The 288,358-nt window shown below is 33.3% G+C and overlaps 4 protein-coding genes across 11 annotated transcripts in view; 2 read left to right on the top strand and 2 right to left on the bottom strand.

The window, feature by feature from the left end:
- Positions 1–42,284, bottom strand: part of LOC140452001 (probable G-protein coupled receptor CG31760) — a 1,472,120-nt gene extending 1,429,836 nt beyond the window's left edge. Inside the window, exon 1 of the mRNA XM_072546009.1 lies at positions 41,085–42,284. Coding sequence (XP_072402110.1) covers positions 41,085–42,150 — 1,066 coding nt within the window. The 5' untranslated portion in view covers positions 42,151–42,284. The remainder of the gene's footprint in view (positions 1–41,084) is intronic.
- A 27,022-nt stretch (positions 42,285–69,306) lies between these two features.
- LOC140451727 (uncharacterized) lies at positions 69,307–76,182 on the top strand. The gene is made up of 2 exons (XM_072545570.1): positions 69,307–69,966; positions 76,120–76,182. Exons 1-2 carry the CDS (start codon positions 69,307–69,309, stop codon positions 76,180–76,182), a joined length of 723 nt encoding a protein of 240 aa, XP_072401671.1.
- A 32,023-nt stretch (positions 76,183–108,205) lies between these two features.
- Positions 108,206–146,663, top strand: Ptp69D (Protein tyrosine phosphatase 69D). Of its 3 annotated transcripts, none has more exons than XM_072545812.1 (11): positions 108,206–108,472; positions 108,560–108,722; positions 110,065–111,262; positions 117,386–117,858; positions 118,012–118,250; positions 118,357–118,597; positions 119,091–119,943; positions 121,932–122,253; positions 124,574–124,881; positions 126,688–127,008; positions 130,380–146,663. In XM_072545812.1, exons 1-11 carry the CDS (start codon positions 108,388–108,390, stop codon positions 130,446–130,448), a joined length of 4,272 nt encoding a protein of 1,423 aa, XP_072401913.1. In that variant the 5' UTR covers positions 108,206–108,387; the 3' UTR covers positions 130,449–146,663. The 3 variants fall into 3 exon arrangements, with proteins under 3 accessions (XP_072401913.1, XP_072401914.1, XP_072401912.1); XM_072545813.1 differs by having other exon boundaries at positions 119,082–119,943; positions 126,775–127,008; XM_072545811.1 differs by having other exon boundaries at positions 119,082–119,943.
- An 818-nt stretch (positions 146,664–147,481) lies between these two features.
- LOC140451879 (uncharacterized) lies at positions 147,482–283,037 on the bottom strand. Of its 6 annotated transcripts, none has more exons than XM_072545805.1 (6): positions 268,530–268,674; positions 167,554–167,791; positions 164,730–165,002; positions 157,666–157,749; positions 153,449–153,765; positions 147,482–150,557 (listed from the first exon to the last, which is right to left on the bottom strand). In XM_072545805.1, exons 1-6 carry the CDS (start codon positions 268,544–268,546, stop codon positions 150,377–150,379), a joined length of 1,110 nt encoding a protein of 369 aa, XP_072401906.1. In that variant the 5' UTR covers positions 268,547–268,674; the 3' UTR covers positions 147,482–150,376. The 6 variants fall into 6 exon arrangements, with proteins under 6 accessions (XP_072401906.1, XP_072401910.1, XP_072401909.1 ...); XM_072545809.1 differs by lacking the exon at positions 268,530–268,674 and adding an exon at positions 242,797–242,929; XM_072545808.1 differs by lacking the exon at positions 268,530–268,674 and adding an exon at positions 172,965–173,152.
- Positions 283,038–288,358: the final 5,321 nt, after the last annotated feature.

Below are 288,358 nucleotides of genomic sequence, written 5' to 3'. Positions count from 1 at the left end.
TTATAACCAAACTTTTAAAATTGGAATACCGATTGATACTTTTCCAGCTTGTGTAAGTTTGGCTTCAATGTTTAATTTAATATGAGCAATATATTGTATACCCTGCCAATGCATGGAGTTTATTATTTCATTTCTAAAACAAAATGTTAAATCAAGTTATTTTTCTTTCCATAAATATATTAGATATATTTTTATTCAGTTACAAAATTGGAAACTGAATTTTAGATTTCAGACTTACAGTAATCCTGTCGAAGCTCTTGCGTAAAGCTCTCTTAGAGATTAACACGAAAAACTTTTTAATACTCTTATAACAAGAAAAACTAAAGTTCGGAGGGTACGTTTTGATGAGATAACAAGCATCGCGGTCCTTGAATATTTATACAAAACAGTTGTTGCGACTATTTATTCAGCTCTGTATATTTTATATTTTAAACCTAAAATTTACATTAAAAAATAAAGCTGGTATACTGTTTGGTTTGCGTTAACTATATGGAAAAAAAGAAAAGAATAAACGAAAGAAAAATTGAATAGCATGGGGAGAAGTCAGAAAAAGTGCAAGAAATAGAGGACAATGGAAATATCTTTGGCAGATATTCATCTTTATTTTGGTTTTACAACCCTATGTGGGTAATAGCTTATTCAACAATTTCCATCCATATTTCTTCCCTATTCAACCAGAACGTAGTCTCATAATTATCATATTGAAGCATCCCATACAATCTCTTAAACAGATAGAGATCAGAAATGGACCAATAACGAACATCCTATATGATTTTCGCATTCGGTGGAGTAGCTCTTCGGGGTGGGTATATATGATCTACATCAGGGATGGCCAATCCGCGGCACGCGTGCCACTCTGTGGCACGATTGAGTCCTATCAGTGGCACGCGTAGCGTTTTGGATTAAAACACTTTCAAAAAAATTAAAACTTGAAAAACAAAAAATAATAAGAAGAAACTTGGTAGGTTTACGGAAGTTACGATAGATGCGGCATCATTGCATCCTCTGGCGAGGGATATTGCTGCGATTGGTGCACGTGATCCTAGCTGTCGTAATGTGCAATAGGACTGCGTTACCCTTGCTTAGTTTATTTTAAACTGCCCCGTTGTATGTGCACATTTTGTCATCGCGCATTGTTTCTTTAAAATTTTAAAAGTATTTGTTCGATATGTCCACGAGTAAGCCTTCGACTTCAAAACGAAAATACGAAGATGATATTGCAATTCGCGATTTTCAACCTGCTTGGGAAGAACAATTTTTATTTACTAATCGTAATACTTCAAAGCCTGTTTGTTTGATATGTGGATTGTCTGTAGCAGTTCCGAAAAAATTTAACCTGGAACGACATTATAAACAACTGCATAAGGACTTCAGCAACAAATATCCTATTGGTTCACATTTGCGAGCCGACTTTATTGAAAAAAAAAGAAAACCCTAGCCAGCCAACAGTCACTGTTTCAGAAGAGAAGTGATGAAATGGAAACTATGGTTAAAACATCATATAAACTTTCTCTGCTGTTAGCCCGGAAGAAAAAAGCCTACTCTGATGGAGAGGAGATAATTAAAAATAGTCTGGCAATATTTGCTAAAAATGTGGGAGATGTAAAGATCATGTAAAGATCATGTAAAGATCCGAAATACAGTCATGCGCCGTATAGATGATATGGGCCAGGATGTTGTTTCCCAAATTATAAGTGGATTAAAATCCTGCAAATTCTTTTCTTTAGCGTTGGATGAAAGTTGTGACAACACAGAAAATGCGCAGTTAAGCATTTTTGTCCGTTATACCAATGATAATTTTGAAAATGCCGAAGAGCTTCTGGATTTGCGCCAACTAGTCACAACAACAGTAGAGGACATTTTTCAACAGCTTAAAAACGTAATCGAAGTCAACAAAGTTGAATGGTCAAAATTAGATAGTGTTTGTACAGATGGAGCTCCTTGCATGGTTGGTAGACTAAAGGGGTTTGTTACATTACTGGAAAACTATTTGGGAAGAAAAGTTTTTAAGTACCATTGTATTATTCACCAGGAAGCTCTTTGTGCCAAGGACCTAAACATGTCATCTGTTGTTGACCCTGTAACACGCTGCATTAACAAAATACGAGCTCGGGCATTGAATCGACGACAATTTCGAGAACTGTTCGCGGAAGAAACGGAGCAAGATGGAGAGTTACTTCTCCATTGCAGTGTGCGCTAGCTCTCCAAAGGAAATGCACTCGAAAGGTTTTGGAACTTGAAGGAGTGCGTCTTAAAATATTTGCAAGAAAACAATGAACTACCCAGTGAGTGCTCGTTACTTAATGATAAAGATTGGCTTTGGGATTTAGCTTTTCTCATCGATATTATGAGACATTTAAATTTATTAAATTTAAGATTACAGGGAAAAAATTGTATTTTTCCTACTCTAGTTGGTCATATATCTTCTTTTGTGAATAAACTTATGCTTTTTTGTAACGATTTTGGAGAACAGAGATTGACACATTTCACGTTAATGCAGGAATTAGCCAACAAGGTCAGTAGAACTCCAAATTATGACAAATTTAAAAACCTTTTATCTATTTTGCTAGGTTCATTCAATACCCGGTTTGAAGATTTTCAAAAAGACAAAATGAATGTTGACCTTTTCATAAATCCTTTTTCTATTTCTCTGCAAGATATCAATTGTTACTCAGCTGAAATACAGATCGAAATTATTGATTTACAGAACCACACTATCCTAAAAACCAAATATAGGGAAATTATTTCAACTGTTACTGATCCCAATTATATTAAATTTTGGAAATTTGTACCAGCAAACAATTTCCCTAATTAACACGAGTTAGCTCTAAGATATTGTTGTAGATTTGGTTCAACGTACGTTTGTGAGCAAATGTTCTCTATTATGAACATAATAAAATCAAAATATCGGTCACGATTAACTGACATGCATTTAAAAAATCTAATTCTCTTGGCTAGTTCCGAAATTAATCCCAATAGAGATGAATTAATTAAAAAAATACAAGTTCAAATACCACATTAAATAAGTAACTGTTTAATAATTTGAATTTTAGATAATAAGAAAATATTTAAGTTTTTTTGTTTAACGTTTTTATTTTATTTTTATTAACAATAAAGTAAGTTTGTTGTTATGTTTTACTTATTACGTTATTTTTTAAACCTCCACTATCTTGACTAAACGGAAAAATGTGGAATTTACATAAGAAATACATATTGTACCGTATATTATTAATGTTAGTATGTCGAAAAATTTTAGTGGCACGCCAAATTTTTTTTGTTCTCATATTGGCACTCGATTTAAAAAGGTTGGCCACCCCTGATCTACATCATGAACAGCCAATATTTTTAGAAGGATGCTAAATTTTAGAGACGAGATGGGAACAATTTTTTTATTATTTAAAACAAACAAGAAATTCACGTATGACTAACACTATATCGACCAAAAATGCAAAGTCGATAACCCTTTGCTTGTCTTCAAATATTGGAAGAATTTTTGACTTGCTTGCTAATAATCATTGTATTTCCATAATAAACCTTGGTCTATAATAAACGGTCTTCGAAATAAAACTAATACAGCTCGAACATTTTCTCTTCCAAACCCTGAAAATCTAAATGAATACTTCGTTAATGTGAGTAAAAATATAACATCAGCTATTTTGCCACGACAAGATCCTATTTCCTATCTTCCCAATTCAAAAAAGGTCTCGAATTTAATATTTATAAGACCAGTTGATAAATCTGAACTGATCCAAAAAATCAGTAGTATTAAAGCAAATCTTCCTGTAGTACTGATGGACTATCCATAAAAATTTTCTTAAATTTCACAAATAATGTGTTGGAAGTCCTGGTCTCCTTTGAAAAATATATTAGTATATATTTTTCAGAGTGCCTAAAGACAGCCATTATTGTTCCTCTTCATAAGAGTGGTAATAAATCTAATAATTTACTCTCTTTTAACGTGGATAAGATAGTAGCATTATCCTATAAAGAAGCTCTTCAAGCAAGAAGGAGCTTACTTCTTAATAACAGCCAGATCAGTATAATTGATTCTGTAAAATTTCTTGGTGTTTTTAAAGACAGCAACCTTAAATAGTCCCTTCATATCGATTTGTTAAGTAAGAAACTAGCCTCAGCCTGCTATGCAATAAGATCTGTTTCGAAGGAAATGAATTTACCATCTTCCAAAATAACATATTTTTCTTTGTTCGAGTCTCATCTTTGATATGGCCTTCCTTTTTGGGACATTTCCGTATATTGAAATGAAAAACGTATATTGTTTCATCCATGAGAAGAGGTGGATTTCACCCTCCAAGTTAAAGCAACCCTGGGCTCAAGTCCAAAAGTGTCGCAAAACGTTCACTTACTGGAGACTAAATGTGAAAGCGTAACACATCCAGTCAATTTAAACATATTAATTATTAAAAATTATTAATACAGAATTAATCAATCCAATTGTTTATTAAACATATGAAAAATATATAAATCAAACTCAGTTCTCTAAACGGTAAAATAGTTTCGAGTGATTACCCACCAATAATTCAATAGAACACCCCGTAGCGGACTGCTTAGATTTGCAAATACTAACCTAAAAGAAATACAGGGTGAGTCATGAGGAACTTTACATACTTCTACCATATGTAGAGTCCCTCAGGGAGCATATCATGTGGCCACTAAAAAATGTCAACTCCTCTTCTTTATTAATTAACAGGGTGATTTGTGTAATTGACCATTTATTTCATTTTACTGTAGTGTTTATACGGCTCATTAGATTTTCTAAATTTTTGCATGATACAGTACACTACTATCAAGCATTAGACTGGTATTAGCTAAACTAAAAAATTCCAGGACTGGCTTTGGAAAAATTAATTTAGGGATTCGTATTAAATATTACACCCTGTATAAATTTTTTTTAAAATGCAATAAGTGATTTTCAAACTACATAAATAGCCAATGAAAACGACATATGCGACAATGTTGTCGCACTTTTATTAAATTTTTAGTGAACAATCAAATCTTACCAAAAATAGAACAACCATAATGAAGTATCAAATTATAAGGTATTAATATAAACAAATGTTATAAATTTCAAACATTTTAATTAAAATGAGCTCCTACAACATAATCTAATACGTAGAAAATTAACATCTTTACTGTCACTTTGTATTATGTCTACGATAGAATCAATTGTTTTTCAATTTTAAATTTTTACTCATAGATCGTATTGGGACATTATTTTCGATAAATAATAAATTAAATTGATTAAAAAGTCAAAACTCTTGTATGTGTTAGTTTTTGTTGATTGTAAATGATTAAAATTTTATGTCAAATAATAATACATTGCATCAACTGTACTAAATAAAAATAAATCTAAAAAAGTTTAAAATGAAGGTTGGCGTTCACCGTTTGACGTTTCTTGATATTTTATACCCATTGTCATTATTGTCATTATCAATTGTTATTTATGTGTACAAGAATACATATTTCTTCTGTCATATCTACGTTAAGTACATTGTGTTAGTTTTGGTAGAGCTTTTGTTACTTTCGTTTAAAATGCCACATCAGTTTTCGACCACAGAATATGCAGACATAATATTTGTTTATGGATTCTGTAATGGGAATGGTAGGGCTGCTAGTAGAGAATATCGCAGGAGATTTCCTAATCGTCGAACTCCCAGTCATCCAACATTTGGGTCAGTTTTTAATTATTTGCAAGAAAATGGCACTTTTCCTAGTGGAACAACAGAGCGACATGTAGATGAAGCGCAGGAAGATGACATTATGGACGCCGTTACTATGAACCCTACAATAAGCACTAGACAAGTAAGTCGAGAACTCAATGTTACTCAATCAAAAGTAAGTAGAGTCTTACAAAAAAATAATCTATACCAATATCACATTCAAATGGTTCAGCGACTACATGCTGGAGATGAGATCGATAGGTTGGAATTTTGTAGATGGATTAACAATAATCGACCAACGCTATAGAGGACACTATTTACAGATGAAGCCCAACTTACCAGAGACGGGATAAATAATTCACGAAATTCACATGTGTGGGCAGAAGAAAATCCCCATGCTATTCGAGAACGTCGTTCTCAGTTAAGGTTTTCGGTTAACGTGTGGATTGGTGTCATAAATAACCAATTGGTAGGTCCTCACTTTTTTGATGGTCCTTTAACAGGGCAGGTCTATTTGAACTTTCTACAAAATATTTTGCCGAATTTGCTTGCCAACGCGAACGTTGCTATCCGAGGGATGTATTTTCAACAGGTGGATAGGACGTGCAGGTCCTATTTCGTGGCCTTCAAGATCCCCTGATTTCAATCCCGTTGATTACCATATTTGGGGACGATTGAAGCAACTAGTTTACGCAGTGAATATTAATAACCGACAACAATTAATTGATAGAATTATACATTGTTGTAATACTATTAGAAACGATCCCCAGAGTATCCGTAATTCAATATGTCAATTAACAATTCGGCAACAAAAATGTGTACAGGCTGCAGGGTTCCATTTCGAAAATCTATTTTGAATTATTTTTATTTTGTTACCATTATTGTATCTTTTACAGTTCTAATTTATGGGTTTATCATAACTATGTACATATTTTTAGTTTTTTTTTTTAAATTGTTCTTCGTTATTGTTAGTAGTTACTGTTTTTTGTTGTGCAGTGACTCAGTTTATCATTTCAATTAAAATGTTTGAAATTTATAACATTTGTTTAAATTAATACCTTATAATTTGATACTTCATTATGGTTGTTCTATTTTTGGTAAGATTTGATCGTTCACTAAAAATTTAATAAAAGTGCGACAACATTGTCGCATATGTCGTTTTCATTGGCTATTTATGTAGTTTGAAAATCACTTATTGCATTTAAAAAAATATATATACAGGGTGTAATATTTCATACGAATCCCTAAATTAATTTTTCCAAAGCCAGTCCTGGAATTTTTTAGTTTAGCTAATACCAGTCGAATGCTTGATAGTATAGTACTGTATCATGCAAAAATTTAAAAAATCAAATGAGCCGTATAAACACTACAGTAAAATGAAATAAATGGTCAATTACACAAATCACCCTGTTAATTAATAAAGAAGAGGAGTTGACATTTTTTAGTGGCCACATGATATGCTCCCTGAGGGACTCTACATATGGTAGAAGTATGTAAAGTTCCTCATGACTCACCCTGTATATTGTTTTAAAACATGAAACTATTTTAGATTACTTTAACCTACTTCATCTGGGCAACTTCGAACTTCTTTGGGTACTTTTCTACAGGAAACGTACGAATCACCAGCATATCTGCGACGTTTTCTAATATTCTGCTCCACTTATCAATGTTAAAATTTGGCGTTTTCTTCTGTTAATTTGGGTAATTACCGACTTAGTTATACTAACATCCATTTTAGCTTGAAATGACAAACTACACGATTGAAAACATTGACATATAAAACACGTGTAGAAAATTTGAGTAGGACTGAAATTTAAGTAGGATTAGGAATATTAAGTATAGGACCTGTAATCACGAGTTTGATGCTATTTCTGGTTTTTATTTATCAAATATTGCTTGAAGATGGCCTTTTAAAACTTTTACCTAAAAAATTACCCTATTAGTTTATTAGAAAAATTAAATTATACAAAATAAAAGATTTTTTAAATAAATAAAATTTGTCGAATCGCAAATCTACCTATATTATTATATTACTCAAAGACATATTCAATTCTGCTTCAATAAACGTGAAATAAACCAGCTAATATTACTACTCTCTTAATGCAACTTTAGTTAGTGGAGTTAAGTTGATGTTCATCATTGACATGTGATCATGTAATATGCAACATTTATCAACACAGAATTCGCTTTTATCTTCCCTTCTGAGTTCATAATACCTGCTCAGATGATGCCCTCTGGATCAGATTAATTGATAAACGAGTATGCGATTATGAAGTTCAATATCGTGTTCGCCAATTCAACAGCAGAAAACTAAAACTGTATTAATTTTCCAAATTTGTAAATTCTGAAACACTTTGTATATTATAGAATTCCTAGGATTTTGTTACTGGCTTTATTAAATGGTTTACGACGACCAAAAAAATAATTTTCGTTTGCAGAAAACCAATAAAACTTCTGTTTGTATACTTCATTTATTCAGATTTTACATAAACACGGATTTAACTAATTTTATTCGGAATTTATTCAGAAAATACAGACGCTACAAGATGCGACTGGGAATTAGATGATTTAGTTTCTGCTAGATTAAAATGTCAATCAAAAGTGACATGTATCATCCACGGTGCTAAATTTATTACATTATGTTGTTAGTTTCGTGTTTCAAATAGTGTAATAGTGTCGCTGAGGCGAACAGTAGTCGGAAAGGAAAGTTATATTACGGAGAGTTGAATTTGGCAATACTAAAACGATTTAAATAAAAAACAGTTTTGTATTATCAAGCATTGTAGGCATGGCACACGAAATTAACTTTAACTGGAGAATACCCGCCAAGAAAAATATTAGCATATGATTTGTATTTTTTTTATTGAGCTTAAGTGCCTCTACAACTAATAGACTAGGCGGGATCTGTAGAAATTCAGACCATAATGGACATTTTTCCATAGGAAGCTATTTTTTTGCTGGAATCCCTTCAGGATGTGCCCAATATCGATAATCACGATATGCGCCAGTCGCAAACCCTGTGCTAAATTTTTTATTTAACAAAATCTGAAAACAATTAAAAATTTCTCAATTTTTTGCTAATATTTTCGTTTATATATACAGATAGTTGCAAATTTTTTTACACATAAAAGAAGGCTCAAACTTTCAAACGCTTTTCGTAAAATTCAAATCGGTTCACTAGGAGAGCCTAAAAATTTTTTTAAAGTTTTAAACATTTTTTATATATACAGTGGAACCTCGATTATCCGTCTCTCTATTAACCGTCACCTCTGTTAACCGTCAGGGTCCATACATAAGTTATATTGACTATTGAGCATTGCGATAAGCCAAAAGAAATTCGTTGAAATGTACACGTGCAGTTATGCCAGCACCGCATTTTTTTATGTTAATAGTTTTTGTTCTTATTCAGGGCTCTGGATTTTAATTTAAATAGGTAATGATAAATGATACCGTGCTTTTAGAGTTTCATTTTTAGAATCGCAAGCCGAAAATAAAAACTTACAGCACAATAATTATTACAGTCAATATCTGTATGTCACCATAATTCAGTTTGATTCAAATTCGAACAGTGATTGTGTCACTTAGTCGTTTGATCAATTAAGTTTTGAAAACTGGAGCCTTCCACATCTGGAGCGTCAAAACGAAAACGTTTGTTTTGTCAAGTGAAACAAAAATAGAAATTATTGCAGAACTAAAGAAAGGTGTTTCTGCTGTCGCATTGAGCAAAAGTATGATATTCCGAGAACAACAATCAATGATTTAAAGAAAAATGCTGAATTGAAAAGTATGCTTCGCAAATGGAATCGTTGGATGGCCGGGTGAAATATCGTAAGACAATGAAAAAGGCCACAAATGAATCACTCGATACAGCTCTGTATTTGTGGTTCGTTCAAAAAAGAAGCGAAGGTGTTCCTTTGTCTAGATCAATTGTTGCCGAAAAAGCGTTGTTTTTCAACATGAAATTGAATGGCGATCCTTCATTCAAATGAAGCAGCGGTTGGTTGGAAAAGTTCAAAAATCGCCACGGTATACGGGAACTGAAAATCGAAGGTGACAAATTGATCGCAGCTCAGAAGTATTGAAGTCGTTGACAAATTAAAAAGAAAGTTTCAAGTTATAATCGATGAATATGGTTTGACACGCGATCAAGTGTTCAATGCGGATGAAACTGGTTTAAACTACAAAGAATTGACGACGAAAACACTCGCTGCACTGTCTGAAAAATATGCACCCGGATTTAAAACGCAAAAGCAACGAGTCACAGCAATGATGTGTTTAAATGTAAGTGGTAACCATCGCCTTCCTTTATTATTGATTGGTACAGCAAAAAGAACACGTTGTTTCAAGGGCATAGATATGAACGCACTTTCCGTTAACTACTACGCACAACATAATGCATGGATGTCCCAGGAAATACTCGCTAACTGGTTCAAAAAGGTATGTACTGCAAACCAAAATTTGTTTATCTATTTTTCTAACGTATTGTTTTTTAGGTTTTTTTACCGGATGTTCGACAATCCTTTCAAGCAAAAAATTTGCCACCAAAGGCGATTCTCATTTTGGACAATGCACCTGCCCATCCTGAAGCCGGTATGCTGAGAAGTGAGGAAGGGAATATCACGTGCTCTTTTCTGCCTGCGAATACAACATCATTGATACAGCCAATGGATTAATCGGTCATTGAAACATTCAAAAGAAGATACAGAAAAAAATGTATTCAAAACCTAGTTATGGCAGAGGAATATTCTTTGCCAGAATACTGGAAAGCATACAATTCAAAACACGCAATCGACAATGCTGTGGATGCTTGGGGTGATGTTTCGGAAGTAACTTATGTGACAGCAACAAATGAAGTTATGGCTGAATCAACTGTTTTGTTTTCGTTGCCTAAAGATGACATAAACGAATGGTTAATTTGTGATGAGGACGCAAACGGCTATCGATTGCTGACAGATAATGAAATCGTTGAAATGGCAACAAAGGCGGACGAAACTGATTCAGAAGCTGACACATACTTTGAAGGTGGCGATGTTGATGATGCTATTGCAACTGACAAAGATTTGCCGTTGCAAAATGTGAAGTAACAATAAAACAAACAAAGATTTCGGAATATTTTAAATCAAATTGCTTAGACTGTACTAACATAAATCCCTCTTATATTGTCAAATAAAACATAAAAATAAAAATTGAGAGTTATACTAGAAATTTTTATTTTTTTTAATGTTCTGTTAACCGTCTTTTCGATTATCCGTCATACCCTGACGGATAATCGAGGTTCCACTGTATTAGGCTTATAAACAAATTGAATAACTTTACGAGCTTTAAATATATCAATTTCAAAATTTATACACTTAAAGAACATTAAAATACGCTTCTTCAAAAAAAAAAATACATTCGGCTTACTGGTTGCCGAGATATTGAAGGTTAAAGTTGGCATATATTTGCCGTGTAACTATAAGTGATAGAGGGCTCGTTTCTAAACAAATACCCTCGTCTTGTCAAGTACTTTTTATATGAAAAGTTTTACGTAATGCGCTTTATGGCAACATCCATAAAAAAGACAAATAAAAAACCGTTTTCGCGTAAAATGTCGCTCGGAATGCATGAGAGGTGGTGGTGGGGGACATTCACTCGAAATGTGAATCGGTGAGTTCAAAATCATAGCGCGCGCTAAAAATTGCATTATCTCGGCTTCTTGTTAAACAATTTTGCTCTTTTTTTTTGAATCGATGTCTCGGACGACAAGGATTTCAAATATCATATTTTCAAGTACCGTTTTTAATTGCAAAATTGGGAAATTTGCAATAAACAATTGTATGTTAAACAAGTAATTGCATTTTTTCTTCATGCATTTTTTTTTGAGCTTGCAATCTATACATTGAAGTAAATTGTTACTTTTAGTAAACAAATATGTATTTATAAATTGTTAATAAATAATTTAAATTGTTAGAACAAAGGCGAACGAAAAAAAATTTGTTTTTCATAAATAAACTTTATTTTGACTCAATCTTCTATAATTTTTTTTAAAGTCTTTTTCTTTTTTTGGAAGGACAAGAATCTTCAGGTCTGACCTTGACCTTCAATATCTCGGCAACCGGTAAGCCGAATGTAGCGTTTTTTTTTAAAGAAGCGTCTTTTAATGTTCTTTACGTGTATAAATTTTGAAATTGTAACGTTTAAAGCTCGTAAAGTTATTCAATTTGTTTATAAGCCTAAAAAATTTTTAAAAATTAAAAAAATTTTCTAGGCTCTCCTAGTGAACCGATTTAAATTTTACAAAAAGCGTTTGAAAGTTTGAGCCTTCCTCTATATGTAAAAACCTAGGGTTTCCAGCAAAAAAATAGCTTCCTATGGAAAATGTCCAATCCAAAACAGATCCCGCCTAGACTATAAAGCCATTGGCATGATACAGTTGATTTATTTTAAGAATTTACACAATAGGTATAAAATTTTATTAAAAAGATTGGTGTATTCACTTGGATAGTTTAAAATATCTGCAAACGATGTCTTCAAATTATTTGTCCGGGCATGGCTGGTGTAATGTTGGAAGTCCGTTAATTGCACTATTGACATGTTGAACGTTCATCGGAGGACCATTAAGTAACCATGTTTTAATCTTTTATCGCCGATTCATAATCTTTTTATTATCCGTGATTCGTTACAACTGAGGTTGGTAAGAATTGGCCAATTGGTAAAAAAGATTCTAAGATTATCTTTTTAAACATAGCATTAAAGACTTTTTAAACTTAGCTTTGCTTAGTTGATCGTTGTTTGGCTAATTGATGAAGTAACCGCTTCTTTAATATAGCGATCAGCAGTTTCGTTACCGACAAGGCCAATGTGCGATGGAAGCTAGATAAGTGAGAATTTTGTTTCTCAAGCATTAAGAGATTGGTATATTATGTCGTGTATACTCTGAACTAGTAGATGATTAGTAAATATTGATTTTAATAATAATAGGGAGGAAAAAGAATCGGTGTAAATTGCTACATTTTTAAATAAGGTGGAATTGAATTTAAAAGCTTGGAGGATGCCAAACAGCTCTCTTGTGTGAATGATACATAAAAAGAGCAACCGATAGGAACTGATAGAATATTTTAAAGTAGTAATCGCGGATCCTACTCTGTAAGAATTTATGGAATCATCAATGTAAAGAACTAAATCAAAAGGTGTTTTGTCTGGTATTTCTAGGAAGCCTCTCTTTATAAGAGTAGGGAGTGTGTCATATTTGTTGTAAATGGTAAGGGAGGTGTTCAATAAAAAAGGTGTTTGGTCCAGGGAGGGCTGACTTGAGAAGGCATACGGGCGAGTAATTGTGGGAATGACTCAATAACTGTGGGACAGGGGTTGCTAATAGAGTGAACAGGTACAAAAGTAGTAAGATGGTAAATGGAGTTGAAAGGATTACTTGATGTAATGGTAGCATATGATAGAAGCAGATGTTGTCTTCTAATGGATAGAGGGGGTTCGTTAATTTCGTATTTTAAAGACTTTCCTGCAGGCGGGAGCGAATAGCTCGGAGGCATGGAGCCCTAGCAGAATTTTGGATAGATTCTAATAGACATGAATAGATAGATGATAGATTTCAAGAAGTACATTCTCATCAGTACCCCCACAAAAGTGTAAAAGAGATTTTATTAGATTGAGTTGCTTAAGACAAAATATTTATGTGATATTTCCAATTTAGTCAAGAATCAAAGATCATTCCCAGAATTTTACAATTATCCACTACAGGCACGGGGTTGTTGTTAATTGAGATTATTGAAGCAGACGAGGTGGCTATTCTGCTAAATTTAATAATTTTAGATTTGTTTAGTGATAAGGATAAACCTAGGCCTTGCTTTTTGTTTGTAAGGAGATCGACTGATGTAAGAGTTGGCAGAAAGTGTTATTGTTTTTCCCATTGAAATAGATATTAAGGTAATCGGCATATTGAACGTATTGGATGGGATTAAGGAAGTTATTGCATATGTCATTTATAGCAAGAATAGAAAGGGTGGGGCTAATAACAGAACCTTGGGGTACTCCGTGACTCTAAATACAGATTCTAGAGGACTTTCCATTTAAAGATACTTTAAAGCATCTGGGTTACAGAAAGTTTTGTATAAAATAAAAAATATTTCCTGTCCAAAAACCATAGGAGTCTTTTAATAATCATTTTCGCAAGAAGTTTACAGGTAGTGTTAGTAAGAGAAATAGGACGATAAGACTTTGGTAATGAGGAAGGTTGATCCTTTTGCCATATTGAAATAATAAAATCATACCATCTCAATGAGAATTGCTGGAAATTTCATATAAGATTATAAAAATCCAGTAGGTTGTAAGGGGAGACATCGGAGAGGTTTTTTAACAAACTGTATGGGATGTTATCAGAGCCTGCTGCATTACTTTTGCAGGAAGGTAAGGCTAATTTTAGTTCATAGAGGGTATAAGGTTGACGAGGGTATATTGACGTGTGTAATGTGAAGAGGGTCAATAGAATTATTTATGAGAGAAGGGACAGAAGAGGAGTTGGACGCAAAATGAGAATTTCCAATTTTAAATTTTTCTTCAAAGTGAAGAGCGAAAGACTTAGAAATCGATTGGCTCTCACAGATAACTTTGTCGTCTATGATAAAATCAGGAACCTTATTACTAGATTTGCGACCCTGTATATGTTTTATTTTGTTCCAGACCTAACTTGGCCAGATATGAATTGTTAAAGATGAGAGATAATTTTGTCAAGAAGTTTTTTGGTTTGTTTTATGATATCTTCTTTGACTTTTGCTTTCAGTTTTTTGTGAAGTATAAGATTAACAGAAGTATTATTGCGGCCCAATTTGTTAAGAGCGGATTTGAATTTTACTAAGGGGTCGTTTTGCGGGTGAGAGATGATGTTTTTTTACTAACATACTTGTCAGCCGTTAAAGTGACACAGTCGATTATTTGTTTAAGGGCAATGTTTGTATCTGAATCAAAAGTTTGAGTAGAGAGGATGTTTTCCGTTTCAATTGTATATCTTGGCCAGTCAGCAGCAAATTTAAAATTCTATTAATTACGGATAGGATAATTCTGATTAGAGTATGAAGAGATTATAATCGGAAAATGATAACTGTCGTGCATATCATCGCAAGTGGTCCAGGAAAAAAGGGTGCTGATTTAGGGTCGCAGATGCTACGATTTATAGTAGAGAGAGTATTGGATAAAAAGTTAAAGTATGTGAGGACGTATTTAACAGACAAAACCAGATACATATAAAATATTTTCAAAAATTTTACATCTTTCAAATGTACGACTGGATCCCCACATAGTACAATGAGCATTATAGTCGCCCATGAGTATGGATGATTCCTTCGATAGGAAATTTAATTTTAAATAACTTTTGCAGATGTATATGTACGAAAACTGCACAGAATTCACCCAAATGCACCCTAGTACATAGGTATAAATATAAAACAATAAAACTACTTCAACGTTGTAGTTTCTTTTAGCTCTATTTTTTTTTAACATATTCAATAGTTTATTTCAGAAACTTTAATAACCTGTATAAGATTGCTACGTGAAGGCAATAATTTTTTTACAGATAGACTGGGGCAATTCATCAGCGATTCATTTATAAGTGAAAAAAAATTAACTTGAAAACAAAAATAAATTTCATTTAATTCCAGCCGTATTGTTATCATCAAAACAATTCACACGCAAACAAACATCAAGACATCTATGTCAATTAGTAAATTAAAACCTGATACAGATACAGATGTAATTACAGTATCTGTCACATGCTACACGTGTCTAATGGCATCGGTTTGGACCGAAACTCAAAGGACGTGTACGACAATCCAGTTTTCTCCATAATATCAATTTCTACATGATAACATAATTTATACAGGGTGTTTCACGATGAGCTTACACTATCTATATATCGTCAACTACTTACACGATATTTACGAAAATTGGGTTATGGGGATTACAAGATATGTCGAACTAAAGAAAATATTTTGCATTAATTGCAAATGACCTGAATGAACCTGATCTACTTCAGGTATGCAACCCTGCCCACGCGAGCCATGGCTATCCCCCAACCCGTGCCGGGGGAAGTCATGTCCCAACCCCAAGATCCCTACCAAAAACAAATAAATCATCTCACATACCCATTTCCAAGGAGTAAACCTCACACGAAAGAAAAATCATTGGGAAGCCAACGGGAAATCACCCAAATTAACTTTCCCTAGTATAATCACAATGGATCAAGTCAATATAGAAACGGCCCTTAGTCGCGGGCACCCCTTAAGTGGGGAGAGGGTGCTAATAATCTCCCGGAAAAATATCACACAATTCTCATCGATTTTTACTAATGTTTCGTCTCTCAACTTACCCGTGGTAGCTTAGGTTAAAATAAAAAAAACGTGATTTTTAAATACCACTGTGTGCTACAAATCTTTTCAAATTCATTTACTACCTTCACAATTGTTTGCCCCTATAAGAAGCCAATAATTCTGGTAGGTTGAATTTTGAACTGACAAAACAAAATTATAAAAGGTGTTTTTAATAATTTCTTTGTATTGTACTTTTACTTCAACTTTTTACTATTTTTTGCTATCTTCATATGTTTCACCTAACACACGTTCTTTTTCGTCCGGTATAAAAAAAAACGCACGTTTTCGCATTTCAAGAATTAAAAATCAACTATAGACGCGATCGTGCGTAGATGAATATGCACTGGTGTTTACTATTAAAGAATACTTAAAAACTATTGTACTCAGCATAACTCATACTCAGGGACAACACAGAAGCGCTAATATTTGCAATTTATTCATCATCATAAGTGGCTCGACAATCCGTTGTGGATCTTGGCCTGCTCACAAAGAAGTCGCCACTCCTGTCGATTCCTGGCAACTTCCCTCCATCTTCTAACCCCTAGAATCTGTAGGTCTTCTTCCACATCATCAATCCATCTCATTCGTGGTCGTCCTCTGCTTCTTGTGCCCTCTGGTTGTGAAAATGTTAATCTCTTCGTGTATTCGTGATCTGACATCCTAGCAATGTGTCCAGCCCATCTAAGTCTCTGCACTTTAACGAATTTCACAATATCTGGATCGGTGTATAACTGATACAGTTCAAAGTTGTATCTTCGACGCCATAGCCCATTTTCATTTACGGCCCCAAAAACCTTTCTAAGAATTTTTCTCTCAAAAATACCAAGAAGTCTTTTATCATTTTGAGATAAGATCCACGTTTCAGCCCCATATATCAAAACTGGTCTTATTAAGGTCCTGTATATATTAAGCTTTAGTGCACGTTTTATATTTTTATTTTTTAAATGTCTCCGGAGGCCGTGAACAGTTCTGTTTGCTATTACTATGCGTCTTTTTATTTCGTCGCTTGTCGTGTTTGTTGCGTTTACTAGCGATCCAAGATATGTAAATTCTTTGACTTGCTCAAAGGTATGGTTGTTAATTTGAATTATTTCTTGGATATTTCGAGGGTTTTTAGAAACCAACATATATTTGGTTTTTTCCTCGTTTACCACAAGTCCTAATTCACTTGCTGCGTCCGCAAGCCTTGTAAAACACTGCACCATGTCTCTCATACTTCTGCCCACTATAACTATATCGTCAGCGAATGCGAGAATTTGCGTCGATCTATTAAAAATAGTTCCATTCATTCTAATGTTTAATTGTCTGATTGCCTTTTCCAAGGCAATATTAAAGAGCAGACACGCCAACGCGTCCCCCTGTCTTAGACCATTATTAATGTCAAAGAACGTAGAGTTTTCTCCTTCAATTCTAACGCATGAGCTTACGTTTTGCATTGTTAGGTGGGTCAACTTAACTAACTTAGGTGGGATCCCAAAGTCTATCATTGCATTATATAATGCAGTTCTTTTCACACTGTCATAGGCTGCTTTGAAGTCAACGAAGAGATGGTGTATTTCTATGTTATATTCTAGTGACTTTTCTAGAATCTGCCTATGTGCTTGAATTTGATGTGTAGTTGACTTTCCAGCAGTAAATCCGCATTGATATTGACCAACAATATCCTTTGTAAAATGTTTAAGTCTTTCAGATAATACATTGCCGAAGATCTTATACGCAGATGCTAACAGAGTAATGCCTCTATAGTTCTTACACTCCAGTTGATCCCCCTTTTTATGCAATGGACATATTATTCCCTTCAGCCACTCTTCTGGTACCCGTTCATTCTGCCATATAAGTACTATTAGTTTATGGATTGCTGCAAAAAGTTGATCACCACCTTTTTTATACATTTCCGAACAGATGTCATCGATTCCTGGGGCTTTATTGTCTTTGAGTTTTAGGATCGCATCTGACACTTCTCTTCTTTTTGGGTCTTCACTGTGTAGTTGACGTTGTATATTTTGTTCATTTTCTATATTGTACTCTCCTTCAATATCGTTTATATTTAGATGTTCGCTGAAATGTTGTGCCCATCTGTTAAGAACTGAGTTTTTATCATGTATTTGCAATTTATTGCCAAAGTTAAATAATAAGAGGCCGGTATTAATCTAAAATACGATTAAGGCCGCAGCCCCCACTCCTTGATTGGCGGTACACTTCGCTCAGGTCTATGTATATACCCAATAAATACAAATCTTTTAATCTTTTAACAATAGGTGCGCAAGGTGTCCCGACTCTCCTTTACAATTAGGTAATTAATGTAATAGACATAATAAAATTATGTCAGTTTAAATATTTCTTACATGGTAATTATTCTGTGAAATATACAAATTCTAAAATTTATAATTTTTGTAATAAAGTATTTTCATATTTTCAATATTTAAAGATTTAAAAAATAAATATTAGTTAGCACAGAGTAACAATTCATAATGTTTTTAATTATGGTAGTCAAGAAAACAATGACTAGGCTGGTAAAAATATAGTAAAAATCTAGCAGAGCACTTTTGTATTTCCAAAAAGATTTCGCATTTAGCTAGCGTGAAAAATTGTAAAAATAGATTTTTTATCACCTTAAATATAAACAGAATTATTGACTTCCCATAAGGAGTAGTTGAGGGGTTAATAATTACTAGTGTGGTAATAAATTTATAAAAACCTAGCAGAGCACTGTGGTATATCTTAGATATTATTTTTGGAATTCTACTAGTTTTAACCGTAAGCCAGCAAAATAGCTCCCCTTAAGGGTGGTTTGGTGGTGAAAAATTATTAGAGTGGTAATAAATTAGTGAAAAACGGTTAAAATATATGCCATCGGCAAAAAGTTTTTTTTTCTGAATTCTGCTAGCTTGACCCTTAAGCCAGCAGAATCGCTCCCATTAAGGGTGGTTTGGTGGTGAAATATTTATTAGGGTGGTAATAAATTAGTGAAAAATGGCTAAAAAATATTACGTAGGTTAAATTGGATTCCGGTCATTTGTCCCTGCTAGCTTAAGGGTCCTAAAAAATGGGGCATTTGCAAAACAATTGCAGAAGCCGATCCCAAGCAAAAAAACAGGTAGGAAGATCGCCTATATGGACATTCAGTAGCTCGTCAGATAGTCCTACTAGAACAATTTTGTCTACACCGTACAGATTTTTGGTAACTCGATTTTTTTGCGATTTTACCCCCCTACGAGGAGGAAGCTTGGGAATAAAAGTGGTAAACTTTTTTGCATCTTTTATGGGGTCTTGTTTGTTTGATTTTTAAGAGTCAAATCTCTGACGACTGTACTATTAACGAAGACAGATATTTAAAAAGAAGAGACAGATATTCATGTCATCTGTGAATGTGTGACACAAAGATTCCAATGAATCTGACACGCAAATTCTATAAAACTGTCATAAAACCAGTTATGATGTAACTAGATCTAAATTAATTTATTATAGGAAAAGTCTAGACATGGCACCAATTGATGCCAAAATGAGATAGCATAAGAAAAATAAGGTAGTTTAAATGATCATAAATCAATAGTCAATCGTTGTAAGCTCCTGAAAACAATAGCAACTACTGTGTTCAAATGATATGTTGTGCTCCATTATAAGGTTCAAAAAAGATCTTTTTGTAAGTCCAATATACATATTTAAACAATCCCCATGCGTTTATCACTCTGATTTGTTAGTATTACTTCGTTTTTATTCTATACAGTATTCTGAAGTACAGTTTAATGATAATTCCAAAAATGTTTACGATAATATCCTTCATCTAAAATTAAATATTTATTAAGTAAATTAAAGCAAATTCTATTACCCTTAGTTTCTAAAACAGGTCGAAAATATGCCGCCAATGCCGACGTTACATTAACTAATATTCGAGTTTAGCATTGGTTCGCAGCGTATGCCTGACAATCGTCTTTCGAATTAAACACAGCCGTATCTATATCGACAATGAGAAGGTCTTAATTGCTTTTTGTAACGAAGGGAGTAAGATAAGGAAACAGATTAGAAGTTGGTATTTTCTTTATTTGCTTTATTTCGTAGGTATATCATCGTACGAAATCGTTTACTTTGCTTCAAATTCCAAAACCTAACAGTCATAAGAGTATTTAATTTAAAAAAGAATAAGGGAGGTAGATATTACACAAAGAAGCTGGTAGAATTAATGCCAAGATTATTTCAGCGTTCTTTTACAGAGTCGCACAGCCAAATAATAAAATTTTGTTTAATTTTTTTTAAGAATACGTTTACTAACAATCAGAATATACAATATGGAGCTTTACGTCTCTAATGAAATCTTGAAGACCAGCGTCTCTTGAGTCGTCGATTGACATGGGGTTCAAGAAGTGGATCGGGTAGATTGTTGTTGGGATTTTCTAGTATATCATATGCTTGATGCTTCTCTTCATCATGACGTCCTTTACGTAAGTCATCTCTGTATAACAGAAATATTGGATTTGCTCATATAACCGTAAATTTCGATTTTATAAACCAAAATTAGTTTCATAATGCTATTATACAAAAGAGTTTGTTTTCTAGGGTTAGTTTGAATTTTTGTTGACTATCTCTTAGAATTATTTCTCTTTACATACATCAGTTTGATTTTTGTATTACATATTCTTTCTATGTTAACCCTTTAATGCATGACTTTTAAATTCAACAAAAAAAATATATAAAAAATTCAAAAATTTAATGTAACATAAATGTGCAACATCATTTATTGGGTTATCACCTTTTTGTCAAGCCTCAGTATGGAACTTTTTAAAACGTTTATTTTTCTTATTAAAACACAAATTCAATCCACATTTTTCACAACACGTCTGCGAATATCCAGTGCAATTTGGAGATTTGCACCGATTCCTCGAAGACTTGGTGAGTTGCTCCTCTTGTTTTTTTAATACCAATTATTTCTTCTGCTGAACTGGAAGATGGGCGTCCTCGTTTAATGTTGGTGGTTTGTCCAACCATACATAGTAGGGTGGAGCGAAAAAATTTTTTTCTTAAATTAGTCATGCCTGGCCTACAGAAAATTGTGCATGTACAAATCAAATATTTGCACAAAATTACAAAAATATATGTCGAGTCCTTCCACCGCCCCACCACTTTCATTATATTTTCACTTTGAGACTTTGATGTGGCGGTGGAAGAGCAGGTTAGATTGCTTTTTTTATTAAAAGTAATTGCTTTATTTATTATAATAAATATTTTCAGTGATCAGCGGTTCCTTTTTTTCTAAATAAAAAATTTTTTTTTCTCGAAATGTGCGGGAAATTCAAATGTATTAATAACATTTTAGTTCGTTAATAAAAAAATTAATAAAACATAAATTAGTGCAAAAAAACTGCTTTTTTGCAAATATCTCCGTAAATTATTTATTAATTTTAATTTAAAAAACAGGAAAATAAAGATATTCTTGATATAAAACAATGATATAAATATTGTTTATGTAAAATATAAGGGAAAAACTTATAGACAAAAAATTAAATTGTGGTCATAAATAATTGTTTAAAAAAACGCAAGGTAAAAATACGAGTACTTTTTCATCTATTCGTTATCTAATAATCCCCACATATGTCTTAAAAGCGTTCATTAGCGTTATTCATAAAAACGTTCTTTAAATTTCAATATTAAAGTTTAAAATTAAATTTTAGTTTTAAATTGACTTCCATTTTTTTGTTGGGTGCTTCTTCATTGTACATTATATTTTGTACTTACATACATAATTGATGTGCTAAAATCACTTCGGTAGTTATTTAAATGCGCTTTTTTAATTACTCTTTTGGATAAATGCAGATCCCGAACATTCAAAACGCTTTAGATAATAAAATGCAGTTCCCCAAAGAGAAGTTTGTTTCTTGTTTTTTACATGAAATGCACAACTGGCTGAATAATTAAAACAGTTTTCCAGTGATAAACTTTTAAAATTAAGCTAAAAACTCTGAAAATTACTTTTGAATAAATTGCGAGCATTTAAAACACTAATGTAACAGAATTATATATATATATATATATATATATATATATATATATATATATATATATATATATATATATATATATATACAAACAACCAGTTTATTAGGGCTGCAGTCAGAAGGTTGACAGGGATATTAAAGAAACACTCTTTTGACTTTTTGTCTAGCTTTCGGAATTGTTTTATTCCTCTTTCAAGACGCTGTAACATGGATCATAGTAAAGCTTTGTTTATTCTATGACATCTCTTGATGATGTGTTTTAACTCTGATACATAGAGAACAGAAAAAAAAACAATAAGATTAAAATATAATTAGGTGTTCTCAGAGAATAGAGAGTGTATAATTCTTAGAATTGTATTTCTTCTCAAAAAACCAAGAGACTGGGTGATTTTTAATTTTTAAACCTGTCTTACTGGTATGCAATCTGTTATGCATACAAGTGTATTGTAAAGTGTATATATATATATATATATATATATATATATATATATATATATATATATATATATATATATATATATATATATATATATATATATATATATGTATATAATATGTTCGGATAAGTTTCCGCGGTCAGATAAATGAAAGAAAAATAAATGAAAATTACTGAGTTCTCGGGAAGAACCGCGTTGAGAATTTAAAACTCGACGTTTCGGCACCCATTTTGGAGCCATTATCAAGAGTGATACGATTCGGTTCGAGTTCGGGGTCTCAATCTGCCTACTCCCCTCACTCGAGACGTACCAGTATTGTGTTCTATATTGCAAGAACTGTCTCTCGGCACTGAGGTCTCAATCTGCCTCCTCCTCAGTGTCGAGTGACAACCGGTCTTACCCTGTGTGGCTGCTTTTATACTCGCTGTATGCGCGGGAACGGTATGCGCTGACGTGGTCTGAACTGACGTGGCCTGAGCGGTGTGGGCGGGAGGTCGCTAAAGCAGGGGTCGCCATGTTGCCGGCAATCGTTTCGCGTCATCGCGCGTGTTCAAGCTGTTTGGCCGTTTTTCGATTTCGATAGCTTCACGAATGATTCTCGCTGAAGCGAATGAGCTATGTCAAACTTTTTATTTATGCAAGACGTAGTAGATTTTAAAAAAATACGTTTTGAACGGTTTTTTCTTTTGCCAAAATACAGGAATCTTCGAGATTAAACTCATATTTCATAGTTAATGCATGTTCTGTAAGTGCACATGCATGAATTTTATTAGTTTTAATGTCACTACGATGTGAGATCACCCCACTGTGGAAATTACGAGATAATTCTCCGATGTATACATTATTACAATTGGTACACGGTATAGAATAAACAACATTCGAAGACTCCTGTATCGTGAAGGGGTCCTTTGTTTTTGAGTATAACTTAGATACCGTTTTCACATTCCTAGTTGTAATTTTTAAGCCATTAACATTTTTGAAAATGTTAATTAGCTTAGGTGTCAGAACTGGAATATAGGGCAAGGAACCAGAAGTTAATTTAGATGGTATTCCTGATTATTACGAAAATTTTGTTTGTCAGAAAATTGTGAAGGAAAATGAGAACCAAAAATAAGTTTATTTAAAAGCCCTATGAGATAGGAGTTCTCTAGTAGTATAGATCTCAACTTTTTTAGTCCCTTGTCCCTGAACTCGATGTGCGACACGTTGGTAACCCTAGTTTTTAAGACCAAAACCAAATTTGTTTTCATCTTAGATGGATGTTGAGAATGAAAATTTATGAAACGGTTACTAAAACAAGGCTTACGATACCACTCCGTCCTTAACATGCCATCACTGCCACGATGGATGAGCATATACAAAAAAGGAATCATACTATCAGCCTCCCTCTCAACCGTAAACTTTAGGTGTTCACATTGGGCGTTAAAGGTGTTTAAAACATCAGTTACTTTGTTTCAGGGACCGATAAAATCAAATCATCTACATATCGCTTAATAAAAGGTATGTGAAATGGTATCTTTTCTTTACAAGTTATAAGTTCATCCAAAACAAAGTTACATAGTATGGGGGATATTTTGCTGCCCATTAGAGTGTTAAAGATTTGTTTAAAAAAATTACGATTAAACAAAAAGATGTTAGAGTCAAATACGAATGTTAAAATTCTTATGGAAACATCTAAACTGATCTTGGTAGGCGGAGAAATGCTGTTCCAGTTATTTTTGATGCTGTTAAGAATAACATCTAGTAGGTAGTACTTTTGAGTATTTCAGTACTTCCGGAAATACTGCAGTTGATAGAATTAAATTAATAAGATAAGTGAAAAGTGAAAACTATTTGGTAAGCTTATTTTAAAATCTTGCCATTAATTTCGTGAAAGTCCCTACAATTGGAATTATTAAGAGACTTTATTATTTGAGAGACCTCTTCTTCCACAACGGGACGAAAAAAAAGGACTTGCTAGAAGAAGAATAATTTCTATAATTAAAGAGAAGATCAATATTAATAGTGAAAAGAGATGTAATTATATTCTCTGCAATTGTAATAAAAATTGATTTATTTCGTCTGCAGATAGATCAGGTTGTACCGAAATGGATCTTGTATTGTTTTTTTCAAAATTTACTATTTTCCAGTAGTCTGTAGGTTTATTATTGGAATTAGTAATAAAATTACAGTAAGCTGACTTTTTAGCATTTTGTAATTGCTGATTACATTCAAATTTTTGTTGTTTATATACTTTGAACAAAATCGGGATCCTTCTGGCATCTGCAATGTATTTAATAAGACAAAGATTAGATCTGTAAGACCTTAATTCGTTATTAAACCATTACACGGGTGTTTTTCCTGCAGTTTGTCATACTTTTTTTAGTGGAAAAAGCTTTAATATTACATTGTTAACATAAGTTTCTTAGAAAGACTGTCAAAAAATCAAGATCATTATTGGTATCATAGAAAAGTCCATCTTTGTACTATTTAGCGCGCGTTTAAGCTTATGTAAACCAGAAGAAGTAATAAACCGTTGAAGTGTTTGATTAGTGTTAACAACTTTATGCTCAGAGTCATAAATGAAAATTAAGCTCGATCGTCAGAAAAACAAGGTTCAAGTACGCCCACTCTGTAGATATTTTCAGAAAAATTTGTCATAATACCGACGCAACTACTGGACTGTATATTCGTTTATAGCTACTTTTAGACCAAAAGATATTAATAGATTTTTAATATCAAAAGAAGGGTCAAATTCAATTTTAAAATTTATATTAAAACCGCCAAGTATAATTAGTTTGTCTGCTTTACTAAGCAAGGACGTTATGGCATTCTTAAAATTCACCAAAAACAAACGTCACCCTTACATGATCTGTATATAGTTAAAATATTGGTTTTTATAGAAGGTACATAAATTGCACAAATCTCTGAACTTTGCTCTGTATTATATTCATTTAGATTAAGAGAAGAATACATAAGATTTTCTTTTATATAAATTGCAACTCCGCCTTGTTTTTTTTACCCTACAAAGAAATTAGCTAATGAAAAGCCGGAGTTGCTAAGAGAGAGCGAGATTGTATTTCAGGATTTAGATCACTCGTAACTTTTTCATAAAACTAATTTTAAAAAAGATTTTCCGTATGGTGCCAACTTAATTGGGCCCATATGGGAAACATACAGACTGGTATAAAATCCATCAGTGATGTTAAGAATTATTTAAGTTTCAGTATTAGTAGGACCAGCTCCTTTACATGGACGTGGATTATGTGGGCAGTTAAATTAACTCAGGCATTAGACTATCTTCATGTTTATTGCCCCAATTACATTTATGTCCTGGTGAAATCCAGTCATTCACAGCGGTCATTAATTTTATCGAGACAACTACATTGGTGTTAGGGTTTGTACCTTAACGTTTACATTTAGCAGGTCGTAGCAACTTATGTTAACGAAAAAAAGCACTGCAGGTAAGCACAATTTTATATTACTACAATATTATAGCTTTAAATTAGTAATATAGAACTTTGGATTGATTGTTCCATTTAGACACGATACGTTTACCCTACCTATACTATTAGTTACAGTATTAAATATAGGAATGTTTAAATATAAATATTAAACTAACCAGTTAAGTTAGAGCGACAACCCACTTAACTTAAATTGCAAGTAAGGACTTAGACAGAGATATCTTTCAGGCTAGAGTGCTTTAAATACCAACTTTAGTAACATACAAAAAGACAACTGATAGAAGAGTTATATAACATAGGGCCGCTGCTTTTCTCACTCTACACAGCCGATATACTAGGGACTAATAATACTAAAATCGCTTTCTTTGCTGACGTAGCAATACTAGCTGTAAAGAAAGATCCCATACAAGTCTCACAAAACTTGCAACATCATTTGAACATACTCAATGATTGTATACAAAATGGATACAAAAGTAAGCAAAACAAAATCAACTCAAATAACATTTACCAATCGCCACAACATATCTGTAAGAATGGAAAATGAAAGAATACCAACAGTAACGGACGCTAGATACCATGGTCTCCATCTTGACCAACGTCTCTTTTGGAAGAAACATATCCAGAGTAAAAGAAGACAGCTGGACTTAAAATTCCGGCAAATGTATTGGATTCTTGGACGTAAATCAAAACTTAACCTCCAAAACAAAATTCTTTTATAAAAAGCCATACTCAAACCTATCTGGTTCTATGGACTACACCTATGGGGCTGTGCAAAGCCAACGTCGCTGAATATCATCCAAATATTTCAGTCTAAAGTGCTAAGATCCATAGTTAGACAGAGATATCTTTCAGGCTAGAGTGCTTTAAATACCAATTTTAGTAACATACAAAAAGACAACGGATAGAAGAGTTATATAACATAAATATCCAGCATTATTTATTTTGGTTGACTCTGATTTTCCGTATGTTAAAGGGCAACCGAAAAACCTTCAATGTAATAATGGGCAAGCGATAATGCACTGCACAAACTATAAGTAATTAAAATTCACCAATACCTGTAGTTTCTCCCTTCTTCGTTCATTCTAGTGCATGATATCTTTTGCTTTTTTCGAGAAATCATCAGCTGGATGATGGACAGGACGCGTAAATTACGAGAAATCTAATCAAACAAAAACTATTCTAAATGAAGAAAATACGTCAAAAAACACCAACTGGCAGATTTTCAATCCTACCTAGAAGAAAACACTAATCTTAATCTGTGGATCAAATCTACACATGGCATAGGTACAGCATCTCAATACTTCACAATATTTAAGCAAAAAGCTGCATGGCAATCTACACCACGAACTTGTAACCGTTTCAAAAGATTTAAAAGAAAATCATTATAAATTTCAATAATTTTTTTTTTAAATAAAACTTCTAACCCCATCTATCTGTCAAGTACCTACCTGTAGCCGACTCAAGGATTCTTCTGTAATTCCCAAATATCTCCGGTAGATGAGCATATTTTTCAACTTGTCACTCACGCCCAATTTCCAGATTCAGGCGCCATGACAGCGCTTCGCTCTTAGCTGTTAAGACCGTCCAACCGTTAAGACGTGTTTCCAAAGTGGGTCTCAATTCAGAGACCCTTATTGGAGAGGCTATAATGCTGATATTATATTTCTAATACTCGTCGCAAGATAGTATTGCTATGGAGTTATTCCAGATCATGGCCCAGTAGCAGTATCTTTTTATGGAATACCTAACCCCTCTTATCTAGGATGGTGGTGATTTGATATAGTACGTAGCTGAATCAATTTGGTGACTGATTAAATAAGAAAAGAAACAGAGCAGATTAAGGTTGTACCAATTTTTATTATACCTACTTTCAAGACAACAGAAATGATTATGAACTCAAAAAAAAATGAAAATATAGTGAAGTGTTCTAATTTAATTTAAAGGTTTATTTTCTTCATTGTTCCTAGTTGATAAATAACTATATTATTTTCAATGTAAACAAATTTCGAAATTTGGGGTTAATATATATATACATTCATTTTCTTTATAACCAATTCTTAATTTAATACGATACAAAGATTTTTTGTTTATGATAATGTTAACATAAAATAATATTTTGGAATCCCTTTGGGATGACGTAACTTTTAATGTTTTCTTTTTGTTCATTACTAAGAAATAATAAAGAATAGTTTTCTTGTAAACTTTCAATAAATCTTAATTTTTTTTTGCTCTTCCCCTTCGAGGATAAACCAGGGGTGGCGTCCAATAATAAATAATAATTTCATATTATCTAATTGTGCTTGAATTTAAAATACGATATAGTTTCTATAACCCCGCCCTATTCTCTTCGACAACGAGCGATTCTGGCCTTGTGTATATTATTGTAGCACGGAAAGTGTTACAAAATGGCGCCCCCCAACGTGGGGCATGTATTAGATTTGCTCCATTTGTACCTTCGTTACAAAATGTCGCCCAGCGTGTGGGGCTTTTGAATATTCCTGTATCTTCAGAGTTTTTTTTCAATATTATTAGTTGTTTTGTACCCCCCTGTATATGTGGTTAATTAAGTCTGTATGTTTTGAACCATTTTTTTGGTTAAATTGTGTATTTGTTTTATCCAATTTTTCATTAAATCAACACTGCTACTATTTTAGAATTTTTTGCAAAGTATTTATATGTATTCGTTTTTAATCTTCGTAAAATTACGTAGAAATATTCTCGTCGTATTTTTAATTTTGTGAAATACATAATACGTATTTGGAATGTTTATTACGTGTGCATTTTAATGGTCGTATTTTGAATGGTAAGATAATCGTCTGTTTATTCTCCGTCTGCCTAAGGTAAACATTCCATAAGTGAAAAATGAATTTTGTTTATTTCTTTATAAGTGTTTGGTATGGATTGAAACCTTAAATTTATTCCGGCTAATATGTTCAAGCATTTTATATTCTAGTCCTCAATTCATTTTCTTTGCAGTTCAGTCTTTTTGTTTATAGGAACCATAATAATTATATTCCTCAATGTGTTTATTTTAAATAAACGAAATGGCTTTTAGCGTTCGTTATTTGAAAAATCAATTAAGTGAATTTTATTTCTTAACCTTGATTCATGGTTTTTATTCGCAGCTGGGAATTATATCTATATACAGGCTGTCCCGACCTACCTAATTTTAAAATGTGTTATCTGGTTTCGTGCAGAATAATTACGCGAAATATTTTTTTTCGAGGATATGAAGTTGAGTTCTTTGATCTTGGATGTTTTTAATATGTTTAAGTCTGTTACCTGTTAAATTTTCTTTTTAATTTGTCTTTTGTTTATTTTAAAAATTTATTTTTTCATAGTTTAACTTTTTCGTACTTTGAAAACAAAATTTTATTTCCTGAAAAGGAAAATGCTTTTAATATTTTACAGTCCGTGGTTCTTTTGTTTTGCAAGTATAAGGAAGTAATGATATGACTTCGTTTCTCTCTGCCTAAGGCGTCTTTGTTGAGAATATAGAGCGGAAATATTGTTATTCTCCTTCTGTTATGTTAATTTTATGTCTTTGTGTGGTCAGATGTAGTAGAAGTATGTTTTTGGTACTGGAACTTATTGTTATTTGTGGTTTTACCTTTTTCTTTTCTCGAGATGTCCTGTAGGACGTACCGGCACGTGACCTGTATTATTGTATCTTGAGTTATTTGTGTGATGTCAGACTACTGGTATACCCAGCAGCTTTCTTTTTTTGTCGTTGACATTTTTGCGGTCTTCTAATAGTTTATTAGACCACATATATCTTTTTGCTTTGAGACTTTTGGCTAAGGCTCAAAAGCTTTCATTTATTATCTTGTGTTCATGATATGTTACAAGTGAGGTTGAAGTAGTTTGCTGTTGTCTATTGTGACTCTTTGTATAAACAGAGGTGAAACAACCCGCTGCCGCCTATTGTGAATTTATCTTTTATCTTTATGTCGACGTTAAGACCACGTTTGTTTAACAATTGAAATAGTTCTGGTACTACCGTTAAATGACCCACTGAGAATTAAAAGTTTATATTATTTTGACTCTGTTGGAGCTCTGCTAAAGAATGGTAAACATTTCTTTGTGATTTGTATGACGACCATATTGGATTCAATTAGGTGTCAAAAATGTTTTACTGTTCAACTTTTTTTATTGTCGTGGTGTTACACCCAACATCATGATTTTTTTATTATTGACGATGGGCTGTAATATTTTTCTATTTCTTTGGAAGATTGTAATGATTCTTCCGTTCATTTTAAGTCTTATCGTAAGTTTTGTTTCGTGGAAGACTCTTACGATTTTTTTTTGTTTCTTTTGGAAACAACAGTTTTAAACTGAACTGTTTGTGTAGCGATTGTGGCTTGTATGCCATATACCCATTTTTCTTTCTTCTTCTCCAAGATTGTGTATTAACGGTTTGGATTTATTTTCTTCTTTTGTCCTTTTGCCAGTCTTCTTGCTTGGAAATTTTCCACTGTGATCAATCCCAGAGGATATTCTTATGGAACTATTGGCCATCCTGCCTTTCTTCTAAAATGTTCAGTCCATTCTTAATTTTTAATTTTTTAGTTGATTCCCTTTACGCCTTTGCGTACTTAATCTTTGCTACCTTCTCCAGCGACTATTCAACCCCTCCGTGGCCCGTGTACAGGAAGAGTTGCGCTAACGCGAACTTTATCCTGGAGAGGATTCGTTTCCTTTCCAAATTTTTTTGGCGTGGGGTCAGTACAGCACTGATACCCTAGTACTTAGTACATTGAATACCACTTTGCTTCGGCAAATCTGTCCCTTAGTGCTTCTTTCCCTTCAGGAAGTTGACACGTTTCAATTTTTTTTTTGAGCTGTTTCGACAACCCTTGTTTTATGTCGGTGGTGTTGACTATTAGTCAGGGAGCATCCTGCTATAGTCAAGTGGATTAGTGGACCTATCCCTATTCCAATTAATAATTTTGTGTATTTCAGATGTTGTCGCAAAGAGACGAGCCTCTGGAAGTAGTGTAGGAGACTCCGCACGTCGATCTCCAGAGCAACTCAGTTTGGCTCGCACCCCAGTTCGTTGAACTGTTTTACTTTTTATTATTATAATATTGATCATTTATTGTGTTCAATATGTCTATATATATATATATATATATATGTATATATGTCGTATTTCTTTTCGACATAAATTTTATTTTTATCTTATCTTATTCTACTTCGGTATTATTCTCTCTCTAGTTTGTATTGATCGAGATCTTGAGTTTGTGCTACCCCGACCAAGAACCTATATTGATTTTAAGGGTGTTTGCAAAATTTAATCTCATTTTATTTTTAGAATGCCTTGGTAGAATGTGATATTTTTATGCTTATGTTAGTTTATATTACAATAAATTGTACATACCTTTAGTTGTCTTCAAGTGGATACAAAATTCAATTTATCTTATTTTACGGATTTATAAATCCAAGTAATTTTTTTGTATCTATACCAAAGATATCAAGATTCCTCTGTCTAGTTACCAATGATAGTTCATTATAGTATCTGTTCATTTTGCCTAAGTTTTACTCTTAGTGTGCAGACCTTCGAATTTCGACTCTCTATCCGAAACCCCCCAAAATAATGTTTGAAAAGATTATTGCTGTCTAACATCCTCTATTCTGAATGGCCAGACACTGAGGAAGGCTAGGGATGAAGTAAGCGGATTCCCGCTAGTTGACTCGTCGGAATGATAAGCCATTCATAATTGTATTTCAGTAATAAATCTAGAATAACAGCCTCCCGCGTCAGGAAACTTTTTTTAGTTCTCCAATACTTGTTTAGTTATGTAATCTAGAATTATTTAGACCCTACCCGAAGTTAACCCTACCCGAAGTTGACCTACCGATGTTGTCCCTATTATAGGCGGATGATACACGTTAGTTATCACAAATTCTAGTTGTCATACTAATAACTAAACATCAGCCTTTTTTTTTGTTTCTAAATATAGATGTGTCTTACAGAAATTCTGATGTCTACCTTTCCCAGTAAACTTATTAAGGCTTGTCTTTGTAGAACTTTAATGTACCCAATTTTGAACTATTAGTAACTCTTTCCTTTTATTTGTGTATTTCTAAATGTGTCTATAATGACGCGCTGCGTTATTACCTTATGTTATTCGTGGATTAAGTCATAGATGAAAGACTCTATGCTTCCGAACAAACGATGACACATTTGTATTTTGTATCTTATGGCGTTAATGATACGATTGTATTATTATTCTTATGTTATTCGTGGATTAAGTCATAGATGAAAGACTCTACGCTTCCGATCAAACGATAACATTATTTTTTTTTGTGTTTTATTGTGTTAGGTCTCATAACGACTACGCAGTAAATTATCTGTTTTGTATCTTGGTGACAACACTAGTATGTTTTGCTTTATATTACTTATGAAATTTCAAATAATAATATCTTAATTATATTGTTTCGATTGAATGCGAGCATTTGGTCTCAAATAATGATTTGTAGATATGTTTTGTTTTATTCCGCTTTGTTCATGATATTGGTTATAGGTGAAATACCCTATGCATTTTGAGAGTGAGAATGCAATTTTTTTTTGTTTACATTTTTATAGTTGAGTCATAAATATTCTATGCGTTCTGTTTCGCTTTGTTCTGAAATCTTTGAGTTGTTCCCACGTGAGTTGTGAAAGAAGGATTCTGTGAGTCCAGATTGTAGCTACATTTGTCCATTCTGTTTGTCTTACCTCTCCGTATATCTATTCCCACTTTTGAAAAGGTTAGTATGGTGTGCCACCATGCCTAGTCCGATTCCACGCTGGTACCCAGTTGAAATCGTGGGGAGGGCTGTGTAACCGTTTCAAAAGATTTAAAAGAAAATCATTATAAATTTCAATAATTTTTTTTTTAAATAAAACTTCTAACCCCATCTATCTGTCAAGTACCTACCTGTAGCCGACTCAAGGATTCTTCTGTAATTCCCAAATATCTCCGGTAGATGAGCATATTTTTCAACTTGTCACTCACGCCCAATTTCCAGATTCAGGCGCCATGACAGCGCTTCGCTCTTAGCTGTTAAGACCGTCCAACCGTTAAGACGTGTTTCCAAAGTGGGTCTCAATTCAGAGACCCTTATTGGAGAGGCTATAATGCTGATATTATATTTCTAATACTCGTCGCAAGATAGTATTGCTATGGAGTTATTCCAGATCATGGCCCAGTAGCAGTATCTTTTTATGGAATACCTAACCCCTCTTATCTAGGATGGTGGTGATTTGATATAGTACGTAGCTGAATCAATTTGGTGACTGATTAAATAAGAAGAGAAACAGAGCAGATTAAGGTTGTACCAATTTTTAATATACCTACTTTCAAGACAACAGAAATGATTATGAACTCAAAAAAAAAAATGAAAATATAGTGAAGTGTTCTAATTTAATTTAAAGGTTTATTTTCTTCATTGTTCCTAGTTGATAAATAACTATATTATTTTCAATGTAAACAAATTTCGAAATTTGGGGTTAATATATATATACATTCATTTTCTTTATAACCAATTCTTAATTTAATACGATACAAAGATTTTTTGTTTATGATAATGTTAACATAAAATAATATTTTGGATTCCCTTTGGGATGACGTAACTTTTAATGTTTTCTTTTTGTTCATTACTAAGAAATAATAAAGAATAGTTTTCTTGTAAACTTTCAATAAATCTTAATTTTTTTTTGCTCTTCCCCTTCGAGGATAAACCAGGGGTGGCGTCCAATAATAAATAATAATTTCATATTATCTAATTGTGCTTGAATTTAAAATACGATATAGTTTCTATAACCCCGCCCTATTCTCTTCGACAACGAGCGATTCTGGCCTTGTGTATATTATTGTAGCACGGAAAGTGTTACAAACTGCATGCAAACTAGCATATACTACAAATGTTCCCCTGCACATTCGCCAACTCATTACTGAAAAACGTCGTACGAGGAGAACCTGGCAAAATCTAGAAACAACATAGATACGTGTATTCAATAGACTACGTAGGCAATTTAGAATAGCCATTAAAGCCGCAAACAACAAAACCTTTAAACAATACATTACAAACCTTACAGCAAATGACCAGACGTTGTGGAAGGCGACTAAGAAGCTTAAGAAACCATATAAAACTATCTTTCTCATCCGTAAACTAAATGGCGAATGGGCCTGTTTTAACAAAGAAAATGCGAACGTCTGCTGAACATCTTACAGACATATTTCAAACAGAGCCAGCAGACCCTGATGAAGAAATTGAAGAACTAATTAGCGCAGCATGTCAAATGTTCCTTCCGATTAAAAGTTTTCTTCTATAGAAGTCAAGAAATAAATAAACAAACTCAATTCACGAAAGGCTCCAGGTTGTGATTTAATGTCGGCGCAAGTACTAACACAACTTCCTCGCAAGATTATTACTTTGCTAATAGTTATATTTAATCGCATACTAAGCTTATCCTACTTTCCAAAAATATAGAAATTTGCTGAAATCATTATGATCCTCAAGCCAGGAAAAGAGGTAGAAGTTACATCTTATCAACCGATTATCCTACTCATTACTATTAAAACATCAGTTTGGTTCTCGGGAAAATCACTCTACTACCCAACAAGTCGATTGAATGATAAATTAAATTTTAAAAAGTCTTGAAGAACAGAAATACTGCAACGCTATATTTCTAGACATCTCACAAGCGTTTGACAAAGTCTGTCACAGAGGTCTGCTTTACAAAGTAAAAATAGCCTTATCCAGTAACTATTTCCTCCTACTCAAATCCTACATATTAAATAGATATTTCTCTGTAAAATTCAATGACCAACAATCCAACCTTTGTCCTATCAACTCCTGAGTCCCACAGGATAGTGATCTAGGGCCGCTGCTTTTATCACTCTACACAGCCGATATACCAGGGACTAATAATACTAAAATCGCTCTCTTTGCTGACGTAGCAATACTAGCTGTAAAGGAAGATCCCATATAAGTCTCACAAAATCTGCAACATCATCTGAATATACTCAATGATTAAATACAAAATGGAGAATAAAAGTAAACAACACAAAATCAACTCAAATAACATTTACCAACCGCCACAACATATCTGTAAGAATGGAAAATGTAAGAATACCAACAGTAACGGACGCTAGATACCATGGTCTCCATCTTGACCAACGTCTCTCTTGGAAGAAACATATCCAGACTAAAAGAAGACAGCTGGACTTAAAACTCCGGCAAATGTATTGGATTCTTGGATGTAAATCAAAACTTCACGTCCAAAACAAAATTATAAAAAGCCATACTCAAACCTATCTGGTTTTATAGACTACACCTATGGGGCTGTGCAAAGCCAACATCGCTGAATATCATCCAAAGATTTCAGTCTAAAGTGCTAAGATCGATAGTGGATGCACCGTGGTACGTAAGTAATCAAACACTTCTCTACATGAATGTCCTGAATGTCATGTCACAAAATGAATGTATGTACCATGAAAATGAGCTAGTAAGGGAATTATTCAACAATGGTCCAGCTACAAGAAGATTAGATAAAACCTGGCCCCAAGACCTACTTCAAAACTAAACCAAAGAAAAATAAGGTGAGACATCATTGGATGTCTCTCCTTCGCGGCCAAAACGCTAAAAGAAAATGATTTAAATGTAATCCTTAGTGTCACTGAGAATCCACACATTTGTACGAAGCGAATTGCAAATGCTTTTAAAATGAGTCGTCTAGCGTAGGAAATTGTTTGAAAAAGAACAATATGCATCCATATCATACTTAATTGCATCAAGAGCTTAATGAGGATGACTAGGAAAAAAAAGAGTGTAATTATATCGGTGGATGCAGGAACAAAATCATACTGATGCATTTTTGTTCGAACACGTTTTATTTGGAGATAAAGCTATTTTCCATAAGAATACTACTGTAAACAGACATAATTTTCAACTCATTTAATTTTCACCACATTCTCAACCAGAGTCAAACAAGATGGTCGTTGGATGTTTGCGCTGAAATTTTTGGAAATTATGTCATCGGACCTTATTTTTCGAGAAACACATAAACAGACAAAAGTATCTACATCTGCTTGACAAAGGATTCGTGAAGAAAAATCGTTTGAACATTAACATCGTTAGTGTGAAGGTAGTGGCATAATATCTAAATCCAAAAATAAAAATTTGACGGTGTTTCTTATAATCTGCACTTGCAAGTATCTTCACTAATCTATTTTGTCTACGTGAAAATTCTGTCTGCGTGACAAGAGCCACCCCAAACAGTTATTCAGTAGTGTAAATGGCTATGGAATAGTGCAAAAATAACACATTCTAAGGGTACTTTTAGGAATCATATAAACTAACTTGCGTATTAAGAATATAGCTCCATCAAGTTAAATAAAATTTAATTAAAAAGAGTCTGTACTTCGTGAACACTACTTTAAGATTTGAATAATATTCTCATTTTGGTAATCTAACAGGTTTCTTGCTCTGTGGACTTATTGCTGCACTATCACATAACAAATATTGTCCGCATAACGCACACTTCTTTTCTCTAACAAACTTGTAGCTCTTACATCTGCATCATTTCTTAAATGACATGTTCGATTCGTATTTTTTTAGCGAATAGGTCAAATATTGATCTAAGAACCTAATACTTTACCCCTAGTTATTAACCCTTACAAAAAAATAATCACTTAAACAGTAGCTTTAACCAATACACGCACCAAAATCAAATAACATGAACAACGTAATTATTGTTTTCCTTTTAGCCAACGGACATACAGTGTAGTCGCAACAATTCAGAACTGACAACTTGAATGTAGTAGTAGTAGAATGAAGTAATGCACCGTTATTTATATTGTATTATTAAATTCAAAGTAGTCCTGGTTTATACAAACTTCAAGGAAATGTAAAATTTCAGATGTAATGATTTGTATTATTATGGTCTAAAAGATTTTTTACTGGAACAATTTATTAAGGAGGCATAGGAGTCAGGAAAAAGACTTTTACGTCAAGTGAAATTGATCTAGGGTTGCTAGGTAATTTGTAAAAAATGTTATATTTTATTAACTAGTTCTATTGTATTTTTATGGTAAATTTTGATGAAAATTTAGTGTGTTCTAAAATAATATCTGACAGTTTTTTTAAGTTTATATGACGGAGCTGTATAAAAAAAACTACAGGTCTTATTGGGTGATCTTGTTTGTGTAGTTTAATAAAAGATTATAATTTAGAAGGCAGTGAGTTCATAATATTGAGGTATTTGTATGCTATTGAATTTAATATTGATTTTGAATTTTCTAACGCCAGTTTAATTTGCTTTTGATATTTTTCCGTCGAATCTTTGTTTATTGTGTTAATATTGTGATTATTTAAACATTTTACTCTTGTTCTTCATTTAGTATGTCAATAGCATGTTTGTATCAATACCATATTAATCTTGCAAGTTCTTTAATTATAAAGTCTTTCTTCATCCTGGACTGCGTTTACCTGCTATTTTCCCTTGAATAATATTTTGTATTATTCAAAAAATTCATTATTTTGTTCTTATATTATATTTCATCTCTAGCAATAGTCGTGTTACCTTTGTCTGCTCTTGTAAACACTATTTTGTTTTCTATTGATTTATTTTTAATTGAAATGGCTGTTGGATTCTCTTTGTAACAAGACTTCTTAGTTTTATTACACACATCGCTAATAGATTTTGCAATGATACTTTTTTCAATATTGTTGACAGTTTTGTTTAGTGCTACTTCACATTCTACACCTAAATATTCTACAGTTTATTGATTGTTATGTTGATTCAAGTTGTATTTAAATCCTTTTTCTAAAAGTTTTATCTCGCTATTACTGAATTTAGTATGTGTTAAACTTAGTAAATTCTAAGTAAATACTATTTAGACGATGTACTGGTATGTTTTACAGGAACTAACAGACAACTTGATGAATTTTTATCGTATATTAAATCACTCCATAGTCATATTGAATTTACAATAGAAACAGAACCGAATCAATTCGTAAATTTTCTAGATTTAAAAATTATCAGAAGGATTATCGGAAAAACTTCAACTATAAACAACAAAGAACAAAGAATTGTATTTATAAAATACTCTGTGAATGTGATCATTTTTATTTAGGTAAAACATCAAGATCGTTAAATGTTATGAAGTGAACATCAATCTTATATCAAAAATAGAAAATTTGATAGATATCAAATTTGTAAACACGCATGGGGAAATGAACAGAGGGTTGAATAGAAAGATTGTCTGAAAAATTGTCTCAACTCCTAAAAGAAAAAGGTTGTAAAAAGACAAAAATCAAAGACGCGGCTTTAATTAATAGCATTTATTTGAATTTATTGCATTTGGGATAAGAGGAAAAGTTTTCGTCTTTGCACAAATTTCAAAGCTTCATATTTGGCGGGGATAAATAATCTAACGAACATGTCGACCACAAGGAGTCAAAGTAAAACGCAAGAAAGGAAAGAGGATAAGATAGAAGAGGAAACAATTATTGATGAAGGATCGGATAATGAAGGAAATGCTACAATAATGGAGGAAAGAAAAGAACCATTAGGAATAGATAAAATATTACAACTAATGCAACTCCAGTCACAAACAATGGATAGAATCAGACAAGATTAGGGGAATTTATAATATCAACGATGTTTACAAATATTATGAATAAAATACTGGTATTGTTTTTCCATAGAGAAAAATCCCTGCATAATTCAGTAATTTTTATCATATGCAAAGACGGGGATTTGTCATACTTTTTCTTTCCCAACCAAAGAAAAAAATAAATAAAAAGATCCATCGGAATAAAATTTTAAGATATCATTATAAACAAAATGTATATAGTAATTTAAGATAAGATTTAGTGTAAATAAGAATAGAAATTTGTTTGGCAAACGACCTTTTTCCGTTTCAAACAAAATTATCAAAAAACCTTTGTTTAGAATTAGAAGACATTTTACCTGTAAGTTAATCTTTTCATTGTTTGTATAGTCGAGTATTAAATGACCATATTCTAATCTTTTGAAGTATGTATAAATTGTGTATTGACAAAACCAATTTTAAAGTAAGCTATTTAGTTTTTCTCTGAAACCGAAATTAGGCTTTTCCAAAATCATGGTAAACACAATTTGAGCTTTTGATTGGACGGTCGTTTTTAAATGGGAATTTGTGAGCCAATCATGAGGACCGGAGAAGTCAGTTATAATTTGGTCATCTAAGGAAACAGTCGTTTGTCTCAAGATAGGGTGTGGTTCGTGAGTTGGATACCGGCATTGTGAAAAAGAATTGAATAGTTTTGCAGAAGGAGATAGCAAGTAGATTGAAAGAGGTCCTTGTATTTACCGTTGGCATTTTGTGAAGATCTGTGAAAGTAGTTTTACGGCATCAAGTTGACAAAAGGAGGTCCTTGTGTCATTAATAAGTAGTTGAGTTTTTGGAGAAGTGCATCAGGTGTTTTTGGTTAGTGCAGCAGGTTTGCAGAGACGTTAGGAAGGAGCCTAGGTGCCAAAAAGGAGAGATCACATCGTGAGGAGACTGGATTTTTGTGGGTATGTTCCAACATACAACTCAATAAGAAAATAAGCTGTAAGTGTTTTGTACAATTGAATTTTATATCTGTGAACGATCAGTTTGACATCATGGTCATTAGCATTCAAATTTAAGAACTGAGGTTTTGTTAGGCTAATCAAAAGTTTAAAGTTTTGTTGTTTCTTGTTTCAAGTAAAGAAAAATTTAAGTAAAATTGGTTTTCACGTAATATAAATGTATGTAGATTTAAAATCTTCTTATTATAAAAATTTGATTTATTTTCTTGTATGCTGATTGATAATATAACGACAGAATTTAATAATTGTTTTATTCGTTCATATAAAATAAAGAAACGTAAATTTTTGTAATATAATATATTTTTATTCTTATCCTTCTTCTCTATCCCGATAAAAGACAACTAGAAAATCTTTGAATCCATCGAACACAGGTAATATAAGGATTATTTTACTTTTGATAACAAATAAGTTATATTTTTTTATTGGCTCAATACTAAGATTAAAGTCAAAATAAACAATCATAATAATATATATATATATATATATATATATATATATATATATATATATATATATATATATATATATATCAAACCAGAGTGTGGTGTTGTTATTGAGAGTTAACTAAATGTAAGTACAAATACTTACCATGGGATAGTATTATCAGGTTTTTTCTTGGTTTTTTCCTCATGATTTACTATGTAATCGCTAACAGGAGAATTACTATACAGAGAATTACATTATACTGACGGATATTGTTAAGCTTAAGTTGAGTTTATGTAATCAAATGAAATATCTTCCAATAAAGTCATCTACTTTAAAATGTACAATATAAATATGTCTAAATGGTTAATATGAATGAGTCAGATGAAATTAAATTATTAAAAGATTTTTTCACCGAGTAACAAAAAAGTTGATTTAATAATGTTTTGTATTTTGAAAACGATTTTCAAAGTGACAATCGAAGCGTCAAATAAACGTATTTAAATTAAAATTGTAGCTTATTCCCAATAAAAATACTAAATTAGATGTAATCACAAAAACCGATAGCCTGTATTAAATAATTATTAAACGATATTGTATGTGATGCTATGAATAGATGTCAAAACAAAAATTCGGAAAACTACAAGAAAAAAATAAATAGTCCTTTTTATTAATGTAATGTGTAGGTACTAAATTTTAATGGTTTTTTATATATTTAATATCGTTTTTCTAATATTTGTAATGCTTTTACACTTGGGTCGATTTTATTCGATAGGACTGGTCATATCTTATATACCCAGTTGTGGTAAATATTGTATACACAAAAATCTTTTTTTTCAAAAAAAACAAAGGTTTTTTGGAATATTAAGATTCACAGGAAAATAAACTTAAATTATTTAATTCAACAGGCATCAATTAAATCAATTTTAGTGATACTTTTAGTTAATTTAATTTATTACTGATTTTAATTTTATGTAGAACTAACTTTTTTTTTTAAATGTTCTCATGTAACAAAAATACTTTTATTATATGTTTTTTAGAGTAATATATATATTTTCCCCAATTTCGGCTAAGCTCCAATTTATTGTGTAAATAAATCAGTATTTATTTTCAGAAAACTAAAAGGAAAAAGTAAAAAAGTCGTCTTACCATGAGTGTAGTGCTCGTTTTCTTTGATGACTTTCTCGGCATTTTTTCTGGCGATGTAGAACCACTCTGATGTGTTGCCCAGATAATCGTATTCGACTGATAGATCCTTTACCAGGATGTTTCCCTCCGGCAGGCGATAAGCGTAAGGACAAAAAAGCAACTGATCTTTATACTGATGTTCTGCGTAACAGTTGCCTGCAGCGAATATTACATCGTTAAACTCAACTAGCGAATAAACCATTGAATAGAGTAAATCCTCGGACATAAGAACTTTCTGGTCAGCGTATTTCCAAATTCTCGTTAACATATTTGCCCTATTAACACATATATCAGCCTCGACGCGAAATCTTTCTTGAGCATATCTATCCACGACTCCCTCACCCAAATTCAAGTCAGTGCCCGCGGTGCAGTTTTCTCCGAGGAGGTGCTGAGATTCTACAATTCGTAAGAAACGGGTGACAATATCAGCTTGACCGCGACCGACTTCAGCCCTCCTGGACGATTTTTCCCCGGAACTGTAATCTCTGGAGGAGTTCATATCGTTATTTGAATACATATCCGAAACAGTATCATTCTCGTCACTATCAGCTCGATTAAATATTCGCTTTTCTCCCATGTATAGCACTGTTTTGTCAATATGTTGCCAACTGTTATTGGAGTGCACAGGAGAGTTTGAGTTTACTTTTATATTTACATTTACATCTAATTTTGTTTGGTTCGCTTCTTTGGAGAATTTATGAACATCTGGACTTTCAGACGATAGTTTAATAATAATCTGCTCATTAGTAATTGTTAATGTAGAATTATCATAAATAACATCGGAAGATTCAGTAACAAATTTAGCTACATCCTCAAAATCTGAAGAAAACTTTTGAATTTTTAAATAATGGTTACCATGTCTCCGATTTCGCACTAGTCTAGCTCTTCTATGTCTGATCTGTACATCGCTTGGAAAAATTTGCCCGGTTATAATATTTATAACTAATAATATTAATATCACAAATCTTAGTGGTACGAGAAACATGCTTTTATAGTTGATATTGGTACACATAAATACATTGAACATTTATTAATACATAACTCGGTTATATTTTTTATTAACACGGTTTTTAAAAAAGTTTATCCTGTTTGAAAAGTTTTGAAAAACACGATCATCGCGCGCGCTTTTAGGGTAAAGCCGACATGAGGCGGTGTGGAAAGCGCCAGTTGGGAACTGATTCGGGGTAAATATTGTGGAGAATCCAGATGTGAGCAGAGGGATCTAAAGCGCGCCACCTAGTCATAAGATGCTGCCCAGCGCAAGCGTCCTTTTTCGACTACACTTTAATTTTTAATAATGTAAGTAAAGCATGTTAATTCGGAATTTACACAAAATAATGTATAATATTTAAAACTATTTTAATTTAATGTAGAAACTATGTTTGACACCGGTAAAATATATACAATGGTTAAAGTTTCCAAGTTATAGTTTTCAAAAATTTTATTAAATGTTAAGGATATATTTTCACTTATAATTTCGAGTCGTGCGATATTTCAGTCACCAAAACATCATTATATATATTAAAAGGATGAAGGAGACTATCGAGAGGTTCGAGAAGGAAGCAGAGAAGATGGGACTCCAAATCAACGAAAACAAGACGAAATATATGTATATGAGCCGCAATAACCAAAACAGAGACAGAATCGGTCAGAACATCACCATCGATGACTTTAACTTTGAGCGTTAGAGAATTCAAGTATCTTGGAACAACAATAACTGAAGACAATAACGGATCACAAGAAATAAACAACAGGATCCAGGCCGGCAACAGATGTCCTTTTGCCCTTCAAAACCTTATAAAATCGAAACTACTAACAAGACGTACGAAGATACAGGTCTATAAAACAATCATACGGCCCGTTGTGATGTATGAAAGCGAAACGTGGACGATAACAAAGGCAAACGAAGAGAGACTATGTGTTTGGGAAAGAAAAATCCTAAGGAAGATCTTTGACCCTGCGCTGGATGAAGCATGAGGACAATATAGAATAAGAACTAACACAGATCACGAAAAACTTTACCCAGACGCAAACATCATAAAAGAAATAAAGTCCAGAAGACTCCAACGGACAGGACACCTCAGAAGACATTCTGACGAACGAACAGCAAGACTGGTGTGGGAGGAAGTCCCAACTGAAAGGAGACCACGCGCACGTCCTCGCCTCCTGTGGTGAGATAATATAGCAGGAGACCTAAGCACTATGGGCGTGGAGAATTGGATGAAGGTTGCTCAAGACAGAAAACAATGGAGGCATGTTGTCGAGTCGGCTAAAACCCACGAAGGGTTGTAACGCCACGGAGTAAGTAAGTAAGTAAAACATCATTATTATATAACCATATTTAATATTATATTTAAATACCTTGGCACCACAATTAATGACCAATCGGATCCACAACAAGAGATAAAAACTCGAATACAAATGGCAAGACAAGCTTTTGTGAAATTCAGACCGCTCCTATGTAATCAAAACCTAAATTTCGAAATACGCCACAGAATGGTCAAGTGCTACATATGGTCCATCTTGCTTTATGGCATGGAAACGTGGACTTTGAAAAAAACATCTATCAACAAACTTGAAGCATTTGAAATGTGGTCATTGAGAAGAATGATGCGCATACCTTGGGTGGATAGAGTTCGAAACGATGACGTCCTTAAGAGAGCCGGCGTGGAAAGAGAACTCTTTGAATTAATTTAAAAAACGCAAGATTGGTTACCTTGGGCACATATTGAGAGAAGCAAAATATGAAATACCACAGTTAATCCTACAAGGAAAGATCGAAGGTAGGAGAGGAGCCGGTCGCAAACAATTATCCTGGTTAAGGAATATTAAAGAATGGACAGGAATATACAATACAGGCGAGCTGTGTCACGCCGCCAAGAACAGAATTCTAGTAATGAGATAGTCGCCTACGCACTTTGGTGTATGGCATGTTAAGAAGATATTTCTTGTAAAAATTAAATTAAAGGTATGAGTGTAAAATTGATCGTATGCATGAACATTTCCTTGTATGTTTACCATATATGTTACCCACCTACCTAACCATGGTTTATGTCTTGTTTGTTAAAATAAAGCCGCTCTGATGAATCCCTGAGCGTGTAAAGTGTCCTCCTTGTACAATCCTGTATGAATGAATACTAATATTCATATGTAATTACGTGGCTAAAGGTTCCAAGCCAAAGCCAATAGGCATAAGCAAAAAAAAAATTGACCTAGTAACGCGGCGATGTGTAATCCAACCTTGAGGTTATGAAAAGGAAAACAGAGGAAATCGGGTCACTCACTCAATAATCGTAAAACTTGTAGTTGGTCAATTCTCGTAACCAAACAAATGTGATCTCAGTTACGCGTAGTCATTACCATGCGGGTTCATAATAAACTGTGTTACTTCAAAATGTAAATATTGTGTCAACAATAAAGATGTAAGAGCCAACTATACGTATATTCTAACTCTTCGCAACCTAAAGATGAGATCCTGAGATAGCAAGAGAATGGCTAATAGGGCAGAATACCTACCCCAGATTAAGTCAACCCACTGTTTCACCAGTGTCAGACACTTTACTGTCTGAGCTATCATGCTCTATATACATGAAATATCGGATTACAAAAAACCTAGAGCTTTTAAAATCAAAATTTGAATTTGTAATTCATTTCTTCGTTGTGATTGTTGTTTTCTTTCTAATGTAACTTTGGTTTTAGGATAATAACTTTTGGACTATTTATACTACTAGTTAAATAGAGGATTCCTTAATAACAAAGAAATATCAACAAAGACCAAGATGACAATATACAAAACAATATATAGACCTACAGTGACATATGGAGCAGAAAATTGGATATTAAACAAAAGACATCAGAGCAGAATTCAGGCAGCAGAGATGAAATACCTCAGAAGAACGATAGGAGTAAAAAGAACTGATAGAATCAGAAATGAAGAAATAAGAGAAAGACTCAAAATCAAACCGATACTCGAGTCAATCAAAGAGAAAAAAATGGCATGGTTCGGACATCTAACCCGGATGGACAATAATAGACAAGTAAAAAGAGTGTGGGACGCCAAACCAATAGGGAAGAACAGAAGAGGAAGACCCATTAAAGAATGGAACAGTGACATCTCGCAGATACTGTAGAGTAAGGGTAAGACTTGGCAGGAAGCAACAGAGATGGCATCCAATAGGAAGGAATGGAGAAAGTTCGTTAAGAGCTAAGACACCTCAGAAGACTGTCAAATATTGTAATTTAATGAATTGTATTGTAAACGGCCCAACACCGAAAGGTACAAATGGGTTCTACTGATTAAGTAAAGTAAAGTATACTACTAGTTTATTCTATTCATGTTACACTGCAATTTATTGTCTTAGGTCAATAAATGAACCTGACACCTGACTTAGGTCGAAGCTACCTCTTTTTGTCGAAATATATTTAGAAATAATAAATGCAGGTCCCTCAACATCCATTCCATTTTGTCTTAAACCAACTTAAAATAGGTATAAGTTTATACACGAGCATGATCTATATTTTGTTTCTCGTGGAAAAAGTAAATCGAAACCAGACGACAAGTCATTACATAAAATATCCAAATTTCCAATTCCTGGCACATTTTAGCAGTTTTTTAAATCTTTTATTCTGATCTCAAGCTTTTAGAGATAAATTTTGTTTTTTGTTTTTGAAAAATACGCAGACGATTTCTAATGTACTTTATTCCGGATTTACATTCGGCTGACATTATGTGTGTCGCTGTAGCAGTCAACCAAAATAAATTTTGAACCTTCAAAGGCGTTTGCTTCGGTTTTTGTAGTCCGAGCATGTACTTTTACAAAGCTTTCTGCATTACTAACCTAACAAACGATTGTCTCGCTAAAATAATATTTTTAAACTAACAGAATAGCTTCAATCAAATTTTCTAAATAATTGTTTTTAAAGTACGTACTTGAAAATGCCAATAACGGAAAAATTTTGTGTGTTGAGCTTGTACAATTTTAATCGTTTGAAAATCAGTGTTTTATTTAAAGGCAATTAAAATACATTTTTGGAGTTTATTTATGCACGTTTACAATTTATATTATAAAGATATTTGGTTATAATTAATATTATAAACAAATTTTACTTTACGAAATTTTTATCAAGGAAAAAAATTTTTTTTCTTTATTTTGCTTATCAAAGAAAAGTAAAAAAAAAATTTAAATTTTGTAAATCAATCTGTTATTCATGCTACATATCTTATTTCTGTATTGCATTTAGATCCATTGAAGATAGAAGCCAAATTGGAAATAAAACCCAAATACTGGGTGTTTCAAAAAGGTATGTTATAAATGAAATAACGCATTCCGGGGACAAAAATAAATTGATTGAATCTAACTTACCTTAGTACAAAAGTGTACACAAAAAAAGTTACAGCCCTTTGAAGTTACAAAATAAAAATTATTTTTTTGCATTATCCCCTAAACTACTTGACATTTTGTAATAAAAATGGACACGTTACTTTCTTGTTCTGAAAGAATTTTTCATAAAAAAGAAACAACAAAATCTAAGCGCACAGAAAAATTTTAAGAGGGGTGTGCAGCCCTAACTCCCCCAAACTTTTGAGTACGTTCGAATCAAATAAATTTGGTGGCATCATTAATTTAACACAGTATTTTTAAAAAAATTTTGCCTCGTATCACTTTTTTCAAAAAACAGTTTGACATACCTTTTTGAAACACCCTGTATAAATATCCAGGGATATGAAATATACTGAAGCAAAAACTTACACCAATTAAAGTAATGCTTTGTAAATGCATTATATTATATTTCCAATATTATTCAGATCTATAAACCTACTTAATGACAGTATTATTTTTTATCTTTTAAATAGTAATTGAGTTTCAAAATATCCCCAATCAAATATAAGTAATAGTTTCCTTGTTTAAAAAAAATATACTTTTACGGAAAACTGACTTTTTACCAAATCGAAGACGCCAGTACTTTTTTATGAAAAGCTTTTCTACATAAAATGATAAACCAACTTGGTGATGAAAAACAGTTAATTTCTGGCCTCTGATAAAAAACAATGTTTCTTCCAAAATTTGTTCCAGATAAATCGGAATAAAAACCGCAATCGTTTATCTTCTTCGGACCAAAAAATCAGGATCACGAAATTCTCGATCCACGTCAAATAAGGTAAGCAAATAACTTACAGTTTATCTGCAATTTAGCTATTTTAAAACTTCTTCAAGACACACTATCAATCAACTTTTTTCTTTTTAATCTATTAAATTAACTTTGGTAAAAATTCACAGTTTATCCACTTTTGCTAATCAAGCTCTTCAAAAATTTATTCTAAGATGCATGTCGTTCTTCTGTTCCCTAATTTTTATCTCTTCTCTTCCTCACATTCTAAAAAATTCCTAGCCAATCCTCTTCTTCAATTTTCTTTTCGCCAGACTTTTCTATCCTGTATTCCTGTCCTCCACAAAAATTTCCGTGTAAATTATAAAATTAAAATTAACCAATGTCTTCTAAGAAATTATGGAAAAGCCTAATGCTAATCAAATTCCTAATCCGTTCGAAAAACATCTATTATCTTATCTACCTAAAGGATGCGTCGACAAAAAATACGATTACAGTGGAACATAAATTATCTGTCAGGGCACCGGACCAAGTGTATGACGGATAATCGAAAAGACGGTATAACAGAACATTAAAAAATAATAAAAATTCATAGTATAACTCTTTTTTTTATTATTATTAACTCCATTGAGTACAACAATCTGCCCATTGGGCATTAAGAATTTGGTATGGTAAAAAATGCAGACATGTAGAGAGTTACTCCAGTGAGTAACCTCTTTACAATTCTAAAATTAAAATTTTATTAGTTTGAATACACGTATTATCTTCAGTTGGACAAGTCGGACGGCAATTACGTCGGACAGTTCGTAATTTATACGTATATATTATATCGTAAGTTTATACCCATGATAGTTCATTCGGTTAGAGTTAACCATAAATAGCAAAGTCACTAAACTGAATGTTGTAAATCAACTTCTTACGATTTATGTAGCGAAGATGAGCTTTAGTCAATACAAATTATAGGTACTCACAATACAAAAGGCAACAGGTAGTGATGTTCGTTTATAGAACGCTCTCAATAAAAGCACTTGACACGTTGTCCTCGCAACAGGTACTTGGGACTGCAGGTACGGTAATGAATTACGATCTTCAATCCGTAATCTCTCAAATTTATTTAGGCTGACGAAACGGAAGAACGAGAAACAGCAGGTAATACAGGTAGCAGTGAACAGTAGTGACGAATGAAGAGACGAATGAAGAAACGAATGAACGTAGAGACGAATGAAGGTAGAGACGAATGAACGGCAAATAGAAGTGACTTTGTTCCTTCGAATTGGAAGACGTCTGTTTGACAAAAGAGAAAATAGTTAATATAGAAATCACTCTGTGAAGATATATAGATAATGGTGAATTGAAAATACACTTACCGCCGTTTGATAGAGACAAACCGCTTGCCACAGGAATCAACTCGAAAATGAATTTGAATTCTGAACTTGGACAAGCTACAGATGAAAAAGGAGTGAGAGTATTGGCTGAAGAGTGCCACGCAAAAATGATATTTAAATGGCAAGACTAGTGTGGTCATTTTTGTAACCGATCACCATCACTCTCTCCCGACCGGAATTATACTTTCACCGAAAACCAACTCCTCTGCTTTTCCTAGAAGGTAGGCAAGGTATTTCACAATAGGCACTGATTTCTTTGTTACTAGGAAAGGTTTCTATTTAGCAAATGATAGATAAAAAGAGCAGGGAACATTTGGCGAAATATTTCATTGTTAAAAAAAAAGCTTAATAAATCGCTCGTTGCTGTTGGGTTATTTTTAAGGCTTTTAACAAAATATATAGACATAGGCGGCATGAAAGTAATTTTCTAAGAGGAATAATTTAAAGAAATTTTAAACATGCTTCAAGTGCAGCGAGCATTTTCGTTAGTAATGCTTTGTAGTTTAACCCAGTTTCATCCGCATTGAACACTTGATTGCGTGTAAAATCCTATTCATCCATCATAGCTTAAAACTTTCTTTTATATTCGTCAACAACTTCAATACTTGCTCGTTTATATGTAAAGGAATTACAAACTTCTCTATGGTTTAATTTTTGTTGCGCAAAATGTTTTTAAAAAATTAGATTGCAAAATTATTATGCAAAATCTATTATACCGATATTAATGAAACTGGGTGTAGTTTTTTAACATATTATAAAGATTTTTTCGGCGAATTATAAAGGTCCCAAGTGCAATTTAAGCAGTTGAAAAACATTGAATTATTGTTTTCCCCCTTTTTTGTATTTATTGCTATTTTGCAGCTAGGGTAATAAATTAAAATATTTTTAAACACTCGTATCTTACATGAAGTTAAATTATCGCTGTTTTCTTTCAGTAGGTACTACTTTGCTCCAAAATATATCGTTTTAAAGTTGTATGCAAGGAAAGTAGAAAAGAACGATGTTTCTAATCATTTTTAATTTTTTTGTTAATATTCCCGACCTATTTGAGACGAGGAATAGGTCCAAATTATTAATATTCAAACGTAATCGTTTTTTCACCAGATCTGCCCTGGTCTATAATATTCATTCAACTTAATAATTGTTTTAATAAAGAACTTGTTTTGTTTAAATTTAATTGTTTAGATTCCTACTTTCTATGGTATAATTTCACTATTTGAGAGAGTGAGTCATCGTTTAAAGGCCCAGAAATGCGGAAAGCTGTTTGGAAATCCAGTGACGTACACTTACTTTTATTTTAACGTTAATTATATTTTATTTTTCAAATATTAATGTTCGAAATAGGCCACAATATATTTATTTACAAGTTTTTATTGACGTTTCGATCTCTATATCCAAAGACCGCTTTCAAAGATATAAATGGTAGTTATATTTTTTTTATTTGTTTATTATTATATATTTTTATAATCTTATATTGTTTATTTTCTTTTTTTTTCTATCTTTAAAAACGGAATAGAGATCGAAACGTCAATGTATTAAACATGTAAATAGATATATTGTGGCTTATGTCCAACCTGTTACACAATGAAATTTTTTTAAAACAAATTTTAAGACAGTTTCCACACCACCCCAGAGGTATGTCTTGTGGTGCGATACTTTTTTTAAATATGTGTTCGCCAAGAGCCATATTGTCTTATTAAATAAAATGAACAAAACACTTAAACAGTATAAAACAAAACAAAATAAAATCCTATAAAACAAAATAAAATTCTATAAAAACAAAATAAAAATAATGTTTGATGTGTTTAAACACAAACACTATACACACTTACTATGTTCTTCTCGTTTTTTTTTGTTTTTGGTTTTTTTTATGCTGATGTTCTTATTAAACTATTAGAAAATATTATTCGCTGTCTAAACCTGAAGATGCAGTGCTGCTATCGCTGTCATTATCTTCACCACCTGGTGTAATTATAATTGGCTCTAGTAAAACTTTGATATGAGTGTCAAGTTTCCACATACGATGTTCTTCTTTAATTATGTGGCCTATACATTTAGCCCATTTCGCTGGAGTTACATGGAGGATTGCTTGAATCAAAAGTTTCTTAATTTCGTTTAATTTAAACGTTTTGTTATTGCGTGCTACATCTCCTTTCACTTGCTCCCAGATAAGTTCAATGGGATTAAGTTCGCAATGATAAGGTGGTAGACGCAGAACTTTGACACCATAATCTTTTGCAGTTTCATCTACAGCATATTTAAGATATTCAATTTTCCTTAACCGTGCAATGTCAAGGAGCTAAATTTTGAGCATTGATTCTTCGTATGCAATCCCCTTTTCTGTAAGCCATTCTTGAATCCTCCCTTTCAATTTCTTTAATAATCACCTGTTTTTTTCAACTCAAATTGAAGAAAACCATCATCAAGAAACCCTGTATCACTTCCTATATGGGTGACGATTAAACGCCGTCCCTTTCCTGATGGAGCTTTTAATCCTGTATATCAGCCTTCTATAAATGCTTCGCGTTTACTTTTGACATTTAAATCTTGCCAAACTTTTCCAACTGTATGACCTTTTCCAACCTTGGTTAATCCAGGTTTCATCCAAATAACATATTTTGCGTCCAGTGCTGCGAATTTTGCGTATTTCTTCTAAATATTTTCTTCTCCGCACAATAATTTTATTTTTTTCTAATAGCATACTTTTTCTGTTGAGTTTTACATATCGAAAGTTCATTTCACGCATGGTCCTGGTTAAGACTCTACGAGATATCTTGGGTAAGGAGTCATCGTTTTCGAGCTCTTGAGAAATATTTTTCAGTGTTGGAATTTCATTCCGAAAATAAAATGAATGAATTTTTCGACGTATAATATTCCTTGTCTCCTTTTACCTTTTTCTTGCTTTTTATTTTCCGATGTATTTTTAAGTACACGATAAATACAGCTAACGGATACTTTTGTTAAACTGGTACAAATGTCGACCGCTTGGCTAACATTTAATTCCATTTTTCTGCCGACAATTGCTTCATAAACGTTTCGTATTATTACCTTCTCTTCGGACGTTAACATTTTCCGTCTCTTTTGCGGCATTTGATTTTTGGAATCAACATCAGAATTTTGCAGTCTTATCTTGGAACAACTCGGTTTTTCGTCCAACTCCAATAAAACTCAAACCAAATAATCACAGAATATAACTAAACATTTACTATAAAACGACAAACTATAACACTCGTATTATCAATAACACGTTTTATCAATAACACAAACTTATCGCATAAAATACCCTACTCTCAGATACGCCAATGTAAATAACCTATTGTTGATGGGCACTCGCTCGACAAAAACTAGTTTGACGGCTTTCTGTGGATCTGAATTGAAACGGAGTTCCCTCGCTAATTCCAAAGTTGCCAAACGATTGAAAAATATTGTTTTAAAATATCGATTTTTATTTTATAAATTTCAATATGTAACGAAACGGAACATATAAATAAAATTTATTTCATTACAATTTTGTGCTTAATTTTTACTATTGAAAAGATCAGGTTTTTTTGTATTTTTATGACGGTAATAATCGCTGCATGGAAGAATACAGGTTTTGTATGACCATAATTACTACTTGTGAACAAGAATTGGCTACACTGTACGACAACTTCTGGTCAAGTCTACTATAGAGAAGCACAAATAAATATACTACTTTATATATTCTGTAATTTCTTATGAGGAAACGCAAATTGCAATCGAGAAAACAGGCAGTTTTCGAGGGCCGCTGTGTACATTTAAATTTGAGGATATTCCGCTTTTAAACTATAATATCACTCTTCTAAATTGAGGGTTTCTACTTTAGTCGTGGCGAAAATATATTCTCTTACTCGGTTAAAATGAAAATTCGATATACTCATGATTCTTCCAATCAAATTTTGAGTCTAACCTTGTTAAACAATAAACTGTTTCGTAAATTATCATTCTATTATAACCATAAAACACTGGTATATCCGTTTTTGTTCATTATTACTACATATATGAATTAATAAATTGTATTTTAGTCTCTGTTAAATTTATTTAAGCAATAAAAGGTCTTATGACTAGATATATATAGAAAATAAAACTCCTGAGAAATAATTTTTTCAACAACGGCTTTTTCTCATATACCAGCGCGCCAAGCTTCATTCCAGAAACAAATTTCATAAGCGTATACCTATTCAATCTTTGTTTTCATTCTTTACTTTCTGACATTTAACGCTGTAATAGCTGGTTTTTTCTTATACTTCTTTTTAAGTACATACACTTTAAATTAAAAGCACCTTTTTATTTCACACTGGAACGGTGTGCCAAAATATACAATTGTAAAAAACTTCTTGAAGAAATAATAAAGCATTTTTATTTTGAGCTCATAAAAAGAGGGCGTCTTTTTATATGAGCGGACGTCACAATATGTATACATTTCATAACAATTGAACTTGATAATTATAATTGCTTTATATTTTTAATTTAAAACTATCGATTCATCTAAACAGATGCGTAATTGGAGCAGGCTGCAAAATTGAACGAAATTTAATTTATTCATTCATTAAATTTCATCTAATTACATGGTAGGTAAGTTTAAATTTTTATTAAGAAAATTAAATTTAAAAATAGTATCTAATAAAACAAAGCAGTAAATCAAAGCTTGAATATGTTGCCTGTGTAAGTCCATTTCAATTAAGTAAAAAGAAATAAGAATAAAACTATAGCATAGAGCTATATCCCACTAGGACACCATGGTAGCGCAACCAGTGGTGACACTCAATACGCAAGCAAGCTATCAACTAATCCAAACAACCCGGCCTACCCCTATGCTTTCTTCACACATTATCATTCTAATTACAATCAAAATCTTAATCTTCGACCATCATTTAGCAAAAGAATTCGCAACTTCACATTTCCGGGTATTATGCATACCAATATTGATTATGCTCCCCCTTGGACTATACAAATTCCATATTGTAAGACAGTATGGTACAGTAACACATTCTACAATATTACTGGTTTATACCGATGCATCCAAAACACCCGAATTGGAAACAGTAGCATCGGCCATTGTCACAGAGGATTCTGTGCTTAAGCTTCCACTACCTAAGGACTACTCAATATATTCTGCTGAACTTTTTGAGATATCCAAGGCAGTACAACAAACTCTTAATCGACCCGAAGACATGACAGTAATATTCACAGATTGCTTAAGTGCATTCCAGGAAATTCAGAAAGTATATCCGAATCATACGATTTTAGAACAGATTAAAAAAGACCTTGTGGCTTTACAAAATAATCATAAACAACTACATATTGTGTGGATACCATCTCATGTGGGGATATTGGGGGGATGATCAAATGGCCAAAGAAGCTTGTGAAATGGAGGGATCCGATGATAGAACTAACCAAATTCCTCACTCAGATATGAAAAAATGCATCAATGAGTACACAAAAAACTTATGGTTACGAAGATGGCAACTCTTACCAAATAATAAATTGCGGCAAGCAAACTTAATACACCAAATTTAGTAAAGCGAAGGTACCAGGTTGTACTACATCGTATCCGAATAGGACATACCAGACTGACGCACGAACACCTACTAAGGAAGGTACCTCCTAGAATATGCTATGCCTGTGACACCAATATAACTGTAGGCCACATTGTTATAGACTGTCCATTATATCAAATGGAAAGACAAGCTACTGGACTACCAAGTGATATAAAGTTCGCTTTAGACAGTACGGATTGTGACAAAATCATTAGGTTTTTAAAGAAAACGAAATACTTCAAGAAAAATTCTAAATTATAATCAACTTTGTAAAAACTTTATAGTTTATATTTTATATTAATCATTATAATATATTATAGTCTGTATTATACCACCGCTATTAACGTTCTATGGTTGATGCGGGTTATTCCCAATAAAAAAAAGAATAAAAGAATAAAAAAGTTGTATCTATTAGTGAGAATTTACTTTTAGGTACATTATCAAAAAGCCTCTTTTGTTGAAGTACCATGGTAATCAGATAATTATAAAAAGGTATTTGTTGTATATTTCGTTAGCTTTTCCTAGTCTCATAATTTGCTACACAAAAAAGAAAAAAATTACAGTCTCTGTATAAAGTAGTATTTCTCAATATTAAAATCTTAATGTTATTGGTTTTGAAGTATCTTGCAGATCATAAACTTTAATTCTCAACGAATGTGTCTAGTCACCTATGATAAATCGTCATTAAAGAAAAAGAGGAAAAAGGGGAACGGGAATACTGATTACTACGATGAGCGTAATTATACTAAAAGGCGGAAAATCGTCGAAAGTTCCAAACAATTATTATTTAGGCTTGAAGCTCGAGAAAAGCTTGGAGAATTCTTGTTACACGCAATTCTGACTATTCTCGAGAACTGTCTTTATTGACCGACATTGTTGTGTGACGATTTCTGTTTAAATGTTTGTCAAACGGGAGGTTTTATTGATGCTTAAATATTAATTTGTTAATGGAATATTATGTTTCAAGTGAAAATAAAAAACTATAAATGAATATATATATATATATATATATATATATATATATATATATATATATATATATATATACATATATAAATATATATAAATATATAAATATATATAAATATATAAATATATATAAATATATAAATATGTATATATATATATATATATATATATACATATGTATATATAGATGAGCAATATTTCTACTTTTCGACCAATTTTGTAGGGGTTCCGCGGATTTTTACCAAATTTTAGTATGCCATTGTACTTTAAAAAGTAGAATATTGCTATTTTTTTAGTCCGCTATGTTTTCCTGAGCCTGAGATATGCACCTCGAAAGGATCGCAAAAATAGCTATTTTAACCCTATATTTGAAGAGCTATGTATATCTCTGACCCCAGTGGACCGATTTCATCTCACAATATGTCATTATTTTTGTTATCATGTCAACTTTTCGAAGAACTAATTTACAAAACCGCAAATATAAGTTTTATTTTATAGGTCAAGAAGAACAAAAAGAAAACTCTATGGTTTTTAATTAATTGTCAAAATTTAACTAAACAAGGAAAATAATTTTGTAAAACGCTACGTTAAAGCACTTTTAACAGAACCTAAACGAACTTCTTCTCAACAACATAGCCCACTTCAAATTGTATTCATCAGACAACATATTCCAACCCCTAAATATCCACGAATTCTAGAGCAAACTAAGAAACAACATCGGTTATAACATAATCACTATTGGCCACAGATATTTCAAACAAGACCCCACAAAAGTCTTTTAAAGCAACAAACAAAATCCAATCAAACCTCCATCTCGTCATGACAGGCATTAACAAAAATCTTTCACAAGAAGACATTGAAGATCATCTATCATAAGACCACTTCCCTCACACTAAAATCGTTAGAATAATTGCCCTCTAGAATTATTTCCCTACGCACTTCGTTCGAGTCTTCGCAAACTCAAAACAAAAGTTCGAGGAAACACTGAAGTACCGTATTAAGCTAAACGGGGAGATTATACATTGTGAGATCCCTGGATCAAATAACGTCATCAAACTGCGCTTAAAATACTGTTTCAAACGAACTCACCTCGGACATAAAGTCGATAATTAACCTCATGTCTATAATCTTTGTCACCGTCTTACCTGAAAAAATTCTTACCAACATCTCTGTAACGAGATCTTTCAAAATATCCCAATATCCCATAATATAAAAGTCAGTCCCCTCAAAGAACTCCTTCAGAGTCGATTCAATTTACGCAAGGACAGAAAGAGATTGGTTTTCTATGGTTTCCCAATTAGACCATTCTATCGACTTATCAAAGACAACAATCTAATCATAGATTTGGACTCAATAAAAGTCTTTCCAACCCAAAAGACAGCTTCCGTACGAAACCACTAATCTTCTAGACCTCAAAGATCTCACGGCAAAACTTCGACAAATCACCGGAGAGAGTGGTATTTTAATAAATTCAGGTTTCAAATCTAAAAGCACAGCCAATTCGCAACTCGTTCTAAATCTTCAACAAAACTTTTATTTAGTCATTGCTGGTGTTGATATTTCAAAAAATCATCGAGGATAATCCGAAAACAAATTCCCATTCACCAAAATAGTTCGTATAATTGCCCGCTCTACAAATCAACCCACCTCTTTCATTAGAGTTTTCACAAACTCTGACACTAAATTCGCTGATGTACTCTCGAGTGGTATTAAGATCGAAGGAAAACGATTGAAATGGGAGATTCCAGGATCCAGCAATTCCGTTCCGGTTCGACTAAAATACTGTTCGAAATGCTGCAAAAGCGGACACCTCAGCAACGAATGCCTCGAAAAATCAATTATCTGTCCATGCTGTGGACAATAACATACGTCTACTGTATGTCCCAAAATAGATGTTCCCAATTAATGTCCTAACTGTAATGGAGGTCACCCGGCATTTTCAGAAAAATGACCACACCGAAGAATCAAACCAAAAGACACAAAACAAACACAACCCGTACACACTTACAAGCAAATCTCCTCATACGACCTATCCTCGGACCTGAAATCCCTAATCCACTTTACATCCATGATCCTCTTGGATGTCTTACCTGAAAATAGGAGTGACACAATCCGTTATTTAAATCAAATGTCCAATGCACTGCATAGGTATGCAATATCAACCTCCTGGTAGAATTCCATAAACCAAACCTTCACTTAACTTCGCAGATAGACAAACAATACAACACACACATTCATTATTCATATATACACTTATCATTTACCCACACATACACTTTACCTTCTGGACTTCACTGCTGGACATAGGTCTCTCCCATTTTTCGCCACTCTTAACGGTTCTGTGCTTCTTGTTGCCATTTCTTGGATATTCGTCTAATGTCTAATTCTCGTGGGCGCCAGTCAATTAGTTTTCTGGTCCATCTTGTGTCTTTACATAAACATAATCATAATACAAACACACAAACATCATAATCATAAACATACAAACACCAAAAAAGAAACAAGCCAACAACACACAAACAATAACTACACAAACCCGCACAATCCGCACACACCAAACACTAAACAGTGAGCACCCCGTATACTCCTTAAGTCGCATTAAAAATCACAACGACAGGAGGAGATTGGTTTTCTTTGGTTCCCCAATCTCATTGCACAACGACACCTGATCCTAGGTATAGGGCACAGCCACAGCTATCCTCCACGCGCTTAAACCGAACAAAACAAAAAGGCCAACATTCTGAAAAGGACCGTTTTTCCAACATAACTTGTACTTAGTTGCGGGCTTGGTCCAACCGGCACCCAAAGGCAGGAAATCCTTCTGACACTACTGCTTTACAGCCACCACTTAGTTCCAGAGAGCGGCAATATGCAGATTGACGTTTACCCAATAAAAAACCCCACACTTGAAGAGGCGACAAAGCCTAAACAAGGTAAAAACACGTATTCATTCGTAGTTCTCATCCCTCCGTCTAATAGACCAAACCATTGCAGTATTTTTTCTTGAATCTTTTTTGAGACTTTAGTCACCTCGGCTCTTTTCCTAATCAAGTCGTTCCTGACCCTGTCCCTTCTAGTCTTACCCAACATCCGCCGTAACATTTTTATTTTAGCTATCTGCATCTTCTTTTCCTGAATCTTACTTACAGGCCACACTTCATCGCCGCACACCAACGCAGGTCTCACCACACTCTTCTATATCTTTTCTTTCAGCCCTCTTTCAATCACAAAGTACCCCGCTCATTCGCGTCCAGTTAAACCAACCAGCCTGTATCCTGACAATTTCTCGATCTAGTGCCACATTTTCCATTATGTAGGAGCCAAGGTCTTTAAATGCTTCTAATCGTTCTACTCCCTTTCTCCAAGCGATTTTATACACCCAATCATTCCTCTTCCTCCCAATCACATAAACTCCATTTTCAACCTGCTAACTTTAAGTCCACCCTCTTAAATAGCCCTTCTCCAACACCCCAACTTCTCCTCCAACATTTCTTTGCTCTCTTCTACCAACACGATATCATCTGCAAATAGCATTGACCTAGGAGCCCCCTTCCTTACTTTTTCTGTCAGTACATCCACAACAAGATTAAACAGGTAGGGATTTAGTGAAGAGCCTTAATGCAAACCAACCATCAATGGAAAACTTACGTACTTCTTTCAGCGCACTTTGCTTTCCTCTTTGCTACCTTGTACATATCCTTATCTTCCTCTCTTTTAGACCTGTCATAGCTCTTTCTAGCCTCTTTCTTCCCTCTAACCTTCTGTTGCACTTCATCGTTCCACCACCAAGCTTCTTTGTCTATAGGAGGCCCTTTACCAGATGTGTTTTCTAGCACTTCCTTTCCCACTCGCACCACAACTTTACTGTTGTCTTTATCACTTTACAGTTTTTAACATTTTTTAGCTGACTTCTTCTACACAACACAAAATCTACCTGACTTTCCCTTCCCCGCTACTATAGGTAACATACTGGTCTTTAGTATTCCTAAAGAACGCATTAATGACAGTCAAATCCCATGCCACTGTAAAGTCAATCACAATATTTTCTTCTTAATTTCTTGTTAGCATCCCCCAACCTCCACGAACCCTTTCCATTATCGCTCCTTCTCTACTCATATGTCCATTCAAATCACCGCGAATACCGCTATCCTTATCCCATAATAAATAAAACTAAATATAATACCCCAAAAATCTAAATTTTGCTCGGACGCACACAAAATTCCAATACCGAAATCGACCGACCGGTACAAATCCAGCATGCAATTCAGGAATATAAAGAGTACACCTTCAAGAGGCCCCTCAGTTAGTGGCCAGTCTCTAGCAGGAAACGTACTCCAGTGGATGCCGCATAGGCTCCGATAATATTTACCGCTGCTACACATGAAGCGCATACAGAATTGTAAAATTAAATTTTTTTTATACACAAAATTCCAATACCGAACTAGACCCAACCGATACAAATCCAGCATGCAGAGCAGGAATATAAACAATGCACCTTTAAGAGGCCCCTCAGTTAGTGGCCAGTCTCTAGCAGGAAATGTACTATAAAACGCATACAGAATTGTAAAATTTAATTTTTTTTACACACAAAATTCCAATACCGAACTAGAACCAACTGGTACAAATCCAGCATGCAGATCAGGAATATAAACAGTGCACCTTTAAGAGGTCCCTCAGTTAGTGGGCAGTCTCCAGCAGGAAAGGTACTCCAGTGTATGTCGCATAGCCTCTAATAATATGTACCGCAGCTACACGTGAAACGCATACAGAATTGTAAAATTAAATTCTTTTCAGGAGTTTTTAATTTTTTTATATTATTTTAGATTATAGGTCAGTTTGTATATTAAACTTAAGACTAAAAAACAGTAAGTTGGATTATTGTAATGTACTATAAATAATATAAATAAACTGTTTTCTTCTTCTTCTCGTATTGTTTTGTGTTTTGTTGTACTTTTTGTCAATTTTGGTTTAACAGGTTTTCTTTTTCTTCTTAATTTTCTTAGGCCTATTAACTATGTTGAAAGCAGACTTCTAGAGTTATCAAACTTGTCACATAAATTTTCCATGGTATAAGAATAGTCTTTTGATTTTGGTATCGACATATCTTCTTCTTCTTTTCCTTCATTCTCTCTCGTGTTCTTAAATCTTTTCTTTACCTTAACATTCCTAAAGTCTTAAAACTTGGCATATACATATTTGGTGTATGAAAGAACCCTATTGATTTTGGGATTGTTGTCTTCTTTTTTTTCGTTCTCAGTAGTATTTTTACACATAGTTACAATTAAGGTCAATAAGTTTTCTTTTTTTATATACTATAACTTTTCTTCTTCTATTACTTGAAGAAAAATAAAATTGAGAGAGTCTAAAGTTAATATATAGGTTCCTCTTGGGTTAAGACAGAACTAAGGAACAAAGATAAGAGTATTGGACTTCTTTTTAACGTTAATGCTATTTTTCTCTTAAACCCAATGTCCTGGAGATTTAAAAGTTGGTAATGTCCTGGAGTTTTACAAGTTGTCCTCTTAGTGAAAGCAGTTCTCTTAGTTTTCTTCTTCTTCTTTTCAAATTATTATGCCTTTTCTTGTTTTTGAAACACAAGTCTTCTTGTATCTTAGTATATAAAATATGTTGTCAGTAGGTCTTTTTCTTCTGCTTTTTATACGAATATTCCTTTTTAAATCAAAAGTTCCATGGTCTTAAAATTTGGTAGTCAAGTTCCTCTTGGTGTAAGCAAAGCAGTTTACAAAGTTTACAAAGCACGGTTTGTAAGATAAGAAAATAGTTTTTTTATAGCTGTGTTCTTCTAGAGCACTTTTTGGAATATTGTTTTTGTCGGCTTTTGGCTTATTGGGGCACCGTAGTAATATATTATTTACTGTTAGTTCACTATTACACATTAGCACATAGGTTTATTTTTACGTTAAAGTAAATAGTCATGGGTAGATGCGGAGAAAAGTGAGTCACTTATTCTTTTCTGTATTTTATTTATAGCTTCTAAGGATGTTGATATTTCTTGGATAAGTACCGCCAAGTTTATTGATATAATATGTCAGTAAGTTTTTGTTTGAAATATGATTTTAGGTCAGTATGTACAGATGTGTTGTTGTTGTCTATCTATTAGGATACAATTATGCATTTTTTATGTAAAAGTCCTTGATGAAAGCAGGAATCTGATTGAAGTTAGGGCTAACAAGTTCTCTTTTAGAAGTTATTCTATATAAAAATTATTCTAATAATTTTTCTGTTTTGAAAGTGCTTAAGAAACTGAGTCATGGTGTAAATAAGCAATGTGTATTATGTGCTGCTAAACTTCATTTTATCTATACGAGAAACTATCTTAATTTATCCTAATGTACATTTGTATAGACAAAATTAAAATTATTATAAAATAAACATAAATAAATAGGAATCACGTGTTTCAGTGTAAAGCTTCTACCTCAAGAGCGAGAATTTTTACTTTTTATTATTAATGTGTCGGTTTTGTCCAATTTTCTGAATTTATCTATTTACCCAATCGAACACAGACATACCCAAACTGAATAAAAAATCTGATTTTAAAAATTCACTAAATAAAAGTTGCCTAGGTACATTTTTTATTGATTAACTAAAAATATTTCGTGTTTATAGATCAGACCAAACTTTAGCGATTTCCTGAACCCTGTAAAAATTTAATTACTGAATAGAAGTTGGCGGTTTCGAGGAAATTCGCATCGGATACAGTCTGTTTGGAAAATACTTTCGTGGGCGTGACGTGGTCTATGAAACACGATGGTAGACGAGTAATAAACGTTTGTTAATAAAAGTACAAAAGCAGAAGTATATCTTTATATAATCATAACTTTTGATGGAGAAACAATTAAAATATTTAATGATATATAAAGATTATCAAAAACGTAAAAAAACGGAGCTGTATAAGATATTTCAGTTTGATCGATGAAAACAATGGCACCGAGATACAAGTAGTTATCTAATTCGTATTCAAAGTATTCTAATTTAAGTTGCAGATTTGTTTTGGATTTAAAACTACTACAGTAAACTTTTTGTTTTTCTAGTTCGCACCAATGTTTGATCCATGATCCATGCTTTGGTAGCATTTAAAGAATGCTACCAAAAACTACTTCAATATGCCTCCAGTATATTAAAAATCTAGTTTTTTTTGTAGTCGTCCCACTGAACGGCTGATCGCCTTCCCACTGCAGAATCATCTCTCGCTGTTTTTTCTACTCTGTACTCAGTCATTCTTTGGATATGGGTTCTTCTTTTAGAGTTTACTCATAACATACTCTTCATATATATCCCAATACAGGGTGTTTTATAAAGGTATGTCATAAATTAAATCACGCATGCCGGGGACAAAAATAAATTAATTGAATCCAACTTAGTACAAAAGTGTACACAAAAAAAGTTACAGCCCTTTGAAGTTACAAAATAAAAATTGTTTTTTTTTGCATTATCTCCTAAACTATTTGACATTTTGTAATAAAAATGGACACGTTACTTTCTTGCTCTGAAAGCATTTTTCATAAAAAAGAAACAACAAAATCTAAGCGCACAGAAAAATTTTAGGGGGGGTGTGCAGCGCTAAATCCCCCCAAACTTTTGAGTACGTTCAAATCAAATGAATTTTGTGGCATCATTGGTTTAACACATTTTTTTATTATTTTTAAAACTTTTTTGTTTCCATCAATAATATTCAATAATTTGAAGCTATTATTTATTGTGTGAATAAGATTAATATTAAAAATTTTGATATTACAATGGCCTACATATTTCAGGAAATGGCAGATATGCATTTAACTTTGGGTAAGTTGGATCAGATTAAATTACGATTTCAATAAACTATCGGGAATATCGTAGGTGAATGTCAAAGAAATAGTGAAGCAGCCGCAAGGCGTTATGCAGTAAAACACCCCAATCGAAGATTATTTCTGACCATTGATCGTCGTTTACGAGAAACGGGTACATTCCAACCGCAAGTTGCTGGCAATAGTGGTCGTCCAATAATGGATGCAACTGATGAAGACATTTTAGAAATCATTGAAGAAGTCCCTGGAACAAGTACAAGGGTAATAGCTGCTCAACTAAATGATCCTCACGTAAGAGTTTGGAGGCGTTTGAAGGATCAGCTGCTTAAACCCTATCACTTAACAATGGTTCAAGAGTTATTGGTTGAAGATTATCCTAAAAGGATTGGATTTTGCGATTGGTTGTTAATGAAAAATACTCGAAATGTTAATTTTATTAGAAATATTTTGTTTACCGACGAAGCTACCTTCAGTAGAAATGGAATAACAAACCACCATAATGAGCACATTTGCGCCGACGAAAATCCTCACCCCAAAAAAGCCACTCATTACCAAAGGACTTTCAAAATTAATGTGTGGGCAGGAATTGTGGATAACAATCTAATAGGCCCAGTATTTCTTCTCAACAATTTAAATGGTGATAATTATTTGCAGTTCTTGGCAAACGATTTACAAGAGTTTTTAGAAGAAGTGAATATTGCAATAAGGCAAAATATGTGGTTTCTACAAGATGACGCTCCACCGCATTACAGTAATGAAGTCCGGGAATAACTTTGCAGGCAGTATCCTGGTCGGTGGATTGGAAGGGGTCCTAACGCACCTATTTCTTGGCCACCCAGAAGTCCAGGTCTTAACCCCATGGACTTTTGCTTTTGGGGATTTATGAAAGAGAAAGTGTATCCTGTAACAATAGAGGACGAACAACAATTGAGGGTTAGAATAATTGAAGCTGCAAATCAATTTCGTCAGAAAAATATGATTTTTCAGCGCATTCGGTTTTCCTTATTAAAACGATACGGAATGTGGATTGAAGAAAATGGGGGTCATTTTGAACATTTATTGTAATATCATATTTATAGAGGTTATAGACATTTTTTGTACTTGTCAATTCATTTAAGCCATTTATTTAGTTGCACGTAATTTTTTAAAGGATAATGAAAATGGCCGTAACTATTGTTAATTTGTTAATTTGTTGATCTGTTTCCGTTCTACTCTATTTTGCACATTGTCGAATCGCAAACATTGCAACAAAATGGAATATCTTTGTTGTGACATTGTTGTTCGAATGAGATCAATACCGCTGCCATCAGTATTCTAAAGATCTGAAATATTTTGTCAGTTTGACTTGTAAAGAACCGTCAAATAGAGCAGGCCTACAACAGCTTTGATTTCTATTTTCTCAGTCTCTTTGACTAAATACTGACGTCGTGCATCGTATTGTGGGGCTTTCCTCGCTAATTTTACATTTGTATACTCAACAATGTCATCACAACATTTCTTCTGTAAAGGATAACAACCAACAATCAAAAACACTCTGCTTTTCTCGTGCTATTCCTTTTACACCAGGTAAATATGTAATTAGATTGTCCGACCTTGTTCTCATTTGTTTGTTTTTTGGAAGCTTGAACCACTTTGATTTATCTTTATCTAAAAAGTATCTCTTACCATTATTCTCACTACCACTTTCTGAACCACTTGAAAATTCACTTTTTTCTTCAGAATCCTCCCTTTTGTGTGCTGTCTCTCCTTGAGCCCCTTCTTCCAATATGATTGTCTCTTGACTTTCTAATGCGGTTTGTTCTTCCTCAGATTCACTACCAATGAACGATTTATCATCGTCAGAAATACTGCCAAACTCCGCCCATAAACGTTTTAACCTTTCCTGCTTTGTTCGTAAGACATAATTATTCAATAATTCAGTATCGCTCAAAGAAAAATAAAAATCATAGTACATTTCGAAAAAATATCAAAAATATCATGTAAATTTACCTCTACACACAAACACAAAATAACTAAAAGTTACAACAGTAGTATACCGGGGTATCACACACCCCAACCGTGTTTGACCAACTCCTAATTCAAACTGAAATTGTATGTACATCTGGTAAGAAGGTCATCGTGAGTAAACAAGTATAAACTACAGCTACTAGAGGCTAGAAGGCGCTATTTCATCTACTTTCGATTTTATAGAAATAAAAGGAGTACCTGGGGTATGGCATACCCCAGAACACTAACCGAGGGTTAGAGACGCAACCGTTATATGGGGTACATCGAAATTAGCCTTTTCGTCATACTATATTAGATTTTTTCAGCTGTTTTGTTTTGTCCGCTAGCCTGTCGGACCATTGGAAAATGTAGAGAGACTCATTATTAAAATTTTCAGACAAATAGTAAGGCAATTGTGTTGAAACTTTTATCACTTCATATACTGTATAACAATTTTCTTTACAAAAAATATGTGATGCATTTTCAGTGTCACGCAGTACATGTCCAAAACTCTAAAATAAATATCCAGTAATGAAATATATTCAAATAAGAATTCCAATGTGGGAGCCCGTATTGTTTTTTTTACGATCCAAAAGTAATAGCAAAAGTAAGACTGAAATGGAAAGAATTGAAGTTTTAATGATTTTCATTCATTCAATTCATTTCGAGAGAGAATAAAAATAAGAAATAAATGTTGACCCAAGAATCGTGACTACGCTCTCCAATTATCCAGGACTTACAGTGAAACACACAAATATAAGATGTGATGGGGTAGAAAAATTCCTGTAGAATCTGCAATTAAACAGAAAGTTCCAACTGCGTTTTCTTCTGGTCGTGGTAAATTAAATTTAAATTTATGTTTTTGAAATCGAGGAATTCAGGGAAATTTGGGTAATTGGAGACACGGAGCTAAATGACCATAATTAAAATTGATGGGATAAGAAATCCAGCAGCGTAATGAGTTTACAACGAGTTATGTCTGAGTTAGTAATTTATACTCAACGATCTGAAGATCGTACTTGAAATGTTTCACAATATCAGTGAGAGTATTAGTGATATTAGAACTTTTGTTAAAGCATTGTATTGAGTTAATATTATGTATTTTGTACATTTTAATTTTGGCGGAATAGTTCAAAAGAACAAGATACGGTCAAAATTGCAAATTTAAATGATTATACCAACATTTCGATGTGATTTTTAAATGTGACAAATTAGATTTAAAATGATCAAAGATAATATAAGGAACTAGAACTCACAGTATCATAATGTACTCAGATCTTTTTATACGACATAAGTAAGACCAATATATAACACATAAGTTGAAGTAAATCATTTTGGATTTTAAAAAATTATACAATAAATATTTTATATCATTTTAGATATCTTTTGTTACAACAGATGGTTGTTACAACTTTACTTATCGTGTCGATATTACAACAAAAATATGGATTTATAGCGAACAAGAAATTATATTTGACAAACCAAAATACCAAAAATAAGGATCGTTTTATGCGTTGGTGAACTTTGTGGAGTGTTCCAAAACGACTGAGAATTTCTTGTTCGAAATATATTTTATTTCGTGTTTACTATATTGCTTGATGAATTTCTTGCCATACGCTATCTTTTGGAGCACGCAATACGTGAATTATTTCAAATGCTATCTCTATCAATACAGTTTATGTTTTTGGTTATATCGACTGAATATGAGCATAAAGTCAACGGTGGGTATATGTTTCGTGGAAGATAGGATCGTACAGACACTACTTCAAGTATTTTATTCTTTTTTATTGCAAATATCAATTGAGTAAATTAAACAAATACTTAACAATTCTAGTAAACTTTATATATATATATATATATATATATATATATATATATATATATAAATCAGATTTAAATGATTCAAATTTTCTTTTTTTACCATACTATTGTCATAATATACACATTTTTTAAAATAAAAGGCCATTTTAATTAATAATGTTAGTTGTTTCCTTAGGAAAATAATCACAATTAGTAGACATGATTTTCGGTACAATGCTAGGATTGTAAAATTTCGGACATATATATATATATATATATATATATATATATATATATATATATATATATATATATATATATATATATATATTCTACTTTTAATTATTGGTTTCTTCTTCAGTTTCTTTTATTATATCATAACCTTTATGTTGGCATCTACAAAACTTTTCCTTTAATCTCACCAGCTGATTGTCAGTTCTGACATTCGAGCTTTCAAATACTTCACTTTGCATGATATGGTCATAACAGTCAAGAACCCTAGCCGTGCCGTTGTTAATATAACATTTCAAAATTGACAAGTACATTTTTTGATAGATTTTATAACCAATCAATGTTGTCAAAAGTTAATTAATATAAAATTACGTAAATTTTGAATCTTCCGGCGTTCTGTGTTCTGTGTTTTTTTTTTGCTGATGTATTTATTAGATTAATTTTTGATGTTTGCCTTTTTGATGTTTCTTCAAATTAATACCATTTTAACTCTACAGATCTTTTAAATGTAAGATCATTTACTTAATTGTTTCTCATATTAGATGTATCGCTAATAACACTCTTTTAGATGAACTGATGATGCTCATTAAACAGTGGGAGAAACGTCTATATTAAATAGATAAAGTAGCACAACTCTTGTCTTTTTTATCTCCAAATTGACCGAAAACATCCCATTCACTTACGAGTGCACTTTTTTATATATATAAATATATATATTTATATATATATATATATATATATATATATATATATATATATGTATATATATATATATATATATATATATATATATATATTTCTAAAGTATTCAACTAGTGAATTCAGAGGTTTAATCGGTCATTCAGGTTGGCAAATAAAAAAAGAAGTCAACTACTTCATAAGTTTATCGAATTTTTTAAATATTCATATCTACGAATATGAACATTATTTTCTGCAAAGTTTGTGTTGTTTTTTGTTTTTTGTTTTTTCTTTTTTGGTTAAGTTAGTTCTAAATAATGAGTAAAGTGTACAGTAGATATATGATAACATCGATAATATACTACATATTGAGTTGTAAGTTATGAACTATAAACATCTGTATTTCTTATAAACTCTATGTCATTTGTTATATTTTAGAGAACTGATGAAGCTTTAGAAATATAAAGCGAAACGTCTTCGATAAACTTATGAAGTAGTTGACTTCTTTTTTTATTTGCCAACCTGAATGACCGATTAAACCTCTGAATTCACTAGTTGAATACTTTAGAAATATAAATTGACGGTCGTAGTCTTTACAATGTCTACTTATACAGAGGGTTTTTTCGTGACCATCAAATGAAAATATGGCTTAAACTGTACCTTACTACTCAAGAGATAGAGCAAACTTAATGAAAAACTGGCGAGAACTGAAGCAAAAAAGACCTTCCTGATTCAATGCAGAAAGACGAAGAGATAACCAAGGTTCTTAAATGATCGCACCGACCACCTGATGCGGTCCACCATGGGAACACTATCTAACAAATTAAAAAGAAGAGCGGATGCCATCAACACACAGGTAAGAGCACGATTATTGAACTTCCACATTTCCTCGGTACATTCCGATATAGCATTCATTCATCGACAAATGTCAAACATATTCATCCAACTTGAACCTCTCCTACCTTCCAACATTTTGGTTCAATATGAAACTTCTCTTCTCAAAAAATATACGTTCTTTCTAAACAATTCTTTATCTCACCTCCAAACAAAATTAAATAATCTAGGGTCCACTCCTTTCAGTCGTCTACCATTTCACGATAAATGGATTAAAAATCTCACAAACATCCAAATCCCTAGAAATATCTTAAAACTTCTATCTCTCGGACCTGAGTTCGGATTACAACCCTCGCTTAACGATTATTCCGTATGTAATTTCGTAGCTGACATAGAAAACATACTTTCACATTCGGAAGCCAATGAACTCCTCGAATTAAGATCATCTGCTAATAATATTCTCACCAACTTTTCACATAAACCTCCCTATGCCAGCTCGGATATAGATGATGTCTATAGACAAACGTCCACATTCCTTAAAGAACACCCTGACCTGATGGTATTAACCAGTGACAAAGGCAATGCAACAGTACTAATGATGAGAGAGCAGTACTTAAACCTGAGCCAACAACTTCTAGATGATAATAAATATTATCAGCCACTTCTCCGCAATCCCACCTCAACTTACACAAATAAAATAAATAAATTCATCACTGAACTAAAAAATAAAAAAATCATCGATGATAAACTAGCCAAATCCCTCCATAACTATAATGGCAACGCCCCCAGGTTCTATTGTCTTCCCAAAATCCATAAGCCCCAACTGAGTATGCGTCCTATACTATCGTCAATAAACGCTCCTAACATTAATGTAGCCCAATTCCTAACGGACATTCTTTCACAAGCATACAACTATAAGAATGATTTTAACATAGTAGACTCTTTCCAGTTCAGTGAAGTTATCAATAATTATCAGTTACCAAGAGAATACGTCTTAGTAAGCTTCGACGTAGTATCACTGTTTTCTAACCTCCCACTCTCCAGCGTCGTCACGTCACTCCGGAACCATTGGAATGAAATCCAACCACACAGTCCAGTATCATGGGAAATATTCTCGGAATTATTAAAACTGACGTTTGACACCAATTATCTAATATTTAATGACAAATATTATCGCCAAATCTTTGGAACTCCCATGGGATCGTCCATTTCCCCCATTCTAGTTAATTTCGTACTCGATGACCTTATCAATGAGAGTATCAGTAAGTTAGATTTCCAGGTTCCCTTTGTAAAGCGTTATGTCGACGACTTGATCCTAGCAACACCACCTGATAAGATTTTAAGCACCTTATCAGTCTTCAATAGCGTTGATCCTCACCTGCAATTTACTTGTGAATTGGAGGTTGATAACAGCATACCGTTTTTGGATATGCAAATCATAAGCACACATAGTAACACATTGGGCACTACGTGGTACAGGAAAGACATGGCGAGCAACCGGTTCTTAAATTACCACTCTACACACCCAATAAGATACAAACATAACCTTGTACAAGCTCTTAGCTTTAGAGTACACACGTTGACCCATACGCGGTACAAGAGGGAATCTTTGGATTTACTCAAATCCATTCTCATTGATAACTCTTACCCCATATCCATCATCAACAGATATCTTTTCTCTAAAAGCTATGGTCATTCTATTTCGGAAGCACCTAACGGTGCAATACTAGCCTCCATATCCAATAGCATACAGACGAACATTTCCCCGTTAACCCCAAAACCAGCCACAAAATATGCTTCTCTTCCCTATTTCCCACAAATTACGAACAAGCTTACTAAACTATTCAAAAACTTACCCGTCAAAATATCCCTAAAAAATACTAAAACCATTGGAAAGTTATTCTCCAAGTCTAAAAATCCACTAAGCTCGTTAGAGCACACTAATGTTGTCTATCAGATACCCTGTTCAGAATGCAACTCCTGCTACATTGGCCAGACTAGTCGATCTCTTCTAGGGCGTATAACTTCACACAAAACCGACATCAGACTTTCCAAACCCTCTTGTTCCCTTGCACAACACGCCATTTCCACTAAACATCACATTGATTTCACAAATACCAAAATACTGGCGAAACAAAACAACCATCAGAAACGCTCCTTTATTGAAATGTGTGAGATCCTCAAGAACTCATCGGCAATAAACAAAAGAACCGACATCGACAATTTGAGCCAGGTTTACCACTCTCTCATCTTACGAAATAAATGATACCAATTATTCTTTAGTTAAAAGTTGGCGTATTTTCCATTCAAAATAATAACAAAATCATCCCCTATTTCCAAGTTTCATTAAAACATAAATTAAAAATAATATATCAAATATTTCCGCCATACAAATTCCACCCGTCCAACTAATTATGCAATGTCCCCTGTAGAAGTTCATAATTGTCTCAAACCTTGGAATTTGGTGACACATGGCCCTTAAATAAAAAAATTTTCGGTATCGCGTCAAGTTGTTTGCTAGATTGCAATAAATCAGAACTTTGTTGGTCTTCAGTGGAGAACCATCTAAATGAAGCCAAATGTTCGTTTAAAATTTTTTAAATATTCATATCTACGAATATGAACATTATTTTCTGCAAAGTTTGTGTGTTGTTTTTTGTTTTTTGTTTTTTCTTTTTTGGTTAAGTTAGTTCTAAATAATGAGTAAAGTGTACAGTAGATATATGATAACATCGATAATATACTACATATTGAGTTGTAAGTTATGAACTATAAACATCTGTATTTCTTATAAACTCTATGTCATTTGTTATATTTTAGAGAACTGATAAAGCTTTAGAAATATAAAGCGAAACGTCTTCAATAAACTTATGAAGTAGTTGACTTCTTTTTTTATTTGCCAACCTAAATGACCGATTAAACCTCTGAATTCACTAGTTGAATACTTTAGATATATATATATATATATATATATATATATATATATATATATATATATATATATATATATATATATATATATATATATATATATATATCCGAGGCAATATTATATTATAAGTGTAAACTTTCCAACCGATTTACCATATTCTATTTCCTCCGATAAGTATGTCTGCTTTCAATAACCGATTCCTAATTCCCGTTCTCTTGTGCCTTCTATTGTTGGTTTTATTGTTATACTTAGTTAACTTGTGTGTCAGTAAATGTGCTACAGGGAGGAAAAACTAAAGGCGAATTACTTATTTCGAGATGTACAATTTTGTGGTTCAATACTCAGGTTTTGACTAAATTGACAGAAAATATTCAGAAAATTTCAGGAGAACACTTGCTGACAGGTGTTAAATTTACAGCGACATAAAATCAGCTTACATTATAAATATATAGGTTTAAAGAAATGATGCGAAAATAACAGAAAATTCGCCAATATTAGTATTCGCATCATTCCTCATCCATCCATTTGTCTCCACTTTTATAAAGGTACGAAGCTGACATATCTAAGTCCGAAATTTTTCTTTCGGCGAAGCTAGTCCTAACATCGCAAAATAAAACAAAAGATTCAAACATGCACGAAAGCTCTGAGGTAATATTTTCGGTTTAAATAAAGAGAAACACGAATTTAGCGTCCTTTTTACGTTACTTTTTAAACGTTAAATTTGTAGATTTCTGTCCGTTCTAAAATATGAACTTTTTGTTGGTAGCAGAACCGTACTTTGCATAAAATAAACATAAATACTTAAACCTCCTTCTTCGTTCCTTCACCCCTGAAAGCTAGAAAAATTAAAATTTCAAATTAAAATCAAATTACATAAACTTCAATGTTAACCAGACACTAAATATAAACCATAATGAAATGGATCCGCGTATGTTGATAACTTTTCGTTATTACTTTTAACTTTTTAAAAATTTATAATTAGTAAAGAGTTTATACGGGTGGCGTAGAATAATTTCGGTCCCCGAAGAATATTATTTATAAAACAGCTCTTTGAGTCTAAGAGGCTTATGGCTTTAATATTCTTCACTATTTTTCTCCAAGCTTCCCCATCATTTATTTTTCTTTGCCAGTTCTGGATGCCCAAATTTCTAATATCTTTTTTGTCAACGGCGTTTTTCTTTGGTGTTGCCTATCCCAATAAGCATGTGTTTAGTGTGTCCAGCACATAGTATTTTACATATGAACGGTGCAGGGAAAAACCAGATATGTCATTTCATTTCACAACCGAGTAAAAGGAATTTTAATGTTCAAAACCAATTATTTTTAAAAAGGAAAAGACAGTTAAGATTTTATTTCACGTATAGGGAGCTTGCACATCCGTTTATACGTATTTCGGCCCAATAGGCCTCATCAGAACGGCTTTCGCAAACGCTCTGAACGTGAAATAAATATTTTCTGTCTTAGGAAGCAACTCTAACATGGCTTCGTATAGACGCAATGTAGCGACATCTGATAATAAAATCGTAGACTAATTTTCGAAACCAAATTCAAGAATTCCGCTTTAATCTGTGCCTTCTAAGAATTGCAAGGCAAAACAGACGTTAATAAAGATGTTAAGAGAGACATGGGGAATCTAAAAATTGCATTCCACAACATATCTCCTCAACTAAGCAAAATTCTTAGCGAATTGGTTTCTAGTACTCGTACAGAGTATATCGAAATAAAAAGGAAAAGACAGTTGAGATTTTATTTCACGTATAGGGAAATACGTATAAACGGATGCGCAAGCTCCCTATACGTGAAATAAAATCTTAACTGTCTTTTCCTTTTTATTTCGATATACTCTGTACGAGTACTAGAAACCAATTCGCTAAGAATTTTGCTTAGTTGAGGAGATATGTTGTGGAATGCAATTTTTAGATTCCCCATGTCTCTCTTAACACCTTTATCAACGTCTGTTTTGCCTTGCAATTCTTAGAAGGCACAGATTAAAGCGGAATTCTTGAATTTGGTTTCGAGAATTAGTCTACGATTTTATTATCAGATGTCGCTACATTGCGTCTATACGAAGCCATGTTAGAGTTGCTTCCTAAAACAGAAAATATTTATTTCACGTTCAGAGCGTTTGCGAAAGCCGTTCTGATGAGGCCTATTGGGCCGAAATACGTATAAACGGATGCGCAAGCTCCCTATACGTGAAATAAAATCTTAACTCTCTTTTCCTTTTTATTTCGATATACTCTGTACGAGTACTAGAAACCAATTCGCTAAGAATTTTGCTTAGTTGAGGAGATATGTTGTGGAATGCAATTTTTAGATTCCCCATATCTCTCTTAACATCTTTATCAACGTCTGTTTTGCCCAGCAATTCTTAGAAGGCACAGATTAAAGCGGAATTCTTGAATTTGGTTTAGAAAATTAGCCAATTATTTTTATTTCAAAAAGAGATTATAAACAGTAGTTTACATAAACAGAAGTTTACATTATTATAAAGTATTATAATTACAGTTTTTTTGTTTACAAAAACTTAAGTCGGCTTTATTACAAGAAATCTGTATCACTTACGGTTTTGCAGGAACAAAAGCAGCAATGTCACCTAAAACAGACAAAAAACAGCTGTTTTTATTTTTGAACTAAAAAAGAAAATTAATGTATTTTTTAATGTTTATTTATTTATCCACATATAAATAATTTAAACATACTGTTAGAGATGAGCCAGGTTCTGGAAGAATGTCAGTGCTTTTGGACTGCAAAACCACATAAGACTCATTAGGTCGTTAAACGTAGCCTATGGAATTAGTAAAGGAGCTGTAGCAAAAATTTTAAAAAATTAATAAATCTCATTTTTATTTAATAAAAGTTTCTTATAACTTACCATCGTATACCGGAGCAGGCAGCAAAAATTCTCCATATCCTAAAGCTAAGTTTTGGTAAAAGCGTTTTTATATTAATCCAGATAGTACTGGTTTATTGTATGTTGAACAGTAGTAGATAAAGCGGCTATGATCAGATGGTGCCACTATTTCCTTCAAAATGGGCATTTTTATAAATATATTGTATCTAAAAATGATTTCCAATCTAGTACCATGTTTTTTGACATACTCATTATAACAAACGGCGATGGTTTGGAACGGGAATGCCTAATGACTTCTTTAAACTCGTCCGGTACCTCAAAGGGGCCCTCAAATGCCTCAATCCTACATTTTTGTCACACAAATAAGAACGTCCTCTAACATCTAATAGGGAATGCTATAGTTATTTCTTTCAGATTATAAATTTTGTTGTTTACTACAAAATAGTAAAGTAAGTCGAATAAATCGAAAAATAGTAAAGTTTTTATTTTGCCCTCCGGCAGAGTCACAGAAAATTTGCAGTTCTTTAACATGGTCTTGTAAATAATTATTGATAAAATGGAGAAGAAAAGATGCAACTTTGTTTGATCCTTTTTTAGCTATTCCTTCATGATAGGTATAAAAAAACTGACCAGAAGAGAGAACATGTACATTAAAGGCATACATAAATAATTGGCTTTTGTGGCTAACAGATCGTTAGTGGCAATTTTCGCAATTAAAACATTTTCTGAAAAATCAATGCAGATGGCTTTTTTTTATTGCTTTTTTTGCAGATTTTTTGGCTTACTTTTTCCTTGAATAGAACGCTTCAGCTTTCATCAAGTTCATCAGTATCAGTCAAACTTTAAGCTTAATTTGAAATTCATCACACGTTGAGCATGTGTCACTTCTGGGGTATCCAAAAGAAATATTAAATTCCTTATTAAAAATTGTTCTGTACGTTTTAAATGAGACTTTAGCATTTAGATGCTTTTCATTAAAGAGGTTAAACATTTTTTTGATTGTGAGCTTTTCTGGTAAATAAGTATTTTGTGTATCTTTCAGACTATAGTGGCTCTAACAACCCTTAAAACTTTTGATGTGGTCACATACCAAACCTTTTATTAAGTCGTCCAGCCCCCTATGTGTTGCACTATACTTTCCACGTCTGTCCTTAGGAGCTGCACGACTTTGTTTGAGGCTTTAGTTTATATAATTTATACCTGAAAGGTAAGACCGTAATTAAACCAGCCAAATAATGTTGCTCATCATGAAAGCGCAGAGCAATAAAATTTCTCAATATTTCTTTTCTTTGCACCTCATTAATTACCTCAAAGCAATTTAACCTTAAGCAGTTACAAGGCTGTCCAGCTTCATGAGTCGATAACTTTAACATTTTAGAGACCTCTGACATCCGGCAGGTAGTCTTCCTTTTTTTTCATAATTTTGTTCTCAACGGACCCCTCCGAATCACTATTAGCTATAATCGTTTATTAATAATCACAAAAACAAAATTTCTTCTGCTGTATGGTTTCACAATATATGAAGTAAGAGGGAAAGCTTCGTTCGCAACAAATACAATACCTTCTGGAAGCGACAATAAATCGTTTTCGATGGCATGCTTTAAGGAACTATTGCTAAATACGCCACCATCCGATGCTCTTCCTTTTGACCCAATATCAATATAATGGAAGCAATAATCATAATCAACTGCCGCTAACAATATTATACTAAAGTGGTTTTTATAATTAAAATAATCGGTTCCACTATTTGGTGGAGCTTGTATATCTATACGTTTGCCGTCTATGGCACCTACACATCCTGGAAAATTCCATCTTGTATGGAATCTAAAAAAACTTAAAATTATCTTTCTTTGCAGAATAGTCCACGTCAAAATGAAGAGGAAGAATGTCAAATAGAATCTCAAACTCAAAATGGTTAAACTGAAACATCTCAAGCCACTGAAAATTGTGATGAACTTAGCGAAGATACCCAAGAAGAAGAAAAATGTCGGCAATCACTCAAGCATTGGATAAACTTGACGATATTTCGACCAGAACAAAAACGGCACCTACTAAAGACAGCTTTGATATATTTGGTGAATATGTGGCAGCTACGCTTAAAAAATTACCACCTCCGATGGCAGCAGAAGCTGAAATGAATATTCATCACGTATTACATAAAATAAAAGTACAAGCACTTCAACCTCCACCAAGTACACATCCCGTGTACATCAACCTGGAAACTTCAACATTGGGAATTTCGTCATCAAGACTTTGAAATTACAATCAAAGCGGCATTTCAGATATTTCTAGAAGTGATTCCAGCTTACATGAATTCCTATTATTTGACGAACAGCATAATTAAATATTTGTTAACAATAAAATAGATGCATTTTTATACGTACTTAGTGTAATTTACTTACTTTAATATACTCCTCTAAAGCATTATAAATTGCTTCGCAAACTTGAGTAAAACATTTACTTATAGAACTTTTGGAAACTCTAATATATTGTAAGCTTCCAAAGCTATCACCAGTTTCAAGAAACCGTAAAACTATTTCCAGATTTAACCTTGCTGAAATACTTTTTCGGCGAAGGGAACTTTTTTCAATTGCAGGTGCTAGCAAATATTCAAACTGATTTCCATCCATTCTTAAAAAATTTCTGTAACTTGTTGGATTTTCAGTTCTTAATTCACGACATAATGTAGTAGATACTACAAACGTATCACGTCTTTGGATCTAGTTACGTACCTAGACTTTACGGTTTTTCTTTTTTATGAGTTTTCTAAGTTCTAGACCTATTATTTCACAAACCACTAAAGTTGCTTCCATTTCACTCATTAGATTAGATTAAGAGAGGTGGCCTTTCGGCCTATTCCACTGCGACCTTTTCAGATCTATTGTGGTCCTCTAGTCCTAGATAACATTCTCTAGCCTGACCCTTTTTATAAAGTCTAGTAGCTTCGAGAATGTACCTTCCATGTAGCTAATTGCCGGTGGATTTTCTTCTCCTAATGCAAAGAACCGCACATTTGCCAGACTGTCACACTGACATAAAATGTGCTCTGCTGTTTCTTCTTCGAGGTGACAGAATCTGCACAGGTCATCATCTGATAAACCCCTCATCTTCAAGTGCCTATTCCGCTTACAGTGCCCTGTTAGAAGACCTACTATGACCTTGACTGTTTTCCTGTCTTTGCTTATTAGGTCTGCCGTAAATTTTGGCGAATGTTCTGTAATGAACTGTTTCGCCTGTCTTTGTCCTGGTGAATTCCTCCACCATTCCAGAGATTTGCGAGCTACCCACTTCCTTGTAGCCGTTCTTGTTCACCATTTCACTCATGGTGTTTAGTAGCTCGAATTCTACACACTGTTGAAATTCAAATAAAATGTTTAAATATGACAAGTAAATTGGAAGACTTAGAATTTGTCGATGGTCTATGCTTCCTGACAGAAAATAAACGTCAGATCGAAAAAAAACTATTAGACATAGCTAAGAAAATAGAATTCAACCTAAACACAAATAAAATGGAAATACTCAAAATTGAAGAAGAAAATTACAAAATTGAGTTGGATGAGGAGGAGGTCCGAGAAGTAAAAAAATGCACATATCTAGGAGCATTTAGTTATACAGACTGATGGTGGAACAAAAGCAGACGTGCAAAAGGCCGGAAGAAAGTGCGTACATAGCAAATAGCGACTAAGGAAGTGCGTTGATCAAGCCAATCAAACACTAGAAGTCCTACCATGTTAAGAAAGTGAGTAATCTGCCCTTTGCTTCACTTAGTAGCTATAGGTTACGCATACATATACAGAGAGAGAGCATATTTTTTATGGTAGAAAAACTTAAACTGTTCTCGAATTCGAAGAACTGTTCCAGTACTCGGTGGCAATCGTATTCCAGCTAATCCAGCCCTCCGAGACATGAAAACTGGCAAGACGCCTGGTTTTGATAGGATACATCCTGAGTTCCTAATACAATGCGGTCAAAGGACAAGAAAATGGCTGGCTGCGTTCTATTCGCTGATCCTTAGAACTGGAAACATAACAAAAGCTTTTAAAAAGAGCAAAATAATTGCTGTATTAAAACCCAATAAACCCCACGATAAAGTTGAAGGCTACCGTTCTATAGCACTTCTCAGTTGCTGCTATAAACTGCTGGAACGACTTATCCTAAACCGAATAGGCCCACAAATTCTTGAAAATATCCCACTCGAACAAGCAGGTTTCATACCTAATCGAAGCTGCGCAGATCAGGTCCTAAGTCTAACTACGCATATAGAAGCAGGCTTCCAAAAGCAACAAAAGACGGCTGTAGTCTTTGTGGATTTGACAGCTGCCTACGACACAGTATGGAAGAAGGGGCTCCTCTATAAACTAACCAAACGAATCTCATGCCAAAGAATATTGCAACTAATAAACAACATGCTCTCTGATCGATACTTCCAGGTAATCCACGGTAATGATATAAGCAAACAGAGGAAATTAAATAATGGACTACCCCAAGGATCAGTCCTTGCTCCGATGCTTTTTAACTTATATATATCGCACCTACCTGACACTGATGGAAGAAAGTTTGGCTACGCTGACGACCTAGCAATAGCAGTACAACACAAACAGTTTAAAATTACTCAAAACGTGCTGACAAACGACCTCAACAAACTATATGAATATTTCACAAAATGGCGCCTGCTACCCAACTTAAATAAAACTGAGGTAAGCTGTCTTCACCTCATTAACAAACAGGCAAACCAAAAATTAGAGGTCAAAATGAGAAATGTAGCACTACCCTACCAACCCTACCCAAAATATCTGGGGGTTACCTTGGACAGAACTCTCTCGTTTAAAAAACATTTACAAATAACTGCACAAAAAATAAGTAGTAGAAATAACCTTATCCAGAATCTTTGTGGTACCAACTGGGTCGCATCTGCGGACACACTACGAACATCTGTGCTAAGTTTGGTTGATTCTGTGGCAGAGTACTGTGTATCGGTGTGGCTAAATAGTCGTCATGTGAAAATAGTTGATACGCAGCTTAATATAGCAATGAGAATGATTAGCGGCTGCATCAAGACTACTCCACTATATTGGCTTCCGATCCTTAGTCATATTCCTCCGCCTATTCTATGAAGACAAAAGGTCTTGATAACGGAATATTCGAAAGTAAATAGCAACTTGCAACTACCAATCCATGAAGATATCCCGAGTTTAGCAGCAAACCGACTCCCATCCAGAAAACCACCCATAAGAACAGCCCAACAGCTAACAGCAGATGATTTCAATGTTACCTCCAGATGGCGCACGCTGTGGACTGAGAAAGCCCCACCTGAAGTATCCAACCTTATTGACCCAGTCCAAAAGCCTGATGGCTTCGACCAGCCACGAAACATATGGAAAAGCCTAAACCGAATTAGAACGGAACATGCAGTATGCGCACACAACCTACATAAATGGGGAAAACAGCCTACCTCCAGCTGCGATTGTGGAGCTCCAAATCAAACCATCGAACACATAGTGGAGACATGTGAATTGAGGGCATATCGAGGGGACCTAAAAGACTTTTTCAAAACTACGCCTGCAAGCCTTGAATGGATAGTTCAACTTAAATTAGAGATATAACCTTATCTGTTTGTATTATCTTGTATTTTATCTGTATTTTGTCTATGTTCGTTTTTATATAATCTTATGTTTGTATTTTTGAATTATGTACTTACGTTTTTTTACAATTATTACTGTATTTACTCCATGTATTGAGCCATACGCTAAACAATAAATCCAGCTAATCGAATACGAACTGTTTAAATGTCAACGCAGCTTAAAGGAAAATCGCTTACACAGTGGTATATAGAAACTTTAATGTGGTAACTGCCCAAAAACTTACATCGGTCAAACTGGTAGAAGTTTCATCAAACGTATAGCAGAACATAAAAGGGCTTTCAATAATAAAAAAAACAGATTCTACGTACGCAGTTCACCATAATCATTCTTGTAATGGCAAATTTCAAATTCTTCACATTTAAAATAAAGGCCTTAAGCTATCTTTATTAGAATCTGTGGAAATTGACAAATTAAAAAATACAGACATAATTCTGAATGACAGACTTAAGAAGAACAGTTCTTCCCGCCCCAATTTATTCAGTTAAAGACTATAAAATCTAAACGCATGCCAAAAATAGATCACTTGAGAAATTCACTCTGCCGATATACGGCTGTAGTGATAATAATTTGAAATAAATTTTGTGGAAGTGTTGAAAATAAGAGTTTTCAGTGTTTTATTGTTAGATGTTGTGAAATTGGTAAGTACGTCCTTCAACAGGAGCAGAATTGTATCTTTTTAGAGCAACAATTAATTTTCCGTAAAAATTAATTGAGAAGTGTAAATGAGTACCAAAATCATTTTTTAAATTAATTAGTTAGAAAATATACCATCGGCAACAAAGAGTCCGTGAAAAGCCTTTCATTTTTTTTAACTGTTGTATATCAAACGATGTGAAAGAAAACGGAGAGGAATATTAATGTTGCTCGGTTGAAATTACTCTCCTTTCTGCATTTTGGTGCCATTGTACTCTTAAAGATGGATTTTTTAATATCAGATTTATTTTCTTTTAGCGATAGACGAAGCGGACCATTCTAACTGAAAGAACTGGGAAAACAATTAAAGACATAATTGGCCCTAAAAATATATATTTTATTTTTTTAGGTTTTTTTAAGAGTGGACCATAAAAAGTTCCACATGAAATTGATTTATTATTAGGACTTTCAAGCAATTTTGTGTATTTTCCTAATAAGAGAATGTAACTCTTTATTATAAATACGATTACATCTTTATCAATAGGTATTTATTTAAACTGTCAATAAAATTACTTTTGATTTATCTATTAATGCACATTATTTTATTCATTTATTATTATTACTAGGATGTGGGCCGATTCCAAGGCATTGGGATTCTAGAACGTATGATGTTCTACTAAAATTATTTTGTTTTGTCACACCAAAAATATTGTATGCAGATTTATGTTGATATTATGAATGAATATGAAAAATACAAACTAAAACGTTTTAAGACGCACAAAACGGTACACTACAAATAAGCTATCTTAATATATTCATTATTTCCCCCCCTGACATTTCCCACGCTAGGATTCGATCAGTTGTTTATTTTCTACTTATCCAGAGGACCTCTTTAAGTCAATAAATTAAAATTTGTCTTAACGTAAATCTATTTTTATCCATAGTACACTATGATATCTCGTTTGTCGCTATACGTTCATTTATTTTAAAGATACTGTGTAGTGCCCTTTTGGTAGTCGCCTTGTTTGTTTTTCTTGATCTTAATATATTCGATAACTCCGCCTGCAGTTTTTTATAATAAGTTTTTTTGGAACTGAAAGTTCTGCCATTGCATTCCACATCTAATCCCTTTTAATGCTGTCGTACGCTTGACGGAAATCTATGAAGAGATTATGGATAGTTCTATTGAATTCCCATCCTTTTTCATGCAGCTGTCTTAGAGTAAAGATCTGATCTATGGTCGATCTATGTTTTCTGAAGCCGGCTTGGTATTTCCCCATAAAATTTTCTACAAACGGTGTCAGCCTACTTAATAGGATGTTCGATAAGATTTTATATGCCATATTAAGTAGGGAGATGTCTCTATAATTAGAGCACTTGGTTTTGTCTCTCTTTATGGATGAGGATTATTACACTTTCGTGCCATTTTGTTGGTGTTTTCTCTTCGTTCCATATCAGTGTTATTAGTTTGTATATTTGTCTATGTAGAGTTTCTCCTTCGTACTTAAGGAATTCAGCCAGTATATTGCCAGACCCTGGAGCTTTTCCGTTCTTCAATTTGTTAATTGCTTGCAATGTTTCATCTATTTTGGGGTCCTCTACCGGTAGGTCCACCCCAAAATATATATTTTCTCCATGTTCTTCGTCTTGATGTAGGTTTAGTAAAATCTTGAAATATTCTTGCCATGTTTGGAGCAGTTCTTTTTCATTTATTATTAATTCATCATTTTTTCTGAGTACAAACACGCATCTAGGTCTGAAGCCTTTCTTTTCGTTTGACACTGATTTGTAAAATGCTCGACTATTTGACTGTTGCCTATTTCTTTCCATTTCTTCATATTTCTGTTGTTTGTACTTCCTTTTTTTCTCTCGAATTAATTTTCTTGTTTCTCGGCGTGAAGTTGCATAGTTTTCTTTACTTTCTGCTATTCCTTGTTGAAGAATAATGTTTCGCTTTATCTATCTGTCGTGTAGTTTTTCTTGACATTCTCTATCAAACCATTTCCTTGTTCTTTTCCTGCTTTTTCCTATTATTAGTTCTGCTGACTCCGTAATTGATTTTTCCATTTGTTGCCACAGCCTTTCGACATCAATGCTCTGGTCTACTGTATTTAGATGCTGTTTAATTTCTTGTTTGTAATTTTCTCGGATTTAGCTGTTTTCCATGTATCATATGAAAATTTGCAACAATTTGAAGAACAATGCGAGAAATCTGTTTTAATGCGAACGAAGGCTACACGGCTCCGCAGGTTTTTTTACAGAAGTGAGAGGCACTGCATTAGAATACAAAAGTGTAAAAGCTTCATGCTAAATAGCTGTTGGTCACTGACGTTTGGTACATGCGTACTTTTTCTCTAATAACGTCAGTCTCATTATCTATTTTCCACGCCTCGTACAATTTAGTCAAAAATTTGATATTATACATCTAGGCAACGTTGCATAAAAACTGACAACACTAGTGCCCCGTTATTAACTATTCCTGAAGGGTCATGTTTTCTGTTATTAATATTACAACTTTCCATTTATTTATGGAGTTATGTCTCATATTTCTCTCTGGATATAAGCAGAAGCAGCGGCTGTAGTTGGTTTTTCATGTTCGTAATACAAACCCACTATTTCAGTCCGCTCTTGAATTTTATAGACCATTTTTAATACTGAAAAAGATACGGAGTATTAACTCGAGTACAAACAGGGCAAAAGGTAACACTCTAATAGTAAAATGCAGCTGATAAAATTTAAGACCATTTTTATAAACAAAATATTTTTAAATTCTTATTTCCCTTATTTTGATTAGTAGGTTAATTATGTTAGTTTACTCGTCACTGTATAGGCGGGTTTGATAGTTGAAATGTGTAGTATGATTGAGATTTTACAAAAAGATTCTAGGGATTCGTCAACATTTTAGTGAAAACATTTTTAAATAAACAATCAAAACGTCAAACTCATTATTTTGCTAATAACTTTAAAATTTGTCTATTAAGAGATTTGACATCTACACACAACTTTTTCCGAAAAAAAGATACAAAAAATGAGATATGCTAAATTAAAATCGGATAATAAACAAAAAAGTTTTTGCAAAATGAACATTTCCAAATTTCCATTTGCATTTCCAAATCTAGTATAAGTTTGGAATTAAAAACAGAATAAGATATAATTTTCTTCTGGCCTCGCGAAAGCAGAGACACAACATGTCATTAAATTATTTTGAAAATGTACAAGTACGTCTATCCTTTCATAAACAATTTAAAAATATACAGGATTTATCAAAGATGGCCGTCTAATTTACATAAATTTAATGCACGTTCCTTTCGATTTTTATTACCCATTGTAGGAGTATACCTGAATTTTTGTAGTTCAGTCAAATAGGTGGTTTATAGCACAACATAAGACGTCTAAATAAGAAATGTTTAAAAATACTGCTTTCGCAATGTTTGAATCCGTGTTTAATGGTGCAAAATATTGGATACTAAATTTTAAAATAGTTTAAAACAATGCCAATACGAAGACTAAAATACTAAAAAACTTTTACTTGCATTTTGGCCAACGCGTCATCTATTTTCCTAAGCGACTGGCCTGTATCAGGCCAACTAGGAAGTTATTTAGTTTTACAATCCTGTCATCAGTACATAAATCAAAGGACCTGTGAAGTTTGTGGTTTTTTTATTACTTTATAATCCATTTTACATTATTATAAAAGGTGCAAACAAGCAGACCTGTCAACTTTCTTTGAAAACGATAAATCAATCAAGTTGATTATTTAAAAAGAAATTGCTTCTTTTATATCTGATTCACACCTAAATAAACAATCAATTAACACGATTTCATTAGCTATTAAGTAACCGCTACAGCAACATTATTACAAACCGGTACCGGTATTTTCTTTTTTTTGAATTTGCCTTACGAAGGTATGTAGTACAACAGGTGTCTTATACACTCAGGTGCAAAAAAATCGATCCATTCCTTATTTCTCATTTATTTGAAGTTGTATAATTTTAGAGACATTAAATTACGTATGTAAATTTAGGTGTACCCTCGTATACGAGAAATAAAATAATATTTTTAATATTGCTTTTTATATTTCTTAAAACAAATTGGTATTTCAGGTTTTTGTCAAAAAGGGTCTGAAGCAAGTACCTAGATATTTATTGAATGTTGTTTTTAATTCAACAACCATACTAGTGTAGTGATTTTATTTTCAAAACGTGTTATATTTTTATTTAATTATCCTTCCTAAATGTCTCTAACTCCGACAGATGCTGCAAGGGCGGTGACTTTAGTTCAAGATGGTCGTAGCCAATATGCAGCTGAAATGTTGGGTGTTAGTCGATCTTAGGTTCAAAGAGCAGTTCGGCGTTTTAGCGATACCGGTAACTTCACAAGAAGACCACGATCAGGTCGTAGAAGGGTAACATCCGAAAGAGATGATCGATTTCTGGTCTCATCATGTTTGAGAAATCGGCATCTAACTTCAGTTGAACTGGCAAATCGTCTGAGCGAAGTGAGAAATGTGGATGTAAGCAGATGGACAGTATGTCGACGACTTGTAGAAGGTAATTTATTATCCAGAAGGCCAGCCCTATCTCCAATAGTATCCATGGAACATCGCAGAGCTCGCCTTGCTTTTGCAAGAGAACATGAAAACTGGAGTGATGCAGATTGGAGCAATGTATTGTTCTCAGATGAGTCCAGATTTTGTCTAAGGTCACCAGACGGCCGAGAAAGGGTTTGGAGAAGACACGGAGAGCGATATATTCAATGTAATATTGCGGAAAGAATAAGTTATCGGGGGGGCTCCGTTATGGTTTGGGCTGGTATCAGTTCAGAAGCCCATACTGATTTAGTTATTGTAGATAGAGGTTCTATGACTGCTGAAAGATACATAACGAGTATTTTAGATCAGCATGTGGTACCTTTTGCTCCTTTCATTGGACCTAATTTTATTTTTATGGACGACAACGCGCGTCCTCATCGTGCTAGAATCGTCAACCAATATATAGAGGAGGTGGGAATTGTCCGTATGAACTGGCCAGCTTGCAGTCCCGATCTCAATCCCATAGAACATCTATGGGATATGATGGGAAGACGTCTTCGAGCACGAGTACCCCGTCCAAACAACTTGGCTGAACTTACAGCGGCTCTTCAAGAAATATGGGACCAATTGGATCAATTTGATATCCAGAGGTTAATTACCTCAATGCCTAGACGTGTACAGGCTATTATAAAGGGCCCGAGGGGGAAACACTAGATATTAATTTATTATCAATGTTTTTCTTAATTTCAGAAAGTTTTTAATATTCTTGTATTTTTGAGTTTTGGCATATGTCCCTATAAATAAATGATTTTTTTGGATAATCTGTAAAAATTATTTTAATCTAACATATACTTTTACATATATACCTGATTTAAAACTAATATCTTCAAACGTTTTCTTTTTTTAGCAAATAATACCCATGGATCGATTTTTTTGCACCTGAGTGTATTTTAATGTACATAACATACTATAATCTGGCCAAATAAAGGGATGGCAACAATGTATCGACACATTAAATAATATCGATATATTTTAAAATGATATCAATATTTTTATATCGATATTAAATTTTGGATATATCAGCACAAATATCAATATAAACATATGATTTCATTGAAATCACACAGATTTCAATGGAATCGTGGACCACAGTAAAATCCGCACCACAGAAGTTATAACCTGCATTTGTTATAGACATTCTAAATCCATTCTAAATGCATTCTACATTCTAAAATCAATTCTATTCTAATTACCGTCTTGGTAGTTATATTAATTGTAATAAGAGCGTTTATTTATAGTTCGGCAACGAACATATTGTATTGTATTTTAAAAATAAAGTTTTTAAAAACAATGTTACCACGAAATAAATTTGATTCACATAAATATATTGATATTTGAGATTGAATGTACCTATGTTCAGATCTTCACACAGGATTAATATATTATATTGGCATGTACTTAATATTATACAGAAATATATATATATATATATATATATATATATATATATATATATATATATATATAAATATATATATATATATATATATTATTGTGATATTTAAAGTCTTGGTGCGCCAAGCTATAATTAGCTAATTAATTTTTTTGATTAATTAAAATTATTTAAATGATATGATTATGACTCCATCACAATTTTTTATTCTTTTATCTCAGGGTTAAATTCGTGCTTCAATATCTATGCTATTACATGTGAAAGGTAAGGTCCAGAGAATACCGGAATAATAAAAAACACATATGATCTAACAATATATATTGAAATAAAAATAATGAAATAATTCACACTCAAAAGTTTTCAATAAACAAATCTCATATAAGGATTCTCAAAATTTTGTTCTCCGTACGTGAACAATCAAAAATTAATGGTACAAACAATATTAATTGAAATCTCAAAATCCCAAACTATTCTAACTCTCCTAATCCAAATATTTATATCCTTTCTAAATTACGTGTAAAAATTGTGTTATCAATAAAAGAAAAAACTGCAGAAAACAAAAATATCTCTCTCTGATGATGAGTGGTCCAAATCCTTGTTCCTTGTTGACTGTATTATCTCCTCTCAACTGCTCCCTATGTAATCAGCAATCTTACAACAGATTGTTGCAAGTATATCGTCCTTAATGATCTCCTTCAAAAGCACAAATCATTCAAATTATGATAGCCTTTCTCCTCTCGATAAACTGAATCTCTCGTTGGCCCGAGTGATAAAATGACTCTTGGAATATCTTCTCTTTACGATAAACTGAATCTCTCGTTGGCCTGAACAGTGACTCTTGGAATATAAGTAGAAAAATATGACTTACAATATTTGGCTGCTATAGCTTCTGTCAGATACACTAACTCCACAAAAACTCACTAACGTTCAACACTACTGCTTGCTACTTCTTCGGAATCGCCAGAGAACAAAAAATGTTCTTCTCAAAGACTTGGAAACCAACTGACCGCTATCTTTTCTCTCTCCTCAATCTCGCTAAACTTTCTCCCACACACTTATCCCACCTTTTTCAATCTCCGCCAATCACAACTCGTCACAATTCCCCCATTTCTTCATTTCGATAACAAACAAATTTTTACCTATAATTATAAATTTCCTAAAACTTATTTACAAATAATATTTTTCTATAAATCTTAAAACTAACAAAAACCTTTTTCTAAAATATCTTCTATTGTCTTTAATCACTGCACTAATGCATTTGTAAAAACCCGTTTCAATTTGTCTTTTGTTTCATTTAAACTTATGCGGGTCACTCACGTTTAACAAAGAAATGATTGATGTAAAGCTTACATTTTGTTTGGTACAGGTAATTCAAAGATTTAATAACTTTCCTTCTTAGAAATGTTTGTTGGTTATACTTTCTGAATTATTTTAATTTTTTGTTGAACTTTGAAATATTTTAAACAAACCCATATTTTCTTGATTTTACATATCATAACAAATCCCCGCCATTTGATCTGCCGAAAACTCTTTGTTAAATTTTAAAATGACAAAAGTTTTCCAGGATCAAATCATTTCACTATGTTATTAAAATCTATTCATGATATTGATAGATGTCGTGAATGTTAAAAATACCCCGTATATTTCCGGTCTCTATGTGCGCTAATTCATAACTATTCACCCCATTTTCCGTATTGACCCTATATGGACCTTCAAATATCGGCATCAATTTAGCACAAACACCATTTTGTAAATTCGACACCCTCAGTGCCTTCACTAAGACTTTATCTCCTTTCTGGAATTTGATCGGCCTTCTTCTTCGGGTTCTCTCTTGTCTTTGGAGATATTTCTCTCCACTTCGTCTCAATCTTCTTTGAACCAACTCGATCACTTCTTCGTATTGTCTGGGGGCGGTGTCTTCCCACGGTCTTGTAGGCATTGTTCCTTTCATTATATATAAAGGCGTCTCTTTGGTAACCGTATTTGGAGCACAATTCAAATAGGTCTCGATCTCAAACACTTTTCTGTCCCAATGTCGATGATGTTCTTCCGCGGCAATTCGTAGAAATTTTGTGACTTCTTGTATAAAACGCTCCGATGGGTTGCTCTGTGGATGACGGATGCTTATAAATTTTGTATCGATGCCCCTCTCTCTTAATTCCCTTTTAAAACGTTCGTTCCTAAAATATGTCGCATTGTCCAATAAAATATTGTCTGGTCTTCCCACCGTTTCTACAAAATTGTCTATTTTCCTAAGTATTTCAATTCCTTTTGTGGTTCTGCATGCGTACAATTTAACATATTTTGAGAAAAGATCCACCATAACTAATATGTGTTTATTTCGTTGAGTTGTTGGTATCAAATCGCTCAACATATCAATAGCAACAATATCCAGTTTCCTCCGAGCTACGACGTTTTTTGTGACGTTTTCATTTTTAAAGTTCCTACTTTTACACTTTTGGCATGTCACACAATTTCGAGTCACCTCTTTGGCTATTGTATAGTCCTGTCGACAAATGTAGTTCTCCCTGAACATAAGCCACACCTTTCTACTTCCAATATGTCCGTTGTCACAGTGTAACTTTAAAAAAACTTCTTTTGCCATTTGCTCCGTGATTACATAGAGTTCTTTACCATCGACCCTCTTAAAATATAGGTTATTTTCTTGTTCAGCCCTTTGCTTTTCTCTTTCATTCAATTCTTCCTGATTTTCCCTGATTTTGGCCAAAGAAAATAAGCCTGCTTCTTCTCTCATTATGTTCATGCCTACGTGGAGAGTTTTGTGATCCTCTTTGCGGAATTGTTCATCTCTCGTCAATGCATCAGCCAAAATATTGTCCGTTCCTTTGATATATTTAAATTCAAAATCATATTCTTGGAGTAAAAGAATGCCCCTATGAATTCTATTATTTACCAACCTATTTTTCATTATGTGTACCAACGCTGCATGGTCCGTTTCAATGGTGAATCTTGCCCCAAGTAGGTAAAAACGTAATTTGTTTACACAAAATAACACACTGGCAAACTCTAATTCAGTAACGCTGTATTTTCTCTCATACGTTTTGGTTACACGGGAAACAAAACATATTGGCACCTCTATATCGTCTTGTATCTGTGATAACACCCCTGCAAATTTTTTTATGGAAGCATCGGTCCTGAGAATGAAAGGTTGCTCATATCTTGGGTGGTGCACTCTTACAGCTGTGGAAAAAGCTCCTTTTAAATTTTTGAAAGCGATTTCTTGTTCCGTTCCCCATTTCCATCTGACATTTTTCTTAAGTAATGCTATTAGCGGTATTTCTTTTGTACTGAGGTCTGGTATCAGCTTTTTGAAATAGTTTACCATTCCTAAAAATCCCCGTAAAGTTTTTAAATTGGTTGGCCTAGGGTAGTTGTTTATGACTTCGACTCTATCTTCTGCAAGACTAATCCCTTTTGTGTCTAATTTGAATCCTAAATACAATACCTCTTTTTGGAAAAACTGACACTTTTGAATATTTAATTTTAATCCGGCTTGATCAAGTTCTTCGAGAACAGTATGAATATGTCGTAGATGGCTTGTTATATCCGGTGAGAAAATTAATAAATCATCTATGTAATGTACAACAAATTCTCCATGCCTATTTAAAATTGTGTGTAATGCGCGAACCAAAGCAGCGCATGCACTTTGTAGTCCAAATGGTACTACCCTAAATCGGTACACCACTCCGTCGATAGAAAAAGCGGTATAATTTCGACATTTTTCTGCCAAAGGTATTAACCAAAAACTGTGTTTCAAATCGATTTTGGAGAAAATGTGTGATCCTGTGATTCGTCCAAAAATAGCTTCTATGTTCAAAGGCGCTTCGTATTGCGCGATTGTGTGCGAATTAATGTTTCTTGCATCTAAACATAATCGCAAATCACCATTTGATTTTTTTACGCATACTATCGGGTTGATATATGGAGAGTCACATCTTTCGATCACCTTGTCTTTGATCATATTTTCAATTTCCTGTCCGACGCTTTGCCTGTATTTATACGGGATTGGATATGTTTTCGATTTAAAATTTTCTAAGTTTTTAACTTTAAAAGAATGTTCATAATTTTTAGCCACTCGGCTCTCTTCATTAATAAGATCTCCATAATTTTCTAAAATCTTCTCTATTTCCTTCTCCATGTTTTCTCCACATATTATTTTTCTTTCATCCTCAGTTTGTTCACATGTGTTCACTGTCCGTATTACTTCTTCACAAAATTCTGGATTCTCGTCCATAATTGCCATTTCTTCTCTGTCCTCTTCCGTTATTTCTTCTTCTATTTTTTCTTTATCTTTAATTTCTATCTGGTATTCCGAGCACCATGTTTCGGCTTCTTCCATTTTTCTGCTTATAACTTCCTTCTTTTCCTGCTTTCTTTTCGAACTCTTCTTCTTTTTTTTTATTCTCTTTTCCTCTTCGAATTGATTTTTTTCTTGAGCTTTCGATTTATCCTCTACCGTCATATTGATTTCTTTATGTTTTTCTTGTCCATTTATCCTTTCAGAAAATTTTCTCCTATCTGTTTCCTTTTCTTCTTCTATGTTGTCTGGTTCTGCTCTGATTTCCAGTTGATTTTCCGAAAAATTGATGGTGATATGTTTTTCACTCAATTCATCAATTCCCGCTATCATATCATGATTTAGATCTTCGATTACCACACATTGCATAATATAGAATTTGTCTCCCACTCTGATCCGTACTCCTAAACCTTCGTTTACTGTCGTCAATTTTTTATTATTTGCACCCACTAAAGCAACCCTCGGAATCTTATACACAAATCTGTCCATATTTAATTCTTTTACTAGTTTTTTATTGATTAACGAAATTTCCGATCCAGAATCAATCAGAATTTTAATCGCTTTATGTTTTATCAATGCATCTAAAAAAATTAGACTGGAATTAGAATTTTGTTTTTCGTTTCCCGCCAACTGTATAAACTCTCTCGGGTGACAAAATATACCGGAGAGTTTTTTACTTTTGTTTAGTGGATGCCTTATTGAAAATCCTGTCTGGATTCATTGAATACTTCTTCTTCCTCCTTTTCTATTGCCACATGATTCATCTCTCTTCTGTTTTGTCGTTGGAATCTCTGATTATTTCTATCGTCCCTTTGTTCGTTCGTATTCCTATTCGGAGGATTTTGTGCATCTCTATTCCTGTTGTGATTTTCATTTGTTCTATTTTGTGTATCATTCCGGTTATCGTAATTTTGTTGTCTATTGTAATTATTGTAATTTCTCGGCCTATATTCGTTTGTTGATCTGGGATGTCGGTTTCTCTGGTCATAATTTGATGAATACCTTCTTTCCGGTCCATTATATTGGTCATGTTGTCTTCTATTTCTCATTTCTTTTCTTTTTGCTTCTTTTAATTGAAGGAATTGGCACAAACTATCAATATCTTGATAATTTCTCAAAATCACGTGGTCTTCCAACGTTTCCTCAAAATGTCTGCTGATCATTTCTACCAGCTGTTCGGTAGAATATTTGTATTCTAGATATTTTGAATTGTTATATATCTGCAAAGCATATCTTTCTTCAGATATTCCCATTTTTTCGTGATATTTTCCATTCTGTAGCTCTTGGTTGATTTCTCTCTGTTTATTTTTTCCCCAGAAATAGTTGAGAAATTTATTTTCAAAATCTGTCCAATTTTCAAACTCATCTTCCTTGCTTTCATACCATAACGCTGCTCCTTCTTTTAAATGGTTTCTAATTGTTTCTTTGCAATCGTCAAAATATCTAGTATGTTGTAATTTGGTTTTCAAATTTTTAACAAACGGTACTGGGTGTGTTTTCCGAATATCCCCGCCAAATTGTATTTTTATGTCACCCGGACTTTGGATGAGTACTTCTCTCCTGTCTCCCATCTCTCGTTGTTTTCTGATATCCTCAATTTGTTTTTCTATTTCTTTCTTGTCTTCTTGTAAAGCCATTTCAAATTTTGTTTCTAACTGTTCTAATTCCTTTTTCTGTACAGTCTCAATTTTCTTGATCTTATTTTCTACTTTCTTTTCTTGTTCTTCCATTTTATTTTTAATTTCATTAATCTCTTCTATTTGTTGTATCAGTTCTTTCTTTATCCCCTCAACACATCCTTTAATTTCCTGTTCATAGTTTTCCAAACGCTGCTCTATATTTCTGTTATTTAGTTCTATTGTTTGTTTTGTTTCCTCCATTTTTAGTGATGTTTCTTGTTGATTTCTATCCATTTTTTGTGACTGGAGTTGCATTAGTTGTAATATTTTATCTATTCCTGATAGTTCTTTTTTCTCCTCAACTATTGTCACATTTCCTTCATTATCCGATACTTCTTCCAAAATTGTTTCATCTTCTCTGTTATCCTCCTTCCTTTCCTGCATTTTACTTTGCCTCCTTGTGACAGACATGTTGTTACTTTTTGTTATTGTTTTTGTCCCCGCCAAATGTGAAATTTTACAACACTCTATATGTTTCAGAACACGACAGTATTTCTCCCCAAATGTATTAAATTTTCACGACAAATATCAAATATGCAATCAGTAAAATTCAAATAATTCAAAATAAATATCAAATGTACGATTGGTAAAGAAAATAAATTAAATAATTCAATAGCAATAAATATCCACTAACTACGATCAATCAATAAATCAAATTTATATTCCCTGGAAAAAATTGTCAAAATACTTTCAAATTCAAATTCCCTCAATGTTATATGTTTTTATCTCTGGATCACCTGTACTTATTCCAGATCCCTTTCCCTTCCTTCAAATGTAAAGCTGCGATATTTTCAAGCCCCACGTTGGGCGCCAGTTATTGTGATATTTAAAGTCTTGGTGCGCCAAGCTATAATTAGCTAATTAATTTTTTTGATTAATTAAAATTATTTAAATGATATGATTATGACTCCATCACAATTTTTTATTCTTTTATCTCAGGGTTAAATTCGTGCTTCAATATCTATGCTATTACATGTGAAAGGTAAGGTCCAGAGAATACCGGAATAATAAAAAACACATATGATCTAACAATATATATTGAAATAAAAATAATGAAATAATTCACACTCAAAAGTTTTCAATAAACAAATCTCATATAAGGATTCTCAAAATTTTGTTCTCCGTACGTGAACAATCAAAAATTAATGGTACAAACAATATTAATTGAAATCTCAAAATCCCAAACTATTCTAACTCTCCTAATCCAAATATTTATATCCTTTCTAAATTACGTGTAAAAATTGTGTTATCAATAAAAGAAAAAACTGCAGAAAACAAAAATATCTCTCTCTGATGATGAGTGGTCCAAATCCTTGTTCCTTGTTGACTGTATTATCTCCTCTCAACTGCTCCCTATGTAATCAGCAATCTTACAACAGATTGTTGCAAGTATATCGTCCTTAATGATCTCCTTCAAAAGCACAAATCATTCAAATTATGATAGCCTTTCTCCTCTCGATAAACTGAATCTCTCGTTGGCCCGAGTGATAAAATGACTCTTGGAATATCTTCTCTTTACGATAAACTGAATCTCTCGTTGGCCTGAACAGTGACTCTTGGAATATAAGTAGAAAAATATGACTTACAATATTTGGCTGCTATAGCTTCTGTCAGATACACTAACTCCACAAAAACTCACTAACGTTCAACACTACTGCTTGCTACTTCTTCGGAATCGCCAGAGAACAAAAAATGTTCTTCTCAAAGACTTGGAAACCAACTGACCGCTATCTTTTCTCTCTCCTCAATCTCGCTAAACTTTCTCCCACACACTTATCCCACCTTTTTCAATCTCCGCCAATCACAACTCGTCACAATTCCCCCATTTCTTCATTTCGATAACAAACAAATTTTTACCTATAATTATAAATTTCCTAAAACTTATTTACAAATAATATTTTTCTATAAATCTTAAAACTAACAAAAACCTTTTTCTAAAATATCTTCTATTGTCTTTAATCACTGCACTAATGCATTTGTAAAAACCCGTTTCAATTTGTCTTTTGTTTCATTTAAACTTATGCGGGTCACTCACGTTTAACAAAGAAATGATTGATGTAAAGCTTACATTTTGTTTGGTACAGGTAATTCAAAGATTTAATAACTTTCCTTCTTAGAAATGTTTGTTGGTTATACTTTCTGAATTATTTTAATTTTTTGTTGAACTTTGAAATATTTTAAACAAACCCATATTTTCTTGATTTTACATATCATAACAATATATATATATATATATATATATATATATATATATATATATATATATATATAAAATAAATCTATTGACGTTTACTAACTTTATAAAGTTCCGTCAAGAAAACAATAAAATTTCAATATATTTCGTTTAAGTGAATGGCTGTGTCAGATGTGTGTCTGCTCAGCTGTCAAAGTCAACCTCCAGTTTAAGTTGTGTGGGTGTGTAAGATAAATTTAGCTGGACAAACATGTGCCATGTTTTGCCTATCCGCTCAACTTAGTATGAAACATTCCAATAAAAAATTGTGCACAACGTTTGAACATATTAATTAGCGAAGTGAAAAATGTGGTTGTTTATTTCAAAAGTGTGAAGGGCAGTGATCAAATTCGAAAAATACTGACCGATTCTGGCATTCCTAAAGGAAAAATTAAAAAAATTATCCTGGATGTAAAAACTAGATGAATTTCTACATGCTGGAGCGATTTTTAGAACTGGGCTCCATGGTTAGCCAGGTAATATTTTCCGCTATCAATGCACCAACAGTGTTGACCTCAAATGAAATTGCAGAGTTGAAAAGTATAAAAAAAAAAACTTACATCCACTAGAAGAAGTGACGAATCAGCCTAGAGGATCTAGCTATCTCATCATAACCATATTAATTCCAATAACAGCTTCTTTATACCAGCAGTATCAAGGACTTATACTAATATAATCATTTTACTAGAGACTGAAAAAGGTGTATGTATGAAGCCTTGCATACTTCACTGATTGTGTTAACTGCCATTACTGGAAGTACTACCCCGGTACGTTACTATTTTTGAAGTTACCGCATAATTTGACATTTCGTGATTGGTTGCTGTTGGGATAAAGATTCGTCTAAGTTTACGTAACTCTTTCGCTCACGACGTCCAAAAATGTGGACATACATTTCTAGGCACTCAGTTGTACGAGATTATAATAGTATGCATGTTTGCTTATGTGGTCCACGTTGGAGGACCTCTAAATATTCCATATTCATACACTAGACCCCATCACGGGGGGATAGCAACAGATGGTCAGATAGCAAGACAAAGAGCCATATGTATGTTCCTTTCTAAAACATTACATTTTTCAAGATAAACTGAAGTATAAAAAATTCTCTGCGACAAATAATTGTAGTGGTCAAAATTAGAATAACACAATGGTTCATTTTCTTATTATCTTGGTAGAATTTAATAGGTTTGAAGAAGTTCAAATATCAGAGGTCATTGCTTTATGCCGTCCGACCGAGACTTCGTTAGGGCATTAAGAAATGTTAACAGTTCTTTGCAGTTGAGATTACTCAGGATTTGGTATTAGAAAATTTTTTGACTTCCTGAAAAGTTATAAGAATGTGACATCTCCTCTTTCTGCAGTTAGCAATTCGCATTTAACTTCTTCGGATGTAAACACCTGTTTTTGCAAATAAATTCATTTTTCTCTAACAAATTTCAATTCGAATGACCAAAAACTATGATACTTTGATAGAGTGGAGGAAGGTTTTCAATCTAAAATTACATGATCAAGATACACGTAAAAATGAAAATTAATACCTGTACCTTCAGCCATGTACAATTTTTAAAAAAATTTTGGTCATAGATCTCAGTTAACCTACACCTCTTAAGTTTTCATTTATACTACTGAAATTTTAGTAAAAATTCTAGATTTATAACAATTCCATATCGAAACTTACTCTATGATCAAAAATATTTTCAAAAATCAAAAAATTTGACAAATATTATCGTGGTGGAATTATTAGAAGCAGGGGTAAAACGTTGCCACTATAATGTCGTTTTTGCGTGAGTGCAAATGGCACGTAATTCAAGATTATGAAATTTGCATCAACCTTGAACTCAAACTATTTATGCTTAACATTATTATAAGAGGTTATATCTAAAACTTATTAACACTTAATAATTCTTTGCATGAGATGTGAATGTAAAATTGTTGATACTTTTAAACACTACAAGCAAGTATATAATGTTATTATTTTTGGCTTTAGTTTTGAACGAGTTTTGTGGATGTACTTGTATCGCTCAAATATGAGCTTCTTAGTATGGCTTCCTTAAAAAGGCATTTTGTTTTCTATATATCTTTCAACCCCAACTGTAAGTTGGGGTCGTCTGCATCTTCAAACAGTTTCTCGCAACTCAGACTAAGCCTCAGGCTGTGTACTTGTTTCTTGTGTTACTTGTAAGAAGATGATGTCTATTGAATTATACCTTAAAATTATAGAAAAACATAAGCAAGGTGTGCTAGTAATTGACTCGGCAAGGATTTACGGGCATAGCACATCAATGATATGTACTATACTTAAACAGGAGTTGATAAAGTGTATAACGCCAGCTAATGGCATTACAATAGTTTCTAAGCTCCGGACCTCTCTCCTCTCCTTTTGCTCACCAGGAAATTCTTCGTGGCGTTAATAAACCTGGTGTTTGGCCCTTCTGTTAAAAAAGATCTACAACCTAGCTATGCAAGCCCTTCTTGTTCTCGGCAATGCCCCTGCTGACCTACCAAATCTCGAAGATGATGTACTCGAAAAGTTCAAGTTTATAAAGGTTCTCTACCTACCACCCAACATCACTCCTATCCTGAAGCCCATGAATCAGCAGGTGACTTCTAATTTTAAGAAATTGTACATCAAGCACATTTTTTCACAGAGAACGCCTCCGCATGGATCAGAATTAGCAGCACCACGTCGTAGGAATTCCTCATTGACACCGGGCTTAGACAAGGAGATCCTGTCGCCCCCCTGCTATTTAATTTTGCACTGGAACATGCGGTAAGGAAAGCTCAACCACAACTGGCAAACGGATTTGCCGCCCAAGGATCAAAAATACTATTGGCGTTTGCGGATGACGTGGACACAATTGCAGAATCCACCAGAGATGCAAAAGAAGTTTTCACCCTTTTCGAAAACGGAGCCAAGGAAGTTCTAAGATCGAGTAATGGAACTAAAAGAAAGACTCCTGAACGCCACATTCTGGGAAAGGCCCGATGGCAGAAGGTCGCCCAAGAAAGAGATGGAAGGACGCAGTAGCCAGTGATCTACGGAAAATGGGAATACAGCAATGGGAAATAGCTGCTTAAGAGCGACAACAATGGAGGAAAATAGTAAACGCGGCCAAGACTCACATAGATTTGTAGAGCCAAATGGTGATGTGTGATGTGAAGCACATTTTTTGTCGCTGTTTTGAGATAAATGAGAACACAAACCTTACCCTTTGAGAGTTCTGGTAGGTCCAATTTAACATCGTGATATGCCTAAGAATTATTGATCAGGCCTAGCTGAGTTTATAACGAGGAACTCAACAGCTGCATGTAAGAAGCTGTTGGTTTTATTCTGTATCTGAAAGGGCCTTCGAAGGATTAGAACCCTTCCGTGATAGAAGAGATTGTTCCTCTAGGAAAATCCATGGGTCTGGAGCTAGATGAGACAGATGTAAACGAACTCCTCGAGGAACAATCTCAGGAGCTGACAACCGATGAGTTACACGATCTACATTTACTGCAGCATACGGTGGTTCAACGAAAAATTAAATATAAAGAAAGATATAAAGGAGAGCTTGGGAATGTGGGAGAAAGTTGTAGACTTCGTGGATAAAAATCACCCAAAAAAGTTGCAAGGGATCGTATCGGAGTTGTTTAACGATACTTGCCTAAAGCATGTCCGCAATATCCTGAAAGGGAAAAAGAAACAAACCTTATTGGGCAGTTTTTTTAAACGATTTGCAGGTGAAAATAAGCAAATCGTAAAAAAAAGGGAAGACCAGTGGCGAAAATAGCGCTTTCGTAAACACTTCACTTTTTCTTACGTTTTTTATAGAATATGTATTTGCTGTTTATAAATAAATGTATCGTCTTGTACATACATTTCTCTTAATGGCCGTTAATGGATTAACGGCAATTCAATTAATTTCAAGGGGGAAAATTGGTTTGAGATACGAGCAATTTGACATATAAGTAGGGCTTTGGAACGAATTAAATGTCGAGGTATCACTATATAGCTTAAAATGAAACATATCTGGAATAATGAAGGAATAATCTGGAATCACTTATCTGTGATCGAGTTATAGTGTGTAAAATTATAAGAGTACCTATGCTATCAGGAACATAAAATATTATTTGTGAACCAAGATAATATCACGGATATCAATATGATTCCAGAGTTAAAATAAATTGCTGTTGCAAAACTAATGTCCTGTATAATTTATGCAAATTAGAGAATTTTGAAAGACAAGTATTTAGGTATACATCGTTCCTACTATGACTGGATAGAAAGGTCAAGAGGTGTATATATATATGTGTATGTGAGACGTGAAGAACTCATAAAACGGGGAGAAAATGGTTAGGTGTCTGTCTACTATATTTCATGCCGTACTCAAATATCCAAAGCCCCATGAAATAATTCCTGGTCAGGTGTTTTTTACGATTTTTATTTTCATGAAAATAATATTTTTGTAAATGTAATTTTAACATTAATTATACGTGTACTCTTATACATATACAAATGTGCACAGAGTAAAAATACAGAATATTTCTAGTAAAAACACGCAAATGGCCGGTTTTTTGCATTTATTTTGTTTTCCACTGCCGCAAACCAAATATAAAATGGGTTGCTCAAAATACTCTAAGCGTGAAAACATTATTTGTGTTTGTACGCGATGTTTGACAAATAGGTATTTTTAAAAAACAACCTAGGAATAAAATTTATTATTTTAAGTTCACTAAAACAACGTGCTCTCTGCCGTAACGTCCATATAGTGGCTATATAAGTAATGAATAGAGATAACTATGGATACGCGGTGTCATGATTAACAGTTGCTTCATGGTGGCCCATTTACACCAGCTACGTGTTTGTTTTACCTTGCATTAAAATGGAATGCACAGAAAAATTTTATTTTTACTTTTGACCATTACAGTTTTAAGTATTAAAAACAGTGGTTTATACTTTAATCTTTTATATTTGAATACATTTTTAATAAAAAATATTTTGGGAAATTTTACAGTTTTAACACTTTATTTGGTATTGAAAGCAAGTTATAAACTCTAAATTACCGCTCAAACCATAACTTAAATGTCAAAAAAGGGATTGTCAAGTCTTTATTTATGATAGAGCCCGAAACATCTACTCCAATGAAAATGCATTTGAGGAAGAAAAAATCCTGTTATATAACCGATCTAGAACCTTGATAATTTAGTGGAACGTTACAAACTTATCAAAGTTTTGGGTGTTATACATCCGAAAAATATACTGCAAATAAATAACGAGTTTTTGTAAAGCTAATCATGTCTCCCCGTACTTCGGGAGACTTTCTGGCAGAAAATTATATTCAAAAAGTTATAAAAGTGAAAAAAAAAATATTGTTGAATATTGAACATTCTCAGTGATTTAGGAAAGACAAAACATCCTATGCACTTACTGTAGCTCCTAAAAGTCGGGCTTGGTGACTTTTTTAAAATTTGGTCACGTGGGACTTATCACCTGCGAGATAAAGCTTACAATTACCCAATCTTGCACACTTAATTCAAACTCGTCACCTTCTACTTCTGATTCACATTCAGTATCTGTCTCTACTTGTATTTCATCATTAGGATCATATTCAGACATTTTTTTTAGCTCTAACTTCAGCTTCAAGCTCAAGTTTTTCTGGTGTAGCTGTGAGAATTTTCGTAGTTGCTCGCTTTCTACCCTTTTTGAAGTCCTGGGCCCGGCTTTAGGATGAGGTCTGATCATTTCTGGGCTACTAAAAGTGAAAGCTGGTTATTGTGCTCCATTGATGTTTGTTGTAGCTGATCATTTTGTGAAGTATCTCCATTTAGAGGATGTGATCTAATTATTTGAGGTGTGGTAAAAGTACCAGTAGAAGTAGAAGGCTGGTTTTTGTCCTCTATTAGTGTTCGTTGTAGTTTTTGACTATGTGAAATCGATCCAGTTGAGGAAGATAGTCTAATTATTTCAAGGATGGTGAAAGTGTCAGTAAAAGTGGAGGGTTTGTTATTGTTATCTATTGCTGGTGTTGCAACATCAAACTGAGATAAAGTGGAATTATTTTCCGGTTCTTCGCGATCAGTAACATACGCCGACATAAAATCTTTATCGGTAAAAATATTGGAATTGAAAGGCCATATACCCGTAACTCTGAATCCGCTTTCAATATTACGTGGAGTAAATGCTAACGGGAAAGCGTAAGCTAAGCATCTTCCGACTTCGTATATTGTAATTGTCCTTCCTGGGTGGGTCACCATCCAATCATACAGGCAGTATTATAGAAAATCTTGAGAGGGTCAAATACACTCCTGTCTAACGCCTGGAGCTTATGCGTTAACATGTTGATATCAACTAAACAAAATTTCAGTTCGTTTTATTTATAAGTTTTAACAGGTTATGGTGGCTTAGACCAGATAAAGAAAAATGTATAGCAAACCCATCCTCAGAATGTAGCAGGCTTTGGTTGCCAATGTTAAAAGAAGAAGTCAACCACAAGAACATACCAACAACATAGCGGAAAAAAGGACATGTCGCAGACATAATCTACAATTATACACAAAACATATGCAACACGCAATACATATATCTATTTAAGAATAAATATAATAATTTATACAATTTGCTCATCCTACAGCAGATAATCCTGTTCTCTTTTTACTGGACGGCTAAATCCGGATATATCCACTTGATCAAATTTTCAGATTGTATATTAGCCACATCTGAAACCACAGAGAGGCAAATTAATTCTCAAGAAGATCGAGGTTCTATATCAAATGAACCCAAATATATATCCCAATTAGAGCATCAAAGTCCTCTTAGTAGGTACTCTTACAGCTTTAAACATAAATAAATCTTCCACTGAAAATATTTCAAAAGAATCTCGATCTCCAGAATCTACACACGCGATCATGAAAGTGTTAACTCCTTTAACTCCTCGTGGTTCATCTTAACATATCCAGTAGCAAGTTGTAGTTTTTGGTCTCCCCAAATAAATATTTAAGATTCCAAAAGCGAAAGAATTCCAGCAAGTAATAAGAGAAATAGAGGTAAAGTAGCAGTGTTAACTTCTTCGCCCTATAAAGCTGAACGAGAAGAGGAACTTAACGAAAGAAGATAACGAAAATCCCAAACAGTCTATTTTAAAACGAAAAGCAGTTTCTAAAGAGGTTAAAGAACATTCAGGTAGTAAAAGAGGCTGATTTGGATGAGGCTTGCATCTATTTCAACGATTCATTTTCAAACTCTAAATCGAAAGAAAGTTGGATAAAGTGTTCAAATTGTAAAAAGTGGTCCCATGTTGCTCAAGGATCTCTTTAGGTGTAGACTGGTATTGGCGTCGGCTTGACCTAATTATCTAAACTTTATTGTAGTATATTTTTCAAGGCAGCCTTGATATTATACAGTGCCTTATCAAACTCAAGTGGGCGGATTATTGATGAAAAATACATTATACAAGAATATAACGTAAGGTAATTTCAGCAGTAGAATCTGATGAAACGCCTGAAAAGAACTACCAAAGTGTTCACATAACACTCCAAAAAGTTGAAGAAGTGCTGAACAAAACTAGATGGATTAAATTCAGAATTATTGAAATGCCAAATTGAGGACTATTATTAAACATTGTGTCGTTCGAATGAAGGTAAAAATCAAGAAACGTAAAGCAATGGCATTAACTTTAAACATTATTCTTTGGTAACAGATAATCAAGCTAAAAAAGAAATATATCGGAGGTATGGTACATTACCAAAGCTTTATTTTTTACCCATTCGGTCAAATTTTAAATGGTCAATAAATATTTTTTAAATTTCGAACTATAAAAAATATACTTTCAAACTGTTCAACATCGTAATTACGCTCGTAATAGATAGTCACAGCAATTTGATGTGAATAATAAACACCACTCTCTAGAAAACCAGCTTTAAGTCGCTCAATGGGTATACCGCTTTTCTAGGAAACCCTATCTTTGTACTCGGTATATAATGTTAAGTACATGTAACCTAATAATTGAATTGACCTTAGCCATTGGTAATTCAATATTCTACTAAACGCGGTTATAATCAGATTGAATGTAATGAACAATAGATAAGCTGCGATTAGTTAAAGGAGCCATACTTTTTACTTCGCTGTATCTATGAAGTTACAGGGTGTAACAAAAAGGCAGGTGATACATTAAACCACATAATCTGGGGCCATAAATGGCTCCATTGAACTGTTTGAAATTTTATAAGAAAAATGGACATGTGGCTTCATTATGGTATCGCTAAAAAATAAAGAAATCTGTAGACTAAATGAAAATTTTGTGGGAATTGTACTTCACTAAACCCCCATACAAATATTTGTGAATGTTTTGTGGAAATGATTTGCCTATCATTTCCACAAAACACTTACCAATCACTTACCATTATATTTGCTTAAAAATATTAATCCCCTTTACAGACCTTTTGTGCCTAAGCATATCCCACCAAGTCTTCTTTGGTCATCCTCTCCTACTCATTCTCGGAACTTACAAATCTTCCTCTTTTTAGTCAATGTATCTTATGAGCCTTTAGAGTTCAGGTCTTGGTTCCATATAACAACACAGACCAAATATAACATTTGATCATTTTTTCACGCAATTTTAGGTGTAAGTTCTGGTTCCAAAAGAATGATTTTATTTTCAGAAACTTGGGCCAGCTGCTTTAATTCTGCACTTGATCTCTTTATTTGGCTCTAGCTGTTCTGTAATGTAGCATTCCAGATTTTTAAACTGGGTAACTCTAAAATAATATTTAATCGATTTATCTGGTTAGGGAAGCATTGTTGTGCAATTTTCGGCTGATTATCACGGCAAGATGACAATATGTTGATCAAATATCACAAATGGCAGGCACATATCAGTACAATTGCATTTAAATTACTGAAAATAGAGATTAATGGCGTCAAGTCAGGTTTACAATATCTGCTTAGGTGTGTTCAGAGGTTTTAAACGACTGAATACATGTCGCACCTCCACTAAAAAAGAGTTACAACTCAAAAATCGCCATTATTAGGATGAACCTGCTACAAGTATTGAAATAAAACGTACTTTCTTCCATGAAGGCGTCACTCTTATATTTGAACTATTTACCGCGAGATCGTGATGTGACTCTTTTGTTTTTTGCAGGTTAGCTCAGCATACAGTATCACCCTTGACTTTATAACAGTCTACACGTAGTGCTTAATTCTGAAAAGAGTTGTATTTAGAATTGTGACAGTTTTTGTGTGAATTATTAGTTATATCTGATTATAGAAATAAGTAAAATACTGTTCTTTTTTGTATTGTGACAGTTTTTTCGAAGTTGTAAACGAGGAACATACTTTTGCGTGGTACGGAGTAGTGTTACATTTTAAGTTGAGCCAGTTTTTTTGAATATGTAAGTATATTTTTTCAAACTATTTTTGGAATATGACTGTTTTTAATTTTGACGCTTTTTTAGAATTATTGACTGTTATTTTCTTGTTTATGACTGTGTATTAACCTTCCTAGTTTTTATTTATTATTATTTTTGTTGCAGCAAACAAGCTGGTTCAATAACATGCAAAGTTCATCAAGGATATGCAGAATTATGGCCCCTGCAAAGAAAATAAAATCATAGCGTTATGCAATAGATCAAGTGCGAAGCTCAGGTAATCTGATATTGAATATTAAAAAAATGGCGTGCCTGAATAACAAAATTTTTATTTTAGCTATAATAATGTTTTTTCTTTTTCAGAAATCTCAGAAAGACATCTTTTAGAAGAGGAAAATGCTGCACATGTTACTTATGATAATGCAAACTATCTATAACTACATAATGATGATGATTCCATAAAAGATCCAAACTATGAATCAGATTCTAGTAGCTCTAGTTCGTCGTCCTCTTCTACATCAAGTGATAGTTCTAGCTCAAGCAATAGTGATAGTTCAGGTTGCAATGGTTTCTTGTCGAATTCAAATAATGTAAGCCAGGTAGCAGACACTCCACTTGTGGACTCTCAAGGAGTAAATATTCCAGAAGCAAGCATTAAAGTACCAGACGTTTAAGTTACAGACACTCTAGCAGCAAACTTACAAGCATCAGGACCTGAAGTACCAGATACTCAACTAGCAGACACCCAACTAGCAGACACCAAAATTGCCAACCCCAAAAAAGAGGGAAAAAACGAGTAGCAGTGGCAGAAAACTGGTTAAGTAACAAAACCAAGAAATTACGCCAATTACAAAGCCAAGAAAATGTAGAAAACTTATCTACTAATAACGAAACTACTGCATTAACAGAAACATCAACTTTAAATGTTCTTCCACCAAATGAGCCACGAAGTTGATCAGAATTTAGGGCAGGACCGTCTTCTTCAAAAGCAGAAGTTGCCCAGTCTTCATCATTTGTAGAAGTATTATAAATCGTATCGTCAGTTGAATTTTCAGACAATAAAAAGAAGAAGAGGCAAAGAAAAAGAAAACAAAATTCCATGATCCGTACTAGCACATATATTGAAAATACTTTAGAAGAAAAACAAGAAAGATGAAAAGATACATTCATAGATCACAGATTTAGAGGACCATTTTGGTGAGTATATATTGGAAGGAGTAAGGTTAGTTTCTTGTCGGCATGTTATTTCTGGGGAGTATTCTGATTGAATGATTTGTAACATAGGTAGACTATGGAATAGTCGATCCATATTCCACTGTAGTATAGAGTTGAAAATTATGCATCGCGGGAAGATAATGCACTGTCTGTAATATTGTTACCTAGGTAGTGTTGCAATTTATTTTTAAGACGGGTAAAACGATGTTTCGTAGTTTTGTCGGATATGTATGGATAAGATATGGTTAACAGATTTATTAGACCAAAAAAATCGGATGTATATTCCTTGACAATATCTGTAGGTGATTGACTGCCTTGGATATTTTCAATTAGCATCATGAGTTGATCATAGTTTAATAAAAGTGATGTGGAGTTCTCATTCACGAATATTTTAAGAGAATCAGAGGTTAGTGCTATGCGTTTGGATTTTTTTGGTTTCTGGGTTTTGATTTTGTGAGATATGGATGGGGGAGTAAATAATTGGGTATGTAAATTTAGATTTTCGATGGGGGGAGATAATGTTTCGTCAATGCTTCTTTTCACGGACGAACAGGGTGAATCTTTCGTGATTTCCATTGAAGCTTGTGGTGGTTTACAGTTGAAGTTTCAGTGGAAATGTTCTCATCGGCAATTGTAGTTATTTTCATTTCACTAGGCGGTTTGTAAACTTTCTGGAATAGAAGGAATTGAAGATGGTTTTGGAGTATATGTAATATTTGGATTACCTACCCCAACTTGATATAATTGGCTATCAATATCGATAGAAGACTGCGAATTTGGCGTAGAAGTAGGATTCGGTATAGTTAAATATTGGGCCTGAGTGGTTGATGGTATAATGTTGATGTTTGGACAATTGTTTGAAATATGGCCTAGTTGCTTACACGTATAACAAGTCAGATTGTCTTGAGATATGAAAATTCTGTAAGAGGTGTTTTCATAATTTATTTCAGTAGAATCTGCGATAGTCATATTGTGTGGGCTGACAAATACTTGTCTGGTTATACTCTGGTAGTGTAGCACCAATTTTTAAGAACGTTATAGGGGAAACGAGGTTTAAGCCCATTTCTTTTAATTCTCGGATAAGTACATCATGTGGAATTGTTGGACTGATGTTAGATAACACTAGCCTCTGTTTCTTTGTTGTCGGGATATAAGGTTAGAACTACGCCTGAGAATGCTTCGATGTTACGTGTTCTCTACTCTTCTTTATGGCTTGGAAGCGTGGACACTAAAACAAGTCCATCTGAATAAGTTGGCCGCCTCTGAATTTTGGTGTTACAGAAGAATCCTACGAATATCATGGATTCAAAGAATGTCAAACGTGGAAGTAACTAGAACTTATTATGCAAGGCAAAATCCGAGGAAAGCGAAATGTGGGAAGACGAAGAATATCCTGGCTTGAGAACTTAAGGGAATGGTTTGAATGCGGTAGTGCAGAAATTTTTAGAGCGGCAGTCAACAGAGTCGGCATAGCCATGATGATTTCCAACTTTCGATAGAAGATGGAACTTAAAGAAGAAGAAGAAGCCTTTCAACAGGCGTTATAAGTCTTTTAGCTCGTAAGATTTCTTCGTGCACTTTAATGGAACCATATTTCTCCATAAATTCATCTACGCTGAATTTACTATTTAGATACATACATATTCTATTATTAGATAAACAAGAAGGGAATAAAATATTTTTTGGATTAATTAAAATGCCTAGCGGGATTAAATAATCCTGAAGACAGGCGTTATTTATAGCACTAAAAATAATTGCTTAATCTTTACTAAGAAATTTCTGCTGTGATGCTGTCAAGGAATAATATTTGCTCTTTGAAGAGACGTTCTGTATAGTGACATCCGACGACATACCAATTTGTTATTCTTCACAGTAGCAAAAATATAGTACCTCTCTGCCCCAGCCCAAAACAATACTGGTTGTTGTTTATTATTGATAAATTTATAAATATTTACGATCGATGAACCATTCAAAAACTAATAAATCCAGTTTAGAATGCGATTTTAAGTTTAACAAATAAGAAATATTTAAACTTACAGCCTTGAATAATCTTGGTATACTGTAACTGTAATTTATAACTTTTAATATTTGCAATTAAACACAAAAATATCAAGAGCCGAGACAAACGTCCTGATTACAACTCTTGTCAGGGACGAGAAATAAAATATCAAAGATGTAATCCAAAGTTAATCAAACTACATTTAAAGGGTTTTTGCCCACATATCTAAACATAGATTAAGATAGCACTGATGATGGAATAGTTATTCCAAAAACGTTCTGTGATGTAGCCCGATAGGGTTTTTTTTTATTAATATACCTTTTATAAAGGAAATTTTTTAAATGAAAATATTTTGTGATACATAGTATACAGCCAACTACAGGAATTTAGTTTCTTTGTGAATTTTAAAAGGATTTACTGCAAAAAAAAGATTAAAAATGATTTTTTAAATTTAATTTAGAAATTATTTGTTTCATATTTTTATTACTAGAGCAATTTGCTGTCGTACTTCTTATGCTGTACAGTAGAGTGGACCATTGACTGTCGAGTTTCTAGAGAAAATTGCCAAAATTAAATGAAAGTAATAATGTAAACTCAAAACTCAATGTAAAACGCAAAATAATATAGCCATTCTTCAATTGTTTTCTTGTGGCGTGTTTTAGTTAAATATTGTATTTGTATGGGATTAAACCACAATTGATTGTAATAAAAATTTCATTTTCGAAACGTCATCGGAAAGTTAAAAACAAACGTAAAATATAATCAAATAATATAGTCATATTATTATACGGATTACAAGGGCACAATCAGTATTGTAAGTTGTCTATCATGTAGGTGAATATAAACAGATATCGTCCCTCTATCGCTGATGCAGAAAAGTACGGTATGCCAAAATCCAATATGGTTCTTACACAAACAAAGTAGTCGGCGAATTGTTTAACAAATCAAATATGTATTGTGATTTTAATGATAGTACGTAAGAAATGAAGTTATTTGTTAGTTATATGCCTTAATTAGTGGTGATTTGTAATCATTACAAAGAGTGGATCCTTGTAAAAGACTAAATTTAAGGCGCCATGATATGCCAAGCCCATTATCCCTATGTATTTTTGCTTTTTTATTTATTTTTGACATACCGAATAGTAAGAAGCAATCCTATAGGTAGGTTTCTTTAAGTTATTAAAATGTTTTATAATTGATGAAACCGCTAATTACTTTTACTGTGATAAACAACAATCAAAATTTCAGATGAAGAAGATAAGGATTTAAACATAACTGTAGAAGTACTTAAACATGAATTACCCAATCAGTTACCCTTAGGTGACAATATTACCATTATTTGTAAAACCAAGTGGATGTCAAGTGAAATGATGTGGACTTTCAATGATACAAATGTATCAGAGCTACCAGGGTAAGTTCATATATGTTTACATTTTGTGTTGCTATAAACAGATACTGTAAACCAAATGTGCTGTCAAGAGAAGCTATGTTGACTTTACATTGTTTATTTTCCATACTATAGAAGTATCAATAAAGTATAACTAACTAAATAGGACACATCTACACTTTAAAAATGAACATATAAGATCTAGTTACAATAAATCAAAAGAAATGTAAAAAAATGTATACTAAAGAATTGTTAATAGTTAGAATATTAAAAAAATATAATGAACAGTAAAGAAAAACATACATACAATATTTTAAAAACATATACTAAGAAGGTTAAAATACAAGGGAAATTAATAGTCCTTTCAGCTTAACTTGAAAATTTAGGATTATGGAAAAACAGTTTATCATTCAGATCCAATTATTTTAAATCAATTGAAAGTAACATAATTGAAATTAGAAATTATATCTATTCTTTGAAAAGCTGTTATAAACATATTAATTACAAGTTATTTTATAGTTCATATATGATAAAATATAACGGAAAATTAGGTTCAATTACCTACTAATTTCTAGAATTTAAAATAAAGTATTCCATGTATCACATATGATTTTAAATATATAGTAGAATTCTAAAATATGGAAAAAGTATTCATATGTGAACAAGCCTCATTAAGTATATTAATTAATACTCTATTACTACTGTATAAGTACTCTTATAATTAAAAAATATTGGAAAGAACTAGAACAATATATTGACTTAGCTATATATAACTTTATAGTATTGAAATGTATTAATGGTCTAAAAATAGTATTGGAACATATAAATAAATATGCAGCCAACACCATATAACACTGAAAGTGCTAAAGATTGGTACAGAGAACTCTTACAAGGGGAGAGTAGATTGATTTATGCATGAAAATAATGAAGTTTATTACTATTTTAATGGGAATAAGGTACAATGGAAGTTTATTTCTGAATTTATTTGAGAAAACAATTTCCGAAGTGGAAATTGAAATGTCAATAAACTTATTTTAAACTTCAATTGTAGGTGTTCCCATTAAAATAGTAATTGCTTTAAGATGCCACACGAAAATAGCTTCATAACAACACTGAAGTTTATAGTGCAACTAAAATTTTGGTTCAATTGTGAACAAGCTTTATTTAACTCACTATAAAGGTCCATAAATTCAAATGTGCATTTCTAGTTTATAAATAGTTAAAAAGTTAAAAGTAACAGTTACATTAGAAATATTATTTATGTTTCACAGTCTCTACTATTGGGAATTATAATGAAATTAACTACAATAGTTAGGGATTTTTATAGCAATCTTAATTTAAACTAATTATATGATCTCTATTTTAGATTTAAATTGGAAATGGAAAGTGAAAATATTAATAAAGAATCTGGTAATAAGTTCGAGGTCTCTATTTTACATATAATTAGCATTGACTTTAACCATGTTGGTAATTATAAATGTCATGCTATGATAAGAAATGAAACCACTCCTGAAATAGACTTTCGCCAGATTTTCTTAAATGTCACCTTACCTAGCAAAATAGTACAAATTTCAAAACCTACTTACACAAAAATACATGAAACTGTGGAGCTTTTCAGTGTTGTCCAAGGTTATCCAATTGAAGAGATCAGATGGTTAAAAGATAATGAACTTTTAACAGATTTTACCTGGGATGTTAAAGATATCAATATAACACACAAAAACACATCTCTTAAGTTTGAGGTCTCAAAAAAGGATAATGGAACATATACCTGCGTAGTAATAACACCAACTTCCCAAGCTAAAAATTTTACAGATGTCCTAGTTCTTGACAAACCACAGGTTACATTAGACTTCATCAAACCAATTGGGATTAATAAAATTTACTTTAATTGGACTGTTAATGATGGCAATAGTCCAGATGATCTAAAATATATAATACAATACAAATCTGAAGAAGACAAGGAATGGGTGTACTATCAAGCTAATGTAAATGCCACTAGTACTTCTTTAGTAGTCACTGTAAGAAATAATTCAGGAACCCCAACCAAAAATTCATCGTACACAGTAAGAATTATGGCCAAAAATTCCCAAGGTGAAAGTATGTACTCTACCAGTAGTTTAGTAAAACTTCTTGATGAGGAACCAATCGTAGTTCCAGAAGTAACTGTTACTGGAGTAACTTCTAGCTCAATCACAATAAAATGGACACCACCACCAGAAAAGTTCAAAGATCACATCCACTACTACCAACTTATCTTAAAATCATATAACACACCTGAAAAATTTGAAGCTGTTCAACCTGCTATAAAAGACTATCTGTACATGTTCTCAGATCTAACCTCTGCAACCACTTATAATTTTCAAGTTGCAGCTTGCAATGACTACAGCAAAGAGTGTGGACCATTGTCAGAAGTAGTAAATGGTACCACTATGGATGGTATTGCAGGCCCTCCATCTCACCCCTCTGTAGAATGTAGATTTGATAATATAAGTCATACAAACTTTGTTTTTGTCTCTTGGCAACCTCCTGCTGAGCCACATGGAACTATCACATCATACAGTGTAAGTAACTTATTTATTACAGTAGTATCATGTTATAAATAAAAATTTTATTACATATATTTCACTCATTTGTAATTATTTAAAAGTTACTTAACAAAAGAATAAATGCATATATTTTAATGTCATGGAATATCTATTTCATTTTTTTTTAGTTTATAAATTTTTGTTATTATATATTTACCATTGCATTCCCTAGTCAGAATTCTTTATATATCTTTTTTTGCTAAATTTAATTTGTTTATAATATTTTTGAAAAAGACCTAAAATCTATGGTTGGTCCAATTAATTTCACTGTAGGAAGTTCAAAGTAAAAGCTGTATAAGAGACTGGTTATTAATTACGAGATAATCAGTGGGCATCAAACAATTTTTAAAATTTAATTCCAGTCACTTGCAAAGTAAATTATTTAATTTCATATGCTTTATGTTTAGTAAGAATGTGTGATTTTGTTTTGTTAAAAGCAAATGAGATGAATATAATATTTATATACACCCAATAAAATTTATTTTAATAATAACATTTTACATATAGTAATCATTCAATTTACTATACTATACTATAACTCCCTATCTAATATAATCTCTCTCTCCCACGCTACAAACCACATCAATCCCTGTCCTCTCCCAGCATTTGCTTCCAACCATTCCTTTCCTTGGCTACTCTCCTCCAGTTATCCACCCTCATTATCTCTTTAGCATCAGTTCTTACTTCGTCTATCCACTGCTTCCTTGGTTTTTCTACTGGCCAAAATCCCACCATAGTTCCACTAAGTGTTCTACTAGGTGTACTATTATTAACCATTCTTCTAAGGTGACCTGCCCAGTGCAATCTGTGAATTTTTAGATATTTTGCTATAGAGGATTCTTTGTAATATTGATATGACTTGTGGTTGAACTTTATTCTTCACATACCATTGTTGTAGATGGGCCCCAATATTATTTCAAAAGTATTAATATGGTTTCTGCACCATATGTTGCTATTGGTCATATGATGGTCTTATATATTTTGAACTTTACTTCCCTATGGATGTCCCTATATGTGGCATTTTCTTTAAGCTCATCCTTTTTAAGGGACCATTTCTCCCTTCCTCGTCGGCCCTGACCCTACTTTCCACTAAGGTTAGTTACCCAATCTCTGGTAAGGCTGCTCGGGTTTGCCGGGGTCTACCCATGAATACTGGGTAATTAGACTGGTGATAGCATATGGAGTGGAAGTAATGTATCTTAGGAAAAAGATGAAGGAAAACCAAGAATAATTAAAACAAAAATTATTAGAAGAATACATGGCCAATAAAGACAGAACAAGGAGAATATCGAAGACTAATGAACCATGAAATAAGAAATATAACTGAAGGGGCATAGTAAAATTTATTAAAGCACAAACACATACCTACAAAGAAGAGAAGAAGATCCACTAATTAGGAAGGTAACAAACTGGAAACCAGTAATAAACAGACCAAGAGGAAGACCAAAAATAAGATGGAAAGACCAATTTCTAGGGGCTATATCAAAGATGGAAATTGTAAACGGATAGAGAGGAAACATTCAGGACCAGAGAGAGTGGAAAAAGATAGTAGACAAAGCAAAAACACATACTAATCTTTGAGAAATAGCCTAAAGAATATGAATGAATAAAATGAAAATGATAAAAAGATATGAAATGAATTAAAAAAGCTCAAGGAATATTGAGCGATATTAATCCTATACTCCACCAAGTCATCGGTACATTTATATTATATAACAACGATAAGTTAAACACTGAGATTGTAAAAATTGTTCGTGTGTTTTAAATAACATTTTTGAGCATTGACCATTTACCTGAATGTAATTCCCACTAAGATATTAAATAATACTAGATCATTTAATTCTTAACCATCAATAAAAATGTAATATATGATGACAAGTATGAATTTGATGGTAATACGATCTTCAAAGATATCGAAGCCGCAGTGATAACAGTGTTTAGATAACATAAATCATTTTTCAATTATATGTGTGGTTGGAACCTTATTTTTCTAATAACAATATGTTTTTACAAAGGCATAACTTTGATTATTTGGTAAACCTACATTATATGTCACAAAAAATTAAACAAAAATCATTAAAACATGTTTGTTAATAAATTCACTGTATGTGACAAAACGTTAATGTCATGTTCTCCCATCCATTTTTTGGTAGATTTAGCCGTATCGATTGAGGCTCCGTCTTGCTGAAAGATAAAATCCCCGGATGGATATAACTTTGCCGCACTTGGTCGAAACGAATGTTCAAGAATATCTTGATATTTGGCTGCGTTTACTATGCCTTTACAGTCCTTTTGAGACAATCCTTATGGAATGTTTCTGTTTTTTTTCCCGAATCACACGCTTTCGATAATCTCCCAACAGACATCAAATTGGTGTTCTTCGCTATAGATAACTTTGTTCCAGTTATGTTTGGTCCACGAAAGTTTTGATTTAGCCCAAATGTAACGATTCATTTTTTGAGTTTCCGTCAACAATGGTTTTTCTTTGGCCTACTCGAAAAAGATTAAAAATATAAAATTTATATCGTAAAGAAGAACCTGTCAAACATACTTTATAAAAACTGAGACCGCTTTTGTGGATATATTTGCGGCAGCATTCTCTGGAAACATTCATGCTAGTTTCTCGATTCCACCAAGCAGTTACTTCCTGTAGTGTATTTCTCCTTCGCGACTTTCATATTATATTTAAATGCCTTACACTCATTTGAGAAACAGCTTACCTGAGCTTTTGCCGTGAACGCCAATACTTGCAGTTTCACTATATTTCTTAAATATGTTAAACACTTGAGTTGTTGCTACAGTCAATTCACTGGAAATTTCACTCGTTGTTTTTTCTTTATGGTACTGATGAATTATAATTTCTCGAACTTTTGGATCAGTAGGTTTTCCTCGTGCAATTATTATATTTTCCTCGTAATAAAACTGACGGTTGTTAATTATACATACTCAAATCTTCTTATTGATGTGCCTATCCGTTACGAATGTTGGCAATCATCATGACAATCTTTATCATATCTGCAGCAACGCGGAAAAGCTGCACAGATGTTGTATTGAACCAGATTCTGAGGTTCTTTAACCAAGATGTTCTTCTTCCTGGACCTCGTTTTCCAAATATTTTTCCTTGCAGGGTGGCTTGAAGGAGAGCATATCTGGATTCATTTCGCATAATATGTCCGAAGAATTGTAACTTTCTAGATTTGATGGTGGTCAGTACCTCTCGGTTCTTATTCATTCCTCTGAGGACCTCCTCATTTGTGACTCGGTCAGTCCACGGGATCTTAAGTATTCTCCGATATAGCCACATCTCAATGCTTCCAGTTTTCTGCACATATCTTCGTTCAAGGTCCACGATTCAACACCATAAAAAAGGACAGAGAAGACGTAGCATCGCAGCATTCTTACTTTTGTATCAAGAGAGAGGTTGTGACTCTTGAAGAAGGCCCCCATCCGATTGAAGTTGGTCCATTCTTCATTTATTATGGTGCCGAGGTAGTTTTAGTGCGTCACTCTTTCTACAGGGGATTGGTTGACGTGGAGTTGACCTTCTGTTATCCTTTTCTTGCTAGTTATCATAAGCTTTGTCTTCTTAACGTTTATTTTGAGTCCATATTGTTGACTGTAATACGTGATTTTGTTCATAAGAACTTGTAGGTCTTCTAAGTTGTCCGCAAATACTATGGTGTCATCTGCATATCTGATGTTGTTTAGCCGGTAACCATTTAGTAGAATACCTTTTTCAGTTTCGTGCAAAGCTTCGATAAATGTTCTTTCAGAGTACAGATTGAAGATTAGAGGAGACAAAATACAGCCTTGCCTCACTCCACGCATTATTTTCACATAGTCAGTGTGTTCACCTTGAACTCTGAGATTTGCTGTCTGATTCCAGTAAAGATTTCTAATTATTTTCAGAGCTTGGTTGTTAATTCCTGCTTCTTTTAGTATTTGCATCATCTTGGCGTGCTGTACTCGATCAAACGCTTCCTCGTAATCAACCAGACATGCGTATACGTCGCAGTTGACGTCTCTGCCATCTCTGGAATAACACTTGTACTGAGAACAAAGCCTCTCTAGTACCAACAGCATTTGCGAACCCGAACTGGTTGGGGGAAATTTGACTTTCACACAGCTTGTAGATTCTCTTATGAATTATCTTTAGGAACAATTTTAGGAGATGACTCATGACTTCATGAGGCTTACAGTACGGTAATCTTCGCATTTTTTAACTCGTGGTTGTTTTGAAAGTACAATAAACTCAGATTTCAGCCATTCTGTTGGTATTTCTCCAGAGTTGTATATGTTTTGTATATCTTTGCGATTATTGCTTTTGATTCGTTGTCCATTAGTTTGAGTAGTTCTGCTTGTATATTATCAGGGCCTGCCGCTTTGCCATCCTTTAACTGTCTTATTGCGGAATAAACTTCCTGCTGTAATATTCTTAGTCCATCATTTACCTCTTCTTCTAGCTCAAAAGTGTTATCTCTTTGGTCTTCAAATAGTTTTTCTAGATATTCTTTCCACGTTCTGATTTTACTCTGTTTGTCTGCCTTCGTCTTAGTCCCCCTCATGCTCAACATGACGCGTTACAATTATTGTTGACAACGCACTACCTAGTCGTATGTTTGATTTCAAAGCCTTCTTTGAAATTAAATTAAATTAAATAGTAATCAATATAAAATATATAATTTAGCCGCAAAAATAATTCCATACCTTATAAAATGTTGTTAATTTCATATTTAGAATTAAAAAGAATTTCGGTAAATTCCGTAAATAATAAAAATCTAGTACATCGCATTCGGAACTTCGTGGTGGCCACAGAATGGGTCAATTTCTACCAATCCAACGACGAGTATAAGTGGTATCAAGAAGATTTTTAACAGCCCTGGTAAAAGGTGCTGGGACTCCGTTGTGAAGAAACCACATTTCACGGCGTGTTTGCAAAGGCATGTATTCAAGAAGTACCGGCATAGTAGGCCTCTCCATTTAGTGTTCTGGGTAATTCATATGGTCCTATCACTATTTTTAATTATTCCAGCCCATAAATGTATGTTAAATTTTCGTTGAAAATTTGACTTACGTATTAAATAAGGGTTCTCGTCACCCCATATGTGGCAATTATGAAAATTATACACACTGTTTCTCGTAAAACATGCTTCATCCGCACATAAGACTTTAGATGGAAGTTTAGGTTCTCTGAGGAGTTTATCTTGAAACCACCTACAAAATGTTAATCTTCGAAGAAGATCACCTTGGTGTAAATCTTGTACTATCTGGTAGTGGTGTAGATGTAGAAGTTGTTCCCGAAATGTTCTATGAACAACGTTTTTCTGCGTTTCTGCCATTTTAGCCACCGTTCGTGTACTTACATTTGGATTCTTTTTCACAACGTCTGACATGTCATCTTCTACATTTAATCGACGAATACTCCTTGTTCTTGCGCTTTTTTTTGATACAACAGAACCTGTTTCTAATAATCTTCGAGAAACATTCACAAAAAAAAATCACATAAAAGAGATCTATCACATTGAAAATTGATGGATCCTTAGATGAGAGTCTTTTGTAATATCTCATACTACACATTTTAACTGTCAAACCCTTCTATACAGTTGTGTGGAGTAAAAACCTAACTTAATTGGCCTATAGATTTTGCTATTTGTCAACTAAGTATCTGTTTATCATTTTCTTTACTCATTTTACATTCTTCTACCGTATTATTTTTTAAATGGATAAATAAAATTACACCGAGATTTATTCCTTGTTTTCGATTCCTGCCCTGTTTCCATCTTATATATTTTTTATTGCTTCCTGATTATGCTGAAAAAAATATATTTTTTTTAATTTTACCCTCTTTGTACTCTTTATTTTCTAAATTGATTTGTATCGTTTTTGAATTTGTTCATTTAGATACTATTTTTGCTAGTCCTATTTATGGAATCATGAATAAAATATTTCAAGTTGTTAACAATTGCTTAATAGTGAGTAATATACATTTTAGGTGACCTAGAAAGTTAGTATTATTTTTGCTAGTTCTATTTATTGAGTAATGAATAAAATATTTCCAGTTATTAAGAATTGCTTAAAAATGAGTAATATACATTTTAGGTGACCTTGGAAGGTTCAGCAGTGTTTTTAAATGACCAGGGCCAATTAGAAAACATTACTTGGGGTCCAAAGTCTACTAGTATAGGTGAAATGACCTTAAACACTAGGTTTTATAATGTATCTGCAAACACTAATTATACCGTTAGAATATCAGGAGTCACTCGTCTGAGAAAAAACGGACAACTGGTAACACTCAATTGTACAATGCCTCCCACATTGCCTGATAAGCAAAAACTTGCTAGACTGCATTGGAAGAAGATGGAGGAACAAGGGAAGTGGATGTTTAAATTGTTTGTACCCAGGGTATCTGAAAGAAATGGACCTATATGTTGTTATAGAATTTATTTGGTTCGAATGGAGTCTCAACAAAAATTATCTGACTTAGCAAATCCTGAAGATTTGACAATAATGACTTATCAAGAAGCTCACCGTACGCCTAGGGGAGGTGCATATGTGGCAGAAATGTTTACAAGGTAACATTATTTTGCTTTATAAAAAAATACGTATTTTGTGGTAGGCTTTGTATCATTTACTATCATTATAATATAACCATATTTTGAATTGGCCTTAAGCCAAGTTCGTAAATCTGAACAGACACATTTGTACTAGTAAGATGGTTTTATTAGTTCTAGCTTCCACAATGAGATATTTTTGGGAGATGAACAAGTTTACAACATCTCAAGCTCTCAATGTGATGAATGTATAGGCTTAAGACCATTCAATACACCCAGAGAAGAAAAAATTAAAAATTCTACTAATCTAGCTAACAGAGTAAGGAGAAATGAAGTACTGCTTGATCCATTTCCACCATGTGATGGTACACTTGATATAAATAGTAACTACACGGGATTTGTTGAAATAATAGGTAATATCAGCAACTATTTTATTGAAAATAATTGAAAAATGCCAAAATATATTTATTTGCATATTGTATTCTGTTCTGTCGTTTAATATAAAAAATATTTATTTAGTACATGGAGAATCCCAGCCTCTATTCTTGGCAGCATATAGCAACTATTTAGACATGATGAACCCAGGACCAGAAGTGGTTGCAGCACCAACTACAGGAACATTAAGTCTAATTGTCCAGATTTTATGTGCATTGGTTGTGGTTATACTTATCCTTTTGGGCGCATTGTGTATCTTACATCGTTATACTAAACAAGCACATGCTCAAGCTGTTGAGATGATCACATTCAGAACTTCGTTAAGGTAACACAGTACTAATATCAGGACTGTTCTGTAATCGTTTTTTTTTGTTTACACTCTTCACCTGAACCAGATTTTTGATTTATTTTTTCAAATTGCCAATATATTTTTATTTATTTTAAAATCACAATTATAAATCATTGAGCAATTGAGAACTTTATCGATCATTGTAGAATCGATTGACTCTCGAACATTTTTATATTTTAATGTGAAGGTAAAAATTAATACATGACTTAAATGCTATTTCACTCTGAAGCTTTCTCAAGTGTGTTTAATTTTTGAATATTGGTGAGATTGATACAAAATACAAAGATTTGTAGTTCACGGAGTGGTGATCATAAATTTTTTTAAGTAAAATTTTGCAGAACAGGCCACTTAAATTAATAGTAAACTATGATGTATTGCCAGTATCTTTTTAAATGTGTACTCAGAACATAAAAATCTTTTACAATATACTATTTTCTTTCTTATGTGCTCCTATTTTTAGGAGCCTTAGGGGTCGCCAGAGGTTGGTTTCGCTTAACCCGCCAGATATGTGTCCAATCAGTAAAGCAGACTTGGTTTCGGCCTACATCGAGCATCATCGAGATTCAGATTATGGCTTCCAACAAGAGTTTGAGTTACTACCTGATAGATTTTCTGACAGAACTACTAGAGCCTCTGACGCACGGGAAAATGTATATAAAAACAGATATCCTGATATAAAATCGTATGATCAAACCAGGGTAAAGCTGTCACAGGTGGATAGTATTGCTGGATCTGACTACATAAATGCCAATTATGTTATGGGGTATAAAGAAAGAAAGAAATTCATTTGTGCACAAGGGCCCATGGATACTACTGTTAATGAATTCTGGAGAATGATTTGGGAACAACATCTTGAACTGATCCTTATGCTCACCAATCTAGAAGAATACAGCAAAACTAAATGTAGCAAGTACTGGCCTGATAAGACAGATGGAGACAAGATTTTTGGGGATATTACTGTTACTCATTTACAAGAAACAAGATATTCCGATTACATAGTTAGAGAACTAAAAATACTTAGATCAAGCAATGGAAAAGAACTCGAAGAAAGAAATATTACTCAGTACCATTACTTGGTTTGGAAAGATTTTATGGCTCCTGAACATCCCAATGGCATTATCAAATTCATTAAGAGGGTTAATGAGGCTTACTCTGTTGAAAAGGGTAGTATTTTAGTCCATTGTAGTGCTGGTGTTGGCAGAACTGGTACGTTAGTCGCTCTAGATTGTTTACTTCATCAGTTAAAGGAAGAGGGACATGTTTCTATTTTTAATACGATATGTGATTTAAGGCATCAGAGGAACTTCCTAGTCCAATCTTTAGTAAGTAGAACATGTAAATTGCTATTTTTTAGTTTGTTAGATTTTTAGTGATAGAGGTTTATTCTGAGCTCGTTCGTATCGACAGTTTACAAGTTACAGTGGTTCTAGTGACGCTACTTTTGTAATTTTCAAAACACTGTGTTCTGATCGGAAATGTCACTGTTCAAGCCCAAGGATTATTTAAGTGCTCGAACTATGGGTGATATGCTAAGTTTACATGAGATCAGACAGTCTCCCAAATTAGACAGTTGTCTGAGATAGCAAGGAGTTTAAGTTTTCAAAAGACAGTGAATTCACCAATTATTATGAATATTTATCAGTGCAGAAGCTTTGTTTAAAGTGCCGATCAAAAGCAACACATCAACCGTTGTTTATAACTACTGTTTCAGCACTATCAAGGAGTTTTTGCGTAGATTTATGACAATGGATGAAACATGGAACCACTGCTTTACTCCGAAGTCGAATCGGTATTCATGTTGAGTTGACAGTAGAGTGGAAAACCGCCCAAAGCGATGATAAAACACAGCAAAGTTTTGACTTACATATTTTGCAACGCTTAAGATATTTTATTCGTGGATTTTCTTTAGAAAGGAATAGCCAATACCAGCCAATATATAGCGGTATAGGTACTTTTGAGGGAAGAAATTGCATTGCCATTACTGAAGAAAAAAGTTATTATTCATCAAATCAATATACTGTGTTGCAAATCGATAGCAACAGTATCAAAAGTTTATGAATTGTATACTATAATTGTGACTGGCTTCAGCATCCACCCTATTCTTCAGATTTTGTTCCCAGCGACTACTGGCTATTCGCACTAAAATAATGCTGAGGGAATGAGATTATTGCGACATCTAAAGCGTGATTTGACATCAACCACAAATCATTCTACAAATTCGGATCTAATTGTTGGGAGAATTTTTCGATCAGTCTCCTAGGAAACCATGTTGATAAATAATGTAGAATCTTGCCTATGGGCTGTTGTTTTATTCGTTTCCCTCCCGGGGCGTATTGCGTTAAGTGCTATATAACTGATTTAACCAAATATACAGGGTGTTCCATTAAGTATTGGACAGAGAATAACTCAAGATTATCTGTATGTTAAATACGTTTCCCCAAAAAATGTTCATGTAAAAGTTGTTTGTTTTCGAAATATAGGATGTTAAAATTAATAATTAAAAAATATTGACCATACAGGGTGCGGCATTAATGCTAGGAAGTTCAATTACTCATTCCTCGTAAGAGATACGAAAAAAATTAAAGTTAAAATTAACTACTACTTTAAAAATAATTTCAAATATACAGGGCCACCCATATTAACAGGGAGGAACAAACTTTTTTTTAAAGGAACGCCCTTATTCTACGTGTTCAGTGTTGTTACTATGTGATGTAAATGTTTGTATGTGTGTGTAGAAATCGAAATTTCAGAATTTTTAGGTAAAATGTAATTGTCATTATAATCAAGACGTCAATACATAAATTGCAAGCGGTCTTTAAAAGAGCAACTTAATACTAAGTAATACATTTTTGCTTAATCTCATACATTCATTTATAATTCTCTTATTTATATTTTCTTAGGTTGTAGCTGGTATTTTATACACCTTATCTTTTATATAGCCCCAGAAAAAAGTCTAGCTTTTTTAACTCTGGAGATCTTGGAGGCCACCTTATGGCTCCCTCCTTTCTAATTCATAATCTAGGAAAATTATTATTTAAATTCTTATAAAGATATGAAAAAATTTAGTTGTATCTTATGATACAAAACATTTACCAAATTTAGGAATGTTATACCAAGCAATAAAAAAAATATGTTCGACATTTTTTTAATTATTAATAATTATAATATCCTGTATTTTGCAAACAAGCCACATTTTACCTATGCATTTTTTGTTGAAACGTCTTATTTTGAAACGGAGAATCTTCAGGGTGTCCCATTCTTAATAGAAAACCTTGTATATACATATTTTATATAAAATTTGTTGTTCCAGAAACAATATATTTTTATTTACCGTGCTCTAATGGAAGTTGCTCAATATGGTGATACAGAAATAAATGCCAATGAATTGAAAAGTACATTGGATAAATTAAGACAATGTGATAATGGCAAAACCAAATGCAGACTAGAAGAAGAGTTTGAAAATATTATTCATGCTTTTGAAGACAGAAAGTCTTGTTCGGTAGCTAGCGGAGAAGAGAACCGAGAGAAAAATCGATGCGATAGTATCATTCCATATGATAGAAATAGAGTAATACTTACACCTTTGTCAGGCAAAGAACATTCCACTTATATTAATGCTTCATTTATAGAAGGTAAGTGCTTTGCAGATTTTATATAATGGCCAATTAAGTTAGATTTTTTTATAGACGGGTTTGACAGTTGAAATTTGTAGTAGGGATCCATCAATTTTTTAGTAGAACTTAGTAACAAAAAATTAAATGCGAAAAAAAATCAGGTAGCACTTCTTTCTTCCTATTCTTCCTATTGTTTTGCATGGAACGTTGCAAAACAATTTTTGTCGTGTTTGAGACAAAGTCCGACATTGCAAGATGAACATTTCCACTGTGTTCTGCTAATATTTGCTGTCGTGCTGCATTTGGCACATTTCAAAATAGTTCTTTGGGACATATGAGAAGACTTTGAATGGCGCAGTTCCAAGGGAATATGCCTTTTTAATTTACTCACTGATTTTTCTGCTGATGGTCTTCCCCTTTTTAATTATTCTGGGGCTCCAATAAGGACTCTGATCACAGAGAGCCGGAATTCGTTCAAAGACATACTTTTGGATTGACTTTTAAGTTGAAATAGAATGAATGCATTTATGACGCAAGCATCTTTTGCGTCTTTTGTCTTTTCTTTACAACTTCGTTTGTTGCTGAATTTTGGTGATTTGCTAAGAGAATCATACTTCTGCGATCCATTCACTTCTATAATATCTTCGATAATCTGAATGTCCTCCATTCATTTGTTTGTCAGTTTTGAACTCAGGTAAATCCTTTCTTTTTTTTAACGGTTCCACTTGCGTAAATTCCGTCCGAGAATAAAGATCTCTGAAGATCAATACAGTAGAAATAGTTGTCAAAGAACACTCGGTGGTGTTCTCGTTGTCCTAAGTTTTTTTCGGTGGAATTTCCCACTTTACCGGTATATATCTGGAACTCGCACTTGAATCTGCTCTAACCCATACTTTGTAGCCACGTTTTATAGGTTTATTGGGCATGTACTGTCGGATACTGCTTCGACCTTTGAATCGTATCATAGACTCATCAATCGCTTGAAACTCATGTGGATTCAGTGAGGTCGCATTTTGTCAAGTTTGTCAAATCCGGAATCAGTTTTTTTTGGCTGCACTCTATTATCAACTAGATGTAAATTGTATAGTAACCAAGAGAATCTGTTACGTGACATAGCCAAACTGATGAAAGCGTCTCGTAATTCATCACGTGACGTTAGTATTTAAGGTTTTAAAGTTGCCCCTATCTTAACCCCTAGGGACTGGACATGAGGGTCGTGTTTGTTGAATTTCGATAGATTTTTTTAATGTATTCTTCTTCTTTTTCCTCTGTATAAGCAATTCTGGTTGTTCATTACCTCTATGGAAGTTTGTCTCCCCCAATCTGCTTATGTGGTTTTTCCATTCTTTTTTCTATTTATTGTCTTTTCGTTTATACACTGTACGTTACATTTTCTTCTAATGTCTTCACTTCTCTTTCGATCTCTAATCGTATTTCCTGTAATTTTTCTCAGTACTCCCCTCTCTGCCGTTTCCAATAGCCTTTGTGTTGTGGCTGTGTCGCATCTTGTTTCTGAGGCATATGCCATTGTCTTACACTGGCTTTATAAATTATTGACTTCATCTTGTGTTAATGTGTCTGTTTCGCCATATAGTGTTATTAAGGCATCCTGCCACTATTGTAATGTATTGAAAATTTGATTTCAGTTTTTTAATCCAATGTAAATTTTGCGCAGTATGCGACAGCCCCGCTTCATTTGGCGCACCCTATATACCTGTACTAAATAAGTAAATTGTTGCTGATTTTGCATGTATGGATGTTTTTTGGATACGATCATTTACGGAGAAATATCATGAGGTATCCATGAAAATGTTTTGCCAAATTCCTTTGAGTTCGTATCACTATGTGTTTTTAAAGCGCCCAACATCAAGACTTTATAATAAGTAGCTTCTCAGCTTGTCCTTGTCTACCATGTCCTTTATCCTAGTGGATTTCACATATTTTGCACGTCTTTGGCGTAAAGAAGTTCTTTTTGTACTATATACAACTTACCTTGCTCCAGTAGTCCGTGAACAGAATATTGCAACAGGGTGTTTTCTGTATAATTTTAAGTTTGATCCTCCTGGACCTGGAATCACCATGGCGTCGGACTTTTTAGGCCAGGGAAATAAGCAAAAAAGTACCCTGTTTGTGACACTGAACCCCCCAAGCAAACGACAGTTGTTTTGAGTAGTATGGATCTCTGTAACAAAAGCCTATATGTTTCCTGCAGTTTATTTTTTGGACTTGTGTTCCGAAAAAATACTTATTTCCCTGGGCTATTTCTTGATTGTCTTATTTGACAATCTAGTTAAGTTTTTGTTAATATTTCTTCACATAATGTTAATTTTTATTTCAGGATACGATAATAGTGAATCGTTTATTATCACACAAGATCCCCTCGAAGGAACAATCAACGATTTTTGGCGAATGGTTTCTGAACAAGGAATTAGCGTTATAGTTATGATTTCAGAGGTTGGTGAAGGGAAATGTCCCAGATACTGGCCGGAAGAAGAAGCTCATTACGACCATATACATGTCAGATATGTTCAAGCGGAAAGTTGCCCGTATTATACGAGACGAGAAATGATAATAAAGAGTAGAGATGGGGAGGACCAAAAAGTAACGCATTTACAATATCATGGATGGCCCACTGTAGATGGAGAGGTAAGCTATGATAGGATTTTTAAATCGGTTTTGTGATTATGAGGCAAAAGATTCAAATGAAAATTAATTCAAATAATAAATAACTGAGTGCATGTATAAGGCGTTATTAAATAATATTTCGTGGAATATTTATACTGTTCTATAACGAATTCGGTCCTGATCTCGTACTAATAGGATAATATGAATTCTTACAACAAGGATTGTAGTGATTACTATACCAAATATAGCACAATGTACGAACTGTAACAAAGAATATTGTTAATAAAATATAAAGAGTTATTGTTTAACAAGAACTGATAGGTTTTCAAAAGAGAGACGTACAAGGATCAAAATATTCACTATAAAGGAAATTAGTACGAAAGTACAAAACAAGTGAAGAGCAATACCTGGGATTTTTTTTTATATTGAGAAGGCTTTTAACAGAAACCCAGAGCTAAAATTTTATCCAATATCCATTTTAACCATTTATAAAATGGACAGTAAAATGTGGCCATAAGCCAAATTATAAGATCAGAAGTTTTCGCCACCGAAGAAGGAGGTATAAGTCCGTTGCTTATATTTATAGATGAAATAATCAAGAAGATTAAACAGCGAACGAAACCATTATACAGGGTGATTGATTAGTGTCAGAAAGCTCAGTAGATCTGCTTCACTTCTCCATCACAGCAATGTAAAGTTGTAACCTGTTATACTGGTTATTTAAAAAGTTATAATCAATATTACATGAAAATCGTATCAAGTTACCATATACATGGTGCAGCATTAGTGAGAGGAAGTCCAATTACTTATTTGTCCTAAGAGATACGAAAAAAATTATTTAGATAATAGTTGGAACACAGATAGAGCCATACTCTAAAAATAGGGCGTTCCATTTAAAAAAAGATAATCTATTACAACAAATAGTAATTGGACTTCCTCGCACTAATGGCGCACCCTGTATATCGTATAATTAAAAAGAAGTATAGGAACAATGTTTTATTGCAGCCATACTCTTTAATAATAATAATCAAAAATCATAAAATGAATAATTTTGACAACATTCATTAAATTTAATACAGGGTAAATCAAAATGGAAGTAAATTATTTTCTTGGTAATTTTAAAAATGTCACCCTGTATTTTATATCAGTATTGAACAGTACTTGTAACCATACTTCAATTTTTATGGATGAAAATGGAAGGCCGCTTTATTGTAGTATGTATTGGATAGCATTTGTAGGGCGTACGAGTACATTGATGTACGAGTCTGAAGACGAAATATAATGTTCTTCCATCCACAACAGTATGTGAGAAAATATTTCGGACAACCCTGTAACCTGATACGAATGATTCTGCCTACCGTTTCTTTTTTCAACAATCTAGGTGGTAGTAATTGTACATTAAATAGAATTTGAGTAAGTTATTTTGCAGGTACTGCATATTGCAAACAGTTACAGAAACGTATTTATGTTGCTATGGTCTAGAATTTGAGCATATGTATTAATTACAGTAATAAATTTATATAAGTACTTAAACTTATTTTGACCTTATCATATATTTTGCCTACTAATTACAGAATTATTTTCCCTGGAGACTGCTTGTAATTAAAGCATGTTAGAACTGAAAATATCGAATATTTGGCCAAAATATGTCGAGTATATCTAGAATTGTAAATTTCTAGGTAAAAAATTATCTATTAATTTATCTTCTCCACTTATATAAAGTGACTCAGTCCTTGTAAACCTTTGACGTGATATTTTTGCCAAATATTCGTTTCTCATAGCCATAGGACGTCGGTGTAAATGGCTGTAAGAGGTAAATTTTTTCAGAATCTATCTCGTCTCCTCTTGCCGCCCATTTTCACAATTAATTTCACATTCCTGCAACAAGGTGCTTCCATTGAGACTTCTTTCCAGGTACCTGAAGTGACAAGGGGACTTATTGAACTTGTGGACTTTTCCCAGGCAGTTTTAGTGAAAAATGGCTGTTCTCCTTCTATGGTTGTTCATTGTAATTTAGGATCTGACAGGAGTTCAATGTTTGTTGGGCTCAGTATACTTGTACAGCAGCTAAGGACTGAAAGACGAGTCGATGTGTTTACCATTACTAGAAAATTAAGGTCACAACGACAGGCTATGATCAACTCATATGTAAGTATCTATTTGAGGTTATTTTAAGTTATAGGAAGGTGTTTAGTAGATACCAAATTATTTTAAACATTTTATACAAGGTTGCTAATAACTGTATTTCTATTTAACTATATATATATATATATATATATATATATATATATATAGAGAGAGAGAGAGAGAGAGAGAGAGAGAGAGAGAGAGAGAGAGAGACGGGTATTTCGTGCATCCACGGTAACTTGGTGGACCGGCAGGTTTATATTTTTCATGATCTATTTGTATTCACGTGTAAGTGCGTCAACTAGTCGTAAATGTGGAGGTGGGATGTGACTTAATACCTGGAAGCCATTGGGTAGGAGTTGATTTAATTGTACCAGCTATCATCCTCATAGCGCTGTGCAGCTGAGTGTCGACCTTTTTTACGTGTGGACTGTGTAGCCAAACTGGAGCACAATATTCAGCGGTCGAGAAAACAAGGGCTAAGGCAGTAAAGCGGAGAGTGGAAGCCGATGCGCCCCAGGTGGTACCGGAGAGCTTCTGTATAATGTTATTTCTTGTACTCAACTTTTGGGCAGTTTTTGTTAAATGCTCTTTAAATGATAGCGTTCTGTCTAGTGTTACGCCCAGGTACTTCGGTGTTTTGTTGTGGGTAAGTGTGGTATTTTCAAACCGTATGTTGAGTTCCTTTCCAGCAAGTTTGTTCAGGTGAAAGCAACTAACTTCTGTTTTGGATGCATTTTGTTAAAGTCGCCACTTGCGAAAATATTTGCCCAATATTTCAAAATCTGCCGTCAGAACTTCTTCAGACTTTTCTGGTGTTCTGCATCGTGTAGTGAGGGTCCAGTCATCGGCGTATCCGAAATTTCTTGATTGTGTTTCCGGCATATCTGCTAGGTATAAACTAAATAGTAGTGGAGAGTACTGACCCCTATGGTAGGCCATTCTTATGTTTTTTGGTGGGCTGATATCTGTGCCCATCACTACTTGAAGCATTCGGTCGTTGAGCATGCTATCTATTAGGCGTGCTATTAGTTTACAGGGGATTGCACGGAGAATTTTGTATATAAGGCCTCTCTCCATACTGTATCGTAAGCTGTCGAGAGATCAATAAATGCCGCTGAAGTTTTAAGTCTTCTGTGGAAACCCGCTTCGATGTAAGTGGTGAGTGACATTACCTGGTCCGCGCAGCTTCGTTCTGGTCGAAAACCCGCTTATTCGACTGGGATCACCTGGAACAGTTCTTTACTGATTCTATCATATATAAGCCACTCTAATAGTTTGTAAATGGCAGAGAGAAGCACAATTGGTCTGTAGTTTTTTAGATTGTCAGCGGGTTTACCTGGCTTTAGTATGGCTATTATCTTAGAGCGCCTTAGTTCTTGTGGAATATTTCTAGTTTCCATGATGTCTGTGAAAAAATCAGCCAGCCAAACTTTTGTATACTTGCCACAATTTATTAGGAATTCAGGGTGAATATTATCAAATCCTGATGCTTTTGCTGGCTTAACGTCTTTAAAAGCCTCTGATATGTCTTCGCTGGTGAAGGGGAGGGAATGCTCCGTTTCTGTGGCTATATGTTTTAAAGTTTTAAGTTCTCTCTTTACGTAGATGGTGTGTGCTTTATCCTTTGGTGCCCTGGATGTTTTTACTATATGTGATGCTACGGCATCTGGCTTTACGGCTGCCTCTCGGCGTTTCGTACGGACACTCTCTAATTTTCTTAGTAATGACCATGCCTGTCTGCTTGATTTCTGGAAGTTTAGACTTTCTACTGTTTCGGTCCACTTTTGGCTTCTAGCGGCGTCTAGGCTGTACAGTAGTTCATCCGCTATTTCTTCGTCGCCAGTTTCAAGAAAGCTCTGATATAATTCCTCGCTAATTTCCGACCAGCCAGGGATATATTCTTTGCGATAGCCTCTTGGTATGTGTTTTTTGGCTGCACTTAGCACGGCACCAACAAATCTGTGGTAGTTTTTGATATTAGGCGTAATCCACCCTAGGCATTTATCCAGATCCCCAGAGAAGTAAATCCAGTTGGCCTTTTTAAAATTCCATCTTGGACGTGGGATAGAACTTAAAGGGATTTGCGTCCCTACTTCTATTATTACTAGTCGATGTTGGCTGTGTGGGAAATTAGTTAAAACTCTTCGTGAAGCCCCTAGAGGTAAGTCTTTGTTGTCGGTCGAGACGAAGCATAGGTCGGGGTTGTATTCCCGCCTCCATGCCGCGGATCTGAAGGTTGGTCAATCTTTGGCATCAAACAAAAGGTACTGGCGTTCGTCTTCTGTCCATTTTATTAAACATTCCCATTCGCATCACTATTTTTGTACTTCCACGGTTCATGATGGCTATTGTAATATATATACAGCAGGGTGAGGATGTACTTCAATTGCTTGGGCTGGTCAAGACGTAGCAGGTGGCTTGTAAATGTTGGACACGGTAATGCTAGCGATTTTTGTGACCACATTATAAATACAGTCATCAGTGGAAGTAGAGATTAGCGAAGCATTTTCAATATCTTCTTTGACATATGTGGCTGTGCCGTATGTTCGGTGGTAAGTTGCGCCTAATAGTTCATAGCCCGGTATTTTGCCCCTTTTTGTAGTTGCTTTTCTGTTTCGCAGTGGGTTTCCTGTATAGCAACTAAGTCAATGTTGTCATCTTTTAATAGTTTTGATAAAAACTGGCTTTTAGCATAGCTTATGCCTTCTATGTTTATATGGCAAATTCGAACTATAGGTCCGATTGGTCTGGTTGTGCGGTCCTCACAAGGGCCGTTTATTTTGTTTTATCATATTTCGTTGGAAGTGTTGTTTGGTCAGGAGATCCTAAGGATTGTCTGACTGCCAGTATGTGCTAGTTCATTTAGCGTTACCCAGGGTGCACGTGTAGTATTCCACTACGGATGCGAACTAGCTTTACACCCCAAATTTTACTATAATTTATAATTATACAAAGTTAATAACAATTAATTTGTTTAAAATATATTTGCAATGTTTTTCATCCAATAAAAGTAATAGTAAAAATGTTAAGCATCATTCAAGAAAAATTAACATGTATAGATTTAATTTTCAAATAAAAAATTAGTTTTTTTGTAAAATTTATTTTTAAAAGATATTGTTTATAACTATAATACATATTTAAGTTAGTTATCATTTCATAACCTTTTCTACTAATAAGAGAAAAGTAAAATTTTGCGAAATAACTATTTACTTTAAATTGTTTAAACAAATTACTCTGTTAATTGAATTTTTATAATGTATGTAACGAGGATTTGAAAAATATCATATCTGAGGGGAATTACTTTGAATTGGACAAAATCTATTTTAAACAAAAGTCGTGTAATGATTTTTACATTTGATTGATTAATTTTTAAATTGTTATGTTTTCAGGCACAGTACGAATTTCTTCATCGAGCAATTGTAAATTACGCAGAACTCCACGGACTTTGTGAAATATAAATACTGAAGATTTGTGCCATATAACTTCTATATTTCATTCCAAATACCATTATTGGTCTCACTGATATTAAGTATTTTTATATAAGTAATTTATATAATCTAGGAACATTGTAAATTAGTTGAAAAACGTTTTATTCCTAGTTGAAAGCCAAAATATTTTGTTTAAAACCAAAGGCAATTGACTGTAAGGTTTGTTTTGAGCAATAACCGTTTTCGAATAGATCTTTAAAATTCTTAGCTTCGGCTCAAATTTCGTACTGCCATACACATAATAAATATCTCTCTGAAATGACTGTTAAACTATCTATCACACACTATCATTTTATGATGCCTTATTTATTTATACAATAAAATTTTTAACTTTAAGATTACCATATATAAAGGATAAGTTTGAAAGAGGGTCGCCAGATAAAAAATGAGACTCTTCCTAGTCCCCAGTTGGCCCAAACGATACATAATATAATAAATAAACAGTAAATAAAACCATGTATCTAACTACATTTACAAGAAGAACAGTGTTAAAAAGTAAAACAGGCTCTTAAATGTTTAGATATACATATAAGGAATATTGCTTAAAAGTTTGAAGTTTTTTAAATTTGGAGAATGAATAAATGACAAGATATTCCTCAATGAATATGAAACAATTGATGAGCACTAATGAATTGTAATTTATCGAATATTTTTAGTAAAATATTTGGTCTAAACTAACATTTTTAAACCAATTAAAATTGTGATATATGTATACAAATTTTTTCTTAAATAGGCAAAAATTCGATAAAGTTGGTTTCTAATATTATCTATTATCGCTAATTAATAATTAATATTGATTAAATTCAGTGAATTATACAAATATTTCTGTTTTTCAGTGTACTAACTGACAGAAGAAAGATTGCTCAAATATGCAGCTCGAAATAGATCAGTTGGCGTTAGACCGGTCCACTTCCTAATATTGGCCAGCCAGGAATACACTTCTGCGTCCAGTACCTTCCTTTCCCCTAAATTTTGTCGTCTGCATATTTAATATTGTTTATAAGTTAGTCACTTACTGTAATACCATCTTCTGATTCGTCTAGGGCTTCTGTAAATATGTTTGTATGTTTGTCAAACGCTTTTTCCGACTGTGAAGATCCCGGACAGTTTATTTTCGAATCATACTGTTGCTTTTTCTTGGAGATAAAGTTTTAATCCTTACCATCGATTCCTGATTTTAGGATATCGATTACTTTCCCTTGTTGTACCTTGTCAAATTTCTTCTAATTGATGAAATATGCAAACACACCCCAGTGAACAACATCCCTCTCGCTGTATTAGAACTTGCAAACTGAAAAGTGCTTTTCTCATTCTGAGTCCTGCTCTGAACCCAAATTGAAATTCACTTAGGTGTTCTTCTAATTTGGCAATACTTTGATAATCGATAGTAATTAGGATCTCATATTTTCATTTTCTGCTGTTGTGTCTTGGAAATTTCGATATCGTTCTAATTTATGTCACTTGCCTTTCTGCCTTCTTTTCATCTTTAAGTTCTCTACCTTCTCTCATGCCTTCTATCAACTTGTTGCATTATTTAAACAAATGCCAATTATGGTGGGGTTCAGCGCGCAGATTTTCCCGCCCATTTTAACAAGTAAATCGCGGCAATGGAGCAGTGACGGGCGAAAGTTTGTCTGAATAGGGATAAGTGAAAACGTCTTTAGTGCGTTGTGTACTTTTTGGCATTGAATACGCGATAGATTTTTGCGACCGTTACCGCTACGCAAATTAGTTGCAAAGTCGCACAGCTCGAAGGATCGTGACGTATGATGTCTCGTTGGAAAGAGGAGAGGGTAACTAGTACAATGACGGAAAAATAAACATGGCGGCATTGCCAAAAGGGCATTACATCATATTTCCGTTGTTATTATAATTAAGGAGAGGGGGTAAAGATTATATTAAGATAGAAAAAACAAACAAGACGACTACCAAAAGGGCACACTACACAGCATCTTCGTTATTAGTGAACGTATAGTTACATACGAGAAATCATAAAGCACTATGGATGAAAATAGATTTACTATAAAACAAAGTTTGATTTATTGACTTAAACAAAATAAACACCTAGCAGAACCCTAGCATATGGCACATAAAATGAAACGACGTGACACTTATAGTATATATAATGTATATAGTGTGCCATCAAAAAATATATATACAGGGTATAATTAAAACACTCGGGGGAGTGCCGACAAAAGTGAAAACTTCTTAAAATGCTTTGAAATTATAAGTCTTTATTATTCTTAATGTAATTATATAAAATAAATAACAGTATTTTTACATTAAAACCGTTCTGCATTTTTGAATGTACACAAACATGATATATCTCGTCGAGTGGTGACGGCCGCAATAATCTGTCGCAGGTTCAATGTTTTTCCCCATCGATATACGCCTTGCGTGCATCATCTACTATTGAAGTGAAAAATTCTTTACCGACGTTGTGCACTTAAATGAGCTTAATTTATTCTTCATTTTACTCATAATTTTAATTTCATTGTCGTCGTACTTATAATTTCAAGATAGCTTAAGACCTTTATTTTAAATGTGAAGTATTTGAAATTGGTCATTAAAAAAATGATTATGATCTAGAAGGTGAAGTGCGTATGTAGAATCTGTTTTTCTATTATTGAAAGCCCTTTTGTGTTCTGCTATATATTTGTTAAATAAAAGTTCGGCCAGTTTGACCGATGTAAGTTTTTGGATAGTCGCCATATTTAAGTTTGTATTGACCACTGTGTAAGTATAATTATAAACATGAAACACTATATTGCGTGTTTGACTTGCAAGTATTGAGGGGAAGACATTTCTAACACTATTATTTGATAACTATTATTATAATATTAATCCTTCTTACATATGATACTGGATGAACGCCCAGCTTCTACATGTATCGCCGACAGGAGGAATGTGGTGACTATTCACAACTATGTAACAGAAATATTTAAATAAAACACTGAATTTAAAGCATTCTCTGTGGACATTCATTTCAGGGATATCAAATATTGACACTCAATGCTCTCTAATTGTATCTTAATCTATGATTTTTTTACATTTTAAAACACTAATACAGTGATGATTAGAATCTCTCATACGTCACAATTATACTAATAGTCCAATTAAGTTAGTTTTTTCCTCGACACAACTGTATAGACAGGTTTGACGGTTGAAATGTGTAGTATGAGGTATTACAAAAACAGTCTCATCTAGGGATTTATCAATCTTTTGAGTGGAAATATTTTTAAATAGACAATCAAAACGCCAAACTCATTATTTTGCTCATAACTTAAACACGTGTCTATTTAGAGATTTGACGTCAACAGACAACTTTTTCAGAAAAAAAAAAGATACACAAAAAAGTTATTGCAAAATGAACAACAAAATCACAAATCATATGTACACAAAATGATTTAATAATAAATACCGCTTTTTAAGCTTTGAACATTTCCAATAACTCCATAGAATTTAGTTAAAATTAAATGGCTAAAAAACATTTGGAAAGCTGACTAAAAAACTTTTAAAACCAAAAAAATATTTTAGGACCCTTCAGAGCTCAGATAGCCCTCTTTTTTAAATCACTGTTACGTTAATTAACAACATTAAGGGCTGAAATTAACCAATATTTTATAAGAAAAATCAAAGTTTTTAACAAAACCTTTAGCAAACAAAATTATTAAAAATTGTTTAAACAGGAGTGTGGTATAGTAGGCAAGTAATTTCGTTGAAAAATTTACGGGAACAAGAGCGAGTAAGACACTAGCAAATTGGCAGCAATGTTAGAGTGACCATTATGATATTCTACTGAACAGTAGCGTAGATATCTAATTTTAAATTAAATAAAAGTTTATTTTGCAAAAATTTGATTTTAAGTGTAAATGGAACAGTCGCATGTCCTCAAGTTTTGATAAAAACGTTGACTTTTCTTTGATATTGTTTAAAAAAAGACAAGATTGGTAGACAACAGTAACTTAAAAAAGGGCTCTCAAGGGTCCTAGAACATTTTTTATTAAAGTCGGTTTTAACAGTTATGTTTTTTAACCGCTTCTCAAATGTTTTCTAGCTATTTAATTTAAAATAAATTCTACGGAGTTATTATAAATGGTCATGAGCTTAAAAAGTACTATTTATTATTAAATCATGTCGCGTACAAAATTGCAATTTTTTACAAAAATCTCTTTTGATAAACAAATCAAAATTCTTTAAAACTATTCGACTGATTTGGCCCATCTTTTGCGTATAAACTAAATACCCTCAAGTTTATGCACATTTAAATAAATTTTAATGAATCATGTTGATACCAATATTAAAAAACCGCGATTTTTTGCGACAGTGTATCTTTTTTTGTAAGAAATTTGTCTGTTGACGTCAAATCTCTAAATAGACAAGTTTTTAAGAACAAAATAATGAGTTTGACGTTTGGATTGCTTAGTTACAAATATTTCCACTAAAAAATTGATGAATCCCTAGATGAGAGTATTTTTGTAATATCTAACGCGGGCTCCATACATGAGGGCCTACGTTGGTCCCAACAGCGTTCGTCCAAGTTGGCGCCAACGTTTTTATGACTTGCTCGAACATGGGGAGTTTTCCGTAGGCTGTCTCCCCTTGTGTCCGTAGGGGTTTTTGCGTACACATCAAAGGGATTGGCGACAATACTGGTGTTGCCGACCACACATTGGCGCTACAGCAGTGTTCCAATCGGCGTATAATTATGCTATTTGCGCATAATTTAATTGTTGGCGCGTAATTTTCTATTCTGCATAAAATTAGGTACCTAATTTTGCACAATCTAGCAAAGCAAAAGAAAATAAACCAATGACTAACCACACTTTATAAAAAGAGTGCTCGCCTTCTTTTTTCTTTTAAAACACTTGTGCTGCCATTTTACACAGTATTCTTTTAAATAAGTAAATTACTTTATCGAAGAAAATTTACATTCCATGACGGCATTAAAAAACAAATTTATAACATGTAAAAATCGATCTTCGACCATCTGAGACACTTCCGTTGAGTTGTTTAGGATTAACACTATAATACACATCGGTAATCTATCAGAACGGGGTTTATGCTCAAAAGGCTATTTCTTACTTAAATAAATAATATACATATCTGTTTTTTTCAGTATCTTTCAGGCACCCAAAGAAAATGTACTTAACTAAACATTTTACAAAAGTATATGCTTTTAATTTTGAAATATACATCATTTTGTCCTAATAAACCACCGTCGTGTGGTCATATAACTTTTAAAATATGTACATACTTCCATATTATCGGCTGTGGATTAAAGTCAGATTTGATGCAGAATATAGTCGAAATAGAAGGCTAAGAAATTTAAGAATTGAGTTAATATAAGAATAAATGGGATTCAGAGCCTCGACGTCAGGTTTACACTCATATATTCAGTCTGCAGTTGCCAAATACGGCATTTCTAAAGATCTAGTAGCTTTAAGTAACGCTGTAGACAAAATATAATCATATGCACTGATTATCACGACAGTCGCAGCCGCTACAATTTCCATGTCAGGACTTTTTGACGTTGGCTCTAGAGGGAACAGACTGATATCGCCCCAATACTCAACCCAATGTGTGGATGCCTCACCGAACGTGGGAACACAGTTGACTCGACGTTGGATCCCATGTGTGGAGCCGGCATTATACTATACATTTCAACTGTCAAACCCGTCTATAAATTGAATTATATGCAGTGCTTCATTCAGGCAAAGCACCATACCTTTGGATTTTTCATTTTTCTCAAAAGTACCATACCTTTGAATAGGTATCCATTCGTGTTTGCCATATTTTTAAAATGTATAAATTTAAGGAAAAAACTGTAATACAGATTGTTGGTACTAGAGATCAAGGTATTCTGTATGATTTATTATATATTTTTAACAGCTATCAAGGCGTAAAGTACTTTAAACGAATTCACGGTGTTAGTGTTGTTTGCAATTTTAAGCAAACTAATATTACTATCTGCACAATATTCAAATATTTTAACTAGTTTATATAAAGTGTAGATACATTTTCAGTAAACCCTGTTTTTAAACAAACTCCTAGTGAATAGAATTCCTCGTTTAAAGAGAGTATATTCGAGTTAATCTATTAAATTAGGTCAGTACTTTTATACTGTTTTTATACCTAGCAAAACACGCTTTGTAAATTATATTTCTAATTTCCTTAACTAAACTAACAAGTTTGGCAGAGGTCTCAATCCTTAAAATTCCTCAGTTACTAGTCATCCTTACAAGTCTGTTTATAATAAAAAGGAAGTTTTATTGTCATAAGTTCATAGTATATCCATTAGAGAACAACTTTATGGAGGTAAAAGTCTTTTTCTCTTCTCGTATGTGATAGATTGTATATTTTTTATTGACGTTTCAATTTCCACTTCGGAAATTTTTAAATCAATAAACAATCTTCCACAATTGAAACGTCAATAAACTTAGTTTAACCTTTAATTGTGGCTTATTCCCACAATTACTTTAAAATGCCACAAGAAAATAGCTTCAGAACAATATTAAGATAGTAATTTGTACTTGAATTATGTTTTTTTCTCTTTTCATAGTTTTTTATTTATCATATTGTGAACTAACTTAAGTTTGCAAAGGTTTTAATCCACACAATTTCCCACTGATACAAATAAGTCATACAAGCAAGTTTGTTTATAATGACAGCCAAACCTGGTGAAGTCTTAAGAGAATTGCCTTATAATTAATTAATTTTAATTAATTTCGGCCATTATATCATTCTCATACCAGTTTAGGTTATTCAATGTCGTCTTTTATGCTGTTCCTTTTATAAGTGTGTTCCCAACGAAAAAAACAAATAAATGAGATGTTAAATATCATTATAAATAAATGAAAAATATGGAAAAATATTAATATTCCCTTTAGTATTAACGATCTTAATTAAACACATAGTTATTATTACTTGTTCTTTACATATTGTGCAGATAATATATTTTAATGTACTCGTTTTTGTGGTTGTAATGTTATTCGGTTGACGTTAAGATTTATTGGCAGTTTATTGTAACTATTTTTTTATAGATCTGACTAAATAATTTTCTGGTATATTTTATTTGGTAAATTTTTCAAGGTTCAGTGAGCAGACTATTTGTGAATTCAGACATATTATCCGAAAAAGGGTTGTGACATTATTAATTGATATTTTAAATAGACATAGGACTTATTTGATAATCATAAATATTTTTTTAAGCGACGATCAAAGAAGCAGATCTGACATTAAAATTTACGTATAGTTTTAATGATTTTGGCAAATGTAACTGCCGTTGAGGTTGTTATAAAATTTCTTTATATATTTATAATTACCAAAAGTTTTGGGTAGAGTATACAGTAAAAAGTATAAAAAATAAAGAAATAAATTCTATCAGCTCCAAACAACTAATACAATATAGGCATGCAAACACAACAATATAACATCCAGGTTACTAACTGATTGTAGGTTGGTAGTATAGGTAGTAAAGCTATGTAGCATAGTTCCTGCACTACAACATACATTTTGTTTTATTTTATGTAGTTTATGTTGGGAAAAGGCCATAAAAGTCTGCAAATATGGTTTCGATATCTTTACAAAGAGTCGCTGATTATATCCGAAGTACTGCGGCACCTCAAATGAATACCGATCCAGTTAATACGAGAATTTCTCTTTTTATTCAATAGAAAAATTCCCGTACCCGGCTGGATTTAAAACAGCGATCCACTAAGAGATAAGCTCGCTCGGTTACCGATCTCTATAATTGTGCTATGGATGAAGGAAAGACAGAGGAGATTGTCGTTTATTCGTGTTGACAAGACTGGGGTAAGAATTCCTATAGTAACTGCCTGCACTGCGACTAAACGAGATGTTTTGAGCCCCTTTCTTGTTTGACTCTGGAGAGATCTATGTCGGTAACGAAGTCGATCAAGCTCTTGGCGGAAGTTAAAGTTATTCCTTTCCTGTAATGAAGAAAATTTCCAGATGTTTCATTCTTTTTGGCACCTCGTGATAATATATTCCATATGTTAGACCTCTTCACCACAGTATCTGCGTGTTTTGTTATCCATGTTACTTAGGTGATATATGTAGTGGATATGTCCACAATGGATCTCTTCTGTTTAGATTCAGCACTTACTTTCCTCTCGTTTTGTTAGGGCTAAGGAACTTCTTAGAGTGGTTTAGTCCTGTCGATTTATTCCAGGTTCTCTTGATTTCTTGGTCTCTCCATTTAGTAGTGACCTCTTCATAATCCCTTAGGCTTACGCCGAGCACCGGAGTTGCTCCTAAAAATTATGGAGCTCTTAATGTTATGTTGCTCCGAGTTTCGCTTGCTAATCTTCTTGCTCGTTGCCTGCTATTCCGTCATACCCTGGCACCCAAAGAAGTTCAACATTATTCTTGTTCGCTAGCTGGTTAAGGGGTTGATGGCACTCATCAATGTAAAGCATTTTTGATCTGAAGCTAATACTTTCAGTGCTTTTAATGCGGCTTGGCTGTCCGGCATATCTTTTGTTTGCATCTGTTTTTGTTTAGCATATATTCGACTATCAACTACCACATGCGTTTCATGTTTGGAAAATGGTGGCTTTAGCTTCGAAGGACACGTGTCTTTTGAATCTTGGCCACACCACTTATCCTTTTTGATCCATTGGTGTACCATTTTTGGGAGTCCATTTTTGTCGATGTCTGGTCACTTGCAGCCACCATATCCAATAGCGAGGTGGCTCTGAAAATTTCCAGATGACCTTTGAGGTTAACTTCTTTGAAATGGTACTTCTCATGTTGTGTGAGTGCCTATTATATGGCTTCCTCCTTAATTACCACCAGAAGGAGGATCTCCATGACGGCTGTGGCTGTTTTTCCTATAGCACCTATGCTTGCACCTTTGCCAACTTCGTTTTCGCTGTACTTTGATCTACCTGCTTATAGATCTAGGTGTTTTTGGTCTAGAATCACTCCCAAGTATTTCACCTCCGTTGAGAGTGAAATAATCGTTTCATTTAGTATAATACTAGGAATATTGAAATTACTTCGTGTAGTAAATGAACGATTTCGGATTTACATTCATCCATTCTGTCTGACACCAGTAATTTATTAAATTACTGCTCTTTGCATTATCTCCGCTATAATAGAGACAGGATTTCCTCTCACAGTTATATTTATGTCATTGGAATAGCCAAAGACAAGATTGGAATAGCCAGCTTTACTTAGGTCGTTCAGTATTTCATCTACTACCAGCGACCATAGACGAGGAGATAGTGGTCCCCGTGCGGGCACCACCCTATTTATAAGAATGTGTCATAGAGTTGTAGGCAGCATTATTAAAGGCTCCCTCTATGCCCATAAAGACTGATAGGGGTTTCTCCTTTGATTTATGAGCTTCCTCTATAGTTTTTATAAGTCAATGTAGAGCTGATTTGCTTTTTTATCGTCCATTACGATATATTTATCTACCAGTTTTGCCATTGTTTTGATTAAAAGATACTTATTGGACGATATGACTTTGGTTCATCTGGGGGTTTGGCACCCCCATTGTATATGAATATGACCTTCAGTTTCCTTCATAGATGAAAAACGTGCTCATACTGGATCGAAATAATTTGACAAGTAATGGATCCTGACCTTCCTTGCTGGGATTACTTCATCACAGTCAGGAGCCTTATAGGGCCTAAAGGATCTCATAATCCACTTAATCCTTTTAGGAGTCATAATTATGTTTATAAGGGGACAACCCATCTTGAGATCTGCTCTTTTCCTTATGGTCTCATTCATTCCCTTTGTTTCGTCCGGTGAGAAATTTTTTTACCAGCACAGCGTCTCTCTTGTCTCTTGGAACGTTGTTAGTGCCGTCTTCTCTTCTTCTTATGTTATAGTGACTTCCCTTAAAAGAGTTTTCTGCACTTTGCTGATATCTGGTGTTTCCTTTAAACTCTCACAAAAGGTTCTCCAAGAACTTCTCTTTGATTTACGAAGTGTTTTTTACACTCTGTTAGAGATTTTTGATACTCTACTCAGCAGTTTATTAGTTTAGCTTTTTTGAATTCCCTTCTGGTCTTGCTGCGCAATTTGCTCAGCTCATTGTTCCACCAGGGTACTCAACTGTTGGTTGTTTTAGTTGTAAGAGGGCAATTTTCCTCATAAGCTTTAATTATTGCTTCTTTTGTGAGGTTGGCAGTTAGATGAAGGATAGAGAAAACACTGCACCAATATACTAAATGTTTTTCTTGAATATTCTTTCAGATATATACGGAAATACTGTAAGCATTAGACAGCGATATCCTTTGAGGTCTTCCTTCTTTTTGCTTTTGTCTACCAGTGATGTATTTCATCTTTCTACTGTGTTTGTAATATTCCTCCGTTGTTAGAGCAAATGGAAGAATTCATTGTTATTAATTTTTTACGTATTTAGAGCAGCTATTTCGTGTATCTGCAACATATTAAAATTAGATAAAATTGAAGCAGCTTTAATAAATTACAAATGTTTACATATCAAACATTTAACACAAAAGTCATATTCCGACATACGAAGAAATATTTTATACATAACATTAATATAGTAATAATTACTTCTAGAAATACCCAACATTCAAATATGATTGGTAAGAGCGTGACAGCTAAAGCAGTGCCATATTAGTATGCGTTAAGTCAATTCAAAATCCAGCTAGCTACTTTTGTATTTCCTATAAAAGGGAAACTTAATTAATGGCAGTATAATTTAAATTTCTTTTAGCGATTATAGAATTTTTCTATAATTATTAATATATGTTCGGAAAGGCTTCCGCAGTTATACAATATGAGAGGTTGCTATTTACATTTCTGGCCTAACAATGAAAATATTTACGGTCGGAAATGGCTTTATGCTTTTCAAAATATTCTCCATGAAAATCAATACATTTTTGCATGCGTTTGAAACCAATTTTCCATGCACTTTTCCGCTTCTTCGGGCGTTAAAAATCGTTGATCACGCAAGAATTTGTTTGCTTCTGGCAAACAAATGGTTGTATACCATTCAGAATTGACCGTCTTACGTTCTTGTAATGGCACTATAGCTACATGATCATTTATACAAAAAAACAAGCGACTATTTGTTTCGATGTACTTCTTCTACAAACAACTTTTATTTGATTTGATTCATCTTGGAGCACCTATAGGTCGACTGCTGTTTTGCATTGGGCTCATATGCATAAATTCATGTTTCGTTATCTGTGTAGATGTTATACACAACAGTTGATGCACCGCGATCCCATTTCTTCAATATTTCCTTGCACCAATTGACACGAGCCTCTTTTTGACCTGTTGTCAGATTATGTTGGATCCAACGTGAACAAATCTTTTTTACAGCCAAATGATCATGCAATATCTTATTGATGCTTGTCATACTAATGCCCAAGGATGGTCTTGCTATACCAGTTCACGCACAGCATCGATAGTTTCTGCTATAACAGCCGCTTTTTAGGTGACCTTCACGGAATTCGCCCTGGAGAGCCGCCGCCCACGACTGAATTCATTGTACCAATTTTTTTCGTTGCTAAAGGATGGTGCTTGATCCCCGTATAATGATTTAAGTTCATCGATGCACTCTTGTCTTCATAATCTAGTCAGCCACTGTAAATAATAGAAATATTGCTCATACGTCAAAAGTGCAAGTGTCAGTTGGCAGTACTTAGTGTTGCCCAGGCTAGAAATATAAATAGCAGCTCTGCTATTAAACTTATTTTAGATTAATATAACTACAATAATTAATATTTTAAACCCACTCAGTTTCCCGGTTGGACCGTGTCGAACTTTCGAATCCCTCTCTGGAGTCTTCACCAGGAACTTCGGAATACTAATGTATACTATTACCTCGGTATCTTAAGTGTCCCCACTTTACAACTACACTGACTCATACCATAGTTGAACAATTCTACTGTAGAGATAATACTCTCTTGGATCATTTTATTAATTCCATCTCTGTTATGCTCCTTAGTGATACAGGATCAACTCGGGGCTTAAAATATTTTATAATATAAAAATAGTTTCCGGTTACACTCTTGTAAACCACTTTAAAATTAAAAAAAAACCTTTTCGCCTCATGAAATCTTTGGGATAAAAACACATTTGGACTCCAAATTAAAGTTTATTTCTATAAAGCTTAAGACAACTGGCGCTTTGACCTGTCGATATACAATGGTGTAGAATATAATATACATGGGCGTCTTCAACCTGGTCAGTACATTACAATAGTAGTTAAGTCTATAACGCCATTGAGTGTAGCAATGAAGTGACCTGGATACTCAGGGGACTACGAAATAGGTCCTGATGAAGACTCTAGAGAGGGTGTCGAAATTCGGCATAGCCAAATGTGTGCTTCAACCCGGAAACTAAAGGACGTGTTCTAGTAGCTATACGATAAAATACGCTCTATACCGAAATACGCAATCGTACAACTTTTGACGGTGATGAAGCACACACATAAAGACATCTAGAGTTATTATTTCACTTTTGTTTTGATGCGTAGTAAGCAAGAGAAAACTTAAAGACTGAGGATAACTTTTGAGATTTTTATACATTTATACAACTTTTGATATAAGCATCCACAAATAGTCTGCTTTCCATTTCAAATCCATACACTTTGCTGTTCATTAAAACCCGAAATTACCGGTCAGAGATACATATAAGCACAATTTTTTGTTTCGAGTCTAATATTTATTTTTATATTTGAACGTAACAACTAGAAATAGTGCTCAATACTGTGCTACAATTGACCACAGAACGTTTAAGGCTTTAGTGGACAAGCGTTTCAAACCAGTTAGGTATTTTAGCGAAGCGAAACATTCTATATTTGTTTAGTATGTTTGTACACTCTGCTTGTTATTTCGTGACCAAAGAGTGGATGCTATATTGGCGAATTGTTGTCTCGTACCATTCTTATTTGGTGCTCTCCTGCCATCTATTGTTCCGTTTTTAATTAGCCTCATCAACATATATCTCGGGTCTGTTATAAATATATCCCAGATAGCTTGTTTTTCGTTTCTTGATTATTGTAAGTAGTTTCTCATTCCATGCGTCTCAAAACTTTTATATTCGTGATATTTTGTGTCCAGAATATTTTTAATAATCTTCGAAAAATCCACATCTTAAATTCCATTCTGTTTACTGAACGTGTTCCCAGTGTCTATGTTTCAACTCCCAGTATCGTAACTTCAATTCAATATCGGACTTCAATCACTGGATTTAAATCGTCTATTATCTAAAAACAAATATATCTTTTAATTTGTTCGATTGACTAATTGTATATATGTATATTAACTCTCACATTGTATCTTTTAGTAATTGTCATAACTTTCGTTTTTGAACAATTTTTTTTTCAACTGCATATCGTCGCCTTCTCCAGAAATTACATCTATCAGTCTTTGCACACTCTAGACTACCTGCTGTTATAACAGTATCGTCTGCATATCTAAAATTGTGTATGTTCTTCCAGTGTATTTTAATACTATCGGTATTATTTTTTAGGACGTTTAGCATCTAATATTGTTCATTCTTTATCTTGAGATAACAAATTAGTGACTCACAGTGTATTTGGATTTTTTAATACTTTACCATATAACTTTGTACATATAAACGATTGAACAAGTAGGATAAATTCAGTGAATGAAAATTTAGTATTCTAACATGGAAACGCTCGTCTTGTAAGCCCATATCATTATAATTTTGTATAAAAATGACTTTAAATGTGGTAGATTAGTACAATACTCAGAAATCTAACTTGCTTAAAGATGTAGTGCTTTAAGTTGCTTATTGTATCATGTATAAATTACATTAATTTTCTCATTGTGAATGTCACTTTGTATGTTATATGTGTATATATACAATTTAAATTTTTCCAATCGTAATAAAGTAAATGTTTATGTAAAATAATCTCATTTAGATTTTGTAAGTTTATGAAATGTAAAAAAATAGAAAAAAAATAAGATCAATAGTTATAAAATGACTGAGGGGAAAATTTAGCTAAGAAGATAATAAGAGGAATGTACTGACCAAAGAAAATATATAACAAATATTATTAGATACAATGTATAAAGGAATTTAAAAAATAATTACGGGATATTTCAAAAACGTGGAACGATTGAAGAGGAAACGGAAAAAAGAAGAAACGCATTGGACAGTAAATACATAAATATATACATTACTGAAGGTTTGCAAATTTTCGCTTATAGTTTTTATCCTTTTTATCTCGATTTATTACTTTATTACTATCTTAGTCGTTCACTTCCAAACATCGTATTTTATACTCCTTTACCAGCCCAAATGTAATATATTCCAAGGTTTCACGTTTTTATGCCAATATTATCCGATCGTCGCCGACCATAATATATAAAGAAAAGTATTTTAGCTCTTTACCTCCATTTGCTTTGCCATTGTTCCAAGTAAAAAATGTTGGGTAGAATCGGCTTGGTATCTAAGCGGTCTGGAAGCTTTCATTTTGTTGTGGATAGTGTAGTGATAGTTGGTTGAAATTCTAGAGAAATAGTGTACTCTAGAAGTCAAGTGCATCCATAACTTAGCGCTGCTATATCATATATCACTGAAGACTACTTTACCGTTTTCTTCCCCTCACTCTCTTTCACCATTCATGCTCAATTTTCTCCATCTCTCAATCTCGCAGACCTTCCTACTTGCACCTGGCATCCTGTATTAGTCAGCATCCACCCTGCGAAACTCTCGGAACACTTTCATCACCGCATCAACCGTGCTTCTGTTTTTACTGGAATCGTACTGCCTATGCCAGTACAATTCAATGACAGACCAAGGATGACAGACTCTTCAATGACTATGTCAATTCATCCTATTAGCAACCTTTCGTATAATTTGCCTATGCACCAAAGAAAATGAAGAGATCGATGCTTATCTGTCCCATTTGGGAATATGGTTCCAAAACCCACGCAGGCTGAACACTACGATGCATTTCACCGCTTCTGGTGGTATCTCATCGGTAAAAGATACAGCTCCCGGGTAACTTCAAGCTTCCTGTGCACTCATATCTTATTTAGAGGGTACGCCATTTACTGCTTTTGTACCCCTGACCCAATACGTTCTAAATTCATCTTGTCTCACAGGTTTTTCCAATGTCTTCTCGGCTTTATTCTACCTGTTTAAATCCTTTCGAGCATTGTATAACGTGTTTAGTCTACTAGTTCCGATTACTTCGTCTCTTCCTCTTGTCCTCGTAGCCTCCTCGTGTCTTGGTCAATGTATTCTTTCATCGTAAACTGTTTGTACGGTTCCTCATACACTCTCTTAGTTTTCTATCCTCTATCTAAAGTGCTCATCAAACGCTAGTCAATCTGTACTATCCCCACATGATTGGTCCGCTCTTGACCCTGTGCTGATGGTCCACACCGACCATCCGAAAGCTAATGTAGCGATGTTACATAGTTGTGCCATAGATATAGTGATAATTGGTTGAAACCACAGTCAAACCAGAATGTCTTTAAACTTATTTAAAATCCTTATTGGCTCTGAGAGTGTGAATTTAAATTCGAAAGTAAATAGGTCGGTAAATAGAAGAGTAGTACGGTGCGAGATGTGGGCTCTATTGTGCTCATTCTGTGTAGGGTAAAGGTACAGATAAAAAGAACCATGGTGTGTAACACTGCTGTGGTATTATTAGTTATGGATCCAAAAGAGAACTACATGTAGTATATGTAATATATTATTTTCGTATTTTTTATATCTTCGACAAAAAGTGAATGGGTTTTGTAAGTCAGTTTTTTTCCTATTACATGATGATAATTTTTTGGTTCTCTAACATTTATCGCTTTACGTTAGCGTAGCTCTCGGGCTTTTAAGTATATCGTTCTATTAATATGTATATTATATAAGTCCAGTCGTTTGTTGAATATGTTCAACTATATGTTTCCTATCAATATTGAATATTAGTAAAGGGGTTTACTTGGAAGGTGTCAGAAAATTGTAAAAGGTAAAATTAATTTTTTATAACGAAGTATTTAAAATGAAATGTTAATATCCTTAATAGTGTAAGTGTGAGATTATTTTACGTAAGTGTCGGTAAATATTACCTTTCCTGTTTGTATTTGCCGATACAAAACTAAGACTGTATATGCATTATTGCAGTTATTTATTTATACACTTTGTTTTTTCTTTTATTTTATAATGCTAACATTTTTTACATGTAATAAAACATCATTATAAGTATTTTTTTTATTTGTATTTTACATATTATCCAGATTTGATCCATGCGGGTGAAATCCAAATTCTAAATAAAATATAGCTTTATTGACAGCTACTGAATGATTACTCTCTAGTTGTTGTTGAGGTAAAAATTTATAATAGACTGCGTCCCAAACTAGTCCGGAAGCTAATTAATAATCTCACTAAAATGCTACGATTCATCAAATAAGTGTATTGCCCTCTGCATAGAACAAAAGACTTTTGAAAGCTGGAAAATATAATTTGAACCGAGAAAATTATTGCAGACATTTCCTCAATAAATATTAGGCAATAGTTTGCAAGATGTTAAACAAACTGTAATTAAGCTACTAATAGATGTTTCACAATTATACACGGTGAAACTATGCAATTTCAGGATATTAAGATTAATGTGAGATTACAAATTAATGGACTAATTGTGATTGAACACTCGTCCTAAATCATATAATATCGAAAGGAGTGAGCTCTGGTAGGGCTCTTTCTGTATTATCGAGCCCTTGATGACCTTGTATACTGGATCTCACAAAAATTTTCTTACGCATCTGGACCTCGAGAATGGCACACACCTTTGTATGGTTTTTTCAATCAGACCAGGTGTTTTGTTTTCTAGAAGGTTTTTGAAGGGCGAGTGTGAAACCTTTCCTGATGTCAACCAATAGTTCGACGCTATATTGTCGACATAATCTTGGTTGAATTCATTGGAATGTCGTCCATGTAGGTGAACGATTTTGGAAGTGGAAAAATAAAACGCCAAAATAAACGTATTCTCAATTAAAATTGTGGTTACTACCCATTAAAGATAATAAATAATTGTGAGTATCTAATACACATTCATAAATCTGCACACTTGGTATGTTTAAATAAAAAATGCATTGTATTTGTTTATATTTTATTTAATATTGGCAACACATTAATATATAAATTCTATACAAATAAAAATAGGTTTCATCGTTGAACAGAGCTAGATCTTATTTTCTTGTAGATTTGAATTGAATAGAAAAAAATAAGTAAGACAGAAGAATTTTTGTTAAATAGCTCAATTAAAAGCAACTACACAAGGTAAAAAGCTCTGGTTCGTTCGAAACAATATTTTCATAAGATATTTTTGCATCATGAAAATATTTAAAAGAATCAAAAATTACAACAGATCTTTTTTGTTTAGAAGTACCAAAAAAAAAATTCTGAGCCGAAAAAGTTGATTTTTACAATTTGTTAAATAAATTAGGACCACTTCTTGAACCTTTTTCTGGAAGAGAGTGATTATGCAAAAATATCACGTGTGAACATTTTTTTAAACGATCCGTGGCCTTTCGCCTTGTCTAAATCAACTGTTAGATGTTTTAGCCAAAATAATTTTTTACTGTTTTCGACCTATTTTATTTCAGAATATGAAATTCCACAAAAAAACTATATGAACAGAAATGTTTGGTTTTTTAAGTTATATTCACAGAAGCAATTCTATTATAGTAGTATTTTTCACAAAAGTTTAAGAATCAAAAAGTACTACAATTAAATATTTTAATATATTTTCCATCTGTCCAAACCACTGAGCTAAGATTTTTTTACCTTGGCCACAGAAATTTTACACTACTATGTAAAATCCTTCTACTATGCTACTTCTAGCAAAAACTAAAAGATGTAAACTTTTACACATTTCGTATAGCGCAAAGGACAAAAAACAATATTTTTTTCGTTCACGGCCATCGAAGTAGATGGCGTCTTTGTACGCTACCACTTGAGTGGGAAACAGTTAGGAGGCATTTGTTGGTATTTCGACTTTGATTTTGTATTAAGCCCCAGCAATAGGAATGAAATATATTGTGCTGCTAGTCTATTAATTTCCTAAAAAAATAAAAGTGGTAGAAACTCATTTAGGAGTATTCCAGAAATGGATACCATATTTATTTAAGAATAGACCTAACAGAGTTCAGCGACAAGTTTACAAAAGTGTATTAGAATTTCAACCAACCATTATTTAGTTATCTAAGGAAACTGTAGATATTTAATGCATGAGGTACAAAACTGAATACCTATTAACTTATATTAATCATTTTTTTATTCGAACTAAAATGGCGAGACTAGAGTGTAAACAATTTTAAGTATTTTATATTTTTTTTTAATCTATTTTTGGATAAACAGAATAAATATTTAACACTATTTTTCACACAAGTATACAATGTACCCAAAGTCGAAGAAAGGTGGGATTATATAAAAACTGGTATCATCAATACAAAAATGCAAAGTCACTCGGTATAGAAAACAAGCTGGGATGACAGATGAAATAATCGAAAGCATAATCTAATTAGAAGAAAAATTAGTGAAACCAAATAGTTATAAATGCGAGAAAAATCTGAGGAACTACAAGAATTGCAACGAAAACCTGAAGAATTTAACACACACGAGGAAATAGAAGAAGTAACTGCAATACACAAATAAATACACCGATTACGTTGACGAATAATGAAGCTCATGCACTATTTTTAGAAGAAGTAATGTACCAATGACAAAACTGCATTAAAGCTTCATTTTATTATAAAGAATGGTCCAGAATCAATATCCACCTTAAGTTCAGATCAAATATACAGTGAATGATGGTCTCATATACAGTGAATGGTTGTTCAGTCTAAATGTTCGTCTACTTTTGATATTTCAATTGAAGAAATTGCTCCTCTTCCAGATATTACAAACCTACCAACAACCACAAAATCAAATAAAAGAAAATCCCTACATTCTGAGATATTAACATTAACTCCAATGAATAAATAGTTGGAGGATGTTGAAGAAAAAAGGCAGAAGAGAATGATAACTAAAATGGAATCCAACAATGTTAAAAAAAATGAAAATATAAAAAGTAAAGGAACCTCAAAAAAAACCATGATGAACTTGATGATGTAGATGTCAATTCTACGGAAAACATTTATGTTATGTGCTGAAATTTGGTAAGGATAATGAACTATGGTACCGATGAACGTTGTGTTGTGGATGGGAACATGCCGACTGCTCCGATAAAAATGGACCTGAAGATTATATTTGGGCAATTGTAAAAATTAATTTCTGCTTTGTTTTAACAAGTTTAAAAAAATAACACATTGGATATATAATCACTAGAGCAAGATATGAGTTCCTTTGGCCAATTCTCAACGGTAAAATCGAAGGAAGGAAATGAATAAGACGGATGAAATTATGTTGGTTGAGAAATTTGTAACAGTGGACAGGTTTAACAGCAGACCAATTGCTACACAGAGGTCAATATAACAATGTTATAAGCATGGCAATCGTCGAAGTTCGTTAGGGACTCGTCTCGTTTAAATGGTGATTCAAACCACCCATAAATTATGACAATAGATGATTCAAAAACTTTTAAACTAGGAGTATTATAGGTATGTTCGTTTAGAGTTCAGGATTATGTTCTAGGACGTCCTAAAACACAATATTCCGTAATAAACGAATACATATTATATAATAAGTATACAATTTCATCTAGAAACAAGTCAAATATCTCTGCTGGTCGATATTTCAATTATTAGTACCTCAGTGCATTAATACCAAATAAAGTTCCCCGTTACACTACATGCAATTGTCTGCATTATTAATGTTGATTTCTAAAACTTAAACTAATACAATAAATAAAATAAATAAATAAATAAATAATAAATACGTATTTCTAAATTCTATAGCTTTGGTGGCATCTAGTGTTTCTTTTGAGCAACATTCTTCTTTTTCGTAGGAGGTTTCTTCGTGACGACTTTTTGGATTTTTATATTCATATTTCTTGTGCACGGAATAAGCGTACACTGTAATTGTCTATCGCCGTACCTTCCTATCCTATCTATTTGGCCGAATGCACCGGGTGCTATTCGTTTTAATAACCTGAAAAATAAGAAATATCTTTAGAATATTTCAATATGGAATTCCTAATTTTTTGGAGTTTTGAATGCATTAGATTTATAGGCTATTTTATTACTGATGACTTATATAGGAAATACCAATGAAATTCTCTCAGAAAAAGGAAAATAAATGCAGGGTTTCCCAGGTCCGGACTCACCCGTGGGAACACCTTTGTTAGCATCTACCCAAAAAAAATTACGCTGAAAAAATATTTGAACCTGTATCCAAAGATAATGCAGCTACCATTCTCCCGAAAATGTTTTTACTTGCTCCCGATTTCGCTGTTTGATTTATTCATTGATACAAAGATCAATTGAATATGTTGTACAACTATCAGGTATCAGATACTGAAAGACCAGCACACATAGTTCGAAAATGGGACCCAGGATTTTGTGTTAAAAGCTTAGATGCGACATGCGGCGACCTTGAAGATCATTTTTACGATTCGGGCTGCTTAAGGTAGGTACTATTACCGTCTAGAATGCTAAAAAGTGACACTTTTCAATTTTTTTATATATTATTAAGCAACTTTTGAATACAATTTTTTTTCCTTTGTTACTTTATTTTAAAGATGGCCTCAAACATTTTTCGTCCAAAAATTACTGCACCATGGGGACAGTTAATCTCTGGAACGGGAAATCTGACATATCTACAATATTCGAGAAGGCTTTTAAAAAAGAAGTGCCCTTACGTGATAGTTTACAGAAAAATTGATAATTAAAAAAAAAACAAAATGGTGGACATTTGAAAAAATTGTTCAAAAATTGACCTTTTTTCGAATTATTCATTCAGATATTGTTTTTTGGTGAAATTGTGGTAAACTATCGTATAGAACCAAAACAAACAAAATGCATCAAGGTTGATGGATGGATGGAAAACTTGATGGATTTTGTTTGTTTTGCTTTTCTCTATGATAGTTTTTCACAATTTGACCATAAAAATTAAAAATAAAGTTTTTGTGACTGAAAAAAGGTCAATTTTTTAACAATTTATTCGCCATTTGTCTTTTTTAAAGAATTTTAAATTTTTATGGTAAACTATCACATAAGGACAATTCTTTTTTAAAACTCTTCTCGAATTTTATGTTGCATATTTTTCATTCCAGAGAGTAAAGTGTCAGCCATGGAGCAGTAATTTTTGGACGAAAAATTTTTTTCGTCCAAAATACACGAACAATGAAAAAAAACAGAAAAAAATTTTTTGTTAAAAAAAATTGTTAAAAATGTGCCATTTGTTAGCATTCTAGACAGTAATAGTACCTTGATTCTGTTGCAATAAGAGTGCTTCAGCCTACAATTGGCCTCAAACATACAGGTATAATTATATAGGTATAATTATCTATAATTATTCAGTTTTCTGCGCTCGCTAACTTCATTATACATATAGGAGTGGCTGCGGACTGTTGCGCCCCAGAATCCTACATAACGAAGCCAATGGGTACAACAACCAGTGCCCTTACACTTTAGGTTTTGGGGTAAAATAGTAAGCACCAACTACTGTATAACAAAAACTGTGGATCCAACAAATGGCACCTAAATCCTAATGTTTGGTCGTTTTGCCACATTTGCAATCACATTGCAAATACGTATATTTAGAATTAATTATTATATATCCATTTGAGATGTGGTGATACAGGAGAAACCACAGAATATCGTGGACTGAAAAAGATACTAATATAGAGGTGTTACAAAGAATGAAGAAAGCATGTGAAGTCATAAAAACTGTTAAAGTTAGAAAGATTCAATATCTGGGTCATATAATGAGGGGCGAGAAGTACGTATTACTTAGGTTAATTATGCAAGCGAAGAGAAACCCAGGACGACGCAAAATGTCCTGGCTAAGAAATTTGAAAGAGTGGTTCGGTTGCAGCTCATTAGAATTATTCAGAAGCGCGGCCAATAACATTAAAATAACGATGATGATTTCCAACCTCCGATAGGAGAAGGAACCTGAAGAATATATCCCTCTTTATGATAGCGAATTCTCCTGATTTTAATTCAAAGGTTCGAAATGAATATGATATTTCTCTTAATGTATAAAAAAACCACTCCTCTATCAGGAGAACTGTCATGCAGGAATTTAATATGCACTTTAGTTCCATCAATCGATCAAGAAAAACATCCAGAGGAACTTCAATCACTTAGTGATCAATAGCCACATGTTTATTCATCATTGAATGAATATTATGTGAATCAAGATTCAGATCAATCGGGTCAAGAAGATCTTAATGAAGGTTATAGTTAAAACGATTCAGAAAATAAAAATCTAATAATGTGTGTTACAGAAAAACCATGTAACTCTTGCATTAAATGCTCTTATCGGCCCATTTGGGAAGAGCTTTTTCGAAATTAAAATTATTAAGGACCAGGCTTCGATCTTTGATGAAAAATTAAAATCTTGAAGGTCTTCTTATGATGGATTTAAAAAAAAATTATTTTAAAAATTGATATAAGTTATATTCATTTACATCGGCTCTAGGGGCTTACCACTTCAAAGGGAGTATAAAAAATTCTCTTTGAGGTATTATTTTCTTCTAAATTTTCGAATTTTGGTGTCCCCAGAGCGTAAATCAAAGTATTATCGCAGAAAAATAAAATTACATTGGCGAAAACTATTTTCAGATAACGGATACTAAAATACTTCCTAACGGAGCCTAAGAGGAGACTGGCGCCTTTTTTAGCCAGTCCGGCCCTTGGGTGTCCCAACGTTGGCAACAGGGTGTATCTGAATAACTATAACAGATAAAACGGCCAAAATTTCGTAACTAATTGAACCAATAAGACAAAATATTTTTTCATATTACTTGATTTTGACACCAAAATCAAACGGTTGTGAAATCAATTGTCATTGAAAAGAAATGGAATAATACTTACTTTACAAACCGGTTGTCTTCGAAATTAAAATTCCTTCCAACAGTTATTTTCACCAACTCGCAAGCAAATCGCTCTCTGCAGTCTTTTCTATCTATCGCATTAAGTGCTAGTCTTGCTAACTCATCCATATCAATATCCTTGGGATTCTTAAATAACAGCGACTTCTTTGGCTTAGATCCAAACTTCGGTAAAATGATCATGGAAATAACAAACATAACTGCCATCCCGACAAAGCCACTAACAGCCATGAATATCGGTTCCAATAAACCTTTTTTATCCTTTTCCTCCATTTTATCTCTTTCTTTTTTGATTGTAACCTACAATATTTTTGATAGTTAGGTAACATTATACAATTTCCTTCGCTAAAATAATTTTCATTTCGCATTTTTTAGATAAAGCACACTAATAATTTCAGATGTTTCAAATATCCCTTGCAGCTTTTACTTCTATGGAATGTGAAGAAATTATTACAGCAGAAGTGAATACAGTCTGTCCCAAACCCTTCTTTCAGTGCGTCACTAATTTTGACATAATATAGGATTTTATGAATGTCGAGAATTATTGCATGTCATTTTAGTTAAATTTGACATTTGCAGGATCGTAATCCCTCTTTTTCTAATTGAAAATAATTTAATAATTTTAATATTAGTCTTTGTTCTTTCTCGATATATCTCGGCATATTTAAAATATTTTTATGACAATAAATACAAAATTAAATTTTCACTGTAAAATGTCTGATAATACTAACCTGAAATGACAATTATTTTATCAGTTGACGTTGTGAAAGTACTGTCAAGATCGAGACCTTCTGCGTCAAATTATATTTATGCGCATCATTGATTGGATATCTATTTAGCGTATTCTAAACTCCAACCAATTATACATCCGTAAGTAGAATTAGCTTTACGATAAATAATTTTCTAAGTTCTATGTATAATAATCACAGACTCACGTTTTTTTCTGTCACTTCTAGCTTAATGTGTTAGAGAGAATTCGATCAACTATGACGCACTGAAAGAAGGGTTTGGGACGAACTATAGCAGGATATTAAAGAGACCGATCTTTATCTATGCAATACATAGCAAATGCTGTGTTAATGTCAACTCAGTATGGAGAAGATGCTATTAACGAGCGCGGCGTCAATTCAATTAACCAAAATACTAACGAAGTCAACAAAAAGTTGAAGTTGAACTCGAGCAATATGCAGCTATTTCTGGTCATCAAATAGATCATGAGATCTTCAACACTACCAAGTATTTATAGTAATCACATTAAAGATGAATCTCATACTTGTAATGAATGCGAAATGACGATTCATCCAACATGCGGCACAGTTCCAATCGAAAATTGACTCATATGTCACCTTTTGTATGAGAGGAAAAAGGTCGTTAGAAGTGCAAAATGAATGTTACAAACGACAAACAATAGAAGCTGCCAAAATCCTCAAAGATATATATTGCTAATAAATTGTCACATATGTTTATTTAGAAAATTGTGAATATAAATGTACGTGATTTAATTCAGAAACTTAAAAGCTACATTGCAAAAAACAGTCAGTAAGTATCAGTGTTTTAACGTAAATAATGCTTGATATAATAACTAAGAATATATTCAAATAATGTAATAGTGTAAACGGCAAGTCAAAAATTTTTCATTTTGGAAATTAAACGCATTGTCGAGCATATCCAGTGGAGGAGGGCATATCAAATACTTTGCCATGCATCGAATTTCTTATTTCTGAGGATGTTTGGCTTCCTATTACTTTTAACTGCGTGGAATGGTATATAACTGACAAATACTCTACATATAAGGTAATTTTTCCTTTCGATAAAATTGACGAAGTCTACAGACCTAATATTTGGTCCAAAGAAGCTGCAGTTGGGAGATTTCACTTCAAAAGAAATTTTCAGCACATAAAGAAAAGTGAGGAAGAAACTTAGAATCTTCTACAAACTTTTATCAAAATAAACTAATTCGACAAGGTACGGTAAGCATGTTTCATGTTAATTTGCAGTGTATTTCAAATAGTCGATATGATCGTAAAGGCAAAGTAAAGAAAATTTAAAATTAATTGGCCTCTCCGGCCTTTCATTAGCTAATTTAATTTGTAGGGTAAAAAGAAACAAGGTGGAGTTGCAATTTATGTAAAAGAAAATCTTAATTCTCTTAATCTAAATGAATATAATGTTTAGTAAAGTTCACAGGTTTGTGCAATTGATGTATCTTGAATAAAAACCAATATTTTAACTGTATACAGATCGAGTAAGGGTGACTTTGACTTGTTTTTGGTGAATTTTGAGAATGTCATAACGTTCTTGCTTAGTAAAGCAGACAAACTGATCATACTTGGTGATTTTAATATATATTTTAAAATTGAATCTGACCCTTCTTTTGATGTTCAAAATCTATTTTGGTCTAAAATTAACTATAAGCCATTATACTAGAATCACAGTCCAGTCCACTAATTGCATCGACAACATTATGACAATTTTTTCTGAAAATATCTACAGAGTGTGCGTATTTAAACCTTATTTTTCTGACCATCGAGCTCAATTTTTATTTATTGACTCTGAGCATAAAGTTGTTGACACTAATCAAACATTTCAACGGTTTATTACTTCTTCTGGTTTACAGAAGCTTAAATGTGCGCAAGCTATTACAAAGATTGACTTTTTCTATGATATTTATAATGATCCTGATTTTTTGACAGTCTTTCTTGTCGAAACTTATAACAACTTAATATTAAAGCATTTTCCCGCTAAAAAAAGTACGACAAACTGCTGAAAACACACCCGTGCAATGGTTTAATAATGAATTAAGGTCTTACAGATCTAATATTTCTCTTATTGAACACATTGCAGATGCCACTAAGGATCCCGATTTGTTCAAAGTATATAGACAACAAAAATTTGAATATAATCGGCAATTACAAAATACTGAAAAGTCAGCTGACTGTGATTTTATTACTAATTCCAATAATAAATCTAGAGACTGCTAGAAAATAGTAAACTTTGAAAAAAACAACACAAGATCCAGTTCGGTACAACCTGATCTACCTCCAGACGAAATAAATCAATTTTTTACTACAATTGCAGAGAATATAATTATTACATCTCTTTTCCTATTAATGTCGATGTCCTCTTTAATTATAGAAATTATCCTTCTTCAAGAAAGTCCTTTTTTTCGTCCCGTTGTGGAAGAAGAGGTCTCTCAAATAATAAAGTCTCTTATAATTCTTATTGTAGGGACGTTCACGAAATTAATAGCAACATTACAAAAACTTACCAAATAGTTTTAACACCTTTCACTCATCTTATTACTTTAATTCTATCAACTGGAGTATTTCCGAAAGTACTAAAATACTCAAAAGTACTACCTATCTACAAAAAAGGCGATTCCTCAAAAACTGACAATTACACACGCATAAGCATTGTTTCTACTTTTTGAAAAGTGATTGAAAAGGTTATCAAGCAACAATTTTATTCCTATTTTGAGTCAAATAATTACTTTAGCAACTCACAATATTGATTGAGAAGTGCTAGTTCTACTACGAACGCGGTATTTAATGTTGTGAGCGAGGTGATTGAGGGGCTTGAACGAGGCAATCGCATAGCAATTTCTCTTTGCGACTTATCGAAGGCTTTTGACTGCGTTTCACACGACATTTTGCTCCACAAAGTAAATTACTATGGAAGCAGAGGTATCCCTCTTAAGCTTATAACTTCTTATCTATGTGGCAGACACCAGGCGGTAGTGTCTAAAGGTCATCTCTTCGATTTTCTATCCGTAAAACATGGAGTCCCACAAGGTTCGGTCTTAGGATTTCTTTTGTTAGTTATTTACGTCAACGATTTGCCTAAATTCATATCTCTGTACAAATCCGTACAATTCGCAGATGATACGACATACATTATATCAGGAAAACATAATGATGATTTAAAAATGTCTTATGAGGAAGTTTCAACTAAATCTAAACTAAAACTTAAAAAAAAATTGAATTAAACAATTTATACCTAAAATGAATTTGTACAGTGTACCTACTGACGGATAGCATTCTTGAGCGTTAACTTTATGTGGGCACGCGTACACAGACATGAGTATTTTTGTGCACACAGCGTTCGTGCGAATCAATTTGCAGCCTTAGGAAACTATGACATACACAAACAATGGATGTATAATATTAACGTAGAAACAAAAACTGCTTTAAAGGTACCTACCTCATGATGATGTGAATGATACTGATAAGGTGGAGAGTGAGTTGTTGTCCAAGCAGGTGTCCATGGCTTTTTAGTTTCTTGTACCTAAAAGTTAAAAATATCTTAGTTAAATGTCTAATAATTGACTTATTTTTAAAACAGTGTTTTATAAGGACAATATGAATAAGTGTTTAATGTTTTCAGCCAGACACACCTGCTTGAAAATTATAGGGATAAGGGTAATACAAGGGTTTGCTTTTATACTGCGTGAAAAAATGTGATTCAAGAAAAATTTTGACAAAGAAAAATAGTTTTTGGCAAACTATATTATAACCATTAATAAAAATTACATATAATAAGCAGGTATTAGGCGGCAATATTTGTCAAAATAAGCAAGACACTTAAAAAAAAGTTATTAATAGCAGCTATAAGCTATCCACTATCCTGTCCTCAAACATCACATAACACTATAGTGTATTTTTATGTATGAGAGAGTAATAAAACAATAAATTATGTATGCAAATCCCTAAACTGTTGATACGGGTGACTCAATGAAAAACAGATATTTGTCAACAAGTTTACAGAAGTATATAGGAAAACAATTTTAAATTGAGTATGACCACCAGGTATAAAGGTTGGAGCAGAATAGAATACAATAGTTGTGAGGGTTACTAATCCCTAAATAAGGTTGCCAGTGTCGGAGTGATGGAGGTTAACAGGTACTAATGAATTTGCAAGAAATGTAAGATGTTTATTTTATTGGTTATATATAACCAATAAAAGTTTAATAAGTACCTACCTATTTGCAAAATAAAGTTTAATTCTTTAGATAAAATAAAACGTTTTATTTTATCTGAAATGAGTGCATTCCACGAAGTAAGGGTTTCAACAATCAAACATTTAATTCTTTAATTCCAGGAATCTACGACAGTAATTGACTAGACAATTACCTTCTAAACTTCTTCCACAGAAAATGTGATAGTGGGTCTTTCCATTTTGTAGGAAGGTCCAAGTGGCGTATTCAAAATTCTTAACAGTTCACTAAAAGTAGGTACTTCAGTTGCAAGGTGCAGTTTATTGTGTATACTAGTGTTATGGAAAATTTGGAAGTGCCGTGTAAACGCCGAAAAATTGGTCCTCTAACAGTTAATGAAAAAACATTAATATTTAATTGTTTTAAATCATTTACAGACAAACGTTTATGTGAAAGTGTTGATGAGACCGTTGAGTTAGTTAGCAGTACACTTGGTGTTGGGAAATCTACGATTTACAGAGTTATTAAAGAAGAGAAATGTGGTAGTTTTCAAATGCCACGTAATGCTCCAGGGAAACCAAAATTTCAAATAGAATATAATTTTAAAGAAGGACTTCGACGGAAAGTGCATGAATTCTTCTTTAGACAAGAATTTCCAACATTGGATAAAGTTCTTGTCTCAGTTCGAGATGATAAGGATTACCCAGAAATGAGTCGAAGTACGTTATGGAAACTTTTAAAAGGAATAGGCTTCCGCTGGAAAAAGAATCCCAGAAAGTCTATTTTATTAGAAAGAAGCGATATTGTCATATGGAGAAGACATTTTCTAAGAACCATAAAGGAAATGAGAAACCAAAAAAGAAAAATATTTTATCTTGATGAAACATGGATCAACGAGGGTCATACACCAAATAAATTTTGGCAGGATGAAACTGTTACAAGTCAAAGGCACGCTTTTGTAAATAACTTATCTACTGGTTTAAACCCACCATCAGGAAAGGGACGCAGGCTGATAATAGTACACATTGGCAGTTCAGACGGTTTTGTTGAAGGTGGTTTATTAACTTTTGAATCAACTCGTACCGGTGACTACCATGAAGACATGAACGCTGATGTCTTTCAAGAATGGTTCGAACAAATGATAGATCTTCTTCCTAAGAACTGTGTAATAGTAATGGATAATGCAAGTTATCACTCCAGACTTATAGAAGGACTGCCCACAACCAAGTGGTTAAAAAAAGACTTGCAGAATTGGCTGAGTTCAAAAAATATTACGTACCATCCTATCTATAAGAAAGAACTATAAAAAGAAGAAGAAAGAAGATCTATAAGAAAGGAACTTTATTCGTTGTGTGCCCTTCATAAAGAAAAATTTAAAAAATACGAAATTGATGAAATTGCCAAAAATCGTGGAATGACAGTACTTAGATCCCCACCATATCATTGTGAATTAAACCCGATTGAACTGGTATGGGCACAGATAAAGAGTGAAGTTTCAAGAAAAAATACCACTTTTAAAATTCATGATGTTAAACAGTTGTTTTTGGAGGCCGTAAATAATGTAAAACCTGAAAACTGGGAAAAGGCAGTAAATCACACTATTAAAGAAGAGGAAAAAATGTGGACGCTGGACAATATTACTGATAAAATGATCGAGCCAGTTATTATAAATCTTGGTTCTGAAAGTTCATCTTCTGAATCTGATTTGGATTTGTAACAAGTAGCTGTAAGTTTTATATTAATATTTTTATTCATCTATTTAACATACCTTAGACGGTTTTAAAAACTCTTTTTCTCTTTTGTAATTTTTAAAAATTAAAAAAAATGTGAATTTTTTAAAACCATTTTTAATGTAGGCCAGTCAGTTCTAATATAGTGTGTGATAAAAGAGGTCACTTTTGTTTACATACACATAACACTTTATAACACTGAAATAATTCATTTATTTTTTACAATTATTCAAAGTAATTTTTTGAAGTAAATAGGACAATATCAAAATAAATTTGTACAACTTGGAAGCGTTGTTCAGGCGTCAAGTCTATTTATGCTGAAATGCCAAATCCAACTTAACATAAATCACTTGACAGATGTTAAAATGGCTGACAGTTAAAAAAGTGTTACCAACTTACATTTCTGTACCTCTAAAAAATATCCCTTTTATAGTTGTGTACGTTATAATAATAACATATTTTTTAGATGATGGCGGAAATATTTGTTGCATAGCTACATGTAAAAGCAACTCCAAAATACTTGATCCAGGTGGAAACAAAATTATGTTTTTTACATTTTCCAAATACCCCAACATTATTAAACAATGGGTAAAAAAATGTTCTCGTAAAGATAAATTAGAAGCTAAAAATACGAAAATATGTAGCAAAAAACACTTTCTCCTGTCTGATTATGAAGATAAAAACTCAATGTATTTTTATTGGGTTAGTGCTTGAAGGACAAGTAATTTTTTGTATTTTAATCTAATAATAAATTATTTATAATAGTTTTTTTTTTGTTGCATATCACTTAGAAATGATAAAAATGCTGAACATTCCAGGAAAAACATAATAAGTAAGTACCTATATATTAGTATTTTTGCTTTTCACCTTTTTGTACTATTTTTTTGGTTTTTTTGTGCGAATTGAAATATTTTCTCCATTTAAAACCCGCAATGAGTGTTAAGTCAATTCTATTTGTTGAACACTATTGATTTTTAAGGAAAAAATTGATAAAATTTTCAGTATAAGAACCACTTAATACACATCATCATCATCATCATTGGTGCTACAGCCCTATAAAAGAGCCTCGACCTTCCCAAGTCTATTACGCCAGTCAGTTCTATCCATTGCCAACTGTTGCCAGTTTGCTGCGCCTATTTTTCTACCATCCTCATCTACACCATCCCTCCATCTGAGTTTTGGCCCTACCCGTACTTCTACTTCCCACAGGTTGTGACATAAGGATTTTTCTAGGAGGGTTGTTCTGCTGTGATCTTGCCAGATATCCGGCCCATCTTAGTCTTCATATTTTTATAAGCGATACTACGTCTTTACCACCAAATATATGTTTATATCTGTGATATATCTCGTAGTTGTACCTCCTTCTCCAAACACCATTTTCACAGATTCCACCGAATATCCTTCTCAGGATCATTCGTTCTAATATAAGCAGGAGGTTTTCATCTGCCTTGGAAATTGTCCATGTCTCCGACCCATATGTCAACACTGGTTGTATATGGTTATTTTTGTTTTTTGGCTTAAGTTTCTGCTTCTCATATGTCTACTCAGTCCAAAATAGCATTTGTTTGCTAGGATTATTCTTCGCTTGATTTCTTCCGTCATGACGTTCTCCTTGGTAATCAGGGAACCTAAGTATGTGAATTTGTCCACCACTTCAAAGGTAGAGTTATCAACCGTGAATTAGTGGCCGATGTTTCTGGCTCTATTGTTGGGTGTTGATGCCATTACCTTAGTTTTCTCCTCATTTACTTGCAGGCCCATATTTTTTGAGGCGTTTGACAAGGTGGTATACATTTCTTCTATCTATCTGCATATGCCAAAATTTTCGATGATTATTAAAAATGTTTCCTCTGTTGTCTATTTGGGCATCCCTGACCGCCTTTTCCAGAGCTATGTTGAAAAGGAGACACGCCAGCGCATCTCCCTGTCGCAGCCCAACATGCGTTTCAAATGTTTGTTCGCCCTGTATTTCGACTTTGCAAACAACTTTATGCATTGCAGCCTTAACCAATCTTATCAGTTTATCGGGGATGTGGACATCCATGGCTTCATACAATTTATTTCTTAGGACACTATCATAGGCCGATTTAAAATCTACGAAAAGATGGTATGTGTCGATATTGAATTCATTGGTTTTTTCCAGTATTTGCCTTAGCACAAAGATCTGGTCTGTTGTTGATCGACCAAGCCTAAAACCACTTTGATATTCACCAAAAAGCTCCTCTGAATATGCACTCAGGCGATCATATAAAATACTCAAAAATATTTTGTATGCTGTATTAAGGAGGGTTATTCCCCTATAGTTTCAACATTCCAATTGATCTCCCTTTTTGTGTAGCGGGCAAATGATCCCAATACACCACTCTTCCGGGATTTGTTCCTCATTCCAGGCTCTCAGTATGATATATATATATATATATATATATATATATATATATATATATATATATATATATATATATATATATATATGATTAGTCAGAGTAGCACCTCCAAATTTTAATTAAGTTCCGCGGGTATACCATCACTTCCTGGAGAATTATTGCATCCCGTACTTCTTGAATTGATGGAGGCTCCTATGGTGTATTGTTGCTTGCTCCTGGGGGTGGTTGATTTGGATCTTCTACTTCGATAGTAAGTAGTTCTTTATAGTGTTCCACCCACCTTTTTAATACTTCTTCTTTTGTATTGAGTATATGCCCCTTCTTATCCTTACATAGTCCGATCCTTGGTTTAAATTCTTTTCTTGCTTTCTTTAGATTTTCATAGAATTTTCTTGTTTGATTTTTCTTTTTTAATGCCTCAAGTTCTTCCAATATTCTATTTTCATAAGTTCGCTTTTTTCTCCGATGGATGTACTTGTCTTCTCTTTTGAGATCTTTATATTTTTGTTCTTTTTCTCGGGTTCTTCTTTGCTGCATCAGTTTATATGCATTGTTCTTTCTTCTTGTAATGTCCTCGCACTCAGCATCGAACCACTCACTGCGTGGTGGTGGTCTTTGCGGCCCTAGAATGTTATTTGCTGCATCTTTAATATAATTTTTACACATTTCCCATTGTTCACTAATTGTTAGATTCTCTTTAGTTGTGTATTTAGTTTCGATATACACATAGACAAGAAAATCCCAAAATAATCTCCAAAACCTCAGTTTTTGAACCTTTTATTAGCATTGAATATGCATAAATTATGAATTTTAAAATAGTCGTATGGATGAGAATAACCAGACAACCTCTTCTATCTAGAAATATTGATCTAGAAAGGCGCTTAGGGTGTTTCTTTGAGAAAGTAACATACTTTAACTGAAAAATGAGACACTTGTCGATCTCAAAAACCCAATACTTAATAGGTCTTACTTGATCAATAACAAATATACTGTGTGTTTTATCTATTTTGTCAACTTCTTGTTTAGTTCACAAATTTTTTACCACACTGTATACTCTTTTATATTTGCCACGCGAATACTCTTTAAGTTGTCCAATCGATTAATTTATTTATAATTATAAAAAAATCCAGGCAATAATAATATTTTTTTAAAAAGGGATTCTGCATTTGAAAAGAGGAAGAAAAACTAAATTTAGTGGTATACTTTGAGTTTTTGGCAACATGTTTTTTCTGGTAAAATTCTAAATTTTAATTCTGAAATTATGATTATCGTATAATTTTACTATTTTTCCAAAAAAATTACTCCAATTCGTCTAATTTCTTGATATAGAATTTTTGATTTACTTTATCGCAGGCTCTCTGTAGTAGAACGATTTGTGAAGACCGAAATAAAATGACAGTTACTAAATGGGTAATATTTTATATTGTAGAATGAGCTAAATCCAAACGGATATTTTGGTAGCTTGAGCTTAGATTGTAGACAATATTCCTTTCTTGTTCTGACCATTTGCTCGAATGTTTTAAATCACAAGATGCCAGTGATAGGTCTCAGTAGGATTCTAATATGTCTCTGTACTACATAGAATGGGTAAAGTGCGCGAACTAGTCGTAACGATAAAACGTCGCAAACTAGAATACCTGGGCCATATAATTCACAATGAACAACGATATGACCTACTTCGGACCATACTTCAAGGTAAAGTACACGGGAAAAGAGGTTCAGGATGAAGAAGAATATCCTGGCTGCATAACCTGCGAAAATGGTTTAACTTAACCACTACCGGACTTTTCAGGGCAGCAGTCAACAAAGTCAGAATATCCATGTTAGTGTCCAACATCTGTAACGGATAGGCACCATAAGAAGAAGAAGAAGGATTCTAATAGATTTGGATCTTTTTTGTGGTTTCTTTGGAATCATAGTGTATTTTTTCCAATCTTCTGGATACTGCTTAGTTCCCCATATGATATTTATTATTTCCAACAAGGTTATTTTATAGGACAATAGGAGGTAGAATTGTGTAGATTGTGTTAAATCAAATTTTTTTAGATCAAAAAATTACTTGATTAATATTAATGCATTAGTGCGTAATCTACTAAAAGCAGTATTCGTTATGTAATATATTATATTCTCTGGGGATACTTGAACTCACAGAACTAGCTTAGTAAAATTCTAAAATTAAGATGGAGAATATATTAAATCTAGTAAGATAATACTTACAGTGGAACCAGACATATGATCGATAAAACTCTTGATTGGGTAATAGTAATAGTAATATCCATCTTCATTTTTAGATTCTTCAGCAGGTAAGTGATCCACATGATCAAGTTCTTCGTGATGAGGCGGATAAGCATCATTACCATCCAGTTCGTGTACTGCTGCATGTATATAAGTATTCTCTCCAGTATCTAACTTCAATGTTTCACCCTTTGCTATTGCATTCTCGTAAAGAGCTGCAAGTTCACCTTTGGTTAATCCTAAAGTTGGCACTACCTGTGAAAATAGTTGAAATAATTAGTCTTCTACAGTTTATTTAAAATTTTTAAATCTATATAAATGAGGAAATAATGAAATTCCACGTAACGAAGAAATAAAAAAAAGCTTTAAAAAATGTACTGTTCTAACTAAAAGCAGTAACGATGCATCAATTTGCTGCTTACCTCTATTTTGTTTTTATAAAAAAATTGCTGAAAACCAATACAGAACTTTTTGACAGATGATAGCCAATTTTTTTTTGTATAACATTTGTACGGTGTTTGTATACTGCTATCTGGTCACAAATGACCAATTATCAGTTATTTTTTGACCTAACTTAATAAACAGCAACTACTTAAATCTTAGGGCTTAACCTATGGCTTACTCTTATTTTATCTATCAACTAATGCACTACAACTAGCATGCAATAACACCACAGCACTATACTCCGATTTTTACACTAAACTGTTACATATTTACACTAACTCAAATGGTTTTTCTCTTTAGTTCAGTATTGTCAAGAAGCTGGATTGCCTCGACATTCACATGACTATCCAGCCTCTGCTCGTGACTTGCTGCTGTTCTCTTGATTACTTCAGTCACAGTTTTCATGCCCAGGTCCTGGTGGAGGTTGCTGTTACGGATATATCAAGGAGCACCAACAATGATCCTCAGTACTTTGTTTTGAAATCTCTGGATAATATGTAGATTACTAGCTTTGGTACAGCCCCAGAGTTGGCACTCATATACCCATACTGGCCTCAGTACTTGCTTGTAAATGGATAATTTATTATGAATGGATAATGCTGAATTTTTTCCAGACATGCCAATACATTTTTTTATATCTAATATGAAGCTTCCCTCTTTTCTTTTTGACATGGACTTTCCAGCTCAAGTATTTTAATGATGTTGCATATAAGGAACTTGGGTATCATTTATTCTAACTGGGAAATTTTCTATTATTTTATTTGTAAAGTTGATGTGTGCAGATTTAGTCTCATTTAATTTTATTCGCCATTTTCTGGTCCAGATATGTATTGTATTTACTGATATTTGCAATTTATCAGTCGCTTCTTCACTAGTGCCTCCTATTGCTAGTATGGCTGTATCATCCGCGAAGGTGGCAATAGTATTTTGTTCTAGCTCTGGAATGTCATACGTATACAATAGGTACAGGACCGGACCTAATACACTCCCTTGTGGCACGCCAGCTTTGATCTCCCTTAAATCGGTGTACACTTTTTCTTGTTTTACTCTGAAATATCTATTCCCAATGTATGATTTCAAGATTTCTGAATACTGTTTAGGCATGAACGTTCTTAGTTTATAGTTTAAACCCTCATGTCAGACATTATCAAACGCCTGTGCTACGTCCAAGAAGATTGTAGGGCAGACTTTCTTTTCTTCTATTGTTTTTCTACTATATTCGTTATTCTGTGAACTTGATCTATTGTCTATTTATGTAAGATTTTTTCTTTCTATTATTGGTTTTCAAATAGTTTTGACATCGCCGGAACAAGTGATATTGGTCGATAGGATGTCACTTCATTAGGAGGTTTACCTGGTTTGGCTATCATAATGACCTCAGCTACTTTCCAGAGTCTGGGAACATATCTCAATCTAAAACCAGCATTTATTAGGTCTGTCAGGTTAACCATGGCATTTTTTGGTAGATTTTTTAATAGTTTTCCTGTTATAAGATCATATCCTGGAGCTTTCTTAGGATTTATATTCTCTTTTATCTCTTTATTCTTTGTTCGATTTGGAATGGTTCTTCCCATCTCAGTTCTTCACCATCATTGTCGTTGGTTTTGAACGTGCTTTCTAAATGATCTGCAAATCGTTCTGCTTTCTGTTCGTTACTTCTAGTCTAGTTGCCGTTTTCCACCTTGATAGGAGGAGAATGAATAATTCGTCTTTTTATTCTTTTTGTTGCTTTCCATAACGAATAATCTGTGTTCTGGTCAGCTGTTAAATTACTTAAAAAGAAATCAATTGTTGAATTTTTTATATTCTGTATCTCCTTTTTTGGTTTTTGTGTAGCATTATTTAGACTAGTTTTGTCTCGTAGAGCTCTGTATTGCTGCAATTTTTTTCTTAACAGATAACCATGGCATGAAATAAAGAAAGATATTCTCTTACCGCTTAAACGATGTAGTACAAGCTGTAGCGACAAAAATGATTTTGAGCATTAATTAGTGAATTTTTGAAACCAGCACAGCGTTATGAAAGCAACGCCCGGAGTAACCTCGAAATGTTTGCAACTCCAAACTGTTGGTTATATTTTTTTATGGCACTGTTAATGTGCAAAAAAACGGTGTTTTTGAACATTTTTATTTGTACTATATCTTGTACGTGTAAAATGAGCAGAATATTGAATGAAAGTACAGAAAAAAAGTTTTAATTTGCGCTGTGCTATAAATACAATAAATTTGTATTCATAGCACACAAAAATGCGTATTTATTCGCAGAAAAATGCGAATTTTTCTATACAGCTTGAAGTAATGAGAGTTCGGAAGTAAGATAAGCAGACTTTCCTGTAAAAAAAAAACATTTGTAAAATATGTACCTCTGGTGGTCCATGCTGTGCTCTTCTGTCAATATGTTCTGTTCTGGGAATGTCAGAAGGTAATATTGGCACTGGGGAGTCTTGAACTGATTTCTTGGCCAACAATGTGTCCGCCCTTCTTAAAGTTTGCCTATAATTCAGTCTTCGCAGATCTCTTACAGCATTTTGAAGATATTGAGCACTTTCTTGGCATTTAGCACTGCATAATATCAGTAACAAAATGATTATTCGTCGCATTCTGTAAATAAAAATTATTGTAAATAATAGGTCAAGTATGGTTTGATATATATCAAATTTAAAAAAAACTGTCAAAAGTGTTAAATAATTACATTTTTACAACTGCAACTAAAAATAAAGCGTTACAATATAAATACTGTATTGTTCGTACAAGTATAATGGACAAAGCATATTTTCAAAAAGTAAGAACAAGCAAGAATCAAAATAATTAAGAAACAATTTAATACAAACTACGTAAGTGATGGATACTTATAAAAACAATAAAAGAAAGGAATAAAAGGCAAACTGAAGCTGCAAAATCAAAGAAGTGACATTGAAGAAATGTGGTGTGATATAATAACAACAATAATAAATAAAAATAAAATAAATGAATTGTTTGATAAATGGTGCAAAATGTTAATAGAAGGAATAAAGAAAATAAGGAAACAAAAAAAACTAAAGAAAAATGTTGATAACGTATTCGAAAAATAAAAATTGAATACAATGAAAATAGACTAATAGAAAATGAAGAAGAGTTTTAAAGAAGAGATAGAGGAGGAGAATAGAATTAATAAAAATACCAACAGAAGAAAAAAATAAAAAAAATATTCTACTTTCCAAACCAAACCAAAACTTACAGACCAATTTTTCGCCCTAAAAGAAAACAAAATTATATGCAATCTTCATAGATTTCAATCAGGCCTCTGATACAATGACAAGAAATCATATTGCAGATGATAAAAGATCTTTTTTCTTTTTTTTTTAGGGTGGAAATTTCTAAAAACCGTATCAAGTTAACCCAACTCTAGGGAAGGCTGGTGTGTGTTGGATTCACGGTAGAGGAGTACATCCGAGCCCATTTCCCCTAGAAGGAGGTCCTGCAAACTTATGCCTTCCTGTTCTCCGGCCTACCAACTAAAATCACCCTCTCCTACTTGAAAGTGGGATAGCCGCTGTAAGGCTGACGACACTTTCGGAGCACTCCTTTCTCTTATCTAGATCTTATTTCTGTCTTTGGTTCGGCTGCTATTTCTCTTCTTCTTCTTTCTTCTTAATAACTGCTCAGGTGTAATTGTCATCTTCACTATCATCTCTCTTACAGTCACAGGGTTCATACCTGTTTCTCTATACACTCTGTTCCTCTCCACTGTCCATCTAATATACTCCAGTATTTTGTGAGTAAAAGTGTCGGAGTATTCACAGTACAGGCATTTGTCTGTATCTTTCTTTCTGAACCTATGAAGATATGCCCTAAAACACCCATGTTAAGCGACGTCTTGCGTTGACTGCCACATAAATGTCACGTCCTGCGTCGAATGTCACGTTCTGCGTAGAGTGTCACATAACTGTCACGTCCTGCATTGAATGTCACATCATTCACGTCGATTGTCACGTTCTGCGTCGAATGTCTATGACGTAAAAAAGAAAAAGAGATCAGGCGATAAGCGAGCACTTCTTACGACCCTCTGGTCATTGCCGATCGCTTCTTTTACTTCTTGTACGTTCAACGAGCCATCGACACGTTTCCATCGACAGGTACCACGATGTGGCGCCTCCACCACGAAATGGTCGGGAACCGGCCCTATACATATATCTACTGACGCACAAGCCCTTTTAGGAGTCCGTGTATGGAGAAGAAAAAAAGAATTAAAAAAAAATACGTTTTCTAATTCAAGAATTAGAAAACGTATCTTCAAAAATAGGTCTAAAAATGAACATCAGTAAGACCAAATTTATGACAAATTTAGTTCCCAGCGAACACCTAATCATCCAAAATCAAGTGGTAGAATTGACAGAAAAGTACATATATCTTGGTCATGAAATCAGAATAGGCAAGGACAACCAGACCTGCGAATTTCAACGACGAATAACACTTGCTTGGGCGGCATATGGTTCACTAAGAGACATCTTTAAGAGCAACATCTCGATAGCTATGAAACGGAAGACATTTGACCAATGCGTTCTTCCTATTATGACATACGGAGCAGAAACTCTCACGCTCACAAAAACAACAGCACTAAAAATGCGAGTGGCACAAAGGCGCATGGAAAGATCAATTCTCGGCGTGACAAAAAAAGACAAAATAAGGAATCAAGGCTTAAGGAAAAGAACAGGTATCAGTGATGTCGTCGAACGTATAGCCAAACTGAAATGGAATTGGGCAGGTCACATAGCGAGACTAAAAGACACAAGATGGACCAGAAAATTAATTGACTGGCGCCCACGAGAAGACAAACGCAGCAGAGGACGACCACCAACACGCTGGATGGACGACATTAGACGAATATCCAAGAAATGGCAACAAGAAGTACAAAACCGTAAAGAGTTGCGAAAAATGGGAGAGACCTATGTCCAGCAGTGGACAGAAGAGGTTGCATGATGATGATGATGATGATGTATGGAGAAGATCAGTCACAGACAAGCAAGGGTGGAGGCAAAAAATAAAGGAGGCCAAGGCTCAATTTGGGCTGTAGTGCTGTAGGAGAAAAAGAAGAAGAAATTCATTAAAATCTTTAGGCTTTATCATTCGCATGTCTGAGACTCTGTTCTCCATCTGTTTGGGCTTTAAGAGCAGTTTATTATCTTTTGGTCGTATCTAAAGTGGAATACGCATCTATTGTCTGGTCTCCACAATAACTATGTTGAATCTACTACATTGGAGAGGTTGCAGAACAAATTTTTAAGATATTTTGCATATAAATTAAATATACGCATTATTACGTATTTTCGAAAGAAATTGAACATTATTTTTACGGTCTGCAAAAGGAAATATGGCGTTTTATAAGAGGTCAAAGAACGGAGGTAAAGGAACCACTAGAACCAAAACACATAGAAAAAGATACGTGAATTGACTAGGTACCTAAAAAAGCTCTATGTAGAGGAAGAACAAACGACGCTAGAACCGGAATCACCAGAAATTACCACAAATGAAGAACTTAATATAAATGTACAGGAAGTTCGGAAAATACTCGAAAACCTGAAGAACAGAAAAGCAGCAGGTAAAGATGGGATACCAAACGAATTACTGAAATATTTTGGAGAAGCAATGACAGAACAATAAACAAAATTAATTAATAAAATTATAAAACACAATAAAAATACTGGAAGATTGGAGAACGAGCGAACTAATTCTACTTTTCAAAAAGGAGATAAAAAAAACAGTCAGAAAACTACAGAGGTATGAACTTGTTAAATACTACGCTAAAACTTACAACTAAAATTTTACCAGTGCTAATAAATCAGAGGATAAGTTTAGCAGATGAACAACAGGGTTTTCGTAGTAAAAGATCGTGTACAGATGCAATATTCGTTATAAAGCAAATTACTGAGAAATCACTAGAATATAATAGACCAGCATTTCTGTGTCTGATTGACCTAAAGAAAGCGTTTCACAGAGTAAGACCTATAGAAATAGGCAGCGGAATAAGACAAGGAGATTCATTGAGCCCCATGCTCTTCAATTTGATCATGGATGAAATCATCAAAAGCGTTAACAAAGGAACAGGATACAGAATGGAAAACAAAGAAATCAAAATACTCTCTTATGCAGACGACGCAATATTGATAGCCCAAGCTGAAGATAGTCTGCAAAGACTGGTCCACAGATTTAACATAAGAGCAAAATTTAATATGACAATCTCATCTCAGAAAACTAAAACAATAGTAGTCAGCAAAGAACCAACCAGATGTAAAATAGAAATTTATGGCATCAGTATTGAACAAGTAATGGAAATAAAATACCTGGGAATTACACTGTCTAGCTATGGAGACCTGGACAAAGAAGTAAGAGATCAACTACAAAAAGCAAATAGACTGGTAGGATGCCTTAAGAACACTATATGGCGCAACAGACACATTAAGACTGAGATGAAATCAAGAATTTATACAGCCAGTGTAAGACCAATAATGACATATGCCTCAAAAACAAGACTCGACACAGCGACAACGCAATAGCTATTGGAAACTGCAGAGATGAGAGTACTAAGAAGAATTACAGGAAATACGGTGAGAGATCGAAAGAGAAGTGAAGACATTAGAAGAAAATGTAACGTAGAGTGTATAAATGAATGGACACAAAATAGAAAAAAAGAATGGAATAAGCACATAAGCAAAATGGAGGAGACCCGTGTCGTCAAAACGGAAAGAGATAAGTCACCAATCGCCAGAAGAAGTATCGGACGACCGCGTAAAAGATGGAGTTCATAGAGGTATTAATCCGCCAATGAACAAGCAGAATTGATTATAAAGAGGAATAAGAAGAAGAAGCATTATTATTCATGATTAGGTATACAGATATTTTAAAAACATTCATTATAAATTTATTAAAAAGCCATCAAAATAACTCTATGTTGATCTATTTTATATACCTTTTCACCCTACAAATTAGGGTATGCATTTGCCCATTGAGCGAACACTGAAAATTATAAATGAATAGAAACAATTTAGAAATATTTGGTGTCTCCTTGGCTTCATTTAAAAATCGGATTAAAAGAGCTTGACAAGTTATAGGTACTTTTTTGTTTATTTTAATTCATTTTGTTTCATATATACCTAATTAATATTTTGTTTTATTTATAAGTAAGATTTTAATTTCACTTTGTATTGGGGAAGATACCGTATATTAATAAATAAATAAGATTTGGTAACGAACTGGAAAATACCCTGTAATCAAACATTCTGAACATATCTATTTAAATACATATTATTTACAGATGATCCATACTTATATTACTCTACAAGCACAATCTGGGCATAATATTCAAATAAATATTGGCGCTAAAAAGTTTCAACTTAGAAAGTAGGTTGATTTGACCAAAGCTCAAGCTCGCCTAGATTTTTAGGTGGAAGTCCTTACATATGCCGGAAATGACACGGATTTTGGAGGTCAGTTATAATCTAAGTTTAAAAATGTTTAAATATTTAAACAAATACTAAAACCCCATCTTTTAATAAGTATTTTTCTAAGAAATATGCATTTTTTATTAAAGAAATATAATTAGAAAGATGTATAAATATGTAAATAATTATGAAAACAATTCAGAAAAAATTAGAAAAAAGTTTCATATTTTTTATATATTTTTCATACCAGACAATTACAATTAGAGGATAATGTATAAATTTAAAAATAATTGTACATATTTAAAAACAAATTCAGATACAATTACCAAGTTTTTTCATACCTTTTAAGTTCATACCTTTTTACTGAATTTTATTTTTTAGTAATGTAAAATTTATTCACTGAAATTTGCTCACTTATTTTTTTACACTTTGCAAAACTTCACATATTTAACAACCGGTAGAAACACTTGCTTATCAGTGGATGGCTGCGAGCTTGTTGACAATTATGACCGGACTGATCTATTCGCATCTCTAGCCTCGGCACCTCTTAGCCACAACTTATTCAACTTTCAACTGACATTATTTTTATAAATGGTACTTGCTAACAATAGGTCACCAAGATCTAGAGTAACCTAATGAACGTACATTTTGACGTTAAGAAATTTACTAGAGTGCATTGCGTATTATATTTCAGGTGTATATTATTAATGACTGTAACAGTTTACTATGGATAAAATGATGTAATGAGTACATCATTAATAAAAATAGTACCTCATCGTTGTGGTTTTCATATATTCCTGGTGTGCATCCGTTCAGAAGATATCTTCATTTTAGTAGGAAGGCTTGTTCATTATCGTAACTTAAGATAACGAAATATTAATTGTATTAACGAACATATTGGTTGTATTTGAGCTTCGAGTAAAAACTATGATGTTTATCGAGGTTCCTACAATATATTGTGTTACGATTGAACAAACTACCATTTTTCTAGACGCCATGATCACTTAATGCAAGGATGGCTCTCTAGCAAATATTGTTTAATACCCCAGCTAAGGAAGAAAAAAATGTGAAAAATCTTATACAGATATTTGAAGGTTCTAAAAGGTATATGACGGGTAGATGATGAAAAAAATATTTTTTGCCTATAAAACGTTTCTTATACGAAAAATGGTTCATATAAAAGTTGTAGATAATAAAAAGAACTTTATTTTGAGGGTTTCCAAATTCTTCTTCTTCTTCTTCCTACTTTATAAATAGGCAAAATGCATGTTTTACTTCGGTTTTTAGCCTCAATTGACCATCTTTTCCTCGGTCGTCCCAATGATCTTCTTCCATTTGGCGATTTGTCTCTTGCTATTCGTACTATTCTATTTTCTGTCATTCTTTCGATGTGTTGATTCCATTCCACTTTTCTTCTTTTGGTCCACGCGTTTATTTCCTCTATACCACATCTCGCTCGTATTTCCTCACTTCTTACTCTGTCTCTTAGAGTCTGGTTTGTTATTTTTTGGAAGACTTTCATTTCTGTGGTTTCCAAATTGAAATACATAATTAATTGACTGAGGTAATTGTAAAAAATCGTTATTTTTGTAGTAATTTATACATGTAATACAACTACTCAAATTATTATGGCTGTTAATGAGTTATTAAAGTGTCGTAAATTTCATACGGATGGACCAAATACTTTATAAGTTATTCAATTTGTTTATCCCGGAGAGCGATTCTTTAAACAACTGTACTTGTCCAAACAGTCACTCCAGAGGTATTTTGTAAATAGCAATCAATTCTTTGAGGTTTAAGTTTTAAGGCATATTAAAAACTTCTACATTTTATTAAATTTGTTATTAAAAACAGTTTGATATTAAAAAAGGGCTGACTTTTTAGCTTCTAAACATTTATAATAACTATATTGTTTATGTCACACAGTTGTAAGTAGATTCAATGAAAATCTCGTGAAAAAACACACTTTCCAAAAAAAAAAACAGAACCTTCCATGACCAATAACAAGAAACAAGCCGAGCTATTGCAACGGACAGTTCTCCCCTCCACTTTTCCGTGGCGGTATTTTACAAGTACCATCACTTTAATGTGTTGGTTTAACTTTACTCCTTCACTGTGTATATCATTTATAAGTTGGATCATAAAATTTAGATCTTCGTTTACAATCTGTTCAAGTTTCAGCTCAATGTTAATAAACAATGGAAATATGGTTTTAAGACAAAGAAAGTGCTATCTTGTTTCTTATTGGTCATAGAAAGTTTTGTTTTTTTAAGTGTGTTTTTTCATCAGCTTTTCATTTACCCTACTTACAAGAATAAAGGAAGACATTGAAGCAGCAGCGAAAGATAAGATAGAAACAGAAATTTGTGCCCCCAAAAATTGTGATTTGACGATAAATGCAAAAATGAAACAAAAGAAAAAAATGAAGCGTAGAGAAAGATGCTTATTTGACAAACTAGAACAACTATAGAGAATTACCAGGCAAAGAGAAGAAAAGAAAAGAGGATACACAAAAGAAAAAAACGAAAACACTTAAATGAGGAACTTAAATATATAGAAAACCTCAACAGAGAGAAAGAATTCAGAGCATTTTATAAGAAAGTTAACATCAACAGCAAAGAATTCAAGGCAATAACAAGACAAGGCAGAAGTCACAATGGCGACATATTAACAACAAGAAAAGATGTATTGAATAAATGGGTGGAATACTTTAACCAGGCACTTAATATAGAGGAGGAAGAAGAACACCTGGAAGATGAAAGAGATGAGGTAAGATGAACAGACGAGAGGGAAGAGGAACACCAACAATTCATGAAGTTAAAGATGCAGTTAAAAAACTAGCCAGAAACAAATCACCCGGAATAGATAATATCCCAGATGAACTATATAAAGAAGGTGGTCACGATACCATAATGGCATTACAGCAGCTTATAAAAGAAATATGGACAAAGAAATCCCTCCCCAATAATTGGAATATTGGAATACTTTGCATCATACACAAAAAAGCAGATATCTTTGAATACTCTAATCACAGAGAAATTACGCTTCTAATTGCAGCGTATAAAATATTTTTCACAGTACTATGTCACCGTATGGCACCATATGCAGAACGGATAGTAGGAGAATATTAGGATGGTATTATCAGAGGTCGTAAATCGATAATTCATCAGATTGCAACCCTCAAACAAACTTTAGAAAAAACACTGGAATATGGCATTGATATGCATCACATGTTTATAGACTACAAAGTACCCTACGACTCTGTGAATAGAAGAGATATTCAAAGCAATGAAAGAGCTAGAAATGCCAAATCAGTTGGTAAATTTAACAAAATTAACTATTGAAAAATTTAAATGTATGTAAGAATTCAGGGGGAACTGTCTGAACCTTTTAAAATAAATAACGGACTGCGCCAAGGAGACCCTCTCTGCTGTATACTGTACAATCTGGCTCTCGAAAAAGTAATAGGTATGCCAGTAATCACAACCATTGGTTCAATATATAATAAATTAGTGCAAATCCTTGCCTATGCTGATGATATCAATATTGTTGGGATAACGGAAAACGCTGTACGAGAGGCGTATGTAGCATTCAAAGAATCAGCTACAAAAATGGGTTTAATACAAAAAAAACTCATAAAACTGAAATGCATTTTCATTAGAACAGGCGTTTTTGGGTCTGTCATATGCTGATTTTATAATTCCTTTTTTGGTGTTTACGTTGTGGTTTGACGTAAGTGACCCTCAGTAGTGTTTATTCGTTTATTCTCACATTTTATTAAATCATCCTTTTTCACGAACGTTCCATTCGTTTAATAGTTCTTCGTTAGACCATATTTTTTTTATTATTTAAAGGCAGCCGCATCAACCATATTGGTTATTAGAGGATGGATTTAATGTAAACAATAATGATTACAAATAACAAATAAATAACATACTTATATGTGGTTCAATAAGTTACAGTCTCTGAAAAATTTCACAATATTTTCACTAGTACACTCACTAAAAATATCTCCTATAACTGATGGAATTTTATTAGTTAGTCTTTCAGCACTATATTTGGGACACTCTGTTAATACGTGTTTCACTGTTAACGGCACGTCACAACTCGTACATTTTGGTTGAGGTTCCTTCTTCATGAGATATTCATGTGTGAGTTTGCTGTATCCTAATCGGATTCTGGTTAATACAACCTGAAGGAAACGACTAGGGACGTTATTACTCCATTGTCCAAAATTTGGTTTAATTTCTTTTAACTTTGAGGATTTTTCTTCCCAACATTTAGTCCAATTACATATCAGCTTTTATTTAGAGTACGGATTGAGATCTTCTGCTAATGGTTTTATTATCGGTCTGATATTTGGGGAATTTGGTATTTCTCGAGCATTTTTATCAGCTAGTTCGTTTCCTTTAATGGATATATGTGATGGTACCCACACGAAGACTAATGTTTTGTTTTCCAGCTGCTGCATCCTGTTTTTAATTAATTTAGCAATCGGGTTGCAGGTGTACATTTTTGACAGTATATGCAGGGAATTAATTGAGTCAGTAATAATAAGGAATTAATCTGGTCTGACTGTTTGTATGTGATTTAGAGCTCTGTATATTGCATACATTTCTCCAGTTATCACAGTAGATTCTGTGGGAAATTTGAAATTTTTTATTATGTCTCTTATAACAAATGATGCTCCTACACTAGAAGTTGTTTTAGATGCATCTGTGTAAACTTGGATATATTCAGGGAAAGAAGAAAGTATTCTATTATAATTGCTTATAAATATTTGTGGATTAGTTTCAGATTTGATATGATGATAGTTCTAAATTTAAAGTAGACAAAGGTATTAACCAGGGAGGTGGCGTGTTTACGTTTGCTGAATGTATTGAGGGAAAGTTAAAAATTTCAATAGAGTTTAAAATGTTTTTGATCCTTAATTGAAATGGTAAATGTGTTTTTATATTGATATTTGATAACGATGACTGAGTAAGAAAAGGGTTGTCAGGTTGTAGTGATGATTGTTTTGAAGCGTACGATAGACTAAGTAATTTCCGTCGTTCATGTAATGATGGCTCTCCAAGTTCCCACTCGAGGCTTGCAACAGGAGTTGTTCTATAACCTCCAGAGATTATGCGTAATGCATTGTTGTGTATGCATTGCGAAGAAAAGCTTAGCCATCTAAGGTTTGCAGATGATATTGTACTAATAGCTGATAGGATAGATGAGGCCAAAGAACTTTTAAATCAGCTCTACCTTTCCTCGCTAGAAGGGGGATTGAAAATAAATATATCTAAAGCCAGATGATGACAAATCTTGTAGTCAGAGAAGATATTTGCGTAGGAACAAGATCCATAGACCAGGCAATGGCCTATAAATACTTATGTCATGAGATTCGCATAGGAAAAGATAACCAAAACGTTGAGCTTCTCCGTCGTATAAGACTGACTTGGGCAGCCTTCGGCAAGCTGAACCATATTTTCAAATCGTCTGATATACCAATATGCCTTAAAAGAAAAAGTTTAATCAGTGTGTTTTGCCAGTGTTAACTTACGGTGCGGAAACGTTGACCATTACAAGGAGAACAGTTCAAAGATCCGTGTGTGTCAAAGGGCGATGGAGCGTGCTATGTTGGGCGTTTCACTACGAGAGAAGATCCCAAATCGCCAGCTACGACAAAGAACAGGAGTGGCTGATGCAGTAGAGAGAGTAGCAACACTGAAATGGAACTGGGCAGGTCACGTGGCTCGAATGACAGATAATAGATGGACAAAGCGGATACTGGAATGGAGACCAAGAGATGATGCCTACCGAAGCAGAGGTCGTCCACCAACACGTTGGACTGACGATCTAAAACGTTGTCATAGGAATTGGATGCAAGAGGCACAAGATCGAAATAGATGGAAAATTATGAGGGAGATCTATGTCCAGCAGTGGATAAGCGAAGATTGAATGATGATGATTGTTGTGTATAATGTCAAAGATTTTTAAATTTGACTTCGACGCTGAAGAATGTACAATGCATCCCTAGTCCAATTTTGATCGGATTAGGCTTCTATTCAGACCATATTTTGTTAAATATTTTCTATAGCATTTTGACTGATTTCTGTCGGCGTTTTTAAATTTATTGGTAGGTTATAAAAATTAACAGGCTTTGCCATTTTTTAGGTGTTTTAATATATCTTGTATTTCTTTCTTGAAATTCTATCTCTACTTAATTCTTCTGTTTTATTTTCTTCGTAAACGTCTGGTGTTATTTGTGTTTGACGTATACTTCTTCTAAGTATTTTTTTCATCTTTGTATTATTTCTTGTTCTAAGTTAATTATGTCCCTTGGTCTATCTTTGATTTGTTTACTACTTTCCAACATTTTTCTTTACAAGTTCCATAACATGGAGTATTTACTGTGTTTTAGGTCGTTTTCACGGGCAGTCTTTTCTGATTTTTTTATCATTCCGTTAACATAGTTCCTTTTATTTTTTCTGGATTTCCTGCACAGTTTCCTCTTAATGGATCGTTCCTGATCAATTTGTTTTCAATATTTTCGTGAGTTCAGAGATCTTTGTGTATGTAGAAAGCATTATGTATACTCTCCAAATTGCTGCAAAAAGCTTTAGAAGCATCTGATCTACATGACCATCTTGTTTTAGATAATTTTTTTACACTTACATCTTGACAACCTAATTTACGCCATCCATAAGTTGAAGCGCTAAAAAATACATATATAATTGCAAAAAAAAAATCCGAAAAAGTTGGCTGCAGTTGTGCATTCTTCCACGCTACACTCGTCACTTAATTTAAAGATTGACTCATACAAGGAACGTACAATACTATATTATTTTTTTCTTTAATGCAATTTTGTAATCCGTTATATTGTCCAGACACATTATCGGTATTATTATAGGTCATATTAACATAACATAAATTTCCAATGAAAGACATTTTTTTGTTGAGGTTAAAAGTAGCATTTGAAATGTCACTATTTCATATGTTTATTGCAGTTTATCTCTTTTTTTTTTATTGAAAACTATTTTAATAGCATGGGGTACCCCCGGAGCTTGTACCATAAAGCATTCGTTGATATATTCATAGTCTTCCACTCTTCTGCCTATACACAAATCTTTAATACCATCATTAACTTAACATATATTTGTAGACAGACATCATTTAAAAGTCTATAAAAAATTTAACACCACGTGTTTAGTTTTTTGATCTTTCGCACTTTACCAATCACGAGTATACTTAGTAAAAGTTATCTTCAAAACCAGAAAGAATATTGACGTCAATGATGTTCAATTAAACCTTCAATAATTCAATAACCTTGAGTTTTTTAGTCGAAATATTAGATTATTTATTAATGACATACTTGGTAAATAACTGCATTCGAAAAGTAATTTATTAAATATTCGTTTAAACGAAAATAAATCTTCAGATGATTCAGCTGTTACCAAGTTGAAATAAATAGGTATTTACTATAACATTCAAATTTTTGAAATTACGAAGCTTGTTCAATGAAACCATCTTTGGTCCAGAAAAAAAATATTGGCAAACATATCTACAATTAATGACTACTATAATTAAGGCACTTATCTCATTATTTCACCAACCGATGTATATCCTGCTTGAATAATTCTTGTTATTGTTACTCTAAGAATTCTTTTACGGGATTTTGTACTTCTTCGTCCGACTGAAAACGATTACCCTTTAACGCCTTTTTAAGTGGCCGAAAGACATGAAAATCGCAAGGCAATAAATCAGGACTATAGGATGAGTGCTCTTTATATTCATTTCTTTCGTTATAGGTTTTCTTTCACCACTTTGGCAACATCAGGCCGAGCATTCTTATTGCTCGGTTTTCGTCTTATTGCTTCATAGAGCGTGTTCAAAGTTTCATTATACAGGTTTGATAATTTGATGGTGTACTAGATGGCGCTGTGTTCAGATGTTAACTTAAAAAGTTAATAAAGTTAGTTTATAAATTTTTTGTCTACTATAATTGATCCACTTATAGTAAATAAAAAAAATTATGGCATTCTCCATTTAAAATAGTTTCAATTCTTATATTGTCTGTATTTGGAAACATCACCTAAATCAGTGACCAAAAAAAATGGCGTATGTTAAAAATGTTAAGATACTGATATCAACTAAACAAAATTGTATTCACTTTCGGAACAAAATAAAGTTAGTCCTAACTGTATACTCAACTGATTCATTTCATTTACAAGTTTTAACATGTTATGGTGGCCCAGAATGTTCCGCATACCATGGACAGATAGGGTGAGAAACGAGGAAGTCCTAAGAAGAGCAAATACTGAGAGAGAATTGCTCAGCTTGATCAAGGCACGAAAGATTGGATACCTGGGTCACATCCTGAGAGGGGAAAAATACGCAATCCCTCAACTAATTATCCAAGGAAAGATTGAGGGCAAGAGAGGAGTAGGTCGCAAACAAATGTCGTGGCTGCGAAATATAAAGAACTGGACAGGCGTAACTAACACTGGCCAACTTTTGCATGCCGCAAAAGACAGACGTCTGACCTTAAGATAATTCGCCAACGCACTATAGGTGCACGGCACCATAAGAAGAAGAAGGTGGCCCAGACAATTTTTTTAGGTCGGTAAATAGATAAACGTTCTACACTAATGAGTGTTAAGGTTGTGAATGGTAGTGAATTACATGTCTACGGTGTCAAAGTTGTTAAGCCGCGAAAATTAAGATGATTAGCATTGCAAAATTATCTTGTTCTAGAAGGTTTGTCCACGTGTAAAGGTGGTTCTTTTGCTTGATCCGTCGTATATACATTTAAAACGATGACTCGATGGACGCTTTAAAAAAAGTTGTTTGATGACTCGGGGTACGCGTGAAAAATCAGTTTATTGAGAACTCTAATTTTAACGTGATTGAAAGATTGTAGTTCGATGGCAAGTTGTGTGAACCAAATAGTTAAAAAGGGCAAAAATTGAGTGAAACTGGTTTTAAAATTGACAATGAGTGGATCGGTTGTAAAAACAAAACTGTTGGACACGGAAAGTGATGTTGATAACACTGGTAGAGCGTTTGCGTGGAAGTGGCGGTAGTAGTAGCAGAACCAGAACCAGACGGTTTGAAAATAGCACCAATCACAGAAGTGATGACGGCGTAAATGACAAGAAAGGCAGATCTGTAGAAAATCAGACGTTATCATTGGAAACAAACCAGACACTATAAAAATAAATGCGCGAAGTTAAAACATTCGAAAAACATGGTTTTAGTACCGCATTTCTCAATGGAGACTTTAAAAAACATGACACTCGGGAGCTAGTGTTCATTTAATGCCAAATGAAGATTGGATTAATAGTAAAAGAGTGATACAGGTGACATTATAGTTGCTAACAAGAACACAGCCAAAGTAAAGTGTTCATGTGATTTGGATTTAACAACTGTTGTTGGTAAGAATCATTTTTATATTGTAGTTCAAAAATGTTCTTTGTGTTCCAAAACTTACAACTAAGCTTTTATCTATTAGCAAACTAATAGAGAATGGGAATTCAGTTAAATTTGAAAAGCATTTTTGCAAAATATTTATCAAAAATTTTGAACTAATACAAAAGGCTGAATGGTGTATACAAATTGAATAGTAAGTTTAATAAAGATTTTGAAAATTGTTTATTTGTCAATTACGAAACATGGCATAGAAGGTTTGGCCATATAACCAGTGTTTATTTAAATAAATTAAAAAATGGAATAGTAGATGGACTGAATTTGAATGGGGAAATTGACATTCAAAAACAAAACTGTATAGTTTGTTGTGAGGGCAAACGAACCCGATTACCGAATCCACAGCAAGGTCACAGAACCAGTAGTTTATTGGAGATTGTACAGACTGATGTATGTCGACATATGGAGAACAGATCATAGGTGTCTCCAAATATTTTGTCACTCTCTCAGACGATTTTAGTAAAATGGTCTTCATTTATTTTATTAAAACAAAAAGTGAAGTTTTTAATTGTTTTAAAAATTTTAAAAGTATGGCCGAAGTTTGTTCATATAAAATTTCTTCTAAAAAATCTCGAAGTGACAATGGTGGAGAATTTTGTTCAAAAAAATTTTAAAGTGTAAATAGTATTATACATTAATAAACCAATCGCTACACTCCCGAAAAATGAAGTATCCAAACGTTTGAATCGGACAATTGAAGAAAAGGCAAAGTGTCTTTTGTTTGATGCCAATCTTAAGAAATTTTTTCGGCTGAAGTTGTAAACACACTGTTTACTTATAAAATAGATCTTTGGCTTCTGGTTTAAACAAAGCACCGTTTGAAATGTGGACATATAGTAAACCTGATGTTAGTGGGCTTCGAATATTTGGAAACAATGTGATGGTACATGTTCCAAAAGAAAAAAGGTCAAGAAATTATAGTAAGCAGAAATGTACAAATTATGGAAGACAAAAAAGTTTGAAGTGGTTATATATGATTGATAGTGTAAAATTGAGAATAAGTGAGTGTTTAAGTAAAAGTGTAATAGCGAAAATAAAGTTACATATCAAAGGGTTTTAATCAAAGATAATATAATTATAGAGTATACAGTGCTAGTCAAAAGTCCGTTCCCCTCCTCGTATCATTTGAACGGTTATAATAGTGAAATTTGGAGAGAGGTAATAAACAGACGTAGGCTTCTCAACTAGTCATAACAGGTGACGTAATAGTGACAGATGACGTTACAGCGCCACTGTGACAGATAATTTTAAATGGGACCTTATGGCAAGTGATACGTCGTTTGAAAGATATTAAAAATACCTATTCAGTCATAATAATTTTGTTTGAGTTTATGCTCATTTTGATGAATAAATTAAATAAATACTAAAATTGTAGCTTCTCATTTAATTAATAAATATTTAACAACCAGTTCTTATAGTAGTGTTCAAAATATGCTCCATCTACTGCCTGACAGTATTGCATTATATTTCTAAACTTTTGCCGTACTCGTTTAAATGTGTCGGGGGAAATTGCCCTACATTCTTCAACAATTCGTTGTTTCAAAATGTCAATATTGTCGGGTGCTGTAGCCTAAACTTTAGATTTCAAGTATCCAAACAGAAAAAAATCTAATGGTGTGAGGTCCGGTGACAGAGCTGGCCATTCTATCGTACCTTGTCGTCCAATCCATCTACCACGATATTCCTCATCTAGGTAACGTCTTACTGCACCATAATGGTGTGCAGGAGCACCATCTTGTTGAAACTTTATTTCCAAGTTGCCGAATTCATCTGGATCATCCTCCAGAATTTCAAGTATTAACGGTTCAATTGCATTTTCTAACATTTCCAGATACACTTCACCTGTTAAGATAGTATTGAGAAAAACAGGCCCAACTATGTGGTTTCCTAAAATACCTGCCCAAACATTTATTTTTTTGTACATTGAGTATGTGTTTCACTAAAGACCGTAATTGTTGGTCGACCAGATCGTTTGACATCTTGAACACTACCTGTTTGTTTAAACTTTTGAAGAAGCTTCCCCAAATAAGCGCTCGATGTAGGGCGATCGGGGTACCTCTCATTAAAAAGACCACAGAAACGACATCTCCACCATAATTCATTTGATCCAAACTCCGAACATACTGCACATAGTTCGCTTTCTCGTGTTTGGTGTGCTTTCACAACATAAGATTTATTCTTGCCTAATTTTGCTGTTTTTATTTTAGTAGCTCCAATTGTTCTTTTAACTTTCTCAACCTCATTCTTCTTTTGCTTTTTTTGTTCCTTATTATTTTTTAATTGTTCTTTTAATGGTGTTGATGTTGAAATGGTCGAGTGTTGAGTTCGCCTGCTTCTGGTTTTTGTATAACTACTGACTGGTAGTACCGGTAGAGGGCATAGTTCACTTCAAGCTTTCATTTTTGAGCTGCGCAGATTTATCCTTATCGTCGCTCTGATCAATGTCTGAAACTTCCTCTAATTCTGGTTTAGATAAAGAATCTTCTGATGATGGTGATGCTTTTAGTCTCAGTTTTTTATTTTGGATTCCACTGGGCCCTGGTAGTTCATCAGGGGAACTGGTGTTTGCGATGGTGTTTGATGTGTATCGAGCAATGAAGACACATTATCTTGATATTGTTCAACTACTGGTATAGATATTAATTATTCTTCACAAAAAACATTGGGATTGAAGGGAAAGCTCCCTGTGGTTCGAAAACCATTTACAACCTTCTCAACAGATGTAGCCCTATTAAAGGCATTTTTAACAAGTTCCGCAACGTCTGTCGTATTGATTTTCTCATTTTTTTTTTTTATATCCTTGTCACATTCCTGGTAGTAAGCTGTTTTTGTGGAGAAAAAACGTGATATCTAATATGAAATTGTGGGAAGCCAGACTTGAATGCGTTGTATGGTTATCTAGCACTAAAAGACCTGAATGGTCTTTTTAGAAGCATTAACATGCCGCTGAAAATGTTTCAACTATTCCAAGAAAAGTTGTTCCGTTATCCACCCTGATTTGGAACATCTGTATTTTGCCCCAATAGGATCGTTTTTGTCCAAACCTTCTTTCATCCGATTTCTTCTATAAATAAAAAAAATATTGACCTGAGGCAGTGAAAGCGCATACTAGCGTCGTGGTTTGTCCTCGTTCACCACTGGTAATTGCACCAACTTGTTTCTGGCCTTTGGCAGCAACAATTTTACAGGTAATATGAACATTACCGATACCCGTCTCATCAACATTAAAAATTTAATGACATTCAAATTTGTTTTGGTAAAATATATTTAGTTCTTTACGATTAAAAGCAGTAATTCTACTCAAACTTGTTGCTTCTGTTTACGCAAACTGAGTTCTGGATGACAAGTGCATAAATGAAAAAACCAGTCTTTTCCACACATTTTCGTTGCCATTTTAAATGTATGTTTAATTTGTTTTGCTCTGGCTAAAAAATGTCTTCGACAGTTCAAAAATTCTAGATACAAATTTGGATTCCTCTTCCTTGGTAAAGACAGCTTTTCGTCCTAGTGTAATTCTTTTGACATCGAAACGACCTCTTAATCGGTCTTGCAAAGTTCCATAAGGAAACTTGGATCTGAAGGCATCTGAAGTAAATAACATCAACTGAGACCTATCACAACTAGGGTAACATCAATCCCGTTGGCACACCCAAAAGTGTGCTCATTGTTGACATGAACTTTTTTAGAAAACACTTAACCTGAAATTATATGATTTTGTGATATCTTAATTCTAGAAATATGTTTTCATGCATTGTGAATACTAAAATGCTGACTTCAGCTAATAAAGGAGCCCTTACCTTAAAATACGATTGTAGGATCTTGTAAAAATCTTCCTTCTTCTTAACATGCCATACACCAAAGTGCGTAGGCGACTATCTCATTACTAGAATTCTGTTCTTGGCGGCGTGACACAGCTCGCCTGTATTGTGTATTCCTGTCCATTCTTTAATATTCCTTAACCAGGATAATTGTTTGCGGCCGGCTCCTCTCCTACCTTCGATCTTCCCTTGTAGGATTAACTGTGGTATTTCATATTTTGCTCCTCTCAATATGTGCCCAAGGTAACCAATCTTGCGTTTTTTAATTAATTCAAAGAGTTCTCTTTCCACGCCGGCTCTCTTAAGGACGTCATCGTTTCGAACTCTATCCACCCAAGGTATGCGCATCATTCTTCTCAATGACCACATTTCAAATGCTTCAAGTTTGTTGATAGATGTTTTTTTCAAAGTCCACGTTTCCATGCCATAAAGCAAGATGGACCATATGTAGCACTTGACCATTCTGTAGCGTATTTCGAAATTTAGGTTTTGATTACATAGGAGCGGTCTGAATTTCACAAAAGCTTGTCTTGCCATTTGTATTCGGGTTTTTATCTCTTGTTGTGGATCCGATTGGTCATTGATTGTGGTGCCAAGGTATTTAAAAGTTTTCACGCGTTTTATGCGATCGTCACCTATGCATATTATCGGGTTTTCTGGAGGGTTTCTGCTAATGACCATATATTTCGTTTTCAAAATGTTGATTTTGAGGCCATATTTTTTACCTATGCTATTCACCCTATCAAGTAATAACTGCTGATCTTCCAAATTATCAGTTATAATCACTGTGTCGTCCGCATAGCGTAGGTTGCTAATTGGTATGCCGTTCACCTTAATGCCTAATTCCGTGTCTTCTAATGCTTCCGCAAATATATTTTCAACATATAAATTAAAAAGCATCGGAGAGAGTATGCAGCCTTGGCGGACACCTTTCTGGATTTCAAATTCATCCGTATATTGGTCTTGATCAATCCTCACCTTTGCCATTTGGTTCCAGTATAGATTCTGAATAAGTCTGATCTCCTTCTGGTCCATGTTGGCCCTATGTAGTAGTTCCATCATGATATCATGTTTAAGATTGTCAAATGTCTTCTCGTAGTCGATGAAGGTGAGGTAGACATCTTTTCGTTGATCTAAACAGTTTTGTATTAAGGTGTTCAAACATAAAATTGCCTCTCTTGTTCCTAGTCCTCCCTTAAAACCGAATTGTGTGGACCCGCTAAGTTCTTCTAGTATCTTGTACATTCTTGAGTGTAATATCCTAAGGAAGAGTTTCAGCAAGTGACTGAAAGTCATTCATTAAACTGATTAAGCGGTGTTCAAAAATCTTCCACAAAACACAAATTTACTAGACATAAGTGCCTATGGCGTATAACGCATTCATTTTGCTCTGCGACGTCAATTAGATGAAATTTGAGATTAATCGATATTACCCAGTGGTCGATATTCCCCCACCCTAATGTTTTTTCTTAAATTTATATAATAAATCTCATATATCCCAATATTCTTTAGATATGTAAGTTTTCTGTTTATTTCTTACTGAAAAGTAGACATAAATCTAATTTTTGCAACTGTGTGTATACTAAAGTGAACAATTGTTTCAGCGCAAAAAGAAAAAGTGTTTCTATATAGATATGGAGACATATAATTTCGTTTCGTTCTATTTATTTATAGTATTAAATAAAATAGCTGTTGTGTCTAGTCTAAACTGAAATCATTTACTAGAAAATTTGTTGATGATACCATAAAAATACCTATAATTATTAAATAATACAAGATTTGCATATATGTAGCAACTTAAGTAGTGTGACTGGTGTGTGTCATATGTTCCATGTTATTTTTGACAAGGTTTTATTGTCCTGAATAGTTATATTGATTTTTCTGCTTCAGTTGGTTTAATGACTTTAATGGTATGATACTAATATGTAATTTATATATTCTATGCCCTATTTGTACCAAACAATAATGTCGCAGATTTACAGAGAGTGACACACGTGAATTCTCATCATACTCTTAATAACGAGAATTTTTAAAACATATTGTTTTACAGTCGATTTGTTAAATATGAAAATACGAGGTAAATTTTATAATGTTAAAAATGTCAGTAAATACAGTGCTGTGCAAATTAATGAAATCATGGGCTGTTTTAATGAGAAAACAGTTTATTTAGAAAAAAATTATATTTTGACAAAACTATATAAAGATAAACTTACATCATTTAGTAGAAAATATGTCCCAGTTTGACTGCAACTACTGCTTCTACCCGTTTTGGCATAGATTGTACGAGCTTCTGACAGTTCCCAGATATCATTCATCTCGAAACCAAACATAAATGGCCGTTTCTATCATTTTTATTTTTACAGTACAGTCGATTTTGCGTAGTCTAGCTTTGCAAACGGCCCATAAATTTTTAATGGAGTTGAGGTCTGGCAAATTACTGGGATAATCTAAAACATTAACTACTTATTTTTGAAAAAATCCATGATTTGCTTTGACTTGTGACAGGGAGGCCTGTTGAAGAATCGCTTCTCCTTAGGGCTTACATTTTTGGAGTTGTGTGTCCAAACGCTGTTCCAACATGGATTTGTACTTTTGGCTGTTCATCATGCCTTCGATTGGTACCAAAGATCCAACCCCCATGTATAAAAAACATTCCCAAAACATTTTTTTGGCTGGATGTTTTTCTACAATCCAATTAGAGTATTTTTAGCCCAAATTAGTCTTTGTTTCTTCATTTGTTTAGTTAGAAGCTGTTTTTTCTGTGGACGCATTGCCCTTCTACCATTCTCCAAAAATCTTTTTCACCTGATCTTGTTGAAGCTCTTGGTTTGTTTTTCTTAGGTCCAATTTGCTCTTTCGAAGTAAAAATCTTTCATTTGCTGGTGTTGTTTTTCTCTTTCTTTCGCATTTTTCTAACCTTTTCACATCCATTGATCCCGTTTCTTGCTTACTACCCCCTAACTCACTCCACACGTGCTTGCTATTTCTCTTTGTGACATAGAAGTATGTTCACTTAACGTGATAATCTTTTTACGCTTCCTAGGCGTAATATCCATGATGAAATTAAACGAAACAAACTCACTAATAAAATTACCGAAAACAAAAAAAAATAGTACAAAACAACACAAAGTTAGTGGGAAATGTCCTAAAACACCTTCAAATAAAAGGCAGGGAAAAATAAGGTTATGTTTTCAATGCTTGGTCAGCTGTAAATGTGTAGACAGTATTGCCAAATATGAATATTAAAAAATGTCACAATGATTTCATTAATTCGCACAATATTGTATATCAATGGCAACTATTTAATAACGGCGAAAGCAATGATATGTTTAAACGATTCTGGACAATTATGTCATCGGACATGAAAAGCGAGTGGTATTTACATTGGTCACAAAATTGAGAATATTAGCAACAACATCTATAACTCTCACCAAGAGCGAAAAGAGATGGTACGATAATCTAAAGAAAAAGCTATACTAGCTTTTAAAACTCAAGGAAATATGACGGTCCTTATGTGGATATACAAGGAGTAAAATTTGCATCTATGCATAAAACTAGTGCTATCTACAATAAAACAGAACGTTTTCACAATTACACAATTTATAATCTGCTCAATGTGAATGTTACTTGCTATCGTTGGGATAAAATCCATGGTGGTCTTGAATCAAGTACTTTTGCAACTATGCTGACAGACTACTTGTCAGATCACATTTTAAAATTGCCTTATAGCTACTAGCCATATCACATATACAGTGACGGCTCTGAATATGAAAATAAAAACAGCGGGTTATCAAATGATCTGTTAAATTTTGTAATAGAACAACGAATTTAAGTCGATTTTTTGCATAGCACTATCAAAAGAAAATTAATAAACAGGCACATTTATTTACCCACTGATTATATCTATATTGTTGTAGTGAAGCATGTCTCAAAAATCCTTATTGTTCTTTTCTTCTTCTTCGTCCTCTTAATAAGCAATTCTGCTTGTTCATTAGCGGATTAATACCTCTAGAAAGGATTCAAATTTCCAGAACGTGTTTTGCAGATTGTGAATCATTTTAGTTAAGATTTACAAGTTGTGTTTGTAAATTTCCTTGCTTGTAGCATGCAGAATTGTTATTTCTATAATAAAAAAATCGGTTGCCTGTAAAGTCGGTTTTACGGGCGAAGATTTTACGTGACAACGTCTTTTTCTCGGTAGAATATTTATTGATATGAATATTATTAAATTGCACAATAGGAACAAGGAATTGAATGAAAATAAGAATTGCACAAATTTTAACTATAGAAATATATTTTGTTTACTAAAACATTGTACATGTAAACTTAAACTTAACTAATTTCTATTTGAGTGATTTTGTTGAGGATAGGACGATGATAGGAGAAATATGAAATGAAAGGAAGTGTTTCTGCTGTAATGTGTAATCCAACGCCAAGAACGCTCGAGAAAGACAGAGACACAAGCACGCACCGATTCAACGCGCCTAATTCTCTAGTGCTGCTCGCGCAGCGGACCGATCATGTTTGAGTGGGAGAGAGACGCAAGGCATTCGCCGGTTCGGCGGGCCTCTCTCTCGTTCGGTGACTCATCGTAACAGACGTGAGCGAGCGTTACACTTTTTCATGAGTGACTCCGAGCCACAACCTAATTTAAGACGTTGTCACGTCAAGATCAATATTAATAAGTGAACTTGTGTAGTAAAAATGTCACAAACGTCTAATTTTACTCCTGTAAAATGTACATGTCATTTAACCATGCCAATCAAAACTTTTTGAGTTGGTGACTCTGTATGGAACTGAAAACATAGTTAAACATATCAAGGCAAACCGAATAAGATGGGCAGGTCACGTGGTACGATCAGAGGATGACAGAGTGTTAAAGACAGTGTTTTTTGAAAGACCAGATGGTAGAAGATCAGTAGGCCGACCGAGAAAAAGATAGAAGGATGATGTTGAAGCCGATTTATCTAGAATTGGGGTACAACAATGGGAAATAGAAGCGTAATATCTTAGAGGATGGAGGGGATAGTGGATGCGGCGAAGACTAATCCCGAGTTGTAAGGCCAGTGAAGAAGAAGATGAAAACTTTAGTGTTAAATGTATATGATGCTCTTGTACATGAACATTTTACAAGTACTGTTCGGAGTATAGTTTCTAAGTGTTCAGATATGACCTGAGTTGGAGAAGCAACTATTTATAGACTTTTAAAGCAACGAAAGAGAGAAAGTATTACAAAAGCACCTTAAACGTAAACAGGGAGAAAATCCATTCATATAGATACTGTGAAATAATCGATTCGAAGAAGAGTTCATTCATTTTATTTACAAAAAAAAAAGATTCCTACTTTGGATAAACTTTTAGTAGACGTTAATGAAGACGAATCTTTGCCAAACATTAAAAGAGATAAATTGTAGAGAATTTTACGTGAATTAGGATTCGTTTATGAGAATAACAATAGAAAATCTACGCTCATTGAGAAAGAAGAAATTATTTCTTGGAGGAGGCAATATTTAAGGAAAATTCGAAAATTGAGGAAAGAAGGCAAAATATTTTTTTAGATGAAACGTGGATAAATGAAAGGCATTTTGTAAAAAAAATGGTAAGATAAAATGGTTACAAATGCTCGTCAGGCAATTATAGAAGGTTTGTCTTCGGGTTTAAAATTTCCAAATGGTAAAGGTCGCCGTTTAATTATCACTAATATTGGAGGAGATGAAGGATTTGTTGATGGAAATTTGCTAGATTTTATTTTAAAGCCTACGAACGACTACCATGAAGGCTACTGCTGATATTTTTTGAGGAATATTTCAGTCAAATGATAGATTTATTACCGATCAAAAGCAAGAACTCTTGGATTAGCCAAATCTAGAATAGGTACCAAAGAAATAGTAGTGCCAGTAGAAGGTTTATTAAAAAAGAGTTATTGCAGCTATGCAAATAATATTTACCAAAGTGAATAGTCTAGTGTAGATGAAATAGCAAAAGAAAATGGAGTTAAAGTGTTGCGATTATCACCTTATCACTGTGAACTTAACCCCATAGAACTAAGCTGGGCTTAAATAGAGGGATATGTTGCGAAAAATAATACAACATCTAAACTTCAAGATATTCGTCAACTCTGACTCCATATCAAAAATTGTATCTGAAAATTGGCAAAAAGCTACAAGACGTGTTATAAGGGATTAAGGGAACCACAAACAAAGGAATAAACTGTAAAATCTCTTACTGAATTAAATAAAAAATAGCTATAACATTGATCAGACATGGGGAAATATAAAACAAGCAGTAATTAAAAACGCAAGTGAAAACTTAAAACCAAAGAAAAGAAAACATAAAGACTGAAAAGAAAATAAATGAAGCTAAAGAGAGAATGTTACATGAAATAAAAATTAAATTTAAATGTGATGATGAATGGACCAAACTACCTAGCTACCCAAAAATTATAAAATATATCCGCTACCTATATAAATTGTACGGAAAATAATATCGTAAAAGTCCTACCATCATACTGAATAAAATCAGTGTTAGATAAACAATTCTGTAACTTTTACCACACTAAATATTCTTTTATAGTTGACGTTAACTGAAAGACTGTGAAAAATTGTTAGTAAGGACATATGTAAGAATAAGGTGGGACATATAATAAATACAAAAGAAGGACGTATTGAATAGATGGGTGGAGTGCTATAAAGAACTACTTTTCTCCCAAGTATAAGATCAAAATCTACCAGATGCTAAAGCACCTAAAAATAACAAATTTCCAGGAATTGACGATATATCCGCAAAACTTAAAATGTGGGGGCCATAATCTCACTAATCAAATATATAAAATAATAATAAGAGCCTGGAATGAGTAACAAATCCAGGAAGAGTTCTGTACTGGAATTGTTCGTGCGCTACACAAAAAGAGTAAGCAATTGGAATGTCGAATCTGTAGAGGAACAATCCTCCTCAAAACAGTCGTCTAATTTCATATTCAAAGGAGCTTCTTGGCTTTAGGGCTGATCGATATATGGAATATCAAGGTGGTTTTAAGAAAACTTTCCCAAGAAACAAGCTTAAATATATTTTCTGAAGAAAGAAAAATAGGTACATAGGATGTAAGAAGCATGTACGAGCAAGAAAGGGCCAGAGCAGAGACACCATAAAGGAAATAAAGGGCCTAAATATAAGTATTCTTGGAATACGTGAAATGAGACAGTTAAAAATGAAGGAAAGTAAGGTATCTATTAAATAAGAGTAAGCTGAAGCGACGATATAAACAAAACAATCAAAGAACGATAATAAGGATAACTAGAGGTTATCCTTAACATAAACAATTTTCACTAGAACACAAAAGATACAAGAATATTTTGGAGGTACTGGATAACTTAAAAAGACGTAGACTGTGTGCATAAATGAAAGACAAAAAAAATTAGCTGTTGGCCGTATTCTATACATTACGAATGTATGTTGCGGGAATGAAGATGCTTAGATGGAGTAGTGGAGTAATGAAAAAGGATAGAGCTAAGAATGAATTTATTAGGAGGCCTAGGTAATGCTAAAATTAGAGAGCATATGTTAATATATTAGGGTTCCTATAGTCAACGATGATACGATAATTACATAAATATAGAATTTCTTTGTTCAAAAAATAACATAAATGTATGAGAATTAATGTGATACAAAAAAATCACAAATATAATGTGTTTTTTAAAATACTCCTAAATATCCATTCATTCATTCCTTGGTTTAAAGAATGTACCTTGAAATATTTGTAAAAAAAACTCTATGTAGGTTAAAATTTAATACAGTCAGCAAAAAACGTATTTTTAAGATATAAGATATTTAGTTCAACAGAAATCACGATTTGAATTCAAGAAACCGGGTTTTAAATTGTTGTCTAAATGTAAATGTCAGACTTGACGTTTGGACTATAATCAACCTCATTTTAATTACAAAAATAAAAGCATATAAATTTATTTATAAAGAAAAATGTAAAAATCATACGAATTGATTGAATAAGACACGTTCAACTTCTATAAAAAATTAACAGCACTCATCCGATAACGTCATAGTGTACTGAGTACTTATAGTGGGTGGCCAAATTATTAGGGACACTACATTTTTCGTTTGTTCCAGTTTAAATCATTATAAAAATAATAAAAACGTGTAAAACGCAGTTGGTGTTGTAGTGACAAATATTTTCAGATCTTTGTAAATATTTTCAATTCTTTTATTGCACGTTTTTACTGTTCGATATAATCAGGAATAGGTAACTGATAATTCTCAGATTCTTGTACAGGGTGTCTCAAATTGGTATGTTTTACAGGATATATCCAAAACTAGAGGAGATAGAAAAAAAGTGGTTAAGATGTCATGACTTCTTTTTTCGTTAAAGTAACGATTACCTAATCAAATCATCAATCGCTCCCCACCTTAGCGAGATACAGGGCGATTGTTGAAAAATGTCGACAACGGCAGGGTTAAATATCTTGTTTATTAAGAAAATTTTAAAAAACTTAAAACTTTTGATAGATATATTATGGAAGTGTTCAGTGGCGTTCGAGAATTTTTTTAGGGGGTCTCACTAAGGAAATATAATACCAACTAATGTTTTTTATATAGGACACCGTATATATTTTTACATTTTTCGTTTGCATTTTTAATTATCTTTCACCTGATATGACATATAGATCTATTTTCAGTCGTTGGAGCTACTGTTACGATAAATATGACTAATATTTAATCTGTAAACATGTTATTATTCTAATAAGAATTTTCTAGTAGTTTCCCCTACTATAAAACCGGTCTTCTTTCCATGCCGTTCGAGAGAGTTCAGAGGTCAGCAAAGGTCAACATATGTCCGCTTCGAAGGGACTCCAGAACAACGATTAATAAATATATATAGAGGAATTTTCATTGTGTTAGTTATTCTGAATAATAATATCGAAATATAATAATATTGAAATGTAACGCGCGTATTGTCGGGAATATAAATTGTAATAAATGTTGTAAATAAATTATATAATTATAATGTAAAATAAATAAGTGTAATATTGTATAAATAAAGACTTTAATAAACTAAGTGTTAGAATATTTTTATAATAAATAAAGTTAATAAATTAGAGTAATAAACTCAGTTCACTACTCTGCAAATAAATACTTTATTTGACATCACGTTATCGACTCCCTGTATCCCTCCCTAATCACCCTGTATCTCGCTACTGTGAGGAGCTATTGATGATTTGATTGGGCAATCATTACTTTAACGAAAGTCATTACATCTTAACTACTTTTTTTCTATCTCCTCTAGTTTTCGGTATACCCTGCAAAACATACCAATTTGGGACACGCTGTACATAGATTCTAATTAAAAAATTAGAAATTGTTTTTTAGTGTGAGTAAAGCTCCAGACTTATCTTCAAAAAATTTAGATACATAGAAACTGTATGACTTCACGCCAAACATTCCAATCGAGCTACAGCGTCAACTGCAGGTGTTTTAAAGGCTCGTTAATAATATAAAATAAAAAAAATTGGTAGGCATTGACTCAAGTGGCTGGAATTTGACGCATTGTCTAGAAAAATTGGCAAAGAGCAGTTTTTTCAGCCAACTATAGGAGGTGAGAGCTTACAAGAAGTCACACGATAATGGGAGACCAATAAAATTTGCAAGCACCAAAAACATGATAGTAGGAGTACTACTACAGAACTAAACCGTTAACCAGATAGATTACATCCTGATAGTTACAAAGCATTCTTCCGACCTCATCCAAATAAAGTTAGCGACCACTTTCTTGTAATGACAAAAATCAGAGTAAGAATATCAAACCTAAAAAAGGATAGAAATATGAAAAAAGACAGACTTAATGTGGATAATCTGCGCATCGAAGTCATTGAGAGAAAGAGAGACTATAAAAGGCAAATGAATAAGGCAATGGAGATCCTGGAGGCGCGCGAAAATGAGGAGAAAATGTGGACAAAATGTAGAAACAAAATAACTGAAAATATAACGAAAGTATTGGGGAAAACCGAACCGGTTAAAAAAACGAATGATTTGGCAAGGTGTGCCAAGCAGCAACAGATAACAAAAATAGAGTATACCAAATACAAATCAAGCAAGATGCACAAGAAGAGCAATGGAGAAATACCGGGCCCTAAAAAGAGAAGAAAAAAGATTGCATAGAAGAAAAAAAAGGCAATTTGAGAAAAAGCAGTTATAAAGCATAGGGTGGCTAAGAAATTAAAACGAAACTCGAAAATCAGCAGAGTTTAAGCCAAGAATAGGGAGCTGTAAGGATGGAGAGAGAAATATCCTAAATAATCGGCCTCAATCTTGAACAGATGGGTTGAATTTTTCGACGCAAAATTTATTGGCCATCACATCTAAGAAGCAGATGACACCCTAGCAGATCGAAAGGATTGGAATCTATTCAACCCAAACAAAAGACCACCTCCCATTGAAGAGGTTGCCCAAGCCATTAAAAAGCTTAAAAATAATAAATCCCCAGGAACTGATCAAATTTGTACTGAGCTCTACAAGAATGGTGGCGATGCCCTGCTATAGACACTGCACAAACTTTTACTTCTTATTTGGAAAATGCGACCATATATTAAAAGTCGAAATGAAATAAACACAAACTCTGTTTTTCGAGTTAATTAGAACCATATAAATCTAAACACGTATCGTGTCCGAATTACTTCTTTTTTGAGCAAATAAAAAACCCACTTCAAATCTAAGTTTACCTAGACATAACTTATATGTTAGTTATTCTATATGCCAGTTTAATTTTGTTTTGTTTTGTTGTAATCTTGCAAATGGACATCAATAAGTATAAGACCGCGCTAGGCGCGTTGCTGGCATAGGAAAACATTTATATGGACGCGCCAGGCGCGTTGCCGGAGATAAACGTGAAAATGGGAGCAGACGCCATCGACTACAACATCGTCTATAGAAACGAAAAGTACCTGCTACCGTGTTCTAGTTAATGTATTGAATTTTATATCGAAAGTTAAAACTATAATATAGTTAAAATATTTAACTGTACAAAATTAATCTCTTATTTGGTGAATACAAATTAAGCAATTTAATTTATTGAATGAATAAAAGGAAGCAATTAATCTAACTGTCCGAAGCTTAACGAAATATGTGAACGCACTTATGTGGCTGTTAATTTTACTTATTAAAGATCGTAAAATACTTATAACTTGTTCCTGTTGTCGAATTTCAATATAAATGGGGGTAAAACATGTGATTTTTAAATTCGTTTTGAACGTATTGTTACGTTTTCTGTGGGTTCAGGAATTAAGTGAAGTAGACGTTTAACTGATTTATTTTAACTCATTACATAAAAAAACTCACTAAATAACAAATATAGTTATAACAAATATCAATTAAATACACTAATAATTTTCACCTACAATAATATAGGTATCGCTTACAAACACACTTGTCTAATTACTGTCTGTTCAAAGGGATGCGGCAGTTGTTTTTATAAACGAACATCTGTTCTAGGGATCGCCAGTGAAAAATATAGCGAGTAAAGCATTGATAGAAGGCCAAGTAGAATTTTCGAGATAAAAAGAGCTTTGCTTCGTGAATTACAGGACCGTGATTACAATTACATAACATCGCCCCCTTCTTTCAGGCTATTCGCCCCGAACAGATTCTAAATGGACAAGTTCGGTGGATTCTACCCTTCGTAGTTTCTCTAGGTGGACGACCTTCGTCTTACTTCGTGGCGTTAGTTGTATTTTATATACAAGGTCGTTTATCTTCTTAGTAACCAGATACGATCCCTCTCAGGGCCGCTGCAACTTGTGACTTCGACCTTTTCTTCTGGTTGGCTGGTAGAGCTGAACTTACATCACCTTTCTTAAAATTAACAGTAGTGGATTTTTTATTGAACCTAACCTTCATCCGGTCACTGGTGAGTTGTAGCTTATTCCTGGCGAAATCGTGAACCTTAACTAGTCGACTCTTAAGGCCACTGACATACTCGGGGAGTGTCTCTTGGTCCTCTTCTCTGTCTGGTAGATTGCCATGTAGGAGATCGATAGGAAGCTTCAGCTCCCGACCAGTCAATAACATTGCTGGAATATAACCAGTTGCTTCATATTGGTAGCTTCGGTAGGCTAGCAGAAACAGAGACACTAGTTTGTCCGAGTCTCTCTGGTTTTCATGTACAAACAGGGACAGGTAGTTGTTGATGGTCCGGTTATGCCTATCTACCATACAGTCGGACTGAGGATGAACCGGTGTCTTCCTGGTCTTCTTAATTTCCAACAAAGCCATCATGCTCTTCCAAACTTACTAAGTTCCGCCTATGATCAGAATGAAGCAGAAATGAACCCCATGTCGGGAAACGACATTCTCAAGCAGGGCCTTACCAACTGTGATTGTTTCTTGATTAGGTAGTGCAACTACTTCTGACCGTTTAGAAAAATAGTCCATAGCAACCATCAAATACTTATTTCTTGATGTTGTTACTGGAGATGGTCCCAGAATATCAACAGCAACTCGTTGCCATGGATTCCCGGTGATGCATTGTTAGAGTTTTCCCCTAAGTCTCGTTTTGGGTCCCTCTTTGGATGCACACAAGTCACATCGTTTGCACTATTCTTCCACACAAGGAGTCCCACTAAAACCAACAGCCCTTCACTGCTTGCCCATATTTGGCAATCTTGCCACTGTGGCCTAGCTCACTTGTCCAGCCACTCACAGACTATTATTAGATCTGGATCTTTCTGTTCAGCCCGGAGGTTTTCTTTGGCTAGAGCTTCTTCGTCACTTCCGTCCTCTAGAGGTTTTAACTGTAGAATCTGGTCCTCTCGTTCTTCTTGGAGCTCGAAGAATCGGCAGTTCCTCTCTTTGCATGGTCTTCTCATGGGGCCGTCGGCATTTACATGACTCCTTCCTGCTGGGTGGCGAATTTCAAAATCATAGCTCTGTAGTTTTTCTGGCCATCGAGCTATCTGGCCTTCAGGTGTTCCGAAATTGAGGAGTCATTGCAAGGCGGAATAGTCAGATCTTATCTAGAATCTTCTGCCATAGAGAAACGAATGTTAGTATTCTACTGCTTTAACCACCAATAACTACTTTCTGGTGACACAGTAGTTTCTTTTCGCTTTTCCCAGAGTTTTACTGAAGTATCTTATAACATGTTCGTCAATCTCGTGTACTTGGGACGACCCAGGAGATAATTTAACATTTTCGATCTTTGGAATTGTTTAGGTACATAATTTGACTTTTCATTTTCCATAGTTATTATTTGTTTGTGTTTATTAAACTATTTCAGCGTTTATAACGGTTTTTTATTGATGGTTTAACAGATTCGCCGCCAACTTGGTTACAGTAATGTCTACCCAGAACCCAGTTAGTTATTATTGCAATAGATGTATAAAATAAGTCACCTTCGACTTAGTTTTGACAAGTTTGGAAGATATCTGTCAAACTCAAATTTTGTCAATATTAATTCCAGTTAACTGGAATTAATATTGACAAAATTCCAGTTAAAATAACATTCTAAATAGAGCAAAAAATTTATAAAGAAGCACTAAATAAGAACGCATTTATTTTATTTATTCAGATGATAATCTTTGAAACATGGAGTGACACAAAGGCTCGGTCACGTGTTGCAAACTGGACAAAAATATCTTGTTTTCCTTTTTTTGCACTGACGACAAGTTCTCCGAAACATTGGGCTTTTTTACATTATTGATTTCGGTTTCACCAATCAAAGCCATTATAACTTTTTCTCTAAACTTTGGAAGTGGGATATTTGTTAATACAAATATTTTTCGTTTATGTAACATCCATTCCATATGGCCAAATTCACTAAATGAAAAAATATTTTCCGATACCAACGTATTGTTTTTCGGGAGGTTGAGTAATCATCTACAAACAATGGTTTTATTTTTTTGGTGCCTCTTTTACCTTGAATTTCCCTTATTTCATGTTTATATTTAGAGCTTATAATAAGGTTTCCTTTATCTTTCCAATTTTTGATTAAAACTGGCCCTTTTCTTTTCCAGACCACCTCTCCTTTTTTTAACTTTTTTTTTATCACATCTTTGGGATTTCTTTTTCTGTTCTCTCTAATTGTTCCCACACAATTTGTTTTTTTCTTGAATAACTGTTCAGCCAAACTTACACTGGTATAGTAGTTATCCATATATACCGTGTAACCTTTTTCTAAATAATCGGAAAGTAATGTCCTAATTACAGAATAAGTATGGGAAACGTCACTTTCTTTTATTGTTCCCTTGCCTGCGTATACAAAACATTGATAATAAATCCATCGCTAGTAATTAGCACATATAAATTTATACCATACTTATCGCTTCTGTTGTCTAAATACTGCTTAAAAGATAAGCGCCCCTGCCAGTTTATCATAGACTCATCTATCGATAAATTTGGTCTGGGATAGAAAAGTTTTTTAACATTTGCCAATATCGCTGATACCAATTCAAAACCTAATAAACTGAATAAAAGTTGTTACCCTGACATGTTCAAATCATCTTCGTTAGCACTCATTGCAAAAAATAGATCGCTACTGGCAAACGACAAAATTCATACTGATTTTCATCGATTTATAATATACATGCGGCACAATATAGTCTGCAAGAAATCAAGTGCTTGAAAAACTTGACGGCGCATATTAAAAACTCAAGGCCACCTGGTCTTATAGGCCACCATATTTTAGGTAATCGATATTTTCAATCGGCTCACCGGTAGAAAATATTGGTTGCCTAAAATATTTCTAGCGCAAATTTTAGGCCAAGGCCCGTTTCAAAATCTGTTATATATGCTAGATTCCACCGTTTAAAGGAGCACGTATATTTAACATTAAATGGGCATCCAGTTAACTAGACGTGGGCTCTCATTAGAAAACCTTGCGTCCAGTATACTGGACGTTGGCAGCCAACCTGTTAAGAAAGTAAAGTGCAATGTAAATTACTTTAATTGGACAATGTCACATCAATTATTATCAATAGCAGAATATTCAGACACTATTTTTGTTCACGAATTTTGTGATGGAAGTGGTAGGGTACCAGTAGAGAATATCAAATGACGATTTCTATTCTCTATTGGTACCCTATCACTTCCCTATCACTTTCTAGAACGTCGAGTTCCGAATCATCAAACGTTTGGATCAGTGTTAACTATCTTAAAAAAAATGTAACAATAGATCATTTACAAGAAAAACATATTTTTAATACAGTTAAAACATATCCAAATATTACCAGGAAAGTAAGCAAGAATTAGGCGTTTCTAAATCAAAGGTTAACAGAGTTTTAAGAAATATAACGATTGTATTTAGAAGATGAAATCCCACGCTTACAATTCGCTAGGTGAATTGCGAATAATAATCGCTTATTGCATATTATTCTATTTATTATAGATAACTAGCTCAACTCCTACATTTGGGCAGACAAAAATCCTCAAGTGATTCGCGTTATCTTGCGAATCTTGTATTATTTTCTTGGGTGACTTACGCTTTTCCTTCCTATCTATATTTAAACATCTATATTTTGACATCTATATTTTTTAACAGAAATCCTCTTTAATCCATTATTTTGATGTGTGCATTCCAACTATTTCTCTATTGGCTTATTCTCTCATTTAGGTGACATAATATTTAGCTCAACTTTTATAATAATATTTCTTAATCTCATACAGAGAAACTGACTTTTATCCAAACACTAACCTTAAAATTTAGGGCAACATAAACAAAATAAAAAAGGCAAAAAATATGGGGATATCCCTGAGTAACAGATTTATAAATAGGAATTTGGTAAAATGAAGAAAACAATATTTGATTACAAATTATCGTCCTTGTTGACATTAAGGAGTACATTAATAAATTTAATCTTTTAATGTGTGAATACACATATGAAGGGTACAGGACTAAAAGGGGCTCATCGACACTTTTTGAGTTTTACACCTTATTATGCTAAGTTGTTTCAAATTTTATGGCAAATCATCTAGTGCTTTTAAAAGTTGATAAACGGGGCTCATTCCGCTTATATTTCATAAAATTATAATCCCGTACAGGAATAAAAGGTGACTGCAATACAAACTAGTAAATAAGGGGCACATTGCAGGCTAAAAAGCGATATAAGGGGTTGTTTATGTGTGTTCAGCGAAAGAACGTGCCCATTACCTGACCTTCTGAGAAATTCGCCATACTTTCAGTAACAACTGTTCATTGTTGCGTCATACTTTACTCTTACGCGTTCTTTGAAGAAAGATTATACGTTTTTGATGTCTGTGTTGTTTAGCTAAAATAGTGTTCGTAAGAATTAAAATGAGTAATGAAACTAGTATTGATAGTATGGGAGTGTGTGTAGAGCCAAAAACTATACAGCAAAACTTCAATATTCTTGAACCTCATGATGTACAAAATAGCTATTTGAGTGGTTTGATCTCAGTTTTGCCAGTTCAAAGACCGCCGAAGAATGACGATGCACGCCATTATGACGCTGTCTGGAAGTATAGGGTGCTCGCTCCGTCAGGCGACAGAGGTTACCGTATGTAAGAAAGCTTTTATGTCGATTCATGGTATAACTAAGAAGAAAATTGAATATTTAGTCAGTAGTCTGAAGAAAACAAGGATCACCCCAAGTGATAAAAGGGAAAAACATGGAAACAACCACAGACTTGATCACGAAATTAAAAGTAAAGTACAGGATGTTTCTAGAGGACAACAAAGACGTGCCAGTATCTTATTAAACATACCGGAGTATATTCTGCACAGATTTTAATATAAGTTTTGGTTATCCACGCACAGATACTTGTAGTGTATGTGATGAATATCAAATTAAATTTAAAGCATTAGACGTTGAAAAAAAAGGTACAAATCATCCGAATCGCTCAGCATCCCTCGATCGTGAGATTCAAAAATTACATGTAGAAAACAAAATACATAAACTAAAAGCAGGCACTTTCTATGACAGAAAACGACAATCTCGAATTAACAGTAAAAATAACGCAAATATTTCAGAATCTATCTGCATAGATTACGGAAAAAATCTTCCAGTACCTAATATTCAAACTAATGATGCCTACTATAAAAGACAACTTTCTGAATACGTATTTAATACTCACGTACTGGCTACATCACAAAGTATCTTCTACATGTATCCAGAAATAGAGGGGAAGAAAGGTAGTGATGACGTTTGTTCTCTTGTTCACCACTTCGTGTACAATATTATGCGACGAAATACAAAACACCTAAGTATCTTTTGTGACTCTTGCAGTGGCCAAAACAAAAATTTTACAATGTTTCGGTTCCTTCATTATTTAGTTCATGTAGAAAAAAAGTTGGAATCTGTGATGATGACATTTCCAGTAAGAGGGCACTCAAACTTAGAGTGCGATAAAAATATGAGACTGATCAAATCTGCAACTAGGACAAAAGTTCCTGACGATTGGATTGAGGTAGTTAAGGATGCTCGACGCCATTTGAGGTAATTAATGTTGACCATTCATTTTTTCGAAGTTGGACATCCTATCCTGATACGATATATGTCAAAAAATCAACATTTCCATCACGACCGATAAAGGAACTTCTTCTTCTTAACATGCCATACACCAAAGTGCGTAGGCGACTATCTCATTACTAGAATTCTGTTCTTGGCGGCGTGACACAGCTCGCCTGTATTGTGTATTCCTGTCCATTCTTTAATATTCCTTAACCAGGATAATTGTTTGCGGCCGGCTCCTCTCCTACCTTCGATCTTCCCTTGTAGGATTAACTGTGGTATTTCATATTTTGCTCCTCTCAATATGTGCCCAAGGTAACCAATCTTGCGTTTTTTAATTAATTCAAAGAGTTCTCTTTCCACGCCGGCTCTCTTAAGGACGTCATCGTTTCGAACTCTATCCACCCAAGGTATGCGCATCATTCTTCTCAATGACCACATTTCAAATGCTTCAAGTTTGTTGATAGATGTTTTTTTCAAAGTCCACGTTTCCATGCCATAAAGCAAGATGGACCATATGTAGCACTTGACCATTCTGTAGCGTATTTCGAAATTTAGGTTTTGATTACATAGGAGCGGTCTGAATTTCACAAAAGCTTGTCTTGCCATTTGTATTCGGGTTTTTATCTCTTGTTGTGGATCCGATTGGTCATTGATTGTGGTGCCAAGGTATTTAAAAGTTTTCACGCGTTTTATGCGATGGTCACCTATACATATTATCGGGTTTTCTGGAGGGTTTCTGCTAATGACCATATATTTCGTTTTCAAAATGTTGATTTTGAGGCCATATTTTTTACCTATGCTATTCACCCTATCAAGTAATAACTGCTGATCTTCCAAATTATCAGTTATAATCACTGTGTCGTCCGCATAGCGTAGGTATATAAAGGAACTAAAAATTACTAATTCAAACACTAAAATCTACTTCCGTTCAACATACAATGGAGTATGGGAACAGGCGTCTATCGCTGGAAGAAACAAAAGAAGCATAAAGAATATACTTGGTACTGAATTCATACTACCAGGATCTGCCTATGAAGATTCTTGCCAATTTCTGCAGAAAAATATAAGGACCTGCAAGATTTAAAGAAGTTCTTTTAACGGAATGCGGCCGAATACTACACTAACATTAAATATTATAAGTAGTAAGTTTTTTTAAACTAATGTAACATTGTAAAATTAAACATCTATTGCTATATCAATAAACAGTAGAAACCTTATTTGCATTAATTTCCCCCACAGATAAACCCAACTTTTGTTTAATCGTTAAGGAGACTATGCGTTTAGATGAAGTACAAAAAGGGGCACATTGCAAGAATGAGCCCCTTGTTGCTTTGCAGATATCTGACATGGTGTGTGAATGTTAACAGATCGTCTATAACGAGTACATAATTAGACAACCAAAAGTAAATTCATATTATACAGACATTCAGTAATAAGGGATATTATTTTATAGGTGTTTATGTGTGTTTTAAAGAGTCCATAATGTAAATTATCCCTTAAATATTGATTTACTCAAAATGAACAAAATGTCGATGAACCCCTTTTATTCATGTACATTTCATATGTGAAGAATATATTTCCATTTTTTGTGTCAAACAGTGTATTTTGGCAAAATACATTACAGCAATACATTATTTTCAGTCGAATAATCGTGAATATAGATGGTAGCGTAAAAAAATAAGTGCTCGTCCTCAATAATACTGTAATACTTTTTACGCGGCTCACATGTTGTTGGGTACCAATTTTTTTATTAAAGAATTAAAAATGACTTTTAAAACGTATCAAATAAACTCATTTAACTTTGATTGTATTTAACTGTATGGTAAAATCGATACCAAGAGCCGTTACTTTTATTTTTAAACAAGTGTTGCAATAAGATTCCAAATTCTAGAAGCATTGCTTATCATTAATCATTTAATACCTGATTTATAGTGAAAATTTATATTTTTCGCTTAAAATATTTATCAAAATTGGTGTTAATAATATTCAAAATAGGTTTAATAAAAATTATAAAATTTTTAGAGGTAATAAATTATTTTAGTATCAAAACGTGATAAGTAAGTTAACATTTACAAAATTAAAACTAAAGATCGATATGAATGAGCATTTTTCTGTGCTCATTTCTGAGATATTAGCACTAGTATTTGCTGAGATTTTTTGGACACCGATCGTTTGGCATTCTGTTTCTTACCCATCATACTACCTCTTGGATGTCACATATATCTCTTACTTCTTACTCAACTCAACTTCTTACATAACTCAAACCTGTATTATAAGGAAGTCACCATGAATTATTAAACGTAGTAGGCGACTTCAATGGTCATCACATGGCATGTGGCTTAGACAACCAAACAGATATGAAACGCAAAATCTTAATGGACTGAATAGATGACAATAATTTAATATTCAAAAATGATCGCTCTCCTACTTTATTTAGGAACTTCGGCAATAGACCTGACCATTTGTATTCCTGACTTACGCCATCTGATAGAAAACACTTCAAGACCTATTTGGTTCAGACCATGCACCTATAAGGGTGAAGCTAAAAGCTGGAGAGATTATGTTGGGTCCTTAAATAGGTGGGTCCCCATTAATCGGTTAATCGACTAAAAAATAGAAAAACTAAGAATAAAGTCACTATAATGCTGTTGGAAGCTTCGTGGAGAGAAGAGTTCCACCAAAATATCAGACACCGTCTGCGAAATTAGTAATTCCTGATTTACAAAGGAATGCTCTGTACGACTATCCAGAACAAATCCGCTTCCTAATCAAACCGACTTGTGACACTGAACTTTCGTTGAAGAAAACTGAAGTCGTTGAAACGTTGAAGTCACTATAATGCTGTTGGAAGCTTCGTGGAGAGAAGAGTTCCACCAAAATATCACGCCACCGTCTGCGGAATTAATCATTCCTGATTTACAAATGATTGCTCTGTACGACTATCCAGAACAAATCCGCTTCCTAATCAAACCGACTTGTGACACTGAACTTTCCGTTGAAGAAAAACTCAGTACCAGGTTCTGATGGTATCCATTACTCGATGCTATCAAATCTTTCAAAAATTGGTAAAACTGCGCCTCTGAATATATATAATAATTAAATTTGGGTATGACGCATAAAGATTCCTGACGATTGACACGTTTATACTATTTTCCGGATCTTAAAACCAAGAAAATCGTCCAAGAATTGAGATTCTTGTCGTCAAATCGATTTGGCTTAAATATTTGGTTTGGATCTGGCTTTAAGATATAAAAGGGGCTTCTGACAATGTTAATCTCAATATACTATATGTGAAGTGTTGGTAATAGGAATACCTGAAACTTTAACAAGGAAAATCATTAACTTATATATTAATCGAGCTATAAATCTAACTACCGATACATATCTTTCGGACTACCACAAGGTTACATCTTGAGTATTGAGATTATATATACTGTACATAGTTGAGTTAGAAAATAAACATCCTTAACATTGAAAAATCCTACAGTACACTGATGATTTTGCAATCTATAATTTTCGGAGAGTAAATCAACCATTGTGACTTTCACCAGAAAACAATATTTTCCTCCAAACCATATACAATTTGATAATTTTAATATTTCTTATAAAACTTCAAAATGAAATTTCTTGCGTATTCTTAAGCCAGATAGTATGGACGGTGTCATGTAGCCGCGTACTTACTCGTACCACTGGTTGTCGGTGACTGCCTTCGCATCAAAATAAACGCGAACGCTATGCCGACGCTCTGAACCCAAGTCTGGACAAGTTTGCGAATCTTTTGGATGTTCTATTCATTCTTGTTTGTTAGTTTAGTTTCAATATTTTGCAGTTGTGTTCATTAAGATAGAATGGACCGAGGAGAATAGTTTAACGCTAATCGAAAATTATCGGAAAACAATGTTAAGGGATACAAAAATGGAAATATTGGCAGATGAATGTAAAAAAAAATGACCAAACTTCTAACTGGATTACGGAGAGAAAAAGAAAAAATTTAAAAAAAGTACAGACACTGTTTGCCAACATCTCCTTTAAGGAGTATTTTTCTTTTTATTAGCTGAATAATGTATAAGAATATAGGCTGCTGCTACAGCAAAGTCCATCTTGCAGATGCGGATTTAACGCAATTACTGATGGAACGCCAAGTATCTGGTACGACGTACGGAATGGCGATCAGTTCGTGTATCAACGTCGCGAACAGCCGTTTGATCGCATGGGCGTCCGCGATGAGATTCGAGTCGGCATTCGGAGTATGTCTCTACCAGCTTTAGACTCCAAATTAAATTAGAAATAATACAAAAATTTCATATTACGAAGAACGGAAAACGCAATAAATATTATCAACACTGTAAGTGTGAGTAACTGGGGACCTGATCCAAAGATCTCAATATTACTACACATAAATTTGATAAAATGGATCTTAGATTATGGATCTATATTTTATGGCTCTGCGTCAAACTCTGTACTCGAAAAAAATCGAAAGAATACAAAAAAGCACTAGTTATCTTCGTAGTACACCTATATTGGTCAAGGAATGTGAGCTTAATAAACCTGCACGTTTATTGCGCAGAGATTACTTTCAATGAGACCTAAGACTGTGATGTAATGTCACTAATGCATTGGTTAGTGATCACTGTAGTAGTGTCTGGGGGCTCGGGAGACTGAGACCTCGGAAGCCCTGAAGAAGACATCAAAGAGGATGTGGAAAGCTCGGCGCAATGATAATCGACGCGGTTCACCCAGAAGACTGTTGAGTTTAATATTAATTCTTGTAATAGGGTGAAGTGGGGTATCTGTGGACGGAATATAAAAAGTTTTATTTTGAAGTTACTTATGAAGTTAGTTAGATTTCAAACCACTTTCTTTTTGTTTGTAGATATGTATTAGTAATCTGTTAGTATGTTCTCTTCAATAGAAGTTGAAAAATGAAGAGTATTGACATTCTTTTTTCACATGTAAGGGTCCACAGATACCCGTTAATTTAGGTTAACTGGGGACCTTGACGGGGAGACTGTTGTCTGCTTGGTAAACTTCACTTTTGTAGTTATTATAATGAAAGTTTAACTGTGGTTTAAAATAAAAGCAACATTAAAAATGCAGAAACGAAAATTTTTATTAAAAATCATGAAACAATAAACAGCTAGGCAATATTTTTGAATCTCTTTAAATCCTCATAAAACGTAACCACGTTTTCATCTTTTAAATTTGAAGGTATTTTCCACGCATCGTTTCAAACATTTGATTATTACGACACTTTTCACTACATTAATTTGACATATTAGTCCAATCGAAGGAGTAACGGCTCGTTTGTTTATTCGTCGCTTTTGTCTTAGTTTTTGATAACTGTAGGTGTTCTAAATAGGTTTTAGTTGTAATCACCTCAGCAACATCTTTTATTTTCCTCTTCCTTTGTTCTAGCTTCGGAGAAGGTTTCACTGTTACTAGTAGAACGTTCTCGTGGGATGCAATGGAAGTTAATGCAATGCAATTCTGGCTTTCTGTAGTAGAGCTGCAAGAGGTTATACATGGGATCGTAGTTTGCTTACCCGTAGACCTTTGCTTGTCAGTGATAGTGTCAGGCATGTTTTTCTCTTCATAATATTGTTTTAACTTTTCGGAATCAAACTTTTCTTTGTTAATGGAATCTCGATTTAGAGGAAAAATACCTGTTTTTCTAAAGCCATTTACCACAACAGGTTCTCGAATACTGCGACAAACTTTTCCTAAAAGGTTGAAAAATTCGCATTTTGTTAGATGTTTTCCTAAATTTTTGCGCTGCCAATCTGTTAATAAAGCTTCCCATGAAGACTTGAGCCACTTGAAGACAGACACATCCAAAGGCTGCAATAGTGCAAAAGTGTGTGTACTTTAAGAATAGTCACATATTCTGCCATAGACAATGCAATTAGTTCGGGTGAAATGTGCGATAAGTGACCATCGGAAATCAAAAGAGCAGGCCTTTTAAAATTTTTCAAAAATACATTTTTGAACCATAGAAAAAATACTTTTTACTACAGTCATTCAACCACTTTCGGATACGTAGTAAGATATCTCTGGATACTCATCTGTACCAAACATATTGTCCCATAACCTTTTGCCCTTGTGAAGGATGATAGGTGGCACTATAGATCCGTTTTCATTAGCACATGCCAAAACTGTTGTTGTTTTCCGTCTTGAGCCTGCAGTTTGCCTTTGCGCTATTTCTCCGATTCCAGTTACAACCTTAGTACCGCTGGGGTCATAATTAAAAGAGGTTTCATCTGCATTGCATATCCTAGCATGGTATTGTTGAAATTGTAAATTATTCATAATAGTTTCCAATTAATCAAAGAAATCGTAAACAACAAATAGGTCACTTTGTTGTCTTACACGTGATGCTTCATTATCTTAGGTTTCTTAATAGAAATTCGGTTGCGTTTTGAAAAATTCAGAAACCAATCTTTACCAGGCTTTCCCTCTCTAAAGGGCGTTTGCAGATTATTTTGTTGAACATACAGTGTTAAATATTTCTTTGCGAGATAGTCCAAACTCCCAGTTACTCATAGTTTTTATCCGAGAAGCCAAAAGGTTTTCATTTTCTTTAGAAAGGGCAGTTCTACCACCTCCAGCCACACCTGTAATAGAATTTTATTATTTTAAAAAGTAAAATCTAGTATGTACTTAATTTTGTTATTACCTTGTGCATGTCCTGCCGCTGGTCTACCTTTCCACCCATTCACTTTTAATCCGAGTATCGATTTTGGTATGCCATGCTCCATTGAAGCCTTCTTTAGAGAAGATTTTCCCGATTTTACATCTCTTATAGCCAGTTACAATGCTTCCAAATTTTTGCTTCCACATTTTTGCAACCAAAGAATAAGTTATAAACAAACTAACCTAGAAACTTTTGGAACCAGTTCCCCGGTATCGCCGTCCAAAGTTGCACCAAAGAATATAGACGCATATATGCGTCTATATTCTTTGGTAGCACCGATCACGTGTCATGTCAGGGTAACTATGGGTGGCTCCCGTCTTAATTACCACACTATTCTTCTCATACTCCTCAAGGTGTCTCAAGTTTACTTTCAGAAGCATTTATTAAAAATTAGCACTGCTTCTGTACTGAACCAAGTTTTTCAAATTTAAGTCAACTACTACGCAATTTATTTAAGTCAAAACATGACAGTCAGAGTTTTAGTTGCTAACTGAATTATTGTTTTGGTAGCTGATGTCTCAAGAATTTGTCACTAGTTACTACCAGAGAGATTAAACAAGTACGTACTGTAAACTTTATTGGTGCCACAATTGCGCCAAACAACAGTTAACCCATTTCACCCTTGCAACGTTAGTCTTGTCTAGTTTTTAGATGTTGTAACATTTTTTTTCCGAAATTCTTATGGCATTAGTCATAAGATTGTTTCTATCCACAGTTTGGGTATTTGTTATTATTTGTCTGTTATTTAATACATCAAATATGTTGTTTCTCCTCGCAGTCGATCGCCACGTTCTTTTAGAAACTCGGCAACGATGCCATTTTTGCCGAGTGCCCTACTACAAGTTACTACTACTACTTTTAATACTAATATTTATAATATAATTTATAATAATAGTAATATTTACTACTTTTAGTTACTACTTTTAGTTTGTAAATGTTTTATTATGACTATAATTCCGTTTACCAACAAACCGTTATCTTACAAACAAAATAAAAGATAATATAATTTTGTTTTGTCTGATGTACTACTTAAAAAACCACCAACACTAAAATGTCTTTATATAAATGAATCTTTTGGTGTTTTCAAAATCCGTGTCCTGAAATCCAAGGTGACATCAAATTCAATGTGGATTTCAAAATAAACTGCTAATGTTATTGGCAATATTTCGTTGAAAATCTGTTTTACTAGCCACATATAAATAATATTGACTACGGTTATTAAACTCGCAGATATTTATGAACTTTTTGTTAAGTTTTTATTTCCGACATTTTCTAATATATCTGGGAGTTCAATTATAAATGTGGTTATCCACATTTAATTATTCATTTTAATTTTTTTTTACTACTAACATAAATAGAATAAGAACACAAATAGATAATTTTAGGTTTATTATTGCAGTGTTTTATGTATTTTACAATTTATTATAGATAAAAGAGTCTTTAGATATTGCTGTTTTAAGTAAGTAAACTATAATGATAAAAATAATAAATAGGATAATCTATGTGCAATTTAACAACCAAAACAACTATTTATTTTTACTTAAAGTTGTTAAAATGATATTTCTACTGCTTTTTCGCTTAGTTTGTAGTTTGAATTAGCGAGATGTCTCATTTCTCTCTCTCTCTTGTCGTTTCCTCATTGCTGAGGATCGTGATTTCCTACAATGCGGGCTGTCAATTCTCTCCATCTCTTGCGATTTTGGGCTGCTCTCATGGACTCGGAAAACGTCTCTCCAGTGGCTTTCTGTACTTGATCTGACCATCGGATAGGTGAGCGTCCTCTGCCTCTACGTCCTTCTACGTTTCCGCATACAATTAATCTTTCTAAGTTGTCATTGTCTCTTCTCGCAATGTGGCCAAAAAACTTTAAAATATTTGCAAGACACTGAGAGGAGAGTCTGGTCTGAATGTTTAGCTCTTCGAGAATCGACTGATTGGATCTGTGCTCCGTCCACGAGACGCGTAGCATTCGTCTCCAGCACCACATTTCGAATGCGTCAATCCTTTTCCTATCCTCTGATTTTATTGTCCATGTTTCGGCACCGTAACTGAAGATTGAAAAAATGAGTGTCCGTACCAGTCTCATTTTGAGTTTTTTGGATAAAGAGCGGTCCTTCCATATTTTTGACAGTCGACTCATCGCGTTCTTGGCCATCCCTATTCTTCTGCGAATTTCCGTATGGGAGGAGGCTGCATTGCTGCATGTCTCATTTAAATAGCATAAATTATGTTAAAATTGTTTGTTTTGTCAATAACAAAAACAGTACGTAATTGAAATACATAATCTAAACATTATTAATAGACTACAAGCCCATGGGGCATTTTTAAAGGGTCATTTGACCAAGCACGAATCACATATAAATCAATATTCTTCTTCTTCTTCGCGTGCCATATCAGAATTATCCGACGTTGGCGATTACCATTGCGAAGGCTTCTCGATCTTCTGCAATATGGAATAATTGTCCTGCATTTGATATCTGTGTCCATTCACGAATGTTTTTTAACCAAGAAACTTGTTTTCTTCCTACACCTATTTTGCCTTTAAGGATCAGTTGTAATATTTTATATCGACTTCCCCTTACTATATGTCCCAGATAAGACCTTTTTCGATGTTTAACAGTCTTTAGCAGTTCTCTATCTTTGTTGACACTCCTTAGTACTTCTTCATTAGTTTTCCTTGCTGTCCAAGGTATCTTTAGCATTCGTCTATGAACCCACATTTCCAATGCTTCAATTTGGTTCATGGTCGATACGTTTAGCGTCCACACTTCTGCATATCAAGTTACTGCACAGGTAAGGTAAACTTACCAATTAAGGGGGGGGGCATTTTGGTTAAACATATTTGTATGGCATTTATTACTTAGGTAGGTAATACAAAAATAGTGACCTGCGACCTAATACCCTACAAAAATATTGGTACTAGTAGCAGAAAATAAATTTTCAGATATAATTTGTTTTCCATAAAAATGGGCACTCGAAATTATATTATTCTTATTGTTACCTTTAAATATTCTAAGAGTAAATAGTCGTTGGTCGTAATCTAATTACTATATTTCAATGTGGCCAATCATTATCGCAATGCTTTTTTTTCAGTTATAACATGCCAAAAGTCTGTGAAGGTGTTTCTTACCGAAAAAAATATAAAGAAGAAGATATAATTAAGGCTTTAGAGTCTATTGAAAATGGTATGAGTCAAATAGAAGCTTCTCCTCTTTGATTCCTCGAGCAACACTTCAGTTCCGGTCAAGTGTCAGATTTAATAATAAAGTTTCTCTTGGACCTAACCCAGTAATAACTTCAGAAGAAGAAGCAGTTCTAGAAAGCTTCTGTGAAATATTTCTTTGACGCAGCTCCTAGAGAAAATCCGTTTAAAGATAACCATCCAGGAAGAGGATGGTATCACTCCTTCTTAAAACGTCACCCAAATATAACTCTAAGAACCGCAAAAGGAATAACAGCAGCTAGCTCAGTTGTAGCCGAAGCAGACATAACAAACTGGTTTACTGTTTAATGTAGAAAACTATTTAAAGGAAAAACAATTATTTGAGATTCTTGAAGATCCCAGCAGAATCTACAATGGAGACGAAACCTGTTTTTGGCTTTGCCCAAAGAACAAAAAAGTTCTTGCACCAAGAGGAGCGAAAAACGTTTATGAAATACAACATCATTCAAAAAACAATATCACAGTGATGTTTACATTTTCAGCTTGTGGTGTTGTGACCCCACCTATCAGCTGCAATTGTTAAATCTGTACCTGACACCTGGGGAATTGGATGCAGTGATAACGGTTGGATGAAAAATCAGCTGTTCTACGAATATATAGGAAACATTATTTTTCCTTATTTAAACAAAAATAACATCAAATTTCCAATAGCCTTGTTCGTTGATGGTCACAGCACACATTTAGCCTATGAAATAAGCGAATTCTGCACAAAGCTACAGATAATTCTAATTGCTCTGTACCCTAACTCGACTCGAATCTTGCAACCTGCAGATGTGGCCGTGTAAGCCCTTAAAAGAAGGATGGATAAGTGCTATATTAAAGTTTCGGAGAGAGCACCCTAATAAAGTTGTAACAAAGGACAATTTTGCTGCAGTTTTAAGAACAGTGGTTGATAATATAAAACCAGGAAATATTAGAAATGGTTTTCGTGCCTGTGGGTTTTTCCCTTGGAATGTATCCGCAATTGATTATTCCAAATGCACTATTAAGACAAAAGAACAAGATAGAGACACGGAAGTAAGTAAAATTACATTCAAAACATTTAAAAAGATTGTTGGAGAGGAAAAAATGGAAAGGCTTAAAAACTTTGTTGAAAGTGATGCACATAATTCCAATTTTTTGACGTTGTATTATGTTTATAAAGAATTTTTGAAGGTAAGTCCATCCGTGAATACTGATCAACTGGAAGATATGGATAAATGCGAAGATACAGAGCAGCAAGGAGGAACGGACCAATACCATGGGATGATCCCATCTGAAATCTGTGAGCCAGAATGAACTCTTGAAATCGGAAATTTACAGGATGAAAAAAAGGAGGATTTTATTAAGCATACTTCGGAAATGATCGTAAATGAGCAATTGTTTGACATTAAAAATATTCCTATTCTAATAGAAGAAAAAACTAGCTTCGACAACCAAATGCCTAGCACTTCATCGCTCGCCTCTGAACACGTCTTTTTAAATAAGTCATCTTCATCAATCAGCAATTATGGTATTTGGCCGAAAATTCCTGAAAGGAAAGTAAAAAGAGAGACGGAGAAACTACCATTTGTTCTGACTTCTTCCGTTAGGAAAAAGGCAGTTAAAGAAAAAGTGGTTATAAAAAAAGAACTGGAGATAAAAAAGGAGAAACGTAAGACTGAAAGGTTGAACAAAAAAGAACTAAAAGGAAAACAAATGAATAAAAAAAGCAGCAACAAAAAGAAAGTATAAACATAATTATACAGAAAAATCACCAAACATTTAAATTTGTTTTTAAAAATAATACAGATCCAGAAGCCGTAACAAGCACAGCAGGTGATATAGGAAACAATGATCCCAATATGAAATATTCTTCAAATGTAAGTGTTAATAGCTGTGCAACCAAGGAAGTATCTAAAATAGTACACGCAGACGATGGTGATGCTTTACTCAACGTAACGGAAATCTTGCCAAATATGGGACTTCCAAGATAACCCTAAAAACATCGAAAGTTATCTTACTGTTGTGCCAGAAAAAAACAAAAAGAAAACTGTTTAGTGACAACAGTCAAGATGGAATCATTAACACGAATATGGTTATTATTAAACCATCTGCTCCTAATCCATTTAAGAACAAAACTATATACACTGTTAATAACATGTAGTCAATATGGAGTAAAATGCTCAAATTGTTCCAGCACATACCATATAAAATGTATTTCCAAAAATAAGATGAAATCCTCCGAAATTGAGAACTTTTTGTGTAACGTTTGTTTTGACAAGATAACATTGTAATTGGTTTGTAATTTCTAGCATTTATTAAAAATTTTTGAAACCAAATTCGTCTTTGATCACTAAAATTATATATAATTTTTAATGGTTTTTTAGTTTTTTAACTAAAATTAAAATAACGCAGGTAGGATACATAAATAAGAAAAATATGTACCTAGGATAACTTAGCCTCTTACTGGTGGCCCATTACTATCTACTTACTATGCCAATTATTATCAAAATTAGGCCAATCACTATAAAATCTTTTTTTTTAAACTTTTTTTTATAAATATTAAACATTTTTAAACAATAAATGACATACGGAGTCATAAAGAGGATACTTTAGTCTAGTATTTAGTGTACTATTTAAATATATGGTTTTTAATACAAATTAATGCCTTACGCATTTATCAAACGCCAATGCTTAAGTGGCCAATCACTGTAACTTTTACCCTACACGAAATTCGTTTTAAATAGCTTTAAAACTATTATAGTCCAGGTTGTGAAGCCGCTCCCGTACAAACCATGTTTCTGATTAAGGTTCTTGGCTCTGTTCAAAAATGTCCCTGTCCGGAAAGCGCGTGATTTTAAAGTTCAAATTAAATATTAGATATTAAATAAGATACACCATGTCCACGTTTATCAGTAGAACCTGGAGAGACGTCCAGGGAGTTTTCGTCCGTCCTTAAAATATTCAGTCTTGGCTCAGTTTGAGTTGTACACACGTGTGTTGCAAACTTTGTCAACCACATGCAAAAAGTTTGTAATTTCATTTGAATAAGTGTTTGTTAAAATATTTGTACCTTAACTCCTTGTGATTTATATAGGAGTGAGTTAGAAAAACGTCACCTAAGTGTATAATTTAGCATAGATCATTGGGGTCTATTTGTTTAACGAGGACACCACTAAATTATAAAAGGGCTAAGGGGATTGCTGATTCGTGTAGAAGGCTAGTGAGCTGTGGCCCAAATTTGTAGACCACAGCAAATTTGCTTCGAGTTCGAGGAATAGCCAGTGATCACCAGCCATCGTGGTGTACAATAGGGCTGATAGATATAACAGAACTTTTTAATAAACATTTTTAAGAGTTTTACATCCATAGACTCTCAATTTATCTGATAATCAAGTTAGCAGTATTCCTAAATTTAGTAGGTTTTCTTTTTTAGTTTAATTGTTTTAATTTTGTATGTTTGTTGTTTTGGGATAATTAAACCTGCACTTAATCAACTCATCTATTAGTTTAATCTTACTTAAAGAATTAGATAAACTTTTTACCACCTCTTTATGGGATGTGATATTAAACAAATGCGTTGGTGAATAATTACAGTCCACAAGGGTCATTGAGACCACATTCTATTTATCAACAAATTGGGCATTTAACCCCCATTTGTCCAGTCCCCTTTAAACAAATCAGAAGGGTGTCAGGCAAAATTTTTAGGCAGAAATTGTTTAAACAATTTTTTTAAACAAATTTCAAAAAAACCGGTTTTTGCTCAGAGAAACATTTTTTTAGGTTTCTTGGGTCATTTTAAACAAAACAGTATTGTAACATTTTTCTATAAAGTTGGTAGTTTTCAAGTTATAACAATTTAAAATCTCAAAAAAGCGAAAATCCACACTTTCGAGGCTGGAAAAGTTACATGAAAATTATTATTTTTCAGGTTGCCAAGTGCCTAAATTGAAGAGAAGTTTTGACAAGGTCTGTTAAATTTGTTTTGTTCTTTTCATTACCAAGAAATTTATATTAGATAATTAATGATAATAAATTTTGTGGTGACGGAAAGGGTCGATAATAAATTAATAATAACATACGAATAATGTTAAGAAAATGATAAATTGATTTAAAATGCTTGAATAAAAAAATATATAATAGAAAACTACGTCTAATGGTTCGTTTTTATCGTAGTAATCCAGAACCCGTTCAACTTGGGAGCGCAAAACCCAGAAAAATTAATGAAATTATATGTAGTGAAAATTATTCTAAATGTAAAAACCTATAATATTACTCTAATGTCATTGTATCGTAAAATTAGTTTTTAACTTACTTTAATTAACTTTTTTATTGTTCATTTGTATCGTAAAATTAGTTTCTAACTTACTTTAATTAACTTTTTTTAATTAACTTTTTTATCGTTCATTTTACACTAAAAAGTAATAAAAATAAAGTTGTAGACCATTTAATTTGCTACAAATAATGTCTTATAAATTTTTCTTTAGGTTTGCTAGTTTACGAGAAAATCCTTTGCATCCCTTATATTAAATTAAACAAATTTGTAGCGACAATTTTTTAAAAAGCTTTAAAAATCCCTCTATAATATTCCTTTGATATAATTTTTTTGTAAAATAATCACAAAGACAGTTATAAGGTCCAAAAGAAAATTTGTTCCAAAATATTTAGTTATTTTTGTTTATAACTTATTTATTTTCCCTTTTATGATCAAAAGTAATAAGAATAAAGTTGTAGGCAATTTAATTTGCTACAAATAATATTGAATATAATATTTTGTAGGGCTGCTAGTTTAGAAGATACGGCGCGAAAACCCTTTGCACCCTTTTTTTTTAATATGGCGGCCGCGGGACAAGGAGGTGACCCCACAAACTTGAACTTAAGCTTATACGTACCCTTCCAATATCTTAAAAGAATATGCGTCCTCTAACAAATGCACGCGAAGCCCTAAAATATGTAAGCCCTAACATTTCAATAAACTACCTATATCAGCTGTGCAAAATCCATCAGTTAAAAATGTACGGCATTGTTTTTTTTTCAGTTGTCTACTTCTAAATAACTAATAACAACCACAGTATTTAAAATATAACATAACATACACCACAGGGTACTTTAAAACCATGTTCAATTTTCAAATTTTTGTTTTTTTTTTTTCAAATTTTTAATTTGTACCGTTTATTATAACCGGCTATAAATTATTTTAATAGTTTTTAGTTATATTTTGTCAAAAAAGTGACTACCGTACAAAAAATAATTATCTTACCGAAAAAACAACAATTCTATTCCCAAATACAGATAACGGTTTATAAACATTTGCAAGATCCATAACTCTTAGACGACATAGTTGCCAAAAACTCTTTTACGCATCAAGTAATTATTTGGAATTGATGCCGTACATTTTTCAATGACCTCAATGAATGAGGGTTAAAATCAAGGGTTGCGCCTTAGATTTCTCATCCCTGTACCAGCTGATATCTACGGCACTGCAAAAAAAAGTAATCTAAATAACGATTGTCCCTGCTATTGGTACCAATATTTTTGTACGGCACTAGCTCGCAGGTTAAAAATGCCGTACAAATATGTTTGGCCAAAATTGCCCTCCTTCCCTTGAATGGGGGGGGGGAGAATTGATTGAGTATTGATTATCCATTATATGTATCCATCCATAAATCCATAAAACTGTAACATTTTTTAAACTTTTTTTCGCTATATTTGTTTATTGTAATGTAAATAAATGTTATTCCTATATCAACATATTGTGTTTTTTTTAAGTTTTGGGTGTTTTTGTGTATGACCCACCGGTGGGTCACAACGTCTCTGAGTTAAAATTTTTCCTCACAGTCGTTGTGACGCAATTATAGGTACGTATGTGGTAAATACATAAGATTATTTTATTTCAGATAATCGTTAAATAGCGGATCCGAGTAGCAAACCTGTGAGAATGAGTTCCAGATCACGTAGAATAATGGCTCTTGGCCAGAAGAAAGCACATCGACAAATTGTTCAAGAAGCAGCATCCCTGGAAGATCTAAGTTCGTCTGCAGCATCCCCAGAAAATCACAGTCCGACGACTGCTGCATCTCTGGAAATTTAAGTCCGTCTTCAGCATCCCCGAGAAATCTTAGCCCACCTGCAACATTCACAGACAATTTAAGTCCAACTGCAGCATCACCGGAATATCTAAATCCGCCAGCAGCATCTCCGGAAAATTCACGTCCCTCTACTTCTGAACTACAAGAAAGATTTCAACATCTATCATCCTCAGAATCCGACCCGTTTAAGGATTCTGAAGAGTCCTATAGGCCTTCAGATGATTAGAATGTGATAAAAAATACTATTTCTGATAATAACAGTTCTGACGATGACTCTAGTGACAACAGTTTGGCAAGCGATGCAGACGTACAAGAAACAGTAAATTCTGTCAAATGGGGACCATTTACAGACTTACCTCTAAATTTTCAGTTCTTCGGACAAACCGGTTTGAAAGTTAACAGTTTAGATTTATCTCAACCTTACTATCTACAATCAGTTTATTACTAATCCAATCATTGACATCATAGTAGAGGAAACAGATACGCATATCAGATCATTCAATCGAAGCCACTGTGACCACGATCTCTGTTGAAAACTTGGACAGATACTAACAGAGCAGAAATGAAAAAATTTATAGCTATCTTCTAATAATGGGGACTAATCAGCTACCAAAAATGCGCCTCTATTAGGTGCATGATGTTCCGTGTAATAGGAGTCCGAGAAAACGAAGTAGAAGTAGCCATAGGCTAGGGAAATATGAAGGAAATGCGAGAAAAAGCAAAAAACGATGTTCTAATTGCTACAAAACACTTAAAGATGAGAAAGGTAGGAAAGTGGCATCGGCAAAAGCAAGTAAGATACTTACATTTTGCGAAGACTGCAATGGGCAGCCGGCATTATGTATTCCGTGTTTTAAGAAAATCCACGAATAGGCTAAGTAATCTGTATCGATAATATTAGAAGAATTGTTCATCATTGCTTTTGGAGAGAAAAACAAGACGTCCTAATGTTTAAGTTAAGTTTTTAAATCATTTTGATACTTAAAATATACTTTTTTAGACTTCAAGTGTTTTTAGTGCTTACACAATTCCTTTCCGAAAACCACGGTGAATTTAGACATATATATCATTCCTGCAGCCGTCACTGCAGTAATATATTCTCCAGAATAAACTGTACAATTTTAGGTTAAATAAGATATGCACTAGACCGTGACCCACGGGTGGGCGCGCACGGCTATTGACCCACCGGTGGGTCACATTGTCACGTAGGTGTTAAAAATGTCCCATGGGCTTGTGTATGGACACTCAAAAGTCTGCCTTGAAGGTCTGTTTAGGTGCTATGAGGCCTACCCCTATACAAACACTACATGTTAAAGGTTCTGAGCCCCTTCTTGGGATTAGAAGAATTTATTAAGCGAAAAATGGGTACTCCAAGCCCACTCAATGAATTCCAAATTATTTTCCGGTATACGTCAGGTTAACGAATCAGATCTCACTCACAAATATTGGATTAAAAAAAGCCATATTCGCCTTTGTGCACTGCTATACAGAACAATAATTATCTTTTCTCAAACGATCAAAAGAATTGACGACAGTAGACAAAACCTTAGACTATTTTGATCTCTTCCATAAAACTGAAGTAATAATACCCACATACAGTGAAAACAATAAAATCAGCAAAAATATTCTTAGATTTGTTTTGAACTGATACAGAGGTGCAACAGTTATATACACAGATGCATCTAAATAAATAGACGGGACTGTCTGTGCTTTAATCGTAATACAACTTTTGAAAAATTATTTTATCAAAAGATTTAAGTAAAGCCAATAAAAAATATCCACGATACTTACTGTCACCATTTTATACAGCCAACAATATCACTACTAACATTAAGAAAATGTGTGATAATTGTGATATCTCAATAAAAACAAATCAAAAAGGAAATTTAAATACGATTTAATGTCGCAGTTAGGACTAACGACATATCCATTTAAAATTGTTTCTATCGATACCATTGGTGGTTTTGGAGGATTTCGATCAACAAAAAACTATTTAACCCTTTTAGTAGAGCATTTCTCAAGATACGCTTTTAGTTACTTTGTTACGCCTCTGTCAAAATATTTAAAGTCTTATTTAGCTTTTGACACTGAATCTTGTCTTGTCATTATTAATTTTTATTGCTGCCATAAGAGACGTCATTTTAATATTAGTTAAAAGCTTCAAAAGCAGTAGTTTCTTTTTGTAGATAATGTAATTTTATTTTAATATTGTACAACTAATAATAAAGTTAATTTAGGATGGAATGTGTAATGTGAATGTATAAATCTAGCTTTGTTCCCTCTGTCTATCCTTATGTTATATAGTTACCTCCTAGCCGTTGCCTGTCTTGTGTTGTAATAAAGTCGCTATGAAAGGCACCTTAGCGTGAAAAGTATTCCTACATTATGTTATCCGTTGTTGGTTCTAAATATTTCCTTTAAGTTGGTTAGGGCACTGAATGAAACGAATGAATGTATGGTTTTTTTATCAATCTACTGATTCTTGTGTTACTGACGTTTACATTATATTTTTAATCTACCTCTATGCGAAGTACTATATTTTGTTAACAAATGCAATAGGTCAATACATCATTAACAAATTCAAGTAGTCAAATACATTATCGTGGCTGAATGGATCAAGTTATCCAAAACCATTAATTAAACAAAAAAAAAATAATAAAATTGTCCTTTTTGCTAGTTGTAAAATTTGCTGATAGAAGAAACAAACATTACACATGTATAAAGGTTACTAAATGTTTTGGGAAGCATAATATTTTTTTAAGTTTTGTAAAACCGAAAGATAGTCTGAAAGAATTAAAATACCACTTTTATAAGAATTTTTAACGAATTTTAATGCTCCAAGGTATACTAAATAAAAACCTGTCTAATTTAATTACGTATACAAAATATTAAAATGGAACTAGATTTGAAGTGATAGTTTGACGTAATTTTTTTGTGATTAGTTATTTACTACTTTTATATACACATGTGTTTGATAAATGATCATTTGTCATGTAATTAACTACTAGTTTTTTATTTCACTATATCGTGACTTCATAACGATTCTACTACGTCTTGACCAATTAATATTTTTCTAAACACTGACTTCCAAAAGCGTTCTTATAATACCAATACCAATAATACGAGTTCGTTAAAAATAGTTTGGTAAATTTTTTTATCAACGCAGTTCATGATAATAGTCTTGTATTTGAGTGATACAAAGCACTAAAAAGGTAATGTTTAGAATTCGCTATAAAATACATCTAAATTAACCCTCTACCAGTTAAGAGTGCCTCGAGGCACGCATGACAAAAGTCAATTATACACGCAATAATATTTATTCCCAAAACTGCGAACAGTGCCTACAGACAGTAATACTGTGTACTTCATTGTTATCTTGGTTCATAAGCAAGATCATTTTACCGTTTCGTTTGCCGGAACAGTTTAGTGAGAAGTTTTGTAGTATTAAGATCGAAAAATTATTTCTTGCTACAGTCCAATTTACAAAAAAAAATTATATAGTTTTTCGTATTGAATCTCGTCGTGATTTATACCGTTGAAAAGGAAAGAATTCATTCTTTTAATATGATATAAGTGGAAGTGAAAAATAAAATTATGAAGTTGTGTAAAAACAGACAAAGAAAAGCGTGCCTCAGAGCACTTTGACAGTTCAGATTGAGATTAGTGTCCTCTTTCTATTGTGTTCAGTTGCCTAATTGTGTCACTGTTTACAGTTCTATTGTGGCAGAAAATGGATTTTCGAAGCCGAAATAAAGTAAAGATCAGCGAAATGAGCTAATAGGAACAATGGGCATTTATATAATCGGTCGAATCAGATGTGGAAACTGATTTCAGTAGCGACGATGATGTGAACGATCCAGATTTTGTGCTTGATGAAATATCCCCTGAGGATGAACAGTATATTTCACAGGTGGTTCGGCAAATAGATGAAGACGAATCTGATTTCGTCAATCAAGCGGCCGACTTTTCATTGAACTTGACTGCAGTCGACTAAGCACTTCCATCAGCTTCGTCAACATTACTTCCTGGACAGAATGTTTCGCACGAAAAAGTTGTTACAGCAGAAGAAAAAGATCAATACGACGAGCCATCAACTTTAACACCGCGTTTCAAGAAACTCAAACGACCTCGTTCTCCATTGCCCGAAATCGAAATTGCTGGTCCATCAATTGTGCCTTCTGATGGAGGTTTCACTGGTGCAGGTATGAATTGTTTTGACATAAGAGTTTGATGAGTTTCCTAAACTGGTATGATAACTTTTTCGCAGGTATTGAATCAATAGCTTAAAATTCGGAGTTTTCCAAAATCGTATGGCGAAAACAATCAATGCGTTTGCATGTCAATCAAGTAGCCTTCCGGGGTAAATCAAGCGTACCATCGTCCATAAAAGAGCTCGAGACACCGATGCAACTATTTCGGTATTTTTTCACTAAGGAATTGGTTGACTTGATTGCATTTGAAACAAATCGAGCAGCTCGACAAGCCGATATGAACACAAAATTCACTACTATCAGTGAAGATATTTTTAGATATATTGGCATTCTTATTTACATGAGTGTTTACCGTTATCCCAATTTGGAAATCTATTGGGACCAAAACGCGTTTCAAGCAATAGCAAAGACAATGCCCAAAGGAAAATTCATGGCGATAAAACAACATTTATCCTTTCGTGATGAAAGCACTCGAGTCAAGAAAGGCGAACCCGGCTACGATGCGTTGTTCCGCATTCGAACATTGGTTGACATTCTAAACACTCGATTTGATTCCGTTCGATTGTGCATCGACGAACAGATGTGCAGCACCAAAACAAAACATCATTTGTGCCAATACATGCCAAATAAACCACACAAGTGGGGTATCAAGCTATTTGTTTTATGTGATACGAGTGGATTCGCTTATCGGTTTGAGGTTTATAACGGTGCTGGCGACAATGTGATCCTACCGGGCCAGCCTGATCTTGGAGCCACATCGAACGTTGTTGTGCGATTGTCACAAACAATTCCAGACTTAGTTCATCATATCTTGTATTTCGATCATTTTTATACATAGTTGCCTTTGTTGGTATTATTGCGAGCTTCGAGGAATATATAGTTTGGGCACCATACGACTTTCTCGTATTCCAAATTGCAAGCTTCCGGTCGATAAAGATATAAAAGATGAGCTACGTGGCTATTCATGTGAATTTGTAGGCTCTGCATTTGGTGTGGACATCAATACTGTCTCATGGAAAGATAACAAGTCAGTGCGATTGGCATCAACGTACGTTGGTATTGAACCATTCGCCAGATCCTACGAAGATCCAACCAAACATCCAGCGAAAGCAACTCGCTACGACCGAAAGGCTAAAGCATATTTGTTTTGTCCCCAAATGATAAGAGAATATAATAGTCACATGGGCGGCGTGGATTTGATCGACGGACTTATGGGTCGGTATCATATTAGAGCAAAATCACACGATTCAATCACCCGATTGTTTTACCATTTCATTGACATGGCCGTAACTAATGCATACATACTGCATAAACAGATCCACGCGGAAAAGGTCAACGACTGAATTAATGTCTCGGCCAAAGAACGGGTATTGCAATTACCACAATTTCGTGAAGCAGTTGTCGCTTCTCTGGTAGCCTAGCAAGAAAAACGGCCCGTTGATCGTCCAAAACCATCAACATCGCGACCATCAACTTCCATAGATCTACAGTCAGGCAGCTCGAGCGTTGGTCAAAAGTCGAAACATCCACTTCCTGAAGTGCATTACGACGGTCAAGACCATTTCCCAATCTGGCTCGGCAAAGAAGGTGGAAAGAGATGGTACAAATTGTGCAAGAAGTCACAAACGCAATGTGTTTGCCCAAAATGCGATCTCCATTTATGCTGTTCCAACGCCAAAAACTGTTTTTTCGATTACCACACTAAAATATAATTCATTTTATTTATCTTTTGTCATTTATCTTCATCCATTTATTATATTATTCTGTTATCCCTTAATAAACAACATTTTTTATTGATAATTCTACCTTACTCTTGTCTTGTATACGTGCTCTTATATTCGGCCTAAACTGTCATGCGTGTCCTGAGGCACTGTTTTGTCTTTTGTCTACCTGACATATCTGGAAACGAGCAAGCCACCTCTGGATGATTTTTTTTGGGATTTTACACGCTAATTTAGAAAAAAAATGCCATTCATTTTTTTCACGTTGAGAGTTTTGACTGTTAGAGGGTTAAATATATGTATTTATATGTATAAAAATATAGATATATAGAATCAGAATGCTGTCGTCCAAAAATTGGCCTATTTAGATTACTAGACAACAGGTTTTTTCTACCACCAGTAAAACAAATAGTTGATGACTTGGTTTTGCATGATAGAGGGCAATTTCTCAATCTTCCAGTCAATTGAGCTCTACGCTTAAATGCTTTACTCAAAGATTTCCTGCAAATGCCCTAAAATTATTTTTATCCGACGGTAAAATTGAAGCTATAAGTCGAATATGCAAAACGTGTTGTCAATTTCATGCTTCCGTCAAGTCACTAAATCTTCACATCGAGAAAATTCATAAAAAAATTAACACGCACACTGATATGAAAGTTAGGCCACTAAGAAGTCGCTGCTCGTCGTGCTAATGAACTGATGTGCATTATTCAAAATGTAGAGCACCACGATATTGAATGGCTCGATGGGAATACCATAGGCATTCCAAAATCGGATGAAAGTGAGCAAACATACAACACTGAGCAGCAAATAACTAATGGCATCGAAAAAAAAAGAATACATTAAAAGAAAAATGCATATAACAATGTTTATGTAACATGGCAGGCGGGTAAGAGCTTTGTTTACTTTTGTTGTCAAGGGGGTTGGGGGGTAAATAATTGTAATAAATCTGCTTACGTAAGACTTGAACGGCCCCTTAGCAACAAATGTTGTTTTCATTCTTTTTTCTAGTGTGCTTAAGAATTCTGTAAATAATTCACTATTTTATTTTATCCTTTTAATTACTTTTTGCACGCTGTCTATCTATAAATCTTGGTGGTCATAATTTTGGTCCATTCAATGCGTATGTTACCGCTGGGTGGAATGTAGAAATTATCGAGGTTGTAATTCATTATCCTAGATATACACTTGCAGGATGTACCAATAAAACGTTGAAGATATTGCACTAAATAATTTAATCTAAAAAAATGAAATTACCCATATGGAAATTGTCTGAAATTGTGACTAAACGTGACAAGAAAAACATTAGACGTTGATATCCTAATGAATACGCAAAATTGCGCATGTTACATAGAAATTACAATTATTATCTCATACTGGACAAAAAGGATACGATAATCGTCAACGCGCAGTGAAAACTGGATTCTTAGTAGGAGAGAGTGGAGTAGTTTATACACTAATGTACAGTAACAATATAAAAATGTATTATTTGAATGACGTATATATTTAAATAATAGATAGATAGATATTTATTGTTTTTAAAAACTGCAGTTTAATAACAGTGAGTTTAGAAGTTTAGAAAGTGTACAAAATGTAAGCATTATAACAAATGTAACCATTTAGTAAACATCAACTAAATAAATGAGAAACTAAAGCTTTTTCATCTTAAACAACTGATCCAAGTTTTAGAATATTTCAAATATATATTGCAATTGTTTTAAAAATGTTACAGTGACATGTTTAAATAATAGTGTTAAAACAAGATTACCTTAGGATTCCTGACCTGGAAATTAACCAGTATAGTAGAAAAATATCAGCTCTTAAGTTAAATGAATTTTGAGCTAAATATACCCGTTGAAAAATTACAAGAGTGAGTTGGTGAAGTTCGTGAGTAGGAGTTACATCAGAGGCTCTGTAAGAGGCTCTAAAAGTAGAACCACCGAATATTTCAAATACAAACAAGAATTTCTTATCTTTTTTGTTTTTACACCTGCCTTGTTATAGTTTTGATACAGGACCGCATTCAGATCTAATGACTAGTTTCAAAGTTTATTTAAATACTAATAGGCTCAATTTCACCACCAAAACCTCAAAAAACGTATTCATCGGTAACCAGTACTCTTAATTTTCCATCTAGAAAGCAAGCTATTGTATTCAGTTCATTAGAAAATGTAAAATTAGAAGATTACCTTGTCTCACTTCTTCTTCTTCAAGTGCCCTGTCCGTTGCGAACGTTGGCTATTAACATGGCAATTCTGATCTTATTTGCGGCGCTTCTGAATAGTTCGACCGATGTGAGCCCGAACCACTTCCTCAGATTTTGGAGCCACGAGTGTCTTCTCCTGCCTGGCTCTCGCTTACTGTCTATTTTTCCCTGGACAATCAATTGCAGTAGACGGTACTTATCGTGTCTCAATATGTGGCCTAGATATTCAAGCTTTCTTTGTTTAATTGTATTTACGATTTCTTTCTCCTTTCCGATTCTTTGGATTACCTCTGTGTTGGTGACATGTTCGATCCAGGATATACGAAGAATGCGTCGGTACACCCACATTTCGAATGCTTCTAGTTTTCTCGTGAGCGTCTCCGTCAGCGTCCAGGCCTCCACACCATACAGTAAGATCGGAAAAATGTAGCATTTAACTAGACGTAGTTTTAGGGGAAGAGACAAATCCCTGCTTATGAGGAGCTTTTTCATATTGCTAAATGCTGCTCTAGCTCGTTCTATTCTCGCCTTAATTTCTGTGGCCGGTTCCCATTTTGCATTTACGTTGGTGCCAAGGTACACATAAGATTCTACATGGTCAATTAGTATGTTACTTATCCGTAACTGTCGGGCAGGCTGTTGCTTCCTGCTTATCAGCATCCACTTTGTCTTCTTGAAGTTGAGGCTCAGGCCGTATTCCTCACTAACTGAATAAACTCTTTCCATTACCTGCTGTAATTCGTCTATGGTACTGGCAAGGATCACCGTGTCGTCGGCATATCTTATATTGTTCGTTAACTCGCCGTTTATTTTTATGCCCTCATTTGCATTTTCCATACATTTATTAAATATTTCTTCGGAATAAATATTGAATAGGAGTGGGTATAATATACAACCCTGACGGACACCTCTTTTGATCTGCACACTTTTAGTGAGTTCGTTGCCAATTTTTGCTCTTGCTGTTTGACCCCAGAATAGGTTTGCCACAATTCGAATGTCCTTGTCGTCAATACCTGTCTTTCGCAGAATATCTATCAATTGTTCATGATTGACATTGTCAAATGCTTTTCTAAAATCCACAAAGCACAAATACACGTCCTTATCAACGTCTCTACACCGCTGTATAAGCATCTGGAGAGCGAAAATTGCTTCTCTAGTTCCAAGTGCTTTCCGAAAGCCAAACTGCGATCTATCAATATTTGACTCACATTTATCATATATTCTTCTATGAATGATCTTAGTGAACGCTTTAGTGACATGATTAATCAAGCTTATAAGCCGGTAGTCATCACAGATCTGGACATTTGGTTTCTTCGGGATTGTAATAAATGTTGACTGCAGCCAGTTCTCCGGGATTTTACCGCTATTATATATGTTGTTAAAAAGTTCAACTAGATTATCAAGGAACTGTTTGTCTGATTTATATAGGATCTTTAATATTTCGCAGGGTACATTGTCCGGACCTGCTGACTTATTGTTTTTTAGTGCTGCAATGGCATCTTCTATCTCCGATTTAAGGATTGAAGGTCCTGTTTCTCCTTCTCCATATAGGTGATCATCAGTCCTGTCAGATGCAAATAATTTTTCTATGTATGATTTCCATGTTTCTAAGATCGTTGATGGCTCCGAGATAAGATTGCCATCGCCATCTTTTATGCTGTTGGGTGACTTATTGAATTTCCTCTTGTTTGTCATTGATTTTATTTTTTTGTGCATATTGTAACTGTCGTATTTTCGTTCGTATTGTTCTATTTCCCTGCATTCGTTGGAAAACCATTTTTCTTTGGCTTCTCGAATTTTCGTTCTTATGATTTTGTGGATCTGCTGGTATTTTTCTTCATTTTTATTCTTGAATTTACGTCTTTCATCCATCATATCCATTATCTCATCAGACATCCATTCTTTCTTCTTCCGTCTGTCACGCTTTAATAGAGTCGCGCATGTTGTTTGGATTGCTTCCCTCGATTTATCCCATCTCTCTATTATGTCCGACATGTTCTCGTTAATGTCGTTTATTTTCTTTCCTAGTTGTTCTCGTACTTTTATTTCGGTTTTTGGGTTAGTGAGTTTCTTAATATCAATTGTGTTTAAATTAGATCTTTTCTCGAACCGTTTTACTCTCATGACCATTCTGCATACCAACAGATTGTGGTCCGTAGGAACATCGGCACCTGGGTACGTTTTTGATGATTTTATCGTGTTTTTATATCTTGTTGGTACTGCTATATAATCTATCTGATTCCTTATGATGTTGTCAGGTGAGTCAGCGGGGGATTTCCATGTGTAAAGTCGACGTTGTCTCACTAGGATCAGTTATATCTTTAAAAGCTAGAATGTTCTCTCCGCGTATAGCTAATAATAGGATTTGTATTTATTTGTCTAAAGAAGAATTGTTGTTGACAAATTTATTAGGGTTATTAGCATACCTAACAAAAATATAAAAAGTGATAAAGACATACATAGGCATATACAAAATATCAATTACATAATAATGTATACAATATATATTTTAATTATTGATGTATTGTATCAATTTAGAAGTGCTTCTATTCCATTGGCTTTACCAAACATCGTGTAATTTTGATTTTAGATCAAAGGTTTTAAATCTAACTGCACCGTTAGATTTTCCACTGATGCAGCTGTATTGGTTACTGCGGACCTAGCTAGACTATCTGTCTTTTCGTTACCATCTATTCCAACGTGTGACGGTACTCAGAAGAACTCTACTGTCAAATTGCTTTGGTATTAATTATCTCTTAGGAATGATATTTATTTCTCGCAAAGTTATTAACGAAAAACTTTACAACAAAATTAGGCCATTATTTAAACTTAACTTTAGGGGTTATAATTCTCTGTGGAACTTGTTTTTACATAGGTAATGTGTGGCACAAAAAAGTTAGTCATTGGTGCAGTGTACTTTCCTCCACGATCATCTGGGTCAGTATATGAGGAGCATTCCACCTGTATGTTGGACTTAGCGAATAGATTCAGTGATTGTGAATTCTGTATTTGTGATGACTCTGAGGCATCCTGGGATAATCTTAATAATGGTGTTACAGTTCAGTGTCCGCATCACTCTCCAGCAATAATTATTTGTACTTGCTACAATTTTCAAAATATGTCACAAGTAAATGCTTTTCCTAACCTTAATAATAAATTTTTAGATCTAGTTTTCTGTACTCAGAGAGATACAGTTGTCTCAATTTCAACCGATATTCTATTGAATACTTCGCAACATCATTCAGTTACTTGCAGCCGATTTAAATATGTTTCTTAAATATCATGTCTTCTATCATGATTTTAAAAAATGTAATTATTAAGTTTTAAATGAATATTTAGCCTCAATTCCTTGGAACAACAGAAAAAGATAGCTCACAGGAATTTTAAAGCATCAGGAAACTCATATAAGGAAATTTCGGTGTTAAGGGAAAGATGTAAATCATTACAAGCAGTATGTTATAAGAACTATTTAGAGAATATTCAAGCAAATCTTTCAAGTAATCTCCACTCTATTTGGGGGTATGTTAGTGCTACACGTGGGTCTAGTGCTTATCCTAATGTAATGTTTAATAAAGGTGGGGATGTAATAGCAGTTAGTTTTCAGGTACATCTAATGATAGTGAGCATAATTTACCTAATTCTAAATTGGACTATAGTATGGATTTCCAGATTATGAAGTTTAGTCTGACTGTATTTTCAAGGGGATTATGAGTTTAAAAACTACATATTCTTCAGGGCCTGATGGTATACCTGCAGCACTTATTAAGAACTGTATTTTTCCCTTTGTAAACCTTTACAACAAATTTTCAATTTATTATTGTCATCATCTGTATTTCCAAAATATTGGAAAAATAGTTTTCTTACACCTCTCTATAAATCTGGCAATCGTGAGTATATTAACAAATATAGAGGTTTAACTATTCAATCAGCAATCCCGAAACTTCTTGATAAATTGGTATCGATAAATCTCACCTGGGCTTGCAGAAACATAAATTACCATCAATGCTTGTTGGATGCATTTGAGAATAAAATTCAGGTCGACAGCATTTACACTGATTTCTCAAAGGCCTTTGACTAGGTTAATCATAACCTTTTCGTCCACAAACTTTATGCATCTGGCTTTGGTGACCCCATTGTTAATTGGATTAAAAGTTTTCTGATGGGACGTACACAGCAAGTTCGTATTAACAATTATATTTCAAAAGAACTCCATTGTTGATCTGGTGTCCCACAAGAGTCTCATTGTGGTCCCTTGTTTTTTAACTTGTTCATTAACGATATTGGTAAGGCTATCAAAAACTCACACTTCCTGCTATTTGCTGATGATCTTAAGTTATTTCGTTGTATACATGATAAATCGGATAGAGGTCTCCTGCAAGATAGTGTAAATAATATATGTTTATGGTCAAAACAAAATGGTTTAAGTTTAAATCCAACTAAATGTTTTTGTATTTCATTTGGTCATCTAAATAATCTAATAGCTAATAGATATGTTCCTAATGATGGACTCTTGGATTAAGTTACTGAGATTAGAGATTTGGGTGTATTACTCGATTGTTCATTGACATTTAGAAGCCATTTTCTTAAAATTAAGGAAACAGGATTTCGTAATCTTAGTTTTATTTATCGTTACAGTCATGATCTCTCACCTATTGTATTCAAATTATTGTATTGCTCTCTGGTACGCTCAGGTCTTGAATACTGCTCTGTTGTTTGGTCCCCATTTCATCAAGTCTACATTAATGGATTGGAGAGCTTGCAGAAGAAGTTTCTAAGATCTTTAGCTTTTAAAGCACATATTCATATAAGAAATACTGAAAATTATTTCATAGATTATTCTGTAATAATGTCTCAATTTAACATTGCTACATTGAAGAACCGCAGGTTGAGAGCTGATATGTTATTTTTGTTTAAAATTCTAAACAACGTTATTAATTGTCCCCCGTTATTAGCCAATTTATACTTAAACACAATACATAAAACTCAACACACTATACTCTTTTATATTCGTTTTCATAGGACTGATTATGCTCGTCATTTTCCCTTGTCGAGAATGCTGAGCTCTTGCAGTGACCTCCTATTGGATCCATTCTGCCCAAACATTAATGTTTTCAAAAGGCAACTTAAGAATCTAATTATTAATCTAGATATGTGATATTTTTTAACTTTTGTGATTTGAAATACTGTTTTAATCTACAAATTTTTACTGTTTAATTGTTTCTTTGTTATTGTTTTGATGTTTATTGTACATGAGCTTTACTTTTTACTATTTGTTGTATTTTATTGTAAATGTAAAAATAAAATAAATTTTGAAAATGGTATTTCAACTTACATATGTTGAGATATAGATAAAAAGAAACAAAATGAGATTTTATAATTTATTAAGGTGACGGAAATAACCGCGTTTTTATTATCAAATAAACAAATGTCTAATAAACAATTGGAATGACTTTTAAATAAATAAATATTTTTCAATAAAATTTTATGAGTACCTTAAGCGTGTTTGAAGACTTATTTTTATGTAACTTCTGTTAATATTTATGCCTATTTTTTATATTTACTGCTCCTAGAAGATTTTTGCAGTTTTTTGCAATTGTTTAAATAAATTCTCAACCAACTTTAATTTAGAGGGTCTCAAATGGATCGTTTTTTCATAACCGTTCAATAAAACAAAACTGAAAACTTCTAATTAAGAAAAAAGTATTGAAAAAAAAATTTAAAATAGTGATTTTCGGTGATTTTTGCTATAAAATTAATGTTTAAACAATGGCGCCTTTATTTTAAACTGATACTTTTGATGTAAATCCATATTTTCACGACAAAACTTCAATTTTTTCAAGGATTCGTTTTTTTATTGGATTAATTGTATTATATGAAAATAAGTTCATTATAATACTATTTTATATAGTGTCCAAATTTTATTATTTACCAAATACATACAATTTTGTAGTTCATATAAAGATATACCGCGAGATATGTACCAATATAAAGTTCTACATATCATGAAATCGTTAAAAAATGGTAAACAGCCAACGGTTTTAGTCGTAAATTCTTCGTGTGATTTTCTAATTGCAAGGAACAAGTTATTTTATCAATAACCTACATTATTTCGTGGCTACGAAGCAATTTTCGAAGATTTAAAATAATTTAAAGTTTAAAGCCTAGTTTCGAATGAGGAAACTAATTCTATAAATCATAATAACGCAAAAGAATTAATTAAATGATTGGACAAGACATAATATTCATAAACAAGTTATGAATATTTATGTACAATATTTTCGGTGCTAAATGTCATATTTTTAATTTTTTGAATAAGCTTAAGTTATTGGAAAAAGATCGGTTAATAAGAAATTTTTAATCAAATTGTTCGTGATGAGCTTAAATCGAATGTAAAAAGTTTTATGCTTGCGATGTTGCCAGATTTAACATTTTTCTGATATCTTTAGTTACTTTGGTTTTTTTTTAATACAACACTCTGTATATTGGATTATTATTGGAATCTTCACTCATTTCTAAGGATGCGTCCCAAATATGTTGTCTTTATTCTTTTAATGGTGGTCAAAAGTTCTCTGTCTCTTCCCATTCCGCACAAAACCATTTCGTTCATAATATGATCGATCCATGGTATTTTCCAAATTCTTCTAACGAGCCACATCTCAATAGCTTCCAACTTTGTCATTAAGTCAACATTAACAGTCCAAGCTTCGGCACCATACAGAACGGAAAGAAATAACAGGAGTAGCAATTATAGACCTGACTGCCGCCTATGGCACAGTTAACCATCAACGGCTGCTGGTAAAACTCTACGAAATTACAAAGGATTTTCGACAAACAAGGTTTATGAAATGTCTTCTTCAGAATAGACGTTTCTACGTAACGCTCCAGTCCAAGAACAGTCGGTGGAGGGATCAAAAAAATGCACTCCCACAAGTAAGTGTCTTCGCGCCCATGCTATACAACATTTACACCAACGATCATCCCAAAAACCAACAAACAAGACAGTTTATTTACGCAGATGATACAGCTGTGGCAGCTCAGGGAAGTACCTTCAATGAAGTCAAAATAAAACTGACAGATGCCCTAGAAGACTTAGCACTATACTATGACGAAAACCATCTAAAACCCAATCCTACATCCTACAAAAACCCAGATGTGTGCTTTCCACCTTAGAAACAAGCATGCCCGAAGGACACTGGAGGTGGAATGTCGTGGTCAGATGCTGCAACACAATGAGACTCCAAAATACCTCGGCGTACGTCTGGAATAGAACTCTGTCTTATCGATATCACTGTCAAGATGTCAAGAAAATAGTAAGCGCCAGAAATAATATCATCCGCAAACTAACAAATACAAAATGGGGAGCACAATTACCCACTCTCCGTATTTCTGCCTTAGCATTATGTTTTTCTGCCGCCGAGTTTGGAGCACCAGTGTGGGAAAACTCTGCTCACGCTAAAAACGTCGATGTTGCGTTAAATGAAACTGTTCGTATAATATCTGGTTGTCTGAAACCGACACCTATCGAAGAGGTCTACCCTATAGTTGGAATCGCTCCACCTGCTATCAGAAGACAGGTCACGTCAGAGATAGAACGAAAGAAGCAGGAAACGGATCGAAGACACACCTTGTATGACCACTAAGTTCAGCCAAGTAGACTAAGATATCGGAAAAGCTTTCTGAAAAAATCACGATCCCTTCCCGAAGAGCTAAAGACGCGCCGAATACACCTATGGCAAGCGTCAGCTACAATACATTTTGCCTCAGAGGAAATTGCCGCTGGACACAATTTGCCGTATCACACATGGAAAGCGCTAAACAGACTAAGAACTGGCGTTTCACGTTGTGCTAGTAACCTGAAGAAATGGGGATACCAGGAGGACGATACCTGCGACTGTGCCTCGGTTCAGAATAGTCATCATCTACTATCATGCACAGAGATGAGAGAGATCTGCACAGAAGAAGACCTATTTTTAGCGAATGACAGGGCCATCTATGTGGCCAACCATTGGAAATGCAAAATTTAAAGCTGTTGGTGTTCCGGACATGGAAAGTAAGTAAGTACCAGTAAGAAGAATAGAGTGGATATAAGATTTTATCATACGATATCGGATTTGCAGATTGAGACTTCGGTTACTCAGAAATTTCCTCATCTTCAAAGAGGCAGCTCTTGATTGCTTTATTCTTGATCGAATTTCTGATTTCGGATTTAGATCTTCAGTAATCTAGACTCCTAAGTACTTCATTTTGTCCACTTGTTCAATATCTTCATTTTTTTTAACCATAGTTTTTCTTTTCTTTATGTTTATTGCTAAACCAAACTGTTTTCCTGTATCACAAATTGTGTTTAATAGCGTCTGCAGATCTTTCTCACTTTCAGCAATAATGACTGTATCGTCGGCATAACGAATGTTATTTATATTTTCACCATTCATCTTGATCCCTTTTGTACAGTTTTCAAGTGCTTCTGTAAATAACCTCAGAGCATGGGCTCTGCCAGATTTTCCTTTTGTTTATATCATGTTGGACTTCAGATTTTAATATTGTTGGAGCTTCCTCGCTATCAATTTGTAATGGTTTCGTTCTTTTGTCCATGAAAAAATCTTCAATATATTTAGTCCATACTTGTTTTATTTCAATTGGGCTATTAATAGGGTTATTGTTAATTAACCGATTAAGTACGTTTATTCGTATTTTATGTACGTAATGATCATGTTCTTTCTCAAATTCCTCTATTTCAATGCATGTTTCGATCATCCACTTTTCCTTACCATCTTTTATTTTTTCCTTATTAATTTATTTTTTTCAAAACTATTGTGTCAAGATTTTCATATCTTCATATCTCATATCAAGGACTCATCTCATATGAGTATCACAAGGACTGTGGCAAAGGGCATTTTTAATGAGAAACCAGATTAAATGACAATTTCATATAGGATGTCTATTCCAGACAGGAATGTATGGGGCCATACCAAAACTACAAAGGGTGTGGGGACAGGAATATACTCCAATAATCCAAGAATTAGCGAAAGCCTTGCGTTGGGGAGGAACTGCGCCACTTTTCAAGCGTAGATTTATGTGATACTACAATGTGCAAAAAAAATAATGAGAGAGCTCTTGAAAAAGAGCTGATTTATATATCGTCTAACAGTCAAGCGGCACTGAAGGCACTGGCGTGCCAGGAAGTGACTAGGTTCGTGTGGGTGTGCATCAAAGAACTGAATAAACTGGGAGACCGGAACAAGGTTGAGTTTGTCTGAGTATCACGATATCAGGGCATCGAAGGCAACGAAAAAGCAGATCAACTTACAAAAGAGGATCGAACGAATCAGACGAACCAGCTGTAACTCTGGGAACCAAAGGCTGCAGTTCGTAGGGATGTAGAGGACTGGATCGGAGAGTTATGGGCGATATTGGGAGAGAATCCCAAAACAAATACATGGAAAAATCTTCATTGGTGGACCATGTAGAAAAAGAACAGAGGAACTGCATCATATGGACAGAAACAAACTGAGAGCAGTAACAGTAAGGTTGACCAGTTGCAGGGTATCGCATGCATCTGAATAAAGTAGGCATTTACAATGAAGGCCTTAACTGCAAACTGTGTGATAAGAAACTAGAAAATATAAAACATTTATTATGCGATTGCGAGGCGCTGAATCGTAAAAGACAAAAACTGTGTGGTCAACCAAGAGGAGACCCTGGTATATTTAGGACACACCAAGCAAAAGACAATATTCAATTCAAAAAACAATAAGGCACCTGGACCAGATGAAATCCCGTCAGAAATACTCAAATTACTGGATGAAAGGGGAATTTCAGCACTACACAAAATATTTAACTTAATTTATGAAACTGGCTGCTATCCTCAACAGTGGTTACGCTCTACCTTTATTCCCCTGCCCAAGAAAGTCAATGCAAAAAGATGTGAGGATCACAGACTCATTAGCCTGATGAGTCACACTTTAAAGATATTCTTAAAAATACTACATCAAAGAGTATACAAAAAATGTGAATGGGACATCAGTGACTCCCAGTTCGGGTTTAGGCAAGGTTTAGGAACACGAGAAGCAATAGTAGCAACACAGGTGCTGGTCCAAAATTGTTACGATCAGAAGAAGGATGTGTTCCTATGCTTTTTAGATTACCAAAAAGCGTTTGATCGTGTCCAACACCACAAGTTAATGCAGATCCTCAAGAAAGTTGATATAGACCAAAAAGACATAAGATGCATTGAAAACTTGTACTGGCATCAAACGGCACAGTTAAAAATAGACAATTCTATATCCAAACCCATACATATAAGAAGGGGCGTTCGACAGGGATGTGTGCTGTCCCCTCTTTTATTTAACATTTATTCGGAAGCCATATTTCAAGAGTCTCTGGAGGATGCAAAGATGGGAATCAAAGTGAATGGAGTACTGATCAACAACATACGATATGCTGATGATGGTGTCTTAATTTGTGACAACATAGTCGATCTTCAACAACTTGTCACTATAATCGGAGAATACAGTAAGCGAATGGGATTAGAGATTAATACCAAAAAAACCAAATTTATGATCATCTCCAGAAACTTGGATGCACTTGAAAACTCCACCATAACACTGAATACTAAGTCCATTGAAAGAGTGAGTAAATTTAAATACCTGGGATCGTGGCTTTTTGAAGACTGGGCATCGGACAGGGAAGTAAAATGTCGCATTGAGCAAGCTCGACAAGCTTTCGTAAAATTCAAGAAGGTACTGACTTGTTCAGAGTTCGATCTTCAACTGAGACTAAGGTTTACTAAGTGCTAAGTGTGGTCAGTGCTGCTATATGGCGTAGAGGGCTGGACACTCAAAACGAGGGATATAAACAGATTAGAAGCTTTCGAAATGTGGCTCTATCGCCGTATCCTAAAAATACCATGGACAGCGAAAATCACAAATATAGATGTCCTTAAAAGAATAAACCAAGAACGCCAACTTTTCGAAACCATCAAGAAAAGGAAAACGGCGTATCTAGGTCACATCATGCGAAATGAAAAATACCAGTTCCTCCAACTTATAATCGAGGGTAAAATTGAAGGCAAGAGAGGAATGGGACGCAAGAAAATGTCCTGGCTACGAAACATAAGGCAATGGACAGGGATTAACGACATACAATCTCTGATACATATTGCAAGAAATAGAGAATTAATGGAAAATGTGATCGCTAACATCCATTAGTGGATTTGCATCTAAAGAAGAAGAAGAAGCAAAAGACCTGTACAAACTTCTACAGGGTACAAAAATTCTAAACTGGGTGTAGGAGACAACAATGGGCAGCAAACACAATAAGCTTCATCTTCAGTGATAACGAAGATCTTTTTGATCAGACGGGCTCAGGGAGAAAAAAATGTAACATACACCAACTCAATTTGACTGCAATTTCTCTTGATCCCAAATTTCTCGTCGTTTTTTTTCTTTATATTTCTAGGAAATTGAATATATGGGTGAAAAATATCGATCCATAAAAACCACCATTTTAAGATATGATGATAAGTTAATAAGTTTTTTCGAATCAGAATTTCATAATAAGGACACAGATACTGTGATAATGGTCGATGGTTTTAAATTAGGAAGTGGAAAGTATGATTTACATGCGAAAATATAAACATTAGACAATTTTTAACAGAGAACCATAATACATACACAAAACACGTTGAATAATGCAGATAATCAGGTTTATTTGGATGTGAAATTCATAAAATAATCTACATGGCGCAAAGCACAACTCAACGGAAAGCTTTCATCCGTACTGTCACACAATATTACTTTAAACTCAAGAACCTAGATGAATCGACATCTAATGTACATCTAATTAATATTTTAGTTATTACACGTTATTGGTTATATTTTTTATAAGTGCTAATGATGCTGTATTAGAAAGTCAAAAGAATTTATGGGTCAAAGCAATCGCTAAATCACAAAAAAAACTAATTTTTATTCGATTATGATTATATTTTTACTCGAATATATCAAGTCTCTGAAGTTCTTAAAACCGGCTTTGATTTTAACAAATTTATTATACTTTATAATAATAATATAATAAATATTCATCTTATGTATATTACATTAATTGTATATAATTAATAGGGTCCTGAAACTGATTTCTTGTAATATGTCTAAATTAAATCTGTGTATATATAAGGTTAAGCCACGATTTATTGTAATGAAAATTACATTTTAACTAAAATTTGTGACTTCCACTGGTAAAATCGTTTTCAAAAAAAGTATATTTAAGAATTGTGCGAAAAGAGTGTAACCGTCAAAGTTATTGAGGGGTTATGTCTTCTTAAAATTGACTCGTTGACTTACTTGACCACGGAAGAATTATAGAGTACTGCAAGACTACGAAAAACCAAATCATAGAAAATTATTAGAAGGTATAAATAATTTAAAAAAAAATGTGAGATGTGATTAAATAAATAGAGAATCAGCAAAATATGGAGAACTAAAAAGAATCTAAAAAGATCTGCGAAACTTATCAGAACGATATGGGAAGAAAGTCGGCCCTCAATTCGTCCTCGAGCAGTTACTATAAATAAAAAAAAATTATAGAAGATAATCCTGTCCTTTATTTTTACCGATGCTAATTACGATACTGTATTGACTCCACTCAACTGGCCGCCGAGCAGGGAATTATAATAATTTCTGGGAAAACCAACTTCAGTTTAAGAAGGTTTAAATTTATTTTCACTTGTAATAACTAATTGCAAGCAAAACATTATGGAATGCTCTAAAAGTTTAATAAGCGTGGAAAACCTGTATTAATAGTAGAATCCCAGAAATTTACAATAAATAAAGAGTTCAAAAGTGGTGAAGTGTGTTGGAGATGTGCGATTTGCTCTTGTAAATCAAAAATTATACTGTTCTACTGTGGGTGCCGAAAATTTGATTATGCATAGTGAACTAGAACATACCCATGAAAAAAAAAATTGAAAAAACTAAATAGGCAGATAGTGAGCATTCCGTTTTAAGAGAAAATCCTGCCCAGTTAAGTACTTTAACAGTCATAGACATTCACTATACTCGTAGCAGTATTTATAAGAACAGAAGAAAAACTCTACCAAAACTTTACCAAAAAGTAGAACAGGCGATATATGCGTTTATAAAAACAATAAATATTAAGAGAATAAAAGATGAAAACTTTGTTTTCCTTAACGACGATATTGAAGAAATTATTGTATTTTCGTGTCTAACAAATGTTACCCTTCTTTGCAGAAGTAGCAAATTATACAGGGTGTAACAAAAAGTTAGGTCATAAATTAAATCACATAGACATGTGGCTTTCTTATGACAGGAATATCTTTAAAAAAAATAACAGTGAAATTACCTCTTTTTTGCCTCTTAGTACGTTTTCGATAAGCCAGTTTTTATCGAGATGCGGCTTCTTTTTTAATATGTTTCAAAATTTGTGAGTACCTAACAAAAACTCAAATATAAATAAATTTTCATATTATTACAAGGTCTCTATAATCTTACTTAACCATTTACAAATATGTGGTGGATTTTACAAATGTTCAAAATGAACTCTATTTTGTTGAATACACATTCGACACTGTTTTAAAAAGGAAAATCGAATATTTTGGAAAATCATGGGCTTCTATCGAAATCCATTTGCAGCTTCCATGATTCTATTCCTTAGTTGTTCTTCGTTCATAATTGGTACTGAGTATACGTACCCTTTCATAAAACCCCAGAAGAAAAATCAATTGGGTTAAGATCTACTAGTCTGGATAGCCAAGAAATAGGTGCATCTTCCAATTTAACGTCTAGGATACTGATCGAAAAGATATTCTCTTATTTCATTATGGTAATGCGCTGGAGCGCTATCCTGTAAAAACCACAGCCATTTTTCCTGACAGCGAGATTGATCTCGTCTAAGTACTCTGGTAACACATTCAACTACTGGCCTATTAGGTTATTATTCACAATTCCTGCAAAATATTGACTTTAACAGACCTTTGTTGATGAGAGATTTTTTTGCATGGCCAAGATGTGCGTGGTATGATGGCTCGTATTGCCATTTCTGTTAAAGATAGCTTCGTCGGTAAACAAAACATGATTAATAAAATTGTGTGTTTTCCATTAAAAATCAATCGCAAAACCCCATTCTTTTAGGATAATCTTCATACAGTAATTCTTGAACGGGTGTTAAGTGATAAGGATGAAACTGCTTTTCATGTGAGAAACATCTTTTTGACGTATTATACAACCGACTAGAGAATTTTTATTAAAGTAAGTATAATAAACCAAAATTATTCAACGCGTAGTCAAACCCGGAAAACTACAGAAGAAAGCACATATATCTCCCGCGGAAATTTGAAATGTAACATATATAAATATATATATATATATATATATATATATATATATATATATATATATATAATATATATGTTTTTTCATGTAGGAGATTAACGAAACTGGTAATTTTAATCCCAGGGACAAGTTAATGCACGTCCGAGAAGAGGGTGGAAAGTTGCCGGAAGATTGGAAGATGAACTCTCTTATTAAAATATGAAAACAAGGAGATAAAACATGTAAAAATTATCGGAGTATGACCCCACTAAATGTAATACAAAATACTACCAATACGAGAAATACTAATAGAATATTCATACATAATTTAATTTTCTTATCAATATCCCTATTTCTTGTAACTTCAAATTTAATTTTCTTATCAATATCCCTATTTCTTGTAACTTCAAATGTTTAAATATCTCGTTCCGAAGAGAATAGACCTTTTTCGTCGTCAACCATTTATTTAGCTATATTATATCCAACTTATAACCAGCAACAAGATCTTTCCGATCTAAAACCTAAGCGATCACTACGCAATAGCGTTCACGATGGCAGTCGCGGTGATATAATATTAGTTTTACATTCAGAACGCAGCAGTTTACGTTTGCAAATACATCGCCTTAATGCAAATACAAATATGTATATCGAAAAACTTATTGAGATTGTAAAAAAATATGATATATTGTTCGAACTGCCCCATCCAGAATAAAAGAACGTACGTATTAAAAATAAAATCGTTGTGTAGCATCAACTGGTTCCCTAAAATTTGTTTGGTGTTTGGTGATTTTTTGTCCGATCTAAAATTTCATCACAACTTTCAAAATTCATTCTAAAATACGGTTCCCATCGCTGCGAAATTCTTGGTGTAAGTTATGAAATTCTCCTTGTTGCTTGTGCCTCAGATTAATGTCATCTACCCAAACATCTCTTCTTTTTATGCAAAATAAACTGCATAAACATCTGCATTTGTAAGTTTGTAAGTGGAATAGAAAGCATACATACCTTTTAATAAACTTTAGTAATGCTTTTCCTTCTTGTAAATCGCACGTTTTATAAGCTATATTTCCAACTGTATTATTTATAAATATGTATTATACTATTGAAGTCGAAGGTCGCTATCGGTCCGATGGCTTCGCTTTCTACAGAAACTGAGATCGCCATCGTGGTCGGGATCGCGATCGCTATCGTGATCGCTTGCTTTTTACAGGTTGTCATTTTACCGGTAAGTTTTTCAATACTTACTAAAAAGCTTGCTTCATAAAATATTATTGAATTAATTATTGTAGCCAAGAAATATGTGTAAAATGTTTTAAGTAAGTCATATTTCTTTTTATGTGAATATTTCAATTAAAATATTTAAACATATAATATTATCTGTTTAGATATTATTTCAAATATTGCAGATTGTTTAAATTTAGTTTCATGTCGTAGTTTTTGTTAAAATTGGCAGTCCTTTTTTGTTTCAATTGAAAACCTTTTCTTAAACATTTTTTTTTATATACATTTACTTGTCTCTATGGAAAGTTCCTTATTCGCTGGAATTTAGATCTTTTATAGAGCTTGGTCACGTAAGTGGTTTTCTGTGCCGAGAATTAACGTTGCTCTGTGTTAAGTAACTTGGGTCTCGTATAATGGAACAAAAATACTGGGATTAGCTTTGCCATTCCACCAGACTGGATCAAAAAGATGGTACAGCGCTCGTCCATCACCAGATCCATTCCACCGAGGGATTAACTTTGCCATTTTACCAGGCTCGATCCCAAAGCATGGTACAGTACTCGTTCATGTGTTAAACTATTAAGAGACCTGATATCATACCTACTATCAGCAATTTTCCATTCAGCAGCCATTCAACGAAGACATCAGGGCAATTTAAGTGTTTTGTTTGGACTATTTTTTACAGAATTTACTGTGACGTAGAGGCAGGTTTATTTATTTAAATAAAATGTTTGTTTGAATTTTGTGTTATGCTTTGATCTCCCTGAAGATAGATATCCTTATGATTGTCTTTGTGGTGGTGAAGAGGACATACTTTAACTAAGATTGACCTCACGATCATAAGCAAAGCCTGGATTTCAAAATGGTATAACCTACGTGAATAAAAACTTACAATATTGCAAGTAATATAAGTGTTGTAGAGTAACTTATGCAAAAAGTCCATCAAGAAAATTCTACATTGTGAGATGGGCACATTGAAATAAAAATTGAAGTGAATAGTGAAAGCCTTATACGCTGTTGGTACTCCTGGCCATTTCTCAATTCCCGACACCTAATATAGGTATTTTCAAAGTACTGCAAAAACTCTTTAGTTTTGTCATCAAATTCCGCGCCTTGTAAATATGCATCAGTTGTTTCTTCTATAGATAGTAATTATATTGAAGTTAGTATCTTACCGCAAACTTCAAAATTTTCTACGTTAGAATTAAATTCACGTTTTAAACCAATTTCCACTAGCTTTCGGATCACTGGTTGATTTAAATACAGAGTGTTGTACTTAAAAAACCATATTGACTAATGATGTCAGAAAAATGGTAAATTTTAAATTTTCATATTGCAAAATCGTTGTATCCACGTTTTTGTATAATTCGGACTATCCATTTAAAACCAGTAGCGGGTAAGAACTCCTGGATGGTCCCATCAGGAGAACTGAATGAATCTCTGCTGTCTGCATATTCCAAGTGATTCCTGACCCGTGAAACTAGTACCTGCTAAGAGCCTCTTGTCCAGGGTCACGGATGAAGTCCTCAACAGCATCCTTGGAGGAGAAGAAAGTCTTCACAATGATTTGAAGAGCAGAGGTGGCAGCCTCGTGGTTTTAGGGCTTATATAAAATCAAACCTGGAAATCGGCAGCTGATTTTTCAGTATTTGTATTAAACAGAAGCCATGTATCCTAATGCCATATATGCTAATACATCTTAAAAATAATTAATATTAATTACTTTTTAAGATGTATTAGCAGCAATTTTTATTTACTAACCTAATTTTTATTTCGAAGTTAACAAAAATTGTTTTTTCTTTCTAGTTCAAACTTGTAAGATATTTTGTCTTTTTTAGCAGCTCTTGATAATAATTATAAACACAATTGAAAGCTCGAGATATAAAAAAATAGTTAACCAAAAGCCCTTTTATTGACTCCAACCCATCCAAAACAGTTATATATTTTTTCCAAACGAGTCACAAGTACTTCTTTTTTCTTTATATATATATATATATATATATATATATATATATATATATATATATATATATATATATATATGTAAAAGTAAACCTATGTTTATTTTAAGTGAAACAGCAGGGCTTAGTTATTTTTAGTTATTTAAAGTTTTAGGTTGTATGACTGTTTAAGTTTTATTGACATTGACATATTGTAAATTGTATAATTGTCAAATTACTTAATGGCGTAAGAAATAGCATTGTTCTTGATTCTCTTTTTAGGTTTGTATATTTGTTAAGTTATTTTAGTTATGTTATTATTGTTAATAATTTATATTGTAGAATTTTAACGATAATAAACTCTTTTTAGACGAATTCAAACTGCTATCTCTTCACATGAATAAGGGTATGATATTACACTTATAAATCAAGAACTTAAGCTGATAAAAAAAATATAGTGATAACTATAAATTTCCAAGCCGTTATTTGGATAAAACGATATTTAAGAATGAATTTTACATCAATGAGAATTTGCATGGCTATAGAAGCAAACAGTAGTGATAGTAAGAAAAATGTATATAAATTTAAGTGGCTGCAGCCAACAGGGTCCCGTTTTTATTATGAAATCCCCTTTGAAAAACAACTTCAAATTGATCATTCTGAACTATTTCATCTGAAAAAAGTGAAGAATATATTAGCATCTATGAAAACAAGAGGATCCTTTAGAACATGTACTATAGCATTAGAAGACAATTTGAAGGAGATTTATTTTGATTCAGATGGTGATGTGGTTTATCAAAGTGAGTACTTACAACAGACCTTATTACCAGTGTATGAGAAGATAGAAACAGCTGAACAATTTCCATCATTTGCTGAGTTGCTCCAGAAATTTAATGACACAAATTTACCTAAAGTTGAAAAGAAAAATTTAAAAAAAATAAAAGATGATTTTGTACTTCGAAATTTTGATGGAAATAATGTTCCAATGAATTCATGGCTCAAGACCTTCGAATCAGAATGTTTGCGATGTGAGGTGGTTGCTGATGAAGACAAGATTTTGATTCTACGTTTGTTTCTTGATGGAATAGCAAAAGAATGGTTTGAATCAAAAATAATAACATTAGGCTTAGATAACAGTTTTGAGGTATGGAAAATTAATTTTTTAGATAGTTTTTGTGAAACAGGTTGGCATAATCATAGGCAAGCTTATTCTTTTAGGTATATAGGTGGTAGTATTGTTGATTATGCGTTTCGTAAAGAAAATTTATTGCTAAATATAAAGAATGATTTTCCCATTGATATACTAATTGATTTAATTGTAACAAATTTGCCAATTTATATACAAGATAATATTAATAGAGCTGACGTTACAACAATGGAAAAATTGGTAGGTGAATTACGAAAATTGGAAAGTTTAGTTATAAAAAAGAAGAATAAATTGGAGACAAAACCAAATTTTTATCAAAAATCTACTATAATACCAGAAGAACAGAAAACTACTTGTCAATATTGTGATAGAAAAAGATTCCCTGAGAGGTTTCATCCAGAGGCAATATGCCGTTTAAAGCAAAAAGATAAAAAGGTAACAAAAGAAAACAAATCAAATGATATTAAATATATTAATAATATTGCTATACAGGAGACATTAAATGAAACAGTAACTGAACAAAAAAAACTAGATTTGCTGCCATTGATCAAATTAAAAGTATTCCTAAATAATAAAGAATTATGTGGAGTTTATGACCCAGGCTCAAATGTTACTCTTCTGAATTCGAAGGTGGCAAGAAAGTTAGGATTAGATATTCAAGAAGATAGGAATATGTTTAAAACGATAAATGGCAGAACAAATTTTAGAGGAAAACTAATTGCAAAACTGAAAATTAATAAAATTGAGAAAAATATTAATCTTTTTGTAATTAATGATGAATATTTTGAGTACGATATTCTACTCGGATTAGATTCTATTTTAAATTTTCAAATGAAACAAGATTTTGATTTAGAGATTTATCAAAGATTATGCGGAAAAATTGAAGAAAAAATCGAAAAATTTAATTATAATATTAATATTACAGAATACTCCATAAACTTTAATGAGGGAATTCCCACAGAACTTTTTGAAGCAAAATTACAACATTTATTGCCATATCAGAAAAATAAAATAGAAATATTACTAAATAAATATGACAATATTTTTGCAAAACATAAATTTGACATTGGGCAGGTTCAAAATAATGAAGCTCAAATTAAACTTTTAGAACATAAATTTGTTGCAAAAAGACCCTATAGATGCTCGATAGAAGACCAAAAAGAGATAGAATTTCAAATAGGACAATTATTAAAAGCAAGTTTAATAGAAGAATCATCTTCACCTTTTGCAGCACCTGTTACATTGGCTTTTAAAAAAGATGAAGGATCTAAAACAAGATTGTGCATTGACTTTCGTGAGTTAAACAAATTAATTATTCCTGAACCCCAACCTTTTCCTTTAATTGACGAGATTTTGACCAAAACAAGGAATGCTAGGTTCTTTACTACTTTAGATATAAATTCTGCTTTTTGGTGTATTCCGGTTCGGATAAAAGATAAATACAAGACAGCCTTCGTTACCCAAAGTGGTCATTGGCAATGGAAATGCTTACCTTTTGGGCTTAAAACATCTCCCGCAATATTTCAAAGAATTTTAAGTAATATTATCAGGAAGCATAATTTAAATTCATTTTGTATAAACTACATAGATGACATTTTAATATTCTCATTATCATTTGAAGAACACTTAGACCATATAGAAAGACTTATGAAAGCAATTATTGAAGAGGGATTTAGGCTCAAACTTCTAAAATGTAATTTTGCAAGAGAAGAGGTTAAATATTTGGGACACATTGTGGGACACAATTCAGTTCGTCCGTTACATGATAATTTAATATCGATCAGAGATTTTCCAGCACCAGACACGAGAAAAAAAGTACGACAGTTTTTGGGAAAAGTAAATTTTTACCACAAATATATAAAAGATTCAGCTAGGTTATTAGAGCCACTACATAATTTACTTAGAAAAGATATCAAATTCCACTGGTCTTTAAGCTGCCAAACAGCTTTTGATAGGGCAAAGAATATCCTCTGTTCTGAACCTATACTAGCCATTTTTAACCCAAATGCTCCTACAACTATATATACAGATGCTAGTGTTCTAGGAATTGGTGCGGTTCTGAAACAAAAACAAAGAGATGGAGAAATGAAACCCGTAGCATACTTTTCAAAAAAATTGAACAAATATCAAAAAAATAAAAAGGCTATTTTTTTAGAATGCCTGGCAATTAAAGAAGCAATAAAATTTTGGCAATACTGGCTAATGGGAAGAAAATTTCTCGTTATTACTGATCATAAACCCCTTGAGGGAAGAGAACTTCGTACAAGACCAGATGAAGAATTAGGAGATATGACACATTTTCTTTCACAATTTGACTTCGACATTAAATATGAACCTGGAAAAGAAAATGTAGAAGCAGACTGCCTTTCTAGAAACCCAGTGTTGGAAAATATGAAAAATGCAGAAACATTCATAAGAACAGTAAACCTAGTCACATTAACTGAGATAAAACAAGACCAAAATAATAATCGACAAGTTATAGATACAATGAGAGGAACAATTTTGAACCAAGATATATTTTATCCAAAGATTTTGGAAAAGAGTTAATAACAAAAGTTCACAAATTTTATGGTCATATTTGTGCTGGTAAAGTAACAAACAAAATTAGAAATTTTTACTACATTAAGAATATAGATTCACTAGCAAAGGATATCTGTCAAAAATGCGAGATCTGCTGTAAAAATAAAACAAGAATCGGTCCAAAATATGGTCTTCTGTCACAATTGGGTCCAGCAAAAGAACCTTTTCAGATAATGTCCTTAGATACAATAGGAGGATTTGGTGGCAATCGTTCGACAAAAAAATACCTCCACTTACTTGTAGATCACTTCACCAGATATGCGTTTGCAGTTACTTCTAAAAATCAGACCACAGATGATTTCATAAAATTAATCGCCAAAATTCAAGATAAACACCCCATAAAAACATTATTAACAGATCAGTATCCAGGAATTAATTCCAAAATATTTAGAAATCATATGAAACATTTAAATATTCAATTAATTTTTACAGCAGTAGACTGTCCATTCTCGAATGGATTAAATGAAAGACTTAATCAGACATTAGTTAACAGAATAAGATGCAAACAAAATGAAACTAGAATTCGAGCATGGACAAAAATAGCTGAAGAATGTATAGAGGAATACAATAAAACAGATCATTCTGTAACCGGATATAGCCCAGAATATTTGCTTTTTGGAAAAGCAGATCCGATTGTTCCCGAGGAACTGTGTGAGACAACAAATGTATCAAAAGATAAAGAAATAGCCTATAAAAATTCGGTACGACATCATGAATATAATAAAAAACTGTATGACAAAAATAGAAAATCCTATGAATTCAAAGAGGGAGATTGGGCATATGTAGAAAATAAATCAAAACTAAATAGAAAAAAACTTGACGAAGTAAGAGTAGGTCCATTTCAAATAAAAAAACAAATTTCAAATACATTATATGAAGTAGATATTGGATACAAAAAGAATGATATGAATTATTTCCATATTTCAAAATTGATGCCTTGTGATAAACCATATACTTAGATGGTTTATCATACCTTTTTGGTAGGGGGATGTAAAAGTAAACCTATGTTTATTTTAAGTGAAACAGCAGGGCTTAGTTATTTTTAGTTATTTAAAGTTTTAGGTTGTATGACTGTTTAAGTTTTATTGACATTGACATATTGTAAATTGTATAATTGTCAAATTACTTAATGGCGTAAGAAATAGCATTGTTCTTGATTCTCTTTTTAGGTTTGTATATTTGTTAAGTTATTTTAGTTATGTTATTATTGTTAATAATTTATATTGTAGAATTTTAACGATAATAAACTCTTTTTAGACGAATTCAAACTGCTATCTCTTCACATGAATAAGGGTATGATATTACACTTATATATATATATATATATATATATATATATATATATATATATATATATATATATATATATATATATATATATATATATATATATATATTTAAAATCTATTTTACTTCTAATTTTATTGTCCATGTAATATTTAATAGCACTTAAAAGCAGTAATATTAAAAAAAATTAATCATTGCAGATTAGTATGTTTTGTATCTCAGTTACTCTAATTCATTTTTAAAATTAGTACTTATCAAACTACAGAATTAACAGTTATTTTCTAAATGTATCCGTAATGATCTCGTTCTAAAATATGAGAGTAATTTATTTTTTAGATTCACTGGTACCTACTTTATTTCATTTTACCGGACCAACATAATTGCCTCAAATATCAGCAAGGCATTAGCCACAGTAGGCCAGCGAATAAATTCCTAACTTTTAAAGCTGTATTTAATAAACTGCATTTTGGTGTATACATTTTTCGTGTTGTGTCTTATTTTCTTCTCCTTCTTTGTAAACCAATCGAGCCAGACAATACTTCTCTTTGAACTTAGTCGTGAGATCTTTGTAAAAATATCTGTCCTTTCATTAAACTTTATATAGAAATCCTGTCTTCTTTTTCTCGATAATTGTTACGGAATAATTAAGCAATCCACATTCACATAGGACATGTACGATATTTTTTTCGTATATTTCGGACTTCCTGCAGCATGGGTTATTCACGCTATCTATGTTGAGACTTTTCTTTAGTTGACAGTATCCAGTGATTTCCGCAAGGCTCTCCACTTGTCGTTAATACTCTGTTTTAGTCACTTTTAAAATTTATTTACAACAGCATCTTTGATACAAGTTCCTTTATTTTTCAACTTTCTTGTGATGTGATATTCCGAAGCACCTGTCCCTTTTATTCTGTCGGATTCTCTAATTTTATCGATAAAAACAAACAAGTCATTGGTGGTCCTAACCTATATATATATATATATATATATATATATATATATATATATATATATATATATATGTACAAATTCTTCTACAGTTCGAGAATACTTGGGTAGCCTGCTTGGTAATATAATTATTACTTGTGTTCAAAGTGATCTCAGAATCCACGGTCACCTACATATATTTAGTTAGCCTCACTGGTTATAACTCACTTAAGTTCACCTAAGCTGCCAGCTTGCGCTTATTTCTGTAGATATACTATTTTTGAGACACTTTTGCTCCATTTAACTTAGTGAAAGGCGTATGTAATCAAGACTGTACCAGGAAATTTAACCTTAGTAACTAGACAACAGCCATGTTCCATGGCTGCTAATCCTATAAATTATATCATCAACAACTGACTTCCTCCTGAAGAGCACCTCTTTATGCCCTTAAGTAGATAGTTTCTTCATGTGTTTCTGCAGATATAACTCAAAGAATGCAGCAAGTGACACCAGATTGCGGGCTTCATCTTGCCCCGCTTGATAAACCCATTATTTTCTTTGTAATTCAGGAATATGAATTTCTTCTTATTAAATAACCTCAGATTTGTATAGTATATCTAATTCCGTGTGTTCAAAATTTACGTGGTCTACCTTGTTTTTGACTATTTGGTGGAACATTATTAAAAAATCTTTTTATGCCATCGCTCATTGTGAATCCTTTTTGAGTGCCCCGATACCATATTATTTTTCATAATTCTATTGTTTCATCAGTTCTATTTTTTGCTTTTGTTCGTTTTATAATTGCTTTATTTCTTATGTAGTCCACTCAAGAAACTCTGGAGCGCCCTTAAGTTTTGTTTTTCAACGAAATATAGAATTTAAGTTTTGTATAGCTAAGCTACCTATCCTAGATGTATCGTGACGTTAATGCCATCATGTGATGATGAGGAAATCTTCTATGAAAACTAAGAAATGTTGTTCATATTCATTTTCTAAATAAATCTGTTTTAATTATGTTTCTCAGTTTTCTAATCATGAACGTTATGTCGTATCGCAATTCATGTGGGATAAGATAATGATAGAAAATTTTCTGAAGTAATATCGTCAACTGTTTCACTAAACTTTCTCCCTGTATTTCAGTAATTCATTTGTTATTCCGTCCTGTTTAAGTCTTTTCCTAATCTTTAACTTGTATTGACCTTATTTTACCTCGATCATTTCATAATTACATTAACTAGCACTTGAGGTGCCTGTGTTTCTTAGTTCTTCTGTGTCTTCTGCCCTATATAAGTCTGGTAATTGATCCAGTCGTCTTTAGTTGTTTGATTTGTCTCATGAAATCAAACATCCAAAATGAAAAGTTAAAAGGGACAAACCTTTTAGCTCTCTGGATAGATTTTATTGATATTATTTGATTTTATGAAGCGAATCTTCTGTAAGTGAATTGTAATTATAAATATGCTAAAAATATTAATTACAGAAACCTGTATTGGCAGGCAAATTTCGCTCACATAATTATATTCTATTAAAAAATTCAATTATAATACAAATATGTGGAATTTTTTACTTTAAAAAGAAAAAATTGTTACGTAAGTTCCATTTAAAATAGACATCTTGACTGGTCTATAATATCAAATTCTACCAAAGCTGAAACGCGTTTTTAAATAATATTTGGATATGATAAATAACAACAAATCATGGTATTTAGCTCATAGTCTGGGACTTTTTCTAGTTCGTGTCATTCTATGTAATTATAATTGCGTTTTCCTTAACTATTATAAAAAAGATATTATGTTTAAGAGAGTTAAACAGTTTTTTATGTCTTGGTTCTGAACGTAACAATGTTACTTTTAGTCTTAGGTAGACATTTCATATTAAACAGGGATTATTATTTTCTGCCTTTATCACTACGCGGTTTCCCTGATGAAATTGAATAACACAAGAAGTATTAATCCCCTTCACAAACTCTCCTATTATCGCTTCTCACTTCTTTGACATACACCTTGAAATACACCTTGCTCCAACTGATCATGCAGGGAAAGATCCAAGGAAAGAGAAGCATAGGGAGGCGTAGAATGTCATGGCTGCGCAACCTGAGAGAGTGGTACGGATGTACATCAAATGAACTTTTCAGAGCAGCCGTCTCAAAAGTTCGAATAGCTATGATGATTGCCGACCTCCGCCGCGGAGATGGCACTTGAAGAAGAAGACTTCTTTGACCTTCGTTTCAAACTTATTTAAAGAAACGAACACCAAATCGGAAGAAAATACGCATTTAAAATATAATAAGCTAAATACAACCCTTTACGACATTTGACATTCCTTAGCTAGACTTTATGGAAATATCATTCGCATTGACAGACGGTTCTTAATTCGCACGATTTCATTGGTGGGTGTTTCCATTGGGCGTCAAAAATCTTTCTAAGAATTTTTCTCTCAAAAATACCAAGAAGTCTTTCATAATTTTTAGATAAGGTCCACGTTTCAGTCCCATATATCAAAACCGGTCTTATTAAGGTCTTTAGTGCACGTTTTATATTTTTATTTTTTAAATGTTTCTGGAGACCGTGAACAATTTTGTTTGCTATTGCTAGGCGTCTTTTTATTTCGTCGCTTGTCGTGTTTGTTGCGTTTACTAGCAATCCTAGATATCTGAATTCTTTGACTTGCTCAAAGGTATGGTTGTTAATTTGAATTCTCTGTTGGAGATTTCGGGGGTTTTTAGAAAGCAACATATATTTGGTTTTTTCCTCGCTTACCACAAGTCCTAATTCACTTGCCGCGTCCGCAAGTCTTGTAAAACACTGCACCATGTCTCTCATACTTCTGTCCACTATAACTATATCGTCGGCAAATGCGAGAATTTGCGTCGATCTTTTAAAAATAGTTCCATTCATTCTAATATTTAATTGTCTGATTCCATTTTCCAAGGCAATATTAAAGAGGAGACACGCCAGCGCGTCTTCCTGTCTTAGACAATTATTAATGTAAAAGAACGTAGAGTTTTCTCCTTCATTTCTAACGAATGAGCTTCCGTTTTGCATTGTTCGTTGGATCAACTAAACTAACTTAGGTGGGATCCCAAAGTCTATGATTGCATTATATAATGCAGTTCTTTTCACACTGTCAATGGCTGCTTTGAAGTTGGCGAAGAGATGGTGTATCTTCTTCTTTAAGTTCCATCTTCTATCGAAGGTTGGAAATAATCATGGCTATGCGGACTCTGTTGACTGCCGCTCTAAAAAGTACTGCACTACTGCATTCAAACCATTCCCTTAAGTTCTTAAGCCAGGATATTCTTCGTCTTCCCACATTTCGCTTTCCTCGGATTTTGCCTTACATAATAAGTTGTAATAATGTGTATTTTTGCCCTCTCATCACATGTCCTAAGTACTCAAGTTTTCGTCTTTTGATAGTTAATATTATTTCCGCCTCATTTCCTATCCTTCTAGTTACTTCCACGTTTGACATTCTTTGAATCCATGATATTCGTAGGATTCTTCTGTAACACCAAAATTGAAAGGGGGCCAACTTATTCAGATGGACTTGTTTTAGTGTCCACGCTTCCAAGCAATAAAGAAGAGTAGAGAACACGTAACATCGAAGTTTTCTCAGGCGTAGTTCTAACCTTATATTCCGATAACAAAGAAACTTTTTAAGCTTAATGAATGATGCACGTGCTATTTCAATGCATTTCCTAATTTCTTTGGTTTGGTCTACATCTGATGTTATCCATGTTCCTAAGTATTTATAGTTATTAACACTCTCAATTGCAGTATCTTCAATAGTCAGTTGGATATTTGCATGTGCAGATTTAGTCATGATCATGCATTTAGTTTTCTTTAAATTTATCTTCAGTCCGTACTCATGACAGCGTTCATTAAGGCGTTGAATTACGTTCTGTAAATCATTGTTGTTATCGGTCATTATTACTGTATCGTCTGCAAAACGTAAGTTATTCAAAACTTCTCCATTGATAGAGATACCTTCTATTGAGTCTGAGAGCGCTTCTTGAAACACCGCTTCACTGTAGACATTGAAAAGTAGTGGGGACAGCCAGAGCTGTAAAAGATACTTTTTAAAAGTATCTAAAGATACAAAATACCGGAAAAGTATTTAGAGTAAAAATATCTTAGATACTTTCAAGTATTTAAGATAATTTTGAGTATCTAAGATACTTTTAAGTATCTAAGATACTTTTAAGTATGTAAGATACTTTTATGTATCAAAGATACTTAGATGCTTTTCTAGTATCTAAGATACTTAGATACTTTTGTAGTAACTAAGATACTTTTACGGTATAATATAAAGGTACTCGGTACTCTACTACTCTACAGTAGATTGTCGATACTTTTGTTTTAAAAACATCATTTTAACCCTTTAAATTATCATACAATTTTAGTTTAAGCCAGCAAGTACTTTGAAAAGGTATACTTTGGGCTTTGGGGTAGATAAGAAATAAAAGACGTTAAGTTATTACAAACTAATAACGATGTATTGAAAACAAAAATCATCAACTTCATAATTTTTATAGCTTCTGTAATTACCAGATCCTTAATTTCACTAAGGTCATTTTCGATATTCCTGATTACTCGAAATGCAGTAAGCCAACGTGTTTTAAATAAAGGATTAGTAACTGCAGCAATTATTGCAGATTGGTTAGTCAACTTAAGAAGTTTTTCAAATCTGGAGTTTAAAGATACTGTCAGAGCGTTCAAAATAGGTTTCACATATTTAAACTTATTGGTTTTAAGCTTTTCAATTTTAACAAACAAGCTTACGATTGATTGGTAGAAGGAAACCGTAGTACATATTTTGTTCGCCTTGAAGAATGTCAAGTGCCAAAGCAAATGGTTTTAGTATTTGGCATAATTCTGCTAAATAATTTAGATCAGTATCTCTGAGCCGATCTTGTTTTGCAAAATTTAATTTTTTGTATAGAGATTCCAGTTTTTTTTTTAGACTTAAGAATCTGGTTCAGAGCATCGAACATGGAATTCCAACGAGTCACACCCAACGAGATAAACGGATAATACTGCGGGCCGGATGCAAAGAACAATACACATCGTCTCTTCCGCTACGGCCGGCGCGACAGGTCGAAGCTTATCTCGGATCATGAAAAGTATCTATTTCTCAGGTCCTGAGTAAGTATCTAAGATACTTTTTTGTATCTAAGATACTTTTTTGTATCTAAGATACTTTTAGTATCTAAAGATACTTTTAAAGATAAAAGATACTAGATACTTTTAAGAAGTATCTAAAGTAAAAGTAACTTTTAAATGAACCAAAAAGTATCTTAAATAAAAGTACCTAAGATACTTTTAGTATCTTAGATACTTTTTTTATCTTTTTACTAAAGATACTTTCAGCTCTGGGGACAGCACGCAACTCTGGCGGACTCCTCTCTGGATTTTGATATTTTGGGTGTACTGGTTGTCAACTCTTACCTTGGCAGTTTGATTCCAATATAAATTAGATATAATTTTCATATCACGACTGTCAATTTTCCCGCATGTCCCGAAAAAAGTACAGTTTTATTATTATCGGAATAATTTGGTAATTAAAGTTATACAAGTATCTCTGCATTATGTTTGCAAATTAAAAATATTTATAGAAATTAAAAGGTTTTCTGTTATAATTATATTTCATCAATAATTCATATTGATGAAATATAATTGAAAATTTTAAAATGTTTTCGACAATTCTTTTTGATTTATTGCGTGGTATGCAAAAAATTGTTTTGGTTTACCTTTGAATTTAACCGTGAACTTTTTTTTGGCATTAGGAGTGGATCCATACAGCCAAGAACACTGTTACTAATTGTAATATATTAATTAGGCTGAATAGTACTGCTAGATGTGTGTAGTGTTTAGTTAGCAAATAAACAATGTTCGACACAATTGGCTACTCAGAATTAATGTTTTATGTACTAATTATAATGGTTTATTGACTGATTCCGTCAGGGTAGACAGGTAAATATAGCTTTATGGGATTATTTTGTATTATAAGGTATAGGTACATCATACTTTTTTTGACTATTATACTTTTGTTTTGTTGTTATTTTTGCTTTTCTTTTATTTTTTATGATTTTACGATTTTTTTGTGCTACATAGCTCGTCACAACATCCTAATATTTCCTAAACCATAGTGATTCACCAACTGGTCTGTCTTATGTGCAGTACTCAAAGGCTCCTACCCGGTCCAGAGCCCCTCCTCCACGCAAGCTGAGACTGGATAAATAGAGTAACAAAATTGATACAGAATAGGCATTATTATTATTTTTTTAATCGTGTTTGTATTTTTTTTTAAATTTTGGTATAGACTCGAACACTTGTTTTCTATTATCGTTTAGAAGGCAAATTACATTTGTTGGGAGTTTAGATAAATAAACAGAACTTTCTTTTGATTACTTTCTTCTATATCATTTATTCAAAATTAATACTGTTTAGAATCCAAGAAGAGGAATTTACCAAAGAATTTACAAAAACCAATAGAAGTTTTCTTACAAAACTACAAACAATTTGCAGACTTACTAGGAGGGAAAAAGTATGTCACGCTTCCCCGTGTGTCATGTACATAAATTTATTACACAACTACCTAGACAAAAAAATTATAAATTAATACTGACCAAAACAGTGACGAGGAATACAATTTGAAAACTTTTTTATAGCAGCAAGAAATCTGATTATCAAATACTACAATAAAATAAATTGGGTGGATAGTATGTCTCTTGTGCTGTATGCTTTATCGACTACCAGAAAGCTTTCGACAGAATCAAGCACGATAAGCTCATGCATATACTAAAGGCAACTGATCTGGATGACAAAGACCTTCGAGTAATCAAGAACATATACTACAACCAATCAGCAACCATTCGGGTCAAAGACCAACTAACAGAAGAAGTTGCAATAAAGAGAGGAGTACGACAGGGCTGCATACTATCTCCCCTATTATTTAACGTCTATTCGGAACACGTCATGAGCCAGGCCTTGGAGCATATCGAAGAGGGTATTCTCATAAATGGTGAGCGCCTGAATAACATCAGATATGCAGACGACACCATCCTCTTTGCAGACAGTTTAGAAGGTTTACAGACACTAGTAACGCAATTGTGGAGAATCAGTCAAGAATACGGGCTTGATTTTAACATCAAGAAAACAAAGTACATGGTCATCAGTAAGAAGCATATTCCACCTAGTCAATTACTGCTAGATCAGCAACAAATACTCCAAGTGCCCCGTTACTACTATTTAGGAATCACCTTAAACGACCAATGGGACCACTTAGTCAAGATAAAACAAAGAATTGAAAAAGCCGGGTCAACATTTGTCAGAATGAGCAAGATATTTAAGAGCCACGACCTACCCTTAAAAACGAAAATCCGTTTATTGAGATGCTACGTATTTACAGTGCTGCTCTATGGGGTTGAATCATGAACACTAACCGAGGCATCCATGGGAAAACTGGAGGCGTTTGAGATTTGGTGTTATAGACGGATACTGAGGACCTTCTGGGTGGACCGAATAACAAACATTGAGGTTCTACGTCGGATGGATAAAACATGTGAAATTATATCCACAGTGAAACAACGCAAGCTAGAATATCTTGGACATATAATGCGAAACGAACATAGATATAACCTGCTGCAACTTATATTACAGGGAAAGGTCTACGGAAAGAGGGGACCAGGAAGAATATCTTGGCTCCAGAACTTACGAAAATGGTTTTCCTTGAACACTTCAGGACTATTTCGAGCTGCGGTCAATAAAGTTAGAATTGTCATGCTAGTAGCCAACATCCGTAACGGATAGCCAACAAAAGAAGAAGAGAAGTATGTATCTAGTAATCGATCCTCTCCACAAATTGGAAGCTTTCGATTTATCGGAATGAGGCCGTTCCTTGAAACAAGAAACAGGTACAAAACTCAGAGAATTATATAAAAATGAGGAAAAAAGGAGCCTCGACATGGAAGCGACAAAACGTGCTTCACTGTCACTTTACATTCACAAACAAAGGACACTGGTTCCTCTTCTCTTTTCAACAAATGTTCATGTTTTAAGAGGTTTGGGAAGTTTTGAATGTTCATGTGATGTCAAAAAGCATGCTCCTACTCCATTTATAGTCTTAGAGGCGTCCGTGTATATAAGATAGTAATTTTTGTATTGTGTGAGAACTTAGAGAAAGTGAGTTTTAAAAAATTAGAGATTACGCTATTTTTGTTATATGCTGGAAATTTAAGGTTGCAAAGCGGAGAGGAAACAATCCAAGTACAACATAGTAGTGTAAAAAACCAACCAAGTAAAAAATAACTTATTTCACAGGTAGGATAAATAGGAGGTAATTCAATATTAAAATCGAATAAGTATCTATTAGCTCGTTCATAGAAAGGTGTGGGACTCCTATTTTTTTTTTTTTTTGATATACTTAATATTGTTCTGAAGCTATTTTCTTGTGGCATTTTAAATTAATTACTATTTAAATGGGAAATAAGCCACATTAAAGGTTAAAATACGTTTATTGACGTTTCAATTTCCACTTCGGAAATCGTTCTCAAAATACAAACATTAGTAAATTAAACAAATTTTTATTTTGGTTAAATAAAATAAAAATTTGTTTAATTTACTAATGTTTGTATTTTGAGAACGATTTCCGAAGTGGAAATTGAAACGTCAATAAACGTATTTTAACCTTTAATGTGGCTTATTTCCCATTTAAATAGTAATTAATTTTGATATACTTCTTGGAATCTGTTAGCCATAGCATGAGGGAGAGCTGGATTTTTAGGGTTAGATTTTATAGTCGAGACATACGACAGAGTTAAGTATTTTCTCCTTAGGTTTAAGGGTGGCTATCTAGCTTTACAGAGTAGACTGTGCACAGGACTAGTGCAATTCGCTCCAAGAGCAAGTCTAACGGCTGAACTCTGAGAGAGACTATCCAAAGCTTTGAGCAATTTTTGGTTTGATGAGTTGTAAACAACACATCCGTAGTCCAGTCTTGATCTAATTAATTAAAACTATATAAATTTATTAGAGTTGTAAAATCTGCTTCCCAATTTTTATGTGATACATATTTCATAATGTTGAGTCCAGCCTGACATGTCTTAGCGAGTGAATGTGACTTGTCCAACTTAATTTTGAGTCCAGTTGCGTTCCTAGGAATTTAATTTTTTTTGTATATTCCATTGGAGAATTTTATAAAAATAGGTTTGGGAGATGTTGTGGATTTGATTTTCGTGAAAAATGTATAGTTTTTGTTTTTGTGGTGGATAACTGGAGTCCAATATTGTTAGACGATGATTTTATGGACTTAAGTGCTTCAGCAATACGATTATGAGTAGATAATATGTTTTTATTTCTTGCTACCATTAGCAGATCATCAGCGTACAAAAAAGTTTTAATTGTGCCATTGCAGTAAGACACAACATTGTTAATAGCAATTAAAAATAGCGCTACGCTTAGATTCGAGCTCTGTAAAATTCCATTTTCCTGTAATTGAGGTTCAGACAAATGGTTAATGATTCGAACTTGAAAATATCGTTGCCGTAGAAAGTTTGAAATAAAAGCAAACATGTTACCGTGAATCTTCTAATTGTGGAGTGAAGTTAAAATATCATAGCGCCATACTGTATCAAAAGCCTTTTTTACATCAAAGAATATGGCTAAACATTCTTGATTGCATATAAATGCTTCGTGAATTTCTGATTCCAATGGTACTAAGTTTTTTAATGTTGATCTATTTTTCCTAACTTCACTTTGTTAGAGTATAATAAGATGGTTATGTTAAATATGCCACATAAATCGATTGGCAATGACTTTTTCTAGCAACTTACAGTACTTACACATTGTATTAGTGAGAAAGGTTGGTCTATAGGATTCTGCTTCAAATTTAGGTTTAGGAGGTTTGTATATTGGAACTATAATTGATGAGTGCCATATTTGTGGGAATTTCGGAATACCTTATTTATCCATATAAAATTGAAAAGTTTCAATAATAGTTCTTGTCCTACTAGTGGTAATTTCTGTAGAAAAAGCACAGGTATGTTATGTGGTCCTAGACTAGTATTTATAATGGAGTTAAAAGTTAGTTTCAATAAATTCAGTAAAGCTTATAGGGTTATTTATTGGTTAAGTGTCATTGATTACTTAGTATTACTTTATTTTCTTCAAATCGTTTCTTATTTAAAAATTTTATTTAATAGCTTTGCGAGTCCACTTTGCCAGTTCGCCCTTCCTACTCTTCCAAGCTCCTGAAATAACAAAAGTATAGAAACAAAAAAAGGTAATGGTATACCGTAGGATACATTATCAAAAGACAGAAGGCTAAGAACAAACACAGGGTACTTTAAAAAGTTTAAGTTGGGATAAATCTAAGATGTTTTATACCAATATAAAACTTAATTTAATTATTACAATATCTGTTTATTTTTTTTTAATCTACTTGTAGAAATTACAAAAACACTGTTATTTTCTTCACTGTTCTGTTTGTTTTTCGTTTTTAAAGACTAATAGAATGAAATTTAATATATGATTAACCTAACAAATTCTAGATGTGTCAAACAATTAGTTTTTATCACTTTATAACATTTATTATTATAAATGTGCATATATTTGCATACAAATATCTAATATTAACTTAATTGAGAATAAAATAAGACAAAGGATTTAAAATACATATATTCGAAAGGTGATTAATTAAATACGGATAGAAATATGCAACTACTGTTTAATTGGCTGATGAATGCGTTTGAATATATTTAAGATAATTTATTAGGCACGCACAGTTTAAAAATAATAGCAATGGGCTTGCATTCAGTCAGGTTGATTTGTGATTGGTTCGAAGGTAATGACTCTTTTAAAATTGTTAATATTTGGAATGTAGTAAAATTCAGTTTGTTTGATTAATTATTGTGAAGTAATGCATGTGAGATGGAGCAATGTTTCAAATAATTGCTGATATGAAAAAACATGTGAGAAAGGCACCAATTTCCTTAAATGTATCACTTGCAGGACATGGGGCGCTGATCCCAAAGTCGCATTGATGTTTTGCAGGACCTACGTGCGATCAATTTTGGATTACGGATGTGTGTTATACGGATCAGCAAGCAATACACATTTACTAAAAATAGATCGTATTCAGTTTAAAAGTTTGAGATTAACTTTGGGTGCTATAAAATCAACACCATGCCCACTGTTACTTGCTGAAAGTAATGAAATTCCATTAGAAAATCGTAGAAATTTATTAGCAACAAAATATGTATTAAAATTAAGGGCTAGAACAAGCGGCAATGAATTATCTATACAAAATCTAGTAAACAATTATTGGAAAATAAAAAATTCACCACCATTAGCGGATGCCTTTCTGGAAACCAATGATTTACCGGTTACACTTTCAACAAATTTTATATTTTATACCATTCTATAAATTAGAATTTAATACGATCTTCAAAAAATCAAATATTATATTTCAGAAATATTCAGATTCACATCAAATAAATTACAAGTTGTTGAACTCCATATTGAGTGAATGTACTAATAAAACTATAATTTACACAGATGGTTCTAAACATGGGTCTGCAGTGTACATTCCTTCCAAAAACAAATCACTTAAAATAAAGCTTCCTCCACATTGCTCTATTTACACTGCAGAAGTGGTAGGTAGCTATTAGGAAAGCTCTGGATTGGCTAGAGCACGCAAATTTGCAAGATGCTGTGATCATCTCAGATTCTAGGTCAGTTCTCAGTGGACTTAATAATACTGAGTTAAACCATAAGACATGTGAGCTGATATGTGACATTAAACAAAAAACGAGAAACAAAGATGTAACATTTATTTGGGCAAAAAGTCACACCGGTGTGACCGGATAAAAGGTAATTAAATAGTAGACGAGCTCGCTAAGGATTCTACTCATTCAGGTATACAAGAACATATATACACAGTATCAGATCTAATCAATTTTTATAATAAAAAAATAAATTTTAACTGGCAAGACAGATGGAAAATATTGGCGAATACTTCAAATAATCATTATTACAAGATTCATGCTGATCAGCAGCAATTATCACAAGATTAAAAACTAGTCACGGTGCTGTTCCTGCTCACCTGGCTAGATTAAACATTATAGAATCAGGCAAGTGTTTATGCGATAATATTTCCCAGTGTGATGTTAATCACATCCTGTTTGGATGTATTAAAAATAAAGAACTCCCATCTACATTTTATGAAAACCTGGTTAAAAGTAATGTGCAACTTCCAGTAAACATAACCCACCTACTGTCACTGAATCAGAAATCAATATACGAACTCATATGTAATCACTTATATGCATCAGGGTATATAATATAAATTTGATACAATCAAGTTTTAATTCATAAACATAACATAAATCAAACAAAAATCTGTGGCAAAAGCACTAGTTTCCATGCCAAACACACTATCATCAGAATCATCATCAATAATTACTGATTGTAGTATTATGTCCTTGTAAAATGAAGCGCCTCTCATATTTACCACAAGAGAATTATTTATGCATTCTTCGTGAATTACGGTGGATTTTCATCCTTTTAAATGTTAATAAAAGGATTAAAATAGGTTCCCACCCGAATCAACTCGAAGGGATCCAGAAATATGTCGACAGAATACAGAAGTAAGAACGAAAAGCAGATACGCAAAAAATAAGTACGATGTTAACAAATTAAAGAACAAACGCATTGTGAAATACATTATTTCTTGTGAAATATATTATTTTACTTATCTCATAAAAGTTAAACCTACTCCACAAGAAAGCTAAATATATGATAATACCTAAGGATCAAATCGGTGGCAAAAAGTTATTTGGGCACGATATAAGTATGAATATAAAGATCCGAATACTGCTACAGATGAGATTCTTAAACCAATCTTTCTTTAAAGACGGTTCAAAGTAGTATCAATTTTTTATTTTTTCATTTAATTGCAGAATCATAAAAATATTTTTCCCGAGATTTATAAAAATTTGAAAACAATTATATGAAATTAATATGAAATTAAATCAAACTCCCTCGATTATTACCAAAACTAGCACTGATATGACTCAAAACTGAGCTTAGCTGAGACTTTAGTAAACTTGCAGCTTTGAGAGTCTGATGACAAATGGCATAATCATAATAAAAAAATCGAAATTTGCACAACGAAAAGGACAGCAATCCGAAGAGATTCCTCATTATACACAGTGGACCAACAATGGGGAAACGCCTTATTGTCTGTTAAATGGATGGTCCGAATTTTCCAAAAACCGGATATGCCTAGTCTGCAATATGAAGATTTTAAATGTTATGCTTGCAATGTTGCCAGATTTACTATTTTTCTGATATTATTAGTCACTTTGTTTTTTTAAATACAGCGCTCTGTGTATTACATTATTATTTAAATCATCACTTTATTACGAATTCAACCAGATGTAACACTTTTGTATTATAAGTTTTGTAAAATAAATTGTATTATTAACTAAAGCTGACAGTTGTTTTATGTGTTTTTAAAAGCTCTACAGTAAAGATTGTTTAATGATAAGGGGCTACGGCGATGGAAGTGAAGTAGCCAACTTGTTCGAGGATACTTTCCCAAACCATTCTGCTATCCATAAGGCGACGGTTTAAAAAAATGGAATGCGAGAAAACTGGGCGAGTAAAATATGGCATTTGAATAGGTAGACCAAAAACTGTTACAAATTAGAATAAAACTTTAGATTTAATGCAGAGTTTTGATGAAGATCCACATGCAGAGCTGCACAAATATTTGATGTAGCTCATTCTTTAGTCTTGCGTTTAACTGTATCTGTATCTGTAGAGAGGGGAGGGCGAGTTAGGTTTCACAGCACTTAGGCCACAATTGACCTCCATCCTCCCAGGGAACTGTCACCCTTAGCTCATTGTCCATCCTGCCATTTCTAGGAAGGTCACCAGGAGACATCTCTCTTATGTGGGCAGGTGTGGGCCAGGACTCGCCGAACGCGTACTCTCGTATTAACGATAACTCTGGGCATTCACATAGGACATGCTTTACAGTTTCGTCTTCTCGTTCACACTTCCTACATAGAGGTGTGTCTGCTAGCCCTAGTGTGTGGAGGTGTTTGCTTAGTTGACAATGGCCAGTTAAAAAACCAACTGTCAAACGTAGGGTTTTCCTGGTCATTTCCAAGTACTTCTTTGATGCTCACTCTTCAAAGTTACTTAGTGCTACCCTGGCAAATTTACATCCTTGCCCTTCTTCCCATCTTTTTACGGTTTGCGTATGGGAGTGACATTTGACAATTTCCGCGATTGTTGTAGTTGACCAACCCAAAAGATCCCCAGGTCCTAAGAGTCTTAGGCCTGCCGCCTTTCTAGATAATTGGTCAGCAATGCGGTTGCCTTTATTTCTATTGTGTCTTTTAACCCACCGCGGGATGATGGTATTACCATCCGAAGCTTGAGTTAGTGACTCGTGACACTCTATTACTAACCCTGATGTGACACATATAGTTTTCCCTGCTATACCTTTTTGGTTTATCTCTTTTGCGGCGATGGAGATACCAGTCAGTTCTATCTGAACTACGCTAGCATTTTTGCCCATACCCCACTTTATTCTTAAGTTCAGTGATCTGGAGTATATCCCGCATCCTCAGCCTTCTTTCATTTTGGAGCCATCGTTGTATATGCAATAGGCATTTGCCACGTTTGTCTCCCTATACTGTCTTGTTTCGATTTTGTAGGGTTTGTTAAAGACAAACTTTGGTTCAATTGAGTCGCAGCCTGCCTGTAGCAATGGTAGCGCATCCAGCTCTACCGCCAGCAACAAGTTCTCAATTGTCCAATTCCTACATTAAGCTTTGCACCAGCTGAGCGCAGTCGCATCATTGTCGCTAGCGCGACCTCTTTGACATATATATATCTAGAGGCGTGATGTCAATGATCAACTCCATTGCAGCAGTTGGTGTTGTTTTCATGGCACCTGATATATTTATGCAAGCCATCCGCTGAATATGGTTTAGTTTGTTAATCGCTGTTGCCTGTAGCACTTTTGGTACCCAAGCAATAGCTCCGTAAGTTAGCATTGGTCTAATGATAGCAGTGTAGACCCAGGCGATCACCCTGGGCGAAAGGCCCCAGGTGCGTCCGACCGTTCGTCGACACTGCTCATAGGCAATATATTATGCTCTTTTAGCTCTACCGTCTAAGTGTGAGTTCCATGTTAACTTCCTGTCAAGGGTAATACCAAGGTACTTCACCTCGTCAGAAAAATTTAGACTGTAGTTTAGAATCCTTGGGGGTATTAAGCCCGTGATTCTTCTTTTCCTGGTAAAGAGGACCATTCTGTTTGCTTAGGATTTATAGATAGTGAGTGTTCCTTGCACCATGTTTCTATTAGTCGGAGAGCAACTTGTAATCTCTCACATAGTGTTTTCTCAAACTTACCGCTTTGCAGGACAGCAATGTCGTCTGCATAGGCTATTGTGTAGAAATCGTTGCTGCTGAGTTGGTCAACCAGGTTATCTAGAACTATATTCCAGAAGAGTGGTGATAGCACCCCTCCCTGTGGACACCCCCTCGTAACCATGCCTCTAACAGAAACGTCTTCTACATTTATGCTTATTGCTCTATTAGAGAGTATACTGAATATCCATTCAGGGCCAGGGGAACAGGGAAAGTTTCCAAGGGAAAATTTAGTTGTTTCAAGAATTAAATGAAGATGACTACGACCGTAGATTACACTTTAGTGAGGTATTGATTGATAAAACTGTCTAGAACTTCGTTAAAAAGATATTTTTCCGACGAAGCAATATTTACACTGTGTTGGAATGTAAATCGCCAAAATTTAAGGTATTTCTTTGAGGTAAATCCACACTATATAGTTGAGAACCATACTGAAAGGCCACAAAACCAAATGTATGGTCGGGTATAGTGGGTAACTCACTAAATTGGGCCGTTTTTTATAGAATGAAATTTAACAAGCTATAAAAGCTACCTAGAAATGAAATTTTCTTTCTTGAAAAATAAGTTGTAGAGAATTTAAATGAGATGTGGTTTCAGCAAGACGGAACTCCAACACATTTTGGTGTAAATGATGGATTGATAAATTAGGTAGCATTGAATGGTTTCGTCCACCTAATTTAAATCCCAAAGATTATTTTTATTGGGGATACTTGAAAAGTACAATTTATAAAACTAAACCAGCAAGTATTCCAAAGATAATGTAAAGAATTATCAATGAATCCATATTAATTTCTAGAGAAACATGTAGAAATGTAATATACGCATTCTACCATCTTTTAGGAAACTCTAAAATTAACAACGGAGGACATTTTGATCACTTGATTAGGTAGGCATTAATTTAGCAATGTAATAAATTTTTAATTAATAGGTAGTGCATAGTTTGAATCAAAAAATTTATTGAGACGATTAGGCGTTTCTTTCCTTTTGATTTATCTTTTTAAGATGATCCTGACATAAATGTATACGGTTGAACTGGTATTGAAGCGGAAAGTTCAATGCAGGTACAATATACAGTGTGTTGTATTTAAAAAACCAAAGTGACCAATGATGTCAGAAAAATGGTAAATCTGGCAATGTTACAAACATAGACACAACATTTACTCAACAGAGAGAGTGATTATACTGTAAATAAAATCTAATCCTTGAGATATTAACTTTATTGAAGGATATGCCGCTAGTGCTGAAAAATCTGAAAGTGAGCTAAGGAAATTCTTGACTAAATTAATATTTTTATGTGTGATTCAATGCCAAATTAGAAAAAGGTGGAATTGAAAATATTTTAGGAAACTATGGTCTGGGTTAAAGCAACGACAGGGGAGACATTTTTAGTCAATTTTATCAAGAATAAAGTGTTATAATCACAAAAATCTGGTTTCAATTACCGAAAACAAGACTATGCACGTGCAAATCACACGGTGATAACCAGAAAAACTTAATAAGAAACCAAAAAGACTATTAATTGACACCCGTTATAGAAATGGAATAATGTTATACTATGTGGTGTGATATTGGATCACACCATAAGCCAGTTATATCCACAATATCGATAACATTGAAGAAAATCAAATATAAAAGTAATATAAAACCCAATCTAGAAAAACTTTACAAGAACCGGAGATACAAACGCTGATAGAACATACAAGCAATGAAACTCGTTACAAACATTTTGTACTAAGCAAACCCGAATTATTTTTCAGTTTTTTTACCTATTCTAGAGACGGTGTTACCTTTTTTAAATACCCTGTATATAATGCCAAAGGAAAATCATAGAAGTTTTAATATCTTTGCAAACAAGAATCATCGTCGGCATAGCTAATGATATTTAAGCGAAAAAAAAGGTAAAACGATGAATGCAAAATGAAAATACATGGTGCTTTTAGGGATAAAAACTAAAAGAATTATAAATTTTAGTGCGAAATTATTAGAGTTAGTTACTTACAAAACCTGTGTATTACTATATAATAATAATTTACCTTGCCTTAGATTCTAATCAAATATATTCGATGAATATTAAGTTTACGTGTTAATTATGGATCTCTTGAAATCCTCTCACAATGTAAAATAATATAATTGTTGACTTAAAATTGGTCATAAGGGTTTTATATTGAAATTTTAAATAGTTCTTACCTTCTGAACCAGTTCATTTACCAAAATCATACACTTTTAATTGATTCTACCGGTTTTTAGCAACACTAAACAACATCAACAACTAGAACCACATATCATACGATAATTAACAAGCACATGTTCTGAAAGAAAGCTACGGAGAGGACAAAACACCCGATAAAACTGCGAACTTGAACTAAAGACCTCTGCATCGGACTGTTTTTTGTCGAACAGCATTTTAAATTACATACCGTTATGTATAAACAAATTACAGACATTTATTCGTTTATTAAAGCGTAAATAAAGATTTTACTTGGGCGCACGGGTCCGCGACAGTTTTATGCTATATACGCATTTTTAGAAACTTTTTAATAATAATCTTTTTCATAAGTAGGTTTAGGTTATTTGATTCGAAAGGGGAAGTAAAATAGATTTTTCTAAATTATATCAAATTTCGGGAAATAAAAAAAATTAAAAATTACAAAAGCTCCCTGAAGTGGCATACCGAAAAAGTTTCAAACATTTTTTATATGTAGTTCATTTTTAGCAATTAGAACACAATTTAAAGGTTAATGTGAATACTAGAGTCGACAATGCTGTAGAGAAAAGAAGACTGTAATCGAATCAATAATTTTCTGCAGGATATTATTCGGGGACTCAACTTTGCTAATAAATTGTCAGGTATTTGTTATATGGACACCTAATTATTGATCATTGTTATAAATTTTTTCTTCATATGGCAACGCTTGTACTCTCCTGTTGAGTCTTGTGATGGACGGATTAGCGGTCTCTCTCGACAGGTTTGCAGGAGACGCAAGTGATATTTTCTCAAGTTAAGTATCGTTTTCGTTATAATATCACTTTCGTGTATTCTCTTTTCGTGTTCTCAAATAATTGTTGTTCAACTTTTAAATATAATATATTAATTTTTAAATTTTATATTTCTGTATAATACTGCGTCACTACTGTACGTTTTATGTTGATGATCCAAAAATATCTGCATACTCCCGTCTATTCCATAAATAAAGGAAAGGCACAATATTTTCTATATTTTGTATTAACAGTTAATTTATTAACTTTTCTGTGTAATTGAATTCCAAATTAGAATTTTTAAATTTGAATTAAATTATACCTTTTGCTTTCCAGAAATAATTAGTTCATGTCAACACATGTCATGAATAATATTTGAATATAATTAATGAGGTTATTCTATCTCTTTTCTAAATTAACTTGAAACAATCAATTTGTCTGCACATAAAAATAAACCGGCGAAGACTGTTATTTTTTTAAGCTTGTAGTAAGTTTGAACTATTGAACCGCATGAGAGTGAGAACCGGTATTTGACAATGTTAAAGGTGACTTGTCAGTTAAAAGAATTAAAAACGTTTTAATGAACAGCGTGGTACCACAAATATATTGTAATGGTGTGAACTTAATATTATTAATATGTACTAGGTTCACTTCAGAATTACTTTATTATTATCTTACTATTAACGTTAAAATATCCTCGATTTTTTCTAAACCGTCACACTAACGTTTTTTAGGTAGCCAAATGTTTCTTCGTCCTATTGATCATTTGTTTCAACAAATATTTTCATCTCTGTTGTTTCAATAGATCGGTTTGTTCTACTTGTCTTGAACACTTCAGTTTTGATATCTGTAACGAGAGCAGCGCCGGATAAAAGGGCGGAAAAGCCGGACGACCGCCCGGCGCGCCAAAGGAACGCTGATCAAATTAAGTCTTTATTATTAGAACATTTTGAACAAACCAACGATTTTTTGAATAATTGGGGATTTTTTTAAATAATGATGAATTATACAAATGTATAAATGTCCACAGGAAAAAAGAACATACATAAGTTAAGAAATAAACAAGACGACATTGTGACTGATAAGGAAGAAATAGTGAAAACAGTGGAAGACTTCTACAGACAACTCTATGAAACAAGTGAATCCGATGAAAGACGCCCCTTACCAAAGATAGAGAATCAAGGCTCAGAATTAATGCCGAACATAACTGTTGACGAAATTAAAAATGCACTTCGGGTGATGAAGAACAATAAATCCCCAGGTGAAGACAGGGTAATGACCGAAAGCCTAAAACTAGGAGGAAATAAGCTCTTACTGACACTTGCTAAACTGTTCAATAAATGTCTGTGCGAAGCGATAACACCGACGCAGTGGAACAACGCGGAAATCATCTTACTTCATAAGAAGGGAGATATCAGCGACCTTAGAAACTACCGCCCCATTAGCTTGTTGTCACAAGTATATAAGTTATTTACAAGAGTTATTACCAACAGGCTAGGAAGTAAGTTGGATTTCTATCAGCCAAGAGAGCAAGCAGGTTTTAGAGCAGGATATGGCACGAATGATCATTTACAAGTAATTAAGAACTTAATAGAAAAGAGTGTTGAATATAACAAGCCATTAGTCATGATATTTGTTGACTACGAAAAAGCTTTCGACACAATAAGTCATCAAAAGATGTTAAAAGCCTTAACAGAGTGCCGTATAGATCATCACTATATAAACATGATAAAATACATCTATCAAAATGGGACAGCAAGTGTGAAACTGGCAGATAAAAAGACCAACGTATTTAAAATAAAACGGTGAGTGCTACAGGGAGACACAATTTCGCCAAAATTGTTTACAACATTATTAGAGCATATGTTTAAGAACGCAAATCTGAGTGAAAAAGGAATTAATGTCAATGGAGAAATGCTTAGTCATTTGAGGTTTGCTGACGATATTGTCCTTTTTGCTGAGAGAATCGATGATGCAGTATCGCAACTGGAGAAACTATACCTAGCCTCCCTACAAGTAGGATTAAAAATCAACCACACAAAAACACAAATCATGACAAATCTTGTGTTAAGCGAAAAGATTTCAGTAAATGGCATGCATATTGAAGAAACCACCTCATATAAGTACTTAGGACATGAGATACGCATAGGAAGAGATAATCAAACGTGCGAACTAAGCCGCCGCATAGGACTCACTTGGGTGGCATTCGGCAAGCTAAGCTATGATCTTAAATCAGAACTGCCTATGTGTCTTAAAAGAAAAGTCTTTAATCAGTGCGTGTTGCCAGTACTTACATATGGTGCAGAGACATTAACACTAACCAAGAAAGTAAGAAATCCAAAGAGCCATGAAACGATCGATGTTAGGCATTTCTCGTAGGGATCGGATCACGAACAAGGAAATAAGACGGAGAACAGGAGTGACAGATGCCATAGAAAGAATTATGACCCTTAAGTGGAACTGGGCGGGACACATAGCTGGAATGTCGGATAACAGATGGACACAGCGAATAATACAGTGGAGACCGAGACAAGAAGCACATCGAAGTAGAGGTCGTCCACCAACAAGATGGTCTGATGACATAAAACGGATCGACAAAAATTGGATGCAAACAGCACAAAACATAAATACATGGAAAAGACTGAGGGAGACCTATATCCAGCAGTGGATAGATCCGGGTTAAATGATGATGATGATGATGATGAATTTATATTTGCTTTTAAAAGACCAGCAAAAATCTGATATTTATGGTACTTAATATATTTATTATTAAGTACTGTAATACTTGTATACTCTGATAACTGTCATGAAATGGCAATTAGTCTGAATAGAGCAATCAATACAAGCGCCGAAGCTTCTATCTAATATAATAATATAAAAATATAGAAGCTAAAACTAAAAAAATGTTTAAACAGAAATCCAGAAGCATATGGATTCAATTTTGTTCCAGTCTTAACTCCAGCTGCCCATCAACTAAAATATGGAAGATGGTGAACAAATTGAACAACAAAAACACAAACATTAATCATGCTCCCCCTTCAGTTGCAGAAGATATTCTACGGAAGCTATGTCCACCTTTTGTTGACAAACGTATACCTCACCCAGGTACACTTATAGAAGAACATTATTTACTAAAAGAAATACCATCATCCAAATTTAACTGGAATATGCTATTAAGATATCCAAAAACACAGCCCCAGGCTCAGATCAAGTTTCGTATATTATGTTATAAAAAATGGGTATGTTGGCCAAAAGGTTACTACTTCATATTTTATAGCCGTATCTTACAATATGGAATATTTCCTTACAATTTTAATGATTCCTTTGTTATATTAAATCTAAAACCGGAAAAAAATAAAGATCATCCGGATTCATATTGACCATTTACATTGTTGTCATGCATTTTTAAAACATTCGAAAGAATTCTAGAATTGTGAATAGAAACTGGATAAGGCAGCAAAGTATACTACCAGCAACACAATTTGACTATAAACAAGGCTGTAGTACGTTTTCCAAGGCTGTTTTCCAATTCCATAACAACAGATGCATTGTTTATCAACATAAAAAGTGTTTATGACCATATTGATTTTAATATTCTGTGTTCCAGTTCCAAAATCCATGGCATATTTACTATCAAATTTATATAAAGACACAAACGTATCGATTCGAATAGGTCATAATATCATACGACCAATAATTACATCAAAAGACATTCCACAGGGAGCTGTTTTAAGTCCACTACTTTTTAATCTGTACACATGATTTGCACAATTTATGGTCTCCCAACATTGCTTGCTTACAATATCCTGATGATATGGTAATCTATTCACAGAAGAAAACGTACATTCAATGTATTACTGAACTAAAACATATAATGTACAACTTTGATAGCAGGACTTTGTTAAATGGCTTCACTATTTCATACCAAAAGTGTGCTGTAGTATTTTTTTCTAGAAAACAGCCTATTAAAGATGACACTGTATCGTTACAGGGTAATGCCATACCAATTGTTTGGAATTCAAATACCTTGATGTAATACTTAATAGAAAACTACTTTGGACTCCAGATATTAACTCTAGACAATTCGTCGTTGCGAAAAAGGTATGAATTTACTTAAAATACTTTGTAAGATATCGGGAGGTGCAGATCAAAAAATTACATTGAATTTTTATCGAGCCTATATAAGATCTATTATAAATTACGGCTGCTTGGTATATGGATCAGCTAACATAACTTATTTATGTAAACTTGATATTATCAAATTTAAAGCTTTGAAAATTGTGTAGGGGTTGATGAAAAGCACTCCAAATGAAGCCACAGTGGTTCTAGCCTCTGAAAACTCACTCTTATTACCCAGAGAATATCTGGCAAGCAAATACTTCCTAATCCAATACTATCGCTACAATCATATTGCCAAAATAATTCATGAGCTTGGTTCTAAAAGTGCCAAAGTCATCAAATGCTGTTTTTGGGATACTGCTTGTACAAAATGATCTACAGTTATTACTAATATTTTTATAGTACAACACTGTTTTTTTGTCTTTTCATTTTTACATCGGTTACGGAATGTTTGGAATCAGTAAAACTGACCCACATTTGTTTTTTGTTTTTGCAAATATGACATTGGCATTTTTAGAATATAAAAAAAAATAAACGAAAATGTGACTTTACCCAATTAATAAATAATAAAATTGCAATAATCTGAAGGGATTCATTTTTATTTTATAAAAACATGGTCACAATTAGTAGGATTACAATGCTAATATTATATCTCATCATTATCTTGATCGTACTCCTTATCTGCAATAAAGTTATCTGTTGCAGTTAGTGATGTGTAGTTTAAGTATTGAGAAACTGAAGGTAATACGGACGACTACTCTCCTCAACGTAAGGTAACATGTCTTTCAGATATTGTGATTATTCGCTGGTATGTCTAATGGTTTATCAGAAATTGGTAACAAAGGAGTAGTTCCAGAATTTCTAGTTCTTGTTCTTAATAAGCTTAATCTTTTATAAGGCTCATCGTCGGTAAAGGAGTTTTTGTATTTCATCACACCATGATTTTCACTTGAATAGTAAATAAGCCTTATTTTAGACCACACTACTGGTTGTCCTTGACTATTGGTTTTTACATGCTGAAATTTGCCAGATAATAATGATTTAAAACAAAGAAATTTTTCTTCATGAACAAAAATTTGTGGTTTTCTCGGTATAATAAGGTTAACCTAGTCTCTAGGAATATCTATCCTTGCAGTAGTAGAATTTTTAGTTTTTTCTATTGCAGCATATGTAGTGTCTGCTTACATGTGAGTGTGTCCTGGTACTAGAAATTTGTGATAAATATTAATCTCCCTTCCTTGGTGTTTGGAATGTTAAAAAAAACGGTAAGAAGCATAACTGATAGTAAAATACTTCGATTTTGCCCAGAGCAGCAGTTGCTATACATAATAATTTTATTTATATGAGGGGGAATACTATTTAGGTAGGTATATAGACAAGAAGTAATTTCTTGCCCACCACTTTGAGCTATAGTTTCATTCCATAGATAGCATTTAGCTGAGTTTGTAGTTCCTTGCGTCTCAAAAATGGTAAGGTTCACAGTCCACAATTTTCTTTTATAGAATGAAATTTTCTATACATGTATATTTTTGTAGATCAAAACTGAAGACCACCAAATTTAGTCATTTTTATTTTCATCTGTCAACGGATTTAAGCAGTAAAAGAAAGCTTATCGCAAGTAGTACACATATTATTATACGGTTTCTCATACAGTGATTCGTTTCTAAGTGTTATGTTGTTTTCTTGGCAATACTCACAATATAGCCTATACGATTTTGAAATAGAAAGATCGGGAGACAAATATTTCTTTGTAGTTTTCTCTCGAGAGTAATGTCTTTGAAATGAAGGAAACATAAGAATGTGTTGCCTTATTACATCTTTCTACTCTTGCTTTGGAGGCAGCGGTACATTATCTAAAATTTAAATACTTAGAAATTGTTATTAAATTGCACTAATTGATTTCAAAATTTAAGGTTTATAGGACTGAAATTGCTTAGCATAAGTTAATATTCATACAGTCGGCCTAGTCACTAAATTTTTATGCTAAGGCGAGCGTCACAGAACTAGCATAACGAGAAGGCATCACGGGTAGTGTCACGAAATACCGGTTCTTCACATCGATTCACTACTCTTAATCAATTCCTTACTAGTCATCACCTATTTATTATAAGCATTTAATACAGTCATTAAATGAGAAACAAAAAATTAAAAGAACATCTGTCAATAAAATATTCATCTAATTAATAATAATATGGAATCATCAGCATAACTAATAAACCAAGTATAAAAGTTATACTCAGAATAAACCAGCTATAGGCAAAATCACTAACAATAAATATGGAATAACTTAGATATAGGTTATACTTGGTATAAAAATTTATTCCAAGATTATATCGACCCACACCCTTGTTTAAGACTAGTATAACCGTGGTATAACCTATAACCTATAAATGTCAAAGTCATCAGTGACAAGAATATATTATTTTTTGTATTGTTTTGTGAGTAGCTGGCTATATAATAAAAAAATGTGTTTAAGAGGTGTTGCGGCTGTCGAGGAAGTTGATAATTTAATTAACATGATGGAAAATACATGAAAAAGAAAAACTTTCAAAGAAAGAATAAATCCATTTTCAAAATACACTGGCAATTTTTGCAATTTTTTGCAACTTTTTGCAACTTTTTTGCAATTTTAAAATACTCAAACTCAACATATAAGATAACAAATAAAGAAAAAGATATATTTGGTGTCAGTTGTCAGTTTCAAAGAAAAATCAAAATTGACATATTTCACTCAATATGTCGTTCTATGTATTTGTGCAAAAGATTGCGACATTGTCAAACTATTATTTCGGAATAAAGTGGGAATACTTATAACTAACATATACCGAGTTTATTTGTAACAAATTATTTTAGTATTATATTTACCTTATACTTAGGATAACTATTCTAGATATAAATACGGAATAACCTTAGAATGCGAGTGTTTTATTAGTAAGACAGCATATGTTTAAATTTGTATGACCCTCTCTTTTTAAAATAATTTCATATAAATACAATTATTATTTTTAAACATCTTATTTAGTTTATTTAATAATTAACCTTACTATCAAATGATATTTATTTATATTTTATTATTAATTTAATATCTCGTCTGAATTTGACAGATCTGAATTTATTTAATAATAGTAAGTAAATATAATATTGTGTATACTATTAAACTAATTAAACTCGACAAATAACAAAAATTGCTCATAAACTAAAATGAGCAATATGTTATTCAGTGAGTGTATCGTAACTCCGTTGATAAACATATAATTAAGTTATTACAAGACAAGAAAAATGTTATTAGCTGAATTATACTTTTATTACAGTCGCTACATTTAAATTCCTGTCACAACAAATTTAATTTAAACAAAAAGTGAAGGTAAAGGAGAAAGAACCGTAGCAATTATTTTGAAACAGGTTAGGCGCCAAATATGACATACTATTCTACATTTCCTTAAATTGCACATATTTCTAACAATGATAAAGATATTATTCAGATAAATGTCTAATGGACTTTTTGCGACTGATGCTTTCGGTTTGGTACACACTTTTTGTCAACTGAAACTGACAGTAATTTTCCATTTCATATATGTGCATGATCTGCTTTTTATACTGAATGTATGTACTTTGGCGACAAGTCATTTGGAAAAATGTGAGAAAGATAAATGATGCAATATTTTGATAATTTGTTGGTAAAAGTTGTATATTTCTTCTTAATATACACTCATACTGTACTTGTACGGTACTGACATCAATTTTCTCGGTTTTGCAACACCTCTACTGTTGTTTGGTGTTTATCTTGTTCGATTCATAATGTGTATCCTTTTATCTATTCTATTTGATGTGGTCATTTTATTAATGCTTTTGTGTTGACATTGATTTATTATACCTTGACGCGACGGGACAATGTATATTGTCTGTATCAATGACATAGAAGAGCATTTTTATTTATACATAAGGTTGCCTTCCACCTTTTATACCTTGTTGTCTCTTTTTATCTTTGTCGTTACCTATGCCGATGATCTTTACCTTCTGTCCTTCCAGTTTCTACATCTTAACAAAAGTAGTGATCATGACTGTTGCGGTTATTTCAGAGATTTTATTGCTCTGGTTCATCGTAAGTTCATGTTTAATAATTTTTCAACTGTATCCGTCCATGAGGTTGGTGATAGCTTTCGACTTCTTCCCTTCGGTTTTCCTTGGACTACTAGTTTCTCCATATTATCGGTACGTGTGTTCGAAGAATGTTTATATGTTTAAAAACATGAAACTGGAGAGACGTTGTGGACTCTTGATCTCAGCAAGAACGTATTTGCACAGTTTAGTGCAAAATTCGAATAAAAACACACACACACACACACACACACACACACACACACACACACACACACACACACACACACACACACACACACACACACACACACACACACACTTGTCAAGTGATTTATGTTTAGTTTGGTTTGGCATTTTAGCATAAATAGATTGACGCCTGAACAATCCTTCCAAATTTATTTTAAAAATCATGATTCTGTTCAAAATACGTATCGCGCTCTACGTCCATTTTATGGTCAACATAATCGTCCATCATAGCAATTAGTTCGATTAACCACGGAACGTTGTTGCACCTCGTTTACTTTAAATGATAAGACACATCCACAGAGACGTCGTACAGTACGTACAGAAGAAGTTGTTGCTGATCTTAGAGCTGCATAGAGGAAGATCCCAATCACAGCTTCGCCATCGTGTTGCTCAGTAGTTGGATATGTGTCCATCCACTTTATGGAAGATTTTAAGGAAAGATCTTGGTTTGCGTGCTTACAAAATCCAACTCGTGCAAGAATTGAAGGTACACGATCACCTGTGCAAGGCATAGATTCTGTGAATGGGCCCAAAACGCGATTGCCATTGATCCTGATTTTCATAAGCGAATTTTGTTTAGCGATGAAGCTTACGTTTAGTTGAATGGCTGTTAATAATGTCATAATGTCATTCACGAAATGGAAAGACTTGACATAAAAATATTAGGACTAAGTGAGACCAGATGGCATAATTCAAGTGACATATTAGTAGGCCAAACAAAGATATACTACTCTGGTAATGACAATGACGCAAATCACTTGAACGGAGTAGCGATATTCGTTGACAAAACTACCCAGAAATTTGTAACTGGCTTCTTACCCATCTCGGATAGAATTATGATGGTAACACTAAAAACAGCTCAATCTAGAGTCAATATAATTCAAGTATATGCTCCCACAGCAGAAAAGTCGGATGAAGAGCTCGAACAGTTTTATAATGAATTACAACAAGCTTTAGAAGTAACCAAGTCTAGAGACGTTACAATAGTTATGGGAGATCTAAATGCAAAAATCGGTAGAGGAAGTCACGGTGATTTTATTGGAAACTTTGGACTGGGTACCCGTAACGAGAGAGGAGACAGATTGGCTCAATTCTGCCAAGAGACCGATTTTATTGTCGCGAATACTTATTATGATCTACTGCCTAGGAAACTCTATACATGGAAATCTTCAGCAGATAACCAACATAACGTCATCAGAAACCAAATTGACTACCTTCTCATCTGCAAACGATACCGAAATTCCATAAAATCAGTAAAATCATACCACGGAGCTGATGTGAGATCAGATCACAACCCAGTTGTAGGAAGGTTTATTAATCTAAAAAAAGCTTTTGGCTAAAACTAAAGTAGAGAAACTATCCCGTTTGACAGATCCATCAAAAAAGCAAGTCACACTAAAAATTAAAGAAGATGGGAAATGCCAGGAAATGGCATATGTTAAAAGATGCTCTTATACGCACATGTGAGACAACACTAACACCTAAGCTGATCAAGAACAAAAATAAATGGATGACCGATGAGATTCTGGATCTCATGGAAGCAAGGAGATCCTTTAAAGCCAAAGACAAAAACATGTATAATATTATACACACAGAAATAAGGAGAAAGATCAGAGATGCAAAGGAAAGATAGTATAGTGACAGATGCGAAGAGATTGAACAGTTGGTAGAGAAATATGATAACTTAAACCTACATAAAAAAATTAGGGAAATAACAGGCACTAATATTAAGAAAAAATTAAACATACTGCTCGATAAAAACGGCAAAATAATTATAGACGTCGGTGAAAGGCTTAAAAGATGGCAGGAATATATTCAAGAGCTATTTAAAGACAAACGGACTGAGATAGTACTAGAGCAGGAAAAGTTCGACAACGGCCCAGACATAACAGAAGATGAGGTATTAGAGGCGATAAAACGAACAAAGAACAACAAGGTAACAGGTCCTGACGAAATACCTGTAGACATAATACGGTTAATAGAAGAACAGCAAATTGGAATATTGGTCGACTTATTTAATACAATATACAGTACAGGAATCATTCCCAGAGATTGGCTGATGTCAACATTCATAACATTCCAAAAAAACCAAATGCAAAAGAATGCCAAGAGTACCGGATAATAAGTTTAATGAGTCATACGCTCAAAAGATTTTTAAAAATTATACACCGGAGAATACACAACAAACTTGAGCAGGACATAACTGTTAGCTGTGAATGTACTTGTGCAAAGGTGCATGGATGTTAATCAGCCAGTATATATGTGTTTCTTGGATTACAACAAAGCCTTCTTATCGAATTACTTGAAAAGAAAAACTTAGATTTGAGAGACAGAGATAATCAGGATCATTAGCGCTATCTATTGTAATCAGATCGCTGCGGTAAAAGAGAACAACGTCTTTTCAAATGAAATACAAATTGAGAGGGACGTCAGGCAGGGCTGTGTCCTGTCTCCTACTTTGTTCAATTTGTATTCAGAGGAAATAATCCAGGAACCACTAGAAGAACTAACTATGGAAATAAAAGTAAATGGCCGACCAATCAATAATATACGGTTTGCCGACGACACTATTTTATTAGCGGAATGTCTTGAGGATTTACAACAAATGGTTGACAGAATGGTAGAAGTTAGTGAAGAAAAGGGACTGTCCCTAAACACAAAAAGACACAATTTATGGTAATTACAAAAGCTCAACAGCGCCAAGAAAACATAACAATACGTGAAGAACAAATTAAAAAAGTTGAAAAATATAAATATCTGGGTACAATAATTAATGAAAATAATGAGTACACAGAAGAGATTAAGGCACGAATAGGACAGGCAAGAAATTCTTTCAACAAACAGAAAAAGTACTCTGCAGTAGGGACATTTCAATTCCTTTAAAGATAAGATTTCTGAGATGCTACGTGTTCTCCGTATTATTTTATGGGTTAGAGGGACATTAAAGAAAGATATTTCGGACAGATTAGAAGCCTTCGAGTTATGGACCTACAGAAGGATATTAAGAATAAGTTGGGTGGATAGAGTCACGAATGTCGAGGTGTTGAGAAGAATAGGAAAAGATAAAGAGGTTTTAAATACAATTAAAGTCAGAGCACTGCAATATCTGGGACATGTCATGAGGGGCAAGCATTATAACTTGTTGCAATTAATAATGCAAGGAACAATACAGGGTAGAAGGAGGCGCGGAAGAAGACGCATCTCCTGGTTAAACAATTTGAGAGCTTGGTTTAACTGCACTTCTGCTGACCTCTTTAGAGCAGCAGTATTGAAAGTGCAAGTTGCCATGATGGTTGCCAACTTTCTTAGAGGAGATTGCACATGAAGGAGAAGACGATCTAATATTGATCATATTTTTTACGATGAAAAAAATATTACACAACATCTACGAATAAAATCTAGGTTTGCACATTCTGTTTATAGACTTTAAGCAGACATATGACTTAATCGAGAAAGGAAAACTATACGAAGCGATGAATCTGTTAAAAATACCTACCAAACTAAATAAGTTAGTGGAAATGACCTTAAAAGAAACATTTAATGAAGTGATCCTGGAAGAAAGATTATCAGAGTCTTCTAACGATAAGGAAGGGGTTAATATAAGGAAATCCACTATCCCCACCTTTATTTAACCTTACCCTAGAAGCTATCCTACGACAAAGTGATGTAGACACAGATAGTATAATATATTACCAGAGACAAGTTAACGCTTTTGCAGACGATATAGCATTGATCCCCAGAACTATTAAGAATATTTAAAAAAATGTAAACAATATTTAAAAAGTTTGGACTATGCACAAACGAAAATAGAACAAAATACTTTGAAATGAGAGCACAGAAAATGGAGCCCGAAGATAATTTAAAAATAAGTAGCGGAAGTAGAGAATATTGTTTTGAAAAAGTGGATACATTCGAATATCTCGTAGTGACAATTACAAATAGAGCCGAACAAGATGCTAAAATAGAAAAAATAATTATTAAATGAGGTAAAGCTGTAGCAGCACTAAACACAATGATCAAATCTAAGTTATTATCCAGAAATGCCAAAAATAGGATTAACAAAACGATTGTGCAACCTTTGGTTATGTATGGCAGCGAAACTTGTGTGTTAAATCAGAAAAATACACAAAAATTAGCACGATTGAAAAGAAAAATATTACGCAAGATATGGAGGAGCAAAGGACAATGACGGCGCATGGAAAAGAAAAACAAATAAGTATGTAATGGAGCTCTACAATCAACCAAGCATTATACAAAAAATAAAAGCACAAAGATCACGTTGGACGAGACATGTTTACAGGATGTCCACAAACAGGCATGCAAGAAAATATTAAGAGAAAGACCAAAAAAGAAGTGGTTAGAAGAGGTTAAAACCGATGTCAGAAAACTAAGAATACCGGACAGCGAGGAAAAGACGAAAAACAGAAATAGTTATAGTGAAGAAAATTGACGCCATGGGCCTCCAGAGCTGAAATGCTGTTAGATATATTTTATTATACAATTGCAATTGAATTGAATGACATTCAGAAATAAGTAAAATAAACAAAAAAGAAGATCCGCGAATTGTTTAAACTTGCGAAATATACCTAATAAATCAACGCGATATCAGTGAAAAGTAAAAATGAATTTGTATACTTAAAATATAAGCTAAAGGTATCTTTAAAAAGAATCTTATGCCGATAATATCTGTATTTAAAAAATGGGACCATAATTAAATCCATCTTTTCGCGGATCATCATTCAGCATAACTTTTCATGTAAAATACATAGAAGATTTGGATATCAGCGGCAAATATACTTACTTTATTATATAAACATAAACCAGAGATAAAAATTATATTTGTAAATACTGTTTTGCATCTTTATTAATACCAAAAACACTGTTTTGGATCTGGATTGCTATCATTACAGAAAAGTAGCGCAAATGTAATAAAAATTTAAGACCCTACTCTCAGGCCTTTCTTATTTCTACATAAAAATCTTGAAATATTACCTGGGTGTAGATGAAACCAGCTTCAATTTACCATAAAATGTTTGTTTATTGCGAATCTGGATATTCCAAACAGTTTCTACTTATTAACCCGGTTTTTCGATTAAATCGTACTGATTTTACTCCGAACCGACACAACAGCTATAGATGGTAATTAATCAAAGTTCAGTTTAAAATCAAAAACCCGCAAGAAATGTCACCTTAATTTTGATAAATACTGGTTTCTTCTTTTCACATACCACACTATGTTATTTACGTTCGAGAGTTGAGTGAATACTAAATAAAACTGCAGTCACTGCACAGCACATGTATATATATAAAACTTCCTTATAAGACTTTGATCCAAGAAGTCGCTTATTGAAGATGCTCGATGCCGCTAGTCATATAATGACCAACATCCGCGAAAACGTGGAGAAAAAATAGAATAAACAAAATCAATTCAACACAATTAATACTGATCGAATATTTTGACGTTTCTAAGTCGAGCATTCTTTTTTAAATAATTTTTTTAACGACCGACTTAAATGAACCATTTCCTATATATATATATATATATATATATATATATATATATATATATATATATATATATATATATATATATGAACTGAACTGAACTGAACTGCTAAATTATGGAATAAGACCATTTACTGTTTTGCAATTCAGACATAAAACATTTTGAAGTAAATGACTTTAAAATAATATGGTCAATATTTTTGAGTTGCGTTCCTGGGACGACTTTATTAGAAGATAGTTCATTCGGTTACATGAAATCAACTTAAAATTAAGAATACCCGCCAGACAAATTATGGCATGTGAGTTCTCTAAATGATAACCGTAAAATGTTGGCAGTCTTCTTCTTTACGTGCCACCTCCGCGACGAAGGTTGGCAATCATCACTGCTATTCTAACTTTTGACACCACAGCCCGAAAGAGTTCAGTTGAGCTGCATCCAAACCATTCTCTGAGGTTTCTCAGCCAGGACATTTTTCTTCTGCCTAAGCAGCGCTTTCCTTGAATCTTTATTGAGAGGAATATAATTCCCCTGCATTATTAGTTTTAGGAATTCATATCTATCACCACGTGTTATATGACCCAGATATTGTAGTTTTCTTATTTTGATTAAATCCAGTATCTCCCTGCTATTTTCTATTCTTCTTAGTACTTCTTCATTGGTTATTCTGTTTGTGCAGGAGATTCTCAGCATTCTTCGATATGTCCACATTTCAAATGCTTCCAATTTATTGAGACATTGTTTATTTAAAATCCATGTCTCCATACCATACAAAAGAACAGAAAATACATAACACTTTAGTACTCGTTTTCTAATATTTAGGCTGAGGTCTCTACAATATAATATTTGTTTCATATTATTGAATGTACTTCTAGCCTATTCTATTCTAACGCTAATTTCTTTGGTATAATCATTTGTTTCATTAATGTTTGCCCCTAAAAAGTTATAATTCTGAACTCATTCTATCATCTTATTATTTACGTGTAGATTGATGTATCTAATATGTTTCTTTGATATAACCATGAAATTTGTTTTCTTTATGTTTAGTGACAGACCAAATTCTTCACTCGCTGCAACAACCTTATTTAAAATTCTTTGTAGATCTGTAATATTTTCTGCTATTAGTATTGTATCATCAGTAGACTTCGGCAAATATGCAAATAAAAATGTAGAAAATATGCGCATAAATATACACGTGTTTACCCGAAAATATGCAAATATTTTACAAAATATGCATACAAATAAATAAAAAAATCGTAAAATAGTAACAATTTTATTTAAAAAAAAAGTGTACATAACTAAATATTTCCTACTATTCATTAAGATTTACATTTATTTTAAGTAACTACATCATTTTTAAGTATGAATAAACTTATTTAGAATTATGGTAACAATAAATGACCAAGTGGTGTTCAAAATTTTCTAACAAAAACTTGTGGCTTCTGTCTGAGTACCTACATATATTTATATATGGAAAAACTTCGTTCAACATCAACTGATGTAACGGGAGCATTTTTCAAACTAACCAAAACATTTGGTTCTAAATTAATTGTTTCCGAAATATTTCCAGCTAGAACACTGACTACTTCAGAAAGAATATGGTAACCTTTATTTTTTTCCATAGTAGCTTCAAATTTTTTTAAAATATCTTTTCCAATATTACCTCTAACGTTCCGACAACATGACGCAAATTCTTTTATTAATGCTGTACTTTCGAACAATGACAGTTTTGGTGATTCTAACTGAGTAATTGTTTTTTGAACAAAACTAAAATTTGATTTTATAAATGAAAGTTCTTGTTGAAGCAAGTTACTCTGAAAAGTTTGTTTAGAATCCAAAAGAGATTGGGAACTTTCATCTGTTAACGTATCAATTATGTTCTTTATTTTAACAAAATGATCTGCATAAAAATTAGCTGCTTCTAACCATGTTCCCCATCGCGTTAAAATAGGTTGTGGTGGAAGAGGAATGTTAGGTAGCATTTCTTTATAAAGTTGAATTCTTATAGGAGATTTAAGAAATACTTTTTTGACACTGGATATCATGGTATTTACAAGAGGAAACTTTTTTCGTATTTCCTCTGCAACTCTGTTTAATCCATGCGCTACACAAGTAACATGTATTAAATCTGGGAAGAATATTTTTAAATGTTGTCCTGCTTTCACCATATAAGGAGCAGCATCCGATAAAATAAGCAGTAATTTATTAGAAGGAATAGTTGTCGGAAGAAAAAAAGTTGCTAATGTTTCTTGTATAAAACGCGAAATTGTTAAAGCATTTGTTTTCTCAAGTTGCTGGCATGAAATAAGATGAGATTTTGGTAAGGTATCTTCTTTAAGAACACCAATCAATAAATGAGCAATATACTTTCCTGAGGAATCAGTGGTTTCGTCTACAGATATGTAAAAATAATTATCTGCAATTTCTTCCTTAATATTAATTAACACCGACGAGTATAGACCGTTCACATTATTTCTTCTTAGAGACCGATCACTTGGAACATTAAGTTTGCAATATTTTTTTAGAAACGAACTAAAATTTACATTTGCTAATTTTGAAAGCGGTATGTTTGCAGACACTAATGCGCGACACAAGTCTTCATTAAAAGTTTCTTGCTCATCTAATTTTTTTGAAGTAGATTGGAAACATTAGGCATTGAAGTTTGATGTTTTCCTCCTATTTTTCCTTTTTTTGCAATGTGTGAAGCAGTTCTCACATGTTGGTCTATCTGAAATTTCTTATCACATGCTATCTATAAATAAAAATAAAAACCTTTATTTTAACCCAACCTTTAAAATATAAAAATATACAAGGTGTTTTTGGTTAATCAAATAACTGGTTTGGAAAAAAAAACACTCGCTAAGTGTTTTAAATGCAGTATTAATCCACAAATTAGTTTTTGTTACTAACCATTAGTACATCATATAACTTATTTTAAAATTCAACAAAAGTTTTTTTTTTGTTAATTCAATTACAATAAAAATAATTGTGTTTTAGAATAGCTGACTTCATAAAAAAAAGTAAAGGTGAAAAATTTTTCTAAATACACACCATTGTATTGTACCATGGACAATTTTTTCTCACTAAAGGAAGCTATTTTTCATTTAAAAACAACCTACGAGTACTAAATTTCAAGTAAATACGTTTATTGGTTTTAAAGTTATTGTTGTTATTAACTAAAAGAATTTAATTTTTTTTAATTTTAACACCCTGTATCTCGAAAAGTAAATAAGTTTGACCCCTCATTAACTATATCGTTTTGTTCAATTTTTCGAGAAGTATCTACAGTCAAACGTTGTAAGTGTCATTTGGAAACACCCTGTATGTATGAAATATTAGATATTTAATAGAAAATATTAGATACTTACAATTTTGCCACAGACTGAACAGTAGATTTTTCCCATATCCATAGACAGCTCTTTATAAGGTTTAATCCAAGTTGAAGCACTGGTTGTTTTAGGCATTATAAAATCACAATCTTCCTTTTTTTAACGCACAACGAGTGTTTACGCTTTGAATATCAAAACAAAAATGATTTACAAATCTGAGCATCAAATTAGAAATGTTTAGGTACCTAATTCAATAAACTGGGAGATTTTGGAAAATCCCTAAATTAGGAACAAAACTATTAGCCGTTTACCTGCTGTTAAGATACAATAAATTGTAGATAGATTTGGGGATTAGATCATAAAATGCAAATGAGCGAACCCTTAGCGATTATCCAATAACTGAATGCCTCAGTGACCGAGACTTTCTAAGAATGTTGAGGGCTACTTAAATTGATCTTCTTTGAAATTGTAAATGTTTTGTACCTGTAGAGATTACGTACTTAGATCATTTCTTGATTAAAATGACTACAAAATTTTATACAAGAATTGAAATAAATTGGTATGTTTAAAAATTTTCAAATACAGTATAAAAATCTGAACTTTTATGCACTTTATGCAAACTTTTATACAAATATGCCAAAATATGAAATATTTGCATAAAATATGCACAATATGCAAAATATGCAATATGCATATTTGCCGAAGTCTAATCATCAGCATATCTAATTTCACGTTTGGGTAGGCCATTTATTTTTATGCCTGCTACTTCATCTTCTAATACCTTTTTGAATATTTCCTCTGAGTATGCATTAAACAGTGACGGCGACAAGACACAGCCCTGTCTAACACCTCTTTTTATTTTTATTTTACTAGTTTTTAAATTATTTATTCTTATGACAGCTCCTTGTTCATAATACAGATTATTTATTATTCTTATATCCCGTGTGTCGATGTTCTTTGTTCTCAGTAGTTTTATTAACGAATTATGTTTCACTGTATCTAATGCCTTGTTATAATCTAGGAAGCAGACATATATGTCCTGGTTTACATCTAAACATTTCTGTATTAGCACATTTACTGCATATAATGCTTCTCTGGTTTCTTGAGCATCTCTAAATCCGAAATGAGTTTGTCCAATGTCTTGTTCTAACTTTTTATATATTCTACAATGAATAATCTTTAGGAATACTTTTAGTATGCAGCAAATTAGACTGATGGTTCGGTGATCGCAACATTGTAGGCGTTTTTCTTTTTCGGTATAGTCACGAATGTTGTTAGAAGCCAATCTTTAGGTAATATACCTGTTCTGTATATGATATTAAATAATTCCACATTAACATATTGCAGTCGGCGATAAGTTGCAATATTTCTGTCGGTATTTCGTCTGGTCCTACTGTTTTCCCAGTTTTAATTTCTTTGTTTTCATCAATTTGTTTTCTGTATCCATTACTGTGTCTCCCTTTTCATCAACTAGTATATTTTGTTTGTATTCTGATCTTCTAGTTAATTATTTTATTTTCTTGTGTAAATCAAAGCTATTATGTTTATTTTGTAGCATTTCTATTTCATCACATTTTTCTTTTAACCAATTTTCTTTTGCTATTCGAATTTGTCGCCGTATTTCGTTTGTATTTGCTGGTACAATGATTTATTTTTGTCCTTATATACTCTTCTTTTGTTCATCAAGTTTAGTATTTCGTCCGTCATCCAATCTTTTTTCTTTTCTTTGGTTTTTGCGTAGA

Source organism: Diabrotica undecimpunctata, chromosome 10, assembly GCF_040954645.1.
Source record: "Diabrotica undecimpunctata isolate CICGRU chromosome 10, icDiaUnde3, whole genome shotgun sequence".
Classification (NCBI taxonomy): Eukaryota; Metazoa; Arthropoda; class Insecta; order Coleoptera; family Chrysomelidae; genus Diabrotica; species Diabrotica undecimpunctata.
The sequence above is the reverse complement of the archived record's forward strand: the minus strand, read 5'-3'. Positions and strand labels throughout refer to the sequence as shown.

Coding starts and splice junctions, on each gene's coding strand:
- LOC140451727 (XM_072545570.1), top strand. CDS start 69,307: ATGCGTCCTATACTATCGTCAATAAACGCTCCTAACATTAATGTAGCC. Junction 69,967..76,119: donor CGTGGTACAGGAAAGACATG/GCGAGCAACCGG, acceptor CTTTCTTTGCAG/AATAGTCCACGTCAAAATGA.
- Ptp69D (XM_072545811.1), top strand. CDS start 108,388: ATGATATGCCAAGCCCATTATCCCTATGTATTTTTGCTTTTTTATTTA. Junction 117,859..118,011: donor GTGGCAGAAATGTTTACAAG/GTAACATTATTT, acceptor TGGTTTTATTAG/TTCTAGCTTCCACAATGAGA. Junction 118,598..119,081: donor ACATTCAGAACTTCGTTAAG/GTAACACAGTAC, acceptor TCCTATTTTTAG/GAGCCTTAGGGGTCGCCAGA.
- LOC140451879 (XM_072545805.1), bottom strand. Junction 165,003..167,553: donor CACAGCATGGACCACCAGAG/GTACATATTTTA, acceptor CTATTTTCACAG/GTAGTGCCAACTTTAGGATT. Junction 153,766..157,665: donor ATCATTCACATCATCATGAG/GTAGGTACCTTT, acceptor AAAATATTGTAG/GTTACAATCAAAAAAGAAAG.